The sequence below is a fragment of the Acartia tonsa genome, chromosome 5, assembly GCF_053477335.1.
Source record: "Acartia tonsa isolate MP-2025a chromosome 5, ASM5347733v1, whole genome shotgun sequence".
Classification (NCBI taxonomy): Eukaryota; Metazoa; Arthropoda; class Copepoda; order Calanoida; family Acartiidae; genus Acartia; species Acartia tonsa.
In genome coordinates this window covers 37,233,098-37,520,392 of record NC_137264.1, presented here as the reverse complement: position 1 = coordinate 37,520,392, position 287,295 = coordinate 37,233,098, and the positions used below count along the sequence as shown (strand labels likewise).

Below are 287,295 nucleotides of genomic sequence, written 5' to 3'. Positions count from 1 at the left end.
CATATTATTCAAATTAAATGCAATTAAAACAGGAATTTCAATTGTGCACAAAGTTCTTGTTTAATTTTTAAAGAATTTTTGAAGCAATAAGAAAAACCACTGTAAAAGGTATTTTTTTTTAACTAAAAGTAAAAGTGGTGCCCTCCTTCAAAAAAAAGAAAAATCCCCCCCCCTCCCAATTTTTTTTACTTTTTCTTTTAAAATCTAAAATAAGAAATTTGGTTATCAATTTCGACTCCCCCCTCTTCAAGTTCCCCATATAGGCCTCTAAGGGGCGTAGCCGCTGGTATTTTAAGTAAGTGACTAAAACGGCTACCATTTTAGTTTTAATAGAAAAGGTAAGGAAAAAGTTGGAGGGAAAGAGGTTTCAGCGGCGATTTCACTTGGGAGGGAGGAGGGTACTTATAAACCTTCCCTGTATTTAAAAGAAGCTCAACTTTTAAGGTTAACCATATCGGTCTTGCGGTTAGGGGATCTTAAGCATGAGACACAAATACAAAGAGACCCTGTTACTTTTTAGGAGAAACAAGAAGGACATTTTTTCAGCAATGTTTTTTTTCTAGATAAATATTTTAATTTAGTATTTTAAGAATACAAAATTTCATTTGACAGCGAGCTTTCCCACCTAAAACTGACTAGTACACTTATATTTTATGTTAACTCAAATATTACATTAGGAACCTAGTAATAGTGTCTAACTTTTTATAATCTTTGTGACGTAACAAAAATCCATCTCTTTTTAGGGGTTTACTTTCCCACCTCCCCTCTCATCCTTCGATTTTTGTTACGTCACAAAGATAAAAAGTAAGACACTATTACTAGTTTCTTACATTAGGGCTTAAAAGATTATATACCCTTGCAAAGCTTTGAATGCTACATTTTAACAAATTTTAATAGTTAATAGATTTTTTTAATAAGTATATGTTTGGCATCCGAAGAGAGAAAACAATTTGTAATGGATCAGAATAAATATGTAAAATTCATATTTTATTGAGTAGTAAACCTCTTATATTTTACAGTATAAACTACTTTAAAAAATTGGATATGTATATTGCATAATGTATATAAAATATATGAAATAGCTAAAAATTCTCAACATAACAACAAATGGCAACAAGAATAAGTAGAAAAAGTAACAAGGATGTTGCAATGTATGAATTTCAACAAATTTTTAAATCTAAAGTTTGAGGGTTTAATTTCTGATTGAATTATTTTTTTGAAAATGAAAATAAAAAAAATTACAAATTTTTTGAAATTAAAGGTAAATATTTTCTTAAAAGTACCTAGCGATCACAATGCCTAATCCTTTCGGAGAACCCAGCCTGTATCTGCAGTACCCTAGCTCTGGCTTGCGTGGCTACCCTATACCTAAACAAACCTATCTAAGTAAAAACAAAAAACCTTTCTCCCCTTATTTTCAATAAAATTCAAAATAATGTGTATAAGGAAGGTTGTGCAATCGACAATGCAAGGGGCATTTTGAGGAGAATCGCCAAAAGGTATTATTGGATGCGGATAGCTCCGAAAGTCGGAGCGGAAACCATCCAGTTAAATTATCCTGCCTACTTTACCTATCAGCGCATTAAATGAAGCAAAATTTCTACAGGAGAAAAAATGCCAGAAATTTGCTTACTGCATTTTTTTCACAATTTTTTTAAATTCTCAATTTATTTTCAAATAGTAGGAAAAGAAAGAGTTAATTTCTAGTAGCTGCACGAGATCAAAAGTGGAGGCCTGCTTCAGGTTTTGAGTTCTGTGTATGTATTTTTTTTTATCTAGTATGTATTATTTGATCTTGTGGGCGCAATTGTTTTTAGGGCGCAACATTTTTTTTTAACCAAAGGTGTATTTATAATAAATAATAATATAAATACGAAAAAATAATAAACTTTACATTTTCTAGTTTTTAACGCCCCCCACCCCATGTAATCGCTATGAAGATTTAAATAAAATTGCGGCAGTCTACTTGGAATCTTAAGGGATTAGACGACAAAGACCATAATTAGATAAACATGTTAATGATAAACAAAATTACCCCTTTATGTAAATTGAATTTTTTGGTTGAATAGTCTGAACACTACTACATAGTTTGGAACCAACCAAATAGAATTTAAAAAGTTTTTGAGGCAATAAATAAAATATCGTAATTATAAAACTTTGGATACCAGATCAATTTACATTACCATGTTTCCTCCCTACCTCTAATCATCATAGTTCTCACATAAAAAATTCAAGTCTACTGATGATAACAATGATAATCTGCAGAGAGAAGAGATTACGCTTTCAGCCTGCTAGCACTCTCTTGTTGTTTACACGAATTTATATCATTATATCTTCCTCAAATCAAGGAATAAAGAAATTAGTTTTAAGAATTTAAAAATACTTTGAAATTACACTGTGTTTGACATAATATAATTGTCGAAACGATACAATTATTGATTTTGTTAACCTTATTAGAATAATAAGTTATAAAATAGTCAGAAACTAGGATTCATAAGAAGTTTCTCTGAAAAGATCATCTAAAAAGACCAAACATTCCCAAGATATTTTGCTTTAGACAAAACGAGCACTTCTTTTTGAAATTCTAGTGGGTATACCCTAAACTTTGAATTTTAGGTATAAAAAGAAATAGAAAAAAAAGTTTATCATTTATTTCTAGGCACAATTTCTCTTGGGTGGGGGAACGTTCCCAAAAAAAGTTAATCTTCCCTGCACATATATGTAAGGTTCGCTTTATCAGTTCAGTGGTTAGCGAGATCCTTCCTGTATATAGTAAAACTCAAAGATAGACATCCTGTTACTTTTATATTATTACAAAAAGTAAATTCTAATATTTTTAAACCTTACCCATTCCTTTATCTAGATTTCTAAGGATTCAAGTTTTCTTTCCTTCACATTCTTTCTAATTCTCAGTAGTACGCATTAACTTGCACAGCTAACGCAACCCCAAACGCTCTGTGTTTTGTTTATTCACAAAATAAAATCTTGATCATGATAACTGTTCAAAATTTTATTAATGGACAATTTGAGAAAAGCGAAAAATTTATAGACAGGTAGGTGATCATTGTAATATTGATAAGCATTTTTTTTTTTTGTATTTTTTTCTACAATTAAGGCTTGTTCGTTTGTTCACAAGTCTTTAATGGATAGCAGTATTAGTTAAATTAGGCATGTCAGAGTTATCCTTACAATTATGCTTTGCAAGATGTTTCTTGTAATAATACAGTAAAACCTTGAAAGCTGAGCATCTCTTTAAACCACCAGTACATCTATTTTTAACTGATATCTTTTTGGCTGCAAATTAACCCATTATTTACATAATATAAGATAGGTAGCGATTCTTAAGATAACTAAGGGAAGAAAATGGTAATCTCCTACCCCACTTCATTGTATACCCTGACGGTAAAATTTACATAGGGGGGGGGGGGGGGGGGCGGGTGTTATATACCTTAATTTTTTTTTGAAAATCATAATTTGTAAATATTTGAAAAGAATGTTTCCATATTAAATTGTTTTATCAAATTTTAAACATCTTTACAACAATGTAAGGTAATATTAAAATATTTAACAATAGCAAAATATGGAAAGTTTTTGCAATTGCAATATAATTTTTTTGAAAAAAAATATTTTTGTTTGTTTTGTACCAAGGAAAATGAACTTTGAACATTAGGTAGTGAAAAATTATAAAGTGAAAGTTATTAGAAAATCTTTTCAGAAACAAAGCTACTCTATAATTCAAAATGTCCGCACGTTCTTCTATCGGAATGTATGGTTGTGAGCTTTTACAAATGATTTTCTCGCTTGTTCTTTGGTAAAAATTTACATGACCAATGATTATCTTCTGTATGTTTCAGTTAGTTCGTCTGTTTGCCCATTATCCGTACTATGTCGTTAGAAAATCAATAGGAATAAAATTATTTGCTCAATTGCTATAAAAGATAGATGACTAACATTTCTTGTGAAAAATCCTATAATTTTTCGCGCTTAAATAATGTTGTCGATCTTGTTGGATTAAAAATTGATTAATATAATAATATATTATATAAAAAAATCCAAATCAATTTTATATCTAATATCTATAAAAAGAGAAAAAAAATGTCAACAAGAACGACTACTTTCATAGAAGTAAGCAAAATATTTCTTGTGCAAGCAAGGTTTGAGTGTCCTTTGAATGTCATTCCGCTCGTCGTTGGGGCCGTGAGGTTTTGGGTTTGTATCTTGGCCCAAACCGCTTCATAACTAAAGACGTTAAATGTACCTACTTTTACAAAGTAAGGCACACGACATTAAAAGTAAAAGTCATGGTTTAAAATAAGTACGACTCATCATGCACAGTTAGGACTTCAAGCACTCACCCGCCCGAAAAAGTGTTAATCATACTTGGTATTAATCAGTCGCATTACATCCAATGATTAACGGACATACGGACATGCCATTGTTATAGACTTATAGAGTAGGTAAAACACGACCCAACCAATCCAATTTTCATTTCCATAATAAAAAAAATCTTTTATTATTTCTAGTCACAACCCTGCCACGGGAGAAGTATGGGCTCTGATTCCAGATTCTGGCAGCCAGGAATCATTTTTATCATCAATGATAATATTATAGTATCATGTCCTTCTGTCCGTCCGTCCGTCTCTATCAAAGAGATTTTTTCCATAACTCTGTAGCCGTAACTCAGATTCAAACTCGTTTAGATGCTTTAATATTTTACAAATAGGGATTTTCATATTTGGGCCAGGTTTAGACTTTCAGCTGATTTTCAAAATTGTATAAGGTTGATTTACCTGAGGCATGCAGGAGGCTGGCGCGCGGCTGACGAGTCCCCGTTTTAACAACTGCAGTTTAAACTAAATTTTTAAAACATATTATCTTTAGTTCATCAGGCCAAAGTGTCATGGGTAAAAGAATAACATAGGATATCCAACATTAGTGGAATGTGATTTCTAGGAATCCGTTTGTGGGAATCTAAACAGGGGGGAATCGAATATGGGATATGTGTTGGATACCCTTACCTACACCTTATTATCATGATAATAAGATTTTAAAAGTGCAAGATGATAATTATGATAACCTGAAGGAGGTAGATGATGCTGTGACAGCTGCCGAAGCTGCTTTCCCCGCATGGTCTGCTCTAGATTACTCGGACAGGGCTAGATATCTATTCAAAATTGCTGACATTATTGATGAAAGGTGAGCAATAGGAAAATCAAAAATGGCTGTAATTCCATTCTTTAATAAATAATTTTAAAGTTCTGAAATTGTTCAATGTTTCAAATAAAAAGCCTTTAAAGAAAAATGTAAAATCAATTTGTCACACCTGCCAATAAAATCAAAACTAGTTTTTCTGAACTATTTCACCATATCTACATCCCTATTTTTAAAGGTTAGAAGAATTTGCTCTGGCAGAGTCTAAGGACCAAGGGAAACCTGTAAAGCTGGCCAGGACCATGGACATCCCCAGAGCATCACACAACTTTAGAACATTTGCTCAGGCTTGGCAGGTATCAGATTAATAGGCGTTTTCCCTCAAAGTGTCTAGTTGTGCACAGAAACCCAGCCCCACTTATTTTGAAATAATTTTAAAATAAGGGGGTGGTAGATCTTTGTTTGTTTGCTTATTACTTTAGGTTACACTAGCGGCTACGTCCCTATAAGCCTCTAGGGGGAAGTTGATCTCCTCTCCATTTCAATTTAAGTTTTTAAGAGAAAAAGTAATTTTTTAGGGGGGATAGGGGTTGTCTTTTTTAATTGGATGGAGGAGATAGTTAAAAATCTAACCTAGACCTATAAGAAGATTCACTGTAAAGAGGAACCTACTACTTTATATAATAAGAATTATGATGGATTATATTGATGTTAATGTTAATTTACGTCAATTTTTCCCCTGTCATAATATCCACGTATATTCTACATCCATTCTCACCATTTGAAACTTGATCATGGTAAAGGGGAAAAATTGGATCTACTGCAGTTCACGGTAAAATATTGCTGGTAACGAATATTGCCAAACGGCTGAACGTACAGATCATGCCCACACACTGTTTTAGGCGGCATAAGAAGGCCTACAAATAATCTGGAATAGCCATAAATCAATAATGCATAATTATCTCGCAGTGCAGAGAAATGCGCGAAAAAGGCCTATTTTACGCGTTTTTCTTTAGTGAAGCTTTCCCCTGTGCATCATTGGATCTTGGCTATTCCAGATTATTTGTAGGCCTTTTTATACCGCTTAAAATGGTGTGCGGGTATGATCTGTACGTTCAGCCGTTTGGCAGCTAGCAGCCTTTAAAATTCCTATATTTTTGGCAATATTCGTTACCAACAATATTTTACCGTGAACTGCAGTAGATCCGAAAAAATAGATAAATTATTGAGTCAACAGATCTTCTATTTGGCCTGACCATGGACCATCCTCTTTTCGACAGCAACTGATCAAGATTTTTGCCATATTCTACTTTTTGGATATTATAATGAATATTCTTAGAACTTTTGGGTCTTAATATAAGAAATACTGTTTCAAAAGTTAGGTTTACTTTTCATCTAAGTAAGATTAAACTATCAACTATATTGGAAAATGGTGTATCTATTTTTTTAGATAGGAATACCTTTTTATAAGTTCTTTATTTTAGCATCTGGTGGAGACAGCAAATGTAGTTAAAGAACAAGGTGTAATTAACTACAGTGTCAGACATCCTATTGGTATTGCAGGTATTTAATTCTTTTTAAAAGTATAGCAAAAGTTATAATTTGTTGATTTGTAAACTTTTAAATAAAAGTTTTGGTTGATTTTGATTCTTTTGCCTGCTTTGAAGAATATTTTATCTCTAGTAATAAATTAACTCTTTAAAAAAAGATACTTTAACATCAAATTTCTATAGGCAAAAGAAAACAAAATCAATTGTTTAGAAAATTATCACAAAAACATTTTATTATTTCAAACTCTTTGATAACATTTTCAATGAAAAGAAATATTTGATAGAAAAAATTAAAACAATATAAACAATAAAAAAAATTCAAGTTAACCAAAAATAATTTATTTCTTAACAATTTTGTTTCTTCCATAACCATTATAAAGCATTTTGCCGGACTTGCAAGTGACAGTCCCGGTGTTTAAACAAGCCTAAATAATCATAGCCGCTCCACAACTTTTGAGAAAATGCAGCAGTTGTGGCTATGAGCACAATATTGTCCTACTCCTATGTCGAGCCACTTCATTTCAACAATTCAAAATAATTCGCACAGGCATCAAAGCCGTATTTTTAAAAAACCCAAGTCTGGGCTAATGAGGGCGGCTGCCGAGCCCTGATTTTTAGAACATGGATAAAATTTTCCCACTTAAAAGCAACTTTTTCTTTGAAAAAAAAATATTAATCATGAATTTTTAAGGACTGATTTCTCCATGGAATCTTCCTCTCTACCTTCTCTCATTTAAAATAGCCCCCGCTATTATGGCAGGTAGGGAAATAGTTTCAGCAATTGATAGAAAGATAGAGAATAGATAGACCGAGCAATTTTTAGATATGATAGAAAATAGATTTTTTATGGCTTTAAGGCTTTTTTATAAGGTCAGGTTTGATTATTTATATTTTATTTTTAAGGTAAATTTAATTCTTAAAAAGTATGACATATTTAAAGAAAAATAATCAATCACTTAAGAAAGTTCTTTATCTAAAAACTAGCGGCTACGCCCCCTAGAGGCTTCTAGGGGCACTTGAGGGAGGAGTTGAAGTTAATAACCAAACTATTTTATCTTAGATTTAAAGAGAAAAGTACAAAAAGTTTTGGGTAGGCGGGTGATCCCTCACATTATGGAATTTAAGTTAAAAAGAATTACATAAAAAAAATTATGGTGGAGATATTTCTTTTCTATGGGCGATTTCTCTTGGGAGGATGGTGGTACCCTCCACCAAAATAGTTATAAACCTTTATGGGACCTATGAGAAGCTACCATGTTAAGGAGAACCCGATCGGTTCAGCGGTTAGCGAGATCCTTTGGTACAAACAAACAAACAGACAGACAGACATCGTTCTACATTGTATTGTAGACAAGGGCATATTTTGTTTAAAAGAAATATTTAGTTATAAAAGTTTAATCAATGTAAAAAAAAATTAAATAGATTTTTAAATCATAAATAAACACATTTATTTTCAACTTCTTTGAGTTCCAAATTACAATAGAATCTTTATTATCTTAATTTAATCATAATTTTTACATACATTTAAACTTTTGTCATGTATGTAAAAAGAAAATTTAACTGATAGTTTGAAATTATAAAAATTATGTTTATGACATTTTTTTCTAAACAATACTTGAAATAAAAAGATATGACATGTGGTCAGGTAACACTGTGGTTTGTAAGCCTAGTGAGATGACCAGTGTGACCGCCTGGATGCTGTGTCAAGTGTGCCAGCAGGTAGGTCAAACTTCAGCTCTGGTACAAGCAGGTAGGTCAACCTACAATCCAGGTACAAACACAAAGTTTGGAGATATGGATTTTTTCTTATATATAGATTTCATTCTGTACAATACATATACCTACATTAATTATATAAAAACTTAAAACTGAAAGGTTTTGTGGTAATACTCTTGTTTAATCACTCCCCGTTATTTTAAATCTTTATTTTTTCACTCAACTCTTTAGGGCTCTCCTCCTTCTCCTCACCTAACCTATCCCAACCTGAAATTTAAATATACACCACACTTTGAAAGTTATTTAAAATAAGGGTTGGTTAGTGATAGTTCCACTAAAAATCGGAAGGAAGTTATCTATCATTCTAGTAAGTACATATAAAACAGAACAAGCCTGTCGAAAAAAGATCATAGGTAAGTCAAAATTAACAGAGAGAAAAATTGGATGACTGGTAAGATAAAACTTTTATCTAATTCATCCTTAAGAGATTTTTTCTGAAAAAAACCAGGAAAAAATATTTTTACATTCTATATAATAATTCGAGTAGGTATTTGAAAAGTAAGGTACATACATACAACCAAGCAAATAATATTTAGATGAAAAGCAAACATAATTACTTCATAAAAATTTGACTTGTAAAATTTTGTCAAGTCATATTTATTTTAATGTACCTTTAAATGCATAGAAGCACAGAAATAAAAACATCTAATTTTTAAAAGAGCCTTACAGACAGACAGGGAAAATATTTAATAGAAATCTCAGCCCTAGAAAAATAAATTTTATCTCATAAAATACCTTTATAGCATTACAGGGCATCGGATGGTCATTTTTTTTACAAGGATATATCTTTAATATCATACAATTAAATTACACTGTCTTGTCACCAACTGATGCACAAACATATTAAGTATACTATGGATAAGCTTCGCTCCTAAGAAAAACATAATGTTGTATAAATATAACGGTGTTTTCCTTCAAAGTCCCTAGCCAGCTAAAAAAAACATACCCAACCCGTCTTTTTTTATAAATTGATTGAAAAAAAAATTACTATCTTTTTTTTCTCTATAGGGTTAGGGTCTTCCCTGGGTAAATCAATGGCACAATAAAAATAACCCCCTACCTTTTCTCTTTTCATTATAAAATAAAGGAGGTTGGGGCGTGGTTCCAGGCTCTACTTGACACTTTAAGAGAAACCACCTATAAAACTAATCTGTTATAACCTGATCTTACACCTATTAGCATTAATTATAATAGCACAGAAAGTGCAATTTTAGCATTAATATTACTTTTCTAAAGATACAAATGTTATTTTCTAAACCTGTACAAGGATAGACAGTGATTACATTGCTTTGTTTTAAAACCTAAAAAAAGACAAAAATTTTACAAATGGTTTAAATCCTGTTATTCATAATTTTAATCTGCCCTACAGTTATTTATATAAATTTTTAAATCTGTAATAATGTTGATTTTATAGAACGGTATAAGTCTGACAAAAAATTTCGGTATGGGTTCGAAGCCGTTGGATTGGAACCGGTTCTCAGCCATACTGAATAATCATGTAGAGCATCGTATCACAGACAATATTATACGAATAATAAAAAAGAAATAATAATCAATACAAGTTTTGTTAGCCTTGGCCTCCGGCCCCATCGGGTAACAAAACTGGTTTTAATCTTATTAATAATATTTAAATGTAATATCCCCGGAAAGCTATATATAATGCGATAAGATAAATAACTTTAAATGATTGGTTAAATAGCAATTTCGCGACAAAAATTTGTAACAAAATTAGATTTAAATGAAATCTATTTGTCAATTATTGAAAAGCTGTATTATACAATTACCAAATAAGGTTGAAAGAAAAATTATTTTTAAAAAATATTTAATATAATATAATATGTTAAGGCTGGCCTTCCGCAAGGAGTAGTGAACATGGTGTTTGGTTATGGACACACTGTTGGCGAGGCTATTGTTACACATCCACAGGTATATTGTGTCAGGCGAATGACAATTTTAACCCATTACCCAATATAATCTATCCTTACATGACCTAAAGTATTAAACAATCTAACAAAAACTACCCTTTGATTTCAATTTATTACAAAATAAGGAGGAGAGAGAATATGAGTGCTCGAGAGGGTATTTTGTGCAATAGCACCCAAATTACTTTCAGATTTTTATTTCAGTGTATTTGATAGAAAAGGTAACTTTTAAAACAACTTTTTTATCCATAAAGTTTAAAATAAATTTGTTTTTCATTCAGTATTTATCCAGCTTTCATTTTTTATAGGTATACTTTTCCTTAATATATTATTTATTTAAAATTTTGATGAAAAATATCAAATAAGTGTTTTTTTAATTCTTTCTTACTAAAAACTTATTTCAATGGGTTGTTTTGATATGATTCTCAAAATTATGTTTCTAAGGGCTCTGATCTTATTCATATTTGTAAAATTGGTAACTATACATATATGTTATTGGATGCGCCAATAACCTCGAGAGGAGTCCCCTGCGTGCCAGCAGAGTATATGTATTATCAAACAAGGATGGCAACATCCATAAAGCGAAGCTCTGAAGCGGTAGGACAAACGAACAATAACTCTTGTAGAGTGTAAAAAAAACTGAATAAGCAAAATATATATATGTATAAGTTTTGACAAACTTGTACGTAAATTTGTAGCAAAACTTATTAAATACAGAATACTGTTTAAGAACATACTTAGATTTTTAGGACTTGATTATAGAGTTGGTTCACTTGTTATATTGTACCTTGTTGTAATTGGAATCAGTACTCAAAAAATCAGATTAATAGGATAATTATATCCTACAAAAGTTGTTGCCAAAAAAGTTAAAATCAGCATGTTTTAAATGGAGGTAAGGACTTTCTGGTAATGATTATATAGATGTTGCGCTCACTAAGTCGTACCTAATTGTTACAGGAATCATCAGGATAAGTTAAATTGATAGGACAATTCTAAATTTTCTAAATTAACGAAAAGAGCTAACTGTTCCAGACGGACGGACTGACGACCATAATTATAGAAAAGCTTCGCTTTAAAGAAATAAGTAATATTTAGGCAGGAAAACCGCAAATCGCTTTTGGTTGTCAATGTCCATCCATGTATCTTGGTTAAATAAATAATCTACCACAAAGCTTAAAAAAGTTAATACCTAACTGGAAATTGCAGGATGTAATAGGAAGGATTTAAATGATTAATGTTATTATCAGATAAAAATACTAAAGAGTGTGTATGTACTAAGATAAAAGAGAAGGACAGTAGACAAGGGCATACACATGATTTTGTCTTGTCGGGGATGGGGGGGGGGGGGGCATAGTCCAGAGTCTTTTTTTTAAATGGGGCAATAGGGTTTAAAGATGAAACAAAGACCAAATTGCTGCAAAATTGTGTCAAAAATCATCCATGTGACGTCATAAAAATGAGGTATTATCCATCACTTGTTTAGGGTTTTCTTTCCTACTTATCCTATCATATCCCTCATTTTATGACGTCACATGGATCATTTTTTACACAATTTTGCAGCAATTTGGTCTTTGTCTAAAGATGAATTTGGTTTCAAATATTTTTTGATCCCTCCAACCAACCACTCCCGCATTTTCTACCCTCCCATGATAATTTCCAATATAAGAGTGTAGGTATAGTTCACTGAAAATAGTGTGGAGGGGTTATAGCCCCCCCCCCCCCTTGACCCAATATGAAAACTCCTATGACAGAGAATTATAAATATAAACCAAACTTGTTTGCTCTGGTTATCATGAAGAATTTTTTAAAAACATTTATTTCGATTTAATGAGAAAATTGCACGACAATTATTTTTAGATTGCTCCAATTTTCTGGAACATTAATTGGTCTAGAATTATTTAATGTCATACTAAGGTCGTTACTGAAGGAACCAACATTTTTAAGAAAAAAATTATTAGCATATGTGAGAAATAAAAAGAGTCATCTGATTTTGAGCATTTCTTTGAATTTTTAAAGCTTAAAACGTTTTCTATAAATGTCAGCCTCCCTTACTTTGTTTGTTACAATGAAACTATGTAATAATGTATTACATAGTGATTATTTAACTATAAGAAATAAGTTTATGTTTAATTGACCTATTTTTTATATTATTTTATTTCTTTTATTGCTTTGTAGAAAATTTGTAATTTTAATGAGTTATAGCTAAACCAATAAACAAATTAATTGTAAGGTCAAGGATATAAATTAAAAGTTTCTATTAAACTTGCAATAACTAAAAAGAAGGTATATAAATCTTCGGGTATAGTCCTTTTCGTAACATCGCACCTTATGGGGCGATTCTTCGTATTTTTCACAGTAGATTTTCTCCTACTTCTAGTCCCTGCGGGGGGCTCTAACCCTTCGGGGCCAATTACCTAACCCTGTGAGGCAATCACCTAACCCAATATAACCTAACCTAACCTAAAATAACCTATAAAAAGCCATTTTAAAAATACGACAAACCGCCCCTTATTGGGCGATGTTACGAAAGGGACTATTCTCAAATTTTCTTATGGATAAAGATCTAGTAAGGTTTTATGTCATTTCATTAATATTTCGCTAACCTTTTTTTGTTTCTTATCTGGACCTTTTAAGGTGTCCTTGGTAGGTTTATAGCTATTTTCCTTTGTAATATAGATGTTTCTAGATGGTAGTGGTGCAGATAATAATCCTTATATAAAATTAACATGATGTCTGTCTGTGTGTACCGAAGGATCTTGCTAACAGTTGAGCCAATATAGTTCTCCTTTACAATGTAACTTCTCATTGGTCCTGGGGAGGTTTATGGATTTTTTTTTTTTGGGGGGGGGGTATCACCATCGTTCCAAGAGAAGTCGACCCTAGATTTTTTTTACTCTTCTTTCTAATACTAAAATTGAAAGCTTGGGGGTCGACTCCCCCCCCCCCCTTCCATCACTCTAAGTGCACCTAGAAGCCTCTAGGGGGCGTAGCTGATTGTGAATTATATTTAATTTAGGTGAGGGTTATCAGCTTTACAGGATCTACGGGTGTAGGACAGCATATTGCCAGGTAAAGTCTAACATCCTTTCTTAATAAAGGTTGGACACACCTTAGTTTTATAGTAACTACTCTTCTTGTATTGCCTAAAGAATCAAGTCGTCTATAGGATGAGTAGAGCAGAAATAAAGGACGTACAGGTGTAGGTGTAGGGAGATTAAAGGGAGTTTATCCCACCTTCCCAAAAACCGTTGACCTCTCCTTTATCCATATGTCTTACCCCCCCCCCCCAAAAAAAAAAAAAAAAAAGCTTGGACGTCCTTAGTAGAAATTCATTAGGAAAATAACAGAGTTCAATTGCCTAACCCTGCGGGGTAATCACCTAACCTAAAATAACCAAAAGCCATTGTGAAAATACGACAAAAGTCCCTTAAGAGGCGAATGGAACTATACTCCAATATTGAAATTTCAAGTAAACTTTAAAAGAATTATCAAGCTTAGCCGTTTTCAAGATTCTACCGGACATACATCCAGCAACCAAAAATTGGCATTGTATTTCTAGGACTGCAGCCCCACTAATGAAAAAAATCAGCCTTGAACTGGGAGGAAAAAATGCGGCTGTTATTTTTGACGACGCTGATTTGGACAAATGTGTACAGGTAGCGTTTTTAATCAGGGATCTAAAGGAATAAGATAATGGTCGATAAATTGATGCACACAAAATTACCCCATCTGTACATTACAATTAGTAGTTTAAACACTCAACTTAATTGACCAATCAATTAAATTTCAATAAAAGTCTCCAAAGTTGTTAAGGTAACGAATAAGAAAACGTAATTTTAAAACTTTGGGGAATAGTGTAATATACAGCTCATTGTCCCCTTCCTTCCTTCCTGGACTTCGATTGTAAGGTTGGGTTGATGCCTCGAAGGTTAACATACTTTTAATTATCATTTGAGGACTCTTATTAAATCTTGATTGTGTTGCACAAACTAAATATGTCAAAAAATTCCACCAATAATTTCAATATTCAGAAGAGTAAGTCGTTTAGGGTTATACATCACTTTTTCTTCCATCGCTTTATCCCTTAAGATTTCTGAAATTGTGAGAACTAAGTTTTATGAAAAGTAAATCTTTATAAAAAAAACAAGGATGACAACATCCATAAAAGTGAAGCACTGAAACGGTAGGACAAACGGATATTAACACTTGTATCGTGTCAGAAATGAATAATCAGAATATAAATGTATAAGAGTCGAAGCAAAATTGTATGTAAATTTGTTAAAAATCTGCTTGATACAGGATAATGTTTATGGACATATTTACATTTTTAGGACTTGATTATAGAGTTGCTTCGCTTGCAACATTATACTTTGTTGTCTCAGGAATCAACATACCAAAAATCAGATCAATCAGATGATTAGATCACATAAAAATTTGTTGTTATAAAAGTAAAAAAAATCAACATGTTTAAAATGGACGTACGAACATTCTTTTAATGATTATAGAGTTGCTACGCTTTCTAAATCGTACCTAACTACTACAGGAATCACCATGCAAAGTTTGAAATCAATAGGACAATTCTAACATGCCTAAATTAAAATACTATCCGTGTGTGACGAACGTACGGAACAACCCTAATTATAGAAGAGCTTTTCTCTTAATAATAGATAACATTGGATTAAGGTCAAAAGTCAATATAATTTTCCCTGTTTTAATGAATAATCCGCATTTATGTTACTTATATACGCACAATAAATGTAATAGTGTATTACCCATACTACTTCCTGGATCTATTGTTGGGGACCTTTTTCGTCTGCCAGCAAATTTTTTTTTCCGCTCTTTTGTGTTGATATTTCCGACGCTATTGGCTGAAACCTAAATATCAAACTTATTGTCGGCACAGGGTCAACGGGGTAGGGACATACAGTTATCTAACCCCCTCCCCCTCTATTGTTTATTCTAATTTACGTACTAAGTTAATACTCTACAAGCCCTATAAAAGCTGTTTTATTAACATATGGCTATCGTCATTAGAGAAGCTATATAATTGAAGCTATAGGATTTTAAATTAACGTCAATTTTTGGCTTATAGCTGAGATAAATATGAAACAAAAAGCTCTTAAAATGACCAGTCAAAAATGTACCAGCAATGCTAGCTTGTATCAATTATCTTTTATGATGCCAAAATATTTTTCTTTTCTCAGGGAGTTGTGAGATCATCATTTCTGAACCAGGGAGAAATATGTTTGTGCACCAGTAGAATTTTTGTACAAGAGGTAAGTAATGAATAGCGACGCTACTCTTAACAGGTCTAAATATTAGTCAGTATTTCTGTCTGCAGGTATTAGTTGGTCTTTCTGTCTGTAATTATTTGAAATTTTTGTGTATACTAATTACTAATAGAAGTTTTGAGCAGCAAAGCTACACTGCAAGTGTTAGGATAAGCTGGCCTTCTTTTATAAGGGATTTAGTTATACTTAAGAGATGCATTTTCACATAATGATAAGAATTATGATGTTTTCTTCATTGTACTATCTCTGAGTACCTGATGGAGGATAAACTAGGCAACTTTATAACAAAAGCAAAACTTTCAAGTTTTCATAACCTAACTTTTAAATCAAATACAAAAGATTTATGGATCAGGTGTGACTAATACTAACTAAGGAATTTTCAGGGAGGGAAAGGACATATGGCCGTTTATAACACTAGTCTCAAAAGTTTTATGATATGGTTTTCTTATTCGTTGGCTTAACAAATTTGGGGACTTTTATTGAATTATGATCGGTTGGTTTATTAAGATATGTAATTTTGTGAATCATAATTGGGGATGTACAATGTACATCGGCGTTGCTACAAAAGACCTACTCTACAAAAGACCTACCCCTACAAAAGGTCTACTCTACAAAAGACCTACCCCTACATAAGACCTACTCTACAAAATACCTACCCCTACATAAGACCTACTCTACAAAAGACCTACGAATATATATTGTTATATAAACATCAAATTTATTAATAAAGTAATACATAATCAATACATGGCCGCAGCGCTCGGCCCCCTGGCCTGCCTAGCCGCGGGCGCTCGGCCTCCGTGCCTATAACCTAACCTAACCTTACCTAAATATTGTAAAAAAAAAATAATAAAATTTGAAAAAAATCTACCAACCACTTTTTGTAAATCAACGAAATTCTAAAATATAATTAAGTTAATGTACGATAAACATTCATACATTATTACATATAAGTTAGGTTAGGTTATAGGCAAGGGGGCCGAGTGCCCGCGACTAGGCAGGCCAGGGGGCCGAGCTCTGCGGCCATGACCTTCTAGCATTACGATTTTTTGTAGAGTAGGTCTTTTGTAGGTGTTGGTCTTTTGTAGAACCGACGAGTAGGTCTTTTGTAGGGGTAGGTCTTTTGTAGAGTTTATTAAGATATGTAATTTTGTGTATCATAATTGGGGATGTACAATGTACATGTACATAAATTTGTTGGCCATTGTCCATTATCTCTTTAGATTTCTGGTACTTTTCAATATCTTTAATGGCTGCTAACAACCATGAAGCTAGACATTCAGTGTCAACATAAACTTGCTTAATAATCAACCTGTAAAAATCTTAAGCAAGAATTATCAAGTAATAATTAGGGCGCGCAAGGCTTTAGGAAACAAGCTTAAATTTACTTTTTTTGGCGTTTTTACAAGCAGTTAGAACAGTGTCAGCCTGAAAACCTGGATAACAACATCAGCAAGTAACAAAAAAAAACATAGATGATGGATAAATGTACAAAGTGAGTTATAGAGCTTATATTCAGTTGTCATAAGAAGGTAATGAAAATGATATTACGCATTAAGAACAGACTGAAGGCCAAGTAAATCATTCACTAGATGCTAATTTCAATTGTCTATGTTAAATAATAGCAGAGTTAACAGCTTTTCTTCCTTATCGTTTGAAAGACAGACTATATGAATTATAGATTAACTAGCGGCTTTCATTGCCTCTAGGGGCTTTGCCCTTAGAGGCAATGAAAGAAAAAAAATTACCTCTGGAGATGCCCCCACAAATTTTAAATAATTTTTAAAAAAGGGGGGCGGATTTTTTCATTTTCTTGGGGTTTGGGGGTGTCCCACCCCCCCCCCCCCAAGAAAATAGCTTAAAACCACCACAGGACCAGTAGGTATATTCCCTGAAGAGTAGAATCCGATCGGTTCATTGGTTACCGAGATCTTAAGGGACGGACAGACGGACAGACAGACAGACAGACAGACATCATTCTACTTTGTATTATAGATATCGCCACTAAAAAGACCTTCCTTAGTAATTCCGACATGATCAGATTCTATTGTTGTAACAGTTTGTTTGAAGCTAAAATAATCTGTAAATAATCTCTTTTTAAATTTAAATAGGCTTATTGTTTACACACTTTACATTAAAGAGATGATTGTTTATTTGTTTTTGTACAGTTTAAGATGCATCTTAATTAGTGTCCTTCTCCCTCACTTACTGACTGTCTCACTCACACTCTTTTCCTTTTTTCTTTTGATCCTTTCCTCTATTTGTTCCTCCGTCCGTCAGTCTGTAATGCAATGGGGGGAATTTTCTCGGTTGATCTGATCATGGTTGATCATAAAAAAAAACAAGTATGACAACATCCATTAAATCGAAATTCTAAAATAAGAAGGTCAAACAAACATGAACACTTGAGTTAATAAAATAATAAACAGAAAATCTAAAAGTTGAAACAAAATTGTATTTAGACTTATTGCATAATTTCGTAAATACAGTATTTGGCTATAAGAATACTTTTCCTTTTTTTGGATTTGATTATAGAAATGCATCGATTTACATATCATAAATTGTTGTCCAATTAATCATTATTAAACAAGGATAACAACATCCATAAAAAGCAACGGTAGGACAAAGGGGCATCAACGCTAGTAGAGTGTCAGAACTGAATTATCAGAATGTAAATGTATAAGATTGGAAGCAAAATTGTAAGTAAATTTGTTGAAAATTTGCTTGATGCAGGATAATGTTTAAGGACATACTTACATTTTTAGAACTTGATTATAGAGTCGATTTTCTTATAATATCGTACTATGTTGTCCCAGGAATCAGTATACCAAAACCAGATCAATCGGATAATTAGATCATATAAAATTTGTTGTTAAAAAGTGAAAAAAAATCAACAAGTTGAAAATGAACGTTCGGACATTTTGGTAACGAATATAGAGTTACTATTAAATTGTACTTAACTACTACAGGGATCACCATGCAAAATTTGAAATCGATAGGACAATTCTAACGTGCATAAATTAACTGAAAAGCTATCCGTCGTGAACGTGATGACGGAGTACCAATCCTTATTATAGAAAAGCTTCGCTTTTAAAATCAGTTGGATGGGTTAATTATCTCATATAAAAATATGTTAGCAATAAGTTTAAAATCTGGTAAGGATTGTAGAGTTGCCAAGCTTTCTAAAACATACATAACTGTTACAAATATCACCATGCATATTTAGGACAATTTCTAGCATAAGCAAATTACCCACAGGAGCTAAAGTCTGCCTTATAAACAAAATATAATATAAATCTATAATACAAAGTAGAACGATGTCTGTCTGTTTGTTTGTCTGTTTGTTTGTTTGTAGCGAAGGATCTCGCTAACCGCTGAACTGATCATAGGTCCCGGAAAGGTTTATAACTATTTTCTTGGGGGGTGGGACACCCCCAACCCCCCCCAAAAATAAAATAATCCCTCCCCCCCCCCAAAAAAAATGTTTTCTTTTTAAAACTAAAATTAAAATAGTGGGGTTGAAAAATTGGTTTGATCAAACCTCTTGGGGCAAAGCCCCTAGAGGCTAGGGGCGAAGCCGCTAGTATAATATAAATCTATAATACAAAGTAGAACAATGTCTGTTTGTTTGTTTGTTTGTAGCGAAGGATCTCGCTAACCGCTGAACCGATCGGGTTCTCCTTTACAGGGTAGCTTAGCATAGGTTCCGGGAAGGTTTATAACTATTTTCTTTGGGGTTGGGACACCCCCCCCCAAAAAAATAACAATACCCCTCCCAAAAAAATGGTACAAGGTAAGCTAGGTAAGGTGTAATTTGATTTTCATTTTTAGGGTATTTATGAGAAGTTTGTAGAAAAATATGTGGAAGAAGCCGGCAAATTAAAAACAGGAGATCCGTTAAATGAAGAAAACTTTCTTGGTGCAGTTAACAGGTTAGATTTTGTTCAGCCGCAGCTGATTTTATTCGGCAGTTAGTCAACAATCCGCAGCTAGAGGCTAGCTAGCCACTTTTACCAAACATCTCTATATAATATCCCTGGAAATATTTGGTAAAGCACTCATACTTACTATTTTTGAAGCTTAAGATTTCAATAACTACTGAATCGATTATATTTTCCATTTAAAAAAGGACCTGGGTTTAGTTTTATAGACCCCTAGATGCTAGAGTCGCAGCTGCTGGTATACTCTTATTATGCTTGTATTTAGTAAGATCCACTATGACAAAGTGCAAAGCTATGTTAAACTGGCAGAAACTGAAGGAGGTACTATTGTCCTCGGGGAAAACACTAAAAGGTAAAAAAAAAATTTAAAATAAATAAAAATTTAAAATCTTCACTATATTTAGTAAATGTAAATATTTAAATGCATTACAACTCGAGTCGATATAGAGCAAAATGCATGGACAAATAATTGACAGAATAAACTTTTACGCATCAAATGTAGAATAACTCTACGAGTGCTTGAGTTTTTTTTAAATTAAGGTTTTAAAGGCATCTTTAACCTTGTACCTAACCAGAACGAGCATCAAAACAACCCTTTTCTTTAATCTTTGTAACACATCTATATTTTTTTTAAATTTAAAGTTTGGAACTCGTCGAAGAAAATAAGAATGGTTGGTTTGTGCCACCTACAATCATTACTGGACTACCAGATTCTTCAAGGTATGCCATATCTTTTAGTAGCGCAGCTACTCTATAATCCTAGTTTGTCTGTATGTCTATACGTCTCTACTTGGATATCATAGATGGTTTGTTCCACCTACAATCATTACTAGACTACCAGATTCTTTAAGGTATGCCATATCTTTTAGAAGCGCAGCTACTCTATAATCCTAGTTTGTCTGTATGTCTATACGTCTCTACTTGGATATCATAGATGGTTTGTACCACCTACAATCATTACTGGACTACCAGATTCTTTAAGGTATGCCATATCTTTTAGAAGCGCAGCTACTCTATAATCCTAGTTTGTCTGTATGTCTATACGTCTCTACTTGGATATCATAGATGGTTTGTTCCATCTACAATCATTACTGGACTACCAGATTCTTCAAGGTATGCCATATCTTTTATTAGCGCAGCTACTCTATAATCCTGGTTTGTCTGTATGTCTATACGTCTCTACTTGGATATCATAGTTGGTTTGTTTTACCTACAATCATTACTAGACTACTAGATTTCTCTAGAGGTATGATCTACCTTTTGTTAGCGTAGCTACTTTATAAATAGATAATATAGGCAAATAGACAAACGGACAAAGTGAGTTATAGAGCCGATCATCTATTAGCATAACCAAGAAAAGAAAGAGAAATATCTGCAAATAAATATGCAAACTCAAAATCACGAAACCTTAAAAAAAGGGTTATTTTATTTGAAAGTTATAAAAAGAAAAGCAGCTAAAAAACTGCTTAAAAGCAGTCCAACCGCTACAGATGTTTAATACTTAATCATGTTCCATATTGATGGAAATAGTGACAAGAATTATCAGCCTTCTGTCTTTTACAGGAGCCGAGAAAATCGGATGTGGAAAATAAAAGCGGCTAAATAGCTGCTTTAAAGCAGTCCGACCGCTAATTATGTTATATACTTAGTTATGCTCTATTTTGATGGGAAAGCTGACAAAAAGTATCAGCATTCTATCTTTTGTAGGAGGTGAGAAAATCACGTTTCCCTAAATACGTTTCAGACAGACAGACATTTCAAATTATAGAGTAGCTCCACAATTAAAAAAAATATTTTAAGATTCAAGTGACAGTATAGCTTCTTTATAACTATGTTAAATAGTGTTTTATCTTATAATTTAAAACTTTGCGGCTTAAACTATAGAAATATTTATACTTGTTTACATTATGTAAAAAACTTATTTGTTACTCTTTTGTTGCAATTTAATGATCAAGGCACTAACAAGTTAACGTGAAATCATTTAGAAGGAAATTCTGAACTTTCCGAGTATGGAAAATCTTTACATACATAAAAGTAACTGGATATCTCTTGGTCGTTTTTAGCTAAGAATCCCGAGCTGGATCTTTAAATCGTTTTTATAGTGCGCTGAATCGGGGCGATTCAGAGGTGATTTGTAGGTGCGCTGGTGGTTAGCCACAGCGCGCCTATAAAACATTGATATTTAAAAGATTTTCGGCGCGGTGTTGTTAAATCGCTTGCGACACTCAATAAAATATCGATCCGCGCCAGTACAACTTTATTACATAAGCCGTGTCAGTAAGGCATTTTATGTAAAATTCCGTGTCAGCATGGTATTTTATATAAAACATTAATATATAATTTATTTTAAAAATAACTATAAAAATGTTTTCACAATAGTTTTGCAATAAAATATTAAAGTAATTAAAAAAAAATATTTATTTATTAAATAAATCACCCCGATTTTAACCGGCAATGCCACTCGGTGAGTGGCGTTGCCGCGCCGGGCCCGCGCCACTGCCCGATTCAAATCGGCCATGCAAATTCGATTTAAAGATTGATATTAATAATTTGATGGTGCGCCAAATGAATCGCCCCGGTTTAAATCACCTATAAACGATTTAAAGATCGAGCTCCGATATCTTTTACAATGAAGTTTCTCCTAGTTCCAGGACAGGTTAATAACTAATTTCAGGAAGGGTACCGTAAACCCTTCCCAATAAAAATTGGCATTTGGAAAAATGCTCACCCCACAAAAAATTTGCTTAATAAAAAAGACTTTTAATGAAATTGGAGGGTCGAAGTCTATACCATCTAAGGAATTACTATGCTATAAAAATTCAAATTTTATTACAAATATCAAAATCTTAAATAAATAGATCAACATTTTAAAAATAAACTTTTGATCCTTCTTTAGCTAGGACTTAATATTATCGCTTTGCAACGCTTTTTAGATTATACAACATTGACACAGGAATCCTCATGCAAAGCTTTAGATCAAGGGGACGATTATTACATTCCTAACTAAATTTTCAAATCTTCGTTTAGACAAACCCTAAATTTGAAATAGTTTTGTATTATAGTAGTGTACTTCTAGATAGATCTATATAATTGGTAAAATAACAAAGACTTTTATAATAAATGTTTTTTTGCAATATATTTGTTTCTATAAGTATATTTTATTTACTACTTATAAACATATTTAATTATTAAACTAAAACCAAAATATTTCTGCTGAAACATATTTGTATATCTTTTATATTTTTAGAAAATTTACTTATTGTATGTTTTATGTTGAAAGGCTACAAAATATCGCCATTACATTTTTAGTAGCGAAGCTACTCTATAATTTGAAATGTCGGTCAGTATGTATGTATGTCTGTCTGAAGCGTTTTGTGGGAAACGTGATTTTCTCAGGTCCTATAAAAGATAGAAGGCGGAAACTTCTTGTCAACATTCCCATCAATATGGAGTATACTCAAGTATACAACATCAATAGCAGTCGGTATGTTGATTTTTTAAGGTTTTGTGATTTTGAGTTTTTGCATATTTATTTTCATATATCTCATTTTCTTTTCTTTATTATGCTAACAGCTTATATGCTTTATAACTCACTTTGTCCGTTTGTATATTTCATAATAGATTTTGTGCTTCGCTACTTTGGATGTTGTAATCCTTGTTGTGTTAGACCGTCTGAGGGTAAATATGTGATTAAAAGTAAAGCATACATTTAGGGTAATAGATGCTGGTTAATTTGGGGATGATACAATTGTCATATCGATTTCAAAATGAAACAGTTAGTAAGTAACATTCTTCAAACCTTTAATTCGTGAAAGGAGTAAGTTTCAATATCCGGGTTTGGGAGGGGGAGAGATGTAATATTGGTTTAACATATATAGACCTATCCCTTCATCCCTAATTATTACAGATGTATGCAAGAGGAAATATTTGGTCCTGTTGTTTGTGTCACCAGCTTTACAACTGAGCAACAAGTCATTCAAAGAGTTAATAATACCAGGTAGCTTATTTGCAGTTTTTTCCAGGGCAGATTTAAGGCTATTTTTCAAAATCACAATTATTTTGCACTTTACCTCAAACCCTTCTAGGACAATAATTGCAGTTCTCCAACTCTTCGGGGCTACCAAGAACCCAATATAACCTAACCTCACTGGAACTGAAATAAGAAAGAAACAAAGGAAAGGAAGGAGAGGGGGTGGGGTGGGGGTTCTGTGCTCGAATAGGGGAAACCGCCAATTTCTTTCAATGCTGAGAATATCTATGCTAAGGGGCTTAGGCAACAGTTGCATAAAAACCTTATCAACTCGAAGCCTAAGCCATCCTCAGCAACAGCCCTGCGGCTTACAGGAGAAGTAGCCGCAACCACACTCAGCCGCGAGGCTAACTGTGGCTGAATTAAAATTTTGTAGTTCAGGCTTTTGGTGGCTGAGGCTTCGAGTGGCTTACGTTTTCTTTTAGCCGCGCGGCTTATTGGGTGGGTGAGAAAGCCGCGCGGCTGATTTTGAGGTTTTTCTAAGCCGCACAGCAGATGGTGGCTGCGGCTGTAGAGCCCTGGCAAAAATCATCATAAACATACTGTACCAAGTTTAGTTCTTACAGGGAGGGAGGGGACGTAAATGACACAGGTACCCAAAGTTTTATAAGCAAACTAGCTCATTCGTTGGCTTAAATAAATGGGTATATAATTTTATCAATTCTTGATTGTTTAGTCAAAACTAGCAGTGTTCTAACTTAAAAACTTTTAACCAAAATTTTTTTTTGCAATAGGGGTATTTTGTTCATCATCAGTGACATAATCTAGATTAATTTATTGTTCATTATCTTATCCATTACGATCCCTGATATTTTATTAATGTATAGATATGGTTTGTGTGCCAGTGTATGGTCAGAGAATGTAGGCAGAATCCACAGGATGGGACTCAAACTCGAGGTTGGCACTGTCTGGGCAAACTGTTGGCTCAAACGTTGTCTCGACATGCCATTTGGTGGATGTAAGGTATGCCATTATTGGAAATACTGAAATATTAAAGAAGTTAAAAAGTGTACCTAAAGCTGCTGTTATGTCAGGCTTGTGATATTACTAGTAAGAGTAGGGGGAATGCCTTGGTACATAAACAGGCACAACTCATTACCATGCACAGTCAGGAATTTTATACAAAGGTCGTGCAATCAAAGGGTTGGTTGTCTGTAGATTCTTTACATATTCAGCGTAGCAATAGCATTTTGGATAAAACAATAGAGGGTTCCTATTCCATGAAAAAAAATATTTTCTAGAAGAATATGAAGGATTGCCTTAACTTCAACTTAACAATTTGATATATTAACCAGAGTAGCAATTATATCTATTATTGATGGATATCGTACTTGGATGGTAGGCTTTTTGTTTCTTTTTGTGTTCACTAGCGGTTTCGCCCCTAGCCTCTAGGGGCTTTGCCCCAAGAGGTGATACAAATTTTTTTATGGCGAAATACGTAAAAGGACCAAGGAAATCTACAAAAAAAAAATGGGGGGGGGGATTTTTTGTTTTTTGGGGGGATTGGGGGTGTCCCACCCCCCAAGAAAATAGCCTTAAACCACCACAGGACCAGTAGGTATATTCCCTGAAGAGTAGAATCCGATCGGTTCAGTGGTTACCGAGATCTTAAGGGACGGACGGACGGACAGACAGACGGACAGACATCGTTCTACTTTGTATTATAGATACGAGTTTCGCATTTATGTTCACATAAACTATTGATTTTTTCCAATGGAAAAAAATATAAGCGGAAGGGAGATATGAGACAATGTGTGTAAATACTAAATACATGATTAAATGAAACCTCATAGCTAATACCCCTAATCCAATTTTTCTCTTTTTCCAGAATTTCCGTGTATTTTTCCTACATTAGTACATTTGAGATACATATTTACAGTAGCGTGCACGGCTACTCTATGATCAAATTTTTCCATACGTCTATCTGTCAGAAACGGGATGGAGTTTATGTGAATTTATTAGTTACAATTTAAGAAATACAGCTTTTTTGGAAAATTCCCCAAAAAATAATTTAATTAGCCCGTCTATCTGTTGATCATTTTATAAAAGCCATATTATTTATTTTTATGAATGTTTCGCGGTTTTCTATTCTTCTTTATTTCCTTTTCACCCCTTTCTTTTTATGACCACTGAAAACTTGCTCTTTAATTCACTTCGTTCGATCGTCATTCATGATTATTTTTTTGTGCTTCTCTACTTCTTGATGTTGTTATTCTTGTTAATGGAATAATATAATATATTATAATGTCAAATATCGATTGCAAAGGTTTGAAGATAATTATTCCCAGTATGGTTTCAAATCCGATAAATTTCCGCTAAATTAAAATCGGTTCTTATACATATACTGAACCATGTGTATCGTACTTCAAATAATCCTATAATTTTTCATTTTATTATTCGCAGAAACATGTCTATAATACGATGTAATGATAGGTTTTTTATCGCATTGTATTATTTACAGCTTCCCGCGGATAGTAAAGTGACAAATTGCAAGATAAATCATGGTTTTGTTGGCCCCGAGGGTCAAAGGCCTGGGTCTACAAAACTGGTATGTAGAAATTATATTTTTATTTTTATTATTTTTTAATAATTCTCTGCAATACGATACGATACAGGATTTTTTCAGTTTGGTTCAGAACCAGTTCTAATTCAGTGGAAATTATCGGTTTTGAATCCATACTGGAAATAAGCATTCATGTTTGTCTAGGATTCTGGAACAGGACGAGAAGGAACACGACACTCACTGGAGGCATTCACTGAAGAAAAAACAGTCTGTGTGCAAATATTTTAATTTTAATCAGAAAATTCAAGGATAGGACAATAGACTCTTAATCAACTCCACCATAACTCATTTTATGAATGTGTTCAATTTTGCTTTTAGAAAATTATAATTATCAGAAGAAGAAAGAATTGAAAGTATTCAGCTCCATTGTCCTTTCCATCCCTATTAAACATTTCAACATACATAATCTAATGAAGACAATCAGCCTATTGCTCTAAAATGACCAATTTATTTATACAACTTTATAAACAAAAAACAATTTAATTAAAAAACGACATTTTAATTTTGCATTTATTAACACTAATCAACATTCATGAAAATTTACAACAGTTAGGGAGTTGAATCCATTTTTATAGAAGCAGAAATATAATCTATGATTATGGTTTGGACCCTCTAAAACTGTAATCTACCCTTCCACTTTCCCCTCTCTTGGTGAAGATATCTTCAACGCCGATACGATTTTTGAAATATAATCTTAAATTTCAAAAATCGTATCGGCGTTGAAGATATCTTCACCAAGAGAGGGGAAAGTGGAATCTTACATTTAAAAAATCGTATCGGCGTTGAAGATATCTTCACCAAGAGAGGGGAAAGTGGAAAGGTAGATTACAGTTTTAGAGGGTCCAAACCATAATCATAGATTATATTTCTGCTTCTATAAAAATGGATTCAACTCCCTAACTTTACAACATCAAAATTCTATCATTTAATTAGTTTTCATTAAACAATAAACAAATACAATTATATACAGTAATAGCGCAACAATTACAAGCTAAAATAAAACAGAAATAAATGACTGGGATCTAAAGTATCGATAAATGTATGTACATCCTCACCTTAATTATTAACACAAAATTTCCCCGTCTGTAGATTACTATTAGTGGTGAAACGTTTGAACACTCAACGAAATTAACCAACCAATTAAAATTGAATAAAAGTCCACAAGGTTCATAACCCAATGAGTAAAAAAGCTTTTTTTACAAGACTAGTGTAATAAACAGCCCAATGTCCCCTCCATCCCCGAATAAAAGGTATGGTTACTGTTAGGGTTATATTATCGAATACATTATTAAATAACATTTTTCTAAAAAAAATCTATAAGTAAAGAAACAAAAAATATTTTACCTTTTATTGAACGTTGTCAGACCAACGGGCTGCCTCTAGTAATGTTTATTTTACTGTACTTTGGTTTAATTATAGGAGTATTTGCGCTACTAAAGAAAACATTGTACATCACATCATTAAAAAATGTTTTCCTTATTAAATAAAATATATAAAATTCGTTCTTTTATTATGTTAATTAAGTACATCATTGTACATCAAAAAATTAAAACATGTTTTCCTTATCAAATAAAATATATAAAATTTGTTCTTTTGTTATGTTTATTAAGTACATCATTGTACATCACATCATTAAAATCATTTTTTCCTTATTAAATAAAATTTTTAAAATTTGTTCTTTTGTTATGTTTATTAAGTACATCAAAGCAAAGCCACTCTTTAACTATTGTAAAAATTATCTAAACTTTGTCATTTTTAGATTATGACTTTTGAAATTTACCTATGTCCTAAAAAAATTCCAGGGCCTATGAGAAGCTATCCTGTAAAGGAATCAGGGTTGGCAGGAAAAGTCCAGGGCAGTTAAAACCACATGATTTTTTCTTATTTTTTAACCACCAACAAAAATCCATAACAAAAGTCCACCTTAAAAAATGCTGTTTTCACCTCCAAAAAGGTCCTAAATTACTACTTTTTCTTAAGAAACTTCTTATTTTTTCTTAAAATGCCTGTACACACAATTTACAAAAAAAAACTTATTTTAAGAAAGCAACAATTTTATTTGAAAAATTTATTTTGGCATGAAAGAGGCAATAGTGAGCTGAGAGGATTTCTTGGTAGTACAGATACTCTACAATTCTCTTGAATGAATGAATGTTAGTAAAAAAAAATTAGGCTTGCCTCTTAAATTATAGAATTAACAGATAGAAATTTTTTGATTAAATATGCTACAAAAATTTATCTATGAAACATAGAATAAGAATTCAGAAACTAACAAATACTTTTAGCTTAAATTAAAACAGTGATCTTTTCACTCCCTTAATAATTCAACATTAATGTCGATGAGTTAATTTTATAATTTAAAAGGCAATTCTAAATTTCATACTAACGTTTATTCATTCAAGAGAATTGTAGAGTATCTGTACTACCAAGAAGTCCTCTCAGCTCACTATTGCCTCTCTCATACCTAAATAAAAAAGATAGGGTTAACATTTACGGAGATTAGTTTTTAAAAAATTACCTTTCCGAAATTTTGGACTTTTCGCAGTTTTAAACCAATAAAGTCCGGACTTTCTACAAAAATCCCGATTTTTGCCAACCCTGAAAGGAAAGCCATATCGGTTCAGAGGTTAGTGATATCCTTCGGTACAAACAGACAGACAAACAGACAAACGTCATGTAATTTTATCATAAGGCTTATCATAATAATTTTTTTGTAAGGGAGGGGTAAGGTAGATGTCGCAGCCATCTGCTAAATATCCTAAAATATCTAATAGTTGAATAGAATTATGTAAAACTACTTTAAAAATATCATTTTTGCCTTTTACGAGATCATAGCTGACATACATTTATACAGATCAGATATTCTGTTGCTTTAGAATGAATGATGGTACCACACTTGATGAAAATAGGACTTTACTAACAGTTTGATTTTAATTAAAACACCATGTTTAGATTCATGGATTATTATAAAACTAAAGGGCCTTAAGAGATAGGACAATGCACGATTAATTGATGTTCTGCCCCAATGATAATATACAAAATTACCCCTAGTGTATATTACTAATATTGTTTGGAAAGTTTGAACACTGCTAGTAAATAAACCAACCAAACAAGATTTATTAAAACTAACATAGTACCCATTGATTTTAAGCCCAAGTAACAAACTGAATAGTATTCGTTTTCATTTCTACTGTTTACTGTTATTTTTAATTTTATATTTGTAGCTGCGCTATCAAAGGACATAATAATCTCTGTTTAATGCTATATCAATAAAAATAGTTTTGATCTTTATTTAATATTTTCCTTATTAACAAGGATGACAACATCCATAAAGTCGATCCTAACTTTTAAGCTGAAAGACAGACAAACGAACATTAACAAAGAAATTTTATGCCATAAAACATATTGTTTATTTGAAAGTCAAAAATTATGTTTAGAATGTTAAAATGAACATACGAACTTTCTGTTATTGATTTTACAGTTGCTACACTTTCTAAATTGTTCCTTACTACTACAGGATAGTAACCACCATGTTTAAAACCGATAGTACAATTCTAACACATGATATACATCCCGAATAATGAAAAACAAATTTGGACACTACTAGTACGGAACCAACGAAACAAAATTCAATTACCCAAAGTTTTCGAGCCAACTAATAAGATAATGCGGTTTTAAAACTTTGGGCACCAGTGTAATTTACAATCTAGTGCCCCCCTCCCTCGCTGTTTTTTGGCACTTTAGTTAATACATGAAGTACCATTTTATTTTGTCTGGTCTATTTAGAGTTTTTAAATCTAATATATCAAAATTGTTTTTTCCTTTCATAAAAAGAAATCAATATCTTTTATTATCAGATTTAATACAATAGAAAATATAAATTATAAAAATGTACTATAGTCTATAACATTAAATTGAACAATTACGTTTTATTATTATACTTTTATTTCATAAAAAAATATCTATAATACAAAGTAGAACGATGCGCTGTCTGTCCGTCCGTCAGTTCGTCTGTCCTCCTGTCTGAAACCTAAGATCTAAAATTAAACATTTTGTTGTAAAAGAAAACAACCATGAAGACGAAGAAAGTCGCTCAAAAATCAGCATGTGACGTCATAAAAATGAGGGATTATCTATATCTTTTTTAGTGGTTTTCTTTCCCACTCCTCTCCTCATCCCTCATTTTCAAGACGTCAGAATTTTTTTGAGCGAATTTCTTCGTCTTCAACAACAATGGCTTATAATGTAGTTGAACTATTTTTTCTTATTCCTTATTGCAATGACCCTTGTGGCTGGTCGCAACACCACTAGTCCTATTATACAAAAAGACCAAATTGGTTATACTTTTCTGGGAAGCTTCTAAAATATCTAGGGTTGGTTTCATATTATTTTCCTAACATTTCCTAGGAGCTAGGGGCAAAGCATCTAGTGTCCTAAATACCATAGTATTCAAAAAAATGAATGAGTAGAATATTAATGTATAAGTCTAAACAAAATTGTAAGTAAATTTGTTGCAACACTTCTTAAATACAGGATACTGTCATAATGGCATACTTACATACTTACTTGATTATAAAAAAACCCGCATGTTTTAAATGGACATACGGACTTCCTAATATTGATTGAGTTATTAAGCTTCCGAAATTTTACCTAATTGTTATAGGAATCAACAATTTTAAACCGTCATTACTACTCTAACCTGTTTAATTTAACGGACCGATCCTAATTATAGAAAAGACTACATAACATAACAATTTCAAAATAAGTATTTTTGAATGTATAAATCATTACCTAAAGTTGTATTATTGTATTGATTTTTGCTTTCAGATGCTCTACTTCTAATAACAAACAAATCTTCATAAGTTCTACCACCTACTAAAATTTGTTTACCATGGTTTTAAGCTATGTCCCTTCAAAATGTCAGAAATTAAATTTTACAGTTTTAGATTTATAATCATTTTGATATTGCTTCACTTGGTAAGAACATATTTGTTCTGTTGTTTTGAGTTTTTAAGAATTTCAGTAATTTAACCTAACCTGACCTATCTAGTTTTAAAAATGCTTGATATGTATCCTTAATTTTGCACACAACTTGTTGAATTTTACTTTTTAATAGCAAATCTTTTCTACAATAGTCCATTTCAAGCAAGGTTATATATTTGGATAATGATCCTATTAAAATAATTTTAGAAGATCCTAAGACACTAGCCTCCCAACAATTCCAGACAACCAACCTTTTGATTGCAAGACCTTTGTCTGTAAGTCCTGCCTGTTATGGGCCAAGCAATCTCCCCTAATCTAAATGTCGCGAATCTGTCATCAGTAAGTACAATTTGTAAAGTAAACTGATTAATATCCGCTGGATTAGAACAGGTTCTCGTCCATACTGAAAAATAATGTATATAATAGCAATGCAGACAATTTTCTACCAATAATAAAGCAAAAAACATAAAATGAATAGCAGTTTTGTTAGACCGGGCCTTCGTCTCCTCGGGATTACTAATACAATTTTTCTTTTTAACACCCGCGGAAAGCTGTCTATAAAACGATGCGATTAATAACTATTCTAATATCATAACAGGTGTCACTTCATATTTGTTTTTAATCAATTATCCGAGTGTCTAATCGATGTATTAAGCCTAACTGGTCGTTTCCCTAAAAGTGCTAAGTCGCACAAAGAAAACCCTGCCCTCTTCCACCTTATTAAAAAAATAAAAATAAGGGGTGTTATTTTTTTTGTTTTTTGCTTTAAAAGTTTAGGTTAGGTTAGGTTAGGTTAGATTATTATAGGTATAGAGTAGCCCTTCAGGGTGGGGACACCAAAGGTATAGGCCCGGCTGGGATATTGAATCCCCGCAGGGGTTAGGTATAATATATAAAACTACTTCTCCCTATGTTCGCCTAGCACTTTTAATGAAAGCACACTTCTCTTTTATAAATTTTCATCCTTGTTACGCATCAAGGACATGGATGATAATATATTATGAATATCAACAATAGCTACAATATCTAAAATACTTCAGATATGTTTGGTAAATATTAGTCTTCAATATAGTTTAGGGTCTGTCAGTCTGTCGGGCGTATTTATGCCCAAACACTAATAAATATTTATTAATTACATATCACCAGGGAGAGTGTTCAAACGTTCCAACCATTAATGGTAATCTACGGAAGGAGATATTTTGTGTATTATCATTAGGAATGTGCATCAATTATTGGCCATTGTCTTATCCCTTAAGATCCCGGACATATCACTGTCTCTGTCTTACTTAAAAAATAAGTACGTACATTTACTTTTCATTTGAGTGTAAAAAATATTCATTTTAATTAAGCTGTCGCATTCTTGTACTTATCACAGCTTGGACAAATCTTGATTTGCCAGGGATAAGACAGTGGAGGATAAATTGATGCACTACCCAATAATAATATACAAAATCATCCCAAAATTACATAAGTTAAAATTATTGGTTTAAAAGTTTGGACACTACCAGTTTGGATGGAACAAGAACTTCCCAAAATTTATTACCCCTAAAGTTTAAAAATTTAAATTAGGAGGGGAGGGAGTAATTACCCACAAAGATTCATGAAACAATTATAGTAATATTTATTGTAAACCTATACAAAATATAGGAAGGGTTGCATGGACATCAGTGAAAAGGGAATAAGATTCTGACATTCTAACAATTCTAAAGAAAAATTTCCCCACAACCCCCTTCCCTTTTTCTTCCCTTCTTATCTACTCCCCTTTAGTTACAGGAAAAAACAATTTATACGCTAATTTACCCCAACAAAATATTAAATTTTGCGGCAATTCAAATTGGAATTAATTGGCTGAATAGCAGCCCTTGCATGGACATATTGATACCTTTAATCATAAGACGGGTACATAAAAAAACTCAGGATCAGGGAAATGACAATGGACGAACACAGTAATAGTGTCTGGCTGATTATGACGTAACAATAAAAATTAGCCAATGAGAGGCCGCTATTGACCAATGGTAAAATTTATAGTGGCCTCTCATTGGCAAATTTTTTTTGTTTCGTCATAATCAGTCAGACACTATTACTGTGTTCCAATGGACGATAGATTGACCAAATGGTGATAAACTATAAAAATCTTTCTGTAGACTAAATTCATGGTTGAAAAGTTAGAACACAACAAGTTTGAAAATCTAATAAAATTACCCTAAGTGAATTTGCTATGAAACTTTGGGTACCAGCATAATTTACTATCCAAAAATACTTGAATTTAAGCTATCTAAAATTGAGATGGGTTCATCAAAGAAAATAATCAAATGATCGGTCAGTAGCGCCGCAAAAAATATTTTTGAAAAAGTTCAAAAATCTTCCCAAATTTGTGAACAATTTTCTATTGTATATATCTCTTTACTCTCGTAAATTCTAGAGGAATAATAATTATTTGTTATTCTTAATAATGTTATTTCTTACTTAGTTATTCTTGTTATGTTACCAAGAAAAGTTTCATTTTGTAACATTTATCTCTCAGTGTTTGTTAGTCAATTATAGTGTTCGATTTGTTTGTTTTTGTCAGGTTTTATGCCATTTCAGTCATTACCTTCCCGTGAATGCAGAAAAACATTTAATTTATTTAATCCCCTTATAACGAAAATGAACCACAAATATTTGATGTTTATTTTTAATTTGGTTAGGTTCAGTAAGGATTAGAAGAGCCCCACATGAATAATAACCTGCAGAGCCCCGCAGTGTGAGGGTATTACCATATTTTCTACATTAAAGAAAACTAAACCAGAAATATTCTTTTTTTAATCAAAAGAATGAAACCTACAAATCCTTTTCACTTTAATAAGTGGAGATAAAATTAGATTTTATAACAGGTATTGGACAATAGGCGTTCAATAATATTATAAGTAATGTTATAAGAGGGAGGATTTATTGTTACTTGGATCTTAAACCAGATTATCATATACTCAAATAAAGTGAAAATTGAAGCGGGCTAAAATAACGATCTCCCCCCTCCCCCCTTCATACCTCATCCCCTACCCTCCTGCTGTATGAACAAACTGATCAATAAATGTCAGGGGAAATTGCACCCAATAATGACGACAACTTTTTTCCTGATATTAAAGGCAGAGAAAAAGTTCAATTTTAAACTAAATGAAATGTATAAAAAAGACTCCAGGATTTAATTAAAGAAACAAGAACGCAATCGGTCATACCACTTTTGGGAAAATGTAAAACAACATGCATAAATGAAGATTGGGTAAATCTGTAAACCAAAGTCAAAGGATGTAATTATGTCTGTCTGTCTGCCCGCTATGATCTTGTAAATAGAACGACAAATTGTTTTATAATTTTCAGGGAAGATTTGGAACGACACCAAACTAAGATATTGCCCAAGAAAAAGTTTCCCCAAAAAGATGTTATATTATGACCTAAATAGATAGAACAGCAGGAAACGGGACATAAAATTGGATACAAGTTTTGTAGAACAAGCTATGTTTGTTTAAAAGTATTAGTGTAATTAAATCCGGCTGAAGAAAGAAAACCTTCAAAAATTCCTTTTCTATATAAAATTAAATTTTATTTTTAGTCTTCTTTTATTCCACGTAAAAAAATTCGTCTGACATATCCTGTAAAAACTGATATCATTTGTTGACAATCAATTTATGCTCAACTACAACTATGTTGGTTAAAAAAGTACTCGTTGCTGATACATTATTCAATACCTGTTGCATCGCCTCTAGTATCTAGGGGAGTGTGTGTGGGGGTGGGCCTAAAACCACCCCAATATGATAAACTCCCCTGAAAAGTACAACCAGTTCGAACTAGTGTTATCCAAGATCTTTAGCTGTAGACAAAAAAACCATATTAGTAATGTATACAGTACATACGTGGATATATTGACAGGGAAAATTTGTCGTTAATTCAGCTATATTGGTCAGTTCGTTCATCTAGTTAGGGAGGGCATGGTAAATGAGATGGAAGGGCGGTATTGTCATTTTAGCCAGATGCGGATATCACTGTATCAAAGTACATGCAAATCTGTTGCAACATCAAAGAAATATCATATCGTTTTACTACAATATATTTTAGGATGGTTAGGAGTTATTAATATCAACTATTACCCTGCTTCAATATGGTCCTACCCCAAACGTAGGAGTCCCAAACGTCGGAGTGGACAAACGCAGGAGTCCCAAACGCAGAAGTCCCAAACGTCGGAGTGGACAAACGTAGGAGTGGGACAAACGTCGGAGGGGACAAACGTCGGAGTGGACATTGCTTAAGTAATACCTAGGAGTGTCCGCTGTTTTAATAATATGACAATTTTAAATTTTTTTTACCCCTGTCTACAAAATAATGAATATGGCCGCAGCGCTCGGCCCCCTGGCCTATAACCTAACCTAAACTTTAGGACTTCTGTGTTTGTCCACTTCGACGTTTGTCCAAAAATCCTGCGTTTGTCCACTCCGACGTTTGTACCACTCCTGCGTTTGTCCCACTCCGACGTTTGTGACTCCTGCGTTTGTCCATTCTTATGTTTCCCACTCCTACGTTTGGCGTGTACCTTCAATATGTGTCTATACCGACGCTATTCTCGTAATGCTGTCATATTATTAGTCTTATGTTGATATAATATCAGCACAAAGATTTACAGGGACAAAGCAATCAACTCGTACTATATAAAAGTACTTGTTAGATTAATGAAATTCACCAAAATAAGAATTAATTAAAGGAAAAAATCCAAATCACTCAAATGAAGTGAATAAAAAATTGCACAAACAAATTTAATTTAAAAATGTTCTTATGCGATTGAGGGATGTTGCTGCAAAGGGCAGAATTTTACACTAATGAATATGATTTAGGATTTATAGAAAGAAAAAAAACCTAAGGTTTATAGCAGAAAATTTAACTTTGGACATTTTTGCAATAAATTTGATCCGTTTTTTCTTTTGTTGTTATTGTTGCTAATTAAACATTTTTTTGTGTGCATCAATTTAATTCGGACAATAAATAAACATTTTTAATTGGATTATTCTGGATCAAATTTTTAAAAGTTTTTCTTTAATGAGAGTCGGTCCGTACTCTGTTTGTAACGGTTAGCCCTATTCGTTCATTTAGGCAAGTTATAATTGTCCTATTGCTGCCAAAACAATGCATGATGATTCCTGTTGAGTACGTGCAAACTCTAAAATCGTTGCCTGAAAGTCCGAACGCCCCATTAAAACATTCTGATCTTTAACTTTTTAATTGTTTTCTATGATATAATTATTCTATTCTTATGATTTTTAGTATAGTGATTCCTAGAACAACAAGGTACAATATGGTAAGAAAAAGGGAGGTAAGTTGTACGAAACTTCCGTAAAGGTGGAGATGCGATCCTCAATTTTCAAATTCTTTGAACGTACATATGAGACTTTTACAGAAATGCTTCGCATCCACAACTATCTATCTATGCTTGATATAAAATCAACACTATATAGATCATATTATGAACCTTTGATTGACACGTGCCCTGCAATTAACTAGTAGCACTCAGGGGCAAGACACAATTACTTTAGCTAGGCCCAAGGCATTATTTGTATCAATTTATGCATTCATAGGCCTGTTTCTACCTATATGACACCACATATGGGTAACGAAAGCCTATTCATGGTAATCTGTATGTGATTTGCTAATAGTATATGTTTATTAAAGATATTATGTTTATAGTTAATGTAATCATATAAACAACCAGTACATATATGTATGCCTACAACTATGCCTGATTTACGTCACATATTAACACACAGATATTTAATTGCACAGACAAACACTAAAATCCTGGTCCAGAGCTAATGTTATAGCATGTACCTCTTGAATTTATTCAGTTATTTACTAACTCTCCTACCATCAACTTCTCTTTCTGGCTTTAAAAAGGTAATGACTTAGTTGTTTGGCATGCATTGTAGTTTAAATTTAGGCCCCTTAGTACTTAGCATGAATTGAGCTCAGGCCTTATGTTAGAACTCTAACACTTAGCACAATTCACTGCTTGGGACTTAGGGCACATTTCTGTCCTACTCTACTTATAATTTTAACACTTATCCTGTAAATATTTCCATACTTAACTTATGCACTTGTGATATAAATACACTTTATAAAAACATTTTCCTTCCTTAATACTTAATATACTTATATGATTCTAATCGAATATCAAAACCAACCATTTATTCTTAGGTTAAAGCAACATAATACTTCGCGTGGGTCTTTTGTTGAGCTTCCACCAGCTCAACCAAATTCGTATTATACTTGTGGGAATAGAGGGTTAAGCATTCTAAATAAGCGAACCGACGATGAGAATGTCTATGTGTATTGCATTAAAATTAGGTTTTAGTAGTACTCATAGAAGAGCGGTCTCCATACCTAAATATGGACAAACGCCCCATTCGCACACACAATGGTGCAACTTACCGGTTGTATCTTGGAAAAATTTTACTTCATAAATTTTTTTTCTTTTTTTCCTTACCGTACCCGAACCGCCTAAGGCAGGTATTTTTACCAAAATCGAATAATTGTAGCTATGGCAAAATCGGATTTACCAAAATCTGTGATACTATTTGAGAGCAAGGTTAGGACTATGAGGCGTTTGAAGAGATAGGGACTGAAAGGCACGACACAAATGCAATTGAGAGCCTCGTGTACGAGCAGTTGCACTAGCTGACACTCTAGAGGCCCTAGAGAATGCTAGCATATTTGTGGCCATTGGTCGCCGCCCTATAAGGACACTCGCACTGGTTGACACTCTAGAGGCCCTAGAGAATACCAGCACACCGGCACCTCCATGTCCGCCTCTCTTTAGTAAAACACTTGGGTTGGAATAATCTATGATTGAGCTATGTGCAAAATTTTGATTTCTGGACTTAGTCAGAATTTTGAAATTTAGGAGTTGTGCTAGGTGGCGGAGTATATATATAAATCTTCGGACTTAGTATGATTTTTACTTATTCGAAAATTCTCTAAGTGTTGAAATACTTGAATCTTTGATACTTAAGCCAGAACTTATTAAGAATCAAGCATGGAGTAACTTTTCATTTATAAGCTATCAAAATACTATTTGTAAAGGACCATTTTGAACTGCCTTATTAAATGAAAACTTAGGAGCAAATCCTATAGAACACGGGAAACGCTGTTAGTTGGGATACATATTGTCTTTGGAGCCATGTTTCTGAAACAATATGCCGAAAGCAGTTAGTACTCTTGAGTCGTAGTAAAGGGCCAAAAGATTATTACAAACTTGTAGCATTTATACACAAGTTAAACTGTACTAATACTTTGGTGCCGTTAGAACCGATTTTCTGAGATTTGCACTTACTTATACATGCCTAGGACTTATATTCTTAATGCAATTCTGATTTATACGCGGATGTATCAAAATAAAACTATTGCCCCTAAAATTTTGAGTTAAACAAAATATTTCAAAGTCTCAAAGATATTCTCAACATCGATCGGTTGGAATGATATAAGTGTAGACAAATTGCTGTATGTAATCAGAGAAATAATTCCTGAGACTCTGAACAAAATATTCCACTTTTGGACTTAGCACCGTTTCTATTTCTTTTGTTACAGAGAGAATCTCGAATTTCTGGACTTATAGTAATTTTTATGAAATTGTGAATTTGGTTGGAAATTTACAAAAAAATTTCGGACTTGTAATAATTACGATTTTTCCAACTAGATTAACAAATTTCATTTTCCACACTTAAAAGAAAATTTTGTCTTAGAGTATTTTTTGTCTTAGCCAAAATATTCCAATTATGGACTTAGAGAGATTCTACTTCTTTTGGTGAAGGATAATTCTAACACTCTAATACTTTATAATTTTAAAATCCTTAACTTAGCGAGATTTGCATTTAGTCAAAATATTCCAATAGTGGACTTAGAGTGATTCTACTTCTTTTGACTTATAGGCAATCTCTAAAGTAGCTTTGTGAATGAACTGTTAGGAAATTTCATCTTGGACAAAATATTCCACGTCTGGACTTAGAGTAATTCTATTTCTTTTGTCTCAAGAAAATTTCACTATTTTTGTACTTAGCATAATTTCATTGAAAGATTTTTGGACTTAGTCAAAATTCACTAGTTTTGTACTTGGTATAATTTCAAAAAAAAAATCTTTTGACTTAGTCAAAATTTGCTAACTTTTTGTACTTAAGATAATTTTTGATTTTTTCCTGGGCCAAAATTTATTGATTTTGTACTTAGAATATTTTCATTAGAAACTTTTTGGACTTAGTCAAAATTTTCCAACTTTGGACTTAGAGTGATTCTATTTTATTTTGACTTAGAAAGTTTTTAATTCAATCTTAACTTAGAAAAATCTTTTGTTTGTATGTTCCTTACAAACACATACATAGATACAATAAACAGTTCACTCAACAATAAGTAGGACATGAAAACTAAATTTTTACTTGCTTTGCTAATGCTAAAATTTCTATTTCATGTGCCGCCAGAATTCAACAGACAACTTGAGAAGAGTTATAAACCATCAATCATTAGTGATAGTGAATATTAGTGATTTAAAAGTATAGTCAACAACCTAAGCCCTATATGTAATTTAAAAGCACACTTATAAGAGACAAAGTTCTAGTAACCAAACGCAGCAAAAGGTTGCAGCAGCCTATCTTGGGAGTCTTGGGACGTCTCTAAAAGAAGTAGCAAGTAATATTGGAAGTACTCTACTGTCTTTATAAAACATCCGGATTAAAACAAAGAAAGAATATTTTCTTTTATACCATTGAGAAAATTTAATTTTACTTAGGATTATTAGTATAAAATCTATAACCAAGTAAAATAAAGTGTGTACATATAGTTCATAGTCTTTATAATCTAAAATTGTTACCTTTTTAGAAAAAAAAGTGCACTAATTCAGCTAATTTGATTTTCAATAATATTTGACCAAGCAATAACACCAACCTTGTAGTCTACTTTAAAGAGTTTGATTGACAACTTCCAGCGTATAGATTGATCACCTTGCGTAGGATATCACACTTCAGTAAGACACATAGAATATTGTGTTCTCACTAATTAAGTAGAGCACATCCGGTCTATAATAACCTTGAAAACAGACTGATTATATTCATATATATAGGATAATCTAAATTGAGTCTCAATAATATAGTTATAAGGATTGAAATCACAAGTGAAGCCCCGTAATAATTCGCGAATAATACTTAGTAGGATTGGTAGGCATACCCTAATACAACTATAAGTATTGGGTGCGAGATCTTTGATATTCAGGCAAAACAGTTGCAATACTATTAGAATATAGACGATCCTTTGGGAGTGAACCTTAGTAAGTTATATTCATAAAGCCTTACAGGAATAAGCAGATTGTAAGCTACATATCCTTAGAGTGAAGTAAGAATTCAACAAGGATTATAAATTGCTGTTTTTCTCAACAATAACATTTGCTAGGAAAAGTCGACGCCTAAGCAAATAACAGTTAATTTGTGATAGTATATTAGCATACCCAAATTAACTTCGCTGCAAACTTTAACATTCTATCTAACCTTATAGCTAATTTGTATAGCCAACTAACCCACATTAGCTTTGTAAGCAAATATAGAATAAATCTGAGTAAAAGTGTTTCTACAGTTGAGCTTAATTAAGGATAAGAGTGCATTAGCGCACACTCCAGAATAAGATTCCAAGCTCACACGCAAGCATTCACGACGTAGAAACAACTGTAGGTGAAGTAGACAATACATACTCATCTATATTTAACAATTTTAAAAGAAAAATTTGTTATTGTAAACAATTCCTGATTGTTTTAACGTTAAGCGCATTAGTCGGTTTCTTCTTGTACCTCTGCTATTTAAATCCTAAAATAGTACAACATCTCATAAGCTTCTTTAAAGAACTCATAGAAAGTTTAAAAGCTTTAAGCTAGCTGTAATGCCATTATTTAATAAAAGTAAGAAAGATGACAACGCTGAAAAGGCGAACACTCCACGTCGAGGACGCTCGACGACGCCTGGAAGAAGAACTCCGTCAGCTGATGCAGCTTCTGCAGGAGATGATACACGAAGGGAGGAACCAATGCCCAACCAGGAGGAACCAGAACAGAATGGTGAGAGAACCCAGACGCCAGAACCAGACAGGGAATCTGTAAGATCCATACCCATGCGAGAGGACTCACCAGACGCACTGATCAGAGACCGATATGTTAGAGCAACACTAGCAGATCCTCTGGGAAATTTCCTGTTCCCACAATTCCTGGATACAATAAGACTTTGTAACCCCAACCTACGTGTGGACTCAGAAATGATGAGGAACTTCTGTACCAACTACACACAGAGTATGAGGGAATACAAAGAGGAACAAAGACGTGAAGTTGAGTTAGAAGCCCAGCGTATTGTACAAGTGGAGAATGACAAACGCACTCAACGACACTTCAGTAACTTCACCAACCAAACTGGAATTAAACCACCAAGCAGCTATGCAAGTAAGAGCACCCTAAGCAACGATCAAAAGCTTAAGTTAGCCAATGGAACCTTCCCTCTCAAGCATTGCTTCAAAGGAGATGGTAAACCACCCTACATTACTGATTACCTATCAGAGATGAACACTGCTCAGGAGTTATGTAACCTCTCAAGATCAGAATTTGAAACCTTTATGCTTAGAACCACAACTGGCGAAGCATATACTACTATCCAGCAGAGTTTCAATCTTGGACTATCCATTGAAAGTGTCTACAATAGCTTACTGCTACAGTATGATATACTCATCAGCCCACAGGAAGCTCAAGCTAAGCTGATAGCCTTTAAGGGAACAAAAGCCATGTCATTCCCTAAGCTTGTCAGTACAATTCAGAATCTTGCCAGCAGAGCCGCTGTTCATTATACAGACAAGAAGGAAAGACAGAATGTATTCAACATAACTGCAGTGGAGGCACTTAAACGTAGCTTACCAACAAATAGCCGCAATATAGCATCTGAAAACCATCACAATCTCACACATGATCTTGGAAGATCCCCTACATATCATGAGTTGACCGCTTCCATGTATCCTAGAACTGAAGACCTAGATCTGGACCTACAGCAGAATGGTGTATCAGCCAGTTACAATGGAGATTTATCGCTTCATAAAAAGACGAACAACACCAACTACTCACATGACAGGGATACAAGAATGAACAGAGACAAACAACCTGCTAAAGTTGCCGCTACGTCAAGCTATTATAAAAGGCCAACAGTTAGAGAAGTTACTGCTAAACCAGCTTATCCTAAAACCTACAACAGAGAAAACAGGGATAATAGAGATAGGCAACCACAAAAGAACACTAAACAAGATTATCATATCTCCTATGGTACATCCAATAAGCGCTACTGCGGTGCATGTGGTCAAAACTCCCACAAAATATCCGATGGATGCAGACTACTGTGTGATGACCAAGGACGACAATATCAAACAGCACTAACATCCGGATACTGCCCAAGCTGTCACAAGAAGTATGGCAAAGACCTATACCACGCGCAACACCTATGCCCTGGACGACCAGCAATGATGGAACTGTACCATAGTGGCAAAGTAAGACCTGGTGGTGTGTTTAGACAGGCATATGAAGAATGGGTTGAGGCCAAAGCCAATGGACAATCCAAGGAGCGTGGCAGAACAGGTAGAGTTAACGCTATCACCGTTCGAATGGATCCAAATGACCCCAAGATTTTAGCGGTCGATAGTTCTGCAGCTATCATGGATGAAAATAGGAAAATGTACCTGAACTGTTCTGGCTGTATGTCAAATGGAAACTACGATGTATACATGACAGCTTTGTTTGACTCAGCAGCAGACAGAAATATCATGTCAACCAGCTATTTTGGTATGTTATTTGGAGTACAACAAAATGAGGTTAAGAACCATCTGGAAAAGAGTGACATGGTTCTTGTCAGCTATTCTGGACACAAAATCCCAGTAGCTGGAGAGATAACTCTCATGATTCGTCTCACACAATTCTCAGGCATCTATAGACCAGTACCATTTATGATTGTACCTGAGGAACACAAGAATGTCACACCTATGATCATTGGAATGAACGGCATTAGGGATCTCCAATTAGGGTTGACTTTCGTTGCGGATAACCACCCGCCGGCACCATATCTATACTCTATGTTCCATCCTGGGAGAGTACTAGATAGCCTGTTCTGTTCTGATTATGAGTTACAACTCTGCACAGGGACAATAGACAAAATTGACCCTAATGAAACTCAGACTATAGAAATGAACATCAACCATTTCTTCAACTTAGCTCCCGGAACAAAAGTCATTCTCAGCGATGACCACATTGCAAATGATAGAAATGGAGGAATTAAAATTCAACCTGGACAAACGCAACTGACTGTCAACAACCGAGGACAACTTAGTGGAAGAGCAATGATAACAAATGTCACTGAACATGCAATCACTAACACTGTTATCACCGGATACTTGGAACCAAGCAACCAATTTGTAGTCAAGGAGATCACCACAGACTTTGACTTCACGCAATCATTCCTACACAATGTATCTGTGACAACTGAGCTAGATGAGATTGTACAAGCCCTGGAGCGACACGCAGAAAAAGATACGGCTCCAGCCATCAATCAGATCTCACTAGACACCAGAAACCATTCAGTTCAACTCTTATAGCTACCAAAATACAGCGCCATCAATCTGGTAGAACGATCTTTTCCTTTAGCTGATGGATATATACCGAATCCTACAGCTATAAACAATGACACTCCAGTACCAGGAGTAGCCTTATCTGACTACCGTTCTAATATTGATGAAATTCTAACTACACCAGATCCTGAAAAGAATAAACTCTTTGAGAATAGTGATGACGTTATTGAACTTGGCTTAAAACATATAGCTGAATCTGATAACCTCATGGACTATGTAACAGAACCTACTGGCTACAGTGTGCCTAAGGATCAGTTTGTTAAACCAGAGGATCTTGTGGTGCTGTCAGACTATCCACCAGAGGTAAGACATTATATAGAGGACATATTCCTAAAATCTTACCCTGATATCATATCTACACATTCTACTGACAGAGCTAACATGAGTAAATATCTAGGCAATTATACAATTAGACTAAAACCTGGTCAAACTTTACCCCAGCATAAGAAATTATATTATTTATCACCCGTAGAAAAAAATGCAAATGCAATCTATCTTAGAGTTTTTGTTAAAGAACGGCACCATTGAAAGAGCTAATTTGGATGGGGATTCCTATAACAACTATGCAAGCCCAGCATATCTGATTCCAAAGTCGGATCAGGGGAGCTGTCCTCGTTTAATTGTAAATTTTCAACAATTGAATCCATGTCTGCAATCTGAACCTGCACTGCTACCCACAGCAGAAAATTTGATTCAGTCTCTAAGGGACAAATTTGTGCACAGTAGTAGTGACATGGCTAACGCCTTTCATAGTATAACGCTAGAACCTTCTTGCAGAGACCTAACATTGTTTGCAACCCCCTTAGGAGCTTTTAGACATGCATCCTTACCAACCGGCATTAAGACTTCACCTGAAAGTCTATCACGCTTTATGGAAAAGATATTACACTGGGAATTGGTTTATGATGATAGTGGTAATGTTGTAATGGAAGGTGATTTAGCCAAGATGGTATACTCACCTATCCCAGAAGTCCAACACATTTACGATGATTTCATTGTCTCAACTGAACTAGCTAAAACTAGATCAGAATCATTGAATATACATTTTAAGATTTTGAAGAAAGTTATGGGGAGAATACACACGCATAAAGGAAAGATTAGTTTAAAGAAATCACAACTTTTTAAAAGTAGGGTAAATTTCTTTGGGTTCTTCATTTCACATAATTATTGCTGTGTAGATCAAAGGCGAGTACAAAAACTCCTAAATATTCCCATGCCTACTGATATTACTATAATGAGATCTTTTATGGGAGTACTACAAAGTATGCATAAACATTTAAGATTTGATATTATGGCTCCTACACATATTCTAACTTCACTTACTTCTACTAGAATAGGTAAAACTTTTGTCCCAACTCCAGAACAAAGACAAGCATTCGAAGACATTAAGAAAGCTTTAGCTTCAGGACCAATTTTTAGCAAATTAGTTAACTTATCTGCACCTAAGATTATCTTATCAGACGCAGCCGGCACCTCAACTGGCTCATATTCGGCAGTCTTAGCGCAAATAGTGACACCAGAATTACAGGCTAAAACCCTACCCCCTGGGCTAAATTTCGATGACCCTGTACACCATGTTATTTATGATAATAGGTTACCAATTTTACCTCTACCTTTGCAGAATGAAGGTGAAAACATTAAGGATTATGCGAAGCGTATGTCTGAAGATGGACCACCTGAGTTTGAATATTTGGCTAGTAAAACTTTGGGCTATCCTGAAGACACTGTACACAATAGTCTCGGGATATCTTTACAATTGCTTCTAGAACTAAATAAAGTTCAAACACCTTTGACCACTATCCTGCAAAGAGCATCAAAAATTATACGTTCTACGATGTTGAGACAAAAGTATATTCAATTTGTATTTAATAATGATAGGGATAAATTCTTAGAATTTATTCGCAAACTAGAGCATGGATATGTATATCTAGATCCGCAACAACTCATATTTGAAGCTCTTAGTGTAGCTATGTACCGTCCTGTGATAGTTATCACAAATATAGAGGGTGTCAAACCTGTCACTCAACACTGTTCAGACAAAACAAAACCCCCTTTTGTATTTTTACTATATGGACACAAAGAGCAACACATAGTAAGACCCGCAATGGTTTCATCAACCAATAGCTTTAATTTAAAATCTTTAGCGTCTATGTTTGAAATTATCGCATACACCTCAAAGAAAATTACCGTTGCTGAGTCAAGATTACATATCATAGACATTGAAATCCTAGGAATTATTTATGCAGCAAACTCGTTTAGAACTCTAATAGGTCCAAGCTGTGAATGTACTTTGTTAACAGACGCAAAGTGTGCTTATTATCTCTTTAATCCTAAAGCATTAACAGCCGTTAATAAATTGAAGAGATGGAATACCACTCTGTTGACTCTAATACCGAAGCTAACAATGTCTTTCTTAAGAGGAGAAGACAATTTGGCAGATTTCTTAACAAGGGCATATAAGGCTACTTTACCAAGCATTAAAAAGGTAGCCCTACCTAAGTTTGTTAAATCTGGGTTTGAAGATAAATTACCCCAATATAAAGTTTGGACTATTGAGGAATGGACACAGTTCATTATGGATAACCCCGACTATTTGGGTTATGATGAACAACCCCCACAGCCAAAGCAACAAAAACCCAAAATCACCATAAATTCACTTGCCGCAGAACATAGAGTTATAGGCAAAGTACTAAGACCTTTGGAAATCCTAAAAGAAAAGATTAGTATAGAAAATATAATTGCAAACCAAAAAGAGGAATACTCTGATATTTACACACGTTGTCTAACCTCTAAATCAAATACCTACACTTATAAAAGACAGAACTACGAACTTAAGGACACGATTTTGTTCACAAAAGTAAAAGGAGATTTAAAGGTTTATCTCCCAACCAAACTATTACCAGTATTAGTATGCTATACTCATCTTTTGTTAGTACATAGTGGAGAAATTAAAATGCTTTTGAATATGCAAAATTTCTTCCACCCTAACCTTAAGAAATATGTTAGAAATTACACTAGATCTTGTTTAAATTGTCAACTTCAAAATTCATCTACAAAACTAGAACAAGTAGGAACTTATAGTACAATTTCAAGACCTTTTGAATGTGTAAGTATTGACTATATACAATCCTTGCCACCATATCGTAGTTATAACCATATCCTCACTATAGTCTGCCAACTAACAGGAATGATTCTTGCATATCCCATGAAATCACTCACATCCCGTGAATTTATAAACAAATTCATGTTTTATTTCTATCCTAATTTCTCCCCCAGACAAATATTGTGCGACAATGCAAAATCATTCTTAGATAAGCAAAATTTAATATTCTTTGCTTCTATTGGCATCCGAGTTTTGTATTCTACTGCGTACTTTTCACCCTCTAAAGGATTGGTGGAAGCTAGCAACAAAGTAATAAAATGGCCAATCATTAAAATTTTGGCGCAAGACTCAAAAACCTCATGGGTATATCTACTACCGTTAATAGTCCGACAATATAATTGCACTAAAATACCAAAAACTGGATTCTCACCCATGGAATTATTATTCGGGACACGTAGCTCCCTGTCTAAATTGTTCTTTGGAGCAATAAAACCGGATGAATATCACCCTGAAATAGCACGCACAGAAGCTTATGTGCAAGACCTCTCAGACGGTATACAAGAAAACTTGGACATTTCAGCAAAAGCTATTGAAAAGGGAAGGGAGGCAAGACTAAAGTATATTAACAAAACCCGCATACACAAACAATTTGATATAGGAGATCTTGTCTTGGTTAGAAATAACACTATTACACCTGGTGTTAACCCCAATCTTAGACCTATCTATCATATTTCACCCTATAGAGTTCTAGATGTAAGCCCTAACAGTTGCACGCTTGAAAGAATTTCTGACAAGAAGACTGAAATATTTAAATACTCTTTCAACGAAATCAAAAAGTTCAAGCCAATTGACGAACATTTTGACACCCTCCCAGAGGAAATAAGGGATATTATCACAAAGCCTTATAATAAACTCACAAATCAAGAGATAGCCACATTAGTTAAAAATGACACACTTCCGCTTATATTTCCGGTTAATTCAAAAGATCCACAACCAGGAATACGCGCACACTCACCCTTAGAAACACGAAAAGAAGCGTCACAAAATAAGAAACCATTAGATTCTGATTCGGACATAGAGGACTCAAGTGACGACGAGGACATGACACTCGATTCCGTATTTATTACCGGAGGTCGACGACTTAGGAAAATAAATGATAGACATGTCAGATTTCGGAATGGCACAAGTTCACAACCATAATTTACATTTCCATTTACCCTGTAAACTTGTGAACAATATGATAATAGGTTATTTTAATCTGATAACTAAGTTATCATATTCATGTAAATTTTCCCACTCAAGGTTATATATTCAGTGGTAAAATATACATCTTTTCTCTTCAACGGGGAGACCAACTATATGCAATATACGTCGACTAAAGAGTCGATCCCTTCAAAAACACTTACATAAAACAAATTTTTGCATATAGAGAGTTTTGAATCTGTATAGGCAAACAGAGTCAAACAATTGATACAGATTGTACATAAATGCGAATATTACAAATGTTAAATACGCACCCTAAAATATACACAAAAACTATTTAAAACATTTAATACAAATTGTACAAAGTGCACAAACATAGCAGTACTAATAGGCAACCTATATATATTCGCCTTGAATTATGATGAGTTGATTAGTTATTAGAAACTATAACCACTCTACATACAAAAAAAATATGTCAAAAACTTTAATTATAACTTCGGACAGGAAACGCCCACTCAGAATTTTAGTAGTAGTAAACAATAACGATAACTTAAATTTTACCCTGAAATTGAGTCAGTTTACTATAACATATCCACAAGTGAGGAAATCACCAACCTTGTGAAGTACTACAGTTATCACATAACACGTAAGTCTTAATAGAATATTTTACAAAAGTTATAAAATGCAAACTAGATTCCGAAAGCCTATGCCTAGATCACAACGGGTTCTACATGAGACCTTCGCAAACCTAGTAGAATATTGTTATAACTTGCTTACGATGATTAAAGAAATGTTAGCGTTTAAAATTAGTTGTGGAATCAGCCAACCTAGTCGTATTGTACGATACTTGCACTGTCGTATACTTAGAAACACTTATAGAGACGCATACAACCGTTTGGTTATACGGTATAGACAGCAAGAGTATAGAAACCGACAGACTATAACAGACGAATTACGGGCAGTAGCACGCCAAATAGAGAATCTGAGAGACACAGTCCTTCTTATTTCTGGTCATTGTACTCTCCCCACTATCCACGAAGAGTAAACTAGATTACAACTGATTCTTATAATCTGAGTTCTAAACAAAGACGTACGGACGTATCCTAACGATATAAAAGTTTTGCATATGATAAAACCTCTTGTACATATGTGTATTGATGTAAAATATTTATATTCTCATATATCTCTATGTAATTATTGAAAACGATAGGAAATTAATCGCATAAATCATAGTAGAGATATCAAAAAGAACATAACAAGAAAGTTTGTTATTTATACAAGTTATCATAAACCAAGTGAATGTAAGCTAAACTAAGCACCTTGCAAAAATAAACTTTAATTATGTATCTAACTAAATTAAGGAACAGACAATAATACTTATAGAGTAGCTACGTAAACGGGAGTTGTACACAATAAATACTAAATCAGTAAATAACAGTGTATACGCTACTTAAAATTGCTATATTTATTTAAAACAAAAGTAAATAATCTTTAGAATGGTATAAAAATTTTGACAAATATTTTTCTTTGGTGAAAACTAAAATTTAAATCAATTTTGAAAACAGAACATAAATTTTTATTTTTACAGTATTGGGAAAACATTACGATAGTAAGAAGTTTTCTGACAATTTAACATCTTAGTTAATATAATTTGGACATAAGCTGTACATTGGCACATAATAAAACTTCGAGATTGCTAATACGATTAATCAAACGCTAAATGTTGAATTGGTTCATATAAAAAGCGCATAGCCTAACAACAAGCCAATGTGAGCACAAAAAAAAATTTTTTTAGCTCTACTTGTTGGAATTCAGACTTAGTTTTAAATCCAAAGGGACATAAGAACATTTTACCTTGAGACTTTAAACTTTATGACTATTGTATCGAAATTTAAAAGGGGAAAACCTTTTATTCTAAGCCTTACTAATTAAATAAAACTTCCTTAATGAGATCATCCAATCAATGATATTACTTTAATTACTTGAGTTACAAACAGCCTTTACATGAGTTCTCTTAAAAATACTTGAATAAGCGTATTTAAATGATTTTGTCTAAACGTCAGTCTTTCGGTCTACTTAGATATTGTTTTACAAAAAAAAATATATATATGCTATTTACAAGTCCTCTCTATATCACAGCACAATTAAAATTCACGATTAATGCACAGGGATGGATATAAATGAAATTTAGAGAAAAGGTACTGAGTTGCGAGTTCGATTAAATATCTATATATACATGACCCTTACAAGCTAACAAGAATGAATATACTGCGATATAAGGCTGCAATTACAGTTATTAATATACTATTGAAAAAGAAAAAGGATTAGTTCATTTACGAAGACAGTAATTAAGAATTGAATGAAGTTTTAAAAATTATGGGCATAAAGAAAATACAACCTTATAATCATTTCCTTACATACTAAATATCCTTACAGACTAAACATATATGTACATAATATAATGGCAGAAGTGTAAATTAATGTTTGGTTTTGTACAGTATAAAGAGTCATAATGTCTAATAACAAAAGTCTTTAATTCATAGTGATTACTATTTTGACTAGTTACATAAGAATAGAAAATCTGTAAATTTAGTCACATGTTGTCTAAAACTGGTCATTGTCTTAAAATTTGTATGTCATAGTTTCAACCAAGCTAACAGCGCCACTTCACGGCGTGCGTTTAGGGAACATGGGACCCCGACGTCGAGGGACTCCCTCGACGCCGGAATCCTCTGTCCTGTTGTTATCTGAGGAATGCGTAGCTGAGTTGAAGCTACTCTCCGCTGATGTTATCTCTTCCAAGATAGCAGGCGTTGGAGTACGCATGGAGCGGCGCAAACGTTCTAAACTGAGGACCCGCAGTGGAGTGGGATACTCGATTTCATCAGTCACCGCATTAAATCGAATCGGCGGAAGATCGGGGTCCTCGATATCGTCAACCAGTGGAACTAAACTGGCCGCATCCTAAAATTAAGAAAAGGGACGTTATTAGACAACCATATTAATAAAATGTTCACAAGAAAATTTATCAACGTTAATCCATATATGATTATGAGTCAATTTTACTAATACTTTATCTAAAATATTGCTACTAACTATTAGGAAGAAATTACACCATAGTTAAAGTAAAGTTATTGTCTAAAAGCATAGCTAGCTGAGCTAAATAGCCTAGTCTAAGTTACGTAATTTTTGCAGCGAAGAAATATTATAAGAGCTTATCAAACTTACCACAGACAAATCAGCTGCAGAAGGAGATTCAATGCGACTTAAGCACATAATAGAGCTCAAGGAAGAGCTGTCGCTGGATACCTCAGCTGTCCTCTCAGAGCTGACTCGATTACACCTCCCCATATTGGTGTAAAATTGTGCCAGGGGGATGGAGTTGGTCGCCTAAAATATAATAGATCTTATTAGTTTAATCGCAATACCAACAACGAGTCTAGGAAAATCAGGAAATGAGAATGCCTAAAATCCTGTAAAGCTATATGATTAGGTAGCAAGTCAACCCACTTTATACTAGAATTAAAATCTTAGATCGGTTCAAAAATGCTTATGCAACCATACATTTTAAGATTAATATTCTACCAATAAAAGAATTTTAGTTGCAAATACCTCTAGATACGTGTACAAATATACAGCCTCTTTCTGAAAATTAATAGAAAACTAAAGCATGGACACTTACATGTAAACGCTCTGTTTGATCCACAATCAACGGACGGAAGCCAGGACTTCCCGTCGAGGTTTCCAAGCCCACAGGCACACTTCTTCCAGTAATCCGATCCTCAGGGGCAGACAAACAGTGTACGGCAAACAGGCCAATTCTGGACCTCACTTCTGCTGGAGTCGATGGACTAGCAGAGGGAGCCTAAAACAAAAGGAAAACATTAAAGTCTTGATCTAACATTTAAACCCCAATGAGAAACGTACGGCACGAGCAAACTCTTAACTTTCCCAGAGGGAAATAATATTAGGTTGCTACTTAAGATTTTAGTAAATGTTAACTGGTATCTCAACTTAATTGCGGTAACCGAGCAGATTTCTCTGGCGACATAAAACGACGACAAACGGTGAGCGATATATATGGAAGAGCCGAAAGTCAATGTTGAGGAAGTGAGAATAGGACAGAACAACCATACACCAACATGATGCTTTATTAGACAAAACGGGTGGCTAGAAGAAATTATACAAAACAAAAAAAAAGAAATATACAACAGAAGAAAACTCACCTGTGTATCCGACAGAATATCATCAGTCTCAGAGGACGCGGCTTCATACATGGTGCCCGACGGCTCCGCAGTTGGCGACATAGCCCCAGCTCTAGTCCTGTTAGTCCTGTTACTGCAGTGGAGAAGCTCAATGGTCCTAACGCCTATGTTTCGGAGGCGCGTACATACATCTCTTATCCAGCGAGCCAGCGACCTGTCTGAGGTGTTGTCAACACGTGTGAGAGTCTCAAGCCCTACAGCGCCGAAGAAGACCACTATAAGAGCACATGAAAACAAGCCAAACCCCAACAACATGTTAATTAAGCCATCCATGTTGAAGGTGTCCAGACTCGTCTTCTGGTCTCTCCCCAACTCGGCAGACCCAGAATCACCTCCGGCAACATCGTCACCAATGTCACCGCAGGAGTTCTGCATCACCGAATTGAGGAGAGACCAGATGATTTGTATCGTTCTACTAAGCATCAGTGAGAGATGCTCGTTGCCGAACATCTCCCCTTGATCCCTTTCGGACTCTACAGTACTTGTGCCCCCATAGTCATCGACATCAGCAAGGCTTGGCATCCCAGACTGGTCGCTGTACACTGAACTCGAGTCGTCTAAGGAATTTTCAAGAAACGAGGAATTGGCGAGAGTGGCCGCAGCCGCCCTCATTGATTCCTCGAATCTTTCCTTAATATTCTGATGCGCGTCCAGGCTGTCAGGCACATACATTATGAGCGAATGTAAATTTAAAATAAGAGGACTAGTGATTCTGAAAGGCAATATAGCAAAGTTAATTTTATGAAAAAGACTGTACACACGAATAATTCTTTTGTATTTTAAGCAACTATGGTTGAACCTCCTAACCATTAAAACTTTGATTTATCATCTAAAAGTAAAATTCTTTAAATTAAAGAATATGTAATTAATTTTACATGATTCAATGCTTGAAAATAGCTATCGTTAAGCTATTCAAACATTAAAAACTTTATTTTATTAGATTCAATTAAGTTAAAGAATATGTAATTAATCTTACATGATTCAACGCTTAAAAATAGCTATCGTTAAGCTATTTAAACATTAAAACTTTGTTTTATTAGACTCAATTAAGTTAAAGAATATGTAATTAGTTTTACATGATTCAACGCTTAAAAATAGCTATCGCTGAGCTATCAAAAACATATTCATTATGATGTATCAAGCAGTTAAAACTTATGTACTAGCTAAATCTGAATATCTTCAATGATGTTTTAAAACACTTTAGATAAAGCTAGCTAAATATAATTTTTGTAAGCGACCATTTTTTTTTATATAATATGGTTGAGTTATTCGTAACGTAAATAATCTATCAATTAACGTCATTATAATTGAATTACGTAAAAAGAAAATCTTATTTCTAAACCTATAGTAAAATTGTTTTAGAAGATTTGAATCAGGACTCAAATAAGTTTTGATTATACAAAGGGAACCCTATAATCAAAAGTTAAAACGAGTAGAATGATGGAATATATCTGTGTCATTATAAGTTTTGTTTACGATGAACGAATTTAACTTTTGCAGACGGAAAACATAAACAAAACAAGGTACGTCAATTTACTTGCTGACTCAGATATGTCCTATCAAAACTACAAATATTATATAGAACAAAATTGTCATATATTGAAGATGTACCCATACTGCTTCAAACCCACTTTCGTTTAAAATACAGTGATAAAGGTCTTATCGACGAAAAAAAAAAAAATAAGATTCTTAGGTCTTAAATAATGGCTAACGAATGCAATAATGGGCGCATCAACAATCTATAACATAAAAACATTCATATAAAACAAACGGGTTACTATATTTTATCACTTTTATATAAATTCTCTTGGAATTTGGCGGTAAAATTAAACACTCGAACGCAAGCTCCGCTCGCAAGGACAATTATTATATAAATGAGCATAATTACTGGGCCGCCAGCTTTTTATAACCTCGCTCAAAGCCAACCCCTATCACTTTTGACCGCCCAAACATAAACAAAGGGTTGACAACTTATTGTTACGTAAAAATTTAATTACGGACGTCGAACGATATATTTTATAGATATTAAGTTTAAAAGGTACACTTGATAGCGACGTAATGTAAGATATTAGTCTTTAAAATGATTAAAATTTATTCATGTTAAAAATAACATAAATACAGCTAATACCAACAATGGTATAAACCATATGTACATATACAAAATATACAAACAAAGGGTTACCAACTTTTGTTAGTAAAATCTTATATTTTTACATATATACGAGTAATGTAACCAAAGAAAATAATACGATATGTAAATACTAATTGTACTTATACATTTTTATATATAATATTGTTTATATTCAGGAAACAGTTATATTTAACAGAAATAGAGATAACTAACCAATCCATTATAGGTCTATCTGTAACGAAAGAATTTCTAGAATATCCCAGGGATAAAAGGATTAATAAAAGATTATTAAAACTTCTTTTGTTTAGATTACCATAGCCAGGATACCCCAAGGAACCGGTTGGAGCACGCGCACTAACTCTTTTTAGGATCTACCATGGACCAGCCTGGAGATAACCTAGATGATCATGGAGTATTGGAGCCCTACCACCACCCTACCTTGGACGGATTGCGGTTGTGTTCCTGTCAACACCTTGACACAATAGACGAGAACAACAACATCATCACCACACCAGAGTACGATGGATTCTCAGAGAACCTGTCCATCACCATCAGGAATTTCTTGTTAAATACAGCCCTGACTACCAGAGAAGATAGTAGAGTGGAGACCGATAGTAACACCAGCTCCAGCAGCACACTGTCCCTCTCTACCGATGACCTCAACCAACTCTACTATGACCTGGAAAATCACTCAATCACCTTGGACGAGAATGGAAACGAGGTAGCACAAGTGGACGCCCTTGGCTACATATCTACCTCACCCCCAACCTCAACCTACACTTCGAACGAGAGCACTTCACCACCTAGTTCATCATCAGAAGAAGCTGAACTATCCAGAACTACCAACGCAAAAACATTTATTGATGTGACAAAGTTAGATAAAACTAAACCCCTCAAGAAAAGAATGTATTCTATTTGGGAGGTTTATCATCTTGTATACCCAGCTATGAAGATACGCAAATCATACTTTCTTAATGGAAAGCGTATTTAACTTAGCTTGGAATACATTTATAGTTTATTATATATGCCTATATACTGGGACTACTAAATTTTTTCTTTTTCTCTTTTTTCTTTTTTAACAACTTACCCCCATTGGAGATGCGATCCTCAATTTTCAAATTCTTTGAACGTACATATGAGACTTTTACAGAAATGCTTCGCATCCACAACTATCTATCTATGCTTGATATAAAATCAACACTATATAGATCATATTATGAACCTTTGATTGACACGTGCCCTGCAATTAACTAGTAGCACTCAGGGGCAAGACACAATTACTTTAGCTAGGCCCAAGGCATTATTTGTATCAATTTATGCATTCATAGGCCTGTTTCTACCTATATGACACCACATATGGGTAACGAAAGCCTATTCATGGTAATCTGTATGTGATTTGCTAATAGTATATGTTTATTAAAGATATTATGTTTATAGTTAATGTAATCATATAAACAACCAGTACATATATGTATGCCTACAACTATGCCTGATTTACGTCACATATTAACACACAGATATTTAATTGCACAGACAAACACTAAAATCCTGGTCCAGAGCTAATGTTATAGCATGTACCTCTTGAATTTATTCAGTTATTTACTAACTCTCCTACCATCAACTTCTCTTTCTGGCTTTAAAAAGGTAATGACTTAGTTGTTTGGCATGCATTGTAGTTTAAATTTAGGCCCCTTAGTACTTAGCATGAATTGAGCTCAGGCCTTATGTTAGAACTCTAACACTTAGCACAATTCACTGCTTGGGACTTAGGGCACATTTCTGTCCTACTCTACTTATAATTTTAACACTTATCCTGTAAATATTTCCATACTTAACTTATGCACTTGTGATATAAATACACTTTATAAAAACATTTTCCTTCCTTAATACTTAATATACTTATATGATTCTAATCGAATATCAAAACCAACCATTTATTCTTAGGTTAAAGCAACATAATACTTCGCGTGGGTCTTTTGTTGAGCTTCCACCAGCTCAACCAAATTCGTATTATACTTGTGGGAATAGAGGGTTAAGCATTCTAAATAAGCGAACCGACGATGAGAATGTCTATGTGTATTGCATTAAAATTAGGTTTTAGTAGTACTCATAGAAGAGCGGTCTCCATACCTAAATATGGACAAACGCCCCATTCGCACACACAAAGGTGTGAGTTTTAAGGCTCAAAAACAATAGTAGAACGATAATATTCACTAAATACGTGTATTCCTTATTGGAAAGAACTATAGACAAATATTTTTTTTAAAGTTCACATAAATTTTATCGTTCTACTACTGTTTTTAGGCCTTAAAACTCACACCTCTACGGAAGTTTAGCAGAACCTACCTCCCCCTTAATTTTATAATCAAGACCTAAAAATGTAAGAATTAATATTCAGTTTATTTATTTCGGACACTCTATTTCGTACTTGATTAATTATCATAAAATTGAAAATTAAATTAAATTTGTTTCTAAAAACATTATAGTTTTTTTCTTATACAATTATAATAAAAGTTAAATACGTTTTTTTAAGCTATGGTCGTGTAGTTATAGGATTGGTTGTTTAATGGGTGTTACTTTATTTAACCTCCCTCGGGGTGTTACTTTATTTAACCTCCCTCGATAAAGGCAAAAAGATAACGAATTCCACCCGTGAAAGGTTAATTTAGCCATATAGACATATTTTAACAAGGATGACAACATCCATAAAAGCGAAGCTCTGAAACGGTAGGACAAACGGACATTAACACTTGTATAATGTCAGAACTGAATAATCAGAATAAAAATTTATAAGAGTCAAAGCAAAATTGTAAGAAAATTTGTTGAAAAACTGCTGGATACAGAATAATGATTATGGACATACTTACATCTTTAGGACTTGATTATAGAGTTGCTTCGCTTATGATATTGTACTTTGTTGTCCCAGGAATCAGTATACCAAAAATCAGACCAATCGGATAATTAGGTCACATACAAAAAAAATCAACATGTTTAAAATGGACGTACGGACATTCTTGTAATGATTATAGAGTTGCTATGCTTTCTAACTCGTACCTAACTTTTACAGGAATCACCATGCAAAATTTGAAATCGATAGAACAATTTTAACATGCCTAAATTAACGAAAAAAGCTATTTAAAAAAGTAAAAAAATCAACATGTTTAAAATGGACGTACGGACATTTTGGTTATGATTATTGAGTTGCTACGCTTTCTAAATCGTACCTTACTACTAAAGGAAGCACCATGCAAAATTTGAAATCGATAGGACAATTCTAACATGTCTAAATTAACGAAAAAAGCTATCCGTGACGGACGGACGGACCGACCCTAATTATAGAAAAGCTTTGCTTTTAAAAAACGAAAAAGGGCCTATCTATTCAGTCTATTTATTTCAGGGCTCGGCAGCTGCGCGTAAGCCTTAGTAAAATCGTTATTTTGTGTTCACACATAGTTTTAACTAGAAGAACTTGAGAAGGACTAGAGAAGGCCTTTTCTTCCAACAAACTTTCCCTGTGCTTCATTTGATCTTTTCCAGATTATATATATGCCTTATTCCGTATATAACGTTGTGCAGGCATAACCATTACACGCTCAGCCGTTTGGTAGCTTGCAGCCTTAATTTTTGTTGTTGTTGAGATAATCGATTCCAAGAACACAATACAGTAAAATGCACTAGATCCGATTTTCCTTGATATCTTAGGAAATCCAGGTAATCTCTGTAAATCTTTGTTTTTTTTGCATTCAGTTCACACAATACATTTAATACAGGGTGACCACATAAAATGAAATACAAAACAAAAATTTTACTGACTGACAAAATCTATAACAATCAGTCAGACAAGATAGACTGACTAACATTAAACAATAAACATTAAACAATTTAGAGTAATAAGTAACTTAATATTGATTTAATATTAATAATACCTTTAAAGGTTTTATATAGCTAGGTAGAGATGCTTCACTGACTAGTCCTAGAAAATTTATGGCAATGTTTATAGAGTTGCTACGATTTCTAAATCGTTTCCAACTGTTACAGAAGTCAACGTATCAAGTTTGAAATCAACATGCCTAAATCTATTACAGCAATCCATTACGGACGAACGTACGGACCGGCCCATTATTATAGAAAAACTTTGCTTTTCTAAGCATTCTTTATATTTGTGTTTGTTCATAATTGTAAGTCGTAAAGAACTTACTTTTATCTTTTAAAGCATTTTTCAATTTCTTTCAGTAAGAAAATGTTTAACGGTCAGCCTATAATATAAAATCTCGATAGTACGTGTCTATTGTTTAAATTGCTAAGTCTAGTCCTAGGAGAACAAGGATGACAACATCCATAAAAGCGAAGCACTAAAACGGTAGGACAAACGGATATTAACACTTGTATAGTGTCAGAACTGAATAATCAGAATATAAATGTATAAGAGTCGAAGCAAAATTGTATGTAAATTTGTTGAAAAACTGCTTGATACAGGATAATGTTTATGGACATATTTACATTTTTAGGACTTGATTATAGAGTTGCTTCGTTTATTACATTATACTTTGTTGTCCAAGGAATTAATATACCAAAAATCAGATCAATCAGATAATTAGATCACATAAATATTTGATGTTAAAAAAGTAAAAAAATCATCATGTTTAAAATGGACGTACGGACATTTTGGTATGTAAATTGTATGTAAATTTGTTGAAAAACTGCTTGATACAGGATAATGTTTATGGACATATTTACATTTTTAGGACTTGATTATAGAGTTGCTTCGCTTGCAACATTAAACTTTGTTGTCCCAGATATCAACATACCAAAATTCAGATCAATTGGATGATTATATCACATAAAAAATTTTTTGTTAAAAAAGTAAAAAAAATCAACATGTTTAAAATTAACGTACAGACATTTTGATAATGATTATAGAGTTGCTACGCTTTCTAAATCGTACCTAACTACTAAAGGAATCACCATGCAAAGTTTGAAATCGACAGGACAATTCTAACCAGGGGCGTCCAAGCTTTTTATTTTAAGGGGGGTACAATTTTTTTAAGGGGGGGTAATTCGGTTTTTTTTTTTGGGGGGGGGGGTAAAATGGCGCGGGGGTAAAATTTGCTCGGGGGGGGTAATTACCCCCCCTGAAATCTGTTGGCAGGGGTAAAATTTGTTTACCCCCCCAAAATTTACCCCCGGGGTAAAATTTTTGGGGGGGGTAATTTAAATTTTATCAAAAATTTAGTATTAAAAATGCGCGCGAAGCGCTCAAATTTTTTTTTTAGAGATTTTCTATTTCAGGGGGGGGTTTTTACCCCCCCAAAATTGTTTGGGGGGGGGTAAATACCCCTTCTTAAATGGTTGGGGGTGCCCACTGCCTACGGCACCCCCAGGGTAGGGGTAAATTTTAAATGGGGGGGGGGGGGGGGGGTAAAATGAAAAAAATTTTGGGGGTGCCTACCAAATTCGTTTGTTGACTTTACAAAGAAAACAAAAATTTTTACACATTCTTAACGATTTTTGACAACCCCCTTAATCAGAAATCGAAGAGGCTGTATAGGTGTATGTGGGAGGGGTGGGGGTTGTGCTACAACAGGCAACAAAAGGGGTGAGATTTTAGTGTTAGGGGGGTAGATACACCCCCTTGGTTGTCTACTCACCCACTCAATAGTCAAACCAGCCTCTTTAAACTGGTAAATTGGTTGAATAAACCCCTCAACCCCCCCCCCAAAAAAAAAAAAGATTTAAAAAAACTCACCATCTGTTAGATACTGTTATTGTGCAAATGTGAAAAGTTAAGTTGTGAGATACCCAAACACTGCTTATTTTCTTTTAAAGTTTGGCCTACTTTCAATTCTAATTGAAAGAATGAAAATTAAGTATTTTTACTTAGTGTGCTTACTCTACTACAAAGAAAAAAATAACGATGATAAATTAAAAGAAACATAAATTTTTTTGACTTAATTCCAATTTGGCGGCCTGCAAAAGGGCATTCAGTATTGATATTAATTTACGTCTAAATTAATACAAAATAAATAAAGTTCAAATTTTAAAATAGAAGATTAGAATTTAAAAGCTTAAAAAGATTGAAATAATTTTGAAATTGGTCTAATGTATTTTTTAAATGATGCAAAATCTTGGTTACTTTTAATAAACAAACACCACGTATAGAAGAAAATGCAATTTGTGTCCGGGCTTTTTTGCCATATACTTTCGGGGCTTATACGAAACAGATAATTTTATATTACAGAAACACAGATTAAATATGTAGGCATATATATCTATTGATTAGGCATGCCTAATAACTATAATCCATACAATCGGCTTCGCTCCTAGAGCCTCTAGGGCACTTGATGAAGGGACAGTTGAATCCCAAAACCCACTTTTTAAAATTTAGATTAAAAGTAAAAAAATTAAATATTTTATAGGGGCTATTTCTTTTGGGAGGGTGGTGGTACCCTTCCCCAAAATAGTTATAAACCTTCCCAGGACCTATGAGAAACTACCCTGTTAAGGAGAACCCGATCGGTTTAGCGGTACAAACAAACAAACAGACAGACAGACATCGTTTTACTTTGTGTTATAGATAGGGTAACTTATTAATATATGTATACTTTACTTTAGATTTTTATCTATTTATTATTTCGTTAAATTAATATTAATTTACAGTGACAGTTATTTCTTTTTTTTATTTATATAGTGAGGGGACATTGAACTGTACATTATATTGGTCCCCAAAGTTTTTTAACCACATTACTTATTCATTGACTAAAAATTTGAATGGTTGGTTTGAACTAGAAGTGTCCTTACCTTTCAACTAATATTTTTGTTTGTTATTTCAGGATGAATATCAATTTATCTTTCCTTGTCTTATCCCCTAAGATCCCTATGACAACAAGGAATATTACGTCCAATAGAAGCGAAGCTGTTTAAAATTATAAAATATAAATTAAGGAAAAGAGAGAGGGGAAGTAAATGGGAAGTTATGGGAAGTGCAGTGATAAAAAGGTGAAGGAGAGTGCAACCATAGCATTACAGAAAGACAGACGGACAGACAGAAAGACAGACAGACAGGAAGACAGATAGAAAGAAAGATTGACATTCAGAAATTTGTCTTCCTATACTATTTAAAAATGTTAAAGATTATCTTTCTTTTAAAATTCCTCATTTAAAAGGGCCTCATATTCCGAATTGTAGACAAAAACTACTTTAAGTGACATTAAGAAAACAATATGCTTATGTAGGTGTGCTTACAATTTAGCATTATCGCATACATTTGCATATTTATTTTTTTTATATGTGTATTAAAAGGGTCAATTAACTATGAAAGTTAGAAAAAGAGTCTGCATGCATGCATGCATATAGGGGGCGGTTATTATTATTTGAAAATATGATTATTATGTGGAATTGAGGACACACCACCCATGTGCGTCTATGTTACTAAGCGGTTTCCGACGCCATTTAAAAAAAATAAATAACATTAACATAACAGTGAAGTGAAATAAGAAATCTATTGTGATGCCAAAAAAATGCGGGAAATCCTAAAGTGGGTGCAGAAAATATCCACGGATGGGCTGTAATAGGTGTAGTCATAGGCCTTTTAAAAAAGCATTTAGTGTCGTTGTCAGGTTACAGGTATACGGATCTAAAATCCTGCCTGCAAATGAATTCAGGTGTCTTAAAAAAAACTTAATAAAAAAAAGTGAAATTTTAGTGAAATGAACTTGATTTCTCTAAAAAATAAAGCTGCATATCTATCTATCTCTCATTCTAAATTATACATTTGTAATCTTTACAACTCTGTATAAAAATTATTTAATGTTAGGTTAGATTATATTATGTTAGATACAGTAAACTCCTGCAGGGTTAGGCCACTGATAATATAGGCCTAGCAGGATAAGGGCCTTCTGAAGGAGTAAAAGAAATACCTCCACCTTATTCTCAATTTATTAAAAATTAAAGGGGATTGGTTTTTGTGCTCGCCAGGTTCATTGAGGGAAAGAACCGATACTTTATTTACTTGAATTTTTTCTTATTAGTGGCATAATTGAATAATTATATTTAATATCAATAATAAAATGGTCATGTAAAAATTCTAATAACAATAATAAAATATTTTTGATAATAATTGATTTTTGACATTTTGTAACAAATTATTTGGATAACGTTTTAACCTTTGTCTGGAAAATTATTTTAATTCTTTTGCGTGTTAGACTTTTTAGTACCACTAGAAAAATTTATTGTATTTAAGATCAGAGGGAGTTTATAATATAGTTTTCTCGGATGTTATGGAAGATAGACGGCTGATTTTTTTTGTGAGGATTTCCTGTGAGCATCTAGTATTATATAATTTAAATGGCCAATCCGTCTTTGGATATGTTATTTCATAAGGTTTTGTGATTTTTTTTCTACTTTTTTATAAACACAGACCAACTGATCCATAACTAACTTTGTCGGTTTTCTTTTGGATGTTGTCATCTTTGTTTATATTTCGTTTTACATATCATTCTCGATCTTGATCTTATTAAGTCAAATGATACTTATTATTTAATTGAAATTGTCACTATAATAGCATTTAATTTGACACTGTGTGTTATATAATTTCAAGTATGGCTTTAAAACCGATTAATATCCGCTGGATGAGAACCGGTTCTCAGCCATACTAAAAAATCATATATAGCATCGTATTAGAGACAATTTTCGGAAATTATCAAAATAAAAAATCATAAAATTAATGTGATCTTGGGAAAACAAGGAAAATAATGTCCATAAGCAAATACAACTTTAGCTTTGTTTTAGTTACTAACGGCTACGCCCATAGAGGCCTCTAGGAAAACTTGAGGAGGGGGGGGTTGACTTTAAAAAAAAAATAGATTTGTTAAAAAAAAGTAAAAAATAACTCTTTGGAGGTAAGAGGGAGGGGTGGTCGACCTTGTTAAGGAGAACCCGATCGGTTCAGCGGTTAGCGAGATCCTTCGATACAGAAAAACTAACAAACAAACAACAAACATTCATCCTTTTACTTCATTATAAGGATTTGTTTCAGACAAATGATTTAAGATAAATCAATTATTGAAAAGTAACATTTTATTTCCTTATCCTAAGGACGTACAGACATATCAAATTAATAGAGTAGAAATGCTACTTGAGATAGATAATTGGGTTCTTGGAATTCTTAAAAATAAACTGAACACATTAAAGCATTCAAATTGTACTCAATATAAAAAAGCGAAGTTTACTCACTTTTCAAATATCATATATTTAAGAATTTTTTATGTTCAAAATAAAAACTACTGAAAATTTAATTAAGATTTTACATGTTAGCTCAATGTAAAAAAGAGCAATACATTTATCAATTATGTTTTTTCCTGTAAGATCTCGGAAACTAATGGAACGAGAGGTGAACTTATTTTTGGAAAGCTTTTTATCTATGACTATGACTAGTATAAGGCTATTTTTCATGGGAGAAAGGTAGTGGGTTATTTTATCAAAATCTTCACAAAAATTTTAAGAAATGACAATCGTGTTAGTAAAAATATGTTTTTTTTACATGTATTTAAACCTTTAATTATTACATCAATGCTAAACAATTTTGATGTTTATCAATTTGAGCTATTCTGTGTAAATCCCAAAAATAGGTCTATAAAATCAACAAGTTATTATACTCAGGGATCTTAGGATAAGACAAGTAATATGCATCCTCAATGATGATAAACAAAGGTGTACCTTCTGTAGATTAAAATTAATGGTTGAAAAGTTAGGATACTGAACTTCATGAACCAACCAATCAAGTTGCGATAAAAGTCCCCAAAGATGTTAAGCCAACGAATACACTATTAGAAAACTTTGGGGACTAGTGTAATGAACAGTTTAATGTCCCCATCCTACCTGTATTATACTTACATTATTCGAAACATGCATTACTTAAAAAATAGACAGACAGACAGACTAAGTTAGAGATCCTAAGGATTATAGAAACACGCTTTATAAACCAACTCGTAATAGATTAACTATCACGTGTGTATTGGATGATACCTTTGTGCTAATTTTACAGTTTTATACGCAACAATATAGGCTACAAAAGAGACAGGCAAATGAAATATAAATATTAGGAATAGATTAATTGGTAGCGCAGATAGGGTAGTCTGTATATCTGCTGGACATGTGCTTTCATTTATTTATAGTCTGTATCTTTTTTGAAAAATTATTGATACATACATATATGAACCACTCAGACACCAACAGAGGGGGGGGGGGGAATAACACGTAAAGGAAGTACAATACCTCCAAATTATTTCTGTAACCACCCCAAATGTTTTTAAGAGGGGTATCACAACCGTCTGAAAAAAAATCCGAAAAACCCCAAACAAGATCGATAAACTTTATCCCTCGTGGAAGTAACAAAATCTTCACCATCCAACCCCCACTAGAAGAAAAAAAATTTAATTATCCCCCCAAACCATCAAAAATATCTTGAACGTCAATGGTTTACCGATACCTTTTTCCCTGTAAACGTCTGATACAAAAAGCCTCGATCACATCAAACGTTTTCGATTTATAGCGATTAGTGTTTTTTTTTTATCTCATCTAGATACCAAAACTTGTATTTTTAAATGGTCTTCCCACTAAAGAATGATTGCTTTTAGAAGTTTTTTAGAGAAAACAATACCTCCTATTATCATAAAATACAAATTAAACACAAAATACCTTCTTAAAATTTAGACATTAAAAATTTTCTTATTTCATTAAATTTTTTACTTGGCCGTGTGTTCGAATCCTTGTCCAAACAATTTATAAAATCTGATTGTTTATAGTTCTGCCATCTGCCAGTAGGGCAGGGAGAAATGGTGTGCCTAATAAACAGGGTCAACAAAGTCAGGATTTCCAGAAAAAAGTTCTTGCAATCAAATGGTTGATTGTTTGGCTTTATTTCATTGGTAAGAAAAGGAAGAGAAAACACAAACCCTAGTTGTACAGTATATTCGCTAAATATAAATTGATACGTTGTTTTATAAATACAATTTCATGTAAAAAAACTAACCGAGGGCGTTAAGTTGTTCTTTTTCAACCGAAATTTTGAGATGATCAACCATAAGCACTTCCATATTGTACTTCTTAAAATATAGATTTTTACATAAATAATACACTTTCTAGAATCGTCTAGCTGTGTTTTCGTATTACATAAATTGTCAAGGGCCAAAGACAGCATTATTTATCAAATTTACTATGGAAAAAATAATACACCCTTCTCCCCTTTCCTCTATGCTTTTATTATTCAAAGTCATTTTAAGTCAACTTAATCAGACTTAAAAGATAGTTAAAAGCCTCGTAAAGGCTTACCCTCCCCCCCCAAAAAAAACAAATTTTGCATGAAAATATAACAAATTGGTAAGATACAGGGATGTACAAGTTTTTTTTTGGAACGGGGTTGGGGTATAACCCTCCCCCCTTTGACGTAATTGGGAGGTTGTTTGTATTCCAGAAGTCGATAAACAAAATCCTTAATTGGGATAAAAATTAAGAGACAACTTTAACAGATAAAATGTACAAAGCCCAAAATCTTAATATTTGTCATCAACAAATAGTTTGAATTTAAAATCTGTATATATGAGACCGTGTTATCATTATAACAAACTAAATATCTGATGATAAAAAGTAAATTTGTATTAATTTCATAATAAAAGCAAATAAAAATATTTAAATTCAAAATTTCAGGAAGAGAAGGGACAATGACAGTTAAAAAAATCGCAACAATTATATTTGCTAAACAGCTTCATAAAGCCTGAGTTATATAAAAATTCAATTGGGTGGAGTAATAAATTGTCTTGATTGCCCCCTCCCTGTATCCCTGCATAATACCCATAAAATTTGAACCATGATGTAACGCAGCTATCAAATTTGAATTTTTACCACGTTCCAGACAGACAGACATATAAAGGGTTCGTTAGCCGCTGCCTATATTTTGGCGGCTGGGATGCAGAATACAATTTTGTAAAAGCTATTGTCAGGCATGAAGACTTATTAGCAGGGAGGGAGGGGACATTGGTCTGTTTATTACAGTAGTGCCCAAAGTTTTATAATAACCTTTTCTTATTAGTTAGTTTACCAACTTTGGGGACTTTTATTAAATTTAGTTTTGTTCATTGAATTGAGCGTCCAAACGTTTCAATCTCTAATTGTAATCTACATAAAGGGTAATTTTGTGTATCAATTAAACGGCCATTGTCTCATCCATTTAGATCCCTGCTTTCAACGGTTACGGCTGTCGTATCCTTCATACATGTTATACAAGGAAAACATATTTAAAATATAAAATTTTGAATTTTAAACAGTATTTAAAGTACTCAATGAGAACGTTTTGGATAATAGACCAGCTTAAATCTTCACACAGGTCCACGCATGGTTTTAGACTTTTTTTATTTGTTATTTATTAGATGGAAGACTTTTGATGTTTTTTTTCTTCCCCTACCTACCCTGTGAAATACAAATTTCCTAAATGCTATGGGCGCATACGCTTGCTAATATACAAAACAATTAACTCATTAATTTGATCAATCTTGTATTATTTGTGTTAGAATTAACTTATATTAATATTTGTTATTTTTTTAACCTGACCTAAGTAAAACACAAACAATTTTTAAAAATTTATTTCTGTGCTCGCCCAAGCACTATGAGTGAAACTGTCAATGAAGCAAACCTGATTCAAATTAATCCAAATCCCTGAATATCTATCCCTACCTATTTGTGTTACCATGCAAGATGTACAATGGTACATATCAGGGATACAGGGAATGGGATAGGATTTTTGATGGTAAATTCTTACCCCAAACATATTTATTTATCTTTAGTAAAGTACTATACTTTAGTTTGAAGAAAGGGTTGTAAATTTACAGAATTATCTCCCTCTCGTTAAAAACATGGAAAATTTACATAAACTGTATTACCATTAAAATAAGGAAAGATTGGAAAAAACCATCATCATACGTAAAAAACATACGGGCCTGTGCAAGTGCGTGCACAGGTATTTGCGTAGGTGGTGCGTGAAGCGCAATTAAAATATTGATAATTTTTGAATTCCGTGAAAATATAAAACTTGGTAAGAGGGTGAATTACAAAGTTTAGTGACTGGGGGGGGGGGGGGGGAAGGTTGGTCATTCAAGTAAGTGTAAGATAGGAGAGTACAAACTGAAATGATGTTGAACATATCGCCATGGAAATTTTGCTAAGGTGTTGATCATCTAGATCCTCCTACTGCACGCCTCTGGAACATAACATTGTTAACTATTTTAGTATACCTAAAAATAGCCTTAAACCAAATTGCTTGATGGAACTTGGGACAAATGTTATAACAAATAATACAACGCAATAAATCACCTACATGCAAATAATAATCTTGGGGCCCTTAAAAGCTCAATTAAGTTTAATCTCTTTATTATCCCCCAAAAACTAATAGGTTTCCCCAACCACCACTCTCCCTTTTTTTCAAGAATAGTTATCCCACATTTTAGCAAACTTTTATACAAGGAAAATATAAATTTAATCATTTTTTCAGAATGGAATGGGGCAACAAACCGCATACTAAATTTAAATTTTGAAATTCATATAAAAAATGTACACAACAAACCATCCGTTTTTGATAACTTAATGTTTACAAGAAATTTCAGCCGATTTTCTTGAATAGAAGCCGAGAAAATAACGTTTCCCCAAAACATTTGGCTACCAAAATATTTAGTTGCTCTGTATGATGATTAATCTTGCAGCCTATGAAAGCTATGTCAAGCTCGATTTCTTGAACAAACAGCTTGGTACATAGGGTTTACTAGGGGGAAATTCCTTATGTGTTACCTATGTGGACTTAGGGAAAGTGATTCCCTATGACGCACTCACAGAAAGTGTCTCATGAATAATACTTATGTTAGCTGTGCGTATTTTTCACATATGTAATTAGCTGAGGGAAGTAAGCTGTCATAAGTATTTAAAAGCAATGTTGCCACATTTTTAATTATTATGTTGTCCAATTTTTTTAACAGTTTGATTTACACAAAGCCCATTTTGAAGATCTTATTAAATGTCTTCTTCTCTAAATTCCGGAAATAGAATCATAAAATGATAATAGTAAACATAACTAAAATTTTTAAGTATTAATATAATTTTATAGAAAAAATAATTTAATCAATATAATAACTTTTCTTAATTATTTAGGTAATACAAATATGTCCTTAAATTTTTTTCTCTTATTAACAAATTAAGTTTACAAAGAGTGTAGATAAATTAAGAAAAATACAAAGAGTAAATCTTTATACAAAAGTAACAGGATGTTTATCTGTATGTTCGTCTGTACCAAAGGATAATTGAACAAAATCTTTTTTGCAGGGACAGTGTTTGTCTCTGTAATATTTATCTTTTAGAGAAACTGCAGCTGCTGAAATCGCTGCCACTGGCAAAAAAATTTTTTTCACTATTTCTTGCCATATCAGACAATATTGTATCATTTAAGACCATGTTATTTTTTTCCAAAAATTTTCCACTGCAAGAGCACTTAGTAATTTTTTGTAGAATTTTTAATAATAAATTCTAATGTTAGGCTTTTATTTTTATAGTTAGTTAATGGTCTACATAAAAAAAGCAGTTGCATCCCCCTTGAAGAAATTAATTAAAACCGTGGTGGGATTAGAATTAATTAAAGAGTTTTATTTTCTATATTTTCTTCCATAGAACAATTTTTATCATTGTTTATTTTAGTTTTCTGGAGCTTTTTTATTTGTGTTTAAATTCTAATCTACAAAAGTACCTTGAAAAACATATCTACTTAATTCTAACCTCCCGAAATTATTGTTATTATGCACAAATGCCCCGTAAAAATCGATTATTTACTCATGTATTTGACAGCTAAGCTTAGGTAAAACAGCTTATTCACATAAGGAATAGCCTGTTCCCCATGTAACATAAGGATTGATTTCACATATGTAAATGACGTCCACTCAGGGAATTTACTTCGGGAATTCACTTCGGTTTTACATCGGGATTGTTCATGATACACTTTTTCTATGAGTTCACTCAGTGAAAGCTGTCATAGGGAAAATCAAATTCTTCAAGAAATCGAGCTTCAGTAGTGATTTTAATCTTGCTTGTAAAACTTGTTCAAAAAACTCTAATCCACAAAACAACAACAACGCTTTATTAAATGGTTATTATTGATGTTTATTTTGATTGGTGATTTATTGATGGAAATATACATGTGATAATGTTAATAAACTGGTTTGAACCAATTTTCAAATGTGTTTGTGAAAAAATAAGTAGTGAAAATAAAATATGAATTATGGTTTTTATAAGCAATATATTATTATGCATCATAACACATTTCTAAAAAATATTTCAAAAATAAGGTGTGACGCATGTTTAACAAAATATTTATTAAATATTTAATTTATTAGTGGCATGGAAGTCAATGTAAATATTTTAAGAAACGGTTTTTTTTCTCCTAATAGATTTTTTCGGCTGCTTGTTAAGATACAAATCTGATTTTGTAAGCGACGTTGGACTACGTGTTCTGTCCGCCCGTCTATTATTCGTAAATAAAATCTATTATATAGCTAACTTAGGTAATAGGTATGTTAAAATTATCCTATTGATTTCAAACTTGGTATGATGATTTCTGTAGCAATTAGATATAATTTATGAAGCTAATCTATTCTGTAATCTTAACCAATAAGTTCGCATCATTTTAGGCTGTTTGAAAACATATTTTATAGGATACAATTATCTCATTCACTTGATTTTTGGAATATGGATTCCTAAGACCATTAGGTATGGTACTGTAAATAAAGTATCTCCATGATTATTTAAGAATGTAATTTTTAGATAGTTTTATACGTATTGATTGTTAAAAATTATAAATAATGTTGAATATTAAATTAGTTGTTACCAGGGATAAGGGATGGGAAACGTAGGAAAATATTATTTCAGGCCTATTTCAAGCCTAGGCCTATTTCTAGCCTAATAAACCAGTTTTGGGATAGCGCAGTGGTTCGTATAAAATGCTAATGAAAAAGCTGTGTGTGTGTGTGTAGATAAAGTATAGAATCAAATTCAGGTAGCTAGTTTAAAGTAAAAAACATAACTTTTTATAAACCTATATATTAATGGCTTTTGTTAAAATGAAGTTTTTTCTCTCCCAAAATTTTTTATCTTTTACTTTGGTAATTTGAACTGTCAGAAAGCTATCGTTGGGTTTCCCTCAGACAGATTTTAGTTTGTATTATTTGCATTTTTATTAATGAGTAAAAATTTCATTTGAAAATTTCATTGCTAATTAAAATTCAAAATAAATAAATAAATATGCACTTGGGTAACATTCTATCAAGTTCTTTGGATACTATACTGGATATAATGTAATGATATATCTGTACTGTGTTGTATTGTACAAAAATTTGGGTGAAGGTGTTGTTTCAATTCCGTACTAAATTTTTAAAATTCAAAATACAACATCTAATTTATAAACTACCAAATGAAAATTCGTAGCTACCTTCTTTCCAAAAAAATAATCCCGTTATTTTTGTTTTTTCTATGTGGCCCTTTTTTAATGTTTAACTCTAAGCAGATTTAATAATTAAACTAATGTGATCTAACACCATTTATATTTATTTTTTCGTAGCAGACGAAATCATTATTTTTTCTAGAATTGTCTGCTTTTAAAATTTCCGCCATCTGTGATGAATCACAGAACACTATTGGTTTAGAGCGGTAGCCAATATGAGCCGTCCGCCAGTAAGGTCATTAAATTAGGCAAATGGTAAAAGTTGCATGATCCCTTTCAAAACCAGGCCGAGACCTAATTTATGGCCAGGTTTCCTATCCCTTATCCCTGGTTGTTACTCAGTATTTATTAATGTTCTTTATTGTGTGGCATTCTGATTTGTTAGGCTCTGCATCTACTCTATAACTCATTTTGTTTGTCTTTATGTCCATCCGTTCATTATGAGTAAAATTATATTAGCTCAGCCGTACATAGGATATACTGGAATTTATTACGATTTCCCTTATTGGAAATCATCAACTCTGTACTTTGTCTGTCAGTCCGTCCATCTGTCCGTCAGGATGCTATTATTTAACAATTACAACTTTGTCCTAATGTAGATTTGCAATAAGACTTTACTTTTTGTTTAAATAGATCTCATTTGAGAGTATTATACAATTAAACAAATCATTATATCACTAAGCAAGGACGTCCACCAAAAATTTATTTTAGGGATTATTTATTTTGGGAGGTATTTACCCCTCCCAACAGATTTCCGGAGGGGGGAGGGGGGTAATAACCCCCCACCCAAGCAAATTTTACCCCCAGGGTAAAATATTTTTTGGGGAAAATTTGTTTATGCACTCTTCCTCCCTTATAACTCTTTTTTCCCCATACATTTGTTTATAATTTTTAGATATTTAGATTTTTTCTGTAAAGCTTTCCTTATTTAAGATTTTGTCATCCTAGTTTACAACAATATCAGGAAAAACAACATTCCTTGGGATAGAAATTGCATATTTTTCCAGGAGAAAATCAACCTGCAATTATTTTTTTGCTTAGAGTTGAAACTACACTTTTACAGAATATGAACTATAAAATACATAAATATTTTTATCTTCTCCCAACTACAACCACTAATGGGTTTTTCATTCCCTCCCCCCCCCCCTCAAAAAAAAGGTTGAACATTAAATAAAGGGGTAGTTGCACGAAGTGCATTTAAACTTGAATTTAGTGACTTGCATATATTTTTCTGTTCCATAGTTTAAACTACAGCTATAGGACATATATTTGAAAGAATTTCAATTTTCTACTAGGTAGTTTTGAAATTATCAAGAATTAAAAATCATTCTATACCTATATGAGCAACTACTTTTTCTGTTTTTTACCTTATGAATTATTTTCTACAGATTTTTTTATAAAAAGGCTTGTTCTATTGCATCAAGATCCATGACAGATCTTCCAATAGTAGAGTGTTTAATACTCATAGTGCTCCAATAATCCATAATAAACTCTCATTGACCAGAACAAAAGACCCATTTTTTATTTCATGTTGCTATTTGAATTATAAGTATTCAATTTCTGTTCATTAAATAGAAAATTTAAAGGGGGAAGGCTAATGTGCCACTTTTTAAAACCGTTTCCTGCCGAATTTTTTTTTGCCTTTTTTCGCCAAATTAGACAGTGCTCAATCATCTGAGATAAACTTTTTTGTCATAAAAAGGGATAGTTCTATGAAGTGTATTTAAAGAGTTAAGGTACTTAGAGTAGTGAACTTTTATATGTCTTAGTAGAATATATTAGGCATTGGATAGATTTGATTATATGTTAAAGAATTTTTAACATTGACCAGACCAAACTTTTTTTATTTGACAATATCGAAAAAAGTTAAAGAGATTTGCCACATAAATTACATGAGAATGGTCTATTTTTTTCCAAATATGTATAGCCAAAACACCAATTTTAGATAATCTTTTTCCACATATTTCACAAGAGTTATAAAAAAATTGAACAGGAATTCCCCTTGGGACAAGTTACTTAAAAAACATAAAAAATAACGTCCGGTTCACTATAGGACAGGGTTTCTGTAGATTCTTTTTGAAAAAATAAAGAAAACCGTCCAGTTTACTTACAATATACACATTATCTCACGCGGAAATACCAACTAACCATACAACATATCTATATATATAAAAAGACCATTCTCATGTAATTTATGTTGCAAATCACTAACTCTTTTAGATATTGTCAAATAAAAAAAGTTTGGTCAGGTCAATGTTAAAATTCTTTATCACAATCATATCTATCAAATGCCTAATATATTCTACTAAGACATATAAAAAGATCACTACTCTAAGTACCATACTGAATATTTTATTGGTCATTCTTTGTTGTTATGTGTATTTTGTTGTATAAAAAGTTTAAAGTTCTATTAACTAGTAAATGCTATCTAAAGTTGTATTTATGACAAAAAAGTTTTTGCCATATATAACACGCAACGAAGTTGAAAATAAAAATGAAAAACTCATTTTTTAAGGAAAATCCCTGGTAAAATCTCTTAATTTTAATCAATAACTTTATATTATGCACTACTACGTTATTTAAAATAGAAAAAACTTACAGTTCACTATTTTTTTTTAAATGCACTTCGTGAAACTATCCCTTTCCCTTATATTTTCACATGACACTTTTCAAACATGTCAATATTAAAAAAATTGCAAGTGTAAAATCTTAAAGTGAAAATATAAGCGAAATTTTTATGAAAAAAAAAAAGTTTATCTCAGATGATTAAAAATTGTCTATTATGGAGAAAAAGGCAAAAAAAAATTCAGCGGGAAACGGCGGTTTTCGGCGGGAGCGGCGGTTCCGCTGCCGTTTCTTCACAGTTCCATATTGTTCACCACAAAAGCAGCAGCTGAGATCAAGCACGTTTTACTTTTGGTTTCAAAAAGTGGCACATCTGCCTCCCCCCTTTATAATATAGTAAATCAAAGAAAACTTTGTGAAATAATTTGATACTAGCTATGTGTCCGTAATGTGCATAGACGTCCAAGGGGGGGGGGGGGTAATGGGGTGATTACCCCCCCCATTCAAAATTTTCTCCTTCCTTTGGGGTGCCTTAGGCACCCCCAAACATTTAGGAGGGAGTATTTACCCCCCAAAAAAATTTTAACCCGGGGCAAAATTTTGGGGGGGTAAACAAAATTTACCCCTGCCAACAGATTTCAGGGGGTGTAATTACCCCCCCCCCCAAGCAAATTTTACACCTGGGGTAAAAATTTTGGGGGGGGTAAAAAAAATTTGCGCCATTTTACCCCCCCCAAAACCTGATTACCCCCCCCTTAAAAATTTTTTACCCCCCTCCCAAAAAAAAGCTTGGACTTCTATGGTAATGTGTTCAGATATTAAACTAAAATTTAACATTTAACTAAACATTTTAACCCTTTCAGGATGATAATTTGAATTTAAAGAAAGAAAAATTATAAATACGGTTTTAAATAAAAATAAAAAAATTTAAAAAAGACGGAAGGAAAGGGAAGTGCAAGAGAGGGACATTTAATCTTTAAAAAATGATGAAAAAACAAAACTAAAGTTGTAGTAATCTTTTATGTGTAGTAACTTTTTTTGTAGTTAGGTTGATATTCAGGGATTGGACAATGGAAGAAAAAGATTAATATTCAGGGATAGGACAATGGAAGAAAAAGATTAATATTCAATCTAGCCAATAGCGGGATAATTTTAGAACGCCGCCTCTAGTATTTTTTATATATGCAATATAAATGACTGTCCTATTTTCATAAAAACAGCACGATGACTTTTTTAGTGGTGATTGCTATTTATTAATAGTAATCCCTTAATTGGGAGGAATAATAATCCCCTCGTTCAAATTCTTTCGAGGCGCTTGGTTACATATTATTAATTTTTATGCCCGCTAATACCAGAATTCACTTCATGCATAAATGATTTTATAAAATATTAAAATACTAAACCAAATATGAAATTTCATCTTTAAAAGCAATGAATTAGTTATATATCTAAGTACTTTTAACAAGGGTGGCATTGTGTAAAGATTTCAGAAATATCTTCAGCATTTGAAAAATTGAAAAAGTTTTGAAAATAAAAGGCACTTTGTCCGTTGGTCTGTATGCTATGTATTTACAGAACATGAAATAATTATGTGATTTTCTAGAATTTTGATTGGTTGGTTCCAAACCAGCAGTTTCCAAACTATTCAATCGATAATTTACAAAAGGGGCAACTATGTTTATAATCCTTGGGGATGTTCATTAAATTAAATTATTAAATTATTTTCCTTTGTCTTATCATTAAAATCTCTGAATAAATATGGTTTTCTTAGTTGCTATAATAGATAAAGATCAACAACTTGTGGACATATTTCTTTTCAAATTTAATAGCAAGTTAAAGGATTGCTTTTTTTCAACTTGAATTTATCTGCTTAAAAAAGCATATCTTTTCTGATAATCACCATGCGAAAATTTAAAAGAAAGGATTAAGTGAATCGTTTCATTAATGGATAATTTTAATTTGGGATAAATTTGATATTTATATCCAATGGCCGTGTGGCCTTCCCCTTACAATTATTCTGAAACATTCCTTGAACCTATTCCTCTTTTTATGACACCTGAACAACTGCTCTAGAAGTCACTTTATATGTTTGTTTATTAAGATTTTTACACTTCGCTACTTATGGATGTTGTCATCCTTGTTGATATACGGAGGATGTAATTTTATTAATCATTGGAAATAGAGGATTTTCTCCATTCTCCTATCCCTTCATCCGGTACCCAAAGAAACTAGAATATTCCAAATATTTCCATTCATTTCACTTACAACAAGTTTTTGTTAGATTTGCCAAGTGGTTTTAATCATGTGTAAAAAGTTTTAATTTGTTCTATTTGTACTTAAACATGAATTACAATCTAAATCTTTTATTAGATTACTAATTTGGTGCGCGAAGCGCGCTGATTTTTTTACCACCCCGCTGGCTTTGGGGGGAGTATCAAAGAGTTTTAGTGGTGTTATAAGTATAAATTAAACAAATATTTTTTATTGTTGTTTAGAAAAAAATAAAGTATGATTATAAATCATAATTATTTTATTTAGATTCATTTTTAACTAAGGCTCCCTTTTGCTTTTTTTAATCATAAAAACTGAAAATTATTTTAATTAAAAAAGTTTATTAATTTAAAAAAAACCTTATATTTGAAATTTAACATTGGTTGGCATTGTCAATAAATCACTGAGTTTGAAACAGATATCTAATTTAATTTTTTTTTTAAATCCTAGTTTACAAAGCGTTTAGTTTCAATCAATTTTTAAAAACGTATAAAAAATAACAATAAATTGTAGTATTTTGATATTAAATTTTTTAGATTTTCATAAAAGCTGTTTATAGAAAGTTATACATATATTATATTATATATAAAATTTTAGCTTTTTAAGGTGTTACTAAATAAACTTTAGACTTGGTCTGTCTGACTTTATCAAACAGCCATATCACTTATGGCAGACGTAAATCCCTAATTGTCTATGTAGAAGCTGCACTTCTAAATAAGTGAATTTTATATCGATATAAATATTTCAGATAAAATAATATTAGTATGAACTCTGTGAGTTCCGAGGATAATTCCTCTACTACGGTGCCCACAGAAGATGCAGAGTGTTTGTCATCCAACATACAGGGTATACACCAAAATATATAGTTGCTGTGCTACTCTACAATTCCTTGGACCTTGCTTATGGTTAAAAACACAAAAGGGGGGGAGGGGCAAAAGTGACACTTTTGTAACCAAAACTAAAAGTCAACAAAGGAACTCAACTAAAAAAAGAGTTACAGGTCTGAGATTTTGCATGGCAGTTGCTTTATAGGGGTACAATATGGAACTGTGAAGAAACGGCGGCGCAACCGCCGAAAACCGCCGTTTCCCGCCAAATTTTTTTTTGCCTTTTCTCGGCGGTTTTCGGCGGTTGCGCCGCCGTTTTTTCACAGTTCCATATTGTACCCCTATAAAGCAACTGCCTTGCAAAATGTCAGACCTGTAACTCTTTTTTTTAGTCGAGTTCCTTTGACTTTTAGTTTTGGTTTCAAAAAGTGTCACTTTCGCCCATCCCCCCACCCACCCCACTTTATAGTTCTCAATAGGAAGTGTGTGTGGGTGGGGGGGGGGGGGAGAGGTATTTAACTTTTATGGCGGGAATAAAATAGCGGTCAAAGTGCGCCTAAAATTTTTCTCCCCAAAATTATTATCCTAGGGGTGGGGTGGTTGGTTGCATCAAACCTTTACAATGTTTTGCTAACGTTAAATAGATTCAGAATTCATGTGGAGGATTTTTTTTGCATATAATTGTCGGATGGACACACAGACAGACAAACCTGAATTATATAGTAGTTGCACTACTAAAAATCAATACCTTGGTGTAACTTTGCTAGATCATGAACATCTGTCATCAACGCGAAAGTATGTTAACTCCCCTTCCATCAAGCAGTACGAACGGCTTACCCACTCCGAGAAGTATGCCAACCCCCCCTCCGCAATGAAAAAATATGGCAGTTCCCCTTCATCCCTAAAAAAGTACGGTGGCTCCCCCTCCTCCCTGAAAAAATACACCAATTCCCCCTCCCTGAAACACTATGACCGGCTCCCTGATTCCGAGAAGTGTGCTAGTTCCCCCGCCCTCACTAAAAAGTTTGATAATCTTGCGTCAACAACGTCAACTGAAGCTGACCAATCATCAGAAGATTCTAATTCAAGGAAAAAATATCAACTCATACATAAAACCTACGTTAGTCAAAAAGAACAATAATAATATCATCCTTAAAAGCGAAAATTATCAGACCAAAATATTATGGAGTAACAGTAATTTTAATTAAATCAATATTTTAAAATCTGAACAAAGTTTCTATTTTAATCTGTTGCTTAAAATCCATAATATTGACGTTCAATTTTAGACATCAGTTTAAGGCTTAACGCATATAGCATTATTCCTAATTGTCCTAGGATTCAACATATTTAAAATGAAGTTGTTAAAAGTTAATATGCTTAAAATAAACGTACACACTTTATGGTATCAAGTCAATATTTTTACAGAAATTATTGATTTGAAAGCTTTAAAATAGGGCTCTTCTAACATGCCTATTTTAAGCACGCTAGTACGACGGACATAATGAATAAATCTAAATGTAGAAAAGCGATGCTGTTAAAAAGGGAAAAGTTTGTTATTGTTATGTTGTATAAATAATTGTATAATGATGGAGTGAACAAAGAACATAGCTTTTAATTATCTTATAGTCTATCAATTTGTAAATTTTAAAAGAGTTTATATTTTTTATAACAGAAAAATTTCAAGTAACACAAGTAATGCAGGTAAAAATTTTTTGGTGGATTTTTTTTTTGAAGATAGGAATCAACTTGCTGACTCGCGACCGTGGTATTCCATATAGTGCATCCGCTCGTTGTCGGAAAGGTGATAGAATCGAATCTTGGCCTAATACCACCATACAATAAAAAGCATTAACAATTAATCCCACTGCTGCTATGTCAGGTGCTAGACATATTAGTTAGTGTAGGGTGACAGCCTTGTCCAAAAACAAGCGTAACTCATTACCATGCACATTTGGACATTTTAGACGAAGGCCGTGCAATCTAAGGTTAGTTGTTTGAAGGGCGTTTGACTATATAGGCTATCTGAGGATACTAACTTATTAATTCCTTGTTTTGATTATTAGAATCTCCAGAAAACAAGCCTAGATCTGCTCTGTCCACCATCCCCTTTCAGTTGCCAATGCCACAGATACCATTTGCTGATTCTCTACCTGCCGTTTTCACAGGAAATTCTGTTAACTTTTATTTGGTTTATCAATGCTTGGGACCCAAAATAATATTGGATGCATTAATCTAATTAAAATTACGTAAATGCAGAATTCTGTTTCAGGACATACTTACCGTTTTGTTACTTGATTATAGTGATACTTCGCTATAAATATTGTATCTTGTTGTCTTAGGAATTATTGATCTAAAACTCCGATTAATAGAATGATCATATCATACAAAAACTTTTTGTCATAAAAGTTAAAATTAGCGAGATGAATGGACTTACAGATTTTATAGAGTTTATACGCTGTCTAAATCGTACCCATTTATTACAGGAATCATCATAGTTTTAAATCGTTAGGACAATTCTAACATGCCAAAATTAACGAAAAGAGCTAACTGTAACGTGCAGAGTCAGACATACCCTAATTATATACAAAACTTACATGTATTTTAAAAGCCATCATATAAGTTAACTCTAAAATTGACCGTAGGTCAGGAAGAAAATGTGGGGAAAATATCCCACCACCCCCAACCACTTGGTAACCACCCACATCTACATGTCAAATATGCCTCAGAATTATCTCTTCCAAGAAATTCAAGGGACATGCATTCATTTCATTTTCTTTCAGCTGCATATTTTATATAAGAGACGTTCTAGGATTCACAATTTAAAAATCATGTAGGACAAATATTTAGATATGCCTGATTGTTACATGAATCATTTTCTACCATAAATACAGGGATCTTAAAGGATAAGACAATAGACGCTAAATTGGTATTGAATTCCCAAAACTAACCTTTTAGACCTTTCTAGTTTGGAACCAACCATTCATAACTATTAAAAAGTACCCAAAGTTTTGATTTAACAAATGAGAATGCTTAGATATAAAACTTTGGGTACCAGTGTAATATAAATGAAATGAATATGTCTGTCTGTTCACATAGTTCACCGCTGCATCGTTCTGAAAGTATAAGCGGGGATGATAAATCTACCATCAGCTCATATCTACCAAACAGTAATCCTACTATCAGAGGTAAACTATCCTGATGTGTGTGTCTGTCTCTCTGTACCGACGGATCTTGCTAACCGCTAAACCAATATGGTTCTCCTTTACAATGTAACTTCTACCATAAGCTCATATCATCTACCAAACAATTATCCTACTATCAGAGGTAAACTAACCTATATGGAAGCTTCACACTTTTCTTGGGATGGTTTAAGGCTATTTTTCGGCTTTCCCTATCCATAAGTATACAGAGCTCCTAGATGCTAGGAGCAAAGCCGATCGTCAAGTAGTATAAAGTAAAAGTAATAGCTATTCTGTAACTGAGGTTAGTTCGTACGACCATTCGTCACTACATTAGATTTTGTCATACTTGTTATTATATCAACATTGGCATGTACTGTTTTAAAACTGAATTTCGTTAATGTGTCAGTTATGGATTCTTTTAATTATAAAAGTTGACATAAACCATTTAAATTGTATGTCGCCACAATGCTTTATTTATCAAAACGTCATATTGTCTCAGATAATAAAAAGAACTGTTTCAAGATATTGGGCTAAATTAGCTAGCTTTACTGTTAGTGTTTCCTCAGCCATACCTAGTCATTTAGGTGTCTATAATAGATTTAAGTAACCTAAACTCCTAGGCTAGCGTGGTCTATTTTCATTCTTGACTCGTTATTGCTCCGCTTTTTATGGTCTATCTATTCACAATTTTTTTTTTGCTACTTATGGATGTTGTCATCCTTGTTTATTTCAGAGTCAAACTTGTTGGAAACAGAAAGAAGTCGAAAGATAGGCCAGGTTCATCAAAGAAAGAAAAGGAAACGGGTTGATGCAACTTTCAATACTAACAGTACTGTTTCATTCAGGTATGATAATCCTATAAACTAAAGTAGTACGTATGTCTGAAGTAGGGTTGGGCCGGATACTTTTTTGGCCGGATACCGGATACCGGATATCCGGCTGATTTTAAACGCCGGATATCCGGCAACCGACCGGAAATCCGGCTAACGCCGGATATCCGGCAAATATCCGGTTATCCGGCCATAATACCGGATATCCGGCCGGATAACAGGCCAAATTACCAGATACTAAAGTAGCAAAAAAAAATTTCTTCAGAAATCTTATATAAATTTACATAAAGTTAAACTTGTTCAGAAAAAATGTTCTTCTAGCTTCAATAATAAGAAAATTATAGCCATTAAAATTTAAAAAAACAGAGATTTTTGGTGTAAAGTATAAAAAATTATAGAGCCGGATATCCGGCCGGATAATTTCAATATCCGGTATCCGGCCGGATATTGAAAATGGCCGGATATCCGGCCTCACCGGATATCCGGCCCAACCCTAGTCTGAAGCTTAAGATCTCAAGTGCTTGATTAAATAGGGTTTCGTTTCAAAAAGGCTCCCTACTAGTTTTGTGTGTCTAAGCATTATATCTCTATAAAACTATATGCCAATGTGGTATAAGTGTTTGATCTATGTCGCGAGTGCCTTATTTTTTATGTGTTATTAAAAATACAGGACAATAGGCCTTTGAGCAATGAGCAAAAGATTTTCTTAGACGGGGAGGCCAGGGTGGAAGAATTTCCCTGTATGGAGCCAGGGCGATGCAACCATATAATTTTACCAAGAAAAGTTTAAAATGGAAGGATTGAGAAAGAGAAAATTGCCAAGAAAAGTATCCAAAGTTTTTATACCAACCAATAACGTGGTTGGTTATAGAACTGTGGGTACCACAGGGAGGGCGGTGACATTGGACAGGAAATTACACTGGTACCCATAGTTTTATATATACCTTATCTTATTGGTTAGCAATAAAACTTTAGATACTATTATTGAATCTTTGTTAGAATTGACCAAACCTTTCAACTAATAGTTACTACATAAGTGATATTGTTTTATTGTCATTGGATATGTTATTGTTCATCAATGGTAATTTGTTTTCTCGTATTCATTCGAATCCGGTGGATAGGAACCGGTTCTCATCCATACGAAAAAACTATGTCTAGCATCGTATTATATCCAGCTTTCTACGAATATAAAAATGTACAATCATAAGATTAAAACCAGTTTTTTAGCCCGTGCCTTCGGCCCCCGGGGGGCTAAAAATCTGGTTTTAATCTTATAATTGTACATTCTATATCCGCGGAAAGCCGTTCATAATACGATGAAAGGAATAACTATTATCCCTTATAATCCCTGGAGGTGTAAATTATAAACAGCTTACATTACTCATTAATTTTTTTTAGTATAGCTTCGAAACCTATTAATATCCGGTGGATTAGAACCAGTTCTCAGCCATACTGAAAAGTCATGTATAGCATCGAATTACAGAAATTTTCCACGAATATTAAAATGAAAATCATAAAATTAATACCAGTTTTGTTCGGTCCCTCGAGGTTAACAAAAGTGGTTTAATCATATAAATTTTCATTTTAAATCCACGTAAAGCTGTCTATAATATGATGTGATAAATATCTATTCTTGAACAAAACATGTTTCAGGTTAAAAGAGGATGACAACAGTTTTATGCATCACACTGAACAGTAAGTTTTTTTATTTCTTTAAAACAAAGATGATATCGTCTAATTTAGCTTTTTTTGGGTATAAAATTTTTTAACCTTATAACCCCCCTGCAATCCTTCCCCCATTTCCAATAGCCGATGGTTATATAATTTGTACATTCATAAATTAATATTTGAAAATGGGCAAAAGATAATAAATAAAATAATAAAAATATTGCTTATAAATAAAGACATAATAATAAAACAATGAACCAGCCATATAGAGCATTTTTGATATTATGATAGGATGTATTTTAAGATTTTTATTTGTTTGTCTTTCAAGATTAAAGTCTATGAAACCTATTAAGTTTTCAATTTTAGGAAAGTTTCACATAGGACTAGGTATGGTTTCGGGCTATTTCATTGCCCCTCTTTTTCTTCCCCCTCGAATTCGGAGCCCCTATACTTAAGGGGTACAGTCTCTAGTTATCTTTTCTGTATTTTTAAATCTATATTAATTTTGTTTTATTTCTATGAAATCTTAGTAAAAACATATTTTTATACCTTCAATCTACTATAAAAAAATCGATATTGTATTAATTGGATGTTGCACAAGATTACCATGTACTCTACTTAGGTGATACTTACAGCTGGCTAAAATAACCAAACCCCCCTATCAATCTCTTTTCCCCATCCCCTTCCACCTAATGGATGAACGAACTGACCGATAAATTAGGTCCATACTAGCAACTTTAGTTGACGACAATTTTATTCCCTGTCAATAGACCCACGTATTCCATATCCATTATTTTAAATGTTTAATGTAATATATAAAATTATACAAGCGTGTAAAATAGTAACACATACGTCAATGATTAGCGCAACAATAACAAATTAACAACATTTTACTGCAAAAGATACCTAATTTTGGACATTTTAAAAATATTTTCACAATCACACAATCTCAAGGAAGAAAAGAATGTTATTTATTTGACGGACATATAAGTAGGCAAGAGCGTAGCTAAGCTACTGATAATATAACATATTTTATTATTTTTGAGCCTTTTTTTCACAATCGCTCAATTTCAAGAAAGAAACTTGTTTGACGGACCGACAGGTAGGCAAACCCTAGTTATAGCGTAGATACGCTATTTAATCATGAAATACTTTAGTATTTTTTGTGTATGCTAATATTGATAAAAAATATAAATTAACGATAAATATTTGTATTTTAAAAAAAATATCAATGTCAAAAAGGTAATCTCCTGCTTTTAAAAACTAAATTATCAAAAATACCCTTAGGTTAATGAATTATAAACACACTGACCTTAGCATCGCATTTGTTTATTAGGCTAAATTGAACCAATTAGTTTTAAGGGCGTTTTTTCTTGGAAGGATTCATCCCTCAGTATAGATAAAACCCTATTCTGTGTCGTATAACTTTCTTTAGTTCAAAAGTTACTAAATGAGTCCAGAAGTTAAGAGACCCTGACTGGCAGAGAGATACACATCCCATTACTTTTATAACCTTACTTATTTACAACTAATTTATCAAAAAATAAGTTGAATCACAAGAGTTACTCTTTGTATTATACCTAACCAGTAAATTCTACTTTAAAAGTTATATGTACTATATTGCGATAATAATAGATTATTATAATAATTATGTGGTAAAGTCCACTTCTTCGATACTTTACAGATATCCACGATGGAACCTGCAGTCCTGTCTTCTTGTCAAAGTTGTTCGTCCAAATAAAACAGTCTTCTTTCTTGTTAAGTCTTTATTGATCTTGTTGGTTCTACATTTTAAACATGACTGAATATTACAATGATTGAATGAGTATTTATAGTCAGTGCAAATAAGTATTATAGAATACATAATAAAATTTACAAATAGTATAAACATGGTGCCATTCTAAAGATAGAAAGGTCAAATTCATCATGCTATAGGAAGGTGTGGTGGGTTGGGTATTTTTGTGTTCATTTGAACTGACAATAGTTATGTATACATATGTACACAATAATTGCCTTCACAATATGGTCCCATGTTGAAGAGTACAAAGTTTGAACTGGAACACATCTGGTATTATTGTGTTTTTTTTTGTTAAAATGATTTATTCAACTTATGGAAAAAATCATAAAAAATCATAAGAAAAATACAAACAATTAACTAACAGAATGATACACAGATAGCAAATAATCATTAGTACAGTAAGTTAAGAACAATGTTTAACAATCTCACAGTGAGTTAGATAGGTTCAAAAACGATAAATATGATAAGTTAGTTATGAGATTATTAGCAACATAATGTTATAACATATATAATATAATGACACATAGGTTATAATATGGTTAATATCATGATATAATAGTTATTGGATGATAGAAGTTAAAGTTTTAGCAGCTAGATTCAAATTGCCTCATTTATTGTAGATATTTATCCACTGACAAATGAAGTTTACTATTGTCACTTTTTACACTATATACATAATCCAAAAAGACAAATGTCATTGCTTCTCGGTGCTGATTTCTTCTGCAGTATTACCATGACTTGAAATTTGAAGAGGAAGGTGTCAGGAAACTGCAACTCGTCGACAGCAAGACGCCAAAGTTTCAATTAAGAAACCCTTCATCCATAAATAAAAACGGCTGACGCCTGGCATGGATGTAACCAAGAGATTCATACTGAAAAATCAGGAGTTATGTCAAAATAAATTAGTCATCTCCAACCTAATTTATTTTAAATGTCCCAAGATTTACCCATTGTGTGAGTTGTAGTGTTATGATGCTTGGTTTCAAATTGCACGCCAACTTTAATTGCGCGTAGGTCAGGCTGGAAAGGAGGAGAGTAGGCTCTGATTGAGGGGTGTAAGGGAAGGTAGAGTATTTCTGTAAGGGGAATATTTAATCCCTTCTCAGGTGGGAAACAAGAATTTTTTTGAGAAAATGATAGCATTTTAACTAAAGCTGACGTTCATTGAATGGTTTTGGTATGTGGAATTTTCTTCTTGGTGGTTTAAAAAGTCTCACAACTCTATGCTTCACTGGGCTCTTATACATTTATTCAACCCATATCAACTTTGAGCTGACTGCATAAGAAAAACTGAAAAAACTCAGCTTTCATTGGAAATTGTCGGTTAGATCCACACTCCACCACAGCTGCGACATAACTGGTATTATTGTGTACACTTGAACAGGCAGTAGCTGGTGTACAGATGTATATCATTGCCCGTTTCCATGTTGATTGTAAAGTTGAACATCACAGCAGGATTTTATAACCGGTACTGTATAAACACAAACTTGAATCTATGGTGTGATGTGTGGGGGCTTGTACAAAAAGGGAAAGGTTGCCCAAATATGAATTCATGTTTTCCCTTGTGTGGTCACACCATTGTTTCTTACATAACTGAATTGCATGTATAAGGTTGGGGGGCTTACAACAAAAGGGAAGGTAGTCCAGAGGCAAGCCTAATGTTGAAGTTCCATTTATGCTGGGAGTTGATAACAGAAAAAGGGAAGGCAGCCCAACCAATGGTCTGGTTCCTCTATTTCAAGGACTGGAATTCTCCATGGTGTGATTGTTGGGGGTTTGTCAAAGGGAAGGGCAGCCCTTATTCCAAACTTGAATTTCAGTGCTTAGGCACACAACAACTGAATGTTTTAGGAGTTCAAATCTTACTGCCCTGTCTCTCAATTGATTTTAACATGCAATATTAACTTCAATGAGTAACAACTATAAGAATGTACAAAGCAGGACAATTTGACTCTTAATGATTTTCACATCAGTTTCTGTATTATTGTTCATAATAGTTTCTAGTAAAAGAATATTCCACAGTTATATCTTCTACAAAAGAACTTTATTCACAGTAATATGATTCTACAAAAGAATGATGGTCCATAATGTTCTACAAAAGATCTTTCTTCAGAGTGTTCAACAAAAGAACTTACTTCACAGTGTTCTACAAAAGAACTTTCTTCACAATGTTCAATAGATCTTTTCATGAAAATACCCTTTTTCGAATTTCAATCTTCTGCTAACCTAAAAAGTTACTTTAGGGGCCTAGAAATATATGTACAAAATTTCAGCTCTCTATCTCTACTGGCGACCTAGCGCCAGGCATGTAAAATATCAACAGATAACGGTAGCACGGCGGTTTTAACAATATCTCAGTAATGTGCAGGTTTCCAGCTCTTCTGCATATTTCAATTTAAACACATAAGGCCAAAGATATTATATCCAAAAAATCTTTTGTCAAAGTCTACTCTAGACCTAGCGCCAGTCAGTTTTCTAAAATCATGCATTTTATAACTGTTAAAAATGAAATCGCCAGCGCTAGGTGTAGAGTAGACTTTGACAAAAGATTTTTGGGATATCATATCTTAGGCCTTATGTGTTTAAGTTGAAATATGCAGAACACCTAAATTCACCTTCCAAGCCATTCTCTAAGCATTTTAATTTTTTTGTTGAAATAACGGGATTTCAAAACTGCCTTTTGAAAAGGCCTAAAAAATATCTTTTTTTGTCCCTTTTTTCACTGTATATAGTTACAACTTATTAAGATATTATTCTCAGTTAAAAAAAAATTGGCGCTTCCAGCACCAAAACCGGCCAAAACAGGCAGTTAAACTTCTGTACCCCTACTTAACCCCCTGACATACCCCCTCTCTATCTCGGCTCCTGTTACAGATAAAGACGTAAAACTTTTTTCTAGTTGTTCATGTGTATTTTTAGAGAATTACTTTTTCTAGTCATAGCGGTCAGACCGCTCCTTATCCGCTTTTTAGTGGCCAGCTGCTAAATATTAAAACAGCTGTAGAGCGGCCAATTTTAAAGCTAAGAAAACCAAATTTTATGACAAACTAGTATTTTTTATAATAAAAAAAATACCTTTTCTGACCATCGCCTGAAAAATGACAAATAACGGAAACTGCCAATTTTGGCGGTGAAACGGTGGTTGGCAGCGCTAAATAATATTTTTATCTGTTTATAGTTAACTTATTAAGATATTATTCTCAGATAAAAAAAATTGGCGCTTAGCAGAACCCCCCTCTATCTCGGCTCCTGTTACAGATAGAGACGTAAAACTTTTTTCTGGTTGTACATGTGTATTTTTAGAGAATTACTTTTCTAGTCATAGCGGTCAGACCGCTCCTTATCCGCTTTTTAGTGGCCAGCTGCTAAATATTAAAACAGCTGTTTAGCAGCCAATTTTAAAGCTAAGAAAACCAAATTTTTCATAATAAAAAAATACCTTTTCTGACCATCGACCGAAAAACGACAAATAACGGAAACCGCAAATTTTGGCGATAAAACGGCGGTTGGCGGCGCTAAATAATATTTTTATCTGTTTATAGTTACAACTTATTAAGATATTATTCTCAGTTAAAAAAATTGGCACTTCCAGCACCAAAACTGGCAAAAACAGGCAGTTAAACTTCTGTACCCCTACTTAACCCCCTGACAGACCCCCCCTCTATCTTGGCTCCTATTACAGATAGAGACGTAAAACTTTTTTCTAGTTGTTCATGTGTATTTATAGAGAATTACTTTTTCTAGTCATAGCGGTCAGACCGCTCCTTATCCGCTTTTTAGCGGCCAGCCGCTAAATATTAAAACAGCTGTAGAGCGGCCAATTTTAAAGCTAAGAAAACCAAATTTTATGAAAAACTAGTATTTTTTATAATAAAAAAAAAACTTTTTCTGACCATCGCCGAAAAAACGTCAAATAACGGAAACCGCAAATTTTGGTGGTAAAACGGCGGTTGGCAGCGCTAAATAATATTTTTATCTGTTTATAATTACAACTTATTAAGATATTATTCTCAGTTTAAAAAAAATTGGTGCTTCCAGCACCAAAACCGGCTTCTAAATAAAAAAAATATTATTTAGCGCCGCCAACCGCCGTTTTATCGCCAAAATTTGCGGTTTCCGTTATTTGTCATTTTTTGGCGATGGTTAGAAAAGGTATTTTTTTTATTATGAAAAATACTAGTTTGTCATAAAATTTGGTTTTCTTAGCTTTAAAATTGGCCGCTCAACAGCTGTTTTAATATTTAGGGCTGGCCGCTAAAAAGCAGATAAGGAGCGGTCTGACCGCTATGACCTGAAAAGTATTTCTCTAAAAATACACATGAACAACCAGAAAAAAGTTTTACGTCTCTATCTGTAACAGGAGCCGAGATAGAGGGGGGGTCTGCTAAGCGCCAATTTTTTTTAACTGAGAACAATATCTTAATAAGTTGTAACTATAAACAGATAAAAATATTATTTAGCGCTGCCAACCGCTGTAACAGGAGCTGAGATAGAGAGGGGGTCTGTCAGGGGGTTAAGTAGGGGTACAGAAGTTTAACTGCCTGTTTTTGCCGGTTTTGGTGCTGGAAGCGCCAATTTTGTTAACTGAGAATAATATCTTAATAAGTTGTAACTATAAACAGATAAAAATATTATTTAGCGCTGCCAACCGCTGTTTCACCGCCAAAATTGGCAGTTACCGTTATTTGTCGCGTTTCAGTGATGGTCAGAAACGATATTTTTTTTATTATAAAAAATACTAGTCTGTCATAAAATTTGGTTTTCTTAGCTTTAAAATTGGCCGCTCTACAACTGTTTTAATATTTAGCAGCTGGCCACTAAAAAGCGGATAAGGAGCGGTCTGACCGCTATGACTAGAAAAAGTAATTCTCTAAAAATACACATGAACAACTAGAAAAAAGTTTTACGTCTCTATCTGTAACAGGAGCCGAGATAGAGAGGGGGTCTGTCAGGGGGTTAAGTAGGGGTACAGAAGTTTAACTGCCTGTTTTGGTGCTGGAAGCGCCAATTTTTTTTTAACTGAGAATAATATCTTAATAAGTTGTAACTATATACAGTGAAAAAAGGGACAAAAAAAGAAATTTTTTAGGCCTTTTCAAAAGGCAGTTTTGAAATCCCGTTATTTCAACAAAAAAATTAAAATGCTTAGAGAATGGCTTGGAAGGTGAATTTAGGTGTTCTGCATATTTCAACTTAAACACATAAGGCCTAAGATATGATATCCCAAAAATCTTTTGTCAAAGTCTACTCTACACCTAGCGCTGGCGATTTCATTTTTAACAGTTATAAAATGCATGATTTTAGAAAACTGACTGGCGCTAGGTCTAGAGTAGACTTTGACAAAAGATTTTTTGGATATAATATCTTTGGCCTTATGTGTTTAAATTGAAATATGCAGAAGAGCTGGAAACCTGCACATTACTGAGATATTGTTAAAACCGCCGTGCTACCGTTATCTGTTGATATTTTACATGCCTGGCGCTAGGTCGCCAGTAGAGATAGAGAGCTGAAATTTTGTACATATATTTCTAGGCCCCTAAAGTAACTTTTTAGGTTAGCAGAAGATTGAAATTCGAAAAAGAGTATTTTCATGAAAAGATCTAATGTTCAACAAAAGAACTTTCTTCTCAGTAATGTTTATTTTCAAAAGAAATGTCCACTCTCAGTCTCAGGTCTCTATGTCTTCTTTAAAGTTTAAAGTAATCAGTTTTCAATCTTTGAGACACTGTGTGTGTGTGTGTGTGTGTGAGTGGTTTGACCACCTATTGAAGAAATACTATTTAGAAGCATAGCTACTCTGTAGTTGCTATTCTGTATGTCAGGGGTCATTCTACTACAATTATTGAGGATTATCACTTATAAACCTTATCCATTGAGATTAATTTCTCCCAAAATACTTTTCAAAAAAGCGAAAATTATACAAGTATCATATTTGGTTCTTTTTTAATTGTATGTAAAACAATACTCTTGTTATTGATGCAGTCGATTTTTCTTCTGAAATGGAAACTTTTCGTATTACAAATTACACTTTTTAAAATTACTCAAAAAAGGCATGGTAAAAGTTGCATTTCACGCTATCCCTCAAATGAACATTTTTTAAATATTTAAAAATATGTTTAATGTATATTAAAAACAAAGAGAGGAGGGAGTTAATGCTCGACAAGGCACTTTGATGGAAGTTAACTTAATTTAATTTCTCATCTTTACATTCTGGCTAGCAAGACTGATATCATAATAGGATAAAAAGATGCTGTGAGTATTGGTGCAAAAAATATGACGTAACAAAAAAAATTAGCCAATGAGAGTTCACTATAAATTTTACCATTGGTCAATAACGGCCTCTCATTGGCTAATTTTTTTTGTTACGTCATATTTTTTGCACCAATACTCACAGCATCGGATAAAAAGTATAGAAATTATAGTTTTCACACTTTAATTTTTCTTTTTAAACAAGGTTGGAGAGAACTTTGGTCAGTAAATTATTCTAGTACCCAAAATTTTATAACCACATTTTCTTATATTTTTTTTCTAAAAAACATTGATTTATTCTAAAAAAAAAAATTTATTAGTCGGTTCAAGACTAATAGTGTCCAAACTTTTTAACCAATATTTCTAATCTCTATAAGAATTATAAATGGGGATGTATATCACTTTATCGTCTATTGTCTTATCCCTTCAGTTCCCTGGTATTTAAACACCTGCATCACATTTCAAGGGTATCTTCCCTGTCACAAAATCAGAAATTCAGTAAAAGTTAATTAGACTAAAAATCTGACAAAACAATTTGAATTTCTTACTCAATGTATTATACTGGTTAGGATAACCCCGCAGGGGTACATTACAACCACGTATGTATAGGGGCCAACTGGGTTAGCACTCCCTGGAGGGAATTGAATGCTTATGCATTTCAAATTATTTTAAAGACTATATTCGTTGCTTTTCCTCAAACTGCTCAGCGAGACCAGAAACCCCAAACTCATTTTTGAAATTAATTAACAATTAGAGGGAGGGGGTATTTTTATTAATGCCTTCCCTTGAACGGATACCCTCTACCCTATATAACCTTACCTACGCTTAAAACACAAACACACGAAAAACTACCTTCCTTCCCTTAATTTAAAATTTTTCAAATTAAGATTGGGAGACTTTGATGGAAACTACCCAATCTTTAAATATTCTAACTAAAACCAAATAAGTATTCCTTGCACAATTAGTATATCTTATTTTATATGTATTTCCAACTCAATGTTCTATATTGCACCAATGTCTTAATAATTCAAAAACAGAAAAATTATGTTTAATATCGTATTACATACGGAACTGGTTTTAATCTTATATTTTTTTATTTTGCTATCCGCGGAAAGCTGTCTATGATACGATGCGATAAATAACTATTATAAATTACAATATGCTTTGCTGATCACCTTATCCATGTCAGTTTTAATTCATTGGTTCCGCTTAATCTGCTGCTGTGTCATGCCATTAGAAGTACTTAGAACCATCATTTCCAGTTGATAATATATGTTTAGGCCAAAATCTAGAGAAAATTATTGACTTTCTAAATTGAAAATATAGTATTTCAATCTTAATTTAAAATCGCTAAGATTCCTAGATTTATTATCATACTACTTCTAAAAGTTTTAACTACATATTAATAAAATCAAGATCTATTAATAAAATCTAAATTTTCTCTATCATTGTGACATTCTTCCATTACCGTTCTTAGTTACCTACCATAGATACCACTAGATGACCAACAACGTTACTTACTAATACATATACACATAATATATATACAAACCGCTAATTTGTATTCCACTAGATGACCAACAACGATACTTAAAATTATATACCACTAAAGGACCAACAACATTACCTACTTTTATATACCACTAGATGACCAACAACCTTTCTTACTTTTATATACCACTAAATGACAAACAACCTTACCTACTTTTATATACCACTAGATGACCAACAACCTTACTTACTTTTATATACCACTAGATGACCAACAACATTACTTACTTTTATATACCACTAGATGATCATCAACCTTATTTACTATTATATACCACTAGGTGACCAACAATATTACTTACTATTATATACCACTAAATGAACAACATTACTTTTATGTATATTTTATAAGAAAATGTAATTAAAAAGCTATTTAGTACTTTTAAATTTTTATGATAAATTTTGATGTAGCAAAACCCTAGTGCTTGGTTAATTGTCTGTTTCTGTATAAAAGTGTCTCTGTGTGTGTTTTAGTGTCAGCCAGATAATGTTTCAATGGACCATTTCAAATATGGATACTTCGGTGATGATGGAAGGGTAGTCGACCAGCCACTCAAAATTTCAGTTTAAAAAAAAGGAAAAAAATGGGAGTGATTGGAGGGTTGAATTTACCATCTCTAAACCTTTAAGAAGCTTCAATGTGGATATGAAGCTGTAGTTAAAGAAAATATGAGAGAATAGGAAAATATACGTTAGATCATCTTCACTCCAATATAGTTAAAATTCTGCTTTTGAAGCTTGTCTTTACTAAGGGAGAGAAAGTTTTAAAGATTTATTTAAATTGCATAATCCCTTGCCCTTCATGAAACAGTAATTTATTAATCAAGTATTTAAAATCATAAATCCATAAGATTATCACATCTAATTGGTTGTCTTAATTTGCCTTGGTCAAATTCCTAGAGTAGGCAATACCAATTTATAACATCAGGTTTTAGGATGTCAGCTGTTCCATAACTAGGGTATGTCCGTCCGTTTGTTTGGTTTTATCTACTTATGCCAGCCGTCGTCGTAATAGAATAAATGCCTTTTCTAAATGCTCTCATTACATCCCAACACCGCATTGTCTCTCACGTACATACTCATGTATTGACCAGTACAATTACAAATACTCAAATTGGATGTGCCATAGTTTAACTGTTCTTGTTGCGCTTCCAGTCGACAAAAATGACTGCAGAACCCGGATTTGGTCATGACTTTACTCTGATCTACTTGATGACTTTTTAGAAAAGGAAAAATCATTCTAAATTACTTTTTTTCTACTTCAACTGAGAGACAGCTTTCAATGTAAATTCTTTACTAAATTTTTTGTCTGCGTATCTTTCAGTTTGATTTAAACACATAATGAATATTAACAATATAGTATAGTACTGTAAAGCAAAATCTTATTGGCATAATTGTGAATATTAAACTCAAAAGACAGCTTTTAGTCGACAAAAAATGTACATAAATTAACACGACGTAGTGTTTTATTTCTTCAGTATGTCATTAGTGACTAGCAAAGTGAAATATGTTCAAATCAAGAATTGCAAAATCCTTATTTTGCCATTTGGCGCATTGTTCAGCGAAAATAAAGTTTTAGGTTCATTTCTTAGTTACGTGCAAAAGTGATTATACGTGATTTATTCTCTGTGCAATTTGAGAACTATAAGATAATAGTCAAAAAATCAAAGTAATATTGTATAGCAGCGTAAATGTAATGTTGAAAATAAGTATTACATTTGTAATTATAAAATAGTTTTAGGTCTTTTTAGAGTTAATTTTAATTCAATATTAATATGTTTTTTCATCATGATATTTTTTATAAGTGTTGTAATATATTTGGATCTAGTGCAGTAGGCCTTCTTTTGTTGATCAAATTAAAATTTGTGCGTAATCTATACGTTCCACCAGTTGGCCGTTAGCAGCCTTTAAAGTTCATAGATTATTGGATATGTTCGTTATAAAATTCTTTTTTATCGTGAACTGCACTAGATCCATATGCATTTTAATCATTGACTTTGAGTTCAAATTTCTTTTTTAATCCTCTAATATGAGGTAAGTAATGTTTTTTTTTGTCTGAAGCTAAATATCTTTGAAATTGCTGGTCTGAATTGGTTTTACTTGTTAGAGAAGTTTTAAAAATATCTTAAGTGTAGTTTTAGGCTACTTTCTGACCCCCCCCCCCCCTCCCTCGTACATATATGCTTGAGGCGAAGTGACTAGTTTAACGAAAGGTTTTAGTTCCTGACCGTGTGTCAGCTTAAAATTAAACAAATTATACAAAGAAGTAATTTTTTGTGTTTGAAGCCTAAGTTTTCAAAAACTACTTCTCTACTTGAGTTCTCCTTTTCAGGAAGCTTCACATATTTCCTGGGATGGTTTAGGCTCTTTTGTTTTTAGATTTAAGCCCTTTGATAGTTTAAGGCTATTTTTCTGCCACCTTCTTACCACAGTTCTTAAAAGCCGACAGATGCTATAGGCGCATTGCCATTATGCTTATAATCTAATTGTATCTAAGATATTATATTGTAGTTGCTACGCTACTTATTAACGTATCCTCCTTGTTTTATATTGAAACAAATAAATTTATGATATAACTATAAATTGACAAGTATGAAAACTAAACTTTTTTAATGGCAGAAAAGTTTTTTAGTAGCGAAGCTACTCTATAATTCACAATGTCCGTCCGTCTGTCCGTAATTAATGAATGAAACGTGATTTTCTCGGCTCCTATTAAAGATAGATAGTTGAAATTTTTTGTGAAGATTCTCACTATATATGCCCATCTAAAATATACAGTGTTTTGTCCGTCTGTTTGTTATTTGGGGTGCGAGATCGATTCCTAGATTTTTACGTTTTCGTGATTTTCTCAACTCCTTTTCAAGATAAAGGGATGAAATTTTCAGGGATTAATTAATTTTATATTCTACACATTTTCACCAAGTTTTATTAATATTTTTTTATTAACTGGGGTGCTAGATCGATTCCTAGATTTTTTAGGTTTTCGTTGTTTTCTCAATTCCTATTCAGGATTGACGGTTATCAGGGATTGAGTATGCGCATGTTCCACATTTTTTCATCAAGTTTCATTAAGATTTGTCTATTAATTGCGGTGCTAGATCGATTTCTAGATTTTTAAGTTTTCATGTTTTTAAGGTTGCGTGATTTTAAAGGTGTGATGATTTCCCTAGTTTACCAATATTAATATTTATTATATGACACTGCTTTATAATTTTTTCCCCTGATATACAATCATAATTTTTGAGCTTCGCTACTTATGGATGTTGTCATCCTTGTTTTACTACAAAAATTATGAGCTTTGTAAAACATATTTAGATAGTTTGTTAAGTGTTTTTTCAATATTGAAAATTAATTTCATTAAAACAGCTGGATCTGAGTTGTACATATGTGAAATGTGTATCTTTGTATGTCCTGTTAAGGTTTTAGGCTATTTTGTTTAATATACTTTTTGAATTTAAAGCAAATTCGAAATGCAGGTCGCTAGGGGCACTTAAGTATTTATTAAGAGTGTATGTAGACATTTTTATTACCTTATTTTATAAATTGCAGAAAAAATATATTTAGACCTTTATTTAAATTTTGGGATGGAGACACTTTCCTTTAAATAGTTTTAAAAACCTTCAATTCCCTCTCAATCTTACGCTACTAACAAGAACGACATCCTTCTACTTATATTTAAGGATGCAGGCAAAATTTACTTCCATAAATGTTCTAATAAAATTGGCTAGTTATTCCAATACCTTTCTACAATATTGGTATGCTTGTATGGCCACCCTTGTATATTAATATATTTCTTTAACGCGTCAGCAACATTTCAAACTTGGACAAACAATCTCTTCCAAATCTCAGGAAAAAACAGATAACTTTAAATGTCAACTAGCGGCTACCCCCTTAGAGGCCTCCAGGGATACTTATGAAGGGGGGAGTTGAATTCGATGACCCAATTTTTCATTTTGTATTTGAAAATAAAAAATAAAAAAAAAATTGAGGGAGATTTTTTTTTCAATTTTAGTTTTTAAAATTTTGTTTGGGGGAATGGCAATTTTTTCCAAGGTCCTATGAGAAGCTACTCTATAAAGGAGAACCATATCGGTTCAGCGGTAAGCAAGATTTTTTGGTGCAAACAAACAGACAGATAAACATAATGTTAATTTTTAAAAAGAATAACAGGATGTATAGCTGCCTATGTGTGTGTATGTACCTAAAGATCTCGCTAACTACCAGACCGTTAGTTCAAGAATGTCCAAAAGGGAAGAGAAATGTGATAATTCCCCCTTCCCTCAATTAAAGACTCTAGACCTCAGGGATCTAAAGGTAAATGACACTTGCCGATAAATTTATTTACATCACCAATGATGACAAACATAATTACACCTTCAATATGTTAAAATTGATGGTTAAAACGTTTGAACAATCTAATTAATAAAAGCAACCTATCAAAATACAACAAAAGTCTTCAAAGTTTTTGCACCAAAAAATATGAAAACATTATTACATAACTTTGGGGACAAGTGTAATAAACATCCCCAATGTATCCTACCACCCTAATAGGCCCTACAGAAATTTAAAAATATATTTCATTGTATATCCATTGCCCACCCTACTTGGATTCTCAACCTTCCCCAACCAATTAAAAAAAGCTTAGACGTTTGTTTTCTATATAACTCAACTATTAAAAAACTATTAAAAGAAAATTTGCATTTCTCCTTTAACCCTGATAACAAACTCGTTAAAACTTTACAGAATAGAAAAAAAAGAAAATTTCTGTGAATTTTCCTTTCAATTTCAATTGTACTGAACATTCTATGCCCCCTCGCATTTTTATTTTTTTTAAATAAACGAAAAAAATGAATATAGACAGCTATAGGGAAATGTTTTATTGTGCTTAAAAAACTTAACTTTTCATAACAATGATTAATAACATAAATTTCAACAGAGCTGTGCAGCATTAGTATCCTTGTTGCTTGTCACGTTTGTACCGATGTATCTCGCTCACTGCTATTTGATATGATTTTACTTTACAATTTAGCTTTTCATAGGTTCTGTCTACTAGCGCTCCCCCCCCCCCCCCGAAAAAAACGTTTAAAAACTAATATTTAAAACTTCCTCGCCAATTCAAGTATCCCTAGAGGCATCTAGGGGCATAGCCGCTTGATGCCTAATACAAAATTTACAATAGAGCTCTAAAGTGAATTTTGTTTGTTTGTACTAAAGGATCTCGTTCACCGCTTAACCGATATGGTTTTCCTTTCAATGTAGCCTTTCATAGGTCCATAGGTGGTTCATAACTATTTTAAGGAAGGATACCACATTTAATGATTTGTACTGTATTACATTTCACTGTTGAAGTTCTACTAATAGACAAAATAGTTCTATAATTTTTTAGAAAAAACAGCAAGGGAATCTAAGACAAAAAAAAATTTACACAGAAAAAGTACATTAGTTTGTCTTTCATGCTTTATGAGTTTGAAGATTTTTATATTGCGCTAACATGAATAGTACGTACTAAACTCAGTAATTAGCCAGTATCAAAATTTTGTTAAAGTTATCAACAAGAATGACAACATACATCAGCAGTGTAGTAAAGAAACTCGACGGACTTATGGACAAAAAAAGTTTTATGCCAAATGCTCTTTGAAAAGTGGTATATTCACAATAATCTTTTGAATAGTTATGATAAAGTACATTGTATTTTTATAAATTAAATTTTGATTCATGCTAATGTACATGCAACTAAAAGATAGGAAGCTAACAGTGAATTTACTTCTACGTGCGCCATATGTCCACAAATTAAAACTACACCAAATAAAAGCGTAGACGTTTTTGACTTTCATGTACGTAAAAAGACCAAATAATAGATAAATAAGGATGAAAAAATAGAAATACAAAGTAACAAAGCTTCAAAAAGAACACGAATGAACACTGTATTTACAGACAAATTATTTAGAGCAGATACCTTTATAAAAAAATAGCATGACTTTTTATCATGACGGACAGACGGACGGGCAAAGTGCGTTAAACATTGGATGCCTTCTGATAAAAAGGTTCTAAAAAAATCGGCTGTTTATCTTAAGTAGTGACTTAGTAAATCACATTTCCCCATAGCGTTATCGACAGCCAGACAGACGGGCAAAGTAAATTATAGTGAAACTTATCTTCGCTAAAATTTTTTAATACGAATTTTGTATTTTTAAAAAGGGTATTGCATAGAGAACGAATCTGTTTTTGATGGTCTAATACATAGCTGTTATACAGATTTGATACACATGGGTGGAAGTGAATGGACACCAAAGCTATTGGGGATATTTTTTACACTACGCTTGCTTAGATGCATTGTCATTACCAGGGCGTATTGTTGAGGTATTATTGGGGGAGGAATAAAACTGTTTGTGATATAAAATTTATCGTACAAATGCTGAATCACTTTTTAAACCATATCTATGTATATGAAGTGGAATTAAAATTGATTAGTATAGTACACTTGATGGACAAGAACCCATTATGTAGAGATGCCAATCAATGAATCCCACAGCTAGTCTAAATTTTCATGTAAATAATTCTCATTATCTTTCATAATTAGACTGATTTGTCTTTAAATGACATAACAATGTCGATAAGTCAGTCATATGCACTGTTATAAAGAGTAAATTTGTCGACGTTGGGTATGGAAATAACGTTGAGACACTTTTTGCTTTTCCTCACAAAACCTCCACCCACCCCCACTTCCCTTATAAGTTGAAAAAGGGTAAGGTAGTAGTTTTCTTTTTGTTTAATTCATGTTGGGGAACCCAACCGTGCACAGCAAATACCTGTGGTGACCAAACACTTCGGGGCTTCCCTCTATCCAATCTAACCTAACCAACCTAGCCTAAATTTAAAAAAAAGCCGGCATTTTACCTAAAGGATATGTTAATAAATAAAATCCCATTTTTTGTACTTTTAAAATTATTTCAAGACATATTGTCCCCAATCAAAAAAGCTATTACGTTTGTACATTACACTTACTTCAAAAGATCTCTTAATATACAAATGCATTGCTTTCAGAAATTACATAATAAGAGTTGTCTTTAAATAGCACAACTACTCTAAAATTCTCAATATGTCTTGTCTGTCCGTACGTAAATTCATTAGGATTTCTCTGGTTGGTTGGCTTATAATGGACCGCTCACAATCTACGTCTATCTGCAAGTCCTGATATTTTCTTGATGTTTAACAAATACTTATGTATAGAAAGATGGCTCGCTACTTATAGAAATATTCATCCTTGTTTTTTAATTGTATAATTGCTTCTTTATTATGCTATTAATAGCTTTTACTTAATTTAGGGTGGGGTACAATAAAACTTTTTATGAGTTCATTTTTGAGAAAAATTTTCAGTCGGTGTAAAATAATCTTACTTTAACCATCTAGTTAAATAATACTTTATAATTTTGTAATTTTTTTTAACCATCTTTGTAATAAAAACACAACTTTTAGGGAAAAAATTCTTTGCTTTCTCTCAAAGCACTATTTCCCCATTCTCAGTACCCTATTATACTTTTAATAATACCTTATACATATTATTCTTATAACCTAACCTAAGCTGACAAAGTAATTCTAAAATGAAGGAAAGAGTTTTTTTTGTGTTGGACCAGGCACTTACAGGGAAACCGTCAAAATTTATGTTATAGTTGCTACATCAACAAAGCTACCCTATAATTGATACCAAAAGTCAATAAAGTAACAATTTTAGATAAGTGCTGCAATTTTTGATGAAAAATCTGATTTTGTGGATTTTTATGGTGTTAACATCCTTACTTCATAAAGTAAATAAATACAGGGATTAAGGGATCGAATATTTAATGTTGTAGGGTCTCAAACCTTGGAGACCAGCTTAAAGTGTTCGTGAAGTATTTAGACTGAATTTAGGGACTTTGGGGACTAGCGCACACTTACTGCGGAATTTGTTAAGAATCTAGCATACAAAAATAACAAAAACAGACAATTAACACAATTTCTAGCAGACAAACAATTTATATAGTATAAAATTATTTCGGCTGGTTCTAACAAATATTTTTTCCATGATAATGTCATTTCATGTCTACAAACTCTACTGTGATATTTGTGTAATAAACAATCTAAGAACCCTTTGTGTAAACTTGATTATTGGTGAAATTTTGTGATACTAGCGGCTGCGCCCCTAGCATCTAGGGGCTCAATATTCGAAAGGCAGAAAAATAGCATAAAACCTTACCCAGACTTATTTTTAAAAAAATGAATAGCCTAAAACCATCTCAGAGCTTATAAGAGGCTTTACTGTAAAGAAGAACCATATCGGTTCAGCAATTAGCGAGATCCTTCGCTACAGACAAAAAAAGCTTATTACTTTATATTATAGGACAGGAGATTGGATGAACATGTTCTAAGAACGATTTTTCTAGTTATTAATTACAGAATGTTTACCTCATTCTGATGTACTAGTAATTTCATCTATAAGTAAATGTTTTTTTTTTCTTAGAACTCTTTCTCATTTTGAGTTTTCTGTTTTAGATATACATAGACATTTCACAATTTTCTTAAAAGAAGGTGTATCAACTTTTTTTTTATAGCTAGCCGGTTCTTTTAGTAAGTAGTAGATGTAAAATTTTTCATAGAATTCAGATATGCAATCGGTTTTTTTGTAGACCTCTTATTTTTTAAGTAATTTAAGTTTAAAAAAAAAAAAAAATTAAGTCGATTTTAAGGTACTAAAATGCAACAAAAAAAAGAAAGAAAATGGCCATTATGAACAAAAATAGTAAGATCTTTAATTTGACACCTTACTTTTTCAATTCTGTCAGGTAATTATTGAAAAAATCGATTTTTTTAAACCCACGAGAATAAAAACTTTGGACTTAATTTTATTATTTCACAGGTAAAAAAATATGGGTTCATATATACCTTTAGAATCAGAAAAATATTACGAATTCATTGTAAGCAAAATTGAAAAAAAAAGTTTACAATATAGTATATAAACTACAATAAAAAGGAATTATATGAAAATATCATATTATATTGTACAGGCAACGTCTTAATTCTTGAATTGAGTATAAAAATGGGAAGAGGGTAAAGAGGGGGTAAAAAAGGGAAGACGATAGTGTTGCCTGAACAAAAAATACAATTGGCCATTTGTTTAGTTTTTTATTTTTTTACTTTTTTTCAATTTTGCTTACAATGGATTCGTAATATTTTTCTGATTCTAAAGGTATATATGAACCCATGTTTTTTATGTCTGTTTGAGAAAATATTTAGGTCTAAAGTTTTTATTAAACCGAGGTTAAAAAAATTGATTTTTTCAATAATTACTCAACAGAATTTTAAAAGTAAGGTGTCAAATTAAAGATCTTACTATTTTTGTTCTTACTGGCCATTTTCTTCTTTTATTTTGTTGCGTTTTAGTACCTTAAAACCGACTTAATTATTTTTTTAAAAAACTTAAATTACTTAAAAAATAAGAGGTCTACAAAAAAACCGATTGCATATCTGAATTCTATGAAAAATTTTACATCTACTACTTACTAAAAGAACCGACTAGCTATAAAAAAAAAAGTTGATAAACCTTCTTTTCTGGATAAATCTGTTTTTCTTGGCCTTTCAACAATTAATTGCCCATTGTCCCCTCCCTTCCTCCCTGAATTAAATAACTTTCTTTGTGTGATGTTTTCAACACAAATTAAATTTTTTTTGTTTATTGCACTAGTCTTTATTGATTTTATAATATCCTATTTGTTGGCTTGACAACTTTTGGTAATTTTATTAAATTTTGATTGGTTGGTTCATTAAGTCGAGCGTACACACTTTTCAACCACTAATTTTAACCTAAAAAAGGTGTAATTTTTGTGTTTATATATTAGAGATTTACATCAATTTATCGGCCATAGTCTTTTATCCCTTCAGATCCCTGACTTGATTGAAAGCATGTATTTAACCACTGGTACGATAGTACGTGTCAGTCAGTGACACACGCGTCGTATGTGAAATTCAAACCATCCATCCATTTAAAATAAGAATAGATATTTATGTTGTGTAATTATATTTAATTTTGATAGTGTAATTAGATTTAATTTCGGTTTTATCCTGTTTTTAATCATTAGGAAACTTTTAATTATTAAATCAGGATAGAGAAATGCGGGAAGGATAGTACAAGTAAATGAAGTACATAACTCTTTTGTCTTATTTTCAACCATTTCTTTAATAAAATAAGATATGATTATATAAAATTGTCACACTTTTGCGATTATACCTCAACATTTTAGGAATTTTGAACAATAGTAGAACAGTTTTATATATGACATGACTTTATTTAAATCCGCTGTATTTTGAGTGTTAGTGTTAGGACAGATAGAAATACTCAAAAATGTGGATAACATTTACTCTCAATAAAGATTTTTTAAAGTTATTTAGCTACGCCCCTAGAGGCCTTCAAGGGAACTTGAGGTGAGGGGGCAAGTAAACCCCCCTCATTTTCAATTTTAGTCCCAAAATTAAATTTAAAAAAATGAGGGGGTGGTGGCGAAGATTTCTTTTTGGAGGGTGGTGTTACTCTACCCCAAAATAGTTATAAACCTTCCTAGGATTTTATTAAATAGCCAAGGGGGATTTCTTGTCTTTTCCCTGCTTATAAAGCAAGTAATAGGAAATTGATGTAAAGTTTTATTTTAACTTTTCCTGTTATACGAATCTTTATCATTCATATATAACGTCAAAACTTTACTTAGTATTATTATTTTTGCTTTTTTTCCCTTCATAATAATCAAAAACTATTCATTTGGCTGCTACAATTTTTACTAACTGCTACACCCTTTGAGACCTCTAGAGGAACTAGAGGTGGGGGAGGGGGTCCTTCAAAAAAGACAATTACTTTTATATAAGGATTTACCGATCTTTAGAGGTTGCTATTAAGAAGTATAATTCAATTTCAAAAAAATTAAAAATTGTTTATCTAAGGCTACCACAAACTTTGCCTTGTATCTTATTCCTTTAGTTTTTTTTACACAAAAAAATATCTATTTTCTCACAGTAGGACGTTTAGACGTTTCGGAAAAGAGAAAAATGAATAAAAATAATATTCGACACATTTGACAAAATATGATTTCATAGTGGGGCAAATATAGGATTAAAGTATGTTTTCGTGGGTCGCCACAAACTTCGAATTTTGTGCATGACAAAATCGATATAAATCGCTAGTTCACACAACCCACCGTACCCCGTAGGAACTTTTAGAGATAAAATCAACCTTATTTGACGTTCACTCAAAGCCCAAAAATAATGGACTTAAAAGTGTATTAAACTGTATATAAGACATTTGCGAATATATTGATACCATTAATTTGCCTCTTAGATAGAAAAAAGTATGTTTTTTTAATATTTTTCTCTTGCTACAAATCAAATTTCAAATTTAAGTCACCAAAAATGCTAAACTAATTTTTGCTCTAGAAGAATCAATTTTTGGAGTTAGAAAGTGCTTAATACCTCATTTTAATCGCCTGGCATTGCTTTATAATATACAGGTAATGACTTCGTTTTTTATGGAACAGCTGACTAATAAATCGAGGTTTTGTGATAAACCCACTTTTGTTGTTGCTCCATAAATGATATTTTTTTCCCCAATTTTTTTAACTGTAAAGAAGCTTTATATATTCATATAACATCCACCTAAATTTGACTTTTGATATTTTATTTATAACATCACCAGAGGGAATTGAATTTTGGAAAAAAATATCAATTTATATTTTACACTGCTATGCATTGTTCTTGTTCTTGTTTCTAAAAAAAATTTATATTATAAAAAAGAGAATTATTTAACGCTTCTATAGGTATGTTTATCATTTTTCTAGGCTAAATATAACTTTAATTAGACCATTTTAAAGTTAGACATCATAACATATTAACACAATTATTGAATCGGTCTGTATTATTAAGCTGGCAACTCTTAAAACAGCTGCATTTCATTATCATATTATATATAGTAATTATTATATGTATAAACACACTTAATTTTTTAACTTTTTATTGATGGAATACATATGTTTCTCTATAAAAATAGATCATCAGTTCCAATTAAGATGTATAAAATAAGAGTTAAAAAAAAATATACATATATATGTCAATGCATTTTGAATCATTTTAAAAGACTAAATAAGAAAGAAGTGTTAGAAAATTGTGCCCCCTGCCTGCGGGTTTTTTTACTGCTTATATCCTCTTGGGGTTGGGGGGGAATTAGCATCTTTATATAAAAAGGGGGAGGTGTTTAAAGAGAATTTTTAAAGAGAAAAAAATAGGTCATATTTTATCATTTGCAGTTTTACAAATTAATACATATTATATAAAGCTTTTTTGTCTGTAGCTTAAGATTTCGGTAAAGTATAAGGCTATTTTACTAATTTCCTTACTCCTTTATTTACAGAGCTCCTAGATGCTTGGAGCGCAGCTGCTAGTAAACAAACAAAGTAAAACGATTCCTGAATAATTGATTTACAATTTTAAAAAGCAAAACATTTTTACAATTAGGATGTGTATACCCACGCCATGGTTAGCTCTTATTGTTAATTCAGGCGTGTTAGAATTAATCTTAAATGTTGGAAGATGATTTTTGTAGCAGTAAGGTACTTAGCAACTTTATAATCATTACTTTATGTAAAGGGATGTCCCGGTGGGGGGGGGGGGGGGTTAGGGGGTTATTAATTAATAATGCATTACACATGTAATGCCAATAGAGAGGATGCTATAAGAGTGCTCTTATAATGTGAACTTCTCATAATTGAATGGGCTTCCTGAAACCAGAGACCATAAAGTTGGCCTAGTCACTACAAGGGGGAGTGCAGGAGTATCTAGGGGAAGGTGCTTGTAAAAGGGTAATTTTTTTAGAGATGGGGGTAATCACCCCCCTTAACATATTATGGGGGGTATAAACCCAGCCTTTTAAATTTTTTTTAATAGGAGTAAAGAAAATCCTTAAAACTTACAAATCTAGGAATCAAACTAGCACCCCAACCAATAATCGGTTCCATGCCAAATGTAGGAGTGGAAAAACATTGGAGGGACAAATGCATGAGTCCCAAACGTCAGAGTGGAACAAACGCAGGAGTGGGACAAAAGTTGGAGTGGACAAACGCAGGATTTTTGGGACAAACGTCAGAGTGGACAAACACAGTAGTCCCAAACTTTTTTTTCAATTTTGAATTTTTTTTATACAAACACAGCCCCCCTACCTTCGTCCTGTTACTTTTCTTAGTTAGGTTAGGTTAGGATATAGGCTAGGGGGCTGAGCGCTGCAGCCATAGTCATTATTTTGTAAACAGGGGTATAAAAAATTTCAAAATTGTAATATTATTAAAATAGTAGACACTCCTAGGTTTTATTTAAGCAATGTCCACTCCAATGTTTTCCACTCCGATGTTTGTCCACCTTGATGTTTGTCCACTCTGACGTTTGTCCCATTCTTACGTATGTCCACTCTGATGTTTGGGACTCCTGCATTTGTCCACTCTGACATTTGGGACTCTTATGTTTGAGGTAGAACCCCAATAAGTAAATCTCAATAAAACTTCATAAAATTATGCAAAATATCAAAGTATTCAATCCCTGAATTTCAATCATCTACAGCATGACCCTCAAAAAAGTATTTTTAAGCATCTGCAGCCCTTATTTCTCAATGAATTTTAAAAAAATGCATATGTCCTTGTTCTCCATAGTATTCCACATAAGTAGATATAAAAATATTCTTTTTACCTCCATTAACACCGGAGATTTTTAGAGCTAAAGTTTTGAAAAAGTGACTGAGAAAAAGAATTTTTTTTTGTTTCTCTTATTTTTTGGATGGTTATATTATGTTTTTTTGGCAACTGAATAATGAGACACAAAGAAAAACAAGTTAACTAATTATTTCTTTTTTATTCCACCAAAAAATATAAAGGGAGAGGTCATTTTCTAGTAAATCCCGTAAAGGTGTGTGTTATAAGGCCTAAAAATAGTAGTAGAACGATAAGGTGCTCTAGATATATGTATTCCCTATTGAATAGAACAATAGGGAAATTTTTTTTTTTTTTTTGATAACCGTACCTGGATTATCTAAAAAAAATACGAAATTTCTATCAAACGCTTTGTTTGGCTCAAACTGACAAAAATTAAAAAAAAATATAATTATAATAATAATGTTTTCTATAGGTACAAGGTAAAGGTTAAGAACAATCTATACCATTAAACAAAGGAAGAAGTCATTCTTTACAGGTTGATTTATTATAATTATATTTTTTTTTATTTGTGTCAGTTTGAGCCAAACAAAGCGTTTGATAGAAATTTCAGATATTCCAGGTACGGTTATCAAAAAAAAAAAAAAAAAATTTCTTCCCTATTGTTCTATTCAATAGGAAATACAAATATATAGAGCACCTTATCGTTCTACTACTATTTTTAGGCCTTATAACACACACCTTTACGGGATTTACTAGAAAATGACCTCTCCCTTTTTAATGGCAAAAAATACAACTGAATGAATTGATAATTTGCAAATTTTAGGTTATTTATTAACCCTTATTTGAGAAAAGGATTAATTATGACAGTTGCTCCGCCTACTTTTCTGACATCTCAATAATTTAATAGGGGGTTAATTAAGCTTTTTAGACAAAAAAATCATTATGTTTTAATTTTATTTTCTTCATAACTTTTTTGTTATTAAAGTTAGGATTGTGAAACAAAAACAATTTTCCTGCTATATTCATAAAGATTTATTTGGTTTTTTAATCTTAAAAAAATTTGCCTAATAAGTAAGTTTTTCAAAATATCATTAAACTAAAAAGACTCAAAAAATATGTGTAAAAAAATGCTTTTTACTCAAAAACAAAATTTTTTATTTCATTTTTGTATAAAGTTTCTGCTAGTAACAAAAATAAAAGGATTTCTACCTTAATTTTACTAAAAAAGTCGTTTCATGTTAAAAGTTACTTTTTCCTCAGTCACTTTTTCAAAACTTTAGCTCTAAAAATCTCCGGTGTTAATGGAGGTAAAAAAAATATTTTTATATCTACTTAGGTGGAATACTATGGAGAACAAGGACATATGCATTTTTTTATAATTCATTGAGAAATAAGGGCTGCAGATGCTTAAAAATACTTTTTTGAGGGTCATGCTGTATCTTAAATAGGAGTAGAGAAAATCATGAAAACTTGAAATGTAGGAATCGATATAGCCCACCCCAGGAAATAGGAAAATTGTTGTACACAAATTGATTTCAGTATGTTTTAAATGAGCTTACATAATCAAGGACGTCCAAGCTTTTTGATTTGGGGGGGAAGGGGGGGGGGAATTGAAATATCTAAATTTGGGCATCCCCATGTTTATTTTGTGGGGTAATCTTTATATAATAGAGGCAAGGACGTCAAAGCTTTTTATATTTTTTTTTTTGGGGGGGGGGGGGGGAGAGGGGAAGATTAAAAATTAGAAATTTAAAAATTATGGGGTTGCCCCAAATTAATTAATAACCCATGTGTAATGCATTATTAATTAATAACCCTTAACCCCCTAACCCCCCCCCCCCACCCCGCCGGGACATCCCTTTACATAAAGTAATGATTATAAAGTTGCTAAGTACCTTACTGCTACAAAAATCATCTTCCAACATTTAAGATTAATTCTAACACGCCTGAATTAACAATAAGAGCTAACCATGGCGTGGATATACACATCCTAATTGTAAAAATGTTTTGCTTTTTAAAATTATAAATCAATTATTCAGGAATCGTTTTACTTTGCATTATTAATTAATAACCCCCTAACCCCCCCCCCCCCCACCGGGACATCCCTTTACATAAAGTAATGATTATAAAGTTGCTAAGTACCTTACTGCTACAAAAATCATCTTCCAACATTTAAGATTAATTCTAACACGCCTGAATTAACAATAAGAGCTAACCATGGCGTGGGTATACACATCCTAATTGTAAAAATGTTTTGCTTTTTAAAATTGTAAATCAATTATTCAGGAATCGTTTTACTTTGTTTGTTTACTAGCAGCTGCGCTCCAAGCATCTAGGAGCTCTGTAATTAAAGGAGTAAGGAAATTAGTAAAATAGCCTTATACTTTACCGAAATCTTAAGCTACAGACAAAAAAGCTTTATATAATATGTATTAATTTGTAAAACTGCAAATGATAAAATATGACCTATTTTTTTCTCTTTAAAAATTCTCTTTAAACACCTCCCCCTTTTTATATAAAGATGCTAATTCCCCCCCCCAACCCCAAGAGGATATAAGCAGTAAAAAACCCCGCAGGCAGGGGGCACAATTTTCTAACACTTCTTTCTTATTTAGTCTTTTAAAATGATTCAAAATGCATTGACATATATATGTATATTTTTTTTTAACTCTTATTTTATACATCTTAATTGGAACTGATGATCTATTTTTATAGAGAAACATATGTATTCCATCAATAAAAAGTTAAAAAATTAAGTGTGTTTATACATATAATAATTACTATATATAATATGATAATGAAATGCAGCTGTTTTAAGAGTTGCCAGCTTAATAATACAGACCGATTCAATAATTGTGTTAATATGTTATGATGTCTAACTTTAAAATGGTCTAATTAAAGTTATATTTAGCCTAGAAAAATGATAAACATACCTATAGAAGCGTTAAATAATTCTCTTTTTTATAATATAAATTTTTTTTAGAAACAAGAACAAGAACAATGCATAGCAGTGTAAAATATAAATTGATATTTTTTTCCAAAATTCAATTCCCTCTGGTGATGTTATAAATAAAATATCAAAAGTCAAATTTAGGTGGATGTTATATGAATATATAAAGCTTCTTTACAGCCAAAAAATTTGGGAAAAAAAATATCATTTATGGAGCAACAACAAAAGTGGGTTTATCACAAAACCTCGATTTATTAGTCAGCTGTTCCATAAAAAACGAAGTCATTACCTGTATATTATAAAGCAATGCCAGGCGATTAAAATGAGGTATTAAGCACTTTCTAACTCCAAAAATTGATTCTTCTAGAGCAAAAATTAGTTTAGCATATTTGGTGACTTAAATTTGAAATTTGATTTGTAGCAAGAGAAAAATATTAAAAAAACATACTTTTTTCTATCTAAGAGGCAAATTAATGGTATCAATATATTCGCAAATGTCTTATATACAGTTTAATACACTTTTAAGTCCATTATTTTTTGGCTTTGAGTGAACGTCGAATAAGGTTGATTTTATCTCTTTAGCCCAATTTCTGAATATCTAAACATTGAAAAAATGCTAAAAGAAGCTTTCTAATGTTTTTAAAGGGCAGTTGATATAATATGATAATTGTAGACTTTTCCTAGTAGCAAACCTTATCAAAATAGTTTATTAAGAAATGGAAGTATGCAAGTTTTTGGTCTGATAAAAATGCAATACAAAAAAAAATAAAATTTTCTACAAAATTTGTACTAATTTTTTTTTGACATAATAACATAAGGCTATATTAAGGATTTCCCTCAAATTGCATAGTCAGGCACATTTGTTTTTGTTTAAATAAATTGAAAATAAGGGAGAGCGGGTAGTTTTTTTTCTTTTGTTTTAAGTTGATGGAAAGCTTAGGAAATGGTAACCTTTGATTATTAATTTCCATCAAAAATAAATAGAAATAGTACACTTTAAGCTAAATTTATTTAGAAAATAATTTTTGTCAGTCAGAAATTCTAGTTTGATAAAAATACACAAAAATACGTAAATAGTAGCCATTTATGTGTTATTGTAATTTGATAGATTTAAAAAAAGATGGATAAAAAGGAAAGCTGGCAGATTTACCACTCAATAACTAACTATTGTTGTAGTTTTGTCATTATAGTTAATTTTTCTCATGAAAACATTTAACAGCTGTTACTTTATTTTTAAAAATAATAAGGAAAATACGTGAAGGGAATATTTCTAAACCCTTTAATCGGGCTCGGCTGCCACGCGTCAGCCGCTTGTAAGCCTCAGGGAAATCGATATTTTACATTTTTATAAATCAGCTAAAAGTTTTAACCAAACCGAAATATGACAATTCCTCTTTTCAAACAAAAATTCAAAGAATTCAAACAGGTTAAAATCTAAGGCTTATTCGGGATATGCGCTCAGCTGCCGAGCCCTGCTTTTAATACCAAGCAAGGTATTTAAAGGGTTTATGTTCTTAGCATCAAAATCCTACAATTATTCGAAATTAGTCTTGATAATGATAATAAAAAAGTATATTTACATCATTAAAGACAGAGTTGTAAAAGTTACTTTTTCTTAAAAATAACATAATGAATACATGTTTTTATATTAAAAATTTGGAAATCTAGCATAACTAAAAAAGTGATTACTTTAAGCCAATTACGTTTTATTGGGTACTGATTAAGAGCCCCGCAGGGTTAGGACCCATCGCAGTAATTGGGCATAGTGTGGGGGGATGGGGACAATCCGTGCACAACCGGCACTTTTTGTGAATGCACCAAATACTGTTATAGGGACTAATTTTATTGCAATGACAAAATTACAACTTTTGTAAAAATTGTGAGTGGTAAATTTGCCAGATACCTTTGGAAAATCTTTCTTGTTTTCCACACTCACAATTTGAGTCTTGTTATGAAGATTGGCCAGTTAAAACTAGTGATAGTATGCAGTGGAAGGTTCGAGACCCAAATTATGACAAGTAAGATCATATTATAAGCAAATGTGGTATTTTTTAACCAATATTCTATGGGTTAGGTGGTTTCAGAATCCAACAGTATTAAAGATTATTTTGCCTTCCTGTTTAACTACTATTATTTTTTACGTTCTCATAAATTTAAACTTGATTTGTAATCACCTTTTTAAAATCTTGTCTGTAGGTCCTTCTGTTTGAAAATTCTCTCTCTTTATCTCCTTAAGCTTATTGTTTCAAAAGCTTCGCTACTTTTTGATTTTATTGTCCTATTCTTTAAAAAATTTGAAGTACATAAGCATTTTGGGTGATGTCAGGAAGAAGGTATTTTATGCATAAAAAAAACATTTTCCCTACAACATTTTAATGCCAGCTATTTACTTTATTTTTTATTGTTTAAATACGTGCATAAAATTATTTTAGTTTTGTTTTAATTGGCGGAAAAGCTGAAAGCAAATGGTTTTTCTTCCAAAACAATCCAGGGGTCTTATGGAATTAGATAAATTAATAAACAAATTATTAGTTGCATAGATTGTCATACTACTTTGGAATTTTGGATCCAACCAATCAAAATTCAAAAAAGTACCCAAAGTTTTGATCTAACGTCATAAATATAACGTTATTATAAAACATTGGGTACCAGTGTAATTTACAGTTCAATATCTTTCCTTGAAAATATTCCTTTCAAATTGTTTGCTTATAATAAAGTATTAATTTATAACACGACTAACAGCATCTTTAGTATTTAGATTTATCATGAAAATATTTATATATTATTACAAAACCATGCTACGTTTCAGGCTACTAGTGGATGCGCCGATAGCATCTAGGGACTCTGTATGGGGATCGGCAGAAACTAGTTAAAAAAACCTACAAATACTTGAATCTAAAAATAAAATAGCCTTAAACCTTCTCGGGACATATGCGAGGCTTCCATAAAACGGAGAAGCAAATCTATTGAGTAGTTACGTATATTTTCAGAGACAAATAACAAATCTTCCTACATAATAGGATAATCATCCAAAGAGTTTCCAATTGTATTTGAATTCTAGAATCGCATATAAGTAGTGCTAAATATATTTCTAAAAATACATACACTTATTGATAATTGATTTTCAATAAGATTTCTTGAATTGACACTTACCCCACATATTTTCAACCTTTACACTCAAGTTTACTTTCCCAACCTGACCTAAATAAGTACCAATATACGTTTTTTTTGTCAAAAAGTTGTTTTGTGATCCACTTTCAGAAATAGTAAAATTGCCTAATTTTCTTAAAATAACATAATTATTTTTCTCGTATTCATTTGAATCCGGTGGATAGGAACCGGTTCTCATGAATACGAAAAAACTATGTCTAGCACCGTATTATATCCAGTTTTCTACGAATATAGAAATGTACAATCATAAGATTAAAACTAGTTTTTTTAGCCGGTGCCTTCGGCACCACGGGGCTAAAAAACTAGTTTTAATCTTATAATTGTACATTTTATATCCGCGGAAAGCCGTTTATAATACGATACGAGAAATAACTATTATAAAATCTATACATTGCAAATTATTCATTATTTCTCAATACGGTTTACGTCAATTTATTGAAATTAAACGTGAAAATAATTTTATTTATGCAAGATAAGAAAATAGACTTAGAAAGTTTTCATAAAATTTTAAAAAATGTTCTAATTTTATATTTAAATATATCATTCATAATCAAAATAAAAATTCTAACTTAACTAATAGCTTTTAATAGAACGGAAATGTTTACCACAATTATTTACTTAAAATAATCTTGGAATTTTTTTCTCAAACAATCCATTATAATAGTTTTGATGTTTTTGAGCAATTGGCTGTTTCAATTTGAATGTGCATTTCATGGTAACTTAGAACTTTCAAAAATGAAGGGTTTCGTTGATTAAATTAAGTGGCATCAATAATGGGAGGGCTTATCATTAAAGAACAAGCATAGAACAACAAAGGGTCCCTTTGATTTAGAAAAAAACTGATAAAACCTGCCCGGGACCTCCACAAAGCTTCCCTGGTATAGAGAACTCAATGTGTTCTGTTGTTCGCGAATGAGGGATATTAGGGGTCAAACTTAGACTTCCAGCAGATTTTTGAAATTGTAAAAGGTTGATTTCCCTTAGGTTTACAGGCAGCAGACGCGCGGCTACCGAGCCCTTGCTATATATACTTCTAACCTTTTTGATAGACATATAATGAATGTTGATTGAATTTAGAATAATCTATTTCTTTATATTTCTTCCTAAGTTTCACAAGAAGTCTTTTTTAAATTAAATAAACATTTTTGAATGAAATATGTAAATGAATAATATTTCACATTAAAATGATAAAAAATTTGAACTCAAACGTCAGTGCAAGGATGACAACATACATAGTAGTCCAGTTAAAATAGTCACAATGATTAAAATAAAAATTCGAGATTGTGCAATAAAATTAATTGAATAGTAATTTTTTGCATCGTATTATATACAGCTTTCCGCTGATATTTAAATGAAAAATTATACGATTAAAACCAGTTTTGTTTTGCCCGAGGGACTGAAGTTCCAGACTATAAAATCAATTATATCATTTTTTTATTTTAATAGCCGTGGAAAATTGTCTGTAATATGATGCCCTACATGATTTTTCAGAACCGGTTCTAATCCAGCGGATATTAATCGGTTTGAAGTAGTTCCGCTACAAATAGCTTAAAAATCTTAAAAAGTTGATCACATATGTTTATATGGTGTATTAAATCTTTTCAGAAAATTGCAACAGTTTGTGTAATAGTGTGTGTATTTTACTTCGCGAAGTTTCAAATAGGGATAAAGCGAAAAAGTGACTTTTGATTTTTTTGAAAATTTGATTCTGTAAACATTTTTACATATTATTTAAAGTACTTTTCACTTCTGTTCTATCGTATGACATATATTTTGTAGTTTTTTTTTTTTTAAATGGAGTGTAGATATAGTTGCAAAAGTGCTAAAATTCTTACTTATATAGAGCGAATAAATAAACAACCTAAAATTTATCTCATATTTTATTATATACTATTTTATTAATTATATATTTTAATATATAATCTGCATGTTGTAGTTTTAAAATGTTTATTTAAAAATGTGTTTCGATTGATTTATTCCTTTACCTCTCTACAGCTTATTTATATATTATTTAACGAATATTAAGTAAATCGATATCTTGAATCCTTTATCCCTGTATGTTAGAACCTGCCATAAGTATTTCGCAACCTCTGGTGTGCTGCTGGCTGACACTGCAGTTGTTCTGACATCCAGGAATCCTGATCATACAAAGTTAAAGGTGGTCCACACACAAAAAAAATATTTTAAGTCCTAGATTATTATAAGAAATTTAATACAAATAATGATTTTTCTTGTCCCAGAGAGCATTTCTTTAAATGAATAGTTCTTTCTGATTTATTTTTCAACACATATTTATTTTAGACTTTAATACTGACCCAAATATGACTTCAAAACTCTGTTTATTCCTGAAATAAACAATGCAGTTGATTAAAGTGAACAAAATGAAAATACTTTTAACATTTTTTAGACAATTTTCTATAAAATAAAGTTTTGGGTAGAAAATTGTTGCTACTAACCCCAGTAAAAAACTTGAGCTACTTTATTTCTATAGTTATTGTCCAAATTTTCGAAAGAGCATCTTTCCTCATCAGGGCATCCAAATTTTTCTATACAATCTAACAACAACAGGCATAATATACATATCATCCAGGCATTAAAATTGTTTAATATGATTTCACAACAACAAACAATGATTATTACATCACAGTGCATGTCTACACTTTGTCAAAAAAATTTACAAATTAAACTTATTTTGCAACGACCTTCAACTTGCTTGGTCCAGGAGCACATCGTGGTGAATGATGAAAATGTTGACATTATGACTGACACGAAGAGAGAAGCTGGCACCGAGACCACATGCAGACACAATGACAAGGAAGGCTAGTCACACTTCAACAAGGACAATTATGCCAATAAGTAGCGCAGCAACTCCTTGCCAATTATGTTTTATATTCCAGAAAAACCATGATACATCTTTTAAAATTATTAGTTCCAAACATATAACAAAGATAACAAGATTCATAAGTAGCAAAGGATACATAATTCAGGGATGGAAAATTTTTCTAGCAGGACAGATATACCGACGGACAAATGAAATTACAAAACTGAATATCTATTGGCATTGAGAATCCTCACAAAAAAATAAACAGTCTATTTTGAAAAGCAGCTGAGAAAATCACGTTTTTCCCCTAGCATAACGGAAGGACAGACAAACAGAGAATATTATAAAGTAGCATCGCTACTAAAAATACATTTATTGAATATCTCTCCTCATAGTTTTATTGTTAGGTATAAAATGATTGATTACACTGAGACTGCAAAGCGACTGTGAATTACATTTTACTGAAAAGAATATTTCCCAAAAAGATAAAAAAAATTGTTTTTTGTTTTAACCATAGAATATCATAAAACATAAATGTTCATACAAAGGCATGGCCTGGTATGACTTTTATAAATTTTGCTACAATTGAAAAATGATTTGATATGTTTTGATGCACGCTTTTCATAAAATATTTACCATTAAATATTTAATTCCTTATTGCCTGTTAAAAATCTAAGTTACTAGAACTAGCATTTGTGTGTGTAGATGTCTTGATAAAGATCTTTGTGATGCTGTCTCCTCATGTTGTTCTGCTTCCTATGGATCCACAAGATGGGATTATATTCAAAAGGAATTACAAATAATTTTAGTTTCTAAATATTTAAAGGAGGCCTGCAGAAAACTGCCACAAGTAGACCCAATACCATAAATTTGACGCCTCTAGCTCTATTAACAAAACAGTTATGGGCATCTTAAAATGACATGTTAGGGAATTGAAAAAATATTCCAGCTCTCATATCAGAGATTTCAAAATTAAATTTTTCCGACTAGAAGTTAAATTATAGGCTTGTTTTGGTCACAAAATTAGAATGCCATTTAAGCACCCCCTTTCATACGCAAAATCTCTCAAAAATATTCGGGTTACTACTATGACTAAACGTAAAATCTTTAAAAACAAAAATTAATGATTGATAAAGCAGGAAATCCGACTGTTCCGAACCAACCTACCTGTATCATTATATTCCTGTACTAGCACAAATCAAGGCTTTATTCACAACTAAAACATTCATTCTCTGAAAGTACTTTGGTTTTCTTTCACTCGAATCCAAACTTTTTGAAAGTAAGACAAGGAATCATATTTTCAAAAAAAATTGGATGGAAAAAATAATAGATGAAAACAGTAAAGAATTTACAATACTAGTGTAGATTACTTTATAGAAGCAACTCTGTAACTGTATATGTATGTCTTTCCTTTTACAAGTCTTAACTTCTGTAATGCATTCATGGGGTTTAGCATAAAACATTTATGTATAAGTTTATTGACCTAATGGAAATTGTTTTCAAAAAACCTTTACTTTTGTTATTCTCTTATAGTAAGAGCTTAATTACTATTACATGTATTTGTGCTTGGTTGTAAATAATATTTAGAAAACTACATGGTAGAATTATAATTTCTATTATTTTTGTCCTTAGATACGTGAATATGTGCTGGAATCAAAACTTTAATTTCATGGAACTATTAATTTTCCTCATTATTATGTGTAAAGCTAGCAAAAAAATTTCTAGAGACTTAACATATTAATTACTTTATAACTAGAGTTTTATTTTAGAGTAGGCCGGGTGGATTATGCACATTTTTCAAAAAGTGTCCTTTGACTAGTAAATTGATGTGCAAAGCGAACAATTTTTTTTTCACACCCCCCTTCAATTTAAAGGGGTGTTACTCTTTACCTTGACACCACATTTATATATTTTAGGGGTAGGTAGACAGTTGTAGAGGGTGGCAATAAGAAGGTTATCCACCTTTCTTAATTTTGCCCTACACCCTCTTCTGCACGCCTCTGTAAAGGAAGAATGGGAGAACCAAAGAATTGTAGAATATTTTACAGCATTAAAAATGAAATAACTTGCTTGTGTTTTACCAGGATGTACTAGTCAAAATAGTTTGGAAGGAATGTGTGTGTTAATATTTTAGTAACTTTTGCTCTTTGTCATCACTTGAAAGGAAAATAAAATTCTTAAAAACATATCAAGAAAACCGGGGCGTCCAAGCTTATTATTTTTTTTTGGGGGGGGTAAAAATTTTTTAAGGGGGGGTAATTCGTTTTGGGGGGTGAATTTTGTTTACCCCCCTAAAATTTAACCCCGGGGTAAAATTTTGGGGGGGCGTCCAAGCTTATTATTTTTTTTTTTGGGGGGGGGTAATCACCCTTTTACCCCTCCCCCCTTGGACGTCTATGCAAAAAATCATCAAGGCTGATAATAATTATAGATACCACAACTCAAAAAGTATGAAAAGTTGCCTAACAAACGAACAGACAAGTTAGCTTTTGAAATTTGCGCTTAAGACATGGGGATATAAACAAAAATTAAAACGTCTATTTCAAATAGATTGTTGGATTTAATGTTAAATATTTCATTACCAACATATTATTATAATGGAAAAATAAACATTTAAATTTTTTTTTAAATTGATGCTTAATTATCATGAATTGTATCTTTACAAAAGTTTAGAAGCCAAGAATTCACCTATTTCTTTAAAATATTTGAAATTATTAAGAATCGTTCTACTAATAAAAGATATTTAAATAGATATTAAGAAAACTATCCAATTTTGAAAAAAATATGAAACCAAATCTTTTCAAGAAAAGATAAATGACTTAACAGGATCATTAACTTTAAAGTTTAAAGGCACTTTAAAATTAATACTTTATCTTTTTTTTTATCTTCATACCTCTCTAATGCTAATCTCTAACTATTTATTCATAAATGTAAATAATAGAAAGAATATTTTAATAATAAACTTCCAAGTATCTAACATCTACTTAGATTAATACCATTGTACGTCTTTTCTTTTCGTACTTTTATGTTAATTCTAACAAAGTATATACATATGTAGTTAATTTGAATTTATTTCAAAGTACAAGCTGCTACGCTCCTAGGGGCCTTTCAATTTAGTTTTAAATAGAATAATTAGAAAGGGCAAATATTTTTTTGAAGGATGATTTTCCCTTGGGAGGGTGGAGATTTGCAATAAACCTGGACCTATGATAAGCTTCACTGTTACAAAGAACTATATTATTCCAGCAGTGAACAAGCTCCTTAGTTAGACTGACAGACAATCAGCCATTCTGGTGCTTTTTATACAGGATATGATTGACAAATTTGATGAAAATAATCTAATGTGAATAAATGTGCATAGATGATGGTATATTTGCTTGCCGCGTATTTCACAGCCAGGCGGAGGACATTGGTTTTAGTCCCCTCTCACTAGGAACACAATCTCTTATAGAATATATTTTTAACAAATTTGCTTATAGTGCCAAAAAAATACAAATGCCCAATCATAGGCCAGTATACATTTTAATTGGCCAATTAAAAAATATATACTGATCTATCATTTGGTATTTTGTATTATATGACGTAATTTTTTATTAAGCTATAAAGGCTGGTTCATTTTTTACACGTAAAAAAAACGGGTATAGTCCTTTCCACGACATCCCTCCATAAGGGGCGATTCTTCGTATTTTTCACAGTAGCTTTTCTCCTATTTCTAGCCCCTGCGGGGGGGGGGGGGCTCTAACCCTGCGGAGCCAATTACCTAATCCTGTGGGGCAATCACCTAACACAATATAACCTAACCTAACCTAAAATAACCTATAAAAAGACATTTTAAAAATACGACTAATCACCCCTTATGGAGTGATGTCGTGGAAAGGACTATACCCAAAAAAACTATTACTTTAGCTCCAGTTGTAAACGTGTCATAACTATAGATGTCAAATTATACGGCTGCTATGTCAGACCTTTGGCATTAAATCAAAGTTTATCTTTTGTTGCGTTAAAAGTATTTTCATAAAATATGAAACTTTATAAAATTATAAAACCTTAAATTTAATTAATGTAGTGAAGGTATACCTATCTATATAATATCCTTACTTATCTTTAAGATATGTATACTTTTACATAGTTAAACCTATCAGCCAAATAGGTATGTCTATATACTATTTATTTTCTTTATACTGAAAAGAAAGTATAATGTAATTAAAATTTTCATTGATTATTAGAACAAATTATTTTCAGTTCATTAAAGATGAATAAAAATTCTACAAATCATAAATACTTAAAACAATAGCTTTATAAAAACATACTCTTCTATGCTTTGATAATCACTGCTTTCAAAAATCGGTTTTCAAATGTTAGAAAGTGATTTAAAAAAAACAATTTATGGGTATTTTAGAAATTGAAAAAAATACACATAATTGAATTTGTCTGTCCATCCGTCCGTCAGTCTGTTTTATTTTGTCCGTCCATCTGTTGAATCTGACTGAAGTTGAAAATTTTTTTCTGATGTATTTTTACAAAATCAAATTTAACATTTTCAGTCATCCATATCATTGGCAATACATGAATTAGACTAGCCTACTATAATTAATATACTAAAGCTAAATTTTATAATACTAAAAATATTTATTAGGAGTGTAAAAATATATCACGTTGATTACTAGTGATTACTGGAGAAAATTAATGTTTTTTTTCTTGTCCTTGTATATTATAGATCTAACAAAGTTATATTTAAAAATTAACTTAACATTTTAGCAAGACAAAATATTAAATAATTTCAATATCTTTTTTTGTTTTTCTCTGTTATTGAAAAATATTTTTCTAAAACCAGAAAAGAAAAAAAACTAGAAAAAACTTTAATTATTGAAACAATTTAAAAACGATTATTCTTAAATAATACGGGAAACACAAATCATTAGATTCAGCCGTTAACCCTGCATGCATACGGACAAAGCTATTAATCTAACTTTAGCAGGGAGGAAAGGATTGGTTTGGCTCTATACTCATACCATCATACCATACTATTTTTCAGCAATCGAATTTTAGCCAAGAAAATCAAATTTCCCTCATAGCATTACGAACTGACTGACAGAAGAACGGACAATCAAAGTGAATAATAGAGTAGCTCCAAAATTAATAAGAGATCATGTGTAGAGAAATTCTCCCTGCTCCCATCATCCAGCCCTCTAACCTCATGTATGGCTCACTTTAGGGAGGTCAAAAATTTGAGAAAAGTATATCTTAAGCTTAATTTTTTTTATAAGTATCAAAATTACAGCATCTATATAATCTATTAATACATACAGTATATTAATATTTTAAAGATTAAGACAAAAAAATACTAACCAGTTGATGACTTTCTGCAAAAGTAGATGGATGTATGTGTGCCTGTTTAATGAAATATCGTGTGTCTTGGCTATTTTTCTTACAATTTGAAAAAAAATAGATTTAATTACCAGAAAATATTTCCTGTCGTTCTATGGGATTTGTAGTTCTTTGTTTAACATTTTTTTTCAAATGCAAATATTTTTTGCTTTTGCTTTTGACAACGGCTAGAGTTTTGCATGAAAATTATAAAATTACCACAATTTTTATAGTCTTGGCTGCAACATTGGAAAGATTTTTATTTATTAGTTTGTCGAGATCAATTTAGCATGATATGTAGCTATGAGCATACAAGGATAGGATTAGGGACAATAAATTGAGTTTCCTCTCAAACTATATGTTTCAAATTCTGCCTTGGTGAGTGTTTAAATATCGTGAATTTAAATTTAATCTTCATTGTACACTGTCCACCTGTATGACATCTAACCTTTTGGCGTTGCCTAATTAACCATAATGATTTGCAAATGGTGTAGTGATTAACAAATTTTGTCAGGTTTTTGTTCAAAACTAACAGAGGAATTGAAACTATTTAAACATTATGTTGGGCTTTTTACTCAAAGTGGTTTTGAAATGAATTTAGTAAAGAGAGGGCTAAATCCTACTGGTGGGAGCTAACCCTGCAGGGCCTATTATTATTTCTGCGATTACGAAACCTAACCTACCCTAACCTTAAAACTAACACTCACCCTTTTTTAATGATTTATTTTAAAATAAGAGGAGGGGAGAGTGTTCCCTGCTCGACTAGGCACTTTGAGGGAAACTACCTTTTGACGGGAGATGAAAACTTTCAAAATGGTACAATTATTAAAACCTATACATACATGTTTGTACATCCTACATTTTTTTTGTGTTTAAAATAAATTGTACTTAGCTTCGTGCATCAAAATTCCATAATTTTTTTTATAGAAATTTTGTAATAGGTTTCGGAATCAAATGTGTCAATAACAATTCCATAGAAACATTGATTTTCAAACAGTTTTCGTAAAACAAGATCAAATACATTCAATAGCTTAATTGTATTAAAGCTTTTTGGTATTTAAACAAAACATAAATAAAGTTATAAACATACATGAATGTATCTAGATTTTTGTCTGTATGGATGTTTAAAGATCTCGTGTGACAAAATTTGTTTTTAAAACCTGGATTGTCTGCCGGGGAACAGGTTTAGACATTCTGCTGAATTTTAAATTTATAATATGATGATTTCACTGAGGATTACACTCGGCTTGCCTTTGTTTTAAGCTTGTTTGAGGGGGCGTGGAGTGGGGGCGACTTCCCTAAAATTACTTTTGGCTTTTAGAGATCCAATTATTAATATGTATATACATTTTATTTATAATATAACGTCATATAACTCGTCATTTACGTTGTATATTATCTAATAATATGAATAGAATATTTTAAAACTGTATGTATTTTACATGTATTTTATACGTTTTATTATGTAAATACTATAACAAATTGCTTTGGGTATTGTCGGTAAATTACACTGGTACCCAAAGTTTTTATGACCCCCCAAATTTTATTCTTTGGCTCAAAACTTCCGATACTTTTATGAATTTAAATGGCTAGTTCTCTGGCGATAGATTTATAGAGAGAACACAGGGCATTACTGAAAGACTGACCTAATATATTAGTGGCATGTAGAGTAAGTTGACTTTTTTAAAAGGTAGAAATAAATTATCCTGACAATTTTTGTGACCGTATTAACCTAAGGTACCTGTATTGCAGTGACGCTCTGCAGAAAGCTGTGACGGCCCTGTACGCGAATGTTCTTGTGATCCTTGGTCTCGCCCTGCCCCTGGCCGAGGTCATATCAACACATATTTCAGAAGGTAAGCAGAGTTTAACAAGGACGATTATTTAAATTTGAAGCAAACCTTAAAAATAAATTTAAATGATCTCTGTATGTGTGTGTGTATCGAAGGATCTCGATAACCACTGAACTGATATGGTTCTCCTTTACAGGGTAGCCTCTCATAGGTCATGGGGAAGGTTTACAACTATTTTCGGGGAGGGTATCGTCACCCTCCCAAGAGGAATCTCACATAGAAACCAATGACCCCTCCCCGAATTATTTGTTAAAAATATTTCTTTTTTAAACTATAATTGAGAGTGGGGGGTTGACTTCCCCCCCCCCTCTCGCCCTTAAGGGACGAAGCTGCTATTATATTAATATATTGAAGAAAAAAACATTTTAAATCTAATATCAAGTACCAATTCTAAATTCGGCCAAGTAGGTTAAGGTCAGTAAGTCGACGTATAAGAGATAAAATCATCTGTCTACATAGTTAATTCTTTGCCAGTATAGCTCCGAAAACATCCGATTCTGGATTAGAACCGGTTCTCAACCATCCTGAAAAATCATGTATCGCATTACAGACAAATTCATATTAATAATAAGATCATTTAAACTTTCCATAAAACGATGCGATAAATAACAATTATAGAATTTCAATCCAACTCTAAGAAAGACCTGAAAGCAGCTGGCTGGCGGCTGCTGTCGTTCCCTGAATTATATTTTATTTTTTAATCTTTTAATTTCAGGATTTTTCGAGATGTTCTATGTGTATCTTTTTCTGGGTAGTCTAGTGTTCCTTCTATTCAACTATATTGACAAACTACAATCCAAGTAAGTTTTGGAGTAGGAGCGCTGACACTATACAACTATTTTCTGTCCGTTCGTCAGTCAATTATGAAACTTGGTCAGCTGAATTTGAGTTGCCGAATGTGTACACAGTTTCCTCGGTGTTTCCTCATCCTATCTCAATATTTACTACTAGCTAAAAAAGCTTCAAACATAAAATAATCTAAATTTGAAAAATTTGAATTTTGAATGTATAATGATTTTTAAAATTTTTTATTTTTTTTGGAAGTTTGAAGTTTTTAGCTAGTAGTAAATATTGATATAGGCTAAGGAAACACCGAGGAAACTGTGTAAACATTCGGCAACTCAAATTCAACTGACCTGAAACTTACTTCTATCTAACCAACTCACTCATTTATACCAATATCATAAATTCATGCATTTATTTGTTTTAAATTACTTCGAATCTTTAGGAACAACTTGTTATTTTTACCCCTGTAACATACATATATAATTCGCTTCAGCATGTAATTCGAATTTTGAAACCGCATATAACTCCATGCGTTAGATGAAGCTTCAATAAAAGAAGAAATTATATTTTCAAAAATTTTGTCACTATTTTTTGAAAGAAGAATCGTTTACTGTTTTTAAAAGCGAAGCTTATCTAAAATTAGGGTCGGTCCGTACGTCCGTCCGTTACAGTTAGCTCTTTTCGTTAATTTAGACAGGTTAGAATTGTCATATCGATTTCAAATTTTGCATTCTGATTCCTATATTAGTTAGGTACGACTTAGAAAGCGCAGCAACTCTATAATCTTTACAAGAAATTCCGTACGTCCATTTAAAACAAACTGATTTTTTGCTTTTTTTGACAACAAATTTTTTAATGTTATCTTATTCATCTGATTTTGTGAATAATGATTCCTATTACAACAAGCATCTCTATAATCAAGTCCTAAAAACGTCAGTATGTCCTTAAGCAGTAACATGTATTGAATCAGTTTTGCAACAAAGAAGGTGTATCAACTTTTTTGTTTTTTATAGCTAGCCGGTTCTTTTAGTAAGTAGTAGATGTAAAATTTTTCATAGAATTCAGATATGCAATCGTTTTTTTGTAGACCTCTTATTTTTTAAGTAATTTAAGTTTTTTAAAAAAATAATTAAGTCGGTTTTAAGGTACTAAAACGCAACAAAATAAAAGAAGAAAATGGCCAGTAGAACAAAAATAGTAAGATCTTTAATTTGACACCTTACTTTTAAAATTCTGTTGAGTAATTATTGAAAAAATCTATTTTTTTTACCTCGGTTTAATAAAAACTTTAGACCTAAATATTTTCTCAAACAGACATAAAAAACATGGGTTCATATATACCTTTAGAATCAGAAAAATATTACGAATCCATTGTAAGCAAAATTGAAAAAAAGTAAAAAATAAAAAATTAAACAAATGGCCAATTGTATTTTTTGTTCAGGCAACACTATCGTCTTCCCTTTTTTACCCCCTCTTTACCCCCTCTTTACCCCCTTCCCATTTTTATACTCAATTCAAGAATTAAGACGTTGCCTGTACAATATAATATGATATTTTCATATAATTCCTTTTATTGTAGTTTATATACTATATTGTAAACTTTTTTTTTCTATTTTGCTTACAATGAATTCGTAATATTTTTCTGATTCTAAAGGTATATATGAACCCATATTTTTTTATTTGTGAAATAATAAAATTAAGTTCAAAGTTTTTATTCTCGTGGGTTTAAAAAAATCGATTTTTTCAATAATTACCTGACAGAATTGAAAAAGTAAGGTGTCAAATTAAAGATCTTACTATTTTTGTTCATAATGGCCATTTTCTTTCTTTTTTTTGTTGCATTTTAGTACCTTAAAATCGACTTAATTTTTTTTTTTAAACTTAAATTACTTAAAAAATAAGAGGTCTACAAAAAAACCCATTGCATATCTGAATTCTATGAAAAATTTTACATCTACTACTTACTAAAAGAACCGGCTAGCTATAAAAAAAAGTTGATACACCTTCTTTACTTATTATTTTGTATAGACATATGCATTAATATTCAGTTTATTCAGTTCTGACACTCTTCGAGTGTTAATGTTCGTTTGTCCTTCTATTTCAGAGCTTCGTTTTATTTATGTTGTTATCCTTGTTTATATCATCATCTAGGGTAAAAAGCTGTTTGTGAATGTAAAAAATCTTTAATGGATATTTATATTTTTTTGTTTTTCCTATGGATATTATGAAACCTGTTTTTATCTCTTCTGGTATTTTCAATAAATCTTCAAAACTGGAACATTCCTAAGATTATAGAAAATAGGATAAATTCCCAAAATTGCAAGAAAGTCCTTTTCTAATCCCCCTACTTTATATTCTTTACAATACAGCGTTATGTTAGAAGCAAAACCTCTAAAATATAAGATACTCCGTTAGTTCTTAGTTGGAGTATCAGTAAACGACCTCCCTCCAGATTTTCTATTTTATTTGTGGAAGGGGTTAAGTTTTAATTTCACTTAAATTCTATACATACAGAAGCTAAACATTTGACATTTGACAACCATTTTGATTTATCCTTGTCCCTATGATCCTCCCCTCCCTCCCTATTGGTGGTACGGGGGTGGGGGGTGTAAAATGGTCCACTGACAACTGAAGGGATAATACGAATATTTGTGATATTTTCCAAGAATTATAATACTTCATAGATGTGCCCTCATTGCCGTAACATATCGATACATAAATTTTATATTTCTGCCAAAATCATTATTCCATTTTTTTATCATATCTCTTAGTAAAACTCAGTATTCTTTTCTTAAAAACAGAAATAAAAAAATTGACAATCACTTATATTCAAGGATCCTTAACATGAGCCCAGGGTTAGTTTTGGGCTATTTTTTGCCCTCTCATCAACCTCACTCACAGATACCCTAGTTGGAAATTTGTAATCATTTGCAATTTTTTGGCTTCTAGAAATAGACAATTGGTTGATTTGATTTCTGCGGTCATATTAAACTGTGTTTTGTACGGCAGTGATTGAACACTTTCTACACAATATCAATAGGTTTCTAGAATTGTTTATCATTTTATTTTATGGTTATATTTTGGATAGATATACCATATGGGGACATGGTTTATAGAAAAATAATAAAATATACATCAATCTGTCTATGTTTTGTAAGTTATGCCAGTGTTTTCCCACAAAGTACTCATTGAGCACTGACCCCCCACCCCTTTATTTTTGATAAAAATTGAAAACATGGGATGGGGGTTAGATCTTTAATTAAGGCTCTAACTTACAATGCCCTAACTCTGATGCCGCTATTATAACCTAACCTTAAGTAATAATCTTCAGCAGTTATTTTCAATTTATTTTAAAAATAAGGGGTTGGGGGGAGATTCAGTGCCCAACTTTGTAATATACGGAAACACGCCGATATTTCTAACAATTCAACCTCTTTTTTCTCTTTTTTTAGAGAAGCTTTAAACTTGTCAACTGTAGGTTTTTAGCTATTCGAGAAACGTATAGGGAATGTCAAACGTACAGTTAAAATAAAATTAAAAATAAACATATTTTTAGATAAAACATTTTTGTGGTTGGTTTGGTTCACATGAGGCAAATAATGGTTATAGAACCCAATAACGCAAGTGCCTCCTTGTGGGCTAGATCTACCTTCAGAGTTTATTCATATTTTTTTTTAAAGTTTTCTGTTATCTAATGCGACACATTATTTATCAGTATGGCCTTGAACCGGTTCTAATCCAGCTGAAATTAATCGGATTCGAAGTCATACTAGAAAAAACTTTTCGTCATCAACTAAATCCCAATAACTGTTAAAAAAAGCCTATGGGAATATTTGTATTATCATTCTACTTAATACTGGAAAGTATTATCTACAATTACAATGAAAAACACTCTCTATTAGTTTTATCGAACTTGCTCGTAGAAACGTAATGAAAATCATAGCCATATTTATGCCCACCCCTTGCTGGGGGCCCTAACCCTGCGATGGCTATACATTAGGGTGTCCCAAAAAGATTTTTTTAGCACACTATTGTAAATCGTGTCATTACTTATTACAAAACCACTGCACTGGTACCATTCAAAATGTTTTTAACTAAAAGTTCAGCTTTAGTAAGTTTCGATCTTTTTACTTCCCCCCTTATGGATGTCAAAATTTTATTGTATCTGAACTATGGCTTCATGGTGCTCCCATAAAAGATCTTGAGGAGTAGAATCAGGAACTAAAGTCTGTAAAAAAAAATATCTTTCCCCCAACCTGAAAAATAAGTGAAAAAATCAACATTATTAGAGGTTTTTGGGATTTTCTCAAGACTAGGAGCGAGATATTTATTAAACGGACTTTGATTCCTGATTCTACTACTCGAGACCTTTTCTGGAAGCACTGTACAGCCATAGTTCTGAAGCAATAAAAATTTGACCTTCATAAGGGGGGAAGTAAAAATATCGAAATTTACATAAAGCTGAAAAAATGGACCCAGAACTTCATTTTTGGATTCAATCGTTATCATTTCGTTGAGGTGCTGGGTTTAGATAATGTGCTTGTCAAAATTTCAAATGGCTTTTCTGCAGTTATACCCTGTACCAAATAACAAAACCTAACATATCCTAACACCAAGAAAACTAATATCCCAGTCCTTATTTTTTTCTTTCTTCAAAATATAGGTGGCGATTTGAAGTAAAGTACTTTGAAATAATTAGATTATTATATAATTTATAGAACACGAAGAGTTGTGACCGCTATGAGAAGAAAATCTTTTCTAAAGGTAAAAAAGATGAAACAAAAAAGGATTATATAATCCATAAGTAGCGAAATAAAAACAATTAAATTGAAAAAAACGAAAAAAAGTAATGGAGACGGCGGATAAAGAAATAAAGTATATAGTTGCCAGGAATAAGTTTTAACCAACAAGTGAAATAAATCTAAGATAATATTTGGGGGCAGCTTGCCAATTCTATAATGTGTTGACCCCCAACGACAGCTAAAAATCACGTATAGGTTTCATGATTTTTCCCGAAATAATTTCATTTCTTGTAAAAGCTGTTCAGTTGCTCATCAATCATATAGCCACCAATTTAATTACATACTGCCGTAGAAATCATAATTCCAAAAATTTTTGTTAGTGGACAAATTGACATATAGAATAGTTGCGTAGTATTAATGAGATTCTTTACAAAAATAGGAGACTATTTCATACTTCAGCCGGATAAGAAACATGTCGCCCTAAGAAATTCACAAAAAAAAATTTTAAAACTACCGAGCAATTCACATTTCACCTTTTTCTCCTAGTAATTGTATATTCATAGCGTAGCTTTGCTGCTAAAATTATTCTTATAGGTTTTTTAGAGCATATTTATAAAACTGAAAAAAAAATGTTTTAAGCTCTTTAAAGTTTTATAACAAATAAAAAAAGTAAAACATTTTCGAAAAATAGGTTGTAATCTTAGTTATATAAAAGGTTTATTTTATGAAATGTTTTTAAATCTTTAGAAAATGAAAAAGTATAGTATTTCTATTAAAAAGTACAGAGAAATGTAACATATATTTTCTGCTTTGTAATATTTTTACAAACTGAAATTATGCATAGCATCGTATTTTAGACAATTTGCCACAAATATAAAAATTCAAATTATACAATTAATACTTGTTTTGTTATCCCATGCCTTCGGATTTTAAACTTACAATTTTTTATATCCTCGAAAATGTGTCTATAATACGAAGATGCGATAAATAACTATTCCAAAACGGTTTCGAACCCTAATAGTTTCAATTGCAATTGTCCACAAGTAATATAAATGAAATCACTTTTTTGTTAACCGCGGACAAATATCTTTAGTACGATGCTATAAATTCCTCCTTTAGAATGAGTCTATCCAGTAAGGGAGGGGACATTAGACTCTAAATTTCACTTGCAACCAAAGTTTTATTTTCTTAGTTAGATCAAAATCTATGGGTAATATTGAGTTTTGATTGTTGGTTCCCAACTGATAGTGTCAATCTTTTCAAACTATAACTTTAATCTGGAGTAAACTTGTTTATCATCATCGGGGATGTATATTTTATATTAATTCATCTCCATTGGCTTATCCCTTAAGATCCCTGAAGTCTATCGTGTCAGTTGGTCCGGAGATAATTGTTTTTGTTTTTGTTATTAGGGACGTAGTGAGGATAGTACTGTACAGGATTCAGACAACAATTCTAATCAAAATACAAGGTACCACTTTTAAATGAAATTTCTTAATGATTTTTGGAAGAAATGTGCCTGACCCCTACACTATAGTGGGAAGTCCTCCCGCATATTATTTTTGTTTTCACGATTTTTCTTATCGCTGATGGGCATTTCTTTTCTTCTTTCTCTGATAAATAGCCTTAAACCATCCCTGGACAAGTATTAATTTTTCCATAAAAGCGTGGAACAATAAGTCCAGCTGTTTTCGGGATATGCAGTGCACACACTTACATACAATTGAATAGGATAAGAATACAAAATCAAACATAAATTAAGTTTCTACATATTGAGGCGTAGTTTCATGCTCCAACTTGAAAATATAATACATTAAATCTCTCAGGAGTGATGTAATAACCAACTTGATGGAAAGTAACCCAAGGTAATTAATTTAATTGATTCTCTATTAGTTATTTCTTTTCAAATAAACAGTGTCACAATTTACTAAACTCCATGTTTTTTTCTGTGTTGATTTTCTGTTACCTACCCTGGACAAACTTACAATTTCCTGAAATGATTACAATTTCATGAGGGAAAATGATTAAAGAAACTTGCAGCAGTAATGATATTTTGCTCAACTATATTTGACTTGACATGCATTTAGAGTATTTGAAGATTGTAACGCAGAATTTCAAGGCATTAAATCATGATGTCAACAAAACATTTGATGCTGTCAATATAAAAGTAATTTGAACAAAATATTTGATGATTTTAACAATGCATTTGATAATGTCAAAAAGGCATTTGATGAGGTTTACAAAACAAATGACGAATTTAAAGTATTTTATGATGTTAATAATACATTTTATGATGTTATGAAAGCATTCGATGCTGTCAAGAAACTTTTAGTAATTTTTACAAAACATTTGTTGATGTCAATAAAGAATTTGATATATATGATATGATATTTAATCCTGTGCAACTGCGCGCCTCTTGCACGGCAGCTTGCAGGCCTACATGACCATTTGCACCAACATACATTACATTAATGGCCTTAATAATAACCTTATTAATTACAAAATTTTAAGCTAGGGGCGCTAACTCGCTGCTGGTGCCAGTACAGCGAGTTAGCAACAAATATGTTTATTAAAAATTATAATAATAAATCAATGTAGGCTGCAGCTGCTGGACAGTTACACTTGACCCATTCTTTCTGGTTCCTCCTTAGCCAAAAACTGGTCGGCTCTTAGAGGTCCTGCGGGCGTGCAGGACCCTTCTGGGGTTCCAATGGGGGCTTGGCTGTCCATGGGTATGGCCGCTGTTCGGCGGCGGGGTGTGTGTGTGTGTGTGTACTTCAACTTCGTTTCGCTATCAGTCGGGGGGTGTGTAAGCCGTCAAAATGCCTCCGGTTGCGTCAGGGTGCGTCAGGTTGTTTCAGGTGGTTCAGGTACGTCAGTGTGCTATTTACCCTGCTCTCCCAACCTCAATGTTCAGGTGACTAAAAATACAATAGTTAACTTGTCCCATAGGGGACAAGGAGAGAATTTTTTTAGATATCTTTGAGGCAGTCCTAACAGATGTGAGGATATCATTAATTTTGAACTGTGTAGAGCTTAGTTGAGAAAAAAGTTAATATACTGAAGTTAAGATAAAATAAAATAAAAATTAAAAAAAAAGTAAAGTATATTTATATATTAGCGTAAGAAAAAATAATAATTGCGTAGGTTTAGATACGCAATTTATTGCGTACATATATACGCTGTGTAGAGTACGCAGAAAGTGAGAGTGAATGAACAGAAAATGGAAGTGGGTTATTTGTGGAGTGTGTTTGGTCTTTATTAAGACTACAATGATAAAATAAAGATAAAACTAGGAATGTAAAATAAAAATAAGTCTTTTCATGTAAAATAAACAAAAATCTCCTTAAAGAAAGAGAGATATTTTGCAAGTTTACATAAAACATATATAGAGGGGGGGGGGGATTAAAGGGGTCTGTGGAGTAGGGTAAAAAATAAATGTATGGATATTTTTGACTTACAACTTGGGGATTATATTGCTCGCAAGTTATGTTCTACATGGATTGTCTGCAGTATTCCGAATTACACCTAAATTACAGAAAATATTCATTAGTTAAAATAAATTAAGAAAAGAGGGTAATTTATTCAATATTGTTTAACAAATGATTAAATAGTTTTTTATGGAATATTTTTTCATTTTGAATGTTTTTTATGTTTGCTGGTAATTCATTAAAGATACGTGGGAAGCGGAAAAGTGGAGTGTTCATAATAAATGAATTTGAATTTGTTCTTGTAGCAAAATTGTTATTATTACGTGTGGGGTATCCATGTATATCATAATTAAATTGCCAGCAATCATCAAATATACGAGGTGTTAAGTTATTTTTAAATTTATGCATAAATTTGCATATGTTGAATTTCATTAGTTCACTATAAGGAAGAATTTGATATTGTTTAAATAAGGGTTTAGTATGTTCCCTGTTATTTTTCGATTTAGCTATTATTCTAATGCAATTTTTTTGAATTATTTTTATGGGATGGAGGGTTTCTTTATTAACACCAGTGAAAAGAATGATGCTATAATCCATGAGGGATTTGCAGTAAGCATTGTATAAAATCTTTAAATGCCTACGATCAAGAATATTTTTCATTATTCTTAATGAAAAACAAGCGCGCTGCAATCTTTGGTGAAGGTTGTCAAAGTGGAAACGATAGGACATTTTTTCATCAAGCTCTACTCCAAGGTGACGAGCATGTTTATCGTTCTTGTTTTGATTGTCATTACTTACAAGAGAAAGTTTTGTTATTTTATTTGGGTCATTTTGATTAAAATCATTGGTGTTTATATAGACAGGAAAAGAAAATTTTAATTGCAATTCATCAGGAGAGAAATTTTGTCGTGGTGTGGTGAAGATTAATATTTTAGTCTTTTTTGCATTTATAATAAGGCGATTTGCTGAGTACCACTGGACAATGTGAGGTAAGGTTGTTTGTAGTCCATCAATAAGTTCTGTCAGGTTCTCACGAGCAAGAAAAGTCAAAGAGTCATCTGCAAATAGATTGAAAATAGCATTTGCAATGGCATTTTCAATATCATTTACAAAGATTAAAAATAATAACGGACCAAGAACTGATCCCTGGAGGATTCCTAAGACAATATCACGTAATGAACTTATTTTTCCTTTAAAGTAAATGTACTGTTTTCTGCCATTAAAGTAGCTTTTTATTAGCTCTAAAACTTGTCCCCTAATTCCATAGTGGCTTAATTTGCTAAACAAAATATTTCGGTCAATAGTGTCAAAACACTTTTTTATATCTATTAACACAGCACCACAGACCTTGCTCTCTGCTTGAGTGTTGGCAATGAGGTTACTCAAGTTCAGTAGGTTGTGTACTGTGCTAATAGATTTCCTAAAGCCAAATTGTCTGTCAGAAAAGAAGTTTCTCTCTTCTAAAAAATTATGAATATGTTTATAAAGTATTTTTTCTAGAGGCTTACTAAAATTATCTATAAGGCTTAGACAGCGATAATCTTCTGCAGCTGATATATCCCCCCCTTTAAATAAAGTAATACATTTGCTAATTTTCATCCCTTCTGGAAAGGTACCAGAACTTATTGCAAGATTATAAATTGCGTTAAGGGGTACAGATAGGGGCGCAGCACAATTAATAATTGTTTTCATTGCAATGCCATTAGAATCTGTAGAAGTTTTTGGAAAGCAGATGTGATGAAAGCATTAACAAAAAAAATTTTATATTACAAAGCATTTAATACTGTCGTTAAAACATTTGATGATGTCAACAAATAATTTATGATGCCAAGAAAGCATTTGATGAAGTTATGAAAACGTTTGATTATGTTAACAAAGCATTTTATGCTGTCAAGAAAACGACCCAAAAGTGCTGTAATTCGAGGACGTCCAATTACCCCCCCCCCCCCTCATTTAAAATTTACCCCTACCATTTAGGAGATTACCCCCCCAAAAATGTTTACCCTGGGGGTAAATTTTTTTGGGGGTAAAAAAAATTAACCCCTGCCAACAGATTTAGGGGGGTAATTACCCACCCCAAGCAAATTTTACCCCCAGGGTAAAAATTTTGGAGGGGGTTAAGAGAATTTGCGACACGCTTCGCGCGCCATTTTAACCCTCTTCAAAAAATTTTACCCCCCAAAATAAAAACGCTTGGACGCCCCTGCTGTAATCATTTGCGCTTTACGTCCTTACTTTTTGAATATATTTTAGCCCTCCAAAAAAAAAAATAAGATTTTAGTAAATAGTATTAGTGCTAATAATCTTTTTTTTAGAGATTGATTAGCTGATAAATATTTTATCTTCTATTTTACAAAAGAGGAAATTTTGTTAATTATTATTGGGTTGAGGAAGATTTTTTTATCAACCATTATCCTATTCCTGTAATACATTTTTTGTTTTAGTTTTGAAAGTGGAGATAAGTTAGTTCACACTGTGTATGGAAGCTTCTATCTCAGACTTGGAACTGTGTGTAAGATTTTAGAAACGAATCAATTCTATTATATAAAGGAGTATGTTTTTTTTTGTCTGAAGCTTAATATTTAGAAAACTGCTAAACCGATTGAGTTTACATTGGTTCCGCGGTGGTGTCGTTATTAATCAATAAATAGTTAGATATGGTTGTTATGTAAAACTAGGTATAACTATCTAAGATATCTATATCTTATCAGATGTTAGGTTTACTTAATACAAGGAATAAATTTAAAAAAACTCGTAGTCGGCATAAGTTGAAGATTGTAACACCATCCTATCAAATATAGGCATTGTACAATTTAATAAATTTAATCATTCTTTTATCAACAAAATATAACATTTTTTAAAATTTTCATTGTTTAAAGTTATGGGCATTTTTTTTATTTTCTTTTGTTATGATCAAAACTATTATATATTTCACTTCTGAGACTAGATCACTTTGGTAATTAAGAATAATTTCTTTAACTAATATTTTCATAAACTATATAGTTCATTCTGTCTTTATTATAAAATAATTATACTTCGCTATTTATGGATGTTGTCATCCTTTTAGTTTAGTTTTAACCTGTTAATGGAAAAGAGCAATTAAAAAAATCATTGGATGATTTCCTTAAAAGTGTCTTGCGAGCAAAGAAAACGCCCCTACCCCTTATTTTTGTATGAAATTGAAAATATGCAGAAGAGGATGGCAATTTTTTCTTTATTCTTAAACCTATGGTAGTGGCCCTATCTTTTCGTCCCCTAACCCTGGAGGGGTAACCTGAACCCAATATAAACTAACCAAACCAAAAGTAAAACTCCGAACCTCTCCCTATTTTCAAATAAGGGGGAAGATGAGGATTCTATGCTCAACTGGCACTTTCAGGGAAACCGACAATTATTGTTAGAATTCATTTATTTGTTGTAAAAGTACTAAAACTATTTATTTTGTAATTATAATCTCAAATTCTCTGTCAAATTCTTACAAAATCTGATTATTTTATTATTTTCAAATTATAAGTTTTATAGAAGATTTTTAGTCATTCAAAATTGTCTCCATGAGAAATTAATCAAAAAAAGAAGGTTATACAAACTTTTACCATTATGACATTATACCTTGATGCCCATTATCAAATCAAAATTCCACCGTCAAAAACTGTTTTAGATAGACGTTTTATATCAAAAGTATGTATAGTTATAATTCAAAAGTAACTACATTTAATACCAACAGATGGACCAGCACTTTTAATGTAAAATATACATAGAATAAGGAGGAATAGAAATAAAAACCTCAAATATTTTAGGGAATATTGAAGAAAAGTTGTGCTTGCGCAATAAAAACATAATATGAAACTTGAATGGTACACATGTCAAGTTGGGACAAAACTGAAATAATATCTTTTTAATGAAAATATATCGAAAGTATTAGATTTTTCCTCTAACTTTATGTCTCTACTGCATAGAAATTAAATTTATGTTTATCTAATATTGTTTACATTTCACCACTGTCAATATACTTTATGACGCAACTTGCGTAATCACTTGATTACGAAATGTAAACGTAACTTGCGTAATCACACGATTACGAAATGTAAACGTAACTTGGGTATAACTCAACAATTAATAAAATAATTTATGATAATAATTGAAATTAAAATACTTAAAAATATATAATTGGATATAAACATCTTTTACTCTCAGACCTTGAAAGAATTAAAAATCAGCTGCTAAGGATTTTTTGTAAACAAATTTATGTGCAACCCTAATACAAATGCCGTGATCATTATTTCTTAACCAAATATTTTTAAAGTCATTTTTTTACTAAATTCATGTTGAAATGAATTTTTGTTTAAAGTTTTGCTAATACTATAAGGTTTTAATCCATTGTGAATAGGACAAATATGGCTGGACGATTGGCTGTATGGCTTTTAGTATACTACTAAAAAAGGCATTTATTTTTCATATCATTTCTCGATAATATTTGAAATCATATGCTTTTACTACAAGCCTTGTAGCCATATAGGGCTTTCAAAAGTTCCAATTTTATTTCAGGCTACCCAGGCAGAATCTTCTACCTGGATTCTATTCTATACTTTATCTTCTTTGAAAATATAGCTTTTAATTAATGACTTACTTAACAACATCCATAAGTAGCATAGAACAAAAAATAGGCATGGACAACGGACAAAGTGAGTCACAGAACAAATAAAAAAGAGATCAATAATGTATGAAGATAACGGAAAAGTCACTAAACCTATCTTATCGTTAAATAGACTGACAGGCCAAGTAAATTGTATACTGGATGTACAGATTAATGCACGGACAGACAAAGAGAAATACCTATAAACTATCAAGTAAATGATTAACGTTTTTATTTAGTGTTTGGGATTGGAAGCTTGATTTATACTGGCATCGAAATTGGTGGAATTTTTGAGGTAATTTTCAAGAAACAAGAAAAAGACAAACCCAGGCCTAGCTATTCTAACAATCAATTCTACAAAAAAATCACGAAACCTTTGGAAGTAAGGGGTGGGTATATCTTGTTTTTTTTTCATGTAACTGAAAAGGGGAGGAAAAGGGGAAGGGGAGGAAAAAGGGGGTTGTGGGGAAATTTTCATTTATAATTGTTTGTCAGAATCACATTCCCTTTTCCCTAAACAAACATACATAATCATAATAATAAAAGATAATAATATTAGCAGTGTGCGTTACGATTAAATATCCCCAATTTTGTGTTTTCCCTTAAAATATTGACACAGATTATCTCTGTGCACGCGCCTTAATATAAATTATTTTAGGATGGTATTCTTGGAGAGAACACAAAAGGTTTATATTTCCTTCAGGATATATAATTTAACAGGCTGCTGCATCCCTAGCTTCAATGGGTTATGTAAAATGTTTTAGGAAAGTTACACGGAGTAACGGACGCACTGACAAATAAAACAATTCACAAAGAAAAGATTTGCTTCTAAAATACTTTCGTTATTTGTACTTAAAATCTTGAAAAGTATAGTTATCGTTAAGTTCTTAACTACTGTAACTGCGAAATGCTTTGTGAAATAATATTTTCCGTTGAAAATGGATAAAATAAAGTTTTAAAAAGATAAATGAACGTAGAGAAAAGTTTTGTCAATATTTTTTCTTCTTAAGTGTCAAGAATTCTATTTGGTGAATATAGAAACCTTTTACTAAAATAAAATTGATATATTATTTCAGCGATAGATTATAAGCTAATGATAATAAACAAGTACAATTTTGTCCATAATTATATCGCAGTAATAATCCATCACAGTATTCAAAAAAAAAAAAAATCTCATATAGGTGTTAATTTGCGTTTGTATAAAAAATTAGATTTATAAGTAAAAAAATTATTAGCAATCACCATGAAATCCTTATATAAAAGGAAAAGGATTTGTCTGTCTTTTATCTTAGTGTTTGTCTGTCTGTGTACCGAAGGATCTTGCTAACCACTTAGCCGAGACGTTTCACCTTTACAGTGTAGACTCTTATAGGACCTTGTATGATTTAACTTTTGGGGGGAGGGTACCACCACTATCCAAAAAGAAACGCCCCTAGGAAAATATAATCCCCCTCCCCCCTCAATTTTTTTAAAACCTAAATTGAAAGTGGAGGGATCGGAAACAGCATAAAGTGCAGACAAAAAAATGACATCATACAATAAAATGACCAATGATAGGCCAGTATAAATTGTAATTGACCAATGATAAAATTTATGCTGGCCTCTAATTGGTCATTTATTGTATGACGTAATTTTAAGTGGCCTAGAGGCCTCTAGGGTCGTAACTGCTAGACATATATAAGGTAAAATTCAGTGTGATTTCCATTGATATTTGTATTTCCAAACTCTAGAATTTGCACCCATATGTAATATTTAATATTTTGTAACAATTTTTTAGTAAATAATACTCTATAACTCACCTTGTCTGTCCGTCCAATACACAATAATTATATACTCTATACCACACTTTGTCTGGATGTTCATCCCCCCCCCCCCACAATTGTATTTTGAAATAATTGAAAATTTTAGAATAGGTTTTTTTTATGTTCAATCCATTCGTGGAGCCCTAACCCAATTTAACCTCAGCCAACCAAAAGTATAAAAAGCATTTCCTATCCCAATCTATTTTCAATTAATTTATCTCTGCTAGACTTTAACCACCTTCTACTCGGTTATATTGGTTATACATAGAAACCAAACTAAAATATTATATTTCACACGTAGTGTTGATATTTTAAGTGCTTACATTACGATTATGTTTACATAAATAAAATTTTTGCAAAGTTTTATAATAAACATTTAAATAATATTAATAATCCTTATAATAAAGTAACAGGATGTCTGTTTGTCTGTCTGTGTGTTTGTATGTTTGTACCGAAGGATCTCGCTAACCGCTAAACCGATCGGGTTCCGCTAAACCGATCGGGTTCTCTTTAACGATTAACTTTTTATAAATCCTGGGAAGGTTAATAACTACAGTATGACCCTCAAAAAAGTATTTTTTAGCATCTGCAGCCCTTATTTCTCAATGAATTATTAAAAAATGTATATGTCCTTGTTCTCTATAGATTTCCACATAAGTAGATATAGCAAATTTAATTTTACCTCCATTAACTCCGGAGATTTTTAGAGCTAAAGTTTTGAAAAAGTGACTGAGAAAAAGAATTTTTTTTGTTTCTCATAATTTTTGGATGGTTATATTATGTTTTTCTGGCAACTGAATAATAATACATAAAGAAAAACAAGTCAACTAATTAATTTATTTTTATTCTACCAAAAAATATCAATTTTATATGGCAAAAAATACTACTGAATGAATTTATTATTTGCAAATTTTAGGTTATTTATTTACCCTTATTTATAAAAAGGATTAATTATGACAGTTGCTCCGCCCCCTTTTCTGACATCTCAATCATTTAATAGGGGGTTAATTAAGTTTTTTAAACTTATGAATCATTATGTTCTAATTTAATTTTCTTTATAACTTTTTTGTTATTAAAGTTAGGATTATGAAACAAAAACAATTTTCCTGCTATATTCATAAAGATTTATTTGGTTTTTAAATCTAAAACAAATTTGCCTAATAAGTAAGTTTTTCAAAATATCATTAAACTAAAAAGACTCAAAAAAATATGAGTAAAAAAATGCTTTTTACTCAAAGCCTAAATTTTTTATTTCATTTTTGTATAAAGTTTCTGCTAGTAACAAAAATAAAAGGACTTCTACCTTAATTTTGCTAAAAAAGTCGTTTCATGTTAAAAGTTACTTTTTCCTCAGTCACTTTTTCAAAACTTTAGCTCTAAAAATCTCCGGTGTTAATGGAGGTAAAAAAAAATATTTTGATATCTACTTATGTGGAAATCTATAGAGAACAAGGACATATACATTTTTTAATAATTCATTGAGAAATAAGGGCTGCAGATGCTAAAAAATACTTTTTTGAGGGTCATACTGTATTTGGGGGGAGGGCACCACCACCCTTCCAAGAGAAATCACAAAAAAACATAAAATTTTGCCCAGAGAATTTAACGCAAAATAGAGAGATATCGTAGAGACTTGAACAAAAAAATTTAAGTGCCACTAGAGGCCTCTAGGGGCGTATCCGCAAGTGTCGAATAAAGTAACATCAGAAATATTATTTTAAACAGGGCTCGTCAGCCTCATGTAAGCCTCAGGAAAATCAACCTTGAACAGTTAAAAAATCGGCTTGAAGTCTAAACCTAGGCCAAATAAAGCAATCTCTTTTTTTTTAGAAAATCAAATAGGTTTTAATTTGAAGCTAAGGCGCGGCTAACGCACAACTAAAAAATCTAAATAGTATTATTTGGTGTATGCATTTTGTGTATGTTAGACTTAAGTAAAGTGTTTAATTTAATATTTTGTTTAAAAGAAGGTTTGTCTTGTCAATTTTTTTAAACAGATAATTAAACTGGGCTATGTTTCGGTGGTTCACCCCTCGGTTCGTCTGATTATTCTACTAGTTTTTCATACCTACCCTATTTAATAAGAAAATAAAATTTTTAAGGGGGTAGATAACCTTTTCACTCAACACCCCTCCTTGTACATCAATATAGCTCAATATAAAATCACCTGCCAAAACTTTAAGTCGAGTGGCTTCTCACTAATTCTAAAATTGCCAAAGAATTCTCACTTGGAGATAAGGGTAGAACACATTACTTAAAGCTAGGAGAGAATCCGCTGATGTATTCTGGAGGGGTACTCTAATGTATTTTTGACATTTTAATGGGGTTAATATGAGGGGTTTCAATCGAGTAGTTTCCACAATCAGTTTGTAACTTATCATAGATTTCCATAAGATCACGAAAATTATATTTGCAAAACAATTCTCACCCCGCGTGGATCTGAATCTTAACATTAGAGAATTAGGGAAACATAAATTCCTTGAAGCTAGGAGCGGAGTCGCTAGTGTAACACAAAGGAAATATATATAACAAAATTTGAGAAGGAGATGAAAGAATTTTGTGCACAAGATCACTTACATCAATTGTCAGGAAATAAAACAATATCAAAATAAATTTGAAACACTGCGTGATAGAAAACATAAAAGTATATAAAAGAGAAAAGCACCTTAATAATTAAGCATATTAATATCCAGAGTACTACTTCTTCAAGTAAGAAATTCTTTTTTTTAAATGGAAAAAATGTAATCTTTGTATTTAAAATTTAAGAAACATAACATTTTTTTAAATTAATGAAACAAATTATTCCAGCTTTTTTCATTCTTAATCAAGGGACATAGACAATAATAAACAAATATGTAGCTTTATCAATTTAGTCTGAAATATTAATGGATAGTTGCATGAAGTGCATTTAACTTTAAGAGTTTGATTGCAAGGATAAGGTTTAAAAATATCATCTAACATATAATTTTGTATTACAACAAATATCAATCAGTTAGGCACCAACAAAATAGTCATCAAACATGATTACAGGTTGCATGTTTAAAAAAATATGATTTTCAAGTCTTAATATTTAAAAACTACCTAGTAGAAAATTGAAATTCTTTCAGATATATTTAATATAGATGTAGCGTAAACTAATGAACAGAAAAAAAAATATGCAGTTCACTTAATTCGAGTTTAAATGTACTTCGTGCCACTACCCCTTTTGCTGATTTCTTAAGTTTTATGTAATGTAAACAAAAATCTGCAAGATGATAAATTGTTTTGCCGTTTCAAAACGGCACTGGGGCTTTCGTTACTAGTTGCTGGGCTTGAAATGAAATATCTTTATCTAATTTTGAACTAGTTGATTATCAAAAGGCTTTTGATAATCCATTTTCTTTTTACAAAAAGTAATTAAATTAAATTCGTAAGTATTTTGATCTTTATAATTATTTTTCTATAAAATCATGACGCAGGTTTTTAATTAAATTATTCAAACAGATTTGAAAAAGAACAATGGTCCGAATGTATTGAATAATTTATGGCCAATTTTCTTGTTAATTTTTTGCCATAACTATTTGAGGACCTCGAGATTGGGTCATGTCCAAGTACAATAACCTGACCTCAAATTTGCTTAGTTATTAAGGCCCAAAATTTTTTTAGTATTGCTACTTTTGTTTTATCTTGTACTAGCGACTACGCCCCCTAGAGGCCTCTATGTTTTCTTTTCAATCAGCTAAGAACAGCTGTTTACCAAAATTATCCAATATGATTTATATTTTATTTTTATTTTCTCCTAGAAGGGTGGTAGCACCCTCCCCCCAAATAATTATGAACCTTTCCCTGACCTATGTGAAGCTACACTATAAAGGAGAACCATATCGGTTCAGTGGTTAGCGAGATCCTTAGGTACAGACAGATAGACATAAAGATATCCTGTTACATTATTATAAGGATATTGCATGGTCACGTTTCTTGACTAGAATATGACCCAATCCTGAGGTCAGTTAATTCCCATTGTCTTAGCAATTTATATTCAAATAGGATTTCTTGTCCTGCATTAAATAACCATTCCGGACAATTTCCCATACAGAGATTACGTTTTTCTGTTCAGTTTATCCCTTTTGGCCGAAGTAAGTCTGCAATAAGGGTATGTATGTCCGTTTGTCTGACCGTGTTTGCATTTTGTATAGAATAATTGCGGAATGCACAGAGACACAATTTTTGGATCCTTCCCCCCCACTTCCGCTCTTTCTCTCTCTCTCTCTATCTCTCTCTCTCTCTCTCTCTCTCTCTCTCTCTCTCTCTCTCTCTCTCTCTCTCTCTCTCTCTCTCTCTCTCTCTCTCTTTCTCTCTCATATCTCTTATTTGTCTCATATACATCTATCTCTTCTATCTCCGTCTCTTGTTCTTTTTCAATTCTGCTCTACTTATGGATAAAATTTTTCTTGTGTTTTGGTTATTTATTGCCCTATAAATTTTAAATTTATTAGGTAAAATAGAATTAACATTGATTTATAGAAAACATCGGGGAAAATTTAATTTTCTATGTTTTGCGATGTACAGAAACTTTAGAGTTTTTTTATAACAAGAACAATAATGGTTAAAGTGGTGCAGCATCAACAAACTAACAAAAAACCCCGTGCACACCACTGTGTACAATAATAATACCTATATATTTATCGAGTAGCTGCTCTACCCAAATGGTGGTTCTTTAAGACCGAAGAAGATATTGCAGCGCAAATTTTATATTTTGATATTGTTTTCTCCGGTTGTTGGTACAGGCCTGGTCTTCAGATTATTTTCATATTCTCACAGGAAAATTGCATTTCAAATATTTGTTGTATTTATTATTGTTTTTACCTATAGTGAACTTCCCCTGGTTGTGTTAGAAGGGGATTATTGGGTAAGTTTGGATACTCAATAGTCACGTACATAATATCAGTACTACCCTTATCCCAAGCTCCTCTGAGGAGAGCGTCATTCATTACGGTGACTTAAATTGGGACACCTGCCATACTCGGCGAGGGTGAGGTAATAATAAGTAGCTCTCATGAGACAGCGGGTCAAGTCATAATGTGCTTGAACGTGGAGCTTGATAGCCCTAGTGGCTAGACAAAAGTGTCTCAGCCTCCTCCATGACTACTTAGGCCCAAACCCTAAGAAACTATGGCTAATCAATCAATCAATCAACCTATAGTGAACTAAAATTTGTTGATCATCATTGGGTTTGTACATCAATTTATCGGGAATTGTCTTATCCATTCAGATCCATGATTTTACCTTATCCTACCCTGGGCAGGTACCATACTTTGATTCACACTGATGGGTTCACTTCAATAATAACACGTTAGGCAAGTCAACACAATTACAGATAAACACACTTATAAAGAAGTTTCCACTACTAAAAATATATCCAGCATTTGAGATTGGAAAATCTTGTGTAAAAGTGTATTTTTTGGTGTTTTGTTTCGATATCGGTTTAGAAGCGAAGCTACCCTATAAATAATGATACACACACACATACATACACATACACACACACACATACACATACATACACATACACCTACACACACACACACACACACACATACGCACACATTATTGAACTAGACCAACACACTAAATTAAAACAAACATTTTTGTTAAAGAACTATTCAATAGTTAGAGCATTGCCACGTATCTGTTCTAAAAGCTTTTTTTATATCATTTAACTTATTATCATTTAAACATATAATTTACTTATGAAAATTATTTCTGAGGTTCTTTTGAACACATTTGCCTTTATCTTTATACAACACAAAATTATTTTAATTAAATGTATTAAAAGTCAAGTAAAACTCAATGAAAATGAGTCAAATTTACAGAATTGTAAAAGGTTTTACTATCAACTGTATTTTTAGATTAATTTCCAATTAAGTTTGCCCTAATTTTTAGTTTCATTAGCCAAATAAAATGACAATAAAGTTAAGAAACCAAGCGAGTATTGCTTTATTCACTAACTTGATATTATTGAAAAAAAAGAAAGAAAATGTCTTTTGATTAATTTACTGAAACCCGTTTTATGTGCTAAATTACTTTAATATTCCAATTTCTTTTTTTTTTGTTTTAACTGTAGTACAAATTATTGTTATTTTTTGCATTAAATATTAAATTATCACTTTGTGTTGGTACACTACTTAAACGAACATAAATGTCCTTGTTATAAAAAAAAACGTAATGTAATTAACTGTTGTTGTGTGTAGATGTACTTTATTTTCCTCAACCAGAAGATGAATGTTTATAAGGTCAGTTCATTCATACATTATTACTCTTCAATTAGAAATATCCGTTAGTCCATCCATCCGTTTTAAGACACCGTTTCTTGGCTGCTATTGAAGATAGACTGTGGGATTTTTTGTGTAAATTCCCTATACCAATAAGGATCCAGTAGAAATACATATTTTTTGTCTTATAAACTACAGACAGATATTATGATATAAGGGAAATATTGTCGTCTGTTTAGGTTGCTACTAAAGACCTCATTCAAGTCAGTATGTTACTCTAGTTGGAGGGGAGGATATGGGGTAAAGGGTTAGATGGGGGGCATCGTTATATTAGCGACCTGAAATTACCATATAGTTAGAGAGGCAAAAGTCTGGTGCAATATCCAAGTAATTTTATATTGATTGATAAGAGTTGTGATATTAGAGTAAAACACTAGAGGGAGAAAGGGTTAAATAACTGCATATCCCCATCGCAACCGTCTTGTGCAACCTTTTTATTGGGTCATTGAAAATCAACCAATGGTATCGTTTATAATTATATTACATAGTAGCAGAAAATAATTTAGAAGCAGACGAAAGAGGTCTTTGAAAAATGATGGGAGGTAGTTGTCTGTATATACATTTATACTATAGATTTGTTTTTGTGACAAGAACCACTTCTGAATGTTTATATTGCTGTGTGACCCTGGTGGTAGAAACCAATAATCCTAATTAATCTGTTTAAAAACAATTAATATAAACAAAGAGGAACAGGCCAGAGATGAAAGGGACATTTGGATGTTTATTACACTAGTCCCCAAATATTATTTTAAAACCTTTTTTATTCATTTGCTTAACAACTTTGTGGAGTTTTTATTGAATTTGAATTGGTGGTTCACTAATCACTAATTGTTAACTACAGAAGGGGTATTTTTCTGTATCATCATTGGGTATGAATTGCAAATTTTTTTATCGTTCAATGTCTTATCCCTTAAGACCCGTTGAGGGGGGTGAAGGAGGCCCACACAAGAGAGATAGCTCCAACTAATTTACTCAGAGAAGAGTTATAGTACAAGAACAATTAGGTACAGAAGTAGTGCAGGTATAACAAGATATCGAAAATTAGAGTGCACAAACCCTTCCCTCCCATCAGCTTTGTTTTAAAAAAAATAAAAGAAGGTGTAATTATATACGCCTATCCTTTGACCTCCCCCCCCCCCTTTCCCCTATACTCGACATGGCACTTTGGAGAGAAATCACCAATTTTAATTTTTCATAGACTTAAGCTTTATAAATTTGTATTTTAGTAAGAGGCTACAGACATTCAGTACTTATTGATATTTTTGTTATGAGAAAACTGAATAGGCAAAATAGTTAGAGATTTGTAGTTATCCTGTCAAGCAGCGAAGCTACATAAAAAATGATTTTCAAATGTGTTCTATAAAGCTTATAATATTTCACTCTTTCTGTATTTAACGCTTGTCTTTGCTGTAGTCATAATTATATCTGTTGTTTATAGACGTTATTTTTATATTATGCAGTTTCAGACATGGCAGGTTTGTTAGATCTTTATTGGTCAAATTATTTGAATTGTCAACAGTTGTATGTCAACTTTTTAAGTATATTTAAAAGTATAATTTACGCGTTAGGCCCGTTTATTTTTTTGGTGCTTTCCCTAAAAGAACGAGTACAGAACCTTCTTATTTTTTTAGATAAGTTTAAAATAAGTGAGGGGGGTACAGTTTATCTTTTATTCCTTACCTCTGGGGGGTGGGCTCAAATCTTGCGGGAACTATACCTGTGATGCCCTAACCCTGTGGTGCTAACCTCTATCAAATATAACCTAACCTGAAAGTAAAAAAACAACCTCTTTTAGGGAAACCAACCTCATTTCTGGTCAAATTGTTAAAAAATATATTTTTTTCAGCATAAGCTTGTTGGTAGACTGGGACTTATGCATATGATAGCTACCAACCTCTGCATTTGGTTAAAGGTAAGCAAGACCTTGGGACAAAGTAAGTTGTAGTGTAGAAGCCAGGGGGGGGGACATTGGCCAGTACCCAAGGTTTTAAACTAATTCCTCTTATTTGTTGTTAAAAACTTTGGGTACTTTTATTATATCTTGTTTGGCTGGTTTAAACCTTGGGGTTTCTAAACTTTTCCACAAATAATTTTAATTAAAAAAATGGATATTATTATTCTCTATTATAATGTGTTACGTGTATCCCTTTATCGTCCTTTGTCCTAACTATCCCTTTAGATTCCTGACATATACAAAGTTGTTGAGAAAATTGAATTTTCCCCATTGAAAATCATATTTGTTCAAGCTGAGTAAGTTAAGTATAGATAGTCATTGATCCGAGGAATCTTCACAATAAAAATTTCCTATATTTGCAACTAAAAATCTGAATGATTAATTCCTAAATTGGGTGAATAATACCTCCTGAAAAAATTGTCAGACAAAATAACCACCATGTCCCCGTAAAAATTCTGTATATCGGTGTAGCAAAAATCCTGTGCATGCGTTTGCCTCAAATTTTATTTAAATATGTAGTAATAATTATATACCATATGACATTTTTTCATTTGAATACGTCAAATTGAACTTTTATAATGAATTGATAATAACATTTCAAGTAACATACAATATAACATAAGAAGATTATATCCATAAGTAGCATTTGAATTAAAATTTGAAAAACTATTTTGTCATTATCCTTATATGAAAAGTAAAACGGATGTCTTACTGTGCAGTGAAGGATCAAGGTAACCACTGGACCGATATGGTTCTCCTTTACTTAAAAACTAGGAAAGAATTATAACTATTTTTAGGAAGAGAAACTTCACCCTCCCAGGAGATTCGCCCCCGAAAAAAAATCCCCTCTCCCTTATAATATTTTAAGTAATTTTAAAATCATAGATAAATTGTAAAATTATAGTACATGGATATCGATAACAGACGTACTGCAGACCCATATTATAGATTAGCCGAGCTTCTTAACAGGAACAAATTACGTAACTTATTCTTTTGTTATGAGGTATTTCACGTAGAATTTTAATATCATAAAAATAACACGAAAAAAGTTATTAAAAAAATATCTATACATAAATGATATTTTATTATATCTTATTTAGAGAAAAAAAATATATTGTTTTTACTATTTCATTTTACTAGCAGCTATGCCTCTAGAGGCCTCTAAGGTGGGGGAGGGAGATGACACCTGCCCATTATAATTTTTTTTTTCTCATTAGATCGATTTCTTTTGGGAGGGTGGTGGAACCCTCCCCCAAAATAGTTATGAACCTACATAGTAAAAGAGAACCCTATCGCTTAAGTCTACTTTTATATTTCACAGCATCACTACTTTTAGATGTTGTCAGCTTTGTGATTTCTAAAGACGTATGTTTTAATTAAAACTAATCCTGTTGTCTGTTTAGGTATTGATAATGGAAACCAAGCATGAGATAACTGCAGCATATATTGAACAAAAATTTAAGGTAAAAATTTAAATATCCTTAAGATGACAAATATGGAGTGATCATATAAGTACCAGGATATGCGTCTTTCAGCTCGCTAACCACTGAACCTAAATGGTTCTCCTTTACATTTATTATGGGTCCAGGGAAAGATGTTTTATACATTTTTTTGGGGTATGGACCACATCTGTCATACCAAGTGCAATCGCCTCATGAAAAAATTACCCACATAAAAATAATTCTACTTTTTCTTCTTAAAACTAAATTTAAGATGGACAGTTGATGCCTTCAGAGGCCTCTCAGGGCGAATCCGTTAGTACTCTATAAAATAGTTGAATATGTAGTTAAGGTGAGTCTCAGCAAGAAATTATAGAAGCATAGCTCATACCAATGATATTGTTTTCAGAGTTTGGATAAACATCAAACAAAATCTAACTGGTCTCTAAGTCATTTAGGAACAATATTATTCTACATTATAAAAAAAGATCATCTTGTCCATAAAAAGTATTTCAAGGTTTATTAAAATGTATTATACATTTTAACAGTTTGAATAGAAAATATAAAGAACTCCACCCCCCCTGTGTTGGAATGATTTTCTTGTATTCCCTGGCAAGTTCGAACCCATTAATTCCCTTTTCCTTATACCAGAGAATGAGTGTGTTACGCGGCATTCCTAACTATCTCCGCGCTTAGCTTGTAAACAAACAAAGGCGCGCACATTTTTTCCTTGTTGATTCCCATGTGAAGAGCTACGTGAATAAAAATAATGTATTGGATGGATATACATGCGCTCTAATCCGTGGAAGATCTCAAATAAGCCTTCCTGCTTAGTTTGACGTATAATGTGGTAAGAATTTATCTTTAATTCTTAATAATAAGTGTAGTATGGTATATTTTTACGAAGAAATTTAAAACATTAATTTTTCAACAAATAGACCATTTAACTGCTAACTTTTGACATACGAATATTTTCCTTAATTTTATTGATCATTTGAACCTAAAATTATCAATTTCTGATGCTATTTAATATGTTTCGTGCCAATTTAAAGTTTTTTAGAAATTTTATATTTTTAATTAAATTGAAATCACGCAACCTCGATATACAAAAATAATAAACCATTAATATTATGTTATTAATTTTTATATTTTTGTTTTAGATGCACCGTTTTCATGGTAATAAATACACATTTGTAAACATTCACATGTTGGTCATTCGGAGGGCTTGGAGATTAAGATTTCGTGTACGGCAAGGCATGCGTACCGAAACAATGAAAACGAGACAGAACAGATGCGGCTAAGAAAATATCTGTGAAGTTTTGTGAATGTGTTGGTTGTGATACCTTACCACACACTATTATAATCGTAATCAGTACAGTTAATTATTGTGACAATCATGGGTCCTAAAAAGAATAAAGGCGCTCAACTGGGACTACGGCTGCGCCCAGCCGTCGAGGCCCTAACCAGTGAACTAGATAAAGTGATGAAGTTGGTCAGTGAATCTTCAGAGCTTGATGTTAGACATTTCACTAAGGAGTCAATCCTTGTCCATGACAAGTTCGAGACATTCGATAGCATTATGGTCGGTTTTAGCAAGCTTGGAGTGAGAATCCAAGAGCTTGAGGAGTTTAGTGACATTTATTCTAATATAATTACTGTGCAAAAAGATTATAACGCTCTAAAAGATGCTCTAGATGCTATGGAGGAGCTCAGTGACATTCAAAGTGTTGTTGATTTAGTTGGTGATAATTTGCCTGACCATAAGGCTGAACTATATGATCGTTGCATAAAGATTGTGAAAGTTATTAAAGGGTCATACTTTCCCTTACCAGAACCAATTATAAACACTTTGTCTGCTTTGATGAAACGGCTGGCCGAGGTTAAGCTTGAACCTGTGAAGCCGCCTACAACGACGGCGGGTGCTTCGACAGCATCGCCATTTGTGTCGCCGTTTGGCACACCACAGTTCGGCACCGGTTCTATATTCACGCCAGGATATATGAATCGTGTCGACGAACGTCTTCTTCCAAGCTTTGACGGCTCAGAGTCAGCCTACGTAAGTTTCAAGGACAATTTTAAAAAGCTTACCGTAGGACAGGACCCGTCATATTTACAGTTATTGTTGAGCAGTGAAAAGGTCTGCAAAAATAAAGAGTTGAGACTTCAGTTAATTCAGATTCAATCACATGAATCTCAATGGGCTTACCTCGACGCACGTTTTAAGTCCAAAACACGTCAGATGCTCTGCCTTTTCAACCAATGGGAGAAGAAGCCTAAACCGTCGGACTCCAACCAGATTGTGACAGTCTTAGCAGAGTTTGGTGGTGCAGTTAGCCAGCTCGAGCAGCTGACTAAGGATGATGATGATGAGGAAGTCACCACAAGCCAGTGGTTGACCATTATTCTTTTGGAAATGTTATCCAAAAAGTTGCCACGTGATTTCCAGGACAAGCTCAACCTGGCGTTGGGCTCGATGGATACCCCAAATATTCCTAAGCTGTTGAAGATTATAGAGGAACAGCGTGGCGCCATTTTGATGAGGTGTTCATTCGATGTAGACACCCCCTCCAAGAAGAAAGGTAATCCTGCGGCCGCAGCTACAGCCGTTGGTAAACCTGGGTCTCCAGCTAAGACCAAGAAGAAACAGCCTTGCCCGTCGGAAGGTTGTAACTCTGATCACCTGTTGTTCAAGTGCTCCAAGTTTAGGGATATGTCTGTTCCTGAACGCAAAGTCTTCATCAAGAAGATAGGCGCCTGTTTGCTCTGCTTACAAAAAGGGCATCGGGTGGCCGATTGTCCCAGAGCCGATAAGCTTGGCAGCTGTACCATTGACAGTTGCAACCAGCCTCATAATTCATTATTACATGAATCGGTTGCTAGTGGACAAGTTGCGGCAGTGTATGAGTCACAATTGTTTAGCAAGAACAATTTTATGCTGATGTTGCAGCAGGTCCCGGCGTTGGCGGCTGACAAACGTCAAGTCACCGTCAATGCCATGTGGGACAGTGGAGCAAATTTGACGTTGATTTCTAGAAGTATTGCCAAGAAGTTAGAGTTGCCATCTACTGGTCGCACAGCTACTATTTCTCTGGCAGATGGAAAGAGCCAAGCGTGTCCTACAGTCAAGATTTGTTTGGTTGACCGCAACCGGAATTCACATATTCTGGAGGCGGCGGTAGTGCCCAGCATTGGTACTGAAGAAGGGTTGCGTTCTATTGATCCTACAGCCGCCGCCGACATTTTCAACATGAAGCCTGATAACTTTTCTATGGTCGACGGCAAGATTGATGTTTTAATCGGCCATTTAACCCCAGCTATGTTCCCGTGTGCAGATAAAATGGTTGGTGATTCTAGACTGTACAGAAGCTTATTTGGTACAGGCTATTTAGTTGTGTCTGCAGATGGCAGGACTGTTGCTAATCCTGTCGCCTGTAAAGCTGTGAAGTTGGAGGTCAGCAAGATGGAGTTCCTGAGTACTGAGAGTTTGGGAATACAGCCGCCATCAATGTGCAGCGGTTGTAAGAACTGCCGTCATTGCGCCGCCATAGCTGCCGGGCAGTCCGCCTTGGATGTGCGTAAGCGGCAGCTGATTGAAGAAGGTCTGACATTAGATCTTGAGAACCATATTTGGACGGCCTCATATCCCTACAAGCAGCCGCCAAGTGTGTTATTTGACAATTCAGAGCAGGCCTATAAGATCTGCTTACGTGACCGGCAGAGAATGATTAAAAAAGGTGAATACAGCACCTTCTGCCAAGTGTTCCAAGAAGCTGTGTCTCGTGGAGTGTATCAGAAAGCTTCGCCAAAAGACCTAGCTTATACTAAGCCCGTGTATTACTCGAGCCTAGTTTGCGCATATAAAGAGTCTATTTCCACACCGTTGAGGATATGCGCTAATTCTAGCCTCTGCTGCAAGGGGCTAAGCCTCAATAGTATTATGATGGACGGCCCAGTTCCATTATATACTCTGATGCACAATCTTATCCGGTTCAGAAGTTTTAAGTGTGCATTCGTGGCTGATATTCAGAAGTTCTATAATTCATTATTAGCTACCTATGAAGATTCTCAGCTGAAACGTGTTTTTTTCGCTGATACAGTTGATGGAGAGCCAGAGGTCTACCTTACCAAAACCATCAACTTTGGTGAGGCCTTGGCTGGAGATATGGCCGTGACCGCCCTCAGACTCACTGGTCGTATTTTTGGTGGACGTTCCCAGCAGGATGTTCAAGATGTTTATGGATCTGAGAAAATTAGAGGTTGTGACGTTGTAGCCCAGCAGGATGTGTGGAGAGATGTTCAGCAACCACTCAGTTCTGAATTTGTTTTGTATCAAGATCCTCCATCGGTCAAATTGGAGACTTGTACTTACGTGGATGACTGTTTGAGCGGTCATAATAGTAAACCTGAAGCTGTCCAGCTGGTCCAAGAGCTGGAGGATATGATTGCACCTGGCAATTTCAAGTTTAAATCTGTTGTTTATTCTGGAGATGATGTTGACAGTGTAAAAGTTCTGGGCCTCGTTTGGGACCCTAAACAGGATAAGTTGTTCCTACCTGTCAGAGCTAACCACGGCGAGAAGATTAAGGGTAGAAAGTTACTAGAGGATCTGGACCTGGAGGATCTCTGGAGAAGTCTACCTGAGTTGATAACTAAACGTGAAGTTTGGAGAATTGTGCAACAACTTTATGACCCAATGGGTCTAGCAGCGCCATTGCTGCTTAAGTCCAAGCTTTGTCTGCGCTCAGTTTGCATACATGGATGTAACTGGGATGATGTTATACCTGGAGAGTTGAGGTCGGAGCTCGTGTCCAGCCTCCAGGACCGTTCGGCACTTGGAAATGTGTCGTTCAGACGTTCGATGGTTCCTGATAAGCCGTTGGGGCTTCCAATGCTTGTTGGTTTCTGCGATGCATCTAACCAGGCCTATGCAGCCATCACCTACCTGAGATGGCCAGTTCCTGGAGGATATGATGTAGTTTTGTGTTGCGCCAAGTCACGTGTCGCACCAGTGAAGATTGAGTCTATACCAAGGTTAGAAATGCTTAGTTGTCTAATTTTGGCCAGGCTTGTGGATACTGTAGCCAGAGCTCTACCTTTCAACATTTCTGGCAAAGTATTTTTTAGTGATAGCAGCTGTGCCCTAGCTCAGCTATCCAGTGACAGTGTTATGTTAAATGTTTTTAACAGTCATCGTGTTTCTGAGATACAACAGTTGACGAGCCCTGAAGATTGGAAATGGGTTCCAACCCAGCACAACATTGCCGATCTGGCAACGCGTGGTTTGTGTACGATTGAGGATGTACAACCTGGATCTACATACCAAGAAGGTCCAAGCTGGTTGCGCCTGGAACAGGACCAGTGGCCCGTTAAGACGGCGGGTGAGGTAAATGCATCCATTCCCGAGAGCGAGCTAAATCCCAAGATGGCGAAGCTCAAGGTAATGTTCACACAGGTAGTGGACAATGATTTCTGGAGGTCCCTGGCAAGAAGGACCTACAGGCAGGCAAGGAGGACTGTAGCCGCAGTTCTTAAGGCTGCCAACTGCTTTAAAACGCTGCTTATCAAGAAACGTGGCGTTACAACAATTGAGGATGATGTTAGCAACAATGATAGTTCTAAGCATTATGAGAACTATACTTTCACAAATACATACATGGATTCTGTTTGTGACCTGTTTTTGACTTCCTTCAACCAAGAGAAGGAGATGACCATGGACGCCGAGGGGAAATTCGACTCCCTTCAACCTTATCATCACAAGGTCCAGGTTTGTTGGCCCATTGTAGGTCATGATGGATGTTATCCTCTTAGGACATTTACAATATTGAAAATGTCCGGGAGAGGAGATGAGGCTCTTGAGGCCGCTGCTGGAGGCCCCAGGAAGATTATGAAGGACAGCCCAGGTGTTGTCTTGCTCAGCCGCCACAACAGGCTGGCGCGGCTCATCCTTCAACAGTCCCACGATGAATTGGGGCATGGAGGCCATCGTAAGACGTTGGCGCAAAGCCGCAGGTATGCATGGATCACACATGGCCGCATGGAGGCTATGAAAGTGGTCAAGAGTTGTGCTGCATGTTCCATTGAATATGCCAAGCGTTCGAGTCCCGCAATTGCTAATATTCTGCCTGATCGTGTCGAGCCCTCTATGCCCTTCAAGGAGGTGCATATGGACCTTGCGGGGCCGATCGAAGTTACGAAGCCTGGCGTTGGTACCAGGAGTTCCAAGACCAAGTACAAAGTTTGGTTGTTGATTGTGGCCTGTAGATTTACACAGGCTGTGTTTGTTGATGTGTTGACTGATTATTCAACTGAAGCCGTGCTGGTCGGCTTGAGAAAACTTCAGGCGTTTTACAATATGCCTAGAAGGGTTACCACAGACAGAGGCACCAATATGGCCGGTGCCAAGCGAATTATGGATGAACTTTTGAAGGATACCCGAATGCATTTTGAATGGCATCTGGTGCCCACCGCAGCACACTCGTTCGTGGGTACTGTGGAGAGGCAGGTTGGGCTGGTCAAGCGTGTGTTGAACAAGAAGTTGGCTGGTGCTACTGTAACCTTCAATGATTTATTGGTGTTGTGTGCTGAGACTGCAAGAGTCCTGAATTCTAAGCCATTGACCTACGCCACCCAAGGAGATGACGTCAATTGCTGGAGAATAATTTCACCTGCTGATCTGTTAGGCGGCAGGACCAACGATGCAATCTGCACCTTTGAGACAGGTTGTAAAGAGCCCATCACCAGGAGGCTGGAGAACTTGGAGGAGTTGACCCGTCAGTTCCATCAGGTGTACAAGGAGCAGCTCATGCCTGAGCTACTCAAGTCCGTCAAGTGGCGCAGCAACAAGGTGCTGCTCGAGCCGGGAGACGTGGTGCTGATCGACGATAGCACAAATTTGATGAAGAAGTTCAGATTGGGGCGTGTGGAAGAAGTGCGCCCAGGTGGGAGGACCGTGGTTTGCAAGTTCAAATTATCAGATGACGCAGCCGCCACGAGTAACGAGACTTCCGCAAGACGTCTGCTCAAGATCAATCTACCCAAAGTTTAGTATAAGTATCGTTCTTGTTTAACTTTGAATTTTATTTTACGGTAGATTTATCAGATTTTTTTCGAAAGACAAAAAACGCAAATCTTAACTCAATTTCGTTTAAACTTTCAAATCGACGCAAGATTTTTTTCATTTGAAATGCAAACTTAAGTTATTTATACGTTTACGCAAGTTTTTTCAATGATTTAAGTCTTTCCGGGACCAGGGATTTTTTTCGCGGAAATTTTCCTAGGTACCTACGCAAATACGAACATTTTTATACTCGTTTGATTGAAATTCGATATGATAAAAAAGTAACACAATGAGATTTTTTTACATCATATAAATATTTCTTAAGATTTATTATAATCACATAGATAATTTAATATTACATATATATTAAAATTATTTCTATTTACCTTTTAACCGATGTACCTAAAGAAAAATGCAGATTTTTTCGTCTTGAATTAAGTAGATTCTTTGAGTTCGAAGATTTAAGCTTAATAAGACCGCTCTATAGTGTATCTTAGCTCTGTTACCTCGGCCAGACATACTACAGAACGGCAAAACTAAAGCATAAGATGATTTTATTTTGATTGCTTTGATTGATGATTCTAAAGTTTCTTGAATTATTCATGATTCTTTTAATTTTTGATTTGATTTAAACATCACTAATTATGTTTATTTTCAGTTGATGGAGCCCTGCGCCAGAAATCCTGTCGGAAATTATGCAGTATCAAAAAATTGTGATGGAAAGACATGACGTCCGTCAGGATAGCTGGAACACGGCATTATTAATATTTGAAAGATTGGTTAGTTTGTATCTTGAGGGGTACATTCTAACTGAGGCCCCAAATTGCCTTAATTTTGACTGTATGAATATGTACAAGTTGCTTTCTTCTTAAAACAGAGAGAAATTGCAAACTCAGCATTTAAAGAAGTTCTTTTCTTATAATTGAGCTTTTGTTTTATTTTGGTAATTTAATTTGCATATTTCAATTGCAATTTTATTTACGCAATTTTGATTCACGAAGATTTAAAATTATGAAATTTTAATTTTCCGATGTTTGATGATTTTTTTTACAGTCATATTTTATTTAGATTTAAGTATCTATTTTATTAAACATGTTAGATTTAAGGATTTACCTATCTTATCTAAGAATGTCTAGATGTAAGCCGAGTATTTTTCCGCTGGAGAAATGCTTAATTTTGAGAAGTTTTTTATGAAAATTCTATTTTTCTTTTCTAGCAAAAAGATTTAGTAGAAAAAATGTCATTATTTAATCTTTCTTTCTTTTGATTAAAAGTTTGAGTTGATTATTTAATTATTGATGCGATTTTTAATATAAAAATCATTTGCCTATTATTATGTAGGTACCTAATCAAAGTTTAGGTACTATTGATTATTAATTCATGTATTCGCAATTACATGGTCTGTAATTCTAACTTTAATTGAGATTATGAGGCCATGATTAATGAGATGTGTGAGTGGTAAATGTGCATTTCATGAATGTTGAATGCTTTTCCCATTCCTTATTCCTATCCTTATGTGGTAGTGGAGTCGGTTTGAGTTATTGTGGTGTTCGTAAGTTACCATAATTAATTTTAGGCCTGATGGCCATGCCATTTTAAACTCTTGTAATTTATGCGTTATGAGATTGTGATTTTGTGGACACTGTCTGCACGCATGATGTTAAGATGAGTTATTGTGTTCGATTCCCAGTGACTAGACGGGTGTGTGTTGGAATGATTTTCTTGTATTCCCTGGCAAGTTCGAACCCATTAATTCCCTTTTCCTTATACCAGAGAATGAGTGTGTTACGCGGCATTCCTAACTATCTCCGCGCTTAGCTTGTAAACAAACAAAGGCGCGCACATTTTTTCCTTGTTGATTCCCATGTGAAGAGCTACGTGAATAAAAATAATGTATTGGATGGATATACATGCGCTCTAATCCGTGGAAGATCTCAAATAAGCCTTCCTGCTTAGTTTGACGTATAATGTGGTAAGAATTTATCTTTAATTCTTAATAATAAGTGTAGTATGGTATATTTTTACGAAGAAATTTAAAACATTAATTTTTCAACAAATAGACCATTTAACTGCTAACTTTTGACATACGAATATTTTCCTTAATTTTATTGATCATTTGAACCTAAAATTATCAATTTCTGATGCTATTTAATATGTTTCGTGCCAATTTAAAGTTTTTTAGAAATTTTATATTTTTAATTAAATTGAAATCACGCAACCTCGATATACAAAAATAATAAACCATTAATATTATGTTATTAATTTTTATATTTTTGTTTTAGATGCACCGTTTTCATGGTAATAAATACACATTTGTAAACATTCACATGTTGGTCATTCGGAGGGCTTGGAGATTAAGATTTCGTGTACGGCAAGGCATGCGTACCGAAACACCCCCCCCCCCTCCACCCTCTATCTCAACCAAATAGGATTTTATATTACTTATTATTGACTATATGAGAACTAAATATTCAATAGAAGTAAAAGGATCTTAGGAGATAGAAGGACAGACAAACATGCATCATTTTACTTATCTAATAGAGGCTTTGACCATAATGTATGAATAATATATTGGATTAGAGGGGTATGGTGTCCACGGGGAAAACAGTCACGGTTATGACAACAGTCATGGTGATGAAGCAGACACTCACCAACACCACCAGCAACCTGCATATGACCATCTTCAGGGGCACAAGGATATCTCAGAGATTTGCCATGATAAGGTAAGAACTTGTGAGATAGATTAATCTCAGGGATCTAAAGGGATAAGACAATGGCCGATAAATTGATGTACATCCCCAATTATGACACAGAAAATTACCCCACTCTGTAGATTATTATATGGCTTTAACTTGATAAACCGACCAATTAAAATTAAGCAAAAGTCCCCAAAGTTGTTAATTAAACAGTAAGAAAACGTTATTGTCCCCATTCTTTCTGGATTAATCTAATATAACGTAATATTAATTTTCTATTTTTGAAAAGCTAATTACTTTTTTAATAAATAAGGTTTAATAACAAGGATGACATTGACAACATCAGTAAAGGGAAGCTTTAAAAATATTGTATCTTATTGTCTAAGGAATCATAGTTCCAAAAATCGGATATTTAACCCTTAACGGTCGGGGGGGGGGGGGGGGGGGCGTTGAACGCCCCCCCATCCGGTTTTTTCTATCTTATTTTCTGTGTGTGAAAGATGAAGAGCCCAAACTGCTTGACTTTTTAAGTATGGGTATGACACATAACTGAGAGTTGGAATTTTTTGAATATCTCCATCCTGGCGGGCACAGGATGCCAGCAAACCTGGCAGGGTCATCCAGGTAAAGAACAAAAATTTGTTTTTGATTTAAACAAAGCATTTTATCTTACCAAAATACTAAAATATCCTCTAGTAGTACATCCTCATATTAAATACAGGTGTTCAAGTCAATTTCAGGTTCCAGGTATGATCCTGCAGGTCCTGATCCTCCAGGTCTCCAGAAATCTTTAAAATGCTCCTGTGGCCGCAATTTTTGACTTAGAGACTTCAAATTTTAAACTTAAGCTTTTATTACATGTCTACATAATGTATTAAAATTTCATAAAGATCCGACGCCGTTTTCCCGCCGACCGCCGACTGCGGCGGCTGGGAGCTGCCAAGTACAGCTGCGGCCGCTGAAACTTATGTTTTGATATTTCAAATATAAAATTTAAATAAAATAAACATTTTCTGCAAAAAAAAATTTTCTTTTAGCTTTAAAAATAAAAAAATTACAGCCGTTTGAAATTTTTAAGTAAAAAAGGACCTAAAAACAAAGGTTGTTAAATAAAAGGGTGAAGGAAGCGGAAATTGACCTTGACTTACTTAAGGTCGGAAATTCACCATAACACAGGGGACTTGCACAAAAAATTTTAGCCCTCTAGCTCTAATAGGAACTGAGATAATGAGGGGGGGCGTTGAACGCCCCCCCCCCCCCCGACTGATTAAGGTGCGGCAAGGGGCCCGACTGTTAAGGGTTAATATAATAAATTATTGTAAAAAAAGTTTTAGAATAAAGATCGTTTTTACTGAACGCGCTGACTTTATGTGAAAGATTATAGGCAGTCTATTAAAGACCATTTTATGGAAAATTGTACTAAATATTTTCCATAGCTTCCATAGGATTGTCGACAATCTATAGGACTAGAATGTTGCATACTTCTATTAACTCAATATAATATCTAAACTTAACTCCCTCCCCCTCCCCCCACATGTTTCAGACATATATATTATTCAGAGGGAAAGACGAACATTTGGAATTTTAAATATAATTTCTTAGACGGAGTTTATTTATTATTTGGTGTTATCCCCTATGTGCTAAGTGGACCATTAAACTACCCCTTCAATTAATTTTTACATGGGACACTAGAAAGATTATCATTAACATTATAGGATCTTTTAAATGAAGGAATTTTTCTCAATATTTTTTAGTTCGAAGATTTTTTTTTCGCAATGTTTTTGAATCCAGTTTAAAACATTAAAAAAGAATGTAAAAAAATTTCATCCTATTTTTATCAATTTTGTTTGTTAGTAGTGGAAATATTACCTAAATTTTAAGTGTGGGCTTTTTAAAAGTTTTTTTTCTTAACAAAAATTTTGTGGTCCATGTTCAGTTGAAATGAAATTGCTTTTTAATTATTGTTATTCTCAGTAAAGAGTCTAATAAATCTAAAGATTTAGAAATAATTAAGTTAATTATGTTTAAATTAAGTTTATCAAGAAAAATTTCATTTTGGCGTTCTAAAAATTAAGAAATCATGAATCGCAGGTTAGAAAAGTTTAATTATCATTAATATTTTTATTTCTAGACTTTTAGTTCAATTTTGCTCATTCCATCAAATTCCCAAAATCTACAGCCGTACCGTACTTTTAAAAATAAACTCCCATAAAATATATAATTCGCAAAAAATCATTTTAAATGAGAAAGCCCAATCTTTCCCGCTTTTGTATAATTTTTGAGGAGTACGATTCCTGTGACGTCATATAAAAAGGGAAGGGGGGAAGCAAATCTCTTCCCTTTTCTCCCATCTCTTTTGAAGAGATTTTCTTCCCCCCTTCCCTTTTTCTTTCCCGAAACGTATATGACGTAACTGGAATCGTGTTCCTCAAAAGAAATACAAAAGCGGGAAAGATTGGGCTTTCTCATTTTAAATGTCCCAATAGCTTGTTTTTCCTACAATTGGCTTTCATTTAAATCTATAGAAAAAGGTAATTAATTAGTTATAAAATATTAAAAATGGTTTGTTTTTATTGAATTGTAACTATATTGAGAGCGTTGGAAAGGTTTCTTTTTGATCAAGCTAATTTTAAATTAATTTTAAAAGGCAATATTAGAGTTATTGAGAAAAAAAAACTGTTTTCAAAATGGCCCTAAAGTAACGGGAATATTATGTGGCAGAATTATAAAATGAACAATTCCTGAAAGTTTCAATTGAAGATATGGATTGTTTGGATATTTAAAGTTAGCAGGTCACTCCATGTAGCAGAAACTTCGGGTATAGTCCTTTCCATGACATCGCTCCATATGGGGCGATGATTTTCTATAGCTCCTTCAAGGAGCTATAGCATAGCCTCTTATCATATGGAGCGATGTGATAGCCCCTTTTAAGGAGCGTTCATATCGCCTCTTATGATAAGAGGCTATGCTATAGCTCCTTCATGGCCTCTTAATAGCTCCTTTGAAGGGGCGTTAATATCGCCTCTTATGATAAGAGGCTATACTATAGCCCCATGATGGCTCCTTCATAGCCTCTCCATCGCCCCTCCATAGTCCTTTACCTCCAGTGCCCCTTCATCGCTCCTTCATCGCCCCTACATCGCTCCTTCATCTCTCCTTCTTGAAATTTATATTAAATTGTACTTTGATGGCCCCTACATCGCCCCTACATCGCCCCTACATCGCCCCTACATCGCTCCTTCATCTCTAATTCTTGAATTTTATATTACATTGTACTTTGATGGCCCCTACATCGCTCCTCCATCGCCCCTACATCGCTCATACATCGCCCCTACATCGCTCCTTCATCTCTCCTTCTTGAAATTTATATTACATTGTACTTTGATGGCCCCTACATCGCTCCTCCATCGCCCCTTCATCGCTCCTCCATCGCCCCTACATCGCTCCTTCATCTCTCCTTCTTGAAATTTATATTACATTGTACTTTGATGGCCCCTACATCGCTCCTCCATGGCCCCTTCATCGCTCCTACATCGCCCCTACATCGCTCCTTCATCTCTCCTTCTTGAAATTTATATTACATTGTACTTTGATGGCCCCTACATCGCTCCTCCATCGCTCCTCCATCGCTCCTACATCGCCCCTTCATCGCTCCTTCCACAAATTTATATTACATTGTACTTTGATGGCCCCTACATCTCTCCTCCATCGCTCCTCCATCGCCCCATCGCCCCTTAATAGCCCCTTACCTTAATTTATATAAAAAAGCCCCTACATAGCCTCTCCATTGCCCCTTAATAGCTCCTTACCTTAATTTTTATAACATAGCCCCTACATAGCCTCTCCATCGCCCCTTAATAGCCCCTTATCTTAATTTATATAACAAAGCCCCTACATAGCCTCTCCATCGCCCCTAATAGCCCCTTACCTTTATTTATATAACATAGCCCCTACATAGCCTCTCCATCGCCCCTTAATAGCTCCTTACCTTAATTTATATAAAATAGCCCCTACATAGCCTCTCCATCGCCCCTTAATAGCCCCTTACCTTAATTTATATAACATAGCCTCTACATAGCCTCTCCATCGCCCCTTAATAGCCCCTTACCTTAATTTATATAACATAGCCTCTACATAGCCTCTCCATCGCCCCTAAATAGCCCCTTACCCTAATTTATATAACATAGCCCCTACATAGCCTCTCCATCGCCCCTAAATAGCCCCTTACCCTAATTTATATAACATAGCCCCTACATAGCCTCTCCATCGCCCCTTAATAGCCTCTTACCTTAATTTATATAATCCTTACCTTAATATATATAACATAGCCCCTACATAGCCTCTCCATCGCCCCTAAATAGCCCCTTACCCTAATTTATATAACATAGCCCCTACATAGCCTCTCCATCGCCCCTTAATAGCTCCTTACCTTAATTTATATAACATAGCCCCTACATAGCCTCTCCATCGCCCCTTAATAGCCCCTTACCTTAATTTATATAACATAGCCCTACATAGCCTCTCCATCGCCCCTTAATAGCCCCTTACCTTAATTTATATAGCATAGCCCCTACATAGCCTCTCCATCGCCCCTTAATAGCCTCTTACCTTAATTTATATAATCCTTACCTTAATATATATAACATAGCCCCTACATAGCCTCTCCATCGCCCCTAAATAGCCCCTTACCCTAATTTATATAACATAGCCCCTACATAGCCTCTCCATCGCCCCTTAATAGCCCCTTACCTTAATTTATATAACATAGCCTCTACATAGCCTCTCCATCGCCCCTTAATAGCCCCTTACCTTAATTTATATAACATAGCCCTACATAGCCTCTCCATCGCCCCTTAATAGCCCCATACCTTAATTTATATAGCATAGCCCCTACATAGCCTCTCCATCGCCCCTTAATAGCCTCTTACCTTAATTTATATAATCCTTACCTTAATATATATAACATAGCCCCTACATAGCCTCTCCATCGCCCCTGAATAGCCCCTTACCCTAATTTATATAACATAGCCCCTACATAGCCTCTCCATCGCCCCTTAATAGCTCCTTACCTTAATTTATATAACATAGCCCCTACATAGCCTCTCCATCGCCCCTTAATAGCCCCTTACCTTAATTTATATAACATAGCCTCTACATAGCCTCTCCATCGCCCCTTAATAGCCCCTTACCTTAATTTATATAACATAGCCCTACATAGCCTCTCCATCGCCCCTTAATAGCCCCTTACCTTAATTTATATAGCATAGCCCCTACATAGCCTCTCCATCGCCCCTTAATAGCCTCTTACCTTAATTTATATAATCCTTACCTTAATATATATAACATAGCCCCTACATAGCCTCTCCATCGCCCCTAAATAGCCCCTTACCCTAATTTATATAACATAGCCCCTACATAGCCTCTCCATCGCCCCTTAATAGCTCCTTACCCTAATTTATATAACATAGCCCCTACATAGCCTCTCCATCGCCCCTTAATAGCCCCTTACCTTAATTTATATAACATAGCCTCTACATAGCCTCTACATCGCCCCTTAATAGCCCCTTACCTTAATTTATATAACATAGCCCTACATAGCCTCTCCATCGCCCCTTAATAGCCCCTTACCTTAATTTATATAGCATAGCCCCTACATAGCCTCTCCATCGCCCCTTAATAGCCTCTTACCTTGATTTATATAATCCTTACCTTAATATATATAACATAGCCCCTACATAGCCTCTCCATCGCCCCTAAATAGCCCCTTACCTTAATTTATATAACATAGCCCTACATAGCCTCTCCATCGCCCCTTAATAGCCTCTTACCTTAATTTATATAATCCATACCTTAATATATATAACATAGCCCCTACATAGCCTCTCCATCGCCCCTAAATAGCCCCTTACCCTAATTTATATAACATAGCCCCTACATAGCCTCTCCATCGCCCCTTAATAGCTCCTTACCTTAATTTATATAACATAGCCCCTACATAGCCTCTCCATCGCCCCTTAATAGCCTCTTACCTTAATTTATATAATCCTTACCTTAATATATATAACATAACAAGATTTCCAATGCTCATAAAAGAAAAAACAATATTAAATTACGTTGCCTAGACATAAAATTATAACCTTATCTTTGTCAGAAACTTAGATTGCCTGTAACTGATTACATTTTTACAATAAAAACACCACATTTCATAGTCAAAATCTATGAAAAAAAATCGATTTAAATTGCATTTTTAAACGAAAATCATAGCGGAAACAAAGGGGTAAACTAATACAAGCTTAGCTGTGATTGGTTGTTAAGCTGATTCAGCCTTCTGATTGGCTACAGTACATTCGGTACAACGCAAGTAAAACTTATTTTTTTTTAATGATTTTGACTATAAAAATGGGTATTTTTATTGTAAAAATATAATTAGTTACTGGAAACCTAAATTTATGACAAAAAAAATAAGCTTATAATTTTGTTTCTAGGCCACGTAGTTTAATTTTAAAGTTTTCAACATGAGCATTGCAATTCTTTCAAAATTTCCATTGTACATAAAATGTCATTTTAAAATGCCTAGAACTTTTTTGTTATAGAAGCTGAAGGCTTCAAATTTGGGGTATTTGGTCTACTTGTGGCAGTCTTTCAGCAGTTAAAGCGTGGTATTTCTTGCAGGCTTCCTTTAAACTTTTTTCTACCGTTTCAGAGCTTTGCTTTTATAAATGTTGTCATCCTTGTCATCCTTTTAAAACTTAAATTTAAAACTGTAGAGGGTCACATTCCTTCCTTACCTTAATGCCCTACCTTCTATAATGAAGGGGCAATACAATTACAGAGGCTGTACAGGAGCCATAAAGGGCCTATGTTATATAAATTAAGGTAAGGGGCGATGAAGAGGCTATGAAGGGGCTATGTTATATAAATTAAGGTAAGAGGCTATTAAGGGGCGATGGAGAGGCTATGTAGGGGCTATGTTATATAATTAAGGTAAGGGGCTATTAAGGGGCGATGGAGATGCTTTGTAGGGCCTATGTTATATAAATTAAGGTAAGAGGCTATTAAGGGGCGATGGAGAGGCTATGTAGGGGCTATGTTATATAAATTAGGGTAAGGGGCTATTTAGGGGCGATGGAGAGGCTATGTAGGGGCTATGTTATATTATATATATTAAGGTAAGGATTATATAAATTAAGGTAAGAGGCTATTAAGGGGCGATGGAGAGGCTATGTAGGGGCTATGCTATATAAATTAAGGTAAGGGGCTATTAAGGGGCGATGGAGAGGCTATGTAGGGCTATGTTATATAAATTAAGGTAAGGGGCTATTAAGGGGCGATGGAGAGGCTATGTAGAGGCTATGTTATATAAATTAAGGTAAGGGGCTATTAAGGGGCGATGGAGAGGCTATGTAGGGGCTATGTTATATAAATTAAGGTAAGGAGCTATTAAGGGGCGATGGAGAGGCTATGTAGGGGCTATGTTATATAAATTAGGGTAAGGGGCTATTCAGGGGCGATGGAGAGGCTATGTAGGGGCTATGTTATATATATTAAGGTAAGGATTATATAAATTAAGGTAAGAGGCTATTAAGGGGCGATGGAGAGGCTATGTAGGGGCTATGCTATATAAATTAAGGTAAGGGGCTATTAAGGGGCGATGGAGAGGCTATGTAGGGCTATGTTATATAAATTAAGGTAAGGGGCTATTAAGGGGCGATGGAGAGGCTATGTAGAGGCTATGTTATATAAATTAAGGTAAGGGGCTATTAAGGGGCGATGGAGAGGCTATGTAGGGGCTATGTTATATAAATTAGGGTAAGGGGCTATTTAGGGGCGATGGAGAGGCTATGTAGGGGCTATGTTATATATATTAAGGTAAGGATTATATAAATTAAGGTAAGAGGCTATTAAGGGGCGATGGAGAGGCTATGTAGGGGCTATGCTATATAAATTAAGGTAAGGGGCTATTAAGGGGCGATGGAGAGGCTATGTAGGGCTATGTTATATAAATTAAGGTAAGGGGCTATTAAGGGGCGATGGAGAGGCTATGTAGGGGCTATGTTATATAAATTAAGGTAAGGAGCTATTAAGGGGCGATGGAGAGGCTATGTAGGGGCTATGTTATATAAATTAGGGTAAGGGGCTATTTAGGGGCGATGGAGAGGCTATGTAGGGGCTATGTTATATATATTAAGGTAAGGATTATATAAATTAAGGTAAGAGGCTATTAAGGGGCGATGGAGAGGCTATGTAGGGGCTATGCTATATAAATTAAGGTAAGGGGCTATTAAGGGGCGATGGAGAGGCTATGTAGGGCTATGTTATATAAATTAAGGTAAGGGGCTATTAAGGGGCGATGGAGAGGCTATGTAGAGGCTATGTTATATAAATTAAGGTAAGGGGCTATTAAGGGGCGATGGAGAGGCTATGTAGGGGCTATGTTATATAAATTAAGGTAAGGAGCTATTAAGGGGCGATGGAGAGGCTATGTAGGGGCTATGTTATATAAATTAGGGTAAGGGGCTATTCAGGGGCGATGGAGAGGCTATGTAGGGGCTATGTTATATATATTAAGGTAAGGATTATATAAATTAAGGTAAGAGGCTATTAAGGGGCGATGGAGAGGCTATGTAGGGGCTATGCTATATAAATTAAGGTAAGGGGCTATTAAGGGGCGATGGAGAGGCTATGTAGGGCTATGTTATATAAATTAAGGTAAGGGGCTATTAAGGGGCGATGGAGAGGCTATGTAGAGGCTATGTTATATAAATTAAGGTAAGGGGCTATTAAGGGGCGATGGAGAGGCTATGTAGGGGCTATGTTATATAAATTAGGGTAAGGGGCTATTTAGGGGCGATGGAGAGGCTATGTAGGGGCTATGTTATATATATTAAGGTAAGGATTATATAAATTAAGGTAAGAGGCTATTAAGGGGCGATGGAGAGGCTATGTAGGGGCTATGCTATATAAATTAAGGTAAGGGGCTATTAAGGGGCGATGGAGAGGCTATGTAGGGCTATGTTATATAAATTAAGGTAAGGGGCTATTAAGGGGCGATGGAGAGGCTATGTAGGGGCTATGTTATATAAATTAAGGTAAGGAGCTATTAAGGGGCGATGGAGAGGCTATGTAGGGGCTATGTTATATAAATTAGGGTAAGGGGCTATTTAGGGGCGATGGAGAGGCTATGTAGGGGCTATGTTATATATATTAAGGTAAGGATTATATAAATTAAGGTAAGAGGCTATTAAGGGACGATGGAGAGGCTATGTAGGGGCTATGCTATATAAATTAAGGTAAGGGGCTATTAAGGGGCGATGGAGAGGCTATGTAGGGCTATGTTATATAAATTAAGGTAAGGGGCTATTAAGGGGCGATGGAGAGGCTATGTAGAGGCTATGTTATATAAATTAAGGTAAGGGGCTATTAAGGGGCGATGGAGAGGCTATGTAGGGGCTATGTTATATAAATTAAGGTAAGGAGCTATTAAGGGGCGATGGAGAGGCTATGTAGGGGCTATGTTATATAAATTAAGGTAAGGGGCGATGGAGAGGCTATGTAGGGGCTATGTTATATAAATTAAGGTAATGGGCTTTTAAGGGGCGATGGAGAGGCTATGTAGGAGCTATGTTATATAAATTAAGGTAAGGGACTATTAAGGGGCAATGGAGAGGCTATGTAGGAGCTTTGTTATATAAATAAAGGTAAGGGGCTATTAGGGGCGATGGAGAGGCTATGTAGGGGCTTTGTTATATAAATTAAGATAAGGGGCTATTAAGGGGCGATGGAGAGGCTATGTAGGGGCTATGTTATAAAAATTAAGGTAAGGAGCTATTAAGGGGCAATGGAGAGGCTATGTAGGGGCTTTTTTATATAAATTAAGGTAAGGGGCTATTAAGGGGCGATGGGGCGATGGAGGAGCGATGGAGGAGAGATGTAGGGGCCATCAAAGTACAATGTAATATAAATTTGTGGAAGGAGCGATGAAGGGGCGATGTAGGAGCGATGGAGGAGCGATGGAGGAGCGATGTAGCAGCGATGTAGGGGCCATCAAGTTGCAATGTTATATAAATTTGGAGAAGGAGCGATGAAGGGGCGATGGAGGAGCGATGTAGGAGCGATGTAGGGGCCATCAAGTTGCAATGTAATATAAATTTGGAGAAGGAGCGATGAAGGGGCGATGTAGGAGCGATGAAGGAGCGATGTAGGAGCGATGTAGGGGCCATCACAGTACAATGTAATATAAATTTGAAGAAGGAGCGATGAAGGGGCGATGTAGGAGCGATGGAGGGGCGATGTAGGTGCCATCAAAGTACAATGTAATATAAATTTGAAGAAGGAGCGATGAAGGGGTGATGTAGGAGCGATGGAGGGGCGATGTAGGGGCCATCAAAGTACAATGTAATATAAATTTGGAGAAGGAGCGATGGAGGAGCGATGAAGGGGCGATGTAGGAGCGATGTAGGGGCCATCAAGGGACTAAGATATATATAATAGTGAAGGGGCCATGAAGAGGCGATATTTAATTAAATAGCCCCTTGGGATAAGAGGACATATCATCTCCTCTTTAGAAGGGGCGATAAAGGAGCGATAAAGGATCATTTAATCGCCTCTTAGGGCAAGGGGCTATCAAATCGCTCCTTTCAAGGAGTCATAACATCGCCTCTTGTTATAAGGGGCTATTAAATCGCTCCTTTCAAGGAGCCAATACATCGCCCCTTGACATAAGAGGCGATCAATTAAAATCATCGCCCCATATGGAGCGATGTCATGGAAAGGACTATACCCGAAACTTCTGGTGCTAGTTATACCTGTCAAAGGCGCTTGGTAGGTCAAATAAGGCTTCAGTAAACTTATTATCAATGCAATGTTACAAAAGGCATTAAAACATATCTCAATTTTTTATGGCTCCTGTGGCGGCCAGGATTGATGTATTAAAAACATTATAAATGAAAAACTACACTTTTCACTATCTTTAAAATGAGAGGCATAAAACTTGTGGGGTTGAGGGGGTGATATACGCCTCCCTCCTTTTCTGATATAAGGTTGATAATTGCGACTGAAATATATATTTCGGAATAAAAAGAAGTTAAAAAGTATTTTCTAAATACAAGTCTAAGATTAACATTTTAGTTTTATAATAATACTTTAAACCTTTTGATAAGCAAAGCCAAATTACTTTTCCTGCTGTCCGTTAATCCGTCTGTGGAAACTTAATTTTAATTTAAAGACTAACTAAAGCAAAATTGCTTTATCCTTTCATTTTTTCTGCTTAGCTTGATATTTCATTAATTTGATTTATATTCTGGTACTTGTTTTTCTTAATATATTCTGGATATTATCATTCTTGTTCTTTAATCCACAATAAATCCTTAATCAGAATTTCCAAAAACACCAAAAAAGGTTTTTAAAAAAATAATTTTCCAACATTATTAATTTTTATGGAAATATACAAAAATAAAACCAAATTAATTTTAGATTATGTTCAAACTTTTAGAGGACTCCTCACCATTTCTCTTCCCCTGCACCATCGAGTTCAGGTAAACATGTTTCAAGTTTGGCTTTAAATCCGGATAATTTCCACTGGATTAGAACCGGTTCTGAGCAATGCTGAAAAACCATGCATTGTTTGGTATTAGAGAAATTTTTTCTTGAATAATAAAATTAGGATCTTAGAAAGAAAACGAAGTAGTGGGTTCCGGCGTATTTTCAAAATAGCTTTTGATAGGTTATTTTTTCTTAGGTCAATGTTAATGATTGCTCCGCAGAGTTAGGAAATAGCAGAAAAGCTATTGTGAAACGACGTTTTCTTTCCATGATCCTAAATTTAACCTTAGTTTTGTTAATTTTATAAGGGATCTAAAGGGACAAGACAATGGTCGATAAATTTATATACTTTTCCTATGATGAAAAACAAAATTACCCCTTATGTAAATTACAATTATTGATTGAAACGTTTAGAGGCTCAACTTAATGAAATCAAAATCCAATTAAAGTCCCTAAAAGGCTCAAGTTTGAACTTGTGAAGCCAACGAATAAAAAACGTTATTATAAAACTTTGGGGACTAGTGTAATAAACAGCCAATATCTCCTCCTTTCCTGTATTTTATGTATTTTTATTTTGCTATCTAACTATTTTACGTCTGAAATGTTGTTTCATGTTGGTATGGAAACCAATCCGTATAGGCATCTTTATCAATTCATAGTAAAAATTCAAATTTTTTTCAGCATCCAATATAATTTTGTTAAGCTTAGTTTGTATGGATGTTGTCATTTACTAAGTATATTTGCAATAACTTTTAATTAATGAAATCTTCCAATTTTTAACATGTACAAAACGGCCTGCTTAATTGCTTCAAGATCCATGTCAGATCTATATAGGAAATAAATGTCTATAAACGAGCTCAAGTTTTCCAAGGAATATATGTATATAACTCATAGTGCTCAAATAATCCATAATAAACTCTCATTGGCTAGAACGATAAGACCCATTATTTTACTTTATTAAAAATAAATTCATTATTTTCATTTCATGTTGCTATTTACCTTATATTGATGTATTTAATTTCTAATCATAAAAAAGAAAATTTAAATTTATAATATAATAAATTTAAGAAAACTCTGTTTTAAAAGAATTCGATTGTGGCGACACTTTGTGTGTTCAAATATTAAACTAAAATTGTAATCATCATCATTAACCCTTTGGTGATGGTAATGTAAAGAAAAAAATATAATTTTAAAAATCTTTTTAAAATCATTTAAATTATTGAATATTTACTTTCTTTTAGATAGTAATGCCGGGTGAGGAAAATAGATTTATTGAGAAATAGATATGCATATAGAAAACTAGCCAATAGGGAGATAATTATATCGAGCCAACTCTAGTACTTGTATATTTTAGTTAATAGTCTTTTTGTAAAATCTTTTGATAAAGATATGATAACATATTTTATATGTTTCAAAAATATTTTTAAAAGTGCTTCTTATTAGAAAAGATACATAACTATATTTGAATAATGAGAAAAAGTTTTTTTTTTGTTTTTAAATGATTTGCAAAAATCTAATAATAAACATACGATTATGTATTTTTTTAAAATCTTTTTTAATTGCAATGAATTTTATAGAAATGGTATAATTATTTTTGATACTGTAATAGAAATGTTTTTTAACGCAAAAAGTGTTCTAAAAAGTTTTTTGCTGATTAATTATGATAAAATTTTAGTTTGATTTGTGCAGCCATCCTGTTTATAATGTGGAAGAACATCTCAGATCAGCATAATCTATATAAACAGTTTAAGGTAAAAATTATGTGGTCTCCCTAGCGTTGTCTATCGAGCACTGAAACCTCTACTCCTTTATTTTTTTAATAAATCTAAAATGAGGGGTTTTTATCGTCCAAGGCACCCTAACCATGTGAGACTACCCAGGACACCATATGGCCTAACTTAAACTGATCCTAAATTAAAATAAACAAAAAGCAAAGCTACCCATTCCCCTATTATTATCAATTTATTTCAAATGAGGGGGGAAAGGGCGCTTTTGTGTATTTTAAAGGATAGAGCAAATTTTTTGAACAGAAAAAAAGAAGTCATATGAAGCAAACAAATATTTATTTTCTAAATTCAAAATAATTGTTATTTGGTAAATTGTTTTATTTAAGCTGTTATTTGATGTATACATTGATTTTCAGACTGATTTTGTAACTGTATTGTAAATAGAAAAAATCAATAATAGTGCAAATTTGTTTGCCAATATCCTGTAACAAAGACAATTATGTCCATGAGTAAAGCAGCTATAACAAAATAATACCATTTTGGATGAATACAATTAAAGAAGTAAATAAAGCATGCAAAAAAAATTGTCATGCAACCTTATTATAATGAAAATCTTTTTAAAAATTTAAATTTTTAAATAAATAGCTGCTTATGACAAATTACAAGCTTTACGAATTCGCCCAAAGCATCTAATGAAGTAAGTTGTCATTAAAATAGTATAAAGCCATCACAAGACTTATATATAAAAATAAAATAGCCTAAAATCATACAAAGGCATAAGTGAAGCCGCCCTAAAATTAATCAGTTCAGTTGTTATCAAGATCTAATCTAATTCATCGAGTACACAGAAGTAACGTTCTAACAACATTATATCATATTTTATTTAGATGAGAGGTGTTATAAGAAGGGGAGTTAGCGAAAATGAATCTAAAAGGTAAATATTGAAAATGTTTACAAACTACAGCTTAATAAATTTTAATATCTTTAATGCAAAGCACTAGGATGTATATCTATCTGAAGCTTAAGATCTCGGTAACGACTGATCTGACAAGTTTGTACATCTTAGGGAGTATACCTTCTAGTCATATCTTGGTTTTAAGTTATGTTCACTTCTCTCCTTTCGAAAAATGCCCCTCACCCTCTTTTTAACAAAATAAAAGAGGGGTATAGTTCTCCCTTCACTGCATAGGCTGGCAAAATATTAATAAATAGAAATAATCATGCCGGTTTTCATTTTTTCGACTAAAACTCATTTCCAGTCGTTGTATGTAGTAGTTGGATATCGAGTTGATTAATAAACAGCATGCATGTTTGTCTGCCTGTATGAAAGTTTTAGTATTTTACCCATTTTTCATCCTATTTTAAAATATATTTCCAACTAAAATCATTAATCATTATTTGAATGCCTTTCTTTTATAGTAGAATATATGTGTGTCTGTTAAAATGAAATTTATCTTGGCCATTTTTAACTTTAAGTATCAGAAAATAATTTCTATACATTCAATGTATGTGCAGTAGAGTCAAAAAGAGTTTTAAAAAAGAAAATAAAGTACAGAATAAAATCAAGGTTTAAGATTTCGCCTGAAATAAAATTGAAACCTTGGGAAATCGCATGATATCGGAAATAATCCTGATGTAAAATTGATTATAAATGCCCTTTTATCGATTTATTAAAAGCCAAATCTTTTTCCAAACCACAATGGATTAAAACTTGAAAATTTAATTCAGCTTTTACCTAATTTTACATGTTAGAGCCATAAGAAATACAACAACAAAAAATATTAATGTTTGTTATATTTTCATTGCTTGTTGTTTGTTTGATTAGACATAGTTTCTTAGGGTTTGGACCTAAGACACCTGGAGTATGTTGAGACACTTTTGTATAGCCACCAGGGCCAGCTTAAGCTCCACGTTCAAGTATGACTTGACACGCTGTCTCATGAGAGCTCCTCGTTATTACCTCTCACCCTCGCCGGTTTTGAGTATGGCAGTTGCAGGAGACATTGGACTGTAAGTTGTACAAGTACTCAAACTTAGAGTACTTTTTAAAAATCCTCATTAGTTATTTCAAATAATCCAGTAGTGTACAAACTTCCATTATAATTATAATTGATAAAAGGGTATTTTTGTTTATCCTCATAGGGAGCGCACATAATTTAATTATGCATTGTCTTATTCCTGACAAACCACAAAAATGGCAACTAGATGCCAAGAAATCAACCAAATCTGCTAATTTATTAAATTAACCAGCGGCTTCTTTGTAAGTTCCCGCCGTTGTTTAAAAACACATGTAAAATATTCGCAATTGTACACTTTTAACAACAAATACAGATTTTTTCAGTTTAATATATCAAACTAATGATAACAATAAACCAAATTTTTGACGGATCAAAACTATAGTGATGGCGTTCACGTTCGTATAGAGTATTTTGAGTTAATAGACTTTCTATTATCAGTGTATCAGCTATTCTATAAAAAGATTATGACCGCTTGTACATCCGTTTGTCACACTTTTCGTAACTTAAGCATTGAGTTTATTACATGTTGAACTCAACAAAGCATTTGTTGCTATTTCAACATAAAATCACATAATTTCTAAACTTTCTTCTCGACTGTAATTTTGCAAATTTATATATAATTAAATATATTGATTAATCAATCAATCAATCAATATATTTAATTAATAGAAACCTAGTATTTTGACCAAAAAAAAGTTAGAAATCGCATGCTCTTCAGTGGCGTGCATAGCACTTTGTCTAGGGGGGGGCATTTTGAACATTTTGTAAAATTTTGCCCCCCCCTAAATCAAAGTGCCCCGGGGGGGCACTTTGCTTTAGGGGGGGGGGCATTTTGATTATATATACTAATTTTAAATAAGGGCGTTTTAAGTGGTGGGATTATTTGATTATGGGCCTCCTAGTCCTTATCCCTTCTTCCCCATCCCTATTTCCCATTTATATCCCCCCCTCTTCCCCCCCCCCATCTCTTCTCCCCCATCCCTTCTCCCCACCCTGCAATGACCGAAGGGAAGGGAGCTAGAAAGCATCTTCGAAAAAATAGTACAGAAGATAAATTAACCTTTCCCTCCCCCCTCCACCACAAAACATTTTTAATGGGTGGAAGGGGATGTTATAAAATCTCAGCAGGAAGGATGAATAACCCCATTAAAAAAATTGGGGGGGGGGGGGATAAAAACACTCATTTTGGAAATAATTTACCAAAAATTAACCTAATATGAAAAAATGATATTTAATATTTCTTTATTGTTTGACAACAAGGATGACAACATCTTTAAGTAGCAAAGCACAAAAAATCATTAATAAGAATACAGACAAGTAGATTTAAAGAGCATCTGTTGAAATAAATATATATTTTAGGTAGAAAAAGTCACAAATCCTTTTTCCTGTATGTTGTGTGATGAAAGTCAAAGTAAATTACATACTGGATGCTCGAAACAGCAAAAAATTTTATTTTTTTAATATTATAATCCACAAAAAAATTATCGTACCATAAAAACCAAAGATATAATGAACTGTGTAAAGAATTTTAAAAAATTACTTGTCCTTTCATTGTGATAAAAAGCAGAAACCATTTGAAAGGGCGCGAAGCGCAAATTTTTTCTTCAAATATGCAGGGAGGGAGGGGTTTTTGGGCTATTTATTACACTAGTCCCCAATATTTCATAGCAGAAACCATTTGGAAGGGCGCAAAGCGCAAATTTTTTTCTTCAAATATGCAGGAAGGGAGGGGTTTTTGGGCTATTTATTACACTAGTCCCCAATATTTCATAGCAGAAACCATTTGGAAGGGCGCAAAGCGCAAATTTTTTTCTTCAAATATGCAGGAAGGGAGGGGTTTTTGGGCTATTTATTACACTAGTCCCCAATATTTCATAGCAGAAACCATTTGGAAGGGCGCGAAGCGCAAATTTTTTTCTTCAAATATGCAGGGAGGGAGGGGTTTTTGGGCTATTTATTACACTAGTCCCCAATATTTCATATAAAATTTTCTTATTCGTTGGCTCAACAACTTTGGGGACTTTAATGGAATTTTGATTGGTTGGCTAATTAAGTCGAATTTCCATACATTTCATTCACTAATTGTAATCTATATAATGGGTAATTTTGTGTATCATTATTGGGGATGTACAAAATTTCTTTGGTAAAAAGTTTATATTATACAAAATAAAATACTTCCTATAACCTGGTTTGTTATGTTCAGTGAAAAAAGATTATAACCTAATTTCTACACTAATTAAAAAATTTGGTAAGGTTAAATGAATAGTAACTGTCTGTTTGGCGCGAAGCGCAAAAATTTTTTTTTTGGAGTATTTCTTGATCTTTTTTTGGAAACTGGGATAGTTTTGCTTTTTGTAGGGTAGGGGGCAAAAAGGGGCATTTTTGTTGACCAGGGGGGGGCAAAATGGGGCATTTTTTAACATTTAGGGGGGGGGGGGGGGGGCAGGGGGGGGCGGTTGCTAGGGGGGGGCAGGGGGGGGCGTTTTGGTCGCTAGGGGGGGGCGATTGCCCCAAATGCCCCCTTCGGTTCGCACGCCACTGATGCTCTTTTTCAAACATAGACCCCGTTTTACGAATCACGGTAAAATATATCAAATCTACTATTTGTTCAAAAATTACGAATGGAATGTGGATATAATGTTCCTTGTTTTTTTTTTTGTTTTTTTTCAAGTATAGAGGATGTTCCGTATTTGACGTTGAATTATTATTTGAATCGAAGGTTATTAAGTAGTTTTATAAATGGAACATTTGTTAACAAAGAAGTTGTATCAACTTTTTTGCTTTTTATTTAAGATAGCTAGCCGGTTCTTTCAGTAAGTAGTAGATGTAAAATTTTTCATAGAATTCAGATATGCAATCGGTTTTTTTTGTAGACCTCTTATTTTTTAAGTAATATAAGTTTTAAAAAAAAATAATTAAGTCGGTTTTAAGGTACTAAAACGCAACAAAATAAAAGAAGAAAATGGCCAGTATGAACAAAAATAGTAAGATCTTTAATTTGACACCTTACTTTTACAATTCTGTTGAGTAATTATTGAAAAAATCTATTTTTTTAACCTCGGTTTAATAAAAACTTTAGACCTAAATATTTTCTCAAACAGACATAAAAAACATGGGTTCATATATACCTTTAGAATCAGAAAAATATTACGAATCTATTCTAAGCAAAATTGAAAAAGTTTTATAAAACTATAATAAAAAAAATAAGTTTATTTTAAGAATCATAATTTTCGGCTTTAAAGGGTTAGCTTGAACCAAACCTGAACAAAACCTAAACAAAATACAATGCAATGTAGCAGATATTTTTTAAACACAAGAAACAATAATGTATTTTTAACTGCATTGTTTTGAAGTTTATAAACAGACTGATGCATATTTGTTCATAATTTTTCATTCTTTACATGTTCTTTAATATCACTATATTTATTGTAGTATCTATTGTATATATTGTATGAACGTTCTCCTTTTTTTCTGGCCCTTCTATCTATAGGTTAATTTTATAGGTTAAGCTTCCCGATTCGTCAATTTTTGCGATTTGTGGTTGGCTAGTTTAGTAGTTACAATTCTTAAAATAAACTTTTTATTTTTTCTATTTTTTATTACAATTTTTTTAAACTTTTTCAATTTTGCTTAGAATGAATTCATATTATTTTTCTCATTCTAATGGTATATATAACCCATATTTTTTATGTCTGTATGAGAAAATATTTAGGTTTAATGTTTTGATTAAACCGAGGTTAAAAAAATAGATTTTTTCAACAATTACTCAACAGAATTGTAAAAGTAAGGTGTCAAATTAAAGATCTTACTATTTTTTGTTCATACTGGCTATTTTCTTCTTTTATTTTGTTGCGTTTTAGTACCTTAAAATCGACTTAATTATTTTTTTTAAAAACTTAAATTACTTTAAGAATAAGAGGTCTACAAAAAAACCGATTGCATATCTGAATTCTATGAAAAATTTTACATCTACTACTTACTGAAAGAACTGGCTAGCTATCTTAAATAAAAAGCAAAAAAGTTGATACAACTTCTTTGGAAAGTGGTTGTTCACTTAATTAAAGAAATTACTTCAGTATGCTAAGTAATTCTCTAATTTTAGACCAGAATTATACAGCGTAGACTGCTCGCACGCGAACACTGGACTGTTCTGTGGTATTGTTGTCCTTGTTGTAACTATCATCAGCTTAATCATTTTCTTCGTATTCATTTCTAACGAGGATAGCCATACCAGAGATGTCGCCGTAAAGGTCAGTTTTTCTCCTTGTGCAATTTTCCCTGCCATTAACTTCAATGCAGCTAAAAATTATGATTGTAAAGAACGTGTCCCAACTTTTGTAATTGTTTTAAACCCATTCGTGACAAGCTCCCAAAGTTCAAAGTTTTGATTCACCGCAACAAAATAGATGTTTTCAATAATTACTCAACAGAATTCAAAAAGTAAGGTGTCAAATTAAAGATCTTATCTGACTATTTTTGTTTATAATGGCAATTTTCTTCTTCTATTGTTGCGTTTTAGTACCTTAAGACTAACTTAATTTTTTTAAAACTTAAATTACTTCAAAAACAAGAGGTCTACAAAAAAAAACGTTTGCATATCTAAATTCTATGGACCATTTTACATCTACTACTTACTAAAAGCACCGACTAGCTATTTTTAAAACATCACAAAAGTTAGGACACGTTTTTTAAAGGTATTATGAGAGAATTAAGGATAACAATTAGCATAAATAGTGAAGCAAAAAAATCATGAAACGGTCAAATTGAGTTATAGAGCATTCGATACCTCTAACAAACAAATAGTTTTTTTTAGAAGTTTGAGTGATGGACCGACGGACAAAATTTAATTATGTACTGGATGCTGATTAAAACTGGTAATCATCGCCAAAAAATCCACATTTGTCGCCATACCATTAGAAACAGACGGACGGACAGAAGTATGGAGTAGCTTTGATAGTAAAAATAAGGATTATAAGGATAATAAGGATTTATGCGGATTTGAACATTTTTTAAGGTTGCCTCGGTATCTGAGCTGACCCTGTACAGCCTGACAACGGTGGCTGTTCTCCTGGGCATCTGGCAGATGAGGAAGTAAGTACATTTGCCAGTTTACCTCAAAGTGCCTTAATGAGCAGAAACCAACCCCCATACGTGCACCCACTATATTTTGAAAATTTAAATAAAGTAAGAAGAGGGGGGGGGTAGATATTTGTTTGTTTAGGTTAGGTTAGTTTATATTGGGTGCTAAGTAAGATTAATGGCCCCCCGCAGGGTAAGGTAAAATTATTGTCTCCCAACCCGTCCCCACCTCACCTATTTAAAGTTTATAAAGAGGGGCGAAAGCCACGCTTCTCAATAATATATTAAATCTGTACGTCTGTATATCTGGGACTCCGTTGAATCACTGAGACATTATTTGAGAATTAATGTGTTATTCATTTTAACTATTACAACTGTTGTAAATTGTAATTGCAATTTTTCTTTATATAAGAAGTTTTTTATAGTGCCTAAAGAGGTTAAGGAAGGTGGAGGTAATGTTTTGGATTTTGGGGAATTTCAAAGGTATTTCATAAATTATCAGGGCGGAGGTAGGCGGTTAAATTTAATGTACTTTAAATTGTGTGGGTGGGGAATATCCCCCTCAGGGGCGTCCAAGCATTTTTATTTTTTTTTTTTTTTGGGGGGGGGTCAAAAAATTTAAGGAGGGGGGGGGTAATTTGTGTTAAGCGGGGGGGGGGGGGGAAATGCTTCGCGCGCGGCAAGTTTTCTTTACCCCCCCAAAAAAGTTACCTCCCCTGAAATCTGTTTGGGGAAGGGGGGGCAATGGTAAATACCACCCCCATAAACTGTTAAAGGGGGCAATTACCGCCCCTAAAAAAATTTACCTCCGGAGTATTTACCCCCCCCCCCTCCCCAAAAAAATTGTTTCGGGGGGGGGGGGGGGAAGGTTAATAACCCACTCCTTAATGCTTGGTGATTTTTTTGGAGATTTTTCATGTCGGGGGTGTTATTTACCCCCCCCCCCCCCCCAAATAAAAAAAATCCCAAGGTAGGGATAATTTTTATATGTGGGGATGAGGGGCTTAAAATAAAAAAAACCGTTTAGGTAGGGTAAATAACCACTTTACCCCCTTGGACGTCTTTGACCCCCCTTCCCTTATGATTGTTTATTTAGTCAACATAACTATTCTGACTTAAAAAGTAGGTGATTCGATTGGGTTATCGAAAACTCACATTTTATAGAACACAATACGCGAGTTAAAAAGTGCATTTTATAAATTTAATCAAAAATTTAAACAAAAAACACTTATACTAAAATGACCTCATTAATTTTTTAATATCAGATATGTAACTAAGGTTATTAGATAAATATATTGTTATTAATTAAAAGTTTACAAAATATACAGGAGCACAGCTTAAAAATCGATTTAGCTTTCCTTTTTCATCCACGCAAGGATAACAACTCACTGTGCACGCCACTGTTAGTAATTGTAGGGTTTTATTGTACAAAAAATATTTACAGTAGGCTCTTTGTTACACTTGTCCCCAAAGTTTTATAATTCATTGGTTTGATTAACAACTTTGGGGACTTCAGTGAATTTTGATTGGTTGATGAATTCAGTTAAGTGTTCAAATGTATCAACCACTATAGAAGGGGTAATTTTGTGTGTCATTATTTTGATGTACATTAATTTATCGGCCATTGTCTTATCCCTTTAGATCCTTGACTTCTATCCCCCCTGGAAAATCCACATGAGCTCTACAGTAAGAAAAGTCAATTTTCATTAAAATCAATAAAAATTTTGGAATTATAGTGCAGAAGTTACCTTTTATAATACAAATAAGTATTTTAATTGCCATTTATCTTAAAAGTGTATTTTCTCAATATGAAACGCCTAAAAACATCGGGTTTTTAAAACTAATAATTTTTGTAATAAGTTGTACTAAAACAGTAGCTTTAGGTCTTATTAAAATACAAATAACGAAAAACTGTGATAAATCTACGTTTAAAGACATAAAACAGGAAAAAGTATTTAAATAAAGTTCATGTCTCAACAGACATTGTCGCCAATAAAGAAAGAAATATTTAGATAAAAAAAATTAATGTAACTATATTGTTTATAAATGAACCAGGAATAAAGGCTAAGGTAAATCTTAAATATTTTCACTTTAATAATTTTGCAGTATGAATTAGCTTTCCTTAAAGATTGTAATATTACAGAAATATATTTTAATCCTTTTTTCTTCATACATTTATCCCTGGTGATTTATATTTTATATCATTGTTTTTAAAATTTAGCAGACGAAAGCTGGTATAAGACATTCTTAATTGGGGAAGATAAGATGAAAGAAAAGTGTGATTTAATATCAATTTAATTTAATACAAAAATTTTTTATTATGAATTATTATCTAACTGTCTTTAATAAAGTTTCTGCAATATCATTCCAAGGAATAAAAATGCAACGCGTTACCGACCGCCCGACATATAAAATGGGACAAACAATGTACAGGGTTTTTTTTTAATAGGACATAAGTATTGCTTAATATAACCCACTTTCCATTGACAGAAATTTATAATTTATATCTTAATTTCGTTATTGGTTTGGGACATTTTGTATAAGAAAAAAATACTTGGCGATTTTCAACGAATTATGCCTTAAAAACCGGTTTTTCCAAACCGGTCTTTATGGCATAATTTGTTGAAATTTTTTCTTATTCAAAATGTCCCAACCCAATGAAGAAATTAAGATATAAATTATTAATTTCTGTCAATGGCAAGTGGGTTATATTAAGCAATATTTTTGTCCTATGAAAACAAATAGCCTGTTTTTAAAAAAAAATTATTAATGTTTTATATTTTGTTTAGACTATTCTATGATGTATCAAGAAAAATGGAGCTTGATAATCTTTTGCTTGGTAAGTTAATAATCATAGAATCGTAGCTACTTAATCCTTAGGGTATGTCCGTACTTTAGCTGCCTAAAAAACAGAACTCATCCCTTTTATTGTTATAAAAATTTAAGATAGGAGAGGCATAGATTTTTAGTTTTTAGGTTATTTTTACAATGTTTACTACGCTAATTTTGGACCTTATTATTTTTGTTTTAGTACTAATTTATTATCTTAATGAAGTTAATCAAGAAAATTCATTAGAAAATGTAAAAACACAATTTTACTAATGGATAAGAAAAGTTATTTTATTGCGTTTTTTACCAAGACTATATCCTATTATATAAAGTATATCCAAAGACACAATGTTTCGCCCTTTTAGGGCTCATCGTATGGCTCAAAAGTAGTAAGATTTATTTGTGTTTAGTGAAGAATCTCGCTAACCACTGAACCGATATGGTTCTCCTTTACAGTAAAGCTTCTTTAATAATCTTGTCAAAAAAGTTTTAAAACAGCTCGTTTTAAATAGACGTACGAACTATCTTGTAAGGATTATAGAATTGGTATGCTTTTTGAATCATACCTTGCTATTAAGGGAATACAAAGTTTCAGTATCAATTTATGGTTCATTGTTTTATCTATTACGATCCCCAGAACAGTTCTATATCCCCCTCCTCTCTGGTTAACAATAGAATAATTCTAAATTGATTTGTTTAGTGATTGCTCAGACAGGTGTGTTCATCTACGCAACTTTCTCCATAATTGGAACTTTTTTCCAGGTAATATCAAACATTTTTAACAGCGTGGCCACTCTAAAGTTCCATGTCTGATACTAGCGGTTGCGCCTCTTTCATTTAGGATTAAGGTAAAATGATGGACAAGAAAGTAGTCTTAAATTTAAAAATAACAATTCCTGGGACCTATGTAAAGCTTTCCTTAAAGTTTAGCAGTTTTTGAAACATTAATTATATGATAACATATTTGTGGATATTACTCTGGCTGTTGAGCTACTCTTTCTTCGTTTGCGGGGCCTTCTAAACCAGCTGAGCTTCCATATATCCAATATAACCTAACCTAACCTGTCCTACAAACAAACACGAAAAACTACGCCCCTTCTATTTTCAATTTATTTTAAATGAATGGGGGGGGGGGGGTTCTGTAGAAAAGAATTTAATTTTCACGTCTGATATAATGTAACTACTCTAAAGAAGGTGTATCAACTATTTTTTTTATAGCTAGCCGGTTCTTTTAGTAAGTAGTAGATGTAAAATTTTTCATAGAATTCAGATATGCAATCGGTTTTTTTGTAGACCTCTTATTTTTTAAGTAATTTAAGTTTAAAAAAAAAAAAAATTAAGTCGATTTTAAGGTACTAAAATGCAACAAAAAAAGAAAGAAAATGGTCATTATGAACAAAAATAGTAAGATCTTTAATTTGACACCTTACTTTTTCAATTCTGTCAGGTAATTATTGAAAAAATCGATTTTTTTAAACCCACGAGAATAAAAACTTTGAACTTAATTTTATTATTTCACAAATAAAAAAATATGGGTTCATATATACCATTAGAATCAGAAAAATATTACGAATCCATTGTAAGCAAAATTGAAAAAAAAAGTTTACAATATAGTATATAAACTACAATAAAAGGAATTATATGAAAATATCATATTATGTTGTACAGGCAACGTCTTAATTCTTCAATTGAGTATAAAAATGGGAAGGGGGTAAAGAGGGGGTAAAGAGGGGGTAAAAAAGGGAAAACAATAGTGTTGTCTGAACAAAAAAAATAATTGGCCATTTCTGTAATTTTTTAATTTTTTAATTTTTTTCAATTTTGCTTACAATGGATTCGTAATATTTTTCTGATTCTAATGGTATATATGAACCCATGTTTTTTATGTCTGTTTGAGAAAATATTTAGGTCTAAAGTTTTTATTATACCGAGGTTAAAAAAATAGATTTTTTCAATAATTACTCAACAGAATTTTAAAAGTAAGGTGTCAAATTAAAGATCTTACTATTTTTGTTCTTACTGACCATTTTCTTCTTTTATTTTGTTGCGTTTTAGTACCTTAAAACCGACTTAATTATTTTTTTAAAAAACTTAAATTACTTAAAAAATAAGAGGTCTACAAAAAAACCGATTGCATATTTGAATTCTATGAAAAATTTTACATCTACTACTTACTAAAAGAACCGGCTAGCTATAAAAAAAAAAGTTGATACAACTTCTTTTGGATGTTTTCATACATGTTTATTTACTACTCATTAATATGGTTCTTCAGGAAAATAAATAATAAGCTCTATATGCAAATTAAAGTTGATTGACAAATTAATTATATAAAAATACGTAAAAAATATTGTTTTTAGTTTCTTGAAAATATGGAAATATTTATATGTACTTTTTAGTAGGAGGTTTTAGTGCTCGAAAGACACAATAAAGAGAAGGCATATTATTTTTGATAAAATATTTTCCAGCTTGAAGAACATCTGATTGCTTTCTTGGCATCCTTTGTAACAATGATCCAAACTCCTCTACAAACAGTTTTCATTCTTGATGCTTCATGCAGGTAATAATCATAATTGTTTTTATATAAAGTTCAGTAAGAAGCAGAGAGAAGGACTGTAAAATACGCTAGTACCTACAATTATATATCAACATTATTTTATTGGTAGGCTCAAAACTCTGGGTTCTTCGTATTGTATTTTGTTTATTTGTTGTAAAACTAGTAGATTCTAAACTTTTTAACGTATAATTTTAATTTATTGAAGGGGTAATTTAGTTTGTCATAATTGGGGATGTACATCAATTTATCGACCATTGTCGTATCCATTAAGATCATTAAAAGTTTGAACACAACTAATTTGAAACTAACTAATACCAATCCAGTACCCAAGGTTTTACAGCCAACAAATAAGATTACTCGGTTTTAAAACTTTAGGTACCAGTGTAATTTACAGTCAAATGTCCCCCCCTCCCTGTTGTATTGTACATTTATATTCATGATTAATTTAATTAAAGAAAATTTTTAATTCTTTCACCTTTGTCTGAGGAATTTGCCAAAAAATAATTAGTGGCAAAATACAGGGAGTAAGGGAGGGGGACAATAGGCAATTAATTCAATTTAAGAGTTTTCAAAGAAAGGCCATGAAATCCAGATTAATCAAAAAAAATTTTTTAACCAGCCATATCATAACAATCCGTCTTCCGTCTGCTATAGGTATTCAAAACTAATACAGCGAGTAGCGGCATTTTCATGTGCTAGTTACCAAACTCTGACAGAAACTGCTAAATTCTTGCACATTCCCTTTACGCTAGTAACCTATGTCTGAGACTCCTAAAAATATATTCGATCCATTGTCCCCTCCCTTACTCCCTGGATACTAGGATAGAACAATTGAAAATCACCTAGCAAATCCAGAATTTAGTAGCATTTAATTTCTACAAGGTTTCAGTCAAATATACCAAAACTTTTTATTTTGAAGGTTAGCAACTAAGCCAACGTAAATGTCAGTCCGACTCCGATTAGTCTTAAAATCGGGGCTTGGCAGCCACGCGTAAGCCGGATGTAAGATTCAAAGAAATGAACATTTTACAATTTTGAAACCAGTAAAAGTCTAAGCATGACCCAAACTTGAAGAATCCGTCTTTGCAAAAAAGTTCAATTCATCTAAACATTCTTAAATTTGAGGCTTAGCTGTTGCCGACGTGCAGTTGCCGAACCCTGCTTAAAATGGCATAATATTGTTACCTAGTCATTGCCAATTTTATTCGCCTTATATTAGGTATTGATAGAAGCAATTGACATTCTACTTTTATGTTTTTCAATAATAAAAACTAATTTAAATTTGTGAAAATGGAAATGTTATTCCTATATCCAGTAAAATATTTTTTGTAAGATTATTCAATTTTCATATTTAGAATGAATGCACTGTGGGCTACAATTGAATCAAGACAAAAGTAAGTGCCGAGCCCTGGGACCTATGTAGGGTGAAAATAGACATAAATCCTTGATGATTCCAGGTGGAGACAAAATATTCTAGCGGGGTCTTTTGGTTTTTTTTCAATTTAAAGTTCTGAAAAAAAATTGAAAAAAAATATGAAAATCTTTAATAAAAAACAAACAAAAAATAATTTGTAATATTTTTTTTTTACTAAAAGATACAAACAACTTATATAAATACTATAAGCTTTAAAAAAATCACAATTTTCAAATTTAGACTTTCAATATAAAGATTTGTAGAAAAAACCTAACAACAAATTCTAACATATTTCTGATCAACATAGCAATAAAACGTCTTTTGCAAAATCTTTATCATCAAAAATAAATAGCACTTACTAAAGAATTTTTTTCATTTAAACTTATACTTTTCACATTAATTAACTTTAAAGATTGATTTTTTCTAAAAGAAAGGTTGCGTGATTTTTTATTCATAATTAATTGCCTAATTTTGAGATTCAGATAAAAAACCTTACTGCTTTATATCATTGGATACTCTACTAGCAGCGGCTACGCCTCTATAGGCATATAGGGACCCTTAGGTTGGGGGGGGGGGGGGGAAGACGAACCCCCCTTACAATTACAGTTTTTTTAATGAAAAAGTTAAAAACATTTATTTTGGAGAGTTAATTCTCTTGGGATAGTGATGGTACCCTTCCCCAAAATAGTTATAAACCTTACCAGGACATAAGAAGCTACTATGTAAAGGAGAACCATATTGGTTCAGTGGTTAGTGAGATCCCTTGGTGCACAAAGACTCACATAGAACATGTTACTTTATTATAAAGATACATATATACACAGAAACTCTACAATCAGAGTATGTCTGTTTGTTCATCTGTCTGTATAAAAACATTACAGAATATATTTATTTGGTACTAGCGGCTACGCCCCTGGAGGCCTTTAGGGGCACTTGAGAGGGGAAGAAGTGGTTGAATTCTACAACTAGATTTTTATTTTAGACTTAAAAAGAAAAAAAAAATTTTTGTGTGTGAAATGGGGTCCTTTTCCTTTTTTTTGATTTCTCCTAGGATGGTGGAGGTACCCTCCCAAAATAAGTTATAAACCTTCTAAGAACCAATGAGAAGCTACATAGAAAAAAAAGAACCATTGATCATTGTTAATTACTATTCAGGGATCTAAAGGGATAAGACAATGACCGCTAAATTGATTGACATTCCCAAATATGATACATGGATAACCCTTCTGTATGTTTCAGTTAATGGTTGAAATGTTGGGCACTTAATTTAATAATCCAACCAAACAAAAATCGCAACAGGTCCCCTAAGTAGTTAAGCCAACGAATAACAAATTCCTATATTAAACTATGGGGACTAGTCTAATAAACAGCCCATTGTCCCATCTCGCTCTGATTAATATATTTTTGTATCTGTATGTTACACCTGCTAATTTCTTTATTTGTATTCTTTTAAACTTAAGAGCTTCACTAATTATGGATGTTGTCTTTTTCCCTTGTTAAATCCAATTACCTAATACTGGATATTCTTTGAGGTTGATAATTACAATTATATTTTATTAAATGGAAAAAGAACAATTTAATTATAATTCAAGATAAAAATTATTTTATCACTAGCGGTTTTGCCCCTAGAGGCATCTAGGGGCCCTTGACAAGTGGGGGGAAGTTGACCCCTCCCCTACTTTCAGTTTTAGTATGTAAAAGAAAAAGTTTTTTTTAAATGTTGGGTAGGAACTAATTTTTTCTAAACTCAAAACTTCTCAGGTCCATGATAAACTTGAACCATGAAGAACTATATCAGTTAAGCGGTTACAAAGAATCTTCGGTACCGACAGACACCCTCACACACACACACAGACAAACAGACAGACACAGAAACTGTTACTTTTATATAAGGATTAAAAGACACTAAACTACTCCTTAATATGTTGATCCAATTATCAGTCTAAAAGATAGGTCAATAAAGAAGAACCAAATTGGTCCAGCGGTTAGCAAGAACTTTAGGCACAGACAGAAAAAACACACGGACATCCTATCTTTTTTATACAGGGATATAACTTTTAAACGATAGGAAAATTTTTTTTTTCCAGATGATATTTCTCTCCCTGCTTTAAAGCACTATTTATGATACAAAATAGATTGATGTCTGTTTGTCCATCTTTCTGATGCTTAAGAACTGATATGGTTCTTTTTTTACTTTACTATGTAGCTTCTCCTGGGTCCTTGGAAGGTTTATAACTTCTTTTGAGAAAGAGAAGAGAAATCGCCCCTTAAAAAAGGACCACAACACACAAAAAAAACTTTTTCTTTTTAAGCCTAAAATAAAAATATAGTTGTTGAATTCAACCCCTTCTTCACCTCTTAAGTGCCCCTAAAGGCCTCTAAGGGCGTAGCCGCTATAGCAAAATAAATATGTTTTGTATTGTTTTTTATACAGACGGATTAACAAACAGACATACTCTGATTGTAGAGTTTCTGTGTATATATGTATCTTTATAATAAAGTAACATGTTCTATGTGAGTCTTTGTGAACTATGGTTCTCCTTTACATGGTAGCTTTTCATATGTCCTGGTAAGGTTTATAACTATTTTAGGAAAGGGTACCACCACTATCCCAAGAGAATTAACTCTCCAAAATAAATGTTTTTGACTTATTCATTAAAAAAAACTGTAATTGTAAGGGGGGTTCGACTTCCCCCCCCAACCCAAGGGCCTCATATGCCTCTAGAGGCGTAGCCGCTGCTAGTAGAGTATCCAGTAATATAAAGTAGTAAAGTTTTTTATCTGAATCTCAAAATTAGGCAATTAATTATGAATAAAAAAATCACGCAACCTTTCTTTTAGAAAAAATCAATCTTTAAAGTTAATTAATGTGAAAAGTATAAGTTTAAATGAAAAAAAGTCTTTAGTAAGTGCTATTTATTTTTGATTATAAAGATTTTGCAAAAGACGTTTTATTGCTATGTTGATCAGAAATATGTTAGAATTTGTTGTTAGGTTTTTTCTACAAATCTTTATATTGAAAGTCTAAATTTGAAAATTGTGATTTTTTTAAAGCTTATAGTATTTAAATAAGTTGTTTGTATCTTTTGGTAAAAAAAAATATTGAAAATTATTTTTTGTTTGTTTTTTATTAAAGATTTTCATATTTTTTTTCAATTTTTTTTCAGAACTTTAAATTGAAAAAAAACCAAAAGACCCCGCTAAAATATTTTGTCTCCACCTGGAATCATCAAGGATTTATGTCTATTTTCACCCTACATAGGTCCCAGGGCTCGGCACTTACTTTTGTCTTGATTCAATTGTACACTGTTAAAAATAATTTTTTTTTTTAGCATCAGATGATACTCTATATTCTTCACATTAATGTATAGTATCAATCCGTACGTAGTAGGAAAAAAACCTCATTACGATAAAAGGAAGTTTTCAATGCTGTATTTAAGTATTGGGTAATGTTCTGTGAAGTAACACGTAGTACTAAATAATGTATTTGTCTGTATAGTATTGTCTAATACGCTCTTGGGAATATAATTCTATACGGTAAAAGTAATTTTTCATTGCCCTCCTTCGCAATTGTTGTTACCCTCTATCATAATTTTTGATACTTTGTAGGGAATGAAACTGTTTTACTTTGTATGAAAGATCAGTTTATAATATATGATTATTATATGTACATATACATTTTGTTATATCAACAAACATACCAAGCAGAGCAATAAAACATTAATTTAAATGTAAATTTAGTAAAAAAATTACTTTAAAGATGTTTAGGACTAAACATTATCCTTAAAAATAAAAACTATGGTCAGTCGTAATTACAAAAAACAAAACTATAAATCTGAGCATAAACAGTAACATTTCATCTTTGTCTAAAACGACCAAGCAGTAACACTTCCATGAGAGGTGTGCACGAATGATGCCTGTTTCAATTATTCTTTACAGTACAGATTCGTACCCTAGAACGAATGAATAGTTACTAATTTAACAAACCATTCTCTTGCGTATTGTCTGATACACTACAGCGTATGAAATAGTACTATATCAAGAAACATTTCTACAGCGTATTTTCCGATACCCTACAACGTATAAAATATTACTATTTTTATAAACTTTTCTACAGCGTATTCTATAGTACCCAAGAGCGTATCAATCGATACTAAAAAAAATGTATGGGTTCTGTATAGTAATAATTATTGTGTTATATAGTATTACATAGTGTTATATATTAATTATATAGTTGTAGGGTACTTACGGGTCCAATACTCTCCAGAGTATCACTTGATACTAAATAAAAAAATTATTTTTAACAGTGTAGCCCACAGTGAATGATATTCATAAAAAAATTTATTACGTAAAAATATTACAGTTGGGAATGTTAAATCAAATATAAAAGTAGTAATGGTTATTTATCTCATCGTATCATAGACAGCCTTCCGCGGATATTAAAATAAAAAATTGAAAGATTTAAGCCATTTTTTTGCAGCCCCGAGGGACCGAAGGTCCGTTATAACAAAACTGGTATTATTCTATGATTTTTATTTAATTTTTTTTGGTAAATTACTAATTTTTCAGTATGGATGTGAACTGGTTCTAATTTAGCGGATATTAATCTAAGCCATACTGGAAAATAATAACTATTTCTTATTATTAATTTTTCTTCTGACTGATATAGACATCCGAGAACCTTAAAATGTAATTTAGTATTCCAAAAAAGTGCTTTGAGATAGGCATAATACTTAGTATTTTGATTTGGTATAGGATATATTTTGCATGCCTTTAATGAATGCATCAAGAAAATATGATGACCTTTAGAAGTTTAGATACATTTAAACTTTGTTTCGTGGTCCCGACTACTGTGCACAACAATGTTACACTTTATGAAAAATAAAAATCTGAATATATTTTTTTTTATTATGCACTTATGCATAAAAAATTGTTCATATAATTTTAACATATTTTAATCTTTCTACTGCAAGTTAAAACTAGTGGCATGCATAGGGTTTTGCTGGGAGGAGGAGGAGGGGGGCAGTAGACTTTCCCAATTTCATTTTATTTAAAATAAGAAATTAAAAGATTAAAACCAATTTTGTTAGCCCAAAAGATTAATGTTCGTGTAAAAATGTCTGTAATACGATGCTTTACATGGTTTTTCAGTATGGCCGAGAACCCTATTTAACCAGCTGATATTAATCGGTTTGGAAGCCACACTTTAGCATCTGATTTAAATTTTAAATGATTTTAAATTAATATAGAAATCAAAATTTTGTGATTTTGCTACCATAGCGGAATAAGCGATGTTTGATTTTTTAGATTTGCTTATACAAGTCAGCAAGTTAGAAACAAGCCTGGCAGAGAAGTTGTTACATTTCTTTTAGGTAAAGTAGTTTTAAATTCATTTTTTAATGACTACAGCTGATTCACATTTAGTCTTTAGGGACTTTGCTCCCACTGTAGGCTAGAATTGAATCAAGACAAAAGTAAGTGCCGAGCCCTGAGACCTTTGTATGGTGAAAATAGACATAAAACCATGATGATTCCAGGTAAAACCAAAATATTCACGAAAATTCAGCCTAAAATAAATCATATATTGAGAGGTTTTAAGAAGGACTTCATAAAAGCAAAGTTTTTCAAAATTTAAAATAAATAATATTTGCTTTTCTTGTCATGATTAAGCGGCAACTCCTAGGGGGTGAAAATTGTACTTGAAATTTTCAAATCTAATTTTCTCAAAAAGCCCCCGCTGAAATATTTTGGGTTTACCTGGAATCATCATGGTTTTATGTCTATTTTCACCATACATAGGTCTCAGGGCTCGGCACTTACTTTTGTCTTGATTCAATTATTGCCCACAGTGCTCCTATTGGTGGGAATTAACAACATAAAAAATAAAACAACAATTTATCAGTTCTCTTTAAAGGGCCAAGTCGTGCACAAAGACCCCCCCCCCGGCCCCCCCCCTAATTTTAAAATAAAGTTAGATAATGTGGGGTAACTATTCGTTTGTTTATGTTTGCCTTAAGGTCAGGTTAGTTTAGGTTATATTTGGTGCAAGGTAGCCTGCAGTGGTTAGGCATAAAGAAAAACAAACACTTATCTTTATTTTTAATTATTTAGATAAATAAGGGGCGGGTTAGAGGTTCTGTGCTCGTAAAGTGTTTTGAGGGAAAGTGCCAAAAATACTAAAAAAATTGTACAGGACGAGTAGGATGATTCTCTAAAAAATATAACAAAGTTCATAAATTTTGATGAGCTAAACCTCCTACTTAGCACTTAATTTTTTTTATTTTGAAACTTGAAATACGTCAATTTTGTTGAACTTAGTTAAACTTAGATTTTTTCAAGATTTGTTTGTTTTCCAGACCGAAATTAATGGCCTAAAAAAATAAATAAAAAATCTATTTAATTAATTAAAATGCTAGGTGCTTCTCCTAATAGTGCTTATCAAGCACCCACCCCTGATATTTTGAAATAAACTGAAAATAAGAGGGGTTATTTTTTCTAACCAATACAGAGAGCCTTAGAAGGCCTACAACAGCGGTCCTACCCAGTTCCCAATATGACCTAACCTAACCTGACCAATTTATTTATCACAAAATTATCAATTCTTGTCATTTTTTATTGAGATAAATTGGAATTATTATGAATAGAGAACCATTTATTTTTTTTAAGTAGTGCATTTACTCTAAAACTACTCCCCATCGCAACCACCTTGCGCAAACTTTCTATTGGGTCATTGAAAATCAACCAATGGTATCGCTCAAAGACGTCCAAGGGGGGGGGGGTAAAGTGGGGATTACCCCCCCCCCCATTTAAAATTTACCCCTACCCTGGGGGTGCCTATGGGCACCCCCCAACCATTTAGGAGGGGGTATTTACCCCCCCCCCAAAAAAAAAAACTATTTGGGGGGGGGGGTGTTGGATATTAAAATATCTTTTTAACTAACAGTATCGTTCTATTTAGTAAAATATAAGTTGCTGTGCTACTAATGGATTGGATAGAATTGTCCTCGTTAATGAATAGACAATGACATTAAAAAAATCTTGTTTGAAGCAGTTTTATCAGGCAGTAAGGGAGGGGACAATGGGCAATTAATTCAATTTTAGAGTTTTCGCTGAAAGGCCATGAAATCCAGATTTATCCAGAAAATTTGAAGAAAATTGTAAACGGTGTGTGTTAATAAAAGAAGGTGTCTTAACTTTTATTTTTATAGCTAGTCGGTGCTTTTAGTAAGTAGTAGATGTAAATTTTCCATAGAATTCAGATATGCAATCGTTTTTTTTAAGTAATTAAAGTTTTTTTTTGAAAATTAAGTAGGTTTTAAGGTACTAAAACGCAACAAAAAAAAAGAAGAAAATTGCCATTATGAACAAAAATAGTAAGATCTTTAATTTGACACTTTACTTTTTTAATTCTGCTGAGTGATTATTGAAAAATCTATTTTTTTGAACCAACGAGAATAAAAACTTTCAACTTAAATATATCATCACAGAGGCATAAGAAATAGGTGTTATATATACTTTTAGAATGAATAAAATATTACAAATCCATTCTAAGCAAAATTGAAATAAAGAGTAAAGAGGGGGTAAAGTAAGTGTTGCCTGTACAAAATAATATGTTAGGCCATTTTTTTTATTTTTTTTTTTACTTTTTTCTATTTTGCTTACAATGGATTCGTAATATTTTTCTGATTCTAAAAGTATATATGTACCCATGTTTTTTATGCCTATTTTAGGATATATTTATGTTGAAAGTTTTGATTAAACTGAGGTTTAAAAAAATCGATTTTTCAATAATTACCTGACAGAATATAAAAAGTAAGGTGTCAAATTAAAGATCTTACTATTTTTGTTCGTAATGGCCATTTTCTTCCCTTTTTTTATTGCGTTTTAGTACCTTAAAACCAACTTAATTTTTTTTTACAAAACTTAAATTACTTAAAAAATAAGATGTCTACTTGCTATAAAAATAAAAGTTAAGACACCTTCTTTAGAAAACTATAGAATAAGAAAAAAGTTCCAAGAAAAAAAGCATTAATTTGAAAATTAGATTACCAGTACATCAGACTGACGTAACCATTCTGTAATTAATTACTAGAAATTAATTACCCGAACTGGAATTTTCCTAGATTTTAAATGCCACTATACACAAGAATTAAATTTAAGGGTTCTTAGATTATTTATTACACAAATATCACAATAAAGTTTTTATCTATGAAATGATATTTTTGGAGAGAAAAAAATGTTAAAAACCAGCCATCTCATAACAATTTTTTCTGTCAGCTATATTCAAAACGAACTTAGCGAGTTAGTGGCAATGATGCGCTATTACCCAAAGTCAGTCAGAACCTGCTAAATTCTTGCACATTTCCTTTAAGCCAGTACCCAAAGTCTGAGACTCCTAAAAATGAAATATTCGATTGTCCCCTCCCCTACTCCCTGAGTTTTATTCATCACTTATTTTAGATTTATTTTTAATATTCATTCAGTTTTAAAAACAAACAAAAGCACTTTAAAAGTTTAAAGATAAAAATATTACTAAATTAAATGATAAATATTAGTATTCACCTTTTCAGATTAGAGGTTACAGGGATAGGGAATTAGAAAATAAATGCATATTCATTAATAAAAAAAAATCCGTTAGAATTGGAATCTATTTATCTTAAGTGGAGGACATTTGACATTTTAACTTCAATATAATTATTTGGTTCATGGAAAGAAAACGAAGTTTTGGATTTCGTCGCATTATCACAGCGGGAGGCCCTAACCCTGCGGGGCAATCATAACACTTACCTAACCTAAAATAAATAACCTCCAAAATCTACTGTGGAAATGCGATGAAACCTGCACCTTCGTTTTCTTTCCGTGATCCAATCTATAATACAAAGTAGAACGATGTCTCTGACCGTCCGTCTGTCTGTCCCTTAAGGTCTCGGTAACCACTGAACCGATCGGATTCTACTCTTCAGGGTATATCCCTATTGGTCCTGTGGTGGTTTTAAGCTATTGTCTTGCGGGTTGGGACACCTCCAACCCCAAAAAAACAAAAATATTCCCCCCCCCCCATTTTTTTTTTCTTTTCTTGCGGAGGCATTTTCTTGTGGGGAAGTTAGTTTTTTTTGTAGAAGATTTCCTTGGTCCTTTTTCGAATTTCGCCTTAATTTTTTTTATATCAAACCAAAGTCCCTAGAGGCTAGGGGCGAAGCCGCTAGTTATTCTATAACCTAAGAAAAGTTGCATGATAATTCTTATTTCTATAAAATCTTTAATCTTTTACATATGTTTCCTCAAAAATTTGTGAACCACTTCCACTTGTAGGAAAGTTAACCATTAATCAACATAAGTTGTGTAAGGGGGGAATTGAAACTTCACTAATGTTTCTTGTAAGTCTCTTCCTCAATAGTTTCAACCCCAAGTTAAGGGTGCCATATTATCACCTCCCACATAAACACAAAATAGAAAGCTCTTTATAGTGTCTATAAAAATGGGGATAAATTTTTGGCCGAATAATCCCGAACATTGTCATTTTATAATAATGGACTATTATGATGTGACGTCATTCATACATTAAATCCATTCCCTTTTTCATAGACACTTTACAGCATCACAAAATAAATTTTTAAATTTCTTACACCTGCCCCCCCCCCCCCTCCCTCCAAATAAAAAGCTTGAACGTCCTTTACTGAGTCCTTTATTTAGTTTGTAATCTTGCCATGTGGATGTTAAATACTCTGGAAACGAACAGAACTGACTCACATCCAATCCAGGTAGACATGACACTTATTTCATTATTTATGTATGACGTCATAAAGATAGGTCGAAATAAATCTCTTTTTTAGGGGTTTCCTTTCCAACTTTTCCTTTCAACCTTCCTTTTTAGACGCATTTTTATGACGTCCCACATGAAACTTTCCGTATCTCCCAGATTTGATATAGCCTTTGCTTTTTGAAATAGCACGGCTCGAATGGCAACGAAGGGTAAAAACTTGTGCGAGTTTCCACTCATATATAATGCAGGTTTAGATTAAATGAGATTTGGGGTTCTGAATTAGAATTTTTGCCTCAAGTCGCCATTTTGTGTTGGACTTTAACATCATATGCATAATTTATATAGTTTGTGTCTGTTTGACTTGCACAAAACATTGAATACAATATTTTTCTATGAATATATTGAATTTTATTAAATGCCCTTTTCTGTAAAAAAAAAAATTAAGTAAATATACCCGTAACCGCTTGGGTCTTTGAAAATCAACGGTAATATTAACACAGCCAAGTAGCAGAGAACAATTTGCTAGCAGACGAAAAATAGTCATTAGAAAAGGGAGGAGGTAGTTATCTGTATATACATCTATACCATAAATCTGATCGCTGAATACAGAAAGACATCCTCTTATTTCTATGTAAGAATTATTTATTTTTAAAATATTTTAGGCGGAATTTTATGGAAGTTCCTGGGCTTGGCCGATGATAACTCATATCTCTATGCCTCTTGCTATTTTCTACAGGTATTATTACCGACCAGAGGATTAATTAACTTCAATCTTTTTATTATTACTAGCGGATTCGACCTTAGCAAATAGGGTATCTGCATTCAAAGTGGTAGGGAATGGCAGAAAAAAGCCATTTCAAGACTTAAACTAAAAAATTAAATAGGGTAAAACTTTGTGAAGCTTGCCTCAAAGAGAAAATTCAATAGCTTCGGTAGTTATCGAAATCTTAAGTTACAGACAAAAATACTATGCGATTTGAACGCAGCTAGTCTTTTATTATAGTGTGTACGTTCGTTTAAGAGTGATATAAATTTCTTGGGTAAAAGTACAAAAACAAAAATCCAACATAGCTTTAATACTTTTTAAAAATTTACTTTTTCATTTTATATCTATTTTTTAAACATTACATTATAAACATATATACTATATATCGCATTGTAATATGGACAGTTTTACGCGGATGATATAATAAAAGTTAATTCCAGTATTGTGGGACCGGGCCTTTTACGATTTTAATTTTATTTTTGATGTCTATAATACGATACAATATATTTCAGTATGGCTGGTGTTTCTCCAGCTGAAATTAACCGGATAGAAAGCCATATTAAAAATATAATTATATTTTTCAGGTTTCACTCAACAGTGTGTCTGTTTGAAATCTGGAAGAAATCGTTTAAATACAAGCCACAAGCCACGCCCACAGCTATTTAATAATATAATATAATAATATATTATAAAATAATATATTACATATAATTATACAAAGTAATTGTGCCAAAAAGTTATATTTTTGTACAGGATGATCGAAAAATTTTCTGAAGCAACTAGAAGTGATTGTCCCAAAAAAGATTTTTTTGTTTTAAAATAAGTAAAATTTATACATTTATTTATATTTTTAAAATCTAAAAAAAGATTAAAAGTTTATATTATCATTGATTTTGGACTAAAATAATTTATTTTTATAAAGTACAATAGAATTGTGCTTAAAAATGTAAAAAAAATAATATATATTAAGTAAAAAATAATGACTAAATCTATTAATTATCTTCCATTTCTTTATATCCGTGTATTTTCTGTTATATTTTTCAGGGATCGGAAGCCTCACGTAAGCCGCGTGTAAGCCTCAGTGAAATCGTGATTTTATCACTATAAAATTCAGCTGGATGTATAAAACGGCTCTTTAGCAGACAATCCTTCTTTCTTAAATTTTTTTTTTCTGCTCACAAGCAGGTTTAAAACTGAGGCTTATGCGCGGCTTACGTGAGGCTTCCGATCCCTGATATTTTTCATATTATATATAAATAATATAAATATATAAACCCCGACCTTTGCCAAACCTAATGTATTTTTTATTTGATTTGTTTGTAACTAAAAAGATCTTTATTGTATTAATATAGTAATTAAATTATATAAAATAAAAGGTAAAAAAAAGTTTTTATTTAATATTATTTTGTATAGCAACATGATCAAATTTCTGACTTAAAATTATAGGTTGGAAAGTTTGGTACTAATAATTATGGACCAACCAATCAAAGTTTCTGAAAAGTGTTTAAGTCAATGATTAAGATATAAAACTTTGGGTACTATTGTAATGTACATGACCACACTCTTCTGAAAACTTTGGGTACTATTGTAATGTACATGACCACACTCTTCTGAAAACTTTGGGTACTATTGTAATGTACATGACCACACTCTTCTGAAAACTTTGGGTACTATTGTAATGTACATGACCACACTCTTCTGAAAACTTTGGGTACTATTGTAATGTACATGACCACACTCTTCTTAAAACAATTAAGTAGCAAAGTATGATTTAATGCACCTATCAAGAAATATAGAAATCTACTTTTGTATATGCTAAAAAAACTTATATGAACCTATTTCCATTCCTTCAGTTGAGGTGGTGTCTTATCCATGCGGGGCTACCCAGTACTGTATGTAACATATCCTAACCTGATCTAAAGTAATGAACAAACAAACGAAAACCTACCCAACTCATTTTTTTTCTAAATTATTCTAAAAAATTGACCAGAGTTGGATTCTTGCCCCACTATTCGGTTAGTGGGGCAAAATTGTTTTCAAAAAAAGTCTTCCAAAATCACATTAAAAATCTACAAAAATTAAATAAAATCTTATGTTAATAACCCTTCTATGATTTTATTTAATTTTTGTAGATTTTTTGTGTGATTTTGGAGGATTTTTCTCGAGAACAATTTTGCCCCACTAACCGATTAGTGGGGCAAATTTTTTTAAGAATCCACCTCAGTTCTCGACTAGGTATTTGAGGGAAAGCACCTAAAATTCTTTTTACAACAGAGGCAAAATTCTTCCTTAAAATAGCCGATAAAATTTTATTATATTTTCTTTCTCGTCAAACAAGGATGACAATATCTGTAACAGCGAAACTCGACCAAATGCTATTTAGAGATTGTATACTAACAACATTGTGACTGATCATGCAAAGACATGATAATGATTTAAACGGAGGGGCGGTAGTTTTTATACTTTGCCCAACCTCTGCGGCTGGGGGCTCTAACCTTGAGGGACTACCCAATATAACCTAACCTAACCTAACCTAACCTGACCTGAAGTGATAAACGAAAAACTACACCCCCCCCCCCCTCAATTGAGTACTCAAGAAGGCTCTTTAGGGGAAATATTCAAAGAATCCATTTACTATGTTTGAAATCTTCAATAATAATGTTTGAATGTAAGTAGTGGACGGACACTTCGTATATAAGGGAGTATTACGCTCCAAGATCTGGAATTTCATTTGTTTCTACTACACAACCATTAGGATAATATTCAGAGGTTCTCGGAGGAGATATTTTCTCTCTGGAAGTTGCATTACTGTCTCTCATTGTCGGTCGGAGAAAATCATTTCATTTCAAGAGAGAAATAAAGAGCAAATCTTAAGTTCCAATCCGAAAAAAAATATTAGTTTCTCGTTTAACTTCAATCTAATAGCACCTCTTATTTAGGTTATTAGATTAAGTATAACATAAAAAGCATACAACATGTATGCGGATGTTAACAGGACGGCGAATTTTACGCCGCCGCCGCCGCCAATTGGTGAATTGAACCTTAGTCCGCACTTGGGGTTAAATGCTAGCACTACCGATGGCGGGCTTGGCGTTGTTGAGAATTTGTTAGTGGAACAGCTGCCGTTACACAATAACACATTTGCTTTGTAAGTCTCGTTTTTAACACGCAAGTGTGTTCTATAAAGACTAAACGGATCAATAAATGATCAAAATCAAAATGTATAGTATCTCATTCCTTAATTTTCTAACAGCTATTAAATTTATTTTTTAATATTGTTTCTTTCCATTTAGATGTTAGAAATTCAGTTTTTTCTATGTTACATTTAATTATGAATATCTTCAAGTTGGACGAGGAAAATGTTAACTAAGGATAATTTGAGATAATCTTTGAAATATAATAGATATTTTTTAACCTTCATATTGTGATAAAATCAATATTTTCTTAGTTGCATACAAATATTTAGTTCAGTATATCTATCTATAAAGTTAGAGGTCCTATATCGAAAAAGGGTATTTATATGCCGACCTAAGCCAAGTGTCGACTTACAATATTAATCGTTAGAACCAGTCATTTTAAATAGAAGTGGTCATGGCTGACGAAACATCGACTTAACGTACTTTTGATGAAATTCTTTCAGCTGGCTTTTTGGAGTCAAATAAAAAAGGCAATAAATGACATACAATCGAAATTATAGTGTCGATTTATAGTATTGTAAAAAGTGTTTGTTGTGAAAGCGAAGCAATTTAGAATCAATTCAGGGATCTTAAGGGACAAGTCTTTGAGCGATAAATTGAACATGTTCGCTGTGTGCTTAACCTTATATAAGATCTAATAGAATTTTCCGTTCTTAAATGAAATAAATATTTCGTGTCCATTCCAATTATATTGCAAAATTGGAATGTCTTTTTTGATTAACTACTTTTACCCAATTCTTACTTGCGCAGCTACTAGATAATTAAGTATATCCGCACGTCGATATGCAAGTTAGATATACTTAGAATTTAACAATTTAGTTTGTAAAAAAGCGTTTCAATTTTTTGATACTTTATACTTAATCTAGCGGCTACGCTCCTAGAAGCCTCTAGGGTTACTTAAGTTTGAAGAGGAAAGTCACCTCCCTCTAACTGTTAAATTTGAGGGTTTTTTTTCATAGGAATTTTTTTTTTGACTGGGAGGGCATGTTTATCGGGAGGGTTAAAAACTGAAATACCTTCCCCAAAAATAGTTAGTGGTTAGCGAGATTTCTCGCTACAGACAATAGAAGCTTAATTCTTTATATAATAGGATATTATAGATGATAATAACTTTTTTCAATTATTTGTTTATATTATTGCTACGCTTCTTTTGGCTATTATTATTCTTGTTTCATCTACCCCTTATTAAAAGATTAATAAAGAATTAAATCTACAAAAATAAAGAAAATCATTTTTTGCAGCTCATCATTTATGTTCAAAGTTTAAAAGAAAGCTGACAGTTAACATTTTTTTAAAGTCAAAGTAATAGTATGTATTTGATATATTGTTTTTATTTTTTCAATCAATTACTTTTATTTTATCCATTTATTACGTATTAACTGTAATTGAAGTATTTATTTTTATATGTATTAATTAGTACTTCTTACTTATAATAATTATTTTATTAAAAGTTTCATTTGACCTAATTCGTCTAAATTTAACTTTTTACTTTTAATATTATTTAAAGGACTTTAAAAAGTTTTTTTCAAAGCTATTTGGTGGGTTTATTTCTCATCTTTGTGAGGTTTAACAATATTTTTCCATTTACATAAAAAACTTTCAATTGTTTAATGACAGTTTGATTTAAACAAAGCATTTGCAAAGATACTAAATTGCTTAAGATTGCTTTAGGGGGTCCTTCCCGTGATTGGTGTACTTGATTTTGCAGATTTTTGCAACAACATTTTTTGCAGATTTTAATTTTTTTATAAATATTTTTTTGTGTTTTCAGGAGTTGTTTACTGGAGGCCAGTTGTTACCTGATGAATATAAGTAACTGGTTGGGTCCGCTGGAAGTTGTGCTACCCACATATGGAATTGTAATGCCTTGTTTACTTATCTTCACTTGTATTACAAACACCATCATTATTTTAGTCTTAAGCAGGTCAGTGATTAATTGTATTAAACCATAATCTTTTCAAGTGGTTTTAACCCGGTTATAATCACTAAAATGTCATAGTTTCTTTCATAGAAAATGTCCACAAAACGAAAGTAAATTAAATTGATGTAATTTCCTAATTCATACTTTTTATTTAATCATTCATCGACTAATTTAATCGCAATTTGAATCTTGAATTAAATTTTTATTGTCTTTTATAAATAAAAATTCTTTAAAACTAAAAATTACGTCAAACGCCTATAATTGAATATTAATTAAGCCAATAAGACTAATTATCTTCTATAAATAGGACCTTTGTTTTGCTCTAGACTAAATAGGATTTTTTGTTCAAAGGTTTTTTTCTGTTTGAAGGATTTTTTTTGTTTGGAGGATTTTTTAAAAACAGTCATTATTTTTCAACGTTTCATTATGTGCAAATTTTGCACAACTACAATCAATTAAAATTTAAAAAAAAAATAAATTGCTAAAATTAAACTTACAAATTAACCCTTTTTTAAAATTTAAATACATAAAAGTACATGCATAAGACTTTTTTTAAAATTCTGTTCAAATTTTGAAGTACAAAATTTTTATTTGAAATTTTGAGTATGAATTTGAGAAAATGCATTTCTTCCCAGGAAGTAACAGTTTTCATACCCAAAATAAGGATAAATTTACATTTTAAAGCTTCCCTAAACTTTAAACTTATTTTAGCAGAGTTTTTAGAGAATAAACAAGATTTTTTTTATAGACCCCACATGAGAAGTCCTACAAACAATGTTTTATTGGCCATGGCTGTTACAGATCTTCTGACAATCCTTCTACCTGGACCATGGTAACAATTTTGGACGTACTGACTGTTCATGTTTTAATTATAGAGTAGCATTTCAGTTACGATTTTGTCAAATAGGAGCAATGATACAATTTCTAAAAAAATCTTATGAAACCTTTATTTTCAGTTTTAGTTTTTATACAAGTATTTAATGCTGTTAAATTAGCTTTTAAATTTTATCGTTTTCACAACATTTAATATTTGATATCAGATTTTTTAGTTCTCAAATATTTAGAGAATTTGAATGAGTATTGTATAGTTTTTATACATACAGTTCAATTTTATTAAATATTTGCATTGCCAAATAACTACTTTTAAAACTAAAATAGCGCTGCGTCCCTAGCATCTAGGGGCTCTATATTCGAAGCGATATGAAGGACAGAAAAATAGCCTAAAACCAAACCCAAACTTTTGATAAAAAAAAATTAAACAGCCTTAACCTATCCCGGAACCTATGAGAAGCTTCACTGTAAAGGAGAACCATATCAGTTCAACGGTTAGCGAGACCCTTCGCTTTAGACAAAGAAAGCTTACTACTCTATATAATAGGATAACGGAACTCTAATAATTATTACCTGTATAGGTATATCTGGCTGTACACCTTCTCTGGGTACCAGACCAAGTCCCTGACCTCGCTGATATGCTTTATGATGGACCTGTTCCTAGAACTTATACCTCAAATGCTGCACACTATCTCTATCTGGCTAACAACAGGTAAAGTAAAAAAATAATCTATAATCTTCAAAGCTTGTATAACATCCTTTTGTAATTAAGAACATTTAATATTTAAATAAGAGAAATAAAAAAAGTGGTGCTTCTATAAACAATTCCATGATTCTTTATTCTATTTGATTTATTTGTAAGGATGTAAGAAAACCAATTGACTACAAGACGAGTGGATAACTATATCTTTATTTAGTGTTGGTAACACAGAGATATCTGTATGTCTGTAGGGCTCACCTAGTGGCTGAATGGTGTACACTCAGACAGTCTAAAGTTTCCATAGGTAAGTTTTTTTTTATAGTACAGAAGCTATTCTAAAGCCAAATTACGTTTATTGGACCTCCGGTCAAATATGTCAAAAGATAAAATTTTCTATTTTTTTTTTAAATTTCGTTTTATTTCATGTTAAGAGTAGATTTCTATTGGTGATCAACTTAGTTACAATAATATTTTCCAAAATCTATCTTTAATAGCAGCTCATTTCTGATAAACGTCTCTGACGTGTACAGTATTAACATGAAAATTCTATAATAGAAGAACACAGTAATAGTGTCTGACTGATTATGACGTAACAAAAAAAATAGACAATGAGAGGCCACTATAAATTTTACCATTGGTCAATAACGGCCTCTCATTGGCTAATTTTTTTTTGTTACGTCATAATCAGTCAGACACTATTACTGTGTTCGATAATAGACCAATAATAAATGTAATAGATACTTAATTAAACATAGGTTATAGTTATACTGTAATATCCAGGGTTTGGAAGAGATAAGAAAATGGACAATAAATTAATTTGCATCTGTAGATAATTACTTATGGTTGAAAAGTTTGGATACTGCTAGTTTAGACCATAAAAGTACTTGGAATACTTATGCTGACGAATAGGAAAAAAAACTCTATTAAAACTTTGGGTACCAGTATAATTTACAGTGTTATGACCCCCCCCCCCCTTTTATGATTTGGTTATAGTATTTTCCAACTCCCACTCCAATATTCCTGTGTATTATAAACAACATGTAAAAAGTACTGCTGCAATAATAAAAAAAAAATTAGAAAAGTTCGCAAAACGTCCATAGTCGCTATAGTTTAAAATACTTAAAGAGTATAAATGTAAGAAATAAAACTTTGAAAAGTGTTGATAGTACTCGAACCTTTACCTTCAAAGTACAAAAAAGCTTATTATATACATTATTACAGCAGCAATTGAGAAATTGTATTTTCTTAAAGTAAATTTTCTCTTAAACTCTTACTCACATCATAAAAAAACATCCTCTTTTCTCAATTAAAATTGTAAAAATCTGACTTAAATATCTATGGTTATAGAAGAAGAAGTAGGGTAGATTAATTATATTGCACTTATTTTCTCCTTTTTAAACAAAAGTAAATTTATCCGGCAAGAAGTAGCTCTCCTACCTACCTACGCACTGTAATCCAATATTAGTTCATTCCTAAAAAAACCTTTTGACTTACAAAATCACAGTATACTATAGTAAAGTAATTACAAACAACAGTAATGTGATTACACTGAAACAAAATCATTCTGGGACTAAACCATTATACGATTCATTGATTCAATTCTAATTGGTTCTAAGAAGTTTGCGATGCTTTTATACACTTGGGTTGGATCTAGTAATAGGAAAAGTAAAAGCTGTAATCAGAAAATTATTACTTTACCTATGTCTAATTAACAATTAATTAAACCTTTTGACTGTTAGTTTCATATATTTATCAACGAAAACTCTTATAAGACAGAAACTAAATCTATGATATACATTAAATAATGTAAAAGTTTCACTAATAAACTTATACTTTAAAGAATCTTAAAGCATATGGTGTAAAAAAACCTCAAATATTTCATTTAAAATCTTCAAATTCTTAGAAAAGCAATATTTGAAATTACATAAAAGAACTGTACAAAGAAAATTTCAATGCATTTCTCAATATTTTGTCCGATCTTTATTTTATTTCTATCCTACGACTACGTCCCCAGAGGCCCTTAGGTGTATTTGAGGAAATTGGGGGAAGGTACTATCCTCAAAATATCTATAAAACTTCCCTGGACATATAAAAGAAACTTCACTGTTAAAGAGAACCATGTCGGTCCAGTGGTTAGCAAGATCTTAAGCTACAGACACACTGATAGACAGACAAACATCCTGATACTTTTATATAAAGAGTTTTTTCTTTGTTAATATACTATTTGTCTATTAACCATCAATTTGGGGAATGAATTCATTTTTTAGTTGATAAAATAAAATAAATTTGATAGATCAAGTATAAAATACGATGGGAGTTATTTTTTCAGTGCCTTTAAAAAGATGCCATACGGATGGACTCAATAATTTATATGGAGTGCTCAATGCATATAAAAAGTAAAAAATGGCCCACGTTTTCATAATCTTTGCGCTCCCTGTGCATTGTTGAATCTTGGGCTATTCTAGATTATCTTTTAGTTTTAATAATTTTACAATTTAATGATACGCCACCAGCATGTAGGCCATATAAAAACTTAAAAATTATACCAAAAATATCCTTCCTTTGTAGAATCAACTTGGTTCTATTTAATTGTAAATTGATTTGGCCAAAATCCAAATACTCTCTCTTTGTCTTATTTTACAATTTTACCAGGAAAAAAGTATAGGAAAATGCGTAGCGCAGCTACTCATTTCTCAAGTTTTTTCCAAACTATATCAAAATAAATCATATGGGTGCTCCTTTTACTAAGTATATCGCTATTGATAAATTACAACACATTGACTCAACCTTCGTTTACAGACCATGACAAACATACACACAGACACAGTGGCTTTGCCATGCATTGCGATTTAAACTTTCTTTCTTCATAATGGTTTACTGTGCTTTTTATCCCTGGTTTACAACCAAAAACCAATTCTACAACTAAAAGGCAATTTAGAGTCTTTTCTATTTTATTTTTATTTGTATTTTGTCTTTATATATTGGTATAAAGTTTTTATGTTTTGTCTTTATAAGATATTTAGACCTATATTTGTATTTTTTTATTTCTTTATCTCTCTTGCTCTATCTTTCTAATTCTTTTCTCTCTCTCTCTCTCTCTCTCTCTCTCTCTTACTTTTACTGTATATTACTTTACTGTTTTTTGTTTAGTGTCGGTGATGCTGGTCTCCTTCCTGCATGTGTTGCCAAGAATTCTGGATAAATCCTACGCCGGACAGGATTCAGGTTAACAAATTTTAATTTTTTCCTAAAAGAACTTTGTCGAACATTGAAAATAACTAGGGTGGGAGGTGTTCTGTTCTCGACTAGATAAACCCCATTTGTAGATTGAAAAGTCTAGGCACTGCTAGATTAAACCAACCAATCAAAATTAGAGAAAAGCACCCAAAGTTAACCTGGTAAAACTTTGGTATCAGCATACCGCATAGACCGATGTCCCCTCCCTCCTTGTGTTTTAAATCATATCATTAATGTAAGTTTGAATTTAACAAAGCATTTGATTATTTTTAGAATTCAACGGTGAGCTAAATGGTGTCTGTCTTGTAAAGCTGGCTCCTTGGGTTACTATGATCAATATTGATGTTTATTTCAATATTTTCTACTGGTAAGTTTTACAATACTAGCGGCTTCGTCCCTAGAAGCCACTAGGGCACTTAAGGTAGAAACAACCCGCCCCATATTTTAAGTTATTAAAGGTAAAGCTAAATCAAAACAAATAGTTATAAACATTCTCTTGACCTATAGGAAGATTCACCGTAAAGGAGAACCATATTGGTTCAGCTGTTATCGAGATCCTTCGCTACAGACAAAAAAAAAGCTTACTACTTATATAGTAGGATAACTTTAATAAATTTGACAATCAAAGATAAGAAGAATTTTTTAGGGATTGATTAAATTTTAATTATTTTGGTTAACATAATTTTTTGTTTACTTTTTAAATTCAACATAGAACCTCCTTTCCTGATTATTGTATGTTTTATATGAGAAAGCTACTCTATAACTAAAACCTGTCTGTTCACCGATGCCATTGTATATTGATTCATTATAATAAGAATATGAAAATAAGTTTCTCAAAATTATAATCGTGATTTGATTTTCATTATATTACTGTAAAAAAGTTATTTTTTTTTTTTTATCCTCTAGAATATTGCTTGAATAAATTCTCCTTGTATAAGTATCTGATTAGTTACATTATTTGCAGATTATTTTTTCCTAAATGTTAAATAAATTGTCAGGTACACAAAAAATTCCATATAAACTACGAGCATAAAACGTGCACATATTTAGCAGTGCAAATTTATATATTTAGAATTTATTTAGGAAATTTATCGTGTTAATTATGATGAGTTAGTTAAGAATATCATTGACCTTGTTACTAATCATAAAATGTCTTTAGGTTTCGAGTAGTCTTTGTTCACTTCTTCCCTTGTGTAATAGTAACACTGCTCACCACTTTCATTTGTATCAAGCTGAAAAAGTTGGAAAGCAAGCGGAATGAAATGGTATTGAGACGGAGGTTAGTGAATTTTTTTTTAAACTAAACTTTTTTTATTTCTTTGAAAACTATTAATATCCACCAGATTAGAACCGGTTTCTCAGCCATACAGAAAAAATTAGCAACGAATTACAGACAATTTATAAAGAATTTTTTTTTAAATCTTAAAATCAATACCAGTTTTGTTAGCCCGGGGCTAAAACTATAATTTCTTTTTAAAATATAAATCTATTGATAATGGATAAATTTACATTATTCAAGTTCACTTAACCCTCCCTCCACATTTTTTACTTTCAATTTTAAGTTAAAATGTAAGGTGGTGGGTCGAAATCCCCCTCTCTTTAAACTACCGCCCTCACTTTAATGTGCCCCTAAAAATGTTTATAAATTCAGAAATATGGAAAAAGAGGGAAGTTCAAGCGGAAGCTCTAACCCAGAAAAGGCAACCTGTATTCCTCTTGTACAGCGCACTAAACGCAAAGAAAGGTACGTTAACGCTATGCTAATAATGACAAGTGTTCATTGATCATTCATGTACATTATAATCTTAGCTGCAATGAATAGGTTGTATTGTGAATATAAATAAACAGGATGCCTGTATGTTTGTCTGTAGACGCAATATAGACAATAATTTCTCAAATTAGATATTTGAAATAAAAAACAAACATTTAAAGTTTTAGGGGTTTTCTTTCCCACTTCTCAACTCCCTTATTTTTATGACGTCACGTGGCTGATTTTTGAGACACTTTGTCCCGCTACATTTGTGGAAGTAAATGCACACTTTTATATTTGATTTTGTACGTACATAAAATTAAATATTTTTCTTACTTTTTTATTCTAAATAACATAGTTACTGTATAAAACTACTGCTTACTGTTTTAGTAAACATGAATTTATGTATTTGTATTTTAATTTTTTTTTTAATTTAGCCGACGACATTTACGAGAGAACCGGAAGTTCCGTGACGCAAAGAAGACGACAATTATGCTCATCATTGTCATTATCTTCTTTCTATTTACTGAGATACCATTCATGGTCATCACTATTCTTCATACGCTTAATGCCAGGTAGATAGATAGATAGATAGAACAATAAACATACAGACATGCACAAATAGTCGTACTCACAAACATACAGATAGTAATACTGATACGATAGACAAACAGCTGTTTCAGAAAGACACATACAAGCCTTTAGATAGACAGACGGCCATTCAGACGGAGAGACACTCATACACACAGTGACGCATACAGACAGATATAAAGACAGACTTACATACAAACAGTAACACAACTTATTATTTCAGAATATATAACTTATTATGCTTTTTTCAGTTTGGGACCATTTCTGAACTACATGGCAGCACAAACAATCATTCTGATACTGAACATAGCTATTTGTAGCACCTCTCCTCTTAACTTTGCCATCTACTGCGGGCTTTCAGTGTAAGTATTTACTGTTTGAATGTAGGTTAGGGTCCTGTAGGGTGAGAGAACTCCTGGTAGAGTTTAAAAGTGGACTATAATTGAAGCAGCTTATCGTGCTTAATAAAAATAACGTCATACGATACCAATAATCAAAAATAGACAATTATACATTGTAATTGACCAATGGCAAAATTTATACTGGCCTATAATTGGTCGTTTGTTTTGTATAACGTCCTTTTTATAAGACACTATAAGCTGCTCCCTATATGTATAAAAAAAAATGGTTACTATAATAGTTTCCATTTTATCATTAAAATAAATTTTTTCCTTATGCAATTTGTCATCCTTGTTCATCATATCAAATACGGTATTTCAAAGAAAGATAGTTTGAAACAATATTGCTGATGTTATCTAAATTAAACCAGAGGAGAACCAAATGATCCCTTTGGAGGAAAAAGATTTTTGTGTATTTGTAAAAATTAAAAAAATCAAGTATTTTGATTTTAGACAATTTCGTGACACTTTCCGTGACCTTTTCCTGAGTCCAATCCAGAAGAACTACACACGTCCAGTAGAATTTGTCACAAGAACATCACCAAAAGCCCTTCAGGTACAAATATAATTTAACCCTATTCTTAAAGGGTTCCCAAAAGTCCTTAATGTGAATGGATGGATAGTTAAATATTTTGTAACAGTATGCAACTAAATTAATGCGAGGGAGGGTTCTAAATGACCCCAAAATAAGTTAAATAAGAATTATATTAGATTGATTCAATTATTTCTGCTGGTAATATAGAATCTACTTTTAAGATTTCAAGTGAATTAACTTATAAAAGCTTGTACTTAATAAATCATTGTCCTATCCCTTCATTACTAGAAAATTGGACAATATAAGTAAATTAATAATCTATTTATATTTCAGTCAAGAAAAGTGGAGTTAACTGTGTCCCTACCTCCCCGGACATCATGTCGAAGTAATGGTGACTTCAGAGATATAAAGTGTAATGGCGACACAGCTGATGACAATCTTGTTAGAGATGATAATACAACCAATGGTGGCCCTAGTCTTCTAGTAACCAGTCTTTAGATCTTGCCAAATTTGTCAAATTAAAGTTTCCCCTAATTTTAAAAAAATTCTGCTTATTTCAATAATGAATATAGGGAGAAAGATTGTATTGTAGATTAATCTGATAAACAAATGGATTTACTTGGATCTTACACCATATTTTCATGTTCTATTATAAAATGAATTCTGTATTTCTATGGATAAACTACCCGACCAATTAGGGATGTGATATTGCAAATTAAATTGACGACAATTTTTCTCCTGTAATAATATATAATATAATATAAATATATTCTAATCCTTTGATATACATTGTTCTCTTACATCAATGTTTTTTTTATCAATTAGAGTTAAATTTAGCATAAATGGAGAGAGGCAAGACAATGAATTTATCTCCCCCCCCCCCCCTCCCCCAATGTCTATGTATGACTATATCTGACTTTTTACTAGTAAATATTAGGAGGAAGAAAGGGGATAATTATTCTTGTCCTCTAAAATACTCTTTCAATTAGTAATGGTAAATTAAGTATATTTTCATTTTATTCGAGGATTTTTATGAAACAAAAAAGTGATAGAAAATTATATTTTTTTAACTTTTGTATTTCTATTTTTCAGTTCTGTCTTAAAATGCTTCGCGTGTCCTCTTCTTTAAAAAAGTGATTTGATGAGTGATATGATTTTTGTAGTAATTTTTTTTTATAAAATATAAAAAATAATAATAAATATGTTTGTTAATATGATTTAATTATCTAAATCAAGATAAAATTAGTATTGATTCTATGTTAGACTTAAGTCATTTCGGTAAAATATTATAATAGTTATTTATCGCATCGAGTTATAGACAAATTTTCCGCGGATATTAAAGTAAAAAATTATGAGATGAAAACCAGTTTTGTTAGACCCGAGGCTTACTAAATTGGTATTAATTTTATGCTTTTAATTTTCGTAAAAACTGTCTCTACTACGATGCTATAAATGATTTTTCAGTATGGCTGAGAACCCATTTTAATACTGAGATATATTTTAAACAGTATAAAATCAAATTGTTTTACCCCATTTAAGAATTTTGATGAAAAAATTTTACCAACGAATTTTTTTTCATGAAATGTGTGTGTAATATTAAATACAATTTTTAATGGATTTTTTATGTGATATTATAAGTATATATATATGGATTTATTTATATCTTTATTATAAATAATAAAATTTCTAGAATTTTTTTGTTTTGTCTTATATATGTATATGTAAACATTTTTTACATCTGATTGATCATCAATTTCATATGTAAATCTATCAAACAAAATCCGAATATTCTTTTGATGTAAAAATGAAGAATAATGGTCAATCAATAGAATTTCCTCAATTTATAACAAGATTGCCAGTATTTTTTCTTGTAGAGGGGAATATTGTTTCTTCCTACATGGGTCTTAAATTGTTAGTAAGGTCTTACCGTACAAACAGTGAGGCGATTTTGAATTTAAGTGTACAAGAGAGTAGCTATTCTATAATTGTAGCACATCCATGAAATTAAATTTAGTCAGCTTCGTTTTTATAAATGTTGTCTTAATATCATTCTATCAGCTATAAATAATAACAGTAATATACTAAAATCTAAAAATTATTTGTTTTATTAAAATAAGAAACGTGCAAAAGAAAAGTATAGTAAATAATAGATAACAAATAATAAATAACAAATTACAAAAATGGAGATTCGATCTGAAAAAAGTCTTTAATCAATAGTGCCTTCATAACATCTTCTTTGTGAATATCTCTAGTATTCTGCTGTACTAACATTTTGACTGCCAATAGTTGAGCTTGTAACCTTTATTAGAAACACAGATTTTACTTTTTTCCATTTAAATTTGATTTTGTTATAATGTCAACGCACACCTTTCTTAATGTGTAAATGGAAAACAAAACATGTCTGCCCTATAAGAAGAAAACATGACAAGAAAAGCAAAGATTATTTATTTAAAATTTTGAACATCTTTGCTTTTATGAAGTCTTTCAGAAAACTCCCTTCAGGAGTGGTTTTATGAAGTACTTTATAAAAGCAAACTTGTTCAAAATTTTAAATAAATTATCTTTGCTTTTCTTGTCATGATTATGAAGTAACTCCTAGGGGATGAAAATTGAACTAGAAATTTTCAAATCTAATTTTCTCAAAAAAAAACCTCGTTAGAATATTTTAAAAAGAAGGCGTATCAACTTTTTCACTTTTTATTTAAGATAGCTAGCCGGTTCCTTTAGTAAGAAGTAGATGTAAAATTTTTCATAGAATTCAGATATGCAATCGGTTTTTTTGTAGACCTCTTATTTTTTAAGTAATTTAAGTTTTTTAAAAAAATAATTAAGTCGGTTTTAAGGTACTAAAACGCAACAAAATAAAAGAAGAAAATGGCCAGTATGAACAAAATTAGTAAGATCTTTAATTTGACACCTTACTTTTAAAATTCTGTTGAGTAACTATTGAAGAAATCAATTTTTTTAACCTCGGTTTAATCAAAACTTTGAAGTAAAATATAATCTCCCACAGGCATAAAAAATATGGGTTCATATATACCTTTAGAATCAGAAAAATATTACGAATCCATTGTAAGCAAAATTGAAAAAAGTAAAAAAATAAAAATAATAAAAATGGCCTAACGTATTATTTTTTACAGGTAACATTTAATTGTAACTATTAAACTAGCCAATCACAAGTCTCAAAAATTGACTAATCGGGAAGCTTAACCTCAAAACCTCAACCAATAGAATTGACAAAAAAAAAAGGATAATGTTCATAGAATATATACAATAGATACTACAATGAAAATAGTGATACTTACATAACATGTAAAGAACGAAAAATTATGAACAAATATGCTTCAATCTGTTTATTAACTTCAAAACAATGCAGTTAAAAATGCTTTATTGTTTCTTGTGTTTAAAAATATCTGTTACATTGTATGTATATTTATTTAGGTTTATTTCAAGTTTCAAGTTTTCAAATTGTTGTTCAACCCTTTAAAGCCGAAAATTATGATTCTTAAAATAAACTTATATTTTTTATAATAGTTTTATAAAACTTTTTCAATTTAGCTTACAATGGATTCATAATATTTTTCTGATTCTAAAGTTATATATGAACCCATATTTTTTATGCCTGTGGAAGATTATATTTTACTTCAAAGTTTTGATTAAACCAAGGTTAAAAAAATTGATTTCTTCAATAATTACTCAACATAATTTTAAAAGTAAGGTGTCAAATTAAAGATCTTACTATTTTTGTTCATACTGGCCATTTTCTTCTTTTATTTTGTTGCGTTTTAGTACCTTAAAACCGACTTAATTATTTTTTTTAAAAACTTAAATTACTTAAAAAATAAGAGGTCCACAAAAAAAACGATTGCATATCTGAATTCTATGAAAAATTTTACATCTACTACTTACTAAAAGAACCGGCTAGCTATCTTAAATAAAAAGTGAAAAAGTTGATACACCTTCTTTCAGGATTTAATCTTGATATAAATGTCTAAAACTTTTGTTTTCTTCTTATAGGGCAAACATTTTTTTGTTTTCCATTTACTCTTCAAGAAAGATGTGAACGCTTATGAGAAACGGAATAATTTTTAATGTTTAATATTTGGAAGTAAGAAAAAGCATTAAGCTTGGCAAAGATGGGGTATTATTCAGTTATAAAGAAGCTTGCTACTAGAAAGATAATAATTATTAGTTACCTTTGAGCACATTGGAAGTACTGTGGTCAGAAAAGACGACTCGAATTTCAAATGGGAAGCGCTTAGCTGAAATTTTTATTTATTAGGTTTGGTTTTGAAAATGATCTTATGTTTATTTCTCTCGGGGGGCCCCAGGATGATCTTAATACTTGCAATATGGGAGGGGGGGGGGGGGTCCATTTACCTATTTACCCCCTCATTTTCCCTAAAACTCATAATCCAGATAGTGCAGCAGTAAGCAAGGTCTTACACTATTGAAGACGGTCGTTTTGAAGAAACAAATGGACAGATGGACAGCCAGGAAGATTATAAATATTATCATGAAAGTTGTTCCTTCTGATGCTTTGTCAGATGCGCAATACCAATAGCAAAGGTAAGGGGAGAGAGGTAATACTAATACTAAAGCCCAAAACAGGCCCAACGCATTACCATTCATAGTAAGAAATTTAATACAAAGGTTGTGCACGCAAGTTGTTGGTCTTGCAATATAAAGATGCTCTACGTTATTACTCAAATCCTTAACCTAAAGTAACAGGATGTTTGTCTGTTTGTCAATGTCTGTACCGAAGGATCTTGCTAACCGCTGAACCGATCGGGTTCCCCTTAACAGGGTAGATTCTCATAGGTCCTGGGAAGGTTTATAACTATTTTGGGGGAGGGTACCACCACCCTCCTTAGAGAAATCAAAATAAAATCGAAAAAAATGAAATATTCCCGCCGCGTAGTGTCGCTAGTGTAGTGGCGCCGTGAAGAGACATGAATTTAACAGCTGATTGACCATAGACAAATTATTTCTTAAATTAGATATCTAAAAAAAATTGAATGCCACTAGAGGCCTCTAGGGGCGTAGCCGCTAGTATATTAATAAGGTATTAACTGAAAATGTTAATATATATACATCATGATTCTAAATAAGTTATAATAATACTTACAAATAACAACATTATGATTCTGATCAATGCAGGCATTATGAAGATTACACAATCGCTTTCCGCAAAATCTTAAAAGAAATATTATCAGTCAGTAAAGTGTTCGAATTGTAAAAACTAAACAGAATCATTTAAGTCCATATGTTTATCTGATTTTTTAACATGGCAAAACTCTAGTTAAATTATGTGAATCCTGGGTCATACTGGTAATGGTATTTATCACATCGTATTTTATACAGCTTTCTGCGGACACTAAAATGAAAGGGTAATTCTATTTTTGTTACCCAAGCACAGTTATGGAATCTCGACTACAAAGATTTTTTTATCCAATCTTGACAAGTGATGTATTTTTGGAAAAAGGAATATACATAGAAAACGCCTATGTAAATTAGAAAATCCGCAGAAATCATATTTGCAAGTTATTTGCAAAAATCTGCAATGTTAATTTGCAAAATTAATTTCATGCCTTAAATGACTTATTTATAAAAAATCTTTTTATGAAATCTGTTTATCTATAAGTTTAGAACATACTTAAGGCAAAACAAATTTCTTTAGTGTTACTTTTTTTCACCTTATATATGAAAAAAACAGTATCTCACAATTTATGATAAAAAAAGGTATAGGAACAAAAAATATGTTTTTTTCTTGATGTAAACACAATAATTGGCATAAAATCAATCATCCTAAATGTTAAAATTAGATATAGAATCCTTTTTAGAGCAAATATAGTGCAAAAAGTAGCCAAGACATTTTTGCAAAGTATGAAAATCTAAAGAAAATAGTTCTTTTTGATTTTGATATACATATCAGATAAATGTATATAAAATTAGTGATAAAAAACTATAAAACAAGTTATAACTTTTTTCAACCCTATCATTGAATAAAATGCACTTTTAGGTTTACTTATTACCAAAGTTGCACATAAAAACTCTTTTTATTAGGTTATTAAACAAAATAAATTCAAATAAACAATTAGGCGTTTTTTATAATGCAGTAGACCATTTTGTAGTTGTTTTTTTGCATTTATTTGGTTTAATTACTTCATAAAAAGAGTTTTTTTTGCACTACTTCAGTAATTCTTAAACCTAAAAGTGCAATTTAATCAATGACAATGTTGAAAAAACTTATAACATGTTTTATAGTTTTTGATCACTAATTTTATATACATTTATCTGATATGTATATCAAAAGCAAAAAGAACTATTTTCTTTAGATTATCATACTTTGCAAAAATATCTTGGTTACTTTTTGCACTATATTGACTCTAAAAAGGATTCTATATCTGATTTTACATTTAGGATGATAGATTTTATGCCAATTATTGTGTTTACATCAAGAAAAAACATATTTTTTGTTCCTATACCTTTTTTTTATCATAAAATGTAAGAAACTGCTTTTTTCATATATAAGGTGAAAAAAGTAACACTAAAGAAATTTTTTTTGCCTTAAGTATGTTCTAAACTTATAGATAAACACATTTCATAAAAAGATTTGTTTATAAATCTGTCATTTAAGGCATGAAATTAATTTTGCAAATTAACATTGCAGATTTTTGCAAATAACTTGCAATTATGATTTCTGCGGATTTTCTAATTTACATAGGCGTTTGCTATATATATTCCTCTTTCCAAAAATACCTCACTTGTCAAGATTGGATAAAAAAATCTTTGTGGTCAAGATTCCATAACTGTGCAAGGAAAATTTCTATGATACGATACGATACATTTTTCTGTACAACTCAGAATTTGTTCTAATCCTGGGCATATTAATTGGTTTTGAAGTCTTAGTGAGTTAATTAATCTGTGGTGGTTTACAAAACCTCCCATTTCTTATTGCTTCTTGTTTTATGTTCCTGTAAGGATTTTTTTATCCTGAAACACCCAATCTATGTGGGACTCTTCTAACCCATATCAAATATGACCTAACCTTAAAATGATCATTTATGCTTCACATTCAGTTAGGATGAAATTGCTGATTGTTTAATTATGAATGATCTTTTTAAAGTTTATAAACTATCTGACCTGTCACAAGTGTGGTATTGAGAGGGAGTGGATGGAACAGGAGAAATTAACTGTCCATAATCCTCGTCCCCAGTCGATGTTGCCTATACAATAAATTATTATAAAAAGAGCTTCTCAAAATCCCTCAACACTCTCAAAATTTGAAAATTATGAGATATCCTGATATAAGAGATACTAATGAATGTTACCAGATAGTTGGTGATACAAATCAAATTAAAACCACAAGGTTATGGACTCGGAGAGGTCATTGCTAACCTACTAGAACTAACAATCGTGAAAGACTCTCATAGCAGGCGGGTCAGCTGACACCAAGAAAAAATCGTCTTTTTAGTCTTTAAAAAAAGTAATGAAAATAATTTTAGGCAGAATGTTTCAGGGAGAAATGCAATGACGTCCCAGCAATTTGTATTTTTTGTTAATACTCATTAAAATCTTGGGTTTTTTTTCAAATGAATAATAATATGTCATAAAAATTTACTTACTCCAGCGATATAAAGAAAATCATCTGTACATTCTCCACCAGTAGCTGGTTCTTTATTTGTACATGACTTCCTTCCTCTAAAACACAGCATATCATAGCCACATAATTGGAAATAGATAAATAAGAAATATTTTTTAAATGATCCAACGTTTTGTTTTGTTTGAAAAATTGCAAGAAAAACTTCAAATTAATTTTTTCTGACAAGCCCTTAACTTTACTCTGAACTTAGCTTCTTTTGATGCATATTTAATATGTATGTATATGTACATATTTGTAAAAATTTCTTACCTTGTCAAAGATGGGCTTCCATTAACAGTGAATCTGAAATATTTTTTACAATATTGATAACTATTAAATAATAAATTATTCTTTTTTTGCTGTGATATTGCCTATAGCAAGCATTTTGATTCTTACTTTTAATGGCAATTTATTTTAGTACATTTTCTGTAAAATACGCTATAGCCTAGTTCACAAAAGACATAGGTCAACCTGTGGAAATTTTAGGTTGACCAAACAAAGCTTTAGGTTGACTGATTTTTAAAGGCATTTGTTAGTAGTACATGTTTAGGTTAACCTACAGAATAAATAGGTCGACCTCTAAAAATTGTTTGTGAACTGGGCATAAGTTGTCAAACATAAAAAGCCAGACAATTCAAATACCATGTAGAGCTCATACAATCTTAAAATAATTTTGTTTATTCCATGGCTCTGATGTCTCAGTTGCAACTAACCGCACAGATTCATAATGCTGAGCAGCTTTGCAAACAAATAATTGTTAGAACTAAAATAAAATTCTATTCAAAACAAATTTGAAGTGTTTGTATTGATTGTTTTTATTGATTTTTGGTCTGCTACCATCATAACAAATTCAGCAGCATTATGTAAGCTAGTTTCCAAAGTCTTTAAAATTAGCCAAAATAACAAAAGTTGCACTAGTTCCATTACCCAAGTCCAAGACAGCCAAAAAAAATTAATTTTAGATCCATTATCCCATCCCTATCAGCCGCAACTATAAAATTTTAACACATTTACCATCAGACACAGCTGCCCTCAATTGAACCGTATATTTTAGAATTTACTAAATTACGTGCTAAGGAATTTGAAGGACGGTTATTTGCACATCCTTCAAATCTCACTTACCCATAATTATCATCATCATAGTCTGGAGGGGTGTAGGAGATTTTGCACATTCCAGCTTCTCTTCTAATACAAATTGTGTGGATTCCTAAACAATAAACAAATTTATAACACATAGGTGCAAGTAAAACCATGATAGGATAATAGTTATTTCAAGTATCCCAAATTATTATTTACGTACTAATAAAATTCTTATTACATTGTCATGTTTTTTTTTACAAAAGTACAATACCTCATTTTGTATGTTTGTGCATGTACGACTATACATTTTTTTTATAAATACATCTTAAATGATATTTGTGGGTCAGTTTAATAGGTCGTCTTTTCTATGAAGTGTTGCCCCCCAAAAATCATGTAAAAATCAGCTGAAAATACCAAATATTTTGGAATTAATTTAGTTAATTACAGCAGGGTTAGGTCCTTTTTTAATATATTTATCACTTTTCGGAAGTCCAATCAGATAACCTTTTTTCCTCATTTTTTAATGGTTCATTTTAGTGTTAAAAATACTAGCCAACTATAGTTCAGATTAAAATAATAAAAGGTCAATATAACAATTATTATTTTTTCTACTTCAATTTTTGGTTCACTAATAAATAGACTATAAACTGTTCACTGCATGATAGACTCGAAATAAAGTATTACCAAACTTTTTTTTATATGTCGTCTTTATGACAGGTAAATATTTTATAAATATATTTCTTAAATTATATATAAAAGAAAATATTATACAATAATATCAAATTAAATTAAAAGTATTTCAACTTGTTTTATTTTTTTTGGTACTAAACTCATCCCTGACTTGAATGAGAGAAAAAGTTTATTTTGAATCAGATTGCAGAAAGAACATAATAATAAAATACACAATAGTCTCTTTGTGAGTTTAAATTTATAACATTATTTTTTGTTAATGAATTAATGAAAATTATTTTGTTTAAAATTTGACTAAATGACATCTCGTATAATATACTTTACATTCCTTTTAAAAAATAAATCTGTAAGGTGTATATATATGTTTAGATATCTGTAAACCACCAATTTATGACTATTGATTTCTGATCAGCTGTAGGTTTCAATACTAGATGTTTTTTTAAGTAGCGCAGCTACTCTAAATCTAGAGAATAAATCTAATTTTGCTTAGAATTTACTTTTAGGTGTTTTAAACATTGTAAATTAAAGATTTTATTTTAATAATTAATATTTTACAACAATATCTTCTAAAAACTGTGAGGAAGTTTGATAAAATTACGTTTATTTTGCAAGCTTGTTTGAAAATATTTCATTATTTTTATAATTCTGACAAAATAGATTTTCTGTTTAAATAAATAACATAGCCACAAAAAGGTTTAAGTGGTTATTGAAATATTCTATTACTATTCTTGCTAATTAAATATTCGTTAACTATGTTTAATTTGCATTTTTAAAATAGACAAGAAATATATCCTACTTAAATGCTAATTTTATGAAGTTATCTTAAACCTTTTCCAAAAGTTTGTTTTATAAAACTTTTTTATTTTTCATTAATTTTATTGATTATATAGGTTAAAAATATCAAAAGTATTTTTCAAAGGCTCTAGATAAATTTTGATTAATTTCGATTTTTGATTTTTTAATTTTTTTAAAAAATCTGCAAGAATATGCATGTCTATTCAAAGAATAGATTATATAAAAAACAAAATTAAACAAATTCAGGCTATCAAAAAGAAAAAAATATTCTTTTTTACCATTAAATCGCAAATATTTAAAATCATTAGATTTTAAGCTTATTTTGCATGGAAACACATTTTTTCAGTTATTTTTTCTCAACAATGGATCTTAAATGATTGTTACTGAAAACTTTTATGAAAATGTTATTATCCAAAACTTCAAATAAAGGAAATAATTGCCGTTTGCAAAAATGTGTGCAAAAAGTTGCCAATATCTCGTTAGAAGGGACTTAATGGATTTGAGTTCTTACTGCTTATGAGTTAGTGGACTATAAACTATTAGAAAAGTATCACTTTAAGGTGAAATTTTGAGGGTCAACTTTTTTTCTTTTAAAATTCGCAGTGTGTTTTTAACCTATTTTTTAAAGGTATATAAAAAATATATTTTGACACCTTTAGAATCATACTGCAAAGCTAAAAATACAAATAGGCCCCAAAATAACTTTTTTTGGTGATTTTTAAGTTTATTTTTGACAATAGATTGAGAAAGTTTTTACAGATATTAAGGGTTTTTTATTTTAAAAGTATGTATCATTTATGTGTATATATTTTATTCTTTTTATTTTAATTAAATAAAAATTAATTAATTATATTGGAAATAAGTCACTTTGTGTAAACACTCTTTTTGAAAGAAGGTGTCTTAACTTTTTTTTATAACTAGTCGGTGTTTTTAGTAAGTAAAAAATAAAACAATTCATGCCCAAGCAATGACAATGAGAAAACAATATTGAATTTTGAATCTACTCACCCTTCCAGAGCCCTAGAGCTTAAGACCTAGCCCTTGCAGAGAAATTTGCCCTACGCCAAAAAAAAACAATCGCTCACAATTTGAACCACCATAAGTACTTAAAATCTTGTAGATAGACCCCATGGGGCATGTAAAGACACCTTAACAAGGTTTCTAACACAATCTTAGCCAATTTGACATGAAAAAGAAAGACCTGGCAATCATCAAGAACTAGGAATAGACAGAGCCGTCATGCCTCAAAGTTGGATGGGAATGTCTTTTTTATGTCAAATTGGCATAGATTGAGCTAGAAACCTTGTTAAGGTGTTTAAAGAAAGGTCTTTACATGCCCCATCAAAAACTAAACATTTTGGGGTCTATCTCCAAGATTTTAAGTACTTATGGTGGTTTAAATTGTGAGCGATCAGTTATTTTTTTAACACCCTTTACTACTTTCTAAAAACATGGACTAGCTATAAAAATAAAAGTTAAGACACCTTCTTTAAAGAATTCAAGATTTCTTATTGGATAATACTGAGTATTAATAGTATGTATGTTAGTTTATTGATATATTGTAAATAATTAATCTTTTAATGAATTTTGATGAAATCAAAAGAACTAATTTTACTCTATACTAAAGTACAATATTTATGAAGCACAATACTCTAAAAGCTGATAATTTACCAAAAAATATAAAAAATTAAAATCTGTAAAAACTTTCTCAATCTATGAAAAAAAAAATAAACTTCAAAATCACCCAAAAATTTATTTGGGGGCCTATTTGTATTTTTAGCTCAGCAGTATGTTTCTACAGGTGTCAGAGTATATTTTTGATATACCTTTTTAAAATAGATTAAAAACAGTTTAATTTAAAATTCTTATGATTATATTATTAATCTTTACAAATTGATATGTTATTAATAAGTTATACTAATAGAAATACCTAATAGTTTTGCTATATAATCTGTGACAGGTTGTTCATAGTTGAAAGCCATTATTACGCCAACTCCATTATTACCATAGAAATATTGTCCACATCCCTAAAATTTAATTGGTTTTTAACTTTATCATCTAACAGGATTACCACTAAATTATAGTCCTCTTGCATCTGCGCCATTATTATGAAGGAGATCTGTATTTAAAGGGGTATATAAATAGCCCAAAACCATTACAAAAAATAATCTAAAAAAAGAACAGCCTAAAACCATACCAGGACCTAAGGGAAGAAGAACTCAATCGGTTTACTTTATATAATACTAAGGTTCGGGGGAGAATTTTAAAAATTTTGTTTACATCTTTTTAGATATTTTCTGTATTTTATAACATTTTATAACTCTTTATAACATTTTATAACTCTTTATAACTTTTTATATTTATTTACATTGATTTACAGGGTGCGGCACATAAATCCGGACTTTTTTAAACGGCCATAGCGCCAAGACTACTTGACCGATCAGGACGTTTGACCCCACTATGAAAAGCTTAGGTAATGACCTTTTTACCCACAAAAATCTTTGGACGATGTAGGACGTGTACTACGAGCTGGCAGCGCATATGTTCAACTAGGCAAATTCGAAGTGCGCAGGTTGCTCATGAAACTTGCTGAAGGTACTGTTAGATACATAAGTTAGGTACAAGAAATTACTGGAGTTCTTTTTTTCAAGTTGGCTTGGCCGTAGTACTCCGGCAAATTGAAACGTGGCAGATTGTAAGATGTTAAAACGGCCAAAAATCTTGAAAATTTTACGATTCTCGTCTACAGGGGCCCATATGGAACCTTGAATCTCATTTTAGACTATGGGTTGCGCTGACAACCCTAACTAAATCTTCATGCCATTTCCAAAAAGGTATAAAACGTTGTTCTAGCTCAACTGTGGCCCAGATAAGAGCCGCCGTGTCGAAGGGTAGCTTGAAAGATGGGAATTTAGATCCTGCGGTTACTCACGTCCCTAAGGAAATGTTGCCTCCTAGCAGCCCAGATCCTAATCCATTAGACTATTTGACCCACAGCTACTTTGAAGCATGCACCAATAGACGTGCCTATACCACAAAGACCTCCCCCAATACCACTATCAAGGAGAACTTTGCCAGCTTGTACAGGGACATGGTAACCAGGGCCTGCGGGCGGTTCAGGGGGCTGGTAGGGGCGGTGATTGAGGCTAGCGGCGGTTTTATTGAATAATCTAATAGTTATATACCTATTTTGCCTCTCAGTTTTTAAAATTCGATAAAATGTTTAAAATTGACGATTTTTTGTTCATTTGTTTACAAATTAGAAAAAGTCCAGATTTATGTGCCGCACCCTGTATATTATTTAAAACCTTTGAATTTTCTTTTTTTTATTGTTTTTTAAAATTTCTTTGCTATTAGCCTTTTTGGGGCTTCACCCCTACAGGAGAAGGAAGTTTTCACAATCTTTTTGAATTTGATAAAACAAAGTTTAAAAGAAGAAAAGAAATTTAAAAAGAAGAAAAACAATTAAAATATAAAGAAAATATAAAAAAGTATAAAAAAGTATCAAAAATATAAAAATATATAAAAACATAAAAAACATTAAAATTAGAAAAAAATATGGAAACATTTTTTGGGGGGCTGGGGTGTCCCACTCCCCAAGAAAATAGCTTAAAACCACCACAGGACCAATAGGTATATACCCTGAAGAGTAAAATCTAATTGGTTCAGTGGTTACAAAGATCTTAAGCTTCAGATGGACGGACGGACAGACACTTTGTATTATAGATAGTTGTTGTTTTACTTTTGAGAGTTGGCAAAACTTGTAAAAACTGTGTGGAGGGCCAAGTGCAGACTTTAAAGTTGCTAAATATTTTTTTAGAAGTGAAGCTAATGGAAACGTGTTTTTTTGTCTGTTCTCTGTATGTCTGTAATGCTATTGCTATGTATGTAAATTTTTCTAATAATAACATAGAGAGTAATAATCAAAGCTTAATTCTTACATACATTAATAGTTATTTCTCGCATCGTATTATAAACAGCTTTCTGCGGATATAAAATGTACAATTACAAGATTAAAGCCAGTTTTTTTAGCCCCGAGATGCCAAAGACATATTTTTTTGTTTTGATGAGAAACGGTTCCATTTCAACGGATATTGATCGGTTTTGAATGAAAACAAGAAAAATATATATATTTTATTTGTGAATTCTTACCGCAGGTGGTGTGAAGGGTTTCCCACATTCAATCTGGCTCACCATAATATTCCAGGTTCTAAAAATACAGGTAAACTGTTTAGTGCCTGAGCCTGCTTTGTCTCAGCTTATACCAAAAACTAAATTAATTCGACAAAATCACGAAACCTATACATGATATTCAGCTGACGTTGGGGGGCAACACATAGTAAAATAGTAAAATTAAATAATATTTAAATATTATTTAAGATTTATTTCACTTGTTGGTTATACCTTATAACTGGTTTTGTCTTAGAAAAAATTCAAAGACTAAACATAAATCTTAGAAAGATTTGTGATATTTCAGAAGAAAATAAGTTTAATCAGGTTCAACATTACACTCACCCTTAAAATAGCCTACCTGGAAAAATCGGCCCAATGTGAATAATCCAGATGAATGTTTATTTTTCCATAACCATTTTCTTCAGGGGTGTTCATGTCAATGTAAACTAAATGAAATATGTCAACTTATAATCAGCTCGATTAAAAAAACTTTGGTGTTCATGTATGCCTAATAACAGCTAATTTACACATTTATACACTGTTAATAATAATTTTTTTATTTAGTATCAATTGATACTCTGGAGAGTATTGGAACTGTAAGTACGCTACAACTATATAATTAATATATAACACTATGTAATACTATATAACACAATAATTATTACTATACAGAACCCATACATTTTTTTAGTATCGATTGATATGCTCTAGGGTACTGGAAAATACGCTACAGAAATGTTTATTAAAATAGTACTATTTGATACACTCTAGTGTACTGGAAAATACGCTGTAGAAATGTTTATTAATTTAGTACTATTTGATACGCTGTAGAGTATCAGACAATACGCAAGAGAATGATTTATTAAAATAGTAACTATTCATACCTTCTAGGGTACGAATCTGTACTGTAAAGAATAATTGAAACAGACACCATTCGTGCACACCTCTCATGGAAGTGTTTCTGCTTGGTCGTTTTAGACAAAGATGAAATGTTACTATTTATGCTCAGATTTATAGTTTTGATTTTTGTAATTATGACTGACCATAGTTTTTATTTTTAAGGATCATGTATAGTCCTAAACATCTTTAAAGTCATTTTTTTACTAAATTTACATTTAAATTAATGTTTTATGGCTCTGCTTGGTATGTTTGTTGATATAACAAAATGTATATGTACATATAATAATCATATATTATAAACTGATCTTTCATCCAAAGTAAAACAGTTTCATACTCTACAGAGTATCAAAAATTATGATAGAGGGTATCAAAAATTGCGAAGGAGAGTATTAAAAACTTACTTCTACCGTATTGAATATTATTCCAAAGAGTGTATTGGATAATACTATACAGACAAATACATTATTTAGTACTATATGTTACTCCATAGAACACTAAGTATTACTCAATACAGTATTGGAATCTTCTTTGTATCATAATAAGGTTTTTTTCCTAGAATGTACGGATTGATACTATACATTAATGTGAAGAATATATAGTATTATCTGATGCTAAAAAAAAATTATTTTTAACAGTGTATAATTATGCATTAATCTAAGCATTACATTTTTATATCATGGCTAAAATAAATATTTTGAATTTCATTTAATTTGCTTTTAGCTTTTCATTTTAGTAGTCATAATCCTTTAAACTGTTGTTAAATGGCATGGCACCTTCTACAATCTATTGCAGTTTAAAGAAGCACTGTCTTATTATATGTATATTAAATTTTTGTGTAAATGTGAAACTTGTCTATCTTAAAACTTAACCAACCCTAAAATAAGCTATTGCGATGAATAGCTTTATAGATATAACACCCCCCAAAATCTAATTATAAACTATATAAAAAAATTTAGAGTGGGGTTGGGGGGGGGAGTGGGAGTAGGGATTTGTAGTGGTGTGGCTGTTTTAAAGAAGAGGTTTTTTAATGCCTAAATGGGCACATACACTACTGATAATATGCCTCCTTTCTTGTGAATAATTTTGAACTAGCTTTTTTATATGGGGTAGTAATAGATGTATAATATAAGTGGATATTATGACAGGAGAAACAGTAACGTCAATTTAGGTTGTAATTTCCCCTCACATTTATTAGTCGGGCCGTTTATCCAGTAGGAGGGGAGGGGGATGGGGTGGTCGTTTTTTAGTCCGCTACAGAGTTCCTCTTTATTATAAAACATGAAAATCTCGTGTAAGATCCATGTAATAATAAATCAATTGGGGTAGTGGGCATTATAGATGTACAATTCATTCACAACTTGTCCAACTCTAAGAACTGAAACGTAGATTTTTACTTTTCTGAATAAGCTTACCATGATGTCCTGGGTTGTACCCGCATAGCCTCAAATAATTCCACTGATTTCCAGCAGTCTCAAACTTGACAACATCTGTGCTACCAGCCTCGCAGGACTAAACATTTGGTTTTTGGAGATACTTTACAGCAAGGAGGGCGAAATCATTTTTATAAAGGCAGAAATATGACCTTTGATTATGGCTTTGTAACTGTAAAAAAATTTATGGATGATTTAATTTTCCCCTCTCTTGATATCCTCATGGCCGATATGATATTTGTAATGCACCATTCCATAGAAATGAAACTCAGGTAAGTCACAAAAATAATATCATCATCAACCAGAGAGGGGAAAAAGAAATCATTCATTACAACAATTTTTAGTAGCGAAGCTACTCTATAATTCACTTTGTTTGTCTGTCAGTCAGTCATTCAGTCAGTCCGTAACGCTATGGGCGAAACGTGATTTTCTCGGCTCCTATTAAAGATAGACAGCTGAAACTTTTAGTGAAGATTCCCATGATATTTTCTCATCTATTCTATACATTGTTTTGTCCATCTGTCTGTTAATTAGGGTGCTAGATTGATTCCTAGATTTTTATGTTTTGAAATTTTCTCGACTCCTTTTCCAGACAGAGGACTGAAATTTTCAGGGATTAATTTAGAGGATAAATCCAATCCTTATTTAGGTTTTAATAAAAGGATTCACTTTGTTTTAGAGATTTAAGATGGGTTTTGGGGGCGGGGGGGGGGGGTAGGCGGGTTTAAACAAGCTCCAATCCGCCAATTAATCTTCTCTTTTTTGTGGCAAAGCTCAAAATGTCTGCCTTTCTGTCTGACAGAGCTTCTGGTAGCCTTAACGTTTGTCAATATATACTCCATTTCTATTTAAAATTAATTTTAGCATTGACAATTTTCCACTCAAAAACGTAAAATCATTTGTTTCAACTAATATTATTTTTTATTTCAGGAGTAGTGGCTAATGATATCAACAGACACCAGAGGAAGTTACCGGCACCAAGATGAAGTCCCCTGCTAGGTACAGCTGCAGTACAAGTCGCCGCTTTCCAACAACCCCAAAATTCATCATACCTGACCACCCCAACCTTGCCATCACCAGAAATGCTTATCTTAGTTGATGAACACATACCTTCGGTTCTAGGTAGTCATGGAGCTGCCTCCCAACCCTCAGAAGTTGAGTCAGGCAGTTTTGAACAATTATAATTCCTGCAGGATTACCAGCGCAGCCGCGTTTTAAAATTAAACCTGGTAGTTTCCGCCATTGTATGCCTCCTGTCACACCTGTCACAGAGTATATACTGGTATGAATACTTATTTTTTTTCTTCCTGGGCACTAAAAAGCCTGAACTTGACTGTGTTGCCAGCAATTGTCCCCTTCCCAGTGGGCTATAGCACATCTAGCTTAATCTTATTCACACTATACCCGCCCTGCCAATTATGGTAAATGAGGCGGGTTCTCTGTGTGATTGTAGTATGGAATTCGTGACAGGTTTTCTGAGGCAACTGACAACTAGGACCGCCCAAACACAGTGCTGCACAGTTTGTGGAATGTATTATATACAACCTCAAGTAAAATTACGTCACAAATACCTTCGGACGAGTGATACTTTCATCAGCTGGACCTGTTCACAAATCTTTATTTAATGCTAGGTATTTTGGTAGAAAAATACTTCTGCTAGGTAACTCCATCCTAAGAAAAAATTCGAGAGCAGCCATTCCAGTCGAAGAAAGAAATTGAATAAGATCCATGAGTAGTCAAAGAAGACAAATCACGTGAAATATACTGAAAATAAAGTTTATGTAGTATTTTTAAATAATTTTCTAATTTTATATTTCAACAATTTGTATTTGTGATCTTATGTTACTTAACTAATTAAAAACCAATAAATTACGTAATAATAGTAATAACAATTTATTTTACATTCTACATAATTTTCACCAAGTTTTATCAATATTTGTTTTTGGGGTGCTAGATCGATTCCTAGATTTTAAAAGTTTTCACGATTTTCTCTATTCCTATTCAGGATTGAAGGCTGAAATTATCAGGTATTAAATTTGCTCATTTTCTACATATTTACATCAGGTTTCATTAAGATTTGTCCATTAATTGTGGTGCTAGATCGATCCTAGATTTTTAAATTTTCGTGATTAAAAGGTTGCGTGATTTTAAAGGCTTTATGATTTCCGGCTCTATTTTATCAAGTTTACCAAATTATTATTGAATGACACTGCTCTATAGTAAATTTTTTCCGATATCCATTCATATTTTTTCCAGCTTTGCTACTTATGGATGATGTCATCCTTGTAGAGAGTCAAAACTGCCATCATAAATGATATTTCTGCTTTTATAAAAATGGTTTCAACCTTCAAACTGATTTAGCTATCATATTATTTTGGAAAAAGTTGTTTAAAATTAATGACATAATCTTTATTATCAATTACAGACTATTCACAACAACAAAAAATATGTGATCACCTAATAGCAAATATTTTGGACCCTTACTTACTTCTAATTATCCAGATCTTTTGCTCAATTATAGTAATTTTTCTAAGATAACTTTAAAATCTAATTAACTGCCCAGTGTACCATCCCTATATCACTAACTTTTTTGTTTTTGGGGGGTGGTTGCCCCCCCCCTATTTTTAATTTTAGTTAAAAAAAATTAAATTAAAAAAAAAATTGGGGGGGAGGGATTTTTTTTCTAGGGGCGATTTCTCTTGGGAGGTTGGTGGTACCCTCCCCAAAAATAGTTATAAACCTTCCCGGGACCTATGAGAAGCTACCCTGTTAAGGAGAACTCGACCGGTTCAGCGGTTAGCGAGATCCTTCAGTACAGACAAACAGACAGACAGACAATTGAAAGTTTGTATTGTTAAGTTTACAAGCATGATGTTGCTTTATAACATACTAGCGCCTTCGCCCCTAGCCTCTAGGGGCTTTGCCCCAAGAGGTTAAATCAACCTATTTTTGTGTTATTTAGATTTAAAAAGAAAAAGTCCCAGGACCAGTAGGTATATTCCCTGAAGAGTAGAGCCCAATAGGTTCAGTGGTTACTGAGATCTTAAGCATCAGACAGACAGACAGACAGACATCGTACTACTTTGTATTATAAATAGATTAGTTTATTCTTATCTATGTTATCTGATTTGATAAAATAAAAGCAAATTTTATACTTACAAATGTGTCGGATTCTTTATGTTTAGGTGGGCCAAACGTGAAAGTCTCAAAGTCAAATCGAATCTAAAAAAATACATACAATATACATTATACATACATTTAGACTGTAGAATAAGAGTTTTTTTTAATGCTTGGCACATATACACCTAAAGTTTGCCAATTTTGAATTTTAGTCAGGTTAGGTGAAGTAATGATAATTAGACCCATGCAGGGATAGCACAAACTAGTCATAATTAAAACTAAAAGTGTTTGTTGGTCCACTCATCGATTTGTGCGATAACACCCACCTAATTTACCTCTGATTCCCAGAAGGTTTGGAGATATTTATATTTTGATATTAGTATAAGTGATTTTTTCTTCCATTTAATAATGTTTGATAAGTCTTCTTACCGCGCAAATATCTCCACTTTGAGGATAAATCTTCCACTCACAGTCATATGATCTAAACAATATTTTTTTTCGTTAATTTAAACAGGTTAGAATATTCCTACCGATTTCAAACTTTCTCTTCAGATGACAGGGAAAGAAAAAAGAGATTTGAGGGCAAGTGATGTGAACACGGAAAAAAGGGGCAGGCAGGCGTGTAGCTGGATGGGCAAGTATAATGACCCGCACGCCTTCCTGCTCCTTTTTATCCTGTTTATTTCCTCCACCTCCCTTCTCCATTTCCCTTTCTCGTCTACTTAAAAAGGAGGTGGGGATGAAGGGAGTGAAATATAGTATGGGAGGGGGGCCGTGTATTTATATTTGAACTACTCTCTGTCTGCAAAACTATATATATTCAAAACTAACATAGCAAGTAACGGCATTTCTTGCGCAAGTCCCCAAACTCAGTCAGAAACTGCTAAATTCTTGCACATTCCCTTTAAGCCAGTCCCCAAAGTCTGAGACTCCTAAAGATTGAATATTCGATCCATTGTCCCCTCCCTTACTCCCTGGTTTCCTTTACTTTGCAAAAGAATTTATCATAGAAATTACTAGAAAATCCCCAAATATGTATAACTAGAGTTGGCTCAATATAACTATATCGCTATTGGCTAGTTTTATATAAGTACATATCTATTTATTTATTTCTCAATAAATCAATTTTCCTCCCCTGCCATTACTATCTAAAAGAAAAAAGTAAATATTTATTAATTTAAATGATTTTAAAAAGATTTTTTCAACTATATTTTTATCACATTACCATCACCAAAGGGTTAATATGATTAAAATTTTAGTTTTAATATTTAAACACAAAGGAAGTGTCGCCACAATCAAATTCTTTTAAAATACAGTTTTCTTAGATTTACCCTATTATGAACGTATATTTTTTATTTATGAAATAAGGATTAGATACTTCAATGTAATTCAAATATCTACATGAAGTGAAAAACTTAATTCATTCCATAAACTAATAGGATAAAGGTCTTATCGCTTTGGTCAATGAGAGTTTAATGAGGATTATTGGAGCACTATGAGTTTTAAACACTTTACCATTGGAAGACTCGAGCTCATTTATAGACGTTTATTTCCTATATAGATCTGTCATGGATCTTGATGCAATAAAGCAGGCTGTTTTGTAAATGTTAAAAATTGAAAGATTTCATTAAATAAAAGTAATCGTAAATATACTAAGTAAATGACTCTTTAAAACTGAAAGGTACATTTCAATCAGTTAAACAATTGCTTAGATCTTTTTAGTTGGAAATACATTTTCACACATTGTACTTACGTTTGAGCAGTTACAGTGTTAGGATAGCCAGTATTTCTGATATAAGTTTGATTGTAAAGAATATCTGACCCACAATCCTCGGTGTAATCTAAATAAAAATGTCTGCGTTATAATCAGGTTTATTAAGGGATAGGACAATTGACAAAACATTGATAGTTCTTTCCCAATGATTTAAATCATTGGTTGGAACGTATTGACACTGCTAGCTTGAACTATTCAATCGAAATTAAAAAGTCACCCAAAGAAATCAAATAAATAATAATTCCAATATTGTGTGGAGAAAATAATTGTAAAATTATTTTAAGTAAAATTCATGGTCAAAGAAGTACAAAATTAATTATGATAATTTAAACAAGGATGACAACTTCCATAAAAGTGAAACTTTGAAATGGTAGGATAAACGAACATTAACTTTATTATAACGGAAAAGGCATAATATAAATGTATGAGTTTTGACAAACTTGCACGTAGATTTGTTGCAATACTGTTAAATACAGGGTTCCTTTTAAAGGATATGCTTACAATTTTACGACTTGGTTATAGAGATGCTTCGCTTATAATATTGTAATTTGTTTTCCTAGAAATCAGGATTCATCGTGCAAAATTTGAAATCGATAGGACAATTATAACACGTATAAATTAATGTAAAGAGCTAACCGTTACCTAAATGTTACGGCCGGACGGGCGGATGTACCGACCCTAATTATAGAAAAGCATTGCTTTAAGCAATTTCATCTTTGGTACAAACTGATAGGACAACCTACCTCTCTTTTACAAGGAAAAATACTTACAGAAACAGCAGGATCCGAACCCTTGTGCACACCCTCCCTCAACAGAACCTCCAGTTGACAGACATTCTCTAAAAACAAATTTTAATGATTTTTAGAAATTATCTTTAAACTCTTTTACATATCGGTTGGGATGGTTTGGTCTGCTTGAAAAGAAGAAATACGTAGAAAATAAAGAATTCAAATGCACTGTTAATTCCTAACAGTCAGACCCCCTTCCAGATATCATCAGGTATGAAGACCTCCCCCCCCCCCCCCCCCCCTACAAATATTATCTCAGCTTTTTAAAAGAGCTTGATGGCTAGATTATTTGTGATTACTCTGTTCGGTTCATAATTTTGCCAGCCTTAGAAACTTGTAAGATCTTTTTTACTTAATATGGCCGCATATTTTTTATGTGTAAGATAAGGTTAAATCAAATTAATTTAAGTCACTAAGCAAAAAAATTCACAGGAGCCGTGAAGGAATAAATGTGACTTACGTTTTACTCATGCAGGTTCCATTTAATCCATTGGTAGCCCTGCAAGGAAGGTTGGGGAATTTCACCACATTGAAAATACCTCCAGCAACTTCAAACAAATATTTATCTGTAGTGATATTACGTAATGTAATGGAAATAAAGGTTTAGAATAGTTATTTAAGGCCTATTTTAGTCAGCATCCCATTGATATTAAAATGAAAAATAATTAAATTAAATCCAGTTTTGTCGGCCCCAAGGGGCCGAAGGCCAAGTCTAACAAAACTTTTATTGGTTTTTAAGATTTTTACTTTATTACTCTTAGAAAATCATCCACAATGCATTACAAAACAGTATGGTTCTAATCTATTGGATATTAGTTAGTTTCTAAGCCATTACTGCATATGGTCTTACTTTGTTTGTCTGCTCTCTCAGTGTTGTTCACTGGGTTGGCTCTTGCAGATGAAAAGCTGAAAATTATCACCGAAAATATAAACAAAAATATCATCTTGATTCTGAAAAAAATATAATCTTTTTTTTTTAAATGTATAAAAACATGAGAAGTGGCGGGCACAGTGTTTTGTCAATCACGAGTAGTGGGGAGAATTATTATTAATTATAATTAGAATGGGATCAAAGAAAATTATAACGTCATAAAATTGATGGATTAGGAGAGGAGGAAAGGGAAAGAAAACCCCTAAAAAAGAGATGGAAAATCCCTCATTTTTTTGACGTCACATGCTGATTTTTTGAGTGACTTTCTTCGTGTTCCTAGTTTAGTATCAAGTGCTTCTAAGATTATTATAATTTTTTCCTAAAATCTACTATTCTTACCTTACAAGTGTGAATTACTTTTACTTTTTCATCTAAACAGTTGATAGATGGTTTTTGCTTTGCTACTTATACAGAAAGACCCATGAAAAAGTATCTTTTAGGGTATACAGCCCTTATTTCTTAATGTATCATCAAAAATAGCAGATGTATATCCTTGTTCTCTATACATTTCCATACAAGCATATAAAAAAAAAATTTTCCATTAACACCGGAGATTTTTATAGCTAAAGTTTTCAAAAAAAGTGAATGAGCAAAAAGTAACTTTTAACATGAATGACTTTTTTAGCAAAATTAAGATAGAAATCCTATTATTTTGTTACTAACAGAAATAAAAATTTAGGTTTTAAGTTAAAAGCATTTTTTTGCACACATTTTTGGAGTCTTTTTAGTTTAATGATATTTCAAAAAACTTACTTATTGGGCAAAATCGTTCTGATTAAAAAACTAAATAAATCTTTATGGATATAGCAGAAAAATTGGTTTTGTTTCATAATCCTAACCTTAACAACAAAAAAGTTATATAGAAAATGAAATTACAACATAATGATTTTTTAGTCTCAAAAGCTTAATTAACCCCCTATTAAGTGATTGAGATGTCAGAAAAATGGCGGAGCAACTGTCATAATTAATCCTTTTCATAAATTAAGGGTAAGTAAATAGCCTGAAATTTGCAAATAATCAATTCATCCAGTAGTATTTTTTGCCATTAAGAATAAAAAATTTTTGATGGAATAAAAAAGAAATAATTAGTTAACTTGTTTTTCTTTGTCATTCTTCAGTTACCAGAAATACATAATATAACCATCCCGAATTATGAGAAACAAAAAAAATTCTTTTTCTAAGTCATTTTTTCAAAACTTTAGCTCTAAAAATCTCTGGTGTTAATGGAGGTAAAAAATTTTTTTTATATATGCTTGTGTGGAAATGAACATAGAACACGGATATATGCTATTTTTGATGATACATTAAGAAATTAGGCACTTTTTCGGGGGTCTTACTGTATATAATAGCTGTTCTTGTTTTTATCTTGGTTCAGAAAAATATCAAAAGGTGTCGCTAGTTGTCTCAATTTTTTCTTTACAAATTTCTTTTGTATAATATGTATGCAGCACATATACAAAATGGTGTGTCATCACTGCAGCTTTATATGTATAAAGAGTTACATTTTTTTTTTCAAAATTATAAACATAATGATAAGAAATAAGAAAATGACCTACAGCCCTGTTTGAATATAATTAAATTTTGTAAAGATTTTCATCCAACTTTTTGAAGATTTTTTTCTCAAATCATTGAAAATTTTTATTAGAATTTGGGAAGATTTTCGGCATTTGTTTGTACTCTAGATATAATTTGCGGTTCTGATGTGATAATATGATAAGTTTTGAAGAAGTTATTGTATCTATCTATCTATTCTATATCTATTAATTGTTTTCAGCGAAGCTACTCTATAATTTCCCCCATACACCCCCTTTACCCCATTACCTCCCCTCCTACTGTAGGAACAACCTGGCCAATAAATTATATTGATATTAGCAACCTAAATTGACGAACAACTTTCCACTCTGATAAAATATATTCTATCTATCTATTCTATATCTAATAATTGTTTTCAGCGAAGCTACTCTATAATTCATTTTGTATGTCCGTCAGTCAGTCTGACAAAACTTCAAGTGCTTTTATTGTATTTAGTTAACAAATAATATTTATCAATAGAAAAGGTAATTTGTTTTTCAAATTGTCATTCATTGTCTTATCTCTTAAGAGAGCTGGTTTGTTGAAACTTGTTTCTTATGTTGATGGTTTCATGATTTTTGGTTCTTTAGGTATCCAAAGTTTTATAATCATTTTATTTTATTTTAAAATTATGGGATATAAACCCCGAACCACTTCATTATGCAATCTACATTTTCCTGGATATTTTGTCTACGGTAGTCCATAAGTGTACAGCTTTACAGTACATTGTTTCTATTTGTTAAAGCAACACGTATGATAAAAGAAAAAGATTCTGTTTAAAGTAAAATGCTTATATTTCAATCAAAATCTATATTTTTGTATTTTTTACCGATCCTCTTCATTATGCAAATCAAAAGAAAATCAATGAGAAAACGTTTGTTTTGCCCTTTTCTTTACTTTTAAAAATTAATTCTGATAAAATAACAATTTTTTAAGGGATTTATGCATTAATTATAATGAAAAACAGTTTAAGGTAGATTTTATTAAATTTTCTAAATAAGAAATAATTGAAAAAAAGAAATTCTATTCCTATCACTTTAGAGGACAGCTGCTGACCCCCGGTCTTATGGATGAAGCTAAATACATGTAAAAAATAAAAATTTGCCTGAAAAGTATACAAAAATGTTTTTTGATGTGTTAAAATAATTCATTTTAAAATCTTGATTTTGAGGATGATGGCCTTTAAGATGCTCTTACTGGTGGTGATGGTGAGCTAAATGTTATCAAAGTGCATGCCTTTGAAGAAAACTTATATATTGAACTATGGTCCAATTTTTGTAGTCATAGCAGCCTCCAGCCAAGCAATATTAAAAAAGAAAAAAATTGCAATTTTAATTACTAAAATTCATAAAGTAAATAATTTAGTTTTTAGATAATGGTTATATTTCATGTCGAGAGGCTCCACTGGAGGCTGCTATGACTACAAAAAATGGTACATAGGTTAATAGACAAGTTGTTGTAATGGTCATGTACTTAGATAACATTTAGCTCACCTTCACCACCAGTAAGAGCATCTTAAAGGCCATCATCCTCAAAATCAAGATTTTAAAATGGATTTTTTTAACACATCACAAAACATTTTTGTATACTTTTCAGGGTAATTTTTATCTTTAACATGTATTTAGCTTTATCCATAAGACTGGGGGTCAGCAGCTGTCCTCTAAAGTGATAAGGATAGAATTTCTTTTTTTCAATTATTTCTTATTTAGAAAAATCATTAAAATCTACCTGAAACTGTTTTTCATTATAATTAATGCATAAATCCCTTAAAAAATTGTTATTTTATCAGAATCATTTTTTAAAAGTGGAGAAAACTGCAAAACAAACGCTTTCTCATTGATTTTCTTTTGATTTGCATAATGACGTGGATCGGTAAAAAATAAAAAAATATAGATTTTGATTGAAATATAAGCATTTTACTTTAAAAAGAATCTTTTTCTTTTATCATACGTGTTGCTTTAACAAATAGAAACAATGTACTGTAAAGCTGTACACTTATGGACTACCGTAGACAAAATATCCAGGAAAATGTAGATTGCATAATGAAGTGGTTCGGGGTTTATGTAATTTTATCGTAAATTGTCTTATCTCTCATACATGAGAGCTTGTTCCTTTTGTTACATTGTTATCATTGGAATGTATAACATTTTATTGTCCATTGTCATTTCCCTTAAGATCCCTTTTTAATGTAACTTTAAATATTTTTTCTCTTTAATAATTATGACAGGTATTTACAGGGATGGAGGGGACATTGGAATATAATTTATGCTGGTCCCCAATATTTCATAATATAATATCATTTGTTGGCTTTAAAATCAATCTACAATGTTTAACTTTTCCACTAATGATTTGAACTTACATTGGGCTATTTAAATTAATTAATCATCCATTGTCTATCCCTTAACATCCCTTATGTTAAACTCTTGGTAAACTAATTATTTTAATAACCTATGTCTCTCAGGGATAAAAGGAGATTAAGACTATGGATGATAAATTGATTACATTATACATTCCCAATGATGATAAATGAAATTATTGACTAAAAAGTTTGAACACTACTATTCTGGAAACAATGAATCAAAATTTAATAAAAATACTTAAAATAATTCTTAAGTTGAATCTATCATGATACACAATTACATCCATTAAAATAATTGGAATAGAATATTTAGCAGTTCCCACTTCACTAAAAATCATAGTAAGGTGGGATGGAGGGGTGTTAAAACTTGATGCAAGACAAAAATAAAAGGAAAAACATGACTTTATTATTATAATTAAATAAAATACAGCCATCTTTAAAAAAATGAAAATATTATGATATTTGATAAAAAAGAAATGTGTTGTATCTTTTTAGATATGCTTTCTGGCTAGTTTATTTTCATGTTATCGTTTTTGTGGTTAAATTTATGTGCATTTTGATAGGTTTACCATTATTGTGGCTTAAAAAATAAGAAAGTTAGGATTTTGAGCTTCTACACCAAAACAGCGAATTTTGGAGTAGCTTCGCGAAAATTGTTATTTGAGTTAAAATGATTTTTTAAGTTTCAGGGCCTTTGAAATACATATTTACACCTTGGCCAACTTGAAAAAATGTGAAAATCAAAAAAAGGGGGAAATCAACCCGCCTTAATGTTAAATGTCTTAAATTATTTGCTAATTCTATACAAATGAATAAAATAAAAAATCAATGCTATTAGAGGCATTATTTTACATTATATAAAAGTAATTTTTTCTAGAGGGAGGTGCATAAAAATTACGTGTTTACCCCCTTTGCATAAAATGTTGATAGACCCTTGCGAACAATAAATTTGCAAGGTCCACTGGTTCACATTTTGCACATTCAGCACATTTGCAAATAAAGGGGTAAATATTCTTGATGAAAAAAAGTACAACAATTGTAATATATAAGACGATAATGTGTTATAGTAATAAAAAATGAATATTTGAGACACGGGTATATATGTTATCAGTGCTCCAGGGTCGGGGAAACTACACAGATATACATGATACCAGGTTATATTAGTCAGGCAGCAAGGGTTCACTCACCCGAAACATTCAGGGTACGAGAAATTTATTCACAAAGACAGGAATTCTGTTAAATAAATCAAAATAAAACAATTATTTCCATAAGTCGGCAGAAGCAAAAAGAAAGAACAGTAAAGAGTTGTACAGTGTAAATAACTAAATTATTTATAAAAAGTAGTAAACCAAACTTTTGTATGCTTAAGTCTCGATCTTACAGCTACCTTAGTTATAGAATAGCATTGCTATTAAAAGAAAAATGTATAACTTATTTAGTATCCAGTGGCGTGCAGGGTGTTTTGCCAGTGGGGGTGGGCGAATCACACCTAATAATTTTGACAGCCTCCTAAAACGAAAATCGAGGGGGGTGTATTACAGACAACATGTCAAAAAAGTTTCCTTAAATAAAAAAAATAAACATGTATTAGGGGGTGTTCAAGTGGGGGAGGGGATAGAACCTTGTCAATGGGGTGTAGAGGTGTTTAGGGGAATAGACAAAGGGGGGGAGGGGGTGTCCACCATCTTTAATTTTCTAGTGGGATGGGGTAAGATTTAATTAGACCCGTGCGCATCCGCTTGTCGCCGAGGAGGTGATAGATTCGAAACTCGAACCGACACCAAGTCATAACTAAAGACGTTAAAATGGTTCCTACCACTGCTATGTCAGGTGCACGACATGAATAGTAAGAGTTTGGGGAATGTCTTGGTCCATAAACAGTTGCAACTCATTACCATGCACAGTTAGGGCTTCTCAGACAAAGGCCGTGCAATCAAAGGGTTGGTTGTCTGATGGATGTTAATTAACCTAATATCCTAGGGTGTTAGAGCGGATAATGCTCTGGATTCTCTAGATGATCACTTAAATCGAAGTAGAATCCCGCCCTTACGAGGTAATATTAAAAGATTTAATTGTCCTATTCATCTGATTTTTTTAAATAATGATTACTAAGGCAACAAGGAACAATATTTTAAGCGTAACACCTAAAATATTATTCTTTTTATAATAGATTTGCAACGAACTTTAATAAAATTTTGTTATGCTTTTTTAGTTCTGACATTCTAAAAATGTTTTGATGCTATAAATAGTTCTATAAAGCTAAAGTTAAAACAATTTTAAGGAGGCGAAACTTTCTAGTGGTTAGATATATCTCTTTGGTACTAATAAACAGGCAGACAAACATCCTGTCTCACTTTAAGAGTCCTTATCCCCACCTGTGAGTGAAATCAGATTTCTTTACACTCTTTGATTTACATGTAGGTAAAAACTAATAAACAACTATGCTTCAATAATTTTAGAAAAATTGTATTTTTCACTCGAATTTGTATTTTAAATTATTTTAAAATTTTTTGGCTTCAGTAATTTATATAAACGTTAAATTAAAAAAAACTCATTGTATGGTTTTCTAGACAATTGGCCACAGATACGGTAATGAAAATCAAAGACAATATTCCTTTTCTGTTGACCCGGAGAGGCTGGAGGTCCAGTAAACAGAAGAGATTAATCTTATTATTTTCATTGCTGTATCAGCGGCTATGAACCCGTTTGTATCCAGCGGAAATAAGACGGCTTCGGAGCCATGATAGAAAAAATTTTTGGTGCAGATTAAAAAAATGTTCTTATCCAATCAATCGCACGACAAAAATTTTGGGAAACTATTTTTGGTTTGCTCCACATGGTTGCTTATTGCACTTGTGCACCAATATAACGGTAGAGAAAATTTAATAGCGCATCTACTTAATAAAGAAAGTATTCACGTACGTCCATCTATCATAAACATGATAAAATGATCATGGAATATCTTTAAGGACAACATTATTTTCTTGCCTGATATATGACATATTGACCTATCAGCATCTAAATAAATTGTAACTCAATTTTTGTGAGTTCATCAGATTGGCCACATCTTTTCTTTGTGCATTTCTATGCTTTGCTTGCTTAGATATACTTGTTTTTATTTAGATTTAGATTAGGATCTTTGTTATTTTTTAAATCGAAGCTTTTCTATAGATAGGGTCTGCAGGTCCGTTCGTACGTCTGTACGTAATGGATAGCTATCATAGTTATTTTAGTCATATTAGAATTGTCCTATCGTTTTTAAACTTAACATGATGATTCCTGTTTCAGTTAGTTACAACATAGCAACTCTATAATCGTTAACTAAAGTTCATATGTCCAGTTAAATCACAAATTTAACTTTTTTGACAACAATTGTTTATGGCAAAATTAATAACTATCCTATTCATCTGATTTTTGGAACAATGATACCTAGGACAACTAGGTACATTATTTTAAGAGAATCATCCATATACTAGTCATAAAGTTGCAAGTGTGTCTTATTTATGCAATTTTGCTACAAATTTAAATACGATTTGTTTAGACTTATAAATTAACATTCTGCTTTATTATGTTTTGACACTCTGCAAAGTAATAATGTTCGTTTGTCCTACTGTATGATTTTAGAGCTTTGCTTTAATGTACAATGTGTTATCCTTGTTTTTAGAAAGTTTACTTTTCTAAGTGATAATGGTTGAGCTAATAACTAGCGACTACGCCGATAGCTCTCTTCTGATGGTATGGGGGGGGGGAGGTATAGGTCGAAACTCCACTTTTTAATTTTAGTAATATTTAAAAAAAAGGAAAAAGATAAGGGAAGGGGGAAATTGTTCCAGGAGCTATTTTTCTTAGGAGAGTTAACGAGATACAAGCGGCTATGTCCCTATTGGCCAGTGGGGGGAGGGGAGTTGAAAATCGACCCACCATTTTCCATTTTAGATTTAAAAATGGAAAATTTGGGCGGAGTCTTTTATTCCAGCGATGATCATGAGAATCTATATTGTAAAAGAGAACAATATCAGTGCAGTGGTTAGCGAGATCTTAAGCTTCAGATAAACACTCAAAATGACATCCTGGTACTTTTATATAAGGATATAAAAACAATACTGGGAATTGTTTGTTTGCCATGTTAAGCCGGTTCTTTTGGTGTGCTTAGCAAGTCTCAGCGACCAGCCGTTTGGCCCCTAACTCATCCTAAAGTTCACAAAGCAAATATTTTCTGCTGGGTTAGTCTAAATTCAATAAAATCAAAATGTACTACCTCGTAGATTTTTTTCTGTTTATTTTGTGGATATTTTATCATTATCCCATTAAATGGTCAGTAGTAGGCTGCCAAATACTAATATTTTACTGAGATAGCTCAAATATTAAGGGAGTAATAAGCGTTTAAAAAAAAAAGTTTCCCACGGACACCCTGTATTTGAATTTCCAAAATTGCTTTTCTGCTAATCTGTCTTTGTATTTGTGAAACTTTTACCATATGCTTAGTCAAGCAAAGCAATGCATTTTTGCATTATTTGCTAGAAATAGTAGTAAACATAATTTAGTCTTTATTGCAAAAGTTCTACTCTTTTATTAGGAGTATTTTTTAAATGAATTTTTGCCTAAATATCGCAATGATTTTCTGTTTGCATTAAGGCATTCAAAAAAAAATTTCCAGAATGGCTTCGAAACTGAATAAAATAAGCTGAATTAGAACCATTTCTTAGCCTTACTGAAAATCATGCCTGGGTTTTAATCTTATTTTTCTTTTTAACCAATGACCGTTCTTATGTTTTTTTAAGAGTTATTATTATAATTTTATTTCTTGCTTTCAGAATCAAGATGATATCTTTATACGTATTGCCGGTGGTAATTTTATGCTTTTCATGTGCAGGAGCCGTTCCATTCAACAACACAGAAAGAGAAGACAAACAAGGTAACAAATTCTTATAATGAAAAGTCATGTATAGCATCGTATAAAAGACAGTCAGTATTAAGAATCATAAAATGAATACCAGTTTTGTTAGCCTAGTCCTGAGAACATAATATGCATATTATGCATGATTAGCCGGTAAATCATCTGTTACAAATTTCTGCTTATTGTAGCTGGTAGATATTGATGAGCAGAAAGAATTGTTGATTCCCATCATGTTTATTAACCTTTCCCTCAGATCAAACCACTGAGTTGGATCTTTAAATCATTTCAATGGTGCGCTAAATCACCCCGCACCATTGAAATGATTTAAAGATCCAGCTCTGATTAAATTGAAAAATTACATTAACCACCACTCCCCCGACTTCCCCCATCACAAATGATGATTTGTTTTAAGTTGCTGGAGGTATTTTCAATGTGGTGACCTTTCCCAACCTTCCTTGCAGGGCTACCAATGGATTCAATGGAACTTGCATGACCAAAACGTAAGTCAAATTTATTCCTTGATGACTCCAAATAATTCCTTTTGAATTATACAAGTTATCAACTGTGATTAGTATAGTATTTAGTTTAGTTTTATGGATATCAGGACAATAAATAAAATGTTTAACCCTTTTAAAAGTATTTAAGTTTTTTTCTTTTCTTTTTTTGACAGTTTAGTGTGGAAATCCTAGAGAAACCCTTAATCACCTCAACCAATGTTTGTATTAAAATATAGTTTAAAATTATTTCCGAAACTTTTTAATCAGTTAAATTTGTTTTAGAGAATGTCTGTCAACTGGAGGTTCTATTAAGGGAGGGTGTGCACAAGGGTTCGGATCCTGCTGTTTCTGTAAGTATTTTTCCTTGTAAATGAAAGACAGGCTCTCTGTCAGTATGTACCAAAATTACGTAAAATTACACCAATATATTAGTTTGTCACACAAAATTGGATGAAATTTAGATTCAGATAATCTTCACAAGAAAAAAAAATCAGATCACATTTTCCCATTTGATTACACAAAAAATGGATAATATTTGGATCATGGATAGAAAACGAAGTAGCGGGTTTCGTCTTATTTTCACAGTAGTTTTTGATATGTTATTTTATGTTAGGTGAATGTTTTTGATTGCCCCGCCTGGTTAGGAAATTGGCCCTGGCAGGGTTAGAGCCTCTCGTAGGGGAAATGATATTGTAAAATACGACGAAACCTGCTACTGCGTTTTCTTTCCATGATTCTAATTTATTTGTTAGATCACACTGAGGATTGTGGATCCAATATCATTCACAATCAAACCTATATCAGAAATTCTGGCTTTCCCAACACTGTTCAAAGTCCTGGGTAAGTTGAGAATATTTGCATATACAATTCAGAAGCAAATGATCTCTGCAATGGTTGTGTCAGGTTTTACTTTTCAAAGAAACATTCTTCATCAGTTGTTTTCTGCCAAGCCATACAGAATAATAAAGGGCAGGGATAATGAACTAATGTAGATTATATCCACCCCCTCCCCAACCCAAAGTCTAAAACCCTGTTCTGTAATTTGTTAGCTTAAACAAGTTTGTTTAGTAAAGTTCAATCTACATGGGTTTACAAAGTAACATTGTCCATACCTTTTCAGTACGGCTTGAAAACCGATTAATAGCCGGTAGATAAGAACTGGTTCACTGCCACACTGAAAAATCATGTATTGTATTGTATTGTATTATATCTGGTTTTCTACGAATATATAAATGTACAATCATGGAATCAAAACCAGTTTTGTTTATTTAGATCATATGACTGCGAGTGGAAGATTTATCCTCAAAGTGATGATATTTGCGCGGTAAGAAGACATATTGATTAAAATATCCACAATTAATTTTGGTAACAAAAATACTACCAATACGAAAGAGATTTTTTCATTCAATTAAAACTTCTCTTTTTTGCAACATTTGTCTGTGGGTTAAAAATTTGCACAAGATAAAAGCCCTTTTTAGTGCCTTTAAAAAGGGGGCAAATTTAAAACTGTTGGACAAAGTATCCCAAATGACGTCATATTAGAATTGCCCATTATTCTAATATTTTTAAGGCAAAAGTTTCTATATTTTCCCCCATTGTTTATAGAAAGAATTCCCACAAAACAACCCCTTCCCAACTTTGGTCTTTGAAGGTTATGAACTTATGATACAGTCAGAATGATTATTGTCATACTATAAATTCTTGTTCTGAAGATAAAGATTTCTGTCATGTGTATTTTTTTCAGGTTCGATTTGATTTTGATACTTTCCATCTTGGTCCACCTATTCATAAAACAGATACCACTACAATTGTGAGTCGATGCTGTGAGTATTGGTTTAAAAAATATGACGTAACAAAAAAAATTAGCCAATGAGAGTCCACTACGCATGCCGCCATTGGTCAATAACGGCCTCTCATTGGCTAATTTTTTTGTTACGTCATATTTTTTAAACCAATACTCACAGCATCCCCACATTGGGATTTTTCACCTCCATCCTTTCAGCCCTTCCCCCCCCCCAAAAAAAAAAATATATATATATATATATATATATACAAATGTGTAGGAAATGTATGTTTTATTGAAAAAATAAACTTGTCTATTTAGAACCTGGAATATTATGGTGAGCCAGATAGAATGTGGTAAATCCTATACACCACCTCCAGTAAGACATCATACCCAAAATTGTTTTTAAAATTCAACCATCTCAAGTCCTAAACTTTGGAGATAGTATTATATTTTTTAGAAGTAATGCAAGGAAAAACATGGAGATTAATGGAGAAACTACATGGAGATTATTGATATTGAGATTGCTTTTTAGATTAATGAATATTCTAATTTATTAATTCTAATGCATGAAGAAAAAAATTTAGATTTCAACCTTAAAACCTCCAACCCTGTTTTTTCAAGGTTTTCTCATGTGAAGTTTTAAGTTTCAAAAATTTTAATTTAGAAAATTAAAAGGTTTATAGCAATTGATTAATATATTTTTATGCAATATTGCCGTTAGATTTATATCTTATTAATTTTAGGGATGTGGCCAATATTTCTGGGGTAATAATGGAGTTGGTATAGTAATGGCTTTTAACTATGATCAGCCTATTGATGATTACAGAGCAAAACTATTAGGTATTTTTTAAAGGCTTATTTATGATATAATCAGGGATATAATGAATTAAAATATCTGTTTATAAGATACTAGCGGCTACACCCAAAAAGGCCTCTAGTAGCACTTTTAAATTGTATATTTTGAGAAATAATTGATCTATGTTAAGATCAGCAGTTTTATATGTTTTCTACGCTCATCAAAATATTGACAATTTTTCTTAGGAGGATAATGATAACCTCACCAAAAAATATTGGAAATTCTGATAGGTGCCACTAGTAATATATTTTTGTTTTTTTGGCGAGGGTAGTGTTACACACCCTAAAATAGTTATTAACCTGCCCAAGACATACGAGAAGCTACTCTCTAAAAGAGAACCGAGTCGGTTTAGCAGTTACCAAGATCAATAGCAACATACAAACACAAAGAGACACAGAGATAATGTAACTTTATTATAAGGGTTATCCTATTATTATTTCATTTTGCTGCTCCGTGTAATAGTTTTGTTTATTGTTTAGGTATTCACACAGTCTGTATTAGAAGAGAAGCTGGTATGTGTAAAATCTCCTACACCCCTCCAGACTATGATGATGATAATTATGGGTAAGTGAGATTTGAAGGATGTGTAAAAAAAAACTTCCTTGAAAATCCCTAACCTGTAATTTGTAAAATTCAAAATTTCTCTTGAAAACCATACTGAAGGCAGTCATGTCTGTTTGTGGAAGTGTTAAAATTTTGTAGTTGCGGCTTATAGAGATGGAACAATGGATATAAAATTCATTTTCTTGGCTGTCTTGGACTTTGGTAATGAAACTAGTGCAACTTTTGTTATTTTGGCTAATTTTAAAATCTTTGGAAACTAGCTTACATAATGCTGCTGAATTTGTTATGATGGTAACAGATCAAAATCAATTCTTTTAAGATTGTATGAGCTCTTCGTGATATTTGAATTGTCTGGCTTTTTATGTTTTACAACATAGTTTATTTTACAGAAAATTCAAAAATAAATTGCCATTAAAAGTAAGAATCAAAATACTTACTAAAAATCACAGCAAAAAAAGAATAATTCATTATTTAATAGTTATCACTATAATAAAAAAATATTTCAGATTCAGTATTAATGGAAGCCCAACTTTTACAAGGTAAGAAATGTTTACAAATATGTATATTAAACAAGCACCAAAAATAGCTGAATTCAGAGTAAAGTCAATGGCTTGTAAGAACAAATTAATTTAAACTTGTTCTTTAAATTTTGCAAACAAAAGGGTTAGACCATTTTAAAAATATTATTTATGATATGCTGTGTTTTAGAGGAAGAAAGGCATGTTCCAGTAATACCCCTACTTCTGGAACTTGTACAAATGATTTTGTTTATATCGCTGGTGTAAGTACATTTTAATGACATATTATTATTCATTTTCAAAAACAAACCTCGTATACCAATAACGCAATATTTGCTATCAGGAATTTGGGAACATTAAAAATCATATTATAAAGCATTTAAATTAACAAAGGTTACGCTAATATTTTTACCATTCAAGTATATTTAATATTTTAAAAAAAAAATAGCACAACCCTCCAAGTTGTAGCTACTTTTCCTGAACATATGATTTGAAGAATATGATGTGATGTAATGTCATATAAGGAAATTTTGATATTCATTAAAAAAAATGTTATTTTTGCATATATATAACATTTTAATGTGTTTGATGGCTCAAAAGAAAGATAATTAAAATTTATTTAATATTATATAGTTTAAATTACATTAGATAACCTAGAAATAGTAAAAAGGCCGCTTTCTTTTTTTGTCGCAAAAGAGAAATTGACAAAGATTTTTATTAAAAAACACCGTAGTGTAAAAATTAAAAAGTTTAAACATGGTCACAAAAAGATTCAATTAGTTTATTAAATGTTTCATTTTCATCAAATAACGATTAATCTCTATTACAAAGAATAAAGTGTAAAAAGATGTTCTCGTTTTAATTTTAAGTAACTTAAAATGCATTTTAATACCTTTTAGTGATTTATTTTTTTTAAATATCATTTTATTTTTAAAGTTATATATTAGAATGTTTTTAAATTTTGATAACATTTTGTTTTAAATGTAAAAAATTGGTAATTCTAAACATTCAAAAAATGATTTCATTAAATTTTCATCACTTAAATTGCATGTTTGATGAAATTTTCAACTGATAATTCAAAAAAAATCGTTTAAGTTTTATTATATTTTACTGTGAATTGTTTAAAAAATATATTATTGTCAAAAAAGGAGAAGTTATACTTTACTCAAAAAAAGACCTAAAACATGAAAATAAACACATGTAATGAGATTTTTTTGCTTTCAGGCTATATTTTAAGTAATTATTGATATTTTTTGTAAAAATGATTTTATATAAAAAGTTTTAAAACTCGATTTAAGTAGTGGTGTGAAAAAAGGTTGCAAACTTTTGCAATTTTCTTGCCAAAAAAATTTTCTCGGATTTTAAAAATAGCAAAGGGTGTTAATAGACGTACTTACAGATACAATTGCTAAGTCAATTTGGCCAAACACTAAAATAAAGTTTTTACATCTGAGGGTTTAAATATTGTATTCTAATATAGTGTAAAATAAAGTCTTTTGATTTCATTTATCAAAATTCATTATAAAAATAATTCTTTACAATATATCAATAAATTAACATACAAACAAATTTCAGAACGAGTGTTTTCACAGAGTGACTTATTTCCAACATAGTTAAATAATTTTTATTTAATTAAAATGAAAAGAAAAGAATGAAAACTATACACATAAAAGATATATACTTTTCAAAAATATTTTGAAAAATATGTTTGAATAATTTTTTTTTTGTATTCATTCGAATCCAGTGGATAAGAACTGGTTCTAATCCATATGAAAAACTATGTCTAGTGTTGTATTATATGTTTTTGTTAATTCATAGATGTATAGTAAAGAATTTTTTAGTTAGTTTGATACATGAAATCAAGACCTTCTTTTACTCTATATCAAAATATAATATTTATGAAGCAATATACTCTAAAAGCTGAGAATTTTACCCTAAAATAAAAAAAAAACTTCTGATCTGTGAAAACTTTCTCAATCCGTGGTAAAAATTAACTGTAAAATCCCCCAAAAAGTTATTTTGGGGCCTATTCGTATTTTAAGCTCTGCAGTATGATTCAATTTAGTAACATACATTGGTATCTATTTAATCAGAATCTCTTTCAATTTTCAAATATTGAGAGTGTTAAGTGATTTAGAGAAACTCTTTTTATAATAATTGATTGTATAGGCAACATCGACTGGGGACGCGGATTCTGGACAGTTAATTTCTCCTGTTCCGGGCACTTCTTTACAATACCACACTTGTGACAGGTCAGATAGTATATAAACCTTAAAAAGATGATTTATAATTATTAAAACAAACAGCAATTTCATCCTAACTGAATGTGGACCATAAAGGATCATTTTAAGGTTAGGTCATATTTAATATGGGTTAGAAAAGCCCAACATAGTTTTGTAAACCACCACAGATTTCTGAATCATACAGAAAAAAATGTTTCATATTGAATTATAGAAATTTTCCATGGCATCTCGGGGCTAAAAAAATGGGTTTTAATCTTTTAATTTTACATTTTATACCTGCGGAAAGCACATACGAGAAATAACTATTCTTGTATTATTCAAAACCGTTTAATATCCAGTGGATTAGAACGGGTTATCATCCATACAAAAAAAACTTTGTCATTTCGTATTTCATTCAGTTTTTTTTCCAAATATAAAAATGTTCAATCATTAGATTACAAACAATTTTTTAGCCCGTGCCTTCAGCATCTTGAGGCTAAAAAAACTGGTTTTAATCTTATGATTTTACATTTTATAATCGCAGAAAGCCGTTTATATTTAATATTTATCTGCCTAGTCAGATAAAGGTTGAAAATAGAAGATTTTTTTAGAACAGTATAAATGATAATTATTTCTTTTATTATAATCTTTAAAGACTTCATTTTATTCATAGTACTTAGATTGAGTTAGATATACATTTACAAAACCTACATATCTTATTTTATTACAAAAGCAATATAAATCTACAATACTGTTTTTTAAACATTTGTTTTAAGGGTTAGCACTTGTTCTAGAAATATTTCTCCTCCAGAATTAAATTTTAAATATGTGTTCTTCTTAAACTGTTTTAAGCTTTTTAAAAGGTATATCAAAAATATACTATGACACTAGTAGAATAATACTGCAGAGCTAAAAATACAAATAGGCCCCCAAAAAAATGTCACTCTGAATCAACAAAAAAGGCTAAGTGTTTCAATTGCATTAATTTTAGTTAAAATTAAAATTAAATTTAAGTAATATTGCTTTAAAATGGCCAAATAAAGACTGTACAAAAAATGAGACAGAAAGTTAATCAGATATCTTTGGAGCTATTCGGTGCACATTTTTCTGATTTTATATCAATCTAAACAGCAAAATCAATTTTTGGTGGCTATGATATAATAAGATACTATTTAGATTTTGTGGAAAGAGATTATGCAATCTGCACAATGCTTGTGTTGGAAAGAACCATAATGTTGTTGTCAGTAAGTAAATTTTTGTAAGGTATTACTAATTTAAACTGTATTCCTTTAGTTTGAAAAGCAAAGAGATAATATTACTCTTTAAATAAGTCAAATATAAAAGTGAATATTTTACACTGCAGTGTACATTTTCTTTCCAATTATAAATAATCTGATTGTTTTCTTAAATTGATTTAATTAATTTATTAATATGTTAAAAATCCTTATACTATTTAGCTAAAGTTCATCCATTTGAAATAAGGGTTGTCCTATCTGCTCACCCTGTTGCGTTTTTGCTCAAAGGTAATGCTTTATAGCCTTCTAGATTGAATTATTTATTATCAGACCAAGCCACTCTCAAATTTACCAATTGCCAAAGCTCTGGTTTTAGTTGAGTACTATTTCGACCAAATGAAAATAATTCTTGATATTTAGGCTACAAACTCAACTATTGGCAGGGTAAATGCTAGAAAGAGAAAGAATAATCCACAATTAAAATTGTTTTAATAACAATCAATTATCTAATTTTATTATAATATTTTGCACTTTAATTCAAATATATCATTTAACTTTACTCATCATATTAAATCCCGTTGCTGTATACGCCTTTCTAAGCGCAAAGTTGTGAGTCCTGGTGAAGCACCACTGGAAGTTGTGGTGGACGATTCATCGGAGGATAGTGAAGATGAGATTGAAGTTGTAAGAGGTCCCCCCCCAGGGAACGAGATTCGGGAAGTATGTTGTTGATTTAGATGTTCATTCTCAGATAAATATTTACATGCAAATCGTATATCAAATAAATCTATAATACAAAGTAGCTTGATGTCTGTCCGTCTTTCCGTCTGAAGCTTAAGATCTCGGTAACCACTGAACCGATCAGATTCTACTCTTCAGGGAATATACCTACTGGTCCTGTGGTGGTTTTAGGCTATTTTCTTGGGTGGTGGGACACCCCCAACCCCCCCAAATTTTTTTTTTTTTTAATTTTAATTTTTGTGTATGCGAACAACCTAGGTTTAATTTTTACGAATTGAAATTTTTTTGTACAAATTAAAAATTTTGTGCATAAAGCGCACAACCTGGTTTTAATTTTACCACAGAGTAATTAAACAAAGAATAATTTTTTTGAATATTTCTATTAAGGAGGGTTGACTTCCCATAACTTTATAGGACAAAGCCCCTAGAGGCTAGGGGCGAAGCCGCTAGTCAAATAAATAAAATACTATTCGAATTTGCATATACAGGGTGTTTTTTTTAATAGGACAAAAATATTGTAAAACAACCTGTAGTTTTTACAAAAACAAATATTTTGTTTCAGTAGCGAGGCTATTTTACAAGATGAAGGACGTCCAATGGGGGGGTGTAAAAATGTGAACCCCCCCAAAAAAAAAAATTTGAAGTTTAAATTTTTACCCTCCCCCCCCCCCCCCCAATAAAAAATAAAAATAAAAAAGCTTTGCCGTCCTTGCCAATATGATATAAAGATTGCCCCCTCCAAAATTTTGAATTTTGAATTTTTACCTCCCCCCAAGTCACTTTTGTATGCCGGCTGCGTCAGTTGCATTCACGTGAATTGTCCTAAGTAATACAAATATTTATTTACTAAGTATATTTGCAATAACTTTTATTTAATAGATTCTTCCAATTTTTAACATTTACAAAACAGCCTGCTTTATTGCTTCAAGATCCATGTCAGATCTATATAGGAAATAAATGTCTATAAATGAGCTCAAGTTTTCCAAGGAATAAATGTTTAAAACTCATAGTGCTCCAATAATCCTCATTAAACTCTCATTGACCAAAGCGATAAGACCTTTATTCTATTTGTTTATGGAATGAATAAAGTTTTTTAATCCATGTTGATATTTGAATTAGATTGAAGTATTTAATCTTGATTTAATAAACAAAAGATATACGTTCATAATATAGAAAATCTAAGAAAACTCTGTTTTAAAAGAATTCGATTGTGGCGACACTTCTGTAGTGTTCAAATATTAAAACTAAAATTTTAATCATATTAACCCTTTGGTGATGGTAATGTAAATAAAAAATATAATTGAAGATATCTTTTTAAAATCATTTAAAATATTAAATATTTACTTCTTTCTTTTAGATAGTAATGGCGAGGGAGGAAAATTGAAATAGATAAATAGATATGTACTTATAGAAAACTAGCCAATAGTGAGATAGTTATATCGAGCCAACTCTAGTAATACATATTTATAACAAAGCTGATAACATCCATAAAAGTTATAAATTTAACAAACGACCCTGAACACTTGTAGAATTTAAAAACTGCACAATCAGTATATTAATTTAAAGGTATAGACAAAAAATAGCAAAAATTGTAAAACAATTCTATCAGTGACTGATAGACCAACTGACAAACTGATCTACCCTAACTATATTTGTTTAAAGAAAACCATAAAGTTTTTAGAGATCTTTCCAATTTTTCCAATCTTTTTTAACAATGTTTTATAATCTTACCAAAAAGATATAAAATATATATTGTTTGGTTAGAGTAAAAAAGTACAATAAAATATCAGGGATAGAAAACAAATAAATGGAGGTCAGACATCCATTTGCCCTTAAATGTACGCAAGTTTTAAAAGTACAAACGCAAAAAATAATTTAATATTGCTGTGATTTTAAAAAGTTTATAAATATACCTATTTGTTTTGTATAGTTTATGTAAATCATTAAAAATATTTGTGAAACTCAAGAATAACCTATATGTACAAAATATGTACTGTACAATTACATTAAGATATATATGTTAAGTTTTTATAAAGAATTTTGATGTTAGAGGTAAATTTGAAATCTGCATCAAATTCTAAGGATTTTTTAATAATATATTTTTTGAAATCATACAATTTCACTAAAAGCCTGAATTACTTTTGGATCTTTCAAAAGTTCCAATTTTATTTCAGGCTAGCAAGTCAGAATCTTCTAATTGGATTCTATTCTATACTCTATCTTCTTTGAGAAGAACATACAGACCTGATCTATTTCACATAAAGATTAAAAAGTATTCTGTAGTATTTTGCTCACCAATATCGTATCCCTTTTATTTTTGCATAAATTCCTTTTAAAGATAGACTAATCTTTTGATGGTTTTGAGAAAGTACTCTTATACAGTTAGGGAGTTGAATCCATTTTTATAGAAGCAGAAATATAATCTATGATTATGGTTTGGACCCTCTAAAACTGTAATCTACCTTTCCACTTTCCCCTCTCTTGGTGAAGATATCTTCAACACCGATACGATTTTTGAAATGTAAGATTCTACTTTCCCTTCTCTTGGTGAAGATATCTTCAACGCCGATACGATTTTTGAAATATAAGATTCCACTTTCCCCTCTCTTGGTGAAGATATCTTCAACGCCGATACGATTTTTGAAATTTAAGATTCCACTTTTGCCTCTCTTGGTGAAGATATCGGCGTTGAAGATATCTTCACCAAGAGAGGGAAAAGTGGAAGGGTAGATTACAGTTTTAGAGGGTCCAAACCATAATCATAGATTATATTTCTGCTTCTATAAAAATGGATTCAACTCCCTAACTGTTATAGTAGAATAATAATATCATATGTAGAATTTGGAATACTACTGGCATCGCCCATAGCATTATGGGCTCTGTGATCATATTGGTAAACAGGGGATAGAAGATAGCTTAAAACCATCCAGAGATATAAATCTGTAAATAAATCGACTAAAACCATAAGAGTACCTACTATGAGAAGCTTACTTAAATTAGAGAACCCAATTAGTTGAATAGTTATAGAGATTTTATGGTTCAGACAAAAAAAATACTACTTTTTATGATAGAAATCTTTAAAAGCTAAAAATCTCTAATCATTAAGGCCGCATGTAAGAATTGCCCTATCAATTCCAAACTTGGTATGGTGATTCCTGAGTACAATTTTGAAACCTTGGCAACTGTATAATCATCAATCAAACTGGTTAAAAACTAACCTATTGTATAAAATTGTAAACTTTTTTCATTTTTGTTCTCTAAGATCTTGCTAATACTAAACCTCACATAAGCAATATTATTTTCTAATTTAAGGTCTTTATAAATTTTTAAAGGTGGTTTTAGGCTATTATTCTGTACTCTCTCACCATCCCCTAGGGGCTAGGGGCAAAGCAACTTAATTATATATTGTTGTGCAGCTTTATTCCTTAATGCTGTTATATAATTTGAGCATATTTATTTTCCCCCTATTAAAATAATAACTCATGTTACGGAAATAATTAAGGTAAGAAATATATACTTTCATGTATTGTAATTTTTGTAGCATAGTTACTCTATAACGGGAATTTGTCCGTCACTTAGTTAGAATCAGTTACGTTATTACAGAGTCTAGACTAGACTTGTCTCTAAGAGTAGATTTTGTACAATGGAAATCGGAAAACCTGTACTAATAACATCTACTAACAACAACACCCTTCAGAGGCACTGGGTAAAGACGGGGGGTAGGGGGGAGAATTGACCCTCCAATTTCAATTCTAACTCCAAAAGGACACAGAAAAAAATAATATTGTTGGGGGAGGCTAAGTATTTATTTCTAGATTGATTACTTTCATGAGGGTGAAGGTACCATACCATAAAATATTTATAATTCTTTCCTGTGGTTTGCAAGGTCCTCTGCTGTAAACACACAGATAGAAAGGCTGTGCCTTTTATGTTAGAATCATACTACTTTGTTAAAGGCAAATGTTGTTTCTGTAGGAGAGTAACAGGATGTCTGTTTGTGTGTACCGAAAGATCTCGCTAACCACTAAACTGATCGGGCTCTCCTTAACACGGTAGCTTCGCATAGGTACCGGAAAGGTTTCTAACTATTTTTGGGGAGGGTACCACCACCCTCCCAAGAGAATTCGCCCCTAGAATAAATTCCCCCCCCCCAATTTTTTTTTTCTTTCAAAATCTTAAATAAGAAATTGGGTTAAAAAATTCGACTCTCTCCTACTCAAGCGCCCCTAGAGGCCTCTAGGGGGCGTAGCCGCTAGTAGCAAATACCGCACTAATTTCATATATTTATGACGTTGTTTTTAAACATAAAAGTAAAGTGTAAAGACTCGGCTTGTTGAAAGTGTAAGATGACGACAAATCTTACATCCAACCAAATTTAACACTTTTCCTCTTTATTTTTTAACTTTGCTACGCTAGTTATGGACAACAAAATATCCTTGTAACTAAACCAAATTTTACTCACATAAAACAATGCTTTATAACTTTTAAAGCGAAGCTTTTCTGTAACTAGCAGGGATTAGTAACTAGTTTCTGTATGTACGTGACGGTAAGCTCTTTAAGTTAAATTTGTGTTTACATCAAAACACTCTAAGACCTACAGCCCCTTAATCCCCCTGACGATAAAAAATACCCCTCTTGTTGTCAGTAATTCATCCACCTTAAATTCACACATCCCTAACCCCCCCCCCCTTTTTATTTTGTTTGATTTCTCCCCTCGTGGCTTAACCCTGTGCAAGCCACTGCTTCTATGCATATGATTACAAAATTAAATAAAGTAAAATATGATCGCACATGAACAAGGGAATATTATTCTTTAATTCTTTAAAGAATCCATGAAGGTTTGCTTGACAAGTTTTTTTTAGTAAAATTTCTACATTTTGTCGATAACAAATGTAGAGAATGAGATAAACAGCTTTTAAAGTTTAACAGGCACAACCCCCCACCCCCTCTTATCAAAAATAAAGGGGTAAGTAAAATAAGTTACCCCCCATTTAGATTAAGTGGCTTTATAAACCCTCCCTAGAATTATTAAAGCTTCACTGTAAAAAAAAAATTATATCAGTCCAGTAGTAAGCGAGATATTAAGGTATGCACAGACAGACACACTAACAGACACCCTGTTACTTTTATAGTAATCAATAACAAATACTCCCTGAAATAACATTATCAAAACCTCCCTGGGAGTGATTTTATTATAAACTTGTTAATGGAATATATATGCTTTTACTCACATCAGAGACAAGTAATATTAAAAAAGATTATGTTTTTTAAAAGTACAACAAAAAGCTATTGCTAATAATTATACATCATTAAGGTTACCATACTTTAATTGTTAGTTTGGTATATCTATTTAATATGATATAATAGGATATGGTATAATTTCACCTAGTGTTCTAATATTTAATGTTTTTGATCAAATTTCGTCATGGAGAAAGACGATAATAATTCCTAAGTCCTAAAAATTCACATTTAGGACTACCGGTATTAAGCTTATTAAGGGTTGGTTGTCTGCTAGAACTTGGATTAAGTGCAAATACATTTCACCCACAAGAAAAGCTATAATGTAAATTAAACCATTAATTTCATGTATAAAGAATAGTTGATTATCGCATCGTATTATAGACAGCATTCCCCGGATATTTAAATGAAAAATTATAAGATTAAAACCAGTTTTGTTCGCCCCGAGTGACAAAGGCCCAGGCTAGCAAAACTGGTGTAAATATTATAATTTTAATTTAATATTTGTGAAAATTGGCTGTAATACGATGTTGTACATGATTTTTCAGTATGGCTGAGAACCTGCTCTAATCCAGCGGATATCAATCGGTTTCCAAAGCAATTCTGGTATATGTTTTAACTTTTTTTGAGACTAACTGTCCCTATCTGAGTACATTATGGCTTGAGAGACTAACTGTCCCTATCTGAGTACATTATGGCTTGAGAGACTAACTGTCCCTATCTGAGTACATTATGGCTTGAGAGACTAACTGTCCCTATCTGAGTACATTATGGCTTGATGTCGTGTTATGTTTAGTTATGTGTGACAAATTGTCGCGTTCTATACTTTTTACAAAAACTAATGTTAAAGTAACAGGATCGATTGTGTCCAGAAGTTGTTAAACGCGAAGCTTTTCTATAATTAGGGTCGGTCCGTACGTCCGTCCGTCACAGACAGATAGCTTTTCTCGTTAATTTAGGCATTTTACAATTGTCCTATTGATTTCAAACTTTGCATGATGATTCCTATAGGAGTAAGGTACTAGTTAGAAAGCGAAGCAGCTCTATAATCGTTACCAAAAAGTCCGTACGTCCATTTTAAACATGTTGCTTTTTAACTTTTTTGACATCAAATTTTTATGGGATAAAATTATCCGATTGGTCTGATTTTAAATACTGATTCCTAGGACAACAAAGTACATTGTTTTAAGCGAAGCATTTCTATAATCAAGTCCTAAAAATGAAAGTATGTCCTTAAACAATATCCTGTATTTAAACAGTTTTTCAGCAGATTTACTTACAATCCAAAATATTTTTAATTTTACCCCACCCCCACATTTAAAATTTACCCCTACCTTGGGAGTGCCGTAGGCATTTAGAAGGGGGTATTTACCCCCCAACCAAAAAAAAAATAAATAATTCCTAACAAAAAAAATGTTGGCGCGTTTCGAGCACATTTTTATTGCTAAATATTTAATAGTATTTCATTATTAGATAGGTACCGTTTACATTATTAAATTCCCCCCCCCCCCCCAAATAAATTTACCCTAGGGGTAAATTTGTGGGGGGGGGGTAAAAAGAAATTTTTGGGGGGGTAAAAAAAATTTAAGGGGCGCTTCGCGCGCAATTTTAACCCCCCAAATACAAATTACCCCCCCCCCTTTTACTCCCCCCAAATAAAAAAAGCTTGGACGCCCCTGCATAGATACGAAAGAATAAGACCCATGGATCTTTTGGGTAGGACAATAAAGTGATACACAACTCCACTGATAAACAAAATTATCCCTTAAGCAGATAAAATTTGTTGGTAGAAAAGTTTGAAACTAACCAGTCAAAATCGAGCCATTGAATGAGATAACATGCGGTTATAAACTTTGATGTGATAGTTCAATGTACCCTTCTTGAGACCATAAAAAAAGTAAAATCTAATCATCCTTTGACAATTTTTAGAGAAACATTTGAAAAATTGGCGTCTAGCTGGGCTTAATTCGGTTTTATATGTTTTGGCAGCTTCTGATTTTCCGTCACCAAAATAAGTGAAGATTATTGGGCGGCTATGCCTGTACAATTTTGAAACTTTGAATATCCTTTTTTTCAGTTTCCAAAAAAAGTGCAGTTCTGCAGCTCATTATTTACCTTCTAGCGTCTAGCTCATTTGTGCCGGCTTGAATAGTAATATGCTGATAATCAAGGTTCAGCAGCTGCCAATAGCATACGATATCAGCTGCATTAATGTGAACTGCACTGTTTTTAGTTTCAATTTAAGCTTTTCAAAAAGATCTTCTCCGTATTTAGTATGTCTACATTTTTAATATTATTATTCCTCCATTATAGTTCAATATATTTCAGTTTGGGAGGGTCCAGGGAACATTGGTCTGAAATCCTCAACCACGTTATCTTATTTGTTACTCAAAATCTTTGGGTATTTTTATTAAATTTTGATTGTTTGGTGTCCAAACTTTTCAATCAATAATCTTAATGTACAATTATATTCATTATCATTTGGGTTAAACATCAATTTCTTCCCTGGTATATTTTAACCTGTGATTATTATCTTGTTATTATGGACAATGGACATGTTATAATTGTCCTTGTTATATAGATGGATAAAATGATTGAGAACGATGATAGTGACGGAGAGGGGGTGCAGGTTAACATCACTAGATTAGGTAAATTTGTTGTAAGCTTTGCTTCTTCACAGCCAAGATATGTCCTTGTGTCAGTCACAGACCGTTTCTAGTCAGGTCTGACCAGGGATTTTAAGGGATAAGACAATGGAGATATATTCATATACATCCCTAATAGATTAAAATTATTAGTTAAAATCTGAACAATGCCAGCAATCAACCTACCAATCAGAATTGGACAACAGTGTAATTTACAGTTTGAACAGTCCCCTCTCATTAGAAATTAGATGATATTTAATATGATTAAAGGTATTTTACATAAGATACAATTTTAAAAAATTTTTGTTGAAACTTATCAAAATGATGTTCTAGGAAAATATTACATGTTACAAATTGTTGTATGGAGTTCTGGAAAATTTGTCCTTAATTGTGTTTTAAAAGGGATGGTGGCGGTTCTTTCTGTCAAAAGAACTTTGTTTTGTAATTGTTGGAAGAGGACGGGTAGAAAAATAAAATGTGAGAGGAGCTTTCGGGATACTAGTTTGGTAAAGGAGGGGAGGGGGGAACCCCTGGAAACAAATAGCAAAATAAATATTCAAAAATACTGCTAGAGGCCTCTAAGGAAGTATTTACTAGTAAACTTATATAATACACAAATTTAAATTTCTATAACTAAAACCTTTTTTGTTTGGTTTTTTGTTTAGGTTTATTTTTCAAGCCATAATCTTTTTTCATACAGCCAACCATATGCAACTGCAAGAAAATTTGCGGCTGCAGTACAATCATTAATATAATTTAGAAAAATTTCTCATAAAAAAATTTAATAAGGGGCGCTTGATCGCCTTGTACTGTTTGATAATTGAAAAATTAAAAACCAAAGGTCGGTCCTTAAATACAGAAAATGAGAAAGTTTCTCTATTCTGAAAACTAATGTATGATTTTACAAATGTAAGATTTTAAACATGCATACAATGTTTGCCTGAGTGATCAAAAGATTGGAAGATTAAAGTGCCGAGCCAGCAAGAATAGATCCCCTCCCACTTATATCTAAATACCCAGGCGAAGGACCTTATTTGCGTGGTCTTTACTGGAAGTGACCTTATAACCTTGCGTAGCTACTCTGTATCCATTATGACTTAACCTAACCTAACTTAAGGTAAAGCACACGCAAAAGCCCCCCATACTTCCCCTATATTTTCAAAATGGAGATAGGGAGGATGGGGTTATGTACTTTTTTTACCAAAAATATTTTAAGAATTGGTCTCATGATATTATTGTTGTCCTGGCAGGAAAAATTACTCATGTGCATCCAACTGAGTAGCTTCGCTCCCACTATGGTTCCAATAGATATACAACGTTTAGATGCTTAATCTTGTAACTGGGCCAATACACAGTGTAGGAACAATATGACCATATTATTTGATACGAAAGGGCAGTTATTTTTTCATTTCGTCTATTCAACAAGTCAGCTATAAATAGTTGAACTTATCAGTATGAAGTTAACTTCCAAAAGATTTATCAAGATGAAGTTAACTTCCAAAAGATTTATCAAGATAAAGTTAACTTCCAAAAGATTCATCATTATTAAGTTAACTACTAAAAGATTTATCAGTATGAAGTTAACTTCCAAAAGATTTATCAGTATTAAGTTAACTTCCAAAAGATTTATCAAGATGAAGTACACTTCCAAAAGATTTATCAATATGAAGTTAACGTCCAAAAGATTTATCAGTATGAAGTTAACTTACAAATATTTATCAGTATGAAGTTAACTTCCTAAAGATTTATCAGTATGAAGTTAACTTCCAAAAGATTTATCAAGATGAAGTTAACTTTCAGAAGATTTATCAAGATAAAGTTAACTTCCAAAAGATTTATCATTATTAAGCTAACTACCAAAAGATTTATCAGTATGAAGTTAACTTCCAAAAGATTTATCAGTATGAAGTTAACTTCCAAAAGATTTATCAAGATGAAATACACTTCCAAAAGATTTATCAATATGAAGTTAACTTCCAAAAGATTTATCAGTATGAAGTTAACTTACAAATATTTATCTGTCTTAACCTCTTTTCGAGGAAGCTTTGTGTTTATCAAGATCGAAATTAATTCCTTATTCAAATTTCAAATTAGGCGCAAATGTCGTCTTTGTTTGACTTTCCTTTTCTAAAGAGACGCGGCATGGAATTGTTTATGTTTTGATGCGTCCACGTTCTTTACTTTTGAATGATATGTGAGTGGGTGAAGATTTCGGAGAATAAAGTTGGGCCTATCATTGGTCTCATAGTGCGTGAACGACCCTAGTATACCAGGGGCTTTAAACCATAAGAACTTCAGGTAGAATTTGTTCATTTTATTTAAATTGAATGGCGTATAGGACGAATTTATTAAGTGTAAAAGGCTTTAGCCAGCTAAACATGAAACTTTATTATGATTCAATTATTATGTTTTAGTAATTTTTATGTGCCTTTAATTTTGCATTTAACAATGATCTATTAAACCAAATAATTTTCCTTTAAAGCCAAAGTACCCAAAGATTCTTAACCGTAGAAAAAAAGATTTTAAAAAGCAAATAAGATTACGTGGTTATAAAATCTGGAATTTTGTATTAATTGATTTTGTAATTTCAGGACTTTGAAATAGTTTGCCTCAATAAATCTATAATCAAACCTGCTGTTGAAACTTGATGGTTCCTGGTATTGGGGGTTTGTGTGTCCGTCAAACAAGATCTCTAGAACTTCCCGCTAATTCGGAAGTCACACTCAACCAAAGTGTCATGGTTGAGACATTATCAGTATGAAGTTAACTTACAAATATTTATCAGTATGAAGTTAACTTCCAAAAGATTTATCAGTATGAAGTTAGCTTACAAAAGATTTTTCGCTGATTGACTATCTTGGATAATAAATCTGTTTTGCTTCAATAGATTCAAATTTAATTCCACTCATGCGTAATTCCGCTAATTATGGTTTGGAAATTCTGCCTTTGGTAGCTAGAAAATATTTTATAATGATATCATCTATAAAAACAAAGTCTAATAACTAAAGACATACAACCATTTACAAATGTAAAGTAACAACACATTCAATATTATTTATATGATTCTCACCGGAAATGCCATATGTATGTATCCTAAAGTTTATTGAAAACGATATACTTAATATGAACTTACTTACATTTAAAGACTTTATTATATAGATGCTTCGTAAATAATATTGTAATTGTAATTGAAAGTCGGCACAGGGTGCTTGGGAAGGGGACATACTGTTATTTAACCTCTACTCCATCTATTGTTTTAATCTAATATCAAGAGAATGAAATATATCTATCATATTAAAGTTTGTTTTCAAAAAGAAATTATTATGTTAAAACTTTTCTTGTAATGATTATAGAGTCTAACACTTGCTTTTTTTAAAGTACAAAATTATAATAATAAAAGTATAAAATTATAACATTAAAAATACAAAGTTATAATATTAAATAGATATTAACTAATATATCAAGTATTAACCCCTCTAGAGGCCTCTTGGGGCACATCCTGTTATTTTCATATAAGGATATTGATATAAAATATATATTTTTAGTTTGCTTACCACCAGGACATACAGGTTATGATTATTATTTGTTTCAAGTAGTGAAGCTACTCTAGAATTCACTTTGTCTCCGCCTGTCTGTCAGTTCGTAACCTTAAAGGGAATATAAGAATTATTAGGCTGTTATTTAAGTTTTTGGTAAAGATAACTCTTACCTAAGAGCAACCAGTATAATCTTACTTGATCTTTACGGTCTGTCGGTCATGCATAGAGGTTTTGTAATTTTCTTTTCTATCATTATCTTCAGGTTTAAGCACTTCTTCTCCAAGAAAAGGTTGCTGATAAAACCTTTTTATTGGGGTCTAAAAAAACAACATCCATAATAGCGAAGCACTGAAACAGTAGGACAAACGGACATTAACACTTGAATAGTGTCAGAACTGAATAATCAGAATATAGATGTATAAGAGTCGAAGCATAATTGTAAATTGAAAAACTGCTTTTTAGGACTTGATTATTAAGTTGCTTCGCTTATAATTTTTTTACTTTGTTGTCCCAGGAATCAATATACCAAAAATCAGATTAATCGGAAAATTACATCACATGAAAATTTGTTGTTAAAAAAGTTTTAAAAAAATTAATACGTCTAAAATGGAGGTACGAACATTCTGGTAATGATTATAGAGTTGCTACGCTTTCTAAATCGTGCCCAACTTACAGGAATTACCATACAAAGGTCAATTCTAACATGCCTAAATTAACGAAAAAAAATATCCGTTCCGGACGAACTGATGGACGGACCGACCCTAATTATAGAAAAGCTTCGCTAAAAAATAAGACTTAATAAATCTTTTGTATAGGAAAGGCGAAGAAGGGTCATCTTATTTTTACAGCTGGGTTTGAAGGTGGAAATTTAGGAAAAGTAAGTATTAATGGACACAGCCGCTAAATATTAATCAATCGCAGCGGCAGCTTAGTATTTGAACAACCTCTACATGACAAGAAGTAGTAGTACTGATAAATGTTGACTGGAATTTCCAAATTAAAATCTAATAACTAGCAGCTAGACCATTCAGGGCACTTATGGGAAGAAAGGGTTGGAAGGTGACCCTTCCTATTTAACTTTAGTTTCTAAATAGCATGTTTTTTACTGTGTACACTAAGAGATATAAGTTTTCCGGAATTGTAATGTAGGGAGTAGATTTGAAATCTGCATCAAATTTTAAGGATTTTTTATAAAATTCGTTTTTTGTATAATTCTTTATCTAAAAGCGGAAATACAAATTAAGTTAATTAATTTTGGCATCTGTGATTGGTGGATTTAAAATATCTGCGCTCTGATTGGATGTCGTACATCATTCAACCAATTAGAGCGCAGGTAGTTTAAAATCCACCTATCCTATTGGTCAAAATTAATTAACTTAAAATGTATTTTCGCTTTTAGATAAAGAATTTTACAAAAAACGAATTTTATAAAAAAATCCTTAAAATTTGATGCAGATTTCAAATCTACTCCCTACATTACAATTCCGGAAAACTTATATCTCTTAGTGTACACATGAGTCTTGTTTTTATTATGAAATAAATACAAGTTTATACAGCATATTTTATTTGGAAATTAATTATCTTTGAGCTTAGAAATTAATCATTTCAGATTCTAAAATAGAAATCCGTTATATTAAATTCTATTTATATTTACCTATAGAAAATTAGAAATATCTCATAATTAGAGACTGTAGTTTTATTAAAAACTATATTTAGCATTATTTTTTTTCGCATAAAAATCAGTTATAAAAAAAAACGTTTCTAAAAAGAAAGAAATACGGGAGCTTTGTGCTAAAATCAAGTATATCAATGTAATTTTGAAATCTATAATAAAGCTTAACTTACTTAAGTATTTTTTAGGTAGAGTTCATTTCTGGAACAGAGTATGATATCTATGCTAGACCCGACACTTGCAATCCTAGACACAGGTATAGAGTATGATATTTATACTAGACATATTATACTTGTAATACTAGACACAGGTATGGAGTGTGATATTTATACTAGACATATCATACTTGTAATACTAGACAAAGGTATAGAGTATGATATCTATACTAGACATATGATACTGGTAATACTAGACACAGGTATTGAGTATGATATTGATACTAGAAATATTATACTTGTAATGTGATTGTGTGTGTGTGTATGTAGCCATAGTTTCCAAGGGTTTGGACCTAAGTAATCATGGAGTAGGAAGAGACACTTTTGTATGCTAGCACCAGGGCCAGCTCAAGGTCCACGCTCAAGTACCAGTACTTGACCCGCTTTCTCAAGGGACCTACTCTTTATTACCTCACCCTCGTCGAGTATGGCAGGTGTCCCAAATTAAATCACTGTAATGAATGACGCTCTCCACAGAGGAGCTTGGTTAAGGGTTGCACTGATATTATGTGCTTGACTATTGAGTATCCAAACTACCCATTTATCTCCCTTCTTACACAACCAAGAGAAAGTTGCGTGAATGAATTGCGACTGAGAAATTCGAGTTGCCACATGGGGAATTGAACTCGAACTCTCATCACCGTAACTCAGTGCGTTATTTGTAATTCTAGACACAGGTATAGAGTATGATATTTATACTAGACATATTATACTTGTAATACTAGACACAGGTATAGAGTATGATATTTATACTAGACATATGATACTTGTAATACTAGACACAGGTATAGAGTATAATATTTATACTAGACATATACTACTAGAGTATATTTTTTTATATATTTATCAAAAAGAAAAATGTGCTTATGATATTTATACTAGACATACGATACTTGTAATACTAGAAACAGGTATAAAGTATATATCTATACTAGTCATATGATACTTGTAATACTTTAACATAGGTACATAGCATGATTTATATACTAGATGTATGATACTTGAAATACTAGACACAGGTATAGAGTATTATATTTATACTATGATATTGATACTGGTAATATTAGACACAGGTACATAATATGATATTTATACTGTAATACTAGACACAGATACATAGTATGATATTTATACTAGACATGTGATACTAGACACAGAAATAGAGTATGATATGTATACTAGACATATGATACTAGACACAGAAATAGAGTATGATATGTATACTAGACATATGATACTTGTTGTACTTGACTCAGGTGTAGAGTATGATATTTATACTAGACATGTAATGCTTGCAATCCTAGACACAGGTATAGAGTATGATATTTATACTACACATATGATAGTTGTAATACTAGACACAGGTACATAATATGATATTTATACTAGACATATAATACTGGTAATGCTAGACACAGGTATAGAGTATGATATTTATACTACACATATTTTAGTTGTAATACTAGACACAGGTACATAATATGATATTTATACTAGACATATAATACTGGTAATACTAGACACAGTTATACAGTATGATATTTATACTAGACGTGAGATACTTTTAATACTAGACACAGGTATAGAGAATGATATTTATAATAGACATGTTAAACTTGTAATACTAGACACATGTAAAGAGTATGATATTTTTACTAGACGTGTGATACTTATGTATAATACTAGACACAGGTAAAAAGTATGATATTTATACTAGACATATTATACTATTGGAGAATGATATTTAAAATAGACATGTTAAACTTGTAATACTAGACACATGTAAAGAGTATGATATTTTTACTAGACGTGTGATACTTTTAATACTAGACACAGGTATAGAGTATGATATTTATACTGTTAACTAGACACAGACACATAGCATGATATTTATATTAGACATGTGATACTTGTAATACTAGACACAGGTATGGAGTATGATATTTTTTTCATATATTTATCAAAAAGAAAAATATGCTTTAGATAATTATGTATTTGTTTGTAGACTCTGGTTCAACTTCACTGTGAGTAATACAGTCAAAAATCAAAGAATAATATTCAACTTAGTAAATTTCAGGTATTATTTTTTTAATATTTTCAATTTTGTAAACCTGGTTTGACATTGGGCTGCATATGCCACTGGTACCAAATATTTATATATATATTTGCCAATAATTCATAAAAGTACGGGTTCATCCTTAAAAGTGCAAACTTTTCAACCAATAATTTTAAGTATGTTTATTGGGTAGTTACATTGCATTCAAAAGGAGTTGTTGGCTTCAAAATCAAAAAAAATAATTCTAAGAGAACAATGTCAAAAAAATAAATTTAGGTTTTGACACAAAAGTCAGATCACCCTTCGACCGCACTGTGGCCTATTAGAGCTAAGGACACCTCACTCTTATTTTGAAGAAATTGAAAATACGAAGAGGGGGGATGTTTTTTGTCTCTTTGCTTATTTTTTTAGTTAAGGTTAGGTTATGTATAATTGTTAGGATTAGGGCCCCCCGTAAGGATAAAGCATAGGTAAAATATTTCCACATTCCTCAACCTTTTTTTCATTTTTTTCAAAGATAAGTGGGTTGGGTAGGGTTAAGTTCGATATTTTAAGGAAAGAACCAAAATATTAGAATAACCTTAACCTTGTTTATTCAGGCATTTAAAAATATATATTTAGTGTTCCAGAGAAATATATACAAATTCTGATAAAATTTCTGAAATATGTACAGAGATCTAAATAGATTGATATGAACCAGGGAGGAAGGGAGGGGGCAATGGGCAATTAATTCAATTTAAGAGATTTCACTGAAAGGCCATGAAAACCAGATTTATCCAGAAAATTTTAAGAAAATAGTGAAGTGTTTAAGGTTATCTAATTTAGACAACTCAAAAAGAGGAAAAGTTCTAAGAAAGAAAGCATTTAATTAAATATTATGTTACCATTACATCACAATGACATGAACATTCTGTAATTCTCAAAAAAACACTAGAAAAAATTGCCCTTAGAACTTCTTCCTTTTGTCTATATTATTCGATAGCCTGATATCTAGTTGCCGAAAGTGTACGCAGTTTCCTGGGTGTTTCCTCATCCTCGCTCAATATTTACTACTAGCTACAAATCTTCAAACTTCCCTTAAAAAAATCAAAATTTGAATGTGTAAACAATTTATACAATATACATTATAAATTTGAATTTTTTAAATTTTGATTTTTTTTTTTTTAAGTTTGAAGCTTTTTTAGCTAGTAGTAAATATTGAGCTAGGATGAGGAAACACTCAGGAAACTGCGTACACTTTCGGCAACTAGATATCAGGCTATCTATTATTCAATAGGGTTTATTGATGGTTAATAATACAAATATCACATCAGAGTTTCTATCTATGAAACAATAATTCCATGAAAAACATTAATTGTGATAACCAGCCGAAATAACTTTGTCTGCAAGAAATTGTGTTAATTATGTTTATTGATTGTCTGCTAGGATCATAACAAATTCAGCGGAAAATGCGCGCAAGTCCCTAAAGTCCCCTAAATCTTGCCAAACCCTTTGCAAACACTTTGGGCAGGTCCCCAAGATTTGAGACCCTAATAATTAAATATTTGATCCATTGTCCCCTCCCTTACTCCCTGATAAAGCATTTGTCAGACGACCCAAGGAGGTAGTGGATATTTGACAATTAATTACTTTAGTGTCCAGACTCCAAAGTATCAAAAAACATGTTTTATTCGTTTGCATAAATACATGGTAATTACCAGAAATATGTAATTACATAGAATTTGATTGGTTGGTATATTAAGTTATGGGTCCATGAGTTTCCACAAAAAGTTTTTTTTTATCTGCAGTAAGAACGATTTAGTTTATCATCATCTGGGATTTAGTACATCACTTTGTCCTATCCATTAAAATCCCTGGAGATAGTCACTTCTAAAAGATTTCTGTATTCTAAATCCATGTGAATGCCGCTATTTAAAAGGAAAATTTAAAACCAAAACATGGTAAAAATCAAACATATAATAAAAATTTGTCAATGCCACTGAACCGTGGAATAATTTAACATGATAATCATGTCTGGTTTGTCATATCTAACCAATTTACACGGCTATGGCTAAACATTTAATGCTTCCGTTCGTCGACAGAAAGGTGATAGGTTCAAATCTCGACCCAACACCGCGTCATAGCTAAATACATTAAAAATGGTTTTTACTGCAGCTATCTCACGTGCACGACAAAAACAGGTGCAACTCATTACCAGACACAGTTAGGACTTCCAGACAAAGGTTTGCAATCAAAAGGTTGGTTGTCTAAAGTGCAGGAAAAAAAAGTTTAGTGTAGCACCTACCTACCAATATTTTATTTTAATATTAGCTTCACCACTAAAACAAATCTCAATAAAAACGCAAAACTTTACCAATTTTATTTATTGACGTAAGCAGAGCTTAATTTTATCTTACAGGATTTTAACAGAACAAGGATGACAACATCCATAAAAGCGAAGTACTGAAACAACTGGACAAACGGACATGAACACTTGTATAGTGTAAGAACTAAATAATCAGAATATAAAAGTATAAGAGTCGAAGCAAAATAGACTTGATTATAGAGTTGCTTCGCTTAGAATTTTGTTCTTTGTTGTCCCAGGAATCAAATACCAAATATCAGATTGAACGGATAATTAGATCACATAAAAATTTGTTGTTAAAAAAGGAGAAAAATCAACATGTTTAAAATGGACGTACGGACATTCTGGTAATTATTATAGAGTTGCTACGCTTTCTAAATCGTACCTAACTACTACAGGAATCACCATGCAAAGTTTGAAATTCTAACAATTCTAACATGCCTAAATTAACAAATAAAAGCTATCTATCTCAGACGGACGTACGGACCGACCCTAAATATAGAAAAGCCTCGCTTTTAAAAATAATTAATTGATGTTAAGGATTTGAAAAGATGATTGATATATTTCCTCAAAGCGTAAGTGGACAAAATACATTCCCCTGCTTAAAAAATTTAATTGCGTAAATATAGGATTCTGTTTAAGAACATACATACATTCTTTGCTTAGGTATTGTACCTTGTTGCCTAGGAATCACAATTTCATAAATCAGATGAATATGATAATTATATTATAAAAATAACAGCATGTTTTTAAAGACGTTAAGACTTTATAGACTTTTATATTTTTGGTGAAGATTACCCGCATAATTGAGCATCAAGTGTAAAATGAATTTAGTAGGATTTCATGATTTCTTTGAATTATTGAATTTGTCAATTGAACATCTTTTCTACAATTCATTTAGTCCTTCTGTGAATTTTTGGTGCTTTACTACTTATAGTTGTTGACATCCTTGTTTAATGAATTAAGGAAGAGTGCAGTTAGGGGGGTATTTTGACCCCCTAACTGCTGGAGAGATAATGCTGGATGAAGATTTTTATTATAATCGTATTACTTTTAATCATATGATACTGAAAACAGATTAAATTTTATTTTAACAAGGATGACAACATCCTTAAAGCGAAGTTCTGAAACGGTAATACAAACGTTATCACTTTTAGAGTGTCAGAACTGAAAAAGTAGAATATTAATGTAAAACTAAACAAAATTTTAAATAATTTGTCGCATAAGGATAAATACAGGATACTGTTTAAGGACATACTTACATTTGCAAGACTTGACTACAGAGATGCTTCGCTTAAAACATTGTTCTTTGTTGTCTTGGGAATAAGAATTCTAAAAATTTGAGGATCATAATATTATTACATTTAGAAAGATGTTGTCAAAAAAGTTAATAATCAACATGTTTTAAATGAAAGTAAGGACTTTCTGGTAACCAGGACCTAACTACTACCACCCCACCATGCCAAGTTTGAAATCGATAGGACAATTCTAACATGCCTAAATCAACGACAATAGCTATCCGTTAAGTATGGACCGAACCTAATTATAGAAAAGCTTCGCGTTTAACAATTTATGTTATTTAAATTTATTTACGCAAACCAGGGATTAAAAGACGTTATTTATCATTATAATTCTTTAAAAAATATTTGTTTTAGCGCAGCTTCTTTACAACGCTTAAGTTTAGTGTGTCCAAAAGTCCGTCGGCGTCACCTAAACTTTTTAGGTTTCTGATTTACCAAGACTTTCTAATTAATTTATTGCAAGAATGTAGCCAACAAGCGAAATAAGTCTAAAATAATATTTGAGGGACAGATAAAAAGGTCGTCAAGTGTTACCCTCCGACGAGAGTTGAAAACCGCGTAGGCATAGGTTTCGTGATTTATTTCGAATTAATTTCGTTGTTGGGATATATAAGCTAGATTTATTAATTACACCTGCTTTAATGCATTTCTTAGCTTGGCATTGCTGCGCTACCTATAAGCATGATTTTCCCAGTGTAGATTTGATAAATATTTCTCGCATCGTATTATAAACAGCTTTCCGCGGATATAGAATATACAATTATAAGATTAAAACCAGTTTTTTTAGCCACGAGGTGCCGAAGGCACGGGCTAAAAAACTGGTTTTAATCTTATGATTGTACATTTTATATTCGTAGAAAGCTAGATATAATACGATGCTAGACATAGTTTTTTCGTATTCATGAGAACCGGTTCCTATCCACCGGATTCGAATGAATACGAGAAAACTTAATTAATATTCGATAATTTATATGAATGTTTTTGTAATAAAGGTACTAAGAAAGAGAGGAAATATCTGATTGAGCCAATATGAGAATCGCATCGGTACATACATTTAATTTAATTGGTTGAAATTTTGTACACATTTTGTTACGAACGCATGTTTTTTTTCATTTCATACATAGATAAAAGTCAGCTGTAAACAGTATATTTTCTTAGTAGAAAGCTTTGTGGAATCAGACTTAATTGCCCAAAAATTTCGTCTTAAATTTGAAAGCTTCAAACAGAGGTCGATTCTTTAAAAAAAGTTAGGCTGGCTACTCGCTGGTGAGGCAAAATTATTTTTGTGAAAAATCCTCAAATCGCATAAAAAAAATTACAAAAACTAAATAAAATCTTAAAAGGGTTATTAACATATGGTTTTGATTTATTTTTGCAGATTTTTAATGTGCTTTTAGATGATTTTTCACAAAAATAATTTTGCCTCACTATCGAGTAGCGAGTCTATCAATTTTTAAGAATCCACATCAGCTTGAGTCGAAAGTAAACAATACTTTTGTCTGCTAGAAATGTTCCTTCTTAGATTTGACGAAAAAAGGGTTCAGAATATGCTTCTATTCTTATATTTCTATTGTTTTTGTAATCGTGAAAATAATGTACAATTTAAACTAATATGCTTTCCATACCTTTTTCAAATCTTTATTAAATTAAAAGCAAAATATTTTGAAAGTCGGAAAAATTATATTGGATTTTTAATGAAACATATATTTAATCTAATGATAGTAAAAAAGAACAATATCATCCAGAATTAGTGTGAAGAAAATTTAGAGATCTTGAAGGATATAAGACAATAGACGTATAAATTGATATACATCCCTATTGATGATAATTAAAATTACCTCCTGAATAGGTTAGATTTTAAATTGAAAAGTTTGGACACTACTAGTTTGAACCTAACCAATAAAAAATAAAGTATCCAAGGTTTTTGAGCCAATGAAAAAGAAACGTAGTTGTAAATCTTTGGGTACCAGTGTAATTTAAAGTCCGATGTCCTTGTTATACATCATTCTATTTTCTTACTTGTTAGGGAAAGTGCTAGTCTGGAGGGGTAGCTATTCTAACAACTAATTCTACAAAAAATCACGAAACCTTTAAAAGTAAGGTGGAAGTATATTTTTTTATGTAATTGAAGAGGAGTGGGTAAGAAGTGGAGGAAAAAGAGGAACGGGGTTGTGGGGAAATTTTCATTTAGAATTGTTTGTCAGAATCACATTCCCTTTTCCCTGTATAGTCGGTCAAACATATGAATATAAAATTCTGTTTCAGTAAGGCAAAACTGTTGTTCTCCGAAGGTCTGACACCTTACATCAGATCTACATCCAGGTGATTATGAGACGATTAGGTCACATTACGTCACACTCACATTATCAACCATTTTATGATAGCTACTTATATGGGTTCTCGGGGAGAGGGGGGGGGGGGTAATGCATCCCATAGAACATTAGCTTAAAATAAGAAGAAGAAATTGCGTCTGGCTCACAGTGGGATCTTTTGCCAAAAAACGGGACATTAAGGGTAGACAAAAGTAAACATCAATAAAAAAGCTTGTATTTGACGAAATGATGTAATTTCTTTTGCTTTAACTCAAAAATAACATAAATTTTGCTCCTGTTAACTTCTAATGTGCATTTGGTATGTACGTCTTGCTGATTTGGAGGAGCAAAGCTACCCTATTTTTAAAAAATCTATAAAACTTCATAACTTTAGTTAGGATAGGAATATTTTAACAAAATCAACGTCTATGTAAATATTTCTTCAATGCAAACAATGTTTGTGAACATGAATATAGCGTCAGGTGCACCCAGTTTGAGTCCCGGCATTTTTAGGTAGGTCCAGTATAAGTAAAATAGGACACTTATAAGGCATGTTTTCAAATGTTTTTTTTACAGATATAAACAACAATAACATAATTTTCAAAACACTTTTGATTTTGTGTTAATACCTTTATTCTAAGTCTAGCTATCTTCATTTAAAGTTTGTATAAGAATATAAACATAATTACTAATATTATATTCTCTCTCTCTCTGATGCGTATATAATGTTTTTGCAATGTTATAATTAATTCGCAAATTTGAATTTCTGCTGGACCAAAACCAGTTAGAAATACAAATTTTTTTAGAACACATGAAATTTAGCAAATTTAATTGCTAAAATAAAAGTAATTACAAGTCATTTTTATTTAACGACTCCTTTAACCCTTAAATGTCCATTAAAACCGCAAGAACGGCAAAAATCGTTAAAAATCTCGCCAACGGCGGCAAATAACAGCGTAACGGTTGGCTGGAGGCAAATAATGCAGACATAAAGAAAGATCCGCCTCAAAATGTTTGAAAACATTGCAGAGATGACTTTGGGCTCTAAAATGACTCCTTCCCCCTCTAACGGGGGAAAATTTGAAATTAACAAGAACGAAATTGTTCAAACCATGCAATGTGAAATGCTCAATTACTCAAAAACGGACAAGAGGCCCCAGGTTGTGAAAACTGTTTAATACACAATACATGTTGTATATTGATATTATTATTGCAAAATCCGGGGCCTCCTGTCCGTTTTTGGGTAAAATGGAGAAAACTGATTTTTTGGGGTTAAAAATCTTAATATTTTTGGTGAAATTTTCTCACAAAATGTCAATTTACACCACCAAAAAATATTTTTTTTTAATTTTTCTTTAATTAGACATTGGTACAGGTATCTGAAAAGTACCTCAATCAAAAATTATTTTCATAAGATGAACATAAATGTATTTTTTGTTGCTTTGAAAAAATTGTGTAAAAAAATCTGGAAAATCATCAAAACTGAAAAGAAATTTTTCACTACCTTTTGTAAAAATGGCATAAATCCGCCAAAAATGAATATTTTTTAAAAATTTCTTTTCTAGCTGTCTACTTACAGCCATTATTAATTCCTAGGATAGATAAAAGTCGATTTTAATTTTTTTGGATGTCCCGATTTTTTTCAAAAGATCCCACTGTGTGGCTAAAGGGTTATATTTGAATACTGGTAGGAGACCCCTTAGAGGTAAGGTTTAGAAGTGGGGGGGGGGGTATATCCCTCCCCTCTTATTCTCAATTTATTTAAAAAATAAGGGTGGAAGAAGTTGTGCTAGGAACCAGGGAATCAGTAAAAAAATTACTTCAAACAATGAAATGACCAATGAAAGGCCAGTATGAATTTTACCATTGGTCAATTACAATGTATACTGGCCTATAATTGGTCATTTAATTGATTGAGGTCATTTTTTTTTGGAGGCAATTTACGCTGTTTTCTTTCCAGGAAAATCTTTTTTTGTGTATTTAAACAGAGAACAAATTAGAGTTTAAAAATGACTAATTACCCTTAATTTTTATTTTACTTTAGGCCAATATGGCAAAGAATGCCAAAAGAACATGTTTATTATTACAAGTAAGCTTTACTGTTGCAGTGGAAGCTTCTCTATAATGAAAGGATTGAACACGGCATAAAAACTTGCATGTTTACTTATTATTACACCCTTACAGTACATAGCAATTCTAAGTATATTGCAATATTTGATATGAAACAGTCTTATACTGCCTTTTATTTAACAAGAAAATATTTTAATGCTGCTAGCCGCTAAACGGCTGAACTTACACGTTATATTAGCTCATCGCTTAAACTAACACAAAAGGCCTGCAAGTTATCTGAAACAGCAAAATAAGGCACATAGCTATAGAAAATAAGACTTTTTCGCGCGTTTCAGTGTGATGCGAGATAGCTTTGGATAAATAAGTGTTGAACATTTTTCCAGAATATTTGTAGGCCTTTTTGTTGGCTTAATAGTACAAACCTATCATTTACGATCAGCCGTTTGCTTCCACAGCCTGTAAAGTTGTTTTTTTGAGAAAAAAAATTCACAAAATTCTTTTTCCGTAATCTGTATAAGACCCAAATTTTTCTAATTTATTTTAACAAAATGTTCCAAAATAGAGAAATTATTCTTTTTAAGATATTTATTATATATTTTAAAAAAAATTTTGCTAGGTCTCCAATTCACAAGAAAAGTCGGGTTCTCAGCTGGGCTTTTTGTTTTGATAAAGAGTTTGAGGTAACAAACAGAGATCTAAAGGGATAAGACATAGATATATTGATGAACATCCCCAATGCTCATACAAAAATAACCTTTTTCTGTACATTAAAATTAGTGGTTGAAAAGTTCGGAAACTTACTTTTATGAAACAACCAATCAAAATTTAATTAAAGTTCCTAATGTTGTTAAGTTTAAGAAAACGATAATGTGAAACTTTGGGGATTAGTGGAATAAACAGACCAATGTCCCCTTCCTCTCTAGGTAACAAAGTAGGACATTTATCTCATTTCTGTGATTTCACTCAAAGAACCTTGTAAGCACACAAACCGCCACCGCTCATTTCAAAAATAAATTGAAAATACGGTGTCTTGTTTATTTAAATTAACAAAATTATTGCTGTTTTCAACCCACTCGCCATTGTCCAAAGTTAATAATCAATAACTCATTTTATTCATTGACGTGGGGAGTTTTATATCAGAAAAAAAATATTTTTGGTTTCATCAAATGAATAAAGCAATACTTTTGTTCCTTTAAATATAAAAAAACAATGTTTTTTTTTGTTTGTCCTTATTAAAGACCTTAAAAGACTAGTTTTTTTTTATTCATGATCATTTTTGATTTCAAGGAATATCATTTTTGTTTGTGCCAGCCATATCCGAACGCCAGAGCCATTATGTACCTGGATCTTCTCATGGAGAAACAGTTCAATTTTGTTCATAGGTAAATTTTTAAAAAGAAATTTGGCTTAAGATCATAATGGGTAGGACAATGGACGACAAAATAATGAACCTTTTAATTAGAATAAACCAAACTGCCCTTTATGTTGATTAAAAGTTTGTACAAAGCAATAATGTACCAGCTTTAACCATCAAACTTTTTAGTAGCGAAGCTATTCTATAATTTACTCTATGTGTCCGTCCTCCATTCCGTCAGTCTGTAACGCAATGGAGGAAATTTTTATTTTATTGGCTGCTATTAAGGATAGACAGGTTGTTTTTCTATGAAGATTTTCAAAACTAATTAGCATCCAGTTTGTGATTTACTTGGTTGGTTGGTCAGCCAGTCATCTGTTTATCACCTTGTCCGTATTTCCATTCATGGTTTATTTTTTGGGTTTGATAATGCACTGAATAAAATTACCACCATTAACCCAAAACATATTTATGAAAGTTTCTGTTAGGAAAATTTTTTCAATTTTCTTGCTATATTAAATTAAATATTTAAAAGTATTTTCCGGTTAGAAACAAAATTTTAATTCAGGTTCAAAACTAAATTATGTCATTTGTTGAAAGTTTAGAATTTATTTTAAAATCTTTAAGTGAGCTTTTCACTTAAGATTAAAATACTTGATATTTCTAGCAGCAAGGCTACTTTATAATGATGACATGTCCGTTCAGATGTTTCAACATCAGAGTTTGTTAAGCAAAAGTATGTATATCGTGTTTTATGCAAATCGATCTTCATCTTGTACAAACACACAGACACAGACATATATAGACTAGTACATTAGGGATTTAAAGGGATAAGACAATGACATCCCTAAACCATCTGTAAATTAAAATTAGAGGTTCAACCGTTTCAATGAAACAACCAATCAAAATTTACTAAAGCCCCCAAAGCCAACGAAAACATTATTATAAAACTTTAAAGACTAGTGTATTAAACAGCCCATTGTTCCCTCTCTCTCTCTCTCTCTCTGCTAGTATGTACATACATAAAAACATAACTGACTGAACATGAATTGTGACTATCTATATAATTTATTTTTTGTAACTTATTATTATTTTTTATAATATTGGTTTTAAAAATTTTTTTAGAAAATTGTTGCTTCGCTTCTTTTGTATATTACTGTTCCTGCTCTTCAGATGATTCGTTGTGATGACTCTTCATTCATTGGAATTATTTAAGTGTAGCTTCTAAAGAAACAAGGATAACAACTGAAATTGAAGGACAAACGAATATTAACATTTGTATTATTAATGCATTAGAATAAACACAATTGTGAGTAAATTTGTTAAAAACTGATTAAATACATATTACTGTTTGAGGACATACTTAAATTTTTAGGACTTGAATCTTGATTATAGAGATATTTCGTTGATAATTGTACCTTGTTGTAATAGAAATTAGTATTCCAAAAATCAGATGAATCGGATAATTTTAACGTACAAAAATTTGATTTCCATAAATTAAAAAATCAACATGTTTGAAATGGCCGTACGGACTTTCTGGTAACGATAATAGAGTTGTTTCACTTTCTACATTGTACCTAAATGCTATAGGAACATCATGCAAAGTTTGAAATCGACAGGACAATTTTAACCTGTTTAAATTAACGAAAAGAGCTAACCAATACGAACAGACGGGCCGGCCCTGATTATAGAAAAGCTTTGCCTAAAAAAATGGGATCTGGTGCAATTCATGGTAAAATGATCTTGGCACCTATAATCCCCCAAAAAAATTATGAATATTTAAGGCTGCTTGCTGCCAAATGGCTAAACATACATTTTAAGCCCACACATCGTTATAAGGGACATGTGAAGTTTGTAATAGTTAAGATTCAGTGATGTACAGGGAAAGGTTGACTGAAGAAAATACGAGTAAACAAAGTCTTTTTACGCATTTATGTGCGCTGCTAGTATTGCCTATTCCGAATTATTTGCAGGCCTTCTTTTGTTGATTAAATTCTTGTGCGAACATAACATAAACATTCAGCTGTTTGGCTTCTAGCAGCCTTAAAAGTTAATAGATTTTTGGAAATAATCGATCCTAGGAACATTTCCCATGAACTGCACATGATCCTTGTTTATTTAGAGAGTCTCTTTGCACAACATTTGAAGAACGAGAAGTTGAAATGATTACTATTTCTACTCTACAGAGTCCTTCAGAAAGGTATTATCAAACATTATAACAAGTTTTTAATACTTTAACGAATACTAGAGGCTACGCTCCTAGAGGCCGCTAGGTCAATTACAGTGAATACTGGCCTCTCATTGGCTATTCTATCGTATGACGTCATAATCTCTGGAGGGACTTTACTCATTATCATTAAAACTTACAACAGAATTTTAAAATGTGTAACATTTTATTATTGTATTTTTGCTTTCCTACAACAATTCTTTTTGCTTTTTGATAAAGTTTAATTTAATCAATAGTTAAATAATCTCTTAAAAGGGGTGAACTCTAAATGTCGCAATGTCAGTTCCATTTTTTTCTATCTCATTTTCTGTGTGTGAAAGATAGAGGGCTATAACTGAGTGACTTTTTAAATATGGGTATGACACATAACTGAGAGTTAACCCTTACAGCTCGGGCCCCAATTCCCACCTTAATAGATCCGGGGGGGGGGGGGGCTCCAAGAGCCCCCCCCCCCTCTAGCTCGGCTCCTGTTACAGATAAAGACGTAAAAATTTTTTCTGGTGGTTCATGTGTATTTTTAGAGAAAATTACTTTTTCTAGTCATAGCAGCCAGGCCGCTCCTTAGCCGCTTTTTAGCGGCCAGCCGCTAAATTTTAAAACAGCTGTAGAGCGGCCAAAGCTAGGATGACCAAATTTTAGGACGAACTTTTATTTTTCATAACAAAAAAATTACTTTTTCTGATCATCGCCAAAAAACGGCAAATAACGGAAACCGCCAATTTCGGCGGTTACGGCGGTAAAACGGCGGTTGGCGGCGCCGATTAATATTTTTATCTGTTTGATGTTGCTCAAGGATTTACCAATAAAAATTATAGGACTCTAGCTGTAATAGAAGCCACGATATTCATGATATATGTCTGTAGTAAAAGCCGGACAAAAATCGGTCATAAAGTCGGTCAAGGAGCGGTCAAACGGTCATAACACATTTTTTCTCAGAAGGTCATTGATATCTAAGTATTCACCAAAAAAATTTTAGGTTTCTCCTTATACACAAAAGTCATAATGTAGAAATTAAGATTTTTTTAGAATTTTTTTCTAATTTTGGTACTACCCAACCGACTTTGACCGGACACCACGACCGACACAGACCAGATATCCTAATAAAATCAACTCTTGCCGACGTATAATTACTAAACTTAAAAAGTCATGAAGTCACAGCACTCCATCTTACCTACAAAAAAAATGAGATTGAAAAAACTAGATGGGGGGGGCTCTTGGAGCCCCCCCCCCCCCCCCCCCGATCTGTAAGGGTTAAGTAAAAAAGGACCTAAAAATAAAGGTTGTTAAATAAAGGGTGAAGGAAGAGAAAATTGACTTTACTTATAGTCGTAAATTCATTATCAAAATAGGGGACCTGCACAAAAATCGTTAGCCCTCTAGCTCTAATAGGAGCTGAGATAATAGGTTGGGGCGTTGAAGGTGCGGCAATGGGCCCGACTGTTAAGGGTTAATTTGATGGTATCCCAATTATTAGGGAAGTATTACTATTACTATTATCATGGTCCCATAATTTTTGAAGGTTATAGGCTATAATAGAATGATAACACAACTAAATTGGTTATAATTAGTTATCATTTTATAGAACTTGTGAAAATTCCCCTTGCCAGTATCAACAATAAATGTCACATACATTTATCTTATTACAGTTGGGGAGTTGAATCCATTTTTATAGAAGCAGAAATATATGATTACAATATGATTTATGATTACGGTTTTGACCCTCTAAAAAACGTAATCTACTATTCCACTTTCCCCTCTCTTGGTGATGATATCATCAACGCCGATACGATTTTTGAAATGTACCATTCCATTTTCAATAAAGGCGAAACTGGAATAGTCCGTTTATTTACTAAGTATATTTGCGATTACTTTTATTTAATGAAATCTTCCAATTTTTAACATGTACAAAACGGCCTGCGGTATTGCATCAAGATCCATGACAGATCTATATAGGAAATAAACGTCTATAATTGAGCTCGAATCTTCCAAGCTTATGGTGTATAAAACTCATAGTGCTCCAATAATCCCTATTAAATTCTCATTGACCAGAACGTTAAGACCCATTATTCTACTTTTAGCATCATAAATTCAGTTTTTTAATTCATGTTGCTATTTAAATAACATTAAGTATTTAATTTCTATTCATAAAACAGAAAACTTTAATTTATAATATAGTAAATCTAAGAAAACTTAGTTTTAAAATGAAATGATTCATGCGACACTCCCATAATGTGGTCAGATATTAAACTAAACATTTCAACCCTTTGAGGACGATAAATTGAAATGAAGAATATTAGGATTTCAATCTTTAAAATAAGATAAAAAAAATGGAGCAAAACGTTAAATCGTGTGTTGTTACATTGGGTGTAAATATAAAACTAATAATTACTGATTAAATATATATTAAACAGATATTCTAACATAAAATGTTAAAGTCGAATCATTATTTGTAAATATGAAGAGAGAGAAAAAGAGAAGCAAGAGAGATAGAAAGAGAAAGGGGGGAGACCGAGAGCGAACGGGGGAATTAGAGAGAGAGAGACAGGTTGGGGGGGGGGGAGTGAGAGAAAGAAAGAGAGAGAGAGAGAGAGAGAGAGAAAGAGACGGGGGGGGGGGTGTACATAATGAATCATAGGCATTCTAATTTTATTACAAGCTGAATTTGAAGAGATGATAAAATGAACATTTAATTGAAGAATAAGAGAATAAATTGCATTAGCCTTCTACCTTTCCAGTACGGATATTTAATATTCTCAAGAGCATTACAGACCAGCGATCAACGTGAGCTGTAGGCTAGTGTTTACATATTAGCGTATTCATAAACATTGATTTCCTTAATTAAATCGACATAATAGTAATGGTATATTCTGGTTATTATTTTTATTTTACATAAAAAAAATTTATTATAAATAGTATTTTATACATTCCTACAATTAAAATAGTATGTATGTTTTCAATTATGTCGATGATAAAAAGTGTAAACCACCATTCCAGTTTCGCCTCTCTTGAAAGTGGAATGGTACATTTCAAAAATCGTATCAGCATTGATGATATCATCACCAAGAGAGGCAAAATTGGAATGGTAGATTACAAAAATCATATCGGCGTTGATGATATCATCACCAAGAGAGGGAAAAGTGGAATGGTAGATTACGATTTTTAGAGAGTCAAAACCGTAATCATAGATTATATTTCTGCTTCTATAAAAATGGATGCAACTCCCCAACTGTATTAGAAAACCAACGATTAATTTTTAAAATTATTTAAATAATATTGTTATAGAATAATGAATAGAAATAAAAACAAAGAATTTTAATAAGAATCTGCTATTGAAAGAAACACAAATATTTTTAAGTGCCATTTTAAAACAAAAAAAAAATTTTTTAGGAGCGTAGATACTTTTAGGGTGTGTCTGTCTGTTTTACTTTAAATCCGAAAATTTGAAACTTATCAGATTTTCAAGGATGGTTGTGACAATGGATATAGACAGGAGAATTCTTTTCCTCAATTTAGGTTTCTGATATAATCCTCAGATATTGGTGAATACGGTTTTCCATGGTCATGTGAGAGGATGTGGTAAAGTCAAATGGGGGTATCGTAACATTAGCCAGCTGGGAGAAACATTTCATCATGGTATGCGAGAATCTCTTGCAATATCCACGTACTCTATATCCATTGTTATTGCTGCGCTTATTATGATTTATATTGTCCTTGCTCCTTCTAATCTTTAAATAGCTTGTTTAATAATTGTTCATTTGTTTCTAAATCTTTTGTTTTTATCAGCGAAGATGTTCTATCAGTCAAATATATCGGTCTGGTAGTCGGTCCGTAATGCTCTTTTCCCTTTCTTTTCTCTGATAATGTGTAATTCTAACCTTTCTTATAAGAATCTTAGTCTTAGTTTCTTCTTTAAGATCAAAAAATTTGTCTTTCTGTTAAAAATGTGTAGGTATATCCTTTTCTATTGGATTTTATATCCAGAATTCAGGGACCATAATCGGACAGTTTAATTCGACTTTTTCGTATATTTGCAGGGGTAACACTGGCTTTGGTGTGTACACATAAGAAAGAAAAGATGGGGGGGGAAATAAAAATTGTTTGAATTAGACATTGCCCTTGTTTATTTGTAAATATAAATTATTTGGAATCCTCAGATATTTGAATTATGTGATGTAAACGTCCTGTTTTTTATAGAAATCCTGTTTCATTTAGCTTAGAATAGAATTTAAATCATAAAACGTACTATACAATGTTGTTATTTTGTGGTATTCATTTTTGTAAGCGAAACATTACTAGGATTAGGATATAGACCTCATATTGACAAAACAATATGGAGGTATAGGTTGATTTATATTTAGCTTGTTTCATAAATTAAAAAATTGTCTAACTACAATGAAACTTCACATAATTGATGCCTTATGTAATTGTATTTTATTCAGTAAAGCATTTTCATTCTTCATTCCTCCGTTTTATATAATGTTCTGTTTTTGCAATTTTAAGAAACAAAGACTCCTTGACATTTTTAAGGATTTTTTTTTTTTATTTCAAACATTATTTATGGTTAATTTCATCCTAGTTGTACTTTTTTTGCAACAAATCCAACTTTAATCTTTTCCTCAATATAACTTATTCTTTTTATGTTATTTAATTTTTTTGTGTGGAGGACAAAGTTTTCTCAAAAATCAGCCATGTGACGCAATAAAAATGAGGGAGATGAGAAAGTGGGAAAGATAATCTCTCATTTTGATGAAGTCACATAGCTGATTTTTGAGATACTTTGTCCCGCTACATCTTTGTTTGTATTAAATGCATTTGATAATAAATAAAAACAAGCTTGTGGTTTTACAGAAGTGTATTAATATGAAAAAAAAGGTTTAAAGTATAACAAAGTGAACCCCCAAAAAGGTAGTAAACCATTTTAGTATTGAAGCTACTCTACTTTCACTTTGTCTTTCTTTAAGGTTGAACCAAGGTTGTCCAAGAATAGGAAAGAAAGGGGTATATCCTCCCTCCCAATTTATTTTATAGAATAACTCTAATGAGATTCCCCGCCCCCCCCCCCCTGGAAGTTCTTTTGAACCATCCCTTTTCCTTGATTTTTTTACTGAAAAAAAATAAGGTAATGGAAAATACCACGCCCCTCGCTTATCTTTAGAGCAGAGGCGTGCAAAAGGTGGGTTTATCCAATTCCCTGGCAAAATTATTAAGGGTAAATACACCTTCCTAGGTCCCCCCCCCCCTACACCCTTTATACCACCCGAACAAGGGTCTACATCCACCTGGTACAGGTGGCAGAGTAAAAAGTCACACCTCCCTAAAAATTGATAGAATTGTTAAGAAAATTTGCGCGTTTCGCGTTTTCATTCACCAATTTACCAAAGACGTTTTTTTTACTTTTATGTAGGTGGGTGTAATCAATCCCTTGCACTAAAAATACAACCCTCTTGTTTTCTGTAATACACCCGCCTACGTTTTGGATCAAGGGGGTCTCAAAAATCGTAAAGGGTGTGTCCACATTCTTGTTCTCTCTCGCAATAACCTTTGCACGCCAGTGCTAAAGATGATTAGGAGCATATCTAATTTAAATTTTATTAAGGTGTATAAAGAAGGTTGTGTTTGTTCTGGGACGAATTTGTCCGGGGGAATCTCCTGTTTCTTATGTAGTTCAGGTAACAAAACTTGGGTGATACTATTAATACAACTAGCAAAAGTACATTCACTATATTTTTGATAGAAAGTGGGCGTGTTATTGTCAATTTCAATATTAAGTGTAAAATTACACTTTTCCTATATTGACATTATTTCATTGTTACTTTACACCCATGAATTTTGATTATGCTGTAAATTCCCCCAGTTATCCTAACCTAAAAAAACTTTGTCCGTAGTCTCCTTAAATACCTTGATGAAAAAATCAAAATTATAAACAGGATAAAAAAAACCCTAAAGTAATCTGTAGCTACCATAACAGTTATTAAAGGATATATATAACTATTTTGCATTAAATTTAATTTTAAATAAAAAAATTAAAAGGAAAACATTTTGCAGAGAACAACTTTTTTTTTCTTGGAATAGTTGGGGGATTTGGAGGGTGGGGTGACTGCTTCGTATTTTATCACACATCCAAACAGCGCATAATTTATCATTTTACAACAAATGATTGATTGTTCTTTCATTTTTATTTATCCTATTGTTATACGCTTCCTCTGGACATAATCAATTCTTATTTTCAGGGACTAATTGATTTCCTAGTAAGTTCACACTCGGTAGCTCAAACTTTAAGGTAAGATTTAGTGGCGGGCGGTAGAGGGAGTGTAAGATTGTGCAACCCCCCCCCCCCCCCAAATAAAAAAAATTAAATTGTTTACTGTACATTAAGACATTTTAAGCAATAAGGTATCGGCCTTTATTGATATTTGATGGGAAAATCATTAAATAGAAGGGAGGGAAATAAAAGGGTATAGTCCACTGCGTTACAACGCCTTTAATGGGCGATAGGCCGTATTTTCACTTTAGCTTTAAATAGAACACAGTAATAGTGTCTGACTGATTATGACGTAACAAAAAAAAATAGCCAATAAGAGGCCACTATAAATTTTACCATTGGTCAATAACGGCCTCGCATTGGCTAATTTGTTTTGTTACGTCATAATCAGTCAGACACTATTACTGTGTTCCTTTTAATAGGTTATTTTAGGTTAGGTTAGGTTGGGTTAGGTGATAACAAAAATAGGAGAAAAGCTAATGCGAAATACGACGAAACGCCCCTTAAGAGGCGTTGTCACGAAAGGAACTATACCCAATTAATTCTCTCTACTTTTTGTGCACCCCGGCCCCTTAAAAAAAACCAAGCACGCTCTTGGTAAGAAGTAAAAACAGATTAAAAGATTAGGAAAAAGTTTCAAAACTTTTTCTTTTTTACTTAAACTGTTTTTGCATTAAAATAAAACTTTCTTTAAAAAATTATTTAAGGAAAATCATTATCAAAGGTTTTTAAAGCGATGCTTTCCTGTAATTAGGATTTTAAGAGAGGAATAATTCTAACCTTTTTCTACTTTATTTAACATTATATTAATATTTTTCCTTTATCCATATTTGATGTTCATATTTTGAGTAGCAGGGCTGCTCTACAATTTATTTTTCTCATTCTTATGTTGAAAACTTTATATTTTAGCATTTTTATTTTTTATCTTTCCAGTTATAATCCATTTTGGGAAAGGGGAAAATTGAAGGGTTGTTTGAATTACGGTTTGACCTACTGTATCTTAAAATAACTTTTTTATTCTTCAAATTTTTCTCTTTCCTTTTCATTTTCATTGTATTAAAACTGGTTTATCTTTACGGAAAAATCTTGTGTATATGGTTGTATTAATCTTTTAATTTAGCCTGTAACTTAATCTACTTTGGGCCAATAAAAAAAAAAGAGTTTAATTAATAATTTTCTGTTTATAATACTATTCAGAACATATTCAGAAATCCTTCAGCAACTTAAATCACATTATTTATATATTGTTTTTTTAAATCATTTTTAAAATCTTTCTGGGGCTTTGCTATTCTCAACAACATAGTGCAATTTTGTCTAGGGAAAATGTAATATTCAAGATAATTCCTATGGTTAATCCAGACGGAGTACACATTGGAAACCAAAGGTAATAAATATAGTAGATATAGATCCCTAATCAGTAAATTGGACAATGAAGAACAAGGGTATAGCAACAATCCGGCCATATCATTGGTTAGACTATGTACATATTTTAGTAAGAAAAGTTGTATATGGAAAGTTAATAGTTCAAAAAAAGTTGAGAGATTTTTGTGTCTGACAACCCATCTAGGGTTACAGATCTATTTGAAATGTAAGAGTCCTTACAAGTATTACAGCTCTTCTATAATTAAGTTATGTTCGTAAGTAAGTAGGTTTTTCCCTAAAAGTACCTGTCGCACACTGAACCCCCCCCCCCCTTATTCTTGAATAAATTTAAAGTAAGGGTGATGTATAGTTTTTTTCTATGCCCAGCCTCTAGAGGGGAGGCTAACCATGAGGGTCCTGTACCTGAAGTGTCTGAACAGTGCGGGGGTACCCAATGTCCAATATAAACTAACCTAACCTGACCTAAAGCAATAAACATACATAAAAAAAATATCCTCCCCTATTATTTTTAATTTTTATTGCTGCGCTTTTTATGTATATGACAGAAAATCATGTATTTATTGAATGACAGGGACATCAGCAATTGATGATTAAAAATATCTTCTTCAATTTATTTTACTTTCAATTTCAGTTTTGAAAAGAAAAGGTAAAAAACAACTTGAGGGGGGGGTAGCCATTCGCTTGGGGTACTCTATACCAAAAATAGTTATAAACCTTCCCCTGGATCTATGAGACACTACACTGTAAATGAGAACCACATTGGTTTAGTGGTAAGCAAGATATATTGGTACAGACATACAGATAGATAGGCAACTATCCTGTAACTTTAATTTTAGGACGATTGTGAAATGTTAAATAATCTAAATTTTGCCACTCCCTGACTCCCTATATTTTCAGATGTAATTTACTTGGACAAGATCTGAACAGATGTTGGAATCAAATTAACAGGCATGGCATATTCTTCATATAATTATACAACCAGGGGCGTGTAAAATGGGGGTGTAGGTAGTGTATTCACACCACTAGCAAAATTAAGGGGGGGGGGGTGTTTAAAAAATTTGCGTGTCAATTTTACAACTCAGGGACAGACGCTTGTTTAACTTTGAAGTGGGAGGGTGGATACATCCCCCTGACACTAAAAATCTCCCCCCCTCCTTACTGGCAAAACCCTCCGCACGCCAGTGTATAAAACAGAATAATTATGTGCACGTAATTATCCCGTCTGGAATAAGGGCTTAAATTTTAGCTCCTACCCAGAATGTTGTGCAAATATTTTTTTCTGTAGTGTAGAAATTGAAATGATCCAAGCTGTTCAAAGTTTTGAAGATCTGCAAAAAGACCTGTTTTTGCTAATTTTAAAACCTTTTGCATCATCTCTTGTAAACTCGCTAAACTTTTTCAGCTAGACGGTACGATTTTTTGCACTAAATAGCGAAGCAATAACAAAATTACAAAAAATTATTAAACATCGCAAGTAACTAATTGAATCAAGAACAATTATGATCATTAGTTGCGCAGCAATTACAAGACCGGAACAGCCTTATTAACAAATTAAAGCATCTCACATATTAATCATTAAAATCAAGAATAATTCTATGCACAATTACCTTGTAAGACTACACAAGACAAAACGGAAAAAACATTAAAAACAAAATTGCTCCTTCTGTAGAAAAGAATTATTGGGCGAAAGTTTGGTGACTGCTATTTTGAACCAATCAAACAAACTTTTTTGAAAGTACCTAAAGCTATCTGCTAGAAAATGAGATTTAAAAACTTTGAGAACCATAGTAATTTACAGTGCAATGTCCCCTCTCTCCCTAATTGAGTATGAATATGTTTAATTATAGTTATCTTCATCCTGAATTGAAAGCTATTTATGATAGAATAGTCTACTATGACGAACATCCAAACTATTCACTTGATCTGGTAAGAATTTCAGAGACCTGAAGGGATGAGGCAATGGACGATAAATTGATGTACATCCCCAATGATGCTCAATGTCACCTCCCTCCCTCTTTAAAAATTAAAATTATAGCTTACATGGCATGCTTAGTGGCATGCTCAGCGATCACCTACGGTGGTGTGAATCCTTAAGGGGGCGAAAAAGCTCTTCTTAATTCTTGTTTAAAGGACGCCTTCAAGAAATACCACGCTTTAACTGCTGAAAGACTGCCACAAGTAGACCCAATACCCCAAATTTAAAGCCTTCAGCTTCAATAACAAAAAAGTTCTAGGCATTTCAAAATAGCATTTTATGTACAATGAAATATTTGAAAGATTTCCAATGCTCATAAAAGAAAAAACATTAAAATATTAAATTACGTGGCCTAGACACAAAATTATAACCTTATCTTTGTCAGAAACTTAGATTGCCGGTAACTGATTTCAATTTACAATAAAAACAACACATTTCAAAGTCAAAATCTATGAAAAAAATTCTATTTAAATTGCATTTTTAAACGAAAATCATAGCGGAAACAAAGGGGGAAACTATTACAAGCTCAGCTGTGATTGGTTGTTAAGCTGATTCAGCCTTCTGATTGGCTACAGTACACTCGGTACAACGCAAGTTAAACTTATTTTTTTTTAATGGTTTTGACTATAAAAATGGGTATTTTATTGTAAAAATATAATTAGTTACTGGAAACCTAAATTTATGACAAAAATAAGCTTATAATGTAGTTTCTAGGCCACGTAGTTTAATTTCAAAGTTTTCAACATGAGAATTGCAATTCTTTCAAAATTTTCATTGTACATAAAATGTCATTTTAAAATGCCTAGAACTTTTTTGTTATAGAAGCTGAAGGCTTCAAATTTGGGGTATTTGGTCTACTTGTGACAGTCTTTCAGCAGCTAAAGCGTGGTATTTCTTGCAGGCTTCCTTTAAGGAGGGTGCTGACACCCCTCTTCAATTAGAACTTAAATCATTACAAAACAATACTTTTCAAATCATTTGATATAAACCAATTGTAAACAAAAAAGAATAAATAGCTATAAATTGTGATTTAACAGGCAAAAATAAATTGCTTTTGCTTCGCTACATAGGGACATACTAAAATTTAAAAAAAAAATAATTTATTCTTTCCTGTAGATTTTAGATTTTCATGCGAATAGCAGCCTCACTGGTTTCTTTGTGCAAGGAAATGCTTTTGATGATGTTTATAGGTAGGTATTGTCCTTAAACATTTTACTATTAAGAATTATTTAAAAATTAGGTTTTTGTAAATACATAATTAAGAGAATTAACTTAATGAAAAGACTTGCATCAAACATAGACGTCCAAGGGGGGGGGGGTAAAGGGGTGATTACCTCCCCCAAATGAATTTGGGGTGCCTACGGCATTTTCAAACTTTTACCCCCTCCCCAAAATAAAAAAGCTTGGACGCCCCTGGCATCAGGCCTTTAATTAAAATTAAATTAGCCTAAATAAAGGAACCATGTGAAGCTTCCATAAAAGAAAGTGTTCAATTTTCTATTATAATCCGTAGCCAAGTCTATATAACAGTTCACATCTGAAGAATTCAACTGTCAATGCCCTGCGTGCGGCTGTTCAGCCTTAGCTGCTTATGAAATTGCATATTTTTGACAAAGGGAGAGATAGGTTTCGGGTAAAATCCGTAGAAGTGTGTGTTTTAAGACTTAAAAATAGTAGTAGAACGATAATATTCACTAAATATGTGTATTTCTTATTAAAAATAACTATAGACAAAAAAAATTTATCGTTCTACTACTGTTTTTTACTTAAAACACATAACCATTACGGATTTTACCCGAAACCTACCTCTCCCTTTCTACAAAAAATATGTTATTTACTACTTTTTTGGTGGCCCCGATGACCGAAGGCCCCAGACTGGAATTAATATTCTATTTTTTTATTTTACTTTCCGCGGAAAACTGTCTATAATACAATGCAATATATCAATTTTTGAACATTTAGATGTGAAAGACATTCCGTGTTTCCTAAGATGTTGATGTGGAACTGTGAAGATTTCTCTGTTGATAACACATGCTACAATCATGATCCTTTGTAAGTAAATCAGTAGCTGTAGCATAATACGCAGCGCATCTGCTCATCGTTAGGGAGGTCGAATCTCGGCCAAAACCGCGTCATAAATAAATTGATTTGTTACTGCTGCTATATCAGAGATGCGAAATTAAAAGTAATAGTAGAAAATACCTTCGCCAAAAACATGTGCAATTCATTATCATTCAAAGTTAGATCCAGACAATAGTCGAACAATTAAAAGGTTGGTTTAGTGCTTTGGGATCTACTATAAAGATATGGCCCTATGATGTTATCAACTGTCAGGTACAGGATCTTCTAGCGCAGATTCGCTATAATATAGAAATTTTCTTACGTTCACTGGCTGAAAATAATTGTTAGCAAACTTAAATTAACTTCCTTTCAATGTGACAGCTAAGCTCACTTGTACTTAAATTACAACTTTAAATCA

The 287,295-nt window shown here is 32.2% G+C and overlaps 8 protein-coding genes and 1 long non-coding RNA gene across 14 annotated transcripts; 6 read left to right on the top strand and 3 right to left on the bottom strand.

Moving 5' to 3' along the window:
- Positions 1-2,917: 2,917 nt before the first annotated feature.
- On the top strand, positions 2,918-26,663 carry LOC145319428 (2-aminomuconic semialdehyde dehydrogenase-like). The gene is made up of 17 exons (XM_080161565.1): positions 2,918-3,053; positions 4,524-4,580; positions 5,086-5,196; positions 5,390-5,507; positions 6,636-6,714; positions 7,393-7,461; positions 8,347-8,420; positions 10,323-10,403; positions 13,416-13,468; positions 13,959-14,055; positions 15,604-15,675; positions 19,522-19,622; positions 19,897-19,983; positions 20,274-20,351; positions 23,539-23,628; positions 24,489-24,624; positions 26,369-26,663. Exons 1-17 carry the CDS (start codon positions 2,992-2,994, stop codon positions 26,450-26,452), a joined length of 1,449 nt encoding a protein of 482 aa, XP_080017691.1. The 5' UTR covers positions 2,918-2,991; the 3' UTR covers positions 26,453-26,663.
- Positions 26,664-48,888: 22,225 nt separating this feature from the next.
- Positions 48,889-51,575, bottom strand: LOC145319427 (uncharacterized). Its single transcript, XM_080161564.1, has 2 exons — positions 51,441-51,575; positions 48,889-51,176 (listed from the first exon to the last, which is right to left on the bottom strand). The coding sequence occupies exons 1-2, from the start codon at positions 51,561-51,563 to the stop codon at positions 50,880-50,882; spliced, it is 420 nt and encodes a 139-aa protein (XP_080017690.1). The 5' UTR covers positions 51,564-51,575; the 3' UTR covers positions 48,889-50,879.
- A 25,146-nt stretch (positions 51,576-76,721) lies between these two features.
- Positions 76,722-195,513, top strand: LOC145320005 (proton channel OtopLc-like). Of its 6 annotated transcripts, none has more exons than XM_080162437.1 (35): positions 76,722-76,815; positions 77,564-77,882; positions 78,466-78,497; positions 78,860-78,962; positions 79,440-79,547; positions 79,893-79,981; positions 80,712-80,823; positions 82,462-82,503; positions 121,833-121,951; positions 122,664-122,748; positions 127,453-127,498; positions 128,889-128,947; positions 129,303-129,341; positions 133,352-133,419; positions 135,780-135,835; positions 136,199-136,226; positions 139,883-139,932; positions 142,110-142,142; positions 143,573-143,614; positions 145,500-145,565; positions 147,011-147,070; positions 147,456-147,504; positions 156,684-156,826; positions 168,272-168,333; positions 170,016-170,091; positions 170,955-171,001; positions 176,188-176,335; positions 177,100-177,176; positions 179,954-180,003; positions 180,694-180,755; positions 182,459-182,550; positions 189,269-189,333; positions 193,655-193,722; positions 194,387-194,460; positions 195,075-195,513. In XM_080162437.1, exons 1-35 carry the CDS (start codon positions 76,734-76,736, stop codon positions 195,154-195,156), a joined length of 2,733 nt encoding a protein of 910 aa, XP_080018563.1. In that variant the 5' UTR covers positions 76,722-76,733; the 3' UTR covers positions 195,157-195,513. The 6 variants fall into 6 exon arrangements, 5 of the variants coding, with proteins under 5 accessions (XP_080018563.1, XP_080018564.1, XP_080018562.1 ...); XM_080162438.1 differs by having other exon boundaries at positions 77,564-77,885; positions 78,469-78,497; positions 139,886-139,932; positions 195,075-195,512; XM_080162436.1 differs by having other exon boundaries at positions 77,564-77,885; positions 78,469-78,497; positions 195,075-195,512.
- On the bottom strand, positions 129,853-131,613 carry LOC145319426 (uncharacterized). Its single transcript, XR_013879841.1, has 2 exons — positions 130,938-131,613; positions 129,853-130,397 (listed from the first exon to the last, which is right to left on the bottom strand). It is a non-coding gene; the product is annotated as an uncharacterized LOC145319426 (long non-coding RNA).
- Positions 195,514-197,390: 1,877 nt separating the features above from the next.
- On the top strand, positions 197,391-209,346 carry LOC145320334 (sex peptide receptor-like). Its single transcript, XM_080162741.1, has 13 exons — positions 197,391-197,638; positions 199,459-199,611; positions 200,357-200,440; positions 201,021-201,151; positions 201,357-201,443; positions 204,290-204,364; positions 204,650-204,743; positions 205,536-205,655; positions 206,028-206,120; positions 206,564-206,701; positions 206,969-207,079; positions 207,569-207,671; positions 207,984-209,346. The coding sequence occupies exons 1-13, from the start codon at positions 197,466-197,468 to the stop codon at positions 208,146-208,148; spliced, it is 1,527 nt and encodes a 508-aa protein (XP_080018867.1). The 5' UTR covers positions 197,391-197,465; the 3' UTR covers positions 208,149-209,346.
- A 393-nt stretch (positions 209,347-209,739) lies between these two features.
- On the bottom strand, positions 209,740-230,992 carry LOC145320333 (uncharacterized). Its single transcript, XM_080162740.1, has 17 exons — positions 230,896-230,992; positions 230,506-230,593; positions 230,028-230,095; positions 229,237-229,324; positions 227,913-227,964; positions 227,523-227,585; positions 224,346-224,442; positions 222,392-222,479; positions 222,013-222,070; positions 219,791-219,887; positions 216,418-216,502; positions 215,566-215,598; positions 215,279-215,354; positions 214,797-214,879; positions 212,779-212,846; positions 211,847-211,912; positions 209,740-209,949 (listed from the first exon to the last, which is right to left on the bottom strand). The coding sequence occupies exons 1-17, from the start codon at positions 230,987-230,989 to the stop codon at positions 209,915-209,917; spliced, it is 1,239 nt and encodes a 412-aa protein (XP_080018866.1). The 5' UTR covers positions 230,990-230,992; the 3' UTR covers positions 209,740-209,914.
- An 8,733-nt stretch (positions 230,993-239,725) lies between these two features.
- LOC145320132 (uncharacterized) lies at positions 239,726-242,391 on the top strand. The gene is made up of 7 exons (XM_080162571.1): positions 239,726-239,822; positions 240,217-240,304; positions 240,584-240,651; positions 241,054-241,141; positions 241,574-241,625; positions 242,046-242,111; positions 242,365-242,391. The coding sequence occupies exons 1-7, from the start codon at positions 239,729-239,731 to the stop codon at positions 242,389-242,391; spliced, it is 483 nt and encodes a 160-aa protein (XP_080018697.1). The 5' UTR covers positions 239,726-239,728.
- Positions 242,392-242,409: 18 nt separating this feature from the next.
- LOC145320332 (uncharacterized) lies at positions 242,410-248,065 on the top strand. Its single transcript, XM_080162739.1, has 9 exons — positions 242,410-242,463; positions 242,831-242,927; positions 243,423-243,507; positions 244,014-244,046; positions 244,216-244,288; positions 246,195-246,277; positions 247,424-247,491; positions 247,705-247,770; positions 247,903-248,065. The coding sequence occupies exons 1-9, from the start codon at positions 242,419-242,421 to the stop codon at positions 247,935-247,937; spliced, it is 585 nt and encodes a 194-aa protein (XP_080018865.1). The 5' UTR covers positions 242,410-242,418; the 3' UTR covers positions 247,938-248,065.
- A 7,986-nt stretch (positions 248,066-256,051) lies between these two features.
- LOC145320130 (cytosolic carboxypeptidase 6-like) lies at positions 256,052-286,872 on the top strand. The gene is made up of 13 exons (XM_080162570.1): positions 256,052-256,109; positions 259,652-259,675; positions 260,461-260,522; positions 261,506-261,573; positions 263,538-263,609; positions 269,499-269,555; positions 271,590-271,634; positions 272,232-272,295; positions 272,903-272,997; positions 275,092-275,169; positions 280,793-280,865; positions 281,427-281,476; positions 286,779-286,872. The coding sequence occupies exons 1-13, from the start codon at positions 256,052-256,054 to the stop codon at positions 286,870-286,872; spliced, it is 840 nt and encodes a 279-aa protein (XP_080018696.1).
- The last annotated feature ends 423 nt before the right edge of the window (positions 286,873-287,295 follow it).

Bases quoted from the DNA above. Each gene is read 5' to 3' on its own strand.
- LOC145320132 (XM_080162571.1), top strand. From the start codon at position 239,729: ATGATATCTTTATACGTATTGCCGGTGGTAATTTTATGCTTTTCATGT. The intron at 240,305-240,583 runs GTAAGTCAAATT...AATTTGTTTTAG, and splicing joins GGAACTTGCATGACCAAAAC to AGAATGTCTGTCAACTGGAG. The intron at 242,112-242,364 runs GTGAGTCGATGC...ACAAATGTGTAG, and splicing joins AAACAGATACCACTACAATT to GAAATGTATGTTTTATTGAA.
- LOC145319427 (XM_080161564.1), bottom strand. From the start codon at position 51,563: ATGGGGAGGTGTAATCGAGTCAGCTCTGAGAGGACAGCTGAGGTATCC. The intron at 51,177-51,440 runs GTAAGTTTGATA...TCTTAATTTTAG, and splicing joins CTGCAGCTGATTTGTCTGTG to GATGCGGCCAGTTTAGTTCC.
- LOC145320005 (XM_080162437.1), top strand. From the start codon at position 76,734: ATGAACTCTGTGAGTTCCGAGGATAATTCCTCTACTACGGTGCCCACA. The intron at 79,982-80,711 runs GTAAACTATCCT...TGTTTATTTCAG, and splicing joins CAGTAATCCTACTATCAGAG to AGTCAAACTTGTTGGAAACA. The intron at 80,824-82,461 runs GTATGATAATCC...AACATGTTTCAG, and splicing joins AACAGTACTGTTTCATTCAG to GTTAAAAGAGGATGACAACA.
- LOC145320334 (XM_080162741.1), top strand. From the start codon at position 197,466: ATGTATGCGGATGTTAACAGGACGGCGAATTTTACGCCGCCGCCGCCG. The intron at 201,152-201,356 runs GTAAAGTAAAAA...ATCTTTATTTAG, and splicing joins CTCTATCTGGCTAACAACAG to TGTTGGTAACACAGAGATAT. The intron at 204,365-204,649 runs GTTAACAAATTT...GATTATTTTTAG, and splicing joins CTACGCCGGACAGGATTCAG to AATTCAACGGTGAGCTAAAT.
- LOC145319428 (XM_080161565.1), top strand. From the start codon at position 2,992: ATGATAACTGTTCAAAATTTTATTAATGGACAATTTGAGAAAAGCGAA. The intron at 10,404-13,415 runs GTATATTGTGTC...TATTTAATTTAG, and splicing joins CTATTGTTACACATCCACAG to GTGAGGGTTATCAGCTTTAC. The intron at 19,623-19,896 runs GTTAGATTTTGT...GCTTGTATTTAG, and splicing joins TTTCTTGGTGCAGTTAACAG to TAAGATCCACTATGACAAAG.
- LOC145320130 (XM_080162570.1), top strand. From the start codon at position 256,052: ATGATTGAGAACGATGATAGTGACGGAGAGGGGGTGCAGGTTAACATC. The intron at 256,110-259,651 runs GTAAATTTGTTG...ATATATTTTTAG, and splicing joins GGTTAACATCACTAGATTAG to TTTGCTTACCACCAGGACAT. The intron at 275,170-280,792 runs GTATTATCAAAC...AATTTTATTAAG, and splicing joins CTACAGAGTCCTTCAGAAAG to GTGTATAAAGAAGGTTGTGT.
- LOC145320332 (XM_080162739.1), top strand. From the start codon at position 242,419: ATGGTGAGCCAGATAGAATGTGGTAAATCCTATACACCACCTCCA. The intron at 244,289-246,194 runs GTAAGTACATTT...TTGATTGTATAG, and splicing joins ATTTTGTTTATATCGCTGGT to GCAACATCGACTGGGGACGC. The intron at 246,278-247,423 runs GTCAGATAGTAT...GATACTATTTAG, and splicing joins CAATACCACACTTGTGACAG to ATTTTGTGGAAAGAGATTAT.
- LOC145320333 (XM_080162740.1), bottom strand. From the start codon at position 230,989: ATGATATTTTTGTTTATATTTTCGGTGATAATTTTCAGCTTTTCATCT. The intron at 227,965-229,236 runs GTAAGTACAATG...AATATTGTTTAG, and splicing joins AACACTGTAACTGCTCAAAC to ATCATATGACTGTGAGTGGA. The intron at 222,480-224,345 runs GTAAGCTTATTC...TATTTCATTTAG, and splicing joins GTACAACCCAGGACATCATG to TTTACATTGACATGAACACC.